The sequence below is a fragment of the Coturnix japonica genome, chromosome 23, assembly GCF_001577835.2.
Source record: "Coturnix japonica isolate 7356 chromosome 23, Coturnix japonica 2.1, whole genome shotgun sequence".
NCBI lineage: Eukaryota > Metazoa > Chordata > Aves > Galliformes > Phasianidae > Coturnix > Coturnix japonica.
The window spans coordinates 690,212-978,569 of record NC_029538.1 but is presented as its reverse complement, the minus strand read 5'-3'; the positions used below and the strand labels follow the sequence as shown (position 1 = coordinate 978,569).

At 46.2% G+C, this 288,358-nt stretch overlaps 2 protein-coding genes across 9 annotated transcripts; both read right to left on the bottom strand.

Moving 5' to 3' along the window:
• Positions 1-15,369: 15,369 nt before the first annotated feature.
• On the bottom strand, positions 15,370-20,561 carry LOC107324061 (endothelin-2). Its single transcript, XM_015883746.2, has 5 exons — positions 20,351-20,561; positions 20,033-20,171; positions 18,878-18,997; positions 18,371-18,475; positions 15,370-17,508 (listed from the first exon to the last, which is right to left on the bottom strand). The coding sequence occupies exons 1-5, from the start codon at positions 20,412-20,414 to the stop codon at positions 17,397-17,399; spliced, it is 540 nt and encodes a 179-aa protein (XP_015739232.1). The 5' UTR covers positions 20,415-20,561; the 3' UTR covers positions 15,370-17,396.
• Positions 20,562-48,411: 27,850 nt separating this feature from the next.
• HIVEP3 (HIVEP zinc finger 3) lies at positions 48,412-252,961 on the bottom strand. 8 transcript variants are annotated; one of them, XM_032448947.1, is made up of 12 exons: positions 252,897-252,961; positions 252,323-252,423; positions 156,675-156,754; positions 141,218-141,299; positions 127,586-127,680; positions 110,523-110,587; positions 100,195-105,853; positions 96,306-96,451; positions 69,867-70,042; positions 62,298-62,396; positions 55,630-56,675; positions 52,663-53,439 (listed from the first exon to the last, which is right to left on the bottom strand). In XM_032448947.1, exons 7-12 carry the CDS (start codon positions 105,307-105,309, stop codon positions 52,663-52,665), a joined length of 7,359 nt encoding a protein of 2,452 aa, XP_032304838.1. In that variant the 5' UTR covers positions 105,310-105,853; positions 110,523-110,587; positions 127,586-127,680; positions 141,218-141,299; positions 156,675-156,754; positions 252,323-252,423; positions 252,897-252,961. The 8 variants fall into 8 exon arrangements, with proteins under 8 accessions (XP_032304837.1, XP_032304838.1, XP_015739104.1 ...); XM_015883618.2 differs by lacking the exon at positions 252,897-252,961 and adding an exon at positions 252,607-252,881; XM_032448946.1 differs by lacking the exon at positions 252,897-252,961 and having other exon boundaries at positions 48,412-53,439; positions 252,323-252,881.
• Positions 252,962-288,358: the final 35,397 nt, after the last annotated feature.

Below are 288,358 nucleotides of genomic sequence, written 5' to 3'. Positions count from 1 at the left end.
GAGTTTCTGGAAAGCAGCAGATGATATACAGAGGAACAATCTCCAATCACTCCAGGTAGGTTCCAAATCAACAGCCCATTGAGCAGCACAAGTGGACAGGCAGGGTGGGACTGAGGCAGACTGACCCATACAAGTCTCATTGGTCCACAGCACACTTTGCACAGAGAAAACCATTTGACATGGGGTATTTGTGCTCACTGAGGCTCCAGGACCTCTGGGGAAGGCTGTGGTGCCCTCTCAGCTGCTCCAGGGTTGCACAGCAGCTCCAACTGCAATACTGCTGCTTGACCAAGGAGGATTCTTGGTTTGTAAAGGCAGCACCCAGTGCTGGTGAAAGGCACTCAGGACAGTAGGAGCAGCTGTCAACAAGGAGATCATCAAGTAGCACTTCTGCTTGACCACTCCATCTGAAGTTTCAAGTGCAGCAAATACAAAATAAACAGAGTGGAAGTGAGTTCAGGAGGGCACCAAGGACGTGAATGGTTAGAGGCAGATCCCATTTACAGAAGAGCTCAAGAGCCAGCAGCAACCACCTTTGTGCAAGGCATTCTGTGGGAGCGTGTCAGGGTAGGATAATGTGGGAGCTCCTTCCTCACCTAAGTGTGTTTTTTCTCCCCTATCTTCATACTTCCTCTCCTGAGATCAATTAAGGGGTAGTGGATTAGTACAGGGAGCCAAGACAGAGATCTCTGCATCTCTTTAACCCTAAGTTCCCTCTCAGCCTATAGGATCCAGAAAGCTTCTTTCCTTTAGATGCCTGTTTGCCAGGCAGTAGGGTTAGCCCTTCTGCCATCCTTTGCATAAGTTATCATATAAACCTCTATTTCTCCCCACTGATCCCCTTCCAAGAACTCTGAACTTTGCATCTATCCTCAGTAATTTCAAGCCATTCCTAATGGCTTGAATGATTGTTCATAGCCCTCCTTTATCTGCACGTTACAGTGAAGTTTGTGAGACTGACTCGTGGAGTTTTTAATTCCAGAAGGGCTGTTCAGATATTCTCCTCTTATGTCCTACACAGGAGCAAGCACACTTCAATTACTTCTGTGCCAGGACAGGCAATTACATCACTGGGTAAGCATAAACCCAATGACCCAGCTCTCTGGGAGGCAACCATGTTGTCATCCTTACCTCAGAAATTGTTTACACAGAACTAAGGTCTCAAAACATGAAAGAAAAGTACTATATTGCTGCAATTTCAAATGTGTTTTTTGTTGTTCTTGTTTGGGTTTTTAAGGGGAATCAACATAGTTCAAAATAGTTGAAATAACTGCAAAATTGACCTATTCATTTTGTTAGCATTAAATCTTTGCTTGTCTCCAAAGTATCTTCTCTAGATTTCTAAAATCTCCAGCAAACCAATCAATAAATTAAACAGATATCGGCCACCCTTTCAGCTTTTAAATACAAGATATTCTCTCCTTACAAGGAAAGTCAGCAGCCTTTCTTCTGAGGTAATTCAAGTGTCTCCACTCTCAGGAAAGCTTCCAAGTCTTTGTCTCAGGTGTTTTGTTTTGTAGGGTTTTTTGCTTGTTGTTGTTTTGTTTTTCCCTCCACAGCACCTGACCTTTCCTCCAAGCTCCTTCCCTCCCTCTTTAATCTGTAACCATTACTTCAGTTGAGTGATTGGCTTGAGCTTTTGTTTTTTTCCTTGAGAGTAACCCATGCCTCTACAGCGTGGCCAGTTATTGCTTTCAGTGTAGATACTTCCCAGCCCACATTTCAAGGCGTTTTGATATTGCCCTGTTCAGCACTTTGAATGCTAAAGCTTACATTCTGGTTTGTAGGCGTTTATTACTCACTGAAATCACTGGAAGCTTGGGATATTTGAGCTCTCATTCTATCTGCACTCTACTTTCAATGTCTGTGTGTCCAGTGGGATGTGATGCTCTGTGCTCCATGACTCAACTTTTAACATGGTGTTAACCCGTGACACATGGATTTGCTTTGAGTCTAAAATCTCTCTTGGAAAGGTGAAAACCTCTATTGGAGTTCCTCTGTCCAGGTGCAATTCTGTAGCAGTTCCACAGGCCAAAGAGGTTTGGAGGTCACTGAGAGGTAGACATTGCCTCCAGGATTGGAAATTCCCATGCTGTGTTGGGCATTGCCATCAGCTGGAGGAGAATAGACATTGGAGAACTGGGATGGAGATGTCCTTGTGTTATGAGTGAAGAAGAAATGGAACAGAGGGTGGGCAAATGATTGCCTCCTTCCCAGCATAACCATGGAGGTTATTTGCCTCCAATGGAGCAAATGGTTTGGAGCTCCTGCTGATGCTGAGGCTTCTGATCTGCAGTTCCATGCTCCCTTTGATGGACTCATTTCCACCTCACAGCATGGATGTGAGACCTTTTGCGAGATTCAGTCTATGGAAGTGCTGGAGTCACCAGCAGTGATCCAGAACCATGGATATGTGGCACTGAGGGTCATGGACAGAGGGCACGGTGGGGGTGGGACAGTAGGTGGACTTGATGGTCTTAGAGTTCTTACCCAAGCTTTGTGGTAAATACAATATTGATATTATTATAAGCCTTCATTTTCAGGATAAAAAGATGCCCCTTTTTTTTTCATAGAGTTTTACAAAGCTCAGGCAGTTACCTAATGAGAAATAGCTATTGTCCACAGATATTACAAGAAATACAGATGGTAGAGACCTACCTTGAATGTGATGGTTCTTTGTGATATGGTCAGAAAAATAAGACAGGGAGAATATGAAAAAGGATATGAGATATTGAATCTCCTTTGTAGAGAGGCACGAGGCTGTGTGACACAGACCAGGAAAGAACTCAGCTGGCTGAAGCAGGACAGAACAAAGCAGCACGATGTCCACATGTGGTTATAGTAAGAGATTTTGCATGCAAAAAATGAAGGAAAATGACTGCATTCAGGCTTGAAGAGCCAAGGAGCATGAGCTTCTGTACTGCAATTTTCCATTGAAAGAGACTTGAAAAGTGGAAAGGAATAAATTAACCGAAAGGGAGAAGGGATGTGGCATTTGTACAGACAAGAGGTATTGGGATGTATTGGAGACCCAGCCTGTTACAAGAGTCAGTAACATGACTGATATAAACTGGGGAAGACCAGCCTTCATTGGCTGAAGGAAAAGGGCAAATAAGTCCCACACAGAGTAAATGGGTCTTCAGCAGAAGCAGCCACTGTGGGAGTGCTGGGCTTCTTCTGCAGACATCGCTTCAGTAACTCACTGCATTATTCTTGTTCAAACAGCTCTGCTCAGACCTTGCAGTGAGTCACTCCAGCATATTTAGATACAATAACCAATGCCAAAAGGCAAAAGGTGTTACAGCACTGCTATGCCAACACAAATGCCCAGGGACCAAACTTACACTGAAGAAAATGAGTAAGCAACCACTCCAGAACAGACTGAGAGCATCTCTCAGGTATCACCAACATGGTATGTTGCAACAGGGATGAGCTGGTGCTCTGCCTCTGGTGGCAGAAGTCTTACCAGCAGGTGAGGCAAGGCTGAAAAATGAATCAGGGCCATTTGTACACTACCAGAGCAAATGTTGCTTCATGGAGTTAAGCATATCGCTACAGTGAGTCATTGGTTTGTGTTTAAGCATCAGGGGTGAAGTGTTCAGTTAACATCACAGGATCCTTGTAGACCCCAGAGATACAGGTGGGCATCACTGCAGTCCACCAACAAAGAGGAACTGAAGATGGTCTTTGCAGATATAATTTGAAATCAAACATTGACAGGCATATTGTTCTCAAATCACTACATCAGCTTGTCTCCCATGGGATTGCAATATTCTATGGCTTTATGCTGCAGGGTAAATGCGAAGTGGCCTTAATAGGAAGTTCCATGTTCTCCATACTCTGTGTCGCACTTGGCTGCCCAAACCAGCAGCTGCCTCACATCTGCCCCCTCCACCAAGGGAAACTCCCCTTATTACAGGTTCAGTCCCCAGGAAACAGAATGACACTACTGCCTTGCAGATACATACCACACCCAGCACTTACTTCTAATGAGCCTGGTAACCACTTCAAAGCAGCTCTGCCCTGAGTAATGCTAATTCCTGAGAGGGTTAAATCAACACTTCCTAAGTAAGAGCACCTAGCAAACCCAAAGAAGGTATCTGTGCTGAGCATGTCTCGACTGTCCCAGCCAGGAAAGACCAGAAGGACAAGAGGAAAAGAAGATTCCAGTGCTTGGGGTGATGGATGATGCCTGAAGTGATGTGACACCGTATGTTTCAGGCAAGTGAAAGAAAGCTGTGGACCTGTCAACCACAAATTAGAGATTTCTTACCCCATTGCTGGGGCTAAGGTGGGGCTTGTGTGTGAGGAGGTGCTGGAGAAACACTGTCCCATCTTCCTACAAATCTCTTTCATATCTGTGTTACTTTAGAGGGGCTAAAACAGAACTTGTAACTCACAAACCAAGGTCAAATTACAGATGCAGGAGGTTGGATCAGCACCACTGCTTTACCACTCTGTTTCCTCCAGGAGTGATTGTGTTTCTCCACCCTGTCTTAAAACACGCAAAGCAAAGACAGAATGCCAACATGTTTTGTCAACAAGGGTGAAAAGCTGCTCTTATCAAATCTTCCTTTGCCTCCAAGGACCTGCTGATGGCACCAAGTCAACTCTTCAGTTCTCAGATTATCAAAGAGAAAATTCCTTTTTCCAAAGCCAGGCCCATTTCCTTCCTGCAGACAAACTACTGCCATTCAAATGGGTCCTCTCCAAAACTGTAGCTGTATTTCCAATTCACCTCAAAGCACCTTGCTGGCCCCAGGCAGCATCCTCAGCCCTGCACAGTCTGCTCTTCAGCTCTCAGACTTCAGCTGGGTTTCGCTGAGCTGTCTGGTTAAAATAACACACAGCCTATTCAAATGGACTGTCCAGAACCTTGTTTTGCTCTTTGTTTGGTGGCTGATACATTTCCATGCTGGCTCTAAGACAGGATTAAAGTTTAGTATCCCACAAACACATGTGCAGTATGTCATTGAATAGGACTTGAAGGTGTCTCAGTTCTCCTTTCTACCACAGCTGGTTCACAATGGCTTGAAAATGATGCTCTAGCACAGATCTGCTGCAATAAATGCAAGAGCCAGTAAAGCAAGGCTTGAGATAAAGGTCCAATAAAGCTAGCTGTCAGCAAAAGCAATCGGTTACACTCTAAGAAGTTGGTATGTACTAAGTAATAAATGTAGTTAAAAAAATGCATAAAAGTTGTTCATGCTACAGCAAGGCAAATCGAGTTAATCATTCACAAGCTTAAAGCAGGACAAGAGTTACAATGCTCAGCTACCAATAAAGCACAATAATTTCCTTGAAACACCATCCCTTAGTTCTTTAAATACCAATTTTCTATATCAGTATCATTTGTAGGTCAACAGAAGGGCATGTTGCTGACTATCACTTCATTCCTGGATGATTACAGTCCAAAAGTAGAACAAGGTTTCAAACTGTGTCCTGTCAGCTGTGGAATTGCCTCCAGTGCTGCAACTCAATGCTTCCTGGGGCTGCCAGCAGCAGGATCCCTCTGATGGACAAGAAAGGAATCTAAGCACAAAGCCAGGGGGGTTGGCTTCAGCTGCTAATGGATACATCTCTTTGTGATGCTGATTTAAGCCTGATGAAGTATGTCCAGCCAGGCTTTTAATGCCTCTGTCTCATAGGTAAGTTGTGCCAGGGGAGGGTCAGGTTGGATAATAGGAACAGTTTCTTCTCAGTTCATTGGCACAGCTGCCCAGGAAGTGGTGGGATCAGCATCCCTGGAGGTGTTCCAGAGCCATGGACATGTGGCACTGAGGGACTTGGTCAGTGGGCACAGTGCAGATGGAGCTGGATGTGCTGATCTTAGGAGTCTTTTCCAACCTTTGTGATTCTATGATTCTGAAAGCAGCAAGTGAAATCCAGAATGTAATGCAAAAGTTGATGGCAGCCAACCACAGGACCTCCCAGGTGGCAAGAGTCAATTGCAATGCAACATCTGGGAAGGCTGTGCTTGATCTTAGGTCCGTGAGATAAGAGGACAAAGGTTTAAGGCAGGAAACTCCCAGTGCACCTCCTGCCTGTGATCAGCAGCATTCCTGTGTCTTTACAAATCACGGCTATTTGGGGTGCAAAAAGCAAATATCACTGCCCCTGCTTCTCCAACTTGTAGCAATTGGAAGTCGTTAGAGCACTTATGGTGGGAGAGGGACAGAAGGTTTAGCAAAAGAGGTGGAAAACCTTCATAACCAGAAAACATCCCAAGGTGATGTTCAAACAATTTGGAGAGGCAAGTTCAAACCTCTCTAAGTGGATTAGTGCCTGAATATCAGGGCACCCATCTCCTCCAGTCGGTGATCTAACCAAGGTCTCATGCTACTGGAAGAGATTCATGTAGCTGCCATTGTAGGCAGAGAAACGCATAAATGAGGTAAAGAATCATAGGCAGACATTTCAGGGCCCAAAGCCATCTTCCAGCAGCATCTGGGTGCAGCTCTGACTCATTTGAGCATCTCCTCAATAGAGGTTAGATATGGGTGTTCTGTGTCATCAATCCCAGCCAACTAACCTCTCTCCCCTTTGCTGTTTTGGGAACCATAGTGCCAAACAGAGCACTGGGATTGGGATTTTCACCTGACTTTAAGCAATGCAGCACCGAACTTTGCAGTTCCTGAGGTCTTCTGCTGGACCTGTGACACAACCCATCAACAAAATGGGTAATTCACCCTATCTATACTACGAGCTCCACCAGCATCCCCTTGAAAAAGGCATCCAACATGGAGGTGTTGTTACAACTTGCCCACATTCTCCCACTCTCTGCTACCCCTAATCTTGAGATGGCAGATTTATCATGATTCAGATAGTGGGAATTGATCTTCCACTGTGTGAAAATGTGCATGTAAGTTTGAAGGTCTGCACAAGGAAGGAAAGTTTCTGATATCAAGCCATGTATGGGGTTGCAGCTTGAAAAGCGGGCTGAGGCTTAAGGTTCCTAACTGAAAAGAGGAAGCCCTTCCCAAGGCCAGGATGTAGCAATCAGTGTTACAACTTGTATTTGACATCTTCCTTAAATCCCAGCTCCTAAGGCCCCGGTGTGATGTGAAACTCAGTTATTTTCATAAAGATTAAAGTATTCTAGCTGCTCCGCTTGGAAGCACGCTTCACTCATGACATTTGCTGGCTCCACATCAAAAAAGCAATTAAAAAAGACCCACACTGACATTATTCTATACAGCCAAACGTTTAAGTCAGTGTTATACTGAAGTCATTTTCATACTGGTGTGTGATCTGTTTCTGAGCTTAGTGGGAAGTATTCTACTCACTCCTCTAGGGGTACAACCAATAATACAGTAGCTGAATTGTGTGCCTCTTTTGCACTGTTCTTTATCCAAGTAACAGTGATTCTTTTCTTGTTTCCAATTTCCTTTCCTTGAGGTTTATCCCTATGTATGATGCACTCATAATCCCAGCTGTCCCACTGCAGCCTTCCATCTCACCTCACAAAACCCAAAACAATGCAAGAGCAACTACAGGTATTGTTAAGGAGAGAGGAGAACAGAAGATGGTGCAGAGAAGTAGCAGCCCTGGTCACCTGCATGGCCCCACCAGCAGCTCGAAGCAGAGCAAAGTGCATTTGGTGCAGCACACCTCTGCATGTATTGCAGGCAGTGATCAGCCCCACTCATCCTGCCATACCTGGCATAAGAGAGACACACTCCCGCTGTGACAAAGATGGATATTTCCCCTCTGTATTTTGGAGATTGATGAGTGTTTGTTAGGTATCTGCCTCACACCCCTCACTTCAGGCTTTTACACACTACTCAACACGCTGGGAAGAAGCAAGCCCTCCAGGGGAGGAATCTGAGGGTGCAGCCATTTGTTTGTAAAGCATGACCCTCTATCCAAGGGATTTCTGAAGCGCCCGTCACACCCATCTCTGAGCATGCACCATCACATTCTGGATGCTCGTGGCTTGATGGCAGTCCTGCAAGATGAACAGCTGCAACACCTCTGTTTACAAGTTTAACAACTGTATCCAACCACACAGAAGCAACAGGAATGCAATCGGGAGATCATTTGGGTAGAAAGAATAAAAGACAGACAGACTGGAGCAGCAGCACACTGAACAACCCCAACTCCCTCACATCTCTAAGGGGTAGAAGAGCCTTCCAGGTCTCTCTGCTGCAGGGACCCAAGGTAACTCCTTCCCACAGGCAGTGCAAGGTCCCCAGCCCATCCCTGAGACTCACCTTCAAGGTGCTTTTGAACTGCCACATCAGATGCCTCCATTCCTCTTTGGGATGCCCCACTGAGGACTCCATGGAGCAGCAGGACATGAGCTGTTCATCCCTGCTGGGCTGTGGGGTGAGGATCTGCCCATGGGGTAGTTGCCCTGAGCAATATGGAGATAGCCACAGTAATGCATTCATTTCATTGTGTACCCCACACACATGAGCTGACATTGAACTGCTCTTTCCTGCTGCTTCTCTTTCCATTATGACCCCATGTTTCTTCACATCTTTCACCCATCCTTTTTCCCATCCCAGGGTTCTCTTTTCACCTTCAATCTAAAAGTGCATCAGCTATACCAAAATAGAAGAACAAAAAGAGCAACAGGAAAAGAGTGAAATTAAACGTGGATTTAAGACAGAAAACTGGAAGATGCAAAAGGGAGAAGGAGAAGCAGGGCAGAAGCACAGTGGTAGGATGGAGGCAGGCCAGGGTGTAGAAAGATGTGCAGAACAGTGAGGTCTGAAAGTTTCCTATAGGTGAAAGCAGCCTGGATAGAACAGCAGCAACCTGCAGCCACAGACAGGGTTTTTAGCAGAGCATTTCACTCAGACACTTCAGCCCCACTGACCCAGACTGGCTGATCCCTTTTGTGTTCAGTTTTCATTTGCTTTATCAGTCACTGATTTTGCTGGTCTCCTTTGCATCCTGTCCCTTCCAAGCATTTTGGCCAGGCTTTCCCTCTGCTGACATGTCAAGAGTGTGAGGTCTCAGCCACTTCAGGTCTATCAGTCATTTCAACACCATCTGCTAGCAAGCTTCCCTTAGGGATGCAGTGACAATGGAGATAGAAACAAGCAGGAGAGATGTTTAGGGACACCTTGGGCTGAGCACCATAGGATCACGGAATCATAGAAAACAAGGTTGGAAAAGCCCTCCAAGATCATCCAGTCCAACCTTCCACCTTCCACCAATATTTCCCACTAAATCATGTCCCTTAGTACCACATCTAAATGTTTCCTAGGGACAGCGAATCAACCACTTCCTTGAGCAGCTAGATCTTGGTGGTAGGTCCATAGGGCTGAGGCATGAGCTGCAGTGCATCTCTGTCCAACACCTCATATCTTAGAGGTGGTGGAACCATTCCCACTTCATATTAGCCCATGGTGGGCAGAGAATGAGGGTTCTTTGATGGTCAAATGCTTTTAAACAAAGCCTCCAGCCCTGTGCTTAGCTTACTCATTAGGGACATGGCTTAAAGAGCATGATGGTGAAGGGCTAGCGGTTGGACTGGATGATCTTGGAGGGCTTTTCCAACCTTAATGATTCTATGACACACACGCACATCACCTCTCCATCTCTGCTTTACTCGGAGCAGAACCCGCCTCTCGCCACTCAGGCAGCATCACCTGGGAGCAGAGCACTTAGCTAATTAGCCTGGCATGCACGCAGCGGCATCGTGGGAATGTTTGGAGCCAGGGCTGGTCCCAGCACCAGGGTGCCGATGGGAAGATGGGGCCCCACCCTTCGGACCGGGATAATATTTTTCTAATGCCTTGCAGTGGTTGGCTTTTGTTTTGCTGAGTTGTTGCTATGCACCTGAGGCTCCGCGAGGGAAGTCGGCTCTCCAGAGGAAACAACACTGGCAAAAAAATAAGTCACCACATCATTGTCCTGGCTGATTTCTGTGTCATGAACAAACACATGAATCTGCACTTGTTTATCGGGAGGCACAAGGGCAGGATTTTGCTGGTTATCCTCAGAGGTGATTTGTCTGTTGGTCCTGTGAGGCTCAATGGCAGCAGTTAGCCCCAAAAACAAAACCAGGAAGAGACTAAGTGTTCCCATACAACTGGGAGCACAATCAGCAGCCCTCCTCGAAAGAGCCTTTAAAACGAGAAATGGGAGAGGGGAAAAACAATTAGCACCAGGGACTTTATTAAAAAATAAGTTAAAAAAAAAAAGGAAAAAAAAAAAAAAAGAAAAAAGACAATTCTTCCATTAATCAGGCCCTTATCAGCAGCAAGGTGATATAAAGCCAGGGTTTAATTGGAACTGAGAAAATGTGTTTGTGCTGGTGTGCAGAGCCTTGTCTATGTGGCCAGGAATGTGGCCTGCATCCTGTTTTCTTTACTGATGGGGGAGGAATCCGCTCTGCGATTCCTTGAAAGGCTGCAGCATGTTTTCCACCAGCTCCATGCTGCGCTTGTGAATTCATCCCTGCTTCTTATGGCATCCTGGAGAGCAGCTTTGTGCTCAGAGGGATCCTAAAAAACACCGGTTTTGTTTTGCAGGAAAAGAGACGCTGCTCCATGGACATCAACAGGTGCTCTCAGCTCCTGCTGGTCCTTCTTGATCTGGTATCTGTGGATCAATGGATAATTCCTGAAGCACCATGTGGGGTACGACCTGCCAGTCTCTCTGTTCCTATTGTCCCATCAGGTGCCTTTGAAAGGAGCTTGCTCACTGCCTTATTCGTTGTAAAGAATTTAAACTAAAAGTGGTTTAAAGCTAAATTTGGTTAATGGCTTTAAACTAAAAGAGAGGAGATTTAGGTTAGATGTGAGGAGGAAATTCTTCACTGCGAGGGCAGTGAGGTGCTGGCACTGCTGCCCAGAGCTGTGGGTGCCCCATTCCTGGAGGTGCCCTTGGCCATGAATGGGACCTGGGCAGCCTGACCAGGTGGGGGGCACTCAGCCCATAGCAGGGGGTCAGGCTGGGAGGGCTTTGAGATCCTTTCCAACCCAACCATTCTGTGGTTCTGTGATCTTCAAGGACCCTTCCAACCCAACTCAAGCCGTTCTATGATTCTTCAGTTTTTAGGGTCCCTTTCAACCCAACCATTCCGTGGTTTTACCATTCTATGGTTCTATAAATCCTCAAGGACAGCATTCAAACACTGTCAGCTCCTCAGCTATATCCCCATTTCTAGGTAACGTCTCTGTGATTTATCCAGGATTTCCCTCTCTGCCCAGTGTGGTTTCTGCTGCTTTACATCCATGCTTTTTTAGCACAGGACTCAACTGTCTTGTCTCATGTTGCTCTCATCATCACTTGAGGCTCCAGTGAACCTTCACCCTGCTTCAATACCACGACACAAAATAGCAGGCAATCTATAACACTGCAATACATAAAATCTATGAACACATTTTTTCTGCTTCCCAGCCTCAACCTCTCAAAGGCATAAACACAGTCACGCTTCCAGCCTGCTTTCTATAGGTGCAGTTACTGCAGGGATGAACAGCCTTCCCCCAAATTCAACAGCCTTCCCTGCACCACAGCTCTGGCTGGCTTGGAGGGAGCTTTCACCCTCCCAGTCCTTGTGTCCTTGGCCACACAGATACGAAGTTTGGCTTTTTATTTGGGTGGGAGTGGGAATAAGACCCAAAAGCAAGTTTGAAGAAGTGTGACAAATTCACCCAGCGCTGCAGCCCAGCATAATTAAGCAGCATTCTTATTCACGTCATCTCCTGGCTCTGGCATCGTTTTTATTATAGTCATTATGAAGACAGATATTACTTCTGGATTGACTCACTTGATGGGTTGATCAGCACTTTATTGTAGCCTCCAGTTATAGCACTTTTTATGGCATCCAGAAGAACTTAACCATTAGCACACTATTAGGAAGCACACTGGCAGCTGATTAAGTTGCTGAAGGTCAAAGACATTTTTCTTAATTGCTCCATGTGTGCTCTCTCCTCCTCCCCCTCCAACGGAGCTGGAGGGAGATCATTCTGTTTTAATAATAAAGTCACAGAGGCATACTTCGTATTTGCCATCAAATCTCCGGGGAGAGGGTTATTCACCATTTAAGATCTTGTCTAAACTGTTATGGTCTTGTTGTTGAAATGAAGTCTTGGAGATTTTCACGGCATGTATTGTAATCTAAGAAAAAAAAAATAAAGAAATAAATGAGAAAGAAAGTCATCAGGGTGACTGATTGAACCGGTTAACACACGTCGCAAATAATGTTGTATTAGGGTCATAAAGAAATGGATGCATGGGTATGCTGAAGGGAACTCTGTCTCTGTGAGGGAAGGTAATAAGGTATCTACAGCTCCCAGGTAAGTCTCCAGGAAACTGTCAAAGATGAGATATCCTGGAATTCCCAAATGACTTTTTGATCAGCCTTGTCATGCTTTCCTTTGGAATGCAGCACTTCTGGTGTTCTCCCATTGATTCACAGAGGCAGCTCAGCAAGGTGTTCATATCCTGTCTCCCAGACCTCACTACTTTCAACATGTTCCAGGTGCACTACAGGAATGACAACTTCCAGCAGAGACACTTCAACAGACACGATGGGATGCTTCTCACCTCTTGCAAATATGGGCATGAGCCTCTATTTGTTACCCAGCACAGCTAACAACTGCTGCTCTAAACTATGTGATTACTTAATCTGATGCATCCAATTTCATTTTCTTCTTCAGCCTCTTCCGACACAAAGTCTCACTCGAAATGAGAAACCAAAACCACCAGAAGTCATATCTTTGGCAAACTCCACCTCATTGGATCTGGCAGCCTCCCACATTTCAGTCTCAGCCAGACATTCAGCTGCTCATGGAGCTTCATCTTTCAGCTCCAGACTTGTCTGACCCAGCTAAGGTCACCGAGCCTGAGAAACATCTTCCTTGTCTTCTGAGTTGGATGTCTATCAGCTCAATGTATCCACCAAGGTTTAGCCTAGCACAAGAGCCAGCCAATGGTTAATGGGGATGAGGACTAAGGAGTGCAGGGTTGCCAATGCACGTTGTTAGATTGACCTGGTGGCCACAGGAATCCCCTCCATCATGGGGAGCTCAGTGAAACCTTCTCCTTTGCAGGACAGGCTGGTGGAGCAGTGCTGTGCAGAGGAGTGCACTGTTTCCTTTGGACAAGGGAGCGGCTGTAAGGTTGCCTCAAAGGTCTTACAGAAGTTATGTGGGGAGAGGCACCCAATTACTCATCAGTGAGCGGGTGTGAGGCTGAGAAAAGGATTACAAAAAAGGATGAGGCAGCAAAATGCTCCTGCTGAGTGTCAGAGGAATGTGTGGCAGATGGGAGCACGCTTAACACAACGGTTTTGTGCCTCTACAGCTCCTGCTTCCCAGCATAATTCCCTCCTAGAGTTCGTGAGGAAGAGTTAAATTTTGAGTCTTTTCTGTTTCCTGGATCAGACCAGACAGGGCAATGGAGATTTCTGGAGGAAGAGCTGAGAGTGTTGGGGTGAAAGGCTTGAACATGAAAATCCAAGGGCTTGAAACCCCTTGTGAGGGATCCCTTTCAGCCCTGAGCCTGAATTGACTCCCAGAAAGGTGCTGGATGCAGCTGACCACACAACTGCCCTGAGGCAGAAGACATGGCTTATGGAGCTGGCATCCACTGTGCTCCTGCCTGTTCCTCACTCCATTCTACTCAAGACCACCCATCAATCAACAGCCTTCACACCCAAGGATCCTGGTGTGAGAGAAAAGAACTTTAAACACAGCAGCAGAATAGAACTGCCCAGTGATGTGCCGTATTCTATCTCAGTCTGAAGGGTGTGAGCCACACCACAGGGATGTGCCATGGCCATGGCCAATCCAGCTTTTAGTGTCCCCTGTGTAAGTGACCTATTCTAGGTCTTAATTCATAAGGCTCTTCTACAGGGACATCCAAAGCAGAACAAACATAAATTGCCAGGCAGGGAAACTTTTTATCAGAGTAGATGGCTGCTTCTTTCCGTGTAATTATTGACTGGCCAAGACCTGGAAGAGGCACCCACCAAAACACACTTCACTCAAAGCATCTTTCCATGCATGTCTCTTGTTATTGACTGTTATGTATGAAAAATGATAAAATACATCTCCTTCCATCCACTTCAGCTGATCTTCATCACCAAATTCAATAATCTCAGAATAAACAGTCCTCTCTTCTCCCTTTACATCCTAATTAAGATGCTCTCAAATGTCTCCCTTCTCTCCTGCCCTTGGGTGATGCTTAATTAGCTCCTGTAATTAAAACCATACCCAAAGGACAGGGCTCCGTACAGATGTTGGCACTGGTACAGTCAATGCTATGGGGTTGCTGCCAGGCTCCAGTGGTCCCTTGGAACTTGGGGACATGTGAGGGGCTCATGTAAGATCCAAGTGAGGAGCTCTGCTGAGGTTTTGTGATCAGGGAATTGAGGTATCCCATGGGCACCCCTCCAGCAAAGGCAGTGCTCCCCAAGCACCATTTCCCTGGCAGATGGGATGGTTTCATCCCCTACGAGCAGGGAAAGGCAACTGCTTCCAGGCTGACTAAGGTCATATTTCTTCTGTGACTTAAAGAAAGACAAATAAAAGGCTGGGCCCAAGGCTGGGCAGTAGACATTCCAGATAATGAGAAATCTTTTCTGGGAAATGAATGAGCGTCCAGCAGCCCTCAGCTTCCTCATTCACACCAGCTGGACTCAGCCCAAGCTGGAAATTACTCCAAACACACACCTTTGATTTAATACATAGGGAAGTGAGGGCCATTGCTGGGCACCTTTTCTTCCCTTTTTGTCATAAAATCATTTAAAAAAAAAAAAAAAGTGATTTTTGCACATCCCAACACCAGGTCATAGGGCTGAGGTTTGGTTGTAGCTCAGCCAAGGAATTCAGGCAGTAGGAAAGAGCAGGGCTGCTGTTCTCCAAACTCCCAACCCCAGAAAGGCATAGAAACCCACAACTGAACTGTAGAGCTGCTGGGTGTGCAGCAAACACACTGCTGGCTGTTATGATAATGTTTCTTTATTTCCTCCTTACAGCTGCACCATGAAATTCACTGAGTTAACTACATTGGAGCAATCTATGACGTGGTCTTCAGGCACAGCTTTAATGGGATGAGGGCCTTTTTACCATACTTGGAAGAAAAGAAAAAAGAAAAACTAAAAAAACAAAGGGAAAAATAAAACAAACCCCAAACTCAGATCTCAGAGTTGATGGGGCTGCAGAAGGGGGTGGGATCGCTTTGTCCCTGCGGTGCTAACAGCCACCGAGATGATCTGCAACAAAGTGCTCATCCATGAGAGAACATTAACAGGACACACAGAGCAGGGATTCAAGCTGTGCTCAGCACGCCATCCCCATTCCTACCCAGCTCTGCTGTCCCATTCCCTTCCACAGTGCTTTTGTCCTGCTGCCTTCTTGCTCTTCTCCACCCACCACCAACAGAATAAGGGAGAAAAAAAGGATGTTGACTTTTTGCCATTATTTATTACAAATTAGATCTTTTTCTTTGCAAATTGTCATCCAAAAGAAAAAAACACAATAGATTTAAATAAATACACAGATGTCAGAATGCTACATACGGCACACGTGCAGTGGGTCACGCTGAAGATGAGACATCACATACACAAGGAGATATACATAGTATTTTACAGCAGTAGTTTTATTTTAAATTACGAGGCTCACATTAAACCATGTGCAAAGTTTCCTTTGGAACAAACCCTTTCAGGATTTACTTATTTTTAATCTACTTTTATTTTCCCAAATGACTCAAACCTTCAGAAGGTCAAATAGAAAAAAACCTGCAGCTTTGGGGACCAAAAGGGTAGGTCGGTTGTTTCATTGACAATACAATCAATTGGTCTCATCTCTGCTCTGCTCTCTTAAGGCTTAAATCAAAAATCAAGGAAGTATTTTGTATGTACGTCCGATGGGACTACACTTGTGACAGCCACAAGTTTTGGTCCACCACCAATCTTAAGCAAACCTTTCTTGATGCTCATCTGTAATACTGGACCGGGCAGCAAGGGGGACCTGACTGCAGTTATTTACCTGCGCTAACCAGCTGACAGCCACAGCTACAATTTATAACAGAAGTCAATTTGCCCAGGTAAGCAAAAGTGCATCAGCAATACAGCCCCAGATCCTTGAGGCTGTTAACCTACAAGATGGGTTTCCAGCTCCTGGGCTCTGTGTTTTTGCCCAAATTATTCCTTTCCTCCTCTGAGCCAGCAACATTGTGCGGCCCCTGGTAAAGTATCCACCATTTGTGTGGGTTTAAGTCCAACCCTTTCTCCTAAAGCTGTGCAGACAGTGCTGTGCTCTCTTCCTGATGATCCTTTCCTGCACATTAATCCCACCTGGCTGCCCCTTGCCTAACTCATTCTCTACTCTGGTTACACTTACAGTGATGTGCTATCTACACACTGTTTATTTATTATACAGGGTCCGACTCAGAAATCTGATCTAAGTGAAGCAGCAAGCAAGCCTTTGCATGTCATTCTCCCACCACCCATCTTCTCTGCCCCTAACCCTTCATTTCAGGGAAAGCTGAGAGCAAGCTGGGGTATGGGGTGAAGAGCTGGGGAACCCTATGGGAGCATGTCCCAGGGAACAAGCCAGGTTCCCAGAGCTGACCCCATCCAGACCAGCAGCTTTGCTCTGCTCGGACCCCTCTGCTCCATGGGGCTCCATGCGTGGGGCTGCAGCCTGGCAGGGCCAGAAACTGCTGCAGAGATACAGCTGCATGTGAGCATCCCACCCTGCTCTGCTCTGCATGGTGGCAGGAGCCACGCTTGGGTTTGTATAGAGCTATCATCCACCTAAACAAGACCCACATGGCCCTCCAGTGATTTTCTCAGCCAAAGAATGCCACTGACCACTCAGGTGGCTCTCAGGCTTCAAGATGATACACTTTTATATATACATACTGGGAGCTGTTTGACCACAGGAGTCTCATTCACACATACATTGCACCGATAAGTGAAAAAAGTGCAACTCTGGGCCCAGAAACAGCTTATCCCCATCTACAGCAGCCAGACCACGTCAGAGAGGACCGAGTGGACCCATGCTCAGACATAGTCTGAGGGCAGAACAAACCAGGCCAGTGATGTGGGCACTCGATGCTGCCATGTCTGGATGGCACATGGCTGTTTGGGTTTTGTTGGTGATTCAACCACCTGCAGCAGCTGTTTGTCTGCCTTGGGCTCCAGTGCAGAGTGAAGCAAGTGCTCTACCAGCAAGACCCTTGCCTGATCCAAAAAGGCACAATTCAGCTCCACGACACGTCTATGACTGTATAGAGAGACACTGATTTCCCTTTATAACAGTCTCTGGAGTGCATGCTGTACTCGTTCACGCAATGGGAGCATGGAGACTTCCACATCTTCCCCCCTCCACTCATGGCCTTTCCTTCAGCTCTAACTACCGACAGCGGAGTTAGCGGCACCCACGGAACTCCAGATTCTTCTGGCGAACTTGGTTTGCACCTGTTCCTTATCTCTTCTTCTTCCAAATGTTCTTCTTCCAAGGCAAAACTGCTGGTGGAGCACTCCGCTGAGCACGGCGCTGCTGCTTGCTGAACTGCAGGCGGGAGGCAGCAAGGTCCCTGCAACCAGGAGACATAAAATATTCACTCATCAGTCCATTTTCCTACTCAGCAATAGCCTATATTATGCCATTTACCCATTGGTAATAACTTGTATTATGCCATTTGCCAACCAGTCACCACTTTGGGTCTTGTTTTGTTGTTGGGTCGTTAATAATTAGCATTATTTTTGGTGTCTCAGGTTCGGTTGTTGGCTTTTGGGTTGGTGTTTTCTTTTTTGAGGCAGAAGGAGGGATGGAAGAATAGAAATCCCTATTTGCAGCTGTAATGTTACAGCACTGATCCACCTAGTTGGGATGGTCCAACTGATGCTTCTCCCATCAGTCTTTTAGATTGCATCTGATTTAACCACCACCAATGGACCAATTATCTCTCAATTTGCAGGCACTTTTTGACTTGTTTAGACTTCTGGAAGTCCTTCCAGCACTGAGTTCCACAGTTCAGTGATGGGATATTAAGAAGGGATATCTCTTTTGATCCAAAGCTGCTGCCTTTTCCTTTTCATCCTTTTCCTATGGGATGATATCTCTTTCCTTCTAACACATCATCCTTTTTTCCATCCCGTATCAGAGGAACTTCCCCACCAAAAATTACATTAAGTAATTTTGCTCTAGTGCTGGAAATCCCCTTGTTCCCTCGGCTGTTAGCCTTCAGTTCTACACAGCAGAAATTGCTCAGCTGAGTTATTAAAAGGGAAACCAGGAGGGAAGCCAGCTCCAACCCAAGCAACTACTGAGGTCACAACCCCAAATTTTCATATGCTTACAAGGGAAGTTCACACCGAATCACAAAATCATAGGGGTTGGAAGGAGATCATCAAGTCCAGCCCCAAGTTCAGAGTGGGTTTCAGTGGCACACTCACCTGAGGGCTCTCAGCAGGCTACGCTGGGAAGGCTTCACATCGCTGCTCTGTGGAGCCTTTGCTGATGTTCTAAAGCTTGTTGGGAGCCTCAGGCTCTGGCGGTACCTGATGAGAAAGGAGAAGTGCATGAGCCACCTGCATGCAGGCACCAGGGGAACACTGCCCTGTCATCACTGCTGGCAGACTAAGTTCAGTGCATTATTTGAAGAGTTAATTGCAGCTATTTGATTGTTATACTTCTACTGCTGTCCTCTTGCCTTGCTCAATTCATAGGCAAGTTAATGACGGAAGGTTTTGACTATTGCTTTGATAAGAAACTAATGACATCTGTACAATAACTTCACTCCTCACCTCCCCACAACGCATGCAGTCCTCTATAGCTCTGGCTAAAGTGAAACAACAAGCTGCCAGCACACAGGAGATGCTGGTACCCCAAAACAACCCCACAACCCCCACTCCCTTCTCCCAGGAGCACCAAAGGGAGCATCCCCAGCCTCTCTGGCTCACCTGGGCTCCTCCTGGCAGAAGCTGGCACAGGTGCTGTCTCCGGAGCGTGAGCACTCACACCTGCCAGGTGATCTCTTGCGCCGTCGTGGCGGGCTGCCCAGGCCATAGGGAGCAGTGTGCCTGTTGGAAAGAGGAGCAATCAGTGCTGCTGCTCGCTTGTTATCAGCCAGCAGGTTTATAACACAGCCTTGGGAGGCAGCCAAGCCAGAGCCATGATAATAAAAGACTCATCTATAGGCATAAGGTGAAAAGGCCACTGATAATTCCAAGCCTTTAAACTCCAGCTCCTCTCCCACCTACTGTTTACCCTGCCCCTCCCAGGGAGATGGCCGTGCCAGCCCTCCCAGTGGCATTTTCTCTCCTTGCACCCGTGCAAGGGCTGCCGCACGGGCTGGGCTCACCAGCACACAGACTGTGCAATGGGCAGGACAGAGTACAAATCCCAGCCATTGTAATGCATGGGACATAGTACGGATGAAGACATCTCGGCCATAACAGGTCCTCCTGATCTCAGCATGCTTCCCAAGCTCTTAGCGTGTGCACATTCCTGCTCCATCTCTGATCACAATCTCTCCTCCCAGAGGGTTTAGGATTGGCAGTGATTGAAACTATGCTCCGAGCAAGCAGCGAGTTGTAATTGCACGTTAGTGAGCATGATTTTAACCACACCTGAGTACATGTGTTTTGCTACAGAGCGATGGCCATTGGTCTGAAACTGCACGGAGAGCTGCTTTAGCATTCTTGAGGGCAGGACTTGGCAGCCACGGGATGTTAGTGCCAACCCACTACTGTCTCATTAACAATGCTGGCAGCCAGCAGGCAGAGTTACAGTTTGCAAGAGGGTAATGTAACTTATCTGGCTTGCAGCTATAACATCTTGCTATTGCTTTTGTCTTGCAGAAGTACAAATCTCAAATAAAGATAAAGGGAGGCAGCACCCTGAGCTTTCGTTCCCCTCCCTTTGGGTTATGCTGGAACTCCAGAGCACAGCACAGCCTGTATTCTAGCAGCTGCAAAGGGCTGAACGCTCTGTGGTGCAGGTGCTGCACAAACCTCCTTTCTCACCTCCTTCTAACTGCCCCCCATCCTGGATAAGGAAGAACAGGGAACCACTCACCCACAGAGCCACCCCTCAAAAAAAGAACCCACGCTCACCCAGGTGTGTTAACCCAGATGATATCCAAGTGACAGAAGTAGATGCACTCCTTATCCATCCAGCTGTTGCAGGAGCATCGCTTGGTCCTCAGGTGCGCCGCCGAGCCGAGGTGGGACTGCAGGGGAGGCTGCCCCATACCTGCAGCAGAAGGAGAAGGGATGAGTTGCAGGTTGGGTTCAGAGCCCCAGAGCACGGTCCGTCCGGGGATTGCAGAGCACTGAGGTGCAGCCTGGCACAACCCGGCAAGAACTGCCCCGCAGTGCCCTCCACCCCCAACCCTCTGCTGCACCCGGGACCCCCAAAGCCCCGGGGCTCACCGTCTTCCAGGAGGACGCAGAAGGCAAGAGCCAGCAGCGCAGCACCGGCAGGATGTCTGGGCATGGCTGCAGGCTGCGGAAAGAGCTGGAGGGTTTCGATTTGGGGCTTTTCCTCTTTTTCTATGATTTTTCCCCCTCTCTGTTTTGTTTTCCTTCCTTTCTTCTCCGTGCACCGTTTCAGCCGGAGCCGCAGCGATGATCTGGAGGCAGCGGGCCCCTGGCAGGTGCTTTATAGCCCCGCTCCTCCGCGTCACGGCCGCGCTCCGCCCCGCCGCGTGGAGCGCCCGAGGGGGAAACATCGGGGCGCGGGCACGCGTGGAGGGAGGGAGGGTGGGTGGAAGAGGCGGCATCCCGTGGGTCCGCCCCACTGCGGGGGGGCCTCGTCCTGCAGCTCGTCTCCGGCCCCAAGCTGCGAACACGCGTGGGATTCCCGTCCCGAACGGGGATGGTGCGGGGAGAAATTCCCACGCCGGGGCTGCTCGGAGCGTGGGGCAGTGAGACACGCTGCTGTGCGTGTGTGCAACTGGGTTTGTTTCGTGTGTGGGGGGTGAGTCCCGAGCGGGGATGGATCCCACGCGTGCTACAGGTGAAGGAAGAAGCAGTTTGCAGGCGCTGCCAGCAGATGGAGCGGGAGCGGTGCCCGCTCCGCGGTCCCGTATTGCCCTCCCACCCCACGCGTGGGGCTCCCCGCGGGCCCCGCAGCTTCCCTATAGGGGAACCCCGGGCTGCCACAGCCTTTCGGGTAATGAGAAATTAAAATAGCCCCCATAATAATAATAATAGGAAAACAACTGGGAAACTGCCCTTGGAGGAGCCCCCGGGGCATTGCGTGGGCCAGAGGCAGCTCCTGGCTGAACGGCCCCCGGGTACAGCGTGGGATTGGGACCTGCAAAAGCAGGTTAAGAGGCAAAAAACCACGGAGACAAACTGCTCCTGCACTTGACTTTCTGAAGGCTTCTTAGGAAAGGGAGTGTGTTTTCATCTGTTTACAACGAGCTGTTTTATAGTGTTTTTATTGCGCGGGAAAGGATTTATTATCGGGGAAGGATGCGAGGTGATGTGTGTTACCATGGTTCAGTATGAGGTCTGATACAAAGTGTAGAGCACAGTGAAGGAGTGGGAAGAGAAACAAGAGAAACGCAATGGGCCAGAGTGAGGAGAACTGATTTTATATGAGCAATAACTTCTGCTGGCTGTATCTCATGGAAGGAAAATGGGTTGGGATTGCATTCCTGCAAGGAATAATGAGAGATTTTAATATCCACACTGACCAAGCAGCAAGGTGAGTCCCTCTCTGCGTTCATGAAGTCACTGTGTGTGGGGGGAAATCCCATGGTGGGACTGAAATAACAGGATTTGGGGAAACTGTTGCCTTGTTCACCAAACTGCTTTGGTTGTGATGGCACGTTTGAGAGCACAGGTAATGCAGACAGCTCCATTTACTGGGTGGGAGTGAAGAGAGGGGACAGGGAGGATGAAAAATCCAGCTGGGGCTGCAACTACAATGTACAGAGGACATGCTGAGAAAATCAGAAATAGTGAAAACTATTGAAATAAAAAGATAAGAAAATGGTGTTGTGATTGATAAAATAACACTTCTGTGTGAGCAGCAAACAAGCAGAAGCAGAAGGAGGGAAGTTTTTGACCTCTGTACCAATGCAGCAATCATTCTGAAGACAATAGGGAAATACAATAGCAGCGTTACCTGTTACAGCCCATGTTCCAGCTGTGCCAAGTTGCAGGCTTATGTCTGAGCTGAGATACTACATGTAATTCCAGATGCCAATCCAGTGATATAATTGAACTCTCCTAGCTCCAGTTTCTATCATCCTCATTCTGGTCACTGAGGGTTGAAAGAAGATATTTTCGACGTGGGGAAGGTAACACAGCAGTTGTGCACACAGAGGAAAGGCTGTGGGGAGTGAATGACATCCTTTATTCTTCAGGGGGCACTTTCTTAGAAAGGGTGCTGCTGCCATTTAGGCGGCCCTGTGACTTTCAAGGATATGTTTACTGAAAGGATCAGGCAGAGGACTGTGTTGCGTGAAGGTCTCCCATGCCTCTGGGAAGGGTGAACAGCCTTAAGTTCACCTGAGGGTTTGGAGATCTGCATTCAAGCTGTTTCCCTTCCCAACCTCCTTTTTGTGGCCACGGCTCTCTCAATTAGCTGACACCTTCAAAAAAGCACCTGAAGCAACATGTAAATATCTGTTAAGGTCTTGTAGTTGTTGGTAGAAGAAGACAAGTGCTGGGTTATCTGCTGGGTATCTACCTTTAATGCCAGCTGCAAAAATATCTTGACAAACCAGACCTTTCATCCAAGATCTCTCACTTGTTTTGTTCGTTTCTCATCAATCCCAAGAGTGATTTACGCTGCTGGAGAAAATGGAGCAAATGTTACACCCTCTTGTTCATATATGCCTATTGAATGGAGTTTGAACTCATTTATTTTTCCTCCAGGAAATACCCTACTGCGTTGAGCAGGCACAAACCTGACCAGCATGTGTGGGGATGTTTGGCATCAGTGCTTCAAAGGTCTGAGAGGATGTGGGGCTGTGGGTAAAGGTCTCCACTTGTGGAAGGGATGAGGGAACCCTGTGGAGTGGAGGTGGGATTGGGACTGCATTGACCAGGACTGTTTGGAACAGAGCTCCCATAGCTTTGCCCAGGGCTGCAGAATTTCTGTGTTAAAAACCAATGGCTTTTTATGGAGTAATTTGACTGTAGGCTTGCAAAGAAGAATGTTCAGGCATAGGGAAAAAGCTGTTTCAGCATCAAGCATCCCCACGTGTTATTGCTTGGGCTTGCAACCATCACCGTTCCAATAGCAGCTATTCATTTTAGCTTGTGTGTTCAATTCCCCTTCGCACTGTGGGCTGAAAAGTTCTGCTTGGACTGAGAGCAGCGACCTCCTGGCCACAGGAGACACTGCATTGCTCCTGCTGTTCCCCTGATAAGGAGCAGGGGACACTGCTTCCTGCAGCCAGCACTCCTGGCACTATCACCACACTGAGATCTCTAAGAAAAACAACAGGCTCCAGCAGAGGGACGGGTCCGTGCTGCACAAACAAGGCTTCCAAAGAAGGAACAAAGGCGTACACGGGGTCCTGGATGCCAAAGATGGGCTTTGCCTCCCGCAGTTATTTTTTCCCTTTTGTTTCTGACTGTAGGAATACATTGTTCACTCCACTGTAAAGAATTCCAGGCAGAAATGACGAAAGGGACATTGCAGCTTAAGGAAAGCGACGTCCCGTGCAGCGTGGATGAAACGCTGTTTGGAAACCAGGAACGAGCAAACAGGAAAGCTCTTTAACCATTGAGGAGATGGGATCCCAGTGTGTTTTTGGCACCGACGGGAACAATGGGGTGATGTCACAAGCCAGAATTCCCCATGGTGGATGGAAGCCCAGCAAATAATCATCATTCTTTTCTTGGTACATTAGTGAAATTTTTCCACCGTTGGTCATCCCCCACTGAGTCCCTGTTAGGAAGTGTAGGAAGGAGACATTGTCAAATGGGGTTTCCTTTGGGAGAACCGTGTCTCCTCCTCCCCATCAGCTGTTATAAATCACAGCTTTCTGCTGACTGCAAGGAATTCCAGCAGAGCAGCACTTGCTGCCTAAGCAGTGCTTTACCCCATGAGGAAGGGTGCACAAGGAGGTCTGGATTCCTGTAGGGCAGAAGCATCATTTGCTGTCCAGCACTTTCAGCCTACACAGCATCAGTACTGAGCTTTGTCTTTATAGTTTCAGAAGTGCTGAGAATGGCAGGGAGTTTAGGAGACACCATCCTGGCCAAACATTGTGGTCTGGAGAGTTTCAGCCTGTGGAAGGCTACCAAATTGTATGAGCAATGCTGTGGCACCCTTCAAATCCTAACCTCACATTTTTCTTTTGGCTTCAAACCCATCAAGAGTGACCTGAAATGTACCTGAAGCACCGAGCTGCTTCAGTGTTGGCTAACCCTCAATATTTGTGGTCCCCATCACATGAGACCCCAACATTTGGGGGACCCCATTCCTCTGGCGCTCCCATATTTGGTGGCTCCATTTTTTGAATCCTAACGTTTGGGATCTCCACATTTGGAGACATGAGCATTCTGGATGTCACTCATTGGGTGTTATGTAGATAACATCAGTGGTTGAGACCCCAATATTGAGGGGGATCCTCCTTTTTTCTGAAACAGCTCTAGAACTCCCCTGGCTTCTTTTGTTTTGGATAAAGGCTAGACCCACCATGTAACTGGGGCTTCTAATCCATCCTTTCAGGCGGTGACAGCATCAGAACATTACTGGGCTGTTACTCAAAGTCCAGGCAGCTCCAACCATTCCAAAATGTGCTCTGCAAGCACCTGGTTATACTCTGTGTGCAGCACACCAACTCCAGGCTGTGACTTTCCTTTCTGTTTGTGTGAACATTGATATTAGTAGAAGGGAGGGGTAAGACTGCCTGTCTGAGTTTAGATGGGATTACTTGTTTGACAGCAAAATGGATACAAATGACTCTAAACCAAAAAGAAGCATTAAGGCCTGGGTGTCTGCATGGTTTACTGACAACAGATTTGTCCTTGTTCTATGTTTGTCTGTGGTTTGCATTATCAACACCCAAATATAGCATGAGGGGCTGTTTACCCCAGTCCCAATCTTGGTGTATTTTCCCTGATGTAGGAGATTCCAGAGACCCTCACATGCACAAAGAGAAGCAGCCCGGCCCCAGGTGTTGGGTCTGCCATTAGAAACTGCTCGAGATGTTCTTCTGCCCACATGCCCCCATTTGACCAGGTGGGCAGAAATCCTGCAGGAAGGCAATGAAAGGAGGATAAAACTCGCAGCCTCTATCCTTCCCAGGAAGGAAGGTGCTTCTCCACTGTAACTAGAGATCTTAAGAGTTATTTGAATAGGGAAAGCCTGATATCGTTGGGGTTGAGGCAATGGTGGACCTTCATGGGATGGCAGTCAGGCAGCAGGAGCACATGAAATGTACAACTCAAGATGCTGAGAATGAAAATGTAAGGGAAAAAAATGCCTCTTGGGCCAGTCTGAGCCAATTCAGGGAATGGAGCAGCTATACTGTGTATAATGTGAATATAGGGAATTGTGATTGGCTCTGGAAAGCACTTGAACATGATGGCTTGTTGCTGTTCTACTCCACCAGGCTCCCACCTACAGCAGGAGCAGACTTCTGGTAGGACTTATCCCCTTCAGCATCCCCTGCTTGTCCCTAAGTGGGCACAGATCTGATCTAGGCTGGTTTTGTTGCTGTTATTTTGAAGTTGTATTAAATGTGCTGTTGATGACACCCTACCTTCACTACAGCAGCTCCTGCAGGGAGATGCCCTACTGAAAACTTGCAGTTCTCTCACATCAAAACTTGCTGATCATTTTCAGCACTGCTCACTCCTTTCAAGAAGTTTGAAGGCTGTGAACCCATCGTATTCCTTCCTTGCAGCCTGGGAAGCAAAAGCACGTTTACCCCCTTTTTTTTTTTTCCTATGGATGGAAAAATTGTGCCAGAGGGAAACATTTGTAAGAAAGAATTTTTTTCTTGGAGTAAATTGAATGACAATTACTAATCTGTCCTGTGTGCCTGTCTGATTGCATATTTTCTCTGCCCAAAGGGCAAGAAAAGAAAAGTGCAGTGTGTGTTTAGACAACCCATGGAGACATTCCTCGTACGTTGGGTGTTCATTGGAACACTTTAACATGGATGTCTGCATTTACTCCACCCTGATGGCTGAACTCCTTCAGAACGATGAGTGACCTGGAATTTATAATTACAATAGGTGTAATGCAATTAATCACCACCTCGGAGCTGTCTTCCATCTCTAAATGCTTGATGATACCAATCCTTTGCAGCAAGTGCAGAAGAACAGCTTGTGTAACATCGTTCTTTCCAGCTGAGACAAGTTCAGAGGGGTTCCTACCACCCGGACAGGCGCAGAGATCCCTTTCTGCTCTTCTTCAACAGCTGCTTTCTGCAAATGCCAAGTTGTTCCAGATTGCAGACACAGCAATGTATGTGGTGGGCTGTACCAACTGATGACACGTCTGCTTGAAGGCCTCTTTAAGCAGCTAGTTTCTGTTTGGCCACAAGCTTTTACTTCTTCCACAGTGGAATGAATAAAAGGACATTCTTTTTTGCAGGGTATGTAGGGTAGGCATTTCTCCTCCTGATGTTGCCAAGATCAATCAGAGACAGAATTAAATGCAGAGAGTAAGGAATAAGGTAGATACAGCTTGAAGAAATATGAAGAAAACAGAGAAAATGCACATATATGCCCTTTAAACCTCAGTGCTTGCACATGTGGTTAATCATTAATTATTTATATGGTTTATTGATGTATTGATGTATTGATTTGTGCCACCTAGAGGACAATCCCATTGTTCTGAACAATGTACAAACCTATGGCGGTGCCCAGAGAGCTTACAGACATTTTCCGATGAGAGCACTGAAGAATCTGAACACTGAGAGAGCAATTCCCACCCCCCGTTATGAGTAGGGTCAGAAATCAAGTCCGGAGCTTTTGAATCAGGCAGTTGTTACACTCAGTGGAATCATTTCAGCTCCATGTCTTGCAGTTTGTTTCAAAACGATTGAAATGATTTCATTTTCTTCACTCAAGTGTTCAGAATTGTAATGGAAATATTCCCTGCCATGAAAGTGCAGAATTTCAATCAAGCTTGCAGCTTTTTTAAAACACCTTGTTTTTAAAGGAAACCTGAAATGCTTGGCTCGAAGAAATACTGACATATCCAGCAAACTAAGAAGGTCATAATTTCCATCCAGCTCTATTTGCAATTTTGGTAGGAGATGAGAGACTTCAGTCTGCAGGAGCAGATCATTTAGGGAAGGAAACAACGAAAGTTTTACAAGAAACTTTAATTAAAGTAGGAATAATTAGGTGCTGAGGAATCACAACACAAACTTGGCAAGGGATCAGTCTATGCTAGCAGTGTCTTTTTGCTGTATGTCTCTGCCCTTGGACAGATGTAGCCATAATTTCTGTTACTGGTTAACCATCTTGCCATGAAACTTCAGTTCTTAGAGGCTGGTTTATACTGTAACTATTGGTATCTGGCTGCAAGTCCAGAGGGATCAGAACTGAGGGCTCCAACTGGATTTTCTGCTTCAGTAGGAATTCTGCAGCTCTTGATTCCCACATAAAATGATGTAAAACAGTGAGGAATTTAATAGAAGACAGCATTTCTATCAGCAATACTAGCCCAGGTCTGAGAAATGTGTTAATTCTGAGCAAAGCACCATGATTGCTTTGCCTGTGAAACAATCGTGGCATGTTGAACAAGGGTTTCACTGTGAGAGGTGCATTCAGGCAGAATAGGAGAAGAATCAATTTCGGAGCTGTAGAAATGAGATACCGTGAATTCATAATGATGATAATATTTGTTAGTTGTGCTGTTAATTTGTTGGTTCCAGCGAAATCAGTGTGTTTGTAAAGGATGCTTAACAATATGCCAGTCACTGGCTGTTTGTAGTTCAGCCAAAATAGTGCTGTTCTAATACTTGCTTTTATCTCTGTTTCTCCATAGGAAAATAGTGAAGAAGAACGAAGGAAATATTGCCCTTTTTTCTTGAGCTCTTTGTTTTGACTATTTGCTTTATGAACTCCCAGGGATCCGATCTCTCTGCTCCATGCTGCTGAGCTGGGAGCAGCATTTCCAACCAGCAGTTTTGCTCCGAAGGCCACACAGTGGTTATGTCTGACTCTGACACATTGGCTCTTGGATGCCACAAGCCATCTCTATTTTCAGTGCAGATAATGGGAGAAAACAAGGCAGATGAGCAGCAAAGGGGGTGAAAGGACTCGGCTCCCCCTCTGAGAAATTTCTATTTATATCTCAGGGTTTCCCAACAGCAGCCTCTGCTGTGGTTATGGGGTGGTTTTCTCTGGCAGGAATCACATGGAGATGTGTGCTCCCTCTGCACATGATGGGGAGCTCAGCCCTGATGAGCAGGGAGAAGAGGGAATGCTTTCAGGAAGGGCTTTTAAGCAAACTCTTATGGAAATCCCTCTTTGGACAAGGCTGACACATAGACACCAGTTCCCATCAGTGTGGTTGGCAAGACCACGTTGTGAAGGACCAATGGATGACCAAGGGGTGGACAAGCTCAACCAGCAAGATATAGATGAGCATCCAGCTCACTCAGATGCCCAGGGGTGCTTTTGTACCTGATCAGGATGGACACTTAGTGCTCCAGTGCAACTTACCACCACCTCCAAATGGATGTAGCCTGAGGAGGCTCCTGCATGGCTGATCCATCTCAGTGTTCCCTGCAGCACTGTAGTTTGGCTCAGCCACCAAGCAGGTGTGCTTCTCACTGCCCACCACAGACCCATGTTTCAATGTCCTTTTATTTCTCTCCCTGCCATAATCCTCATCTGTCTGCCCCTGAAGCTGTAAAGCTTGATAAATCAACAACCATAAAGCACTGCCTATCTGCTATATTGGAAAACTGAGTTAAGTCCCATTGTTTTACTGCCACAAGTTTTTCTAGGGCCCAGGGCAATCAAAAACACAGATACAAAAATGTTAGGCATTTTTTCTGCTAGGATGGTAAGACCCAGAATGTGCTTCTGTATGTAAGGGTTTATCAGGTCTCAGAGAAAACCCAGTACGAGCAGAGAGTTGCCTAAATTAGTGGGAAATACAAAGAAGTGATTTAGGCAGTCAGGGGGATTGTTAAATGTGAATGCTCTGCAGAAGTTCAGTGAGAGAATTGCTCATGCCTTTCTCATGGCAGATGACATCCTCCCTTCTCACCATATCCCATAGCCTTCTGTTCAAACGTTTGCCTTCAAGCCTCTGCTTTAACCACTGTCTAATTAGTTGTACAAAATAGAAGGACAGATATGAAAAAGCCCATCCCAGGTAGCCTCATTGTCTCCTAGCAGGAGTTCTTGTGTTTAATAGCCACAGCATAAAATAGATTATTCACACTTGGCCTCTCCCTCAGCTCCTGAAAGTGCTGTAACCACTGGGCTTTGAGTCTACTAGTACACACACATGTCTGAGGGCTCGTCTCTGCTGTCTTTTGTGTGGGTTTGGCAAGCTCTGCACATGCCTAATGGATCAGGTCTTGCCAACAAAACAGAAAGTGGGGAACGCCTAGTTTAAGAGTCTCTCTAGGGCTTGTGCACAAGCAGCTCCTCATGTCCAAAGAGCTAAATCCAGAGGGGATTAAGTGCTCAAGCCTAGCATGTAGGCATCCTTGAGAAACCTAAAACCTCAGCTGCCACCTAACACTGTAGGTGCTTGAGGTGCCCCTAGGTGCTGACATTACTCCAAAGGAGTGCACACAAAACTGCCTACACCCGGCGCCTTCAAACACTCATATTTCTGCTGCTGCACAGCAGACATCCTAAACGAGGTACGTGCACATCCCCATGGCATAAACATTCTCCACCGAACTCAGAATGTTCTCCTCTTTCCTAAAACAACAGAGCTGTCCCCGTTGTTTTATGACATTTTGGAAAGGAATTCAGCAATACACCGAAGGACACATAACAGCACGGGGGACAAACACTGATAACATTGGCAAAGTGGCAAACAGGGTGGGTGTTGGATAGTTCCCCAAATGCAGGCTTCCAGCCTCTGCTTAACGATAGGAAAAGTGTAGACAGGATATCCCTGCAGGGTGTCTCTTCAGGAGAGTTGTTGGCAAAATGTGTGTTTCTCTATATGCAGTGAGCAGAGGTGCTTAGAGCCAGAAGGATTTTTTTATTGTGTAAGAGAAAGAAAACAAGAAAGAACAAAAGTAGTTTTCATTAGAGAAGTGTGTGTGTGCATGTGCTCTCTCTGTAATAGTCTGCAATGCACTGAGACTAAATTGGCTGCCTGTGTCTCTAAGTAGCAGGCATTTGAAATCTAGCATCGCTGTAGATGCTAGCAGTCATAACACATACAGAGTTCCATACACAGCAGCTCTCCTTTGTTTCCAAATCCCTTCTATCTGAAGGAGCAGGATGGTGTAGGCAGGTATAATGCGAGGGTGGTAGATTGTGGGGACAAAGTGGTACCCACAGTGTCAGAGGCTTTATGGAGAAGTTATTCTTGTGAGGGCAGTATGAGAAAACACAGGGAAAGGCGTAGGAAGAAGTTGATGTTTGTAGAGGGCCATGCATGGTTGGACACCAAACTGAAGGTGATTGGGTGTTATCACTCCTAAAAGTGGATTTCTGGAGCAGAAATGGGAACACCTTTCCCTTTGTAGTCCCACCAGGGGGTGAGAGTATTGAAATTCAAAGCCATCTTCCACTGGAATGGCATGTGCAGGACATGTTGTTCCTGACACCAGCTAAGCTTTGTGCTCTGCGAAAGGAAGGGGAAAATCAAGTACAGAGGGGAGCGATGTGTTTTATTACTCACTGTGCATCAGAATCTGAGCTTTTTCAAGTCCAGAAGTGCCCAAGAACCTGCACAAGGTGAATCTAACCAAAAGAGCATCCACAGCATCAACACTGGATTGAGAATCAAGAAGTGGGGAGCCAGAGGGCCTGGCCTCCAGATGGCAAAGGAAATGGGAAAGTCTCCATCAGGAGCAACTCTTAGTCCTTCTGCTGATCTTTACCCTGATAAGTTATGAGCCAGGAGAGGTGCTGTTAAGTGCTTAGGAGGCACAGCTCTGGCTCAGACATCCTCTGTCCTGCTTTTGCAGTTGTTCAAATTGTCACGTTTATGGGCTCAAACCTTTGCAATTCAGTGCTATTGAATTGCAGGCTGCTTTGCACAGCTAATTACGTGCAGCAGCAGATGCCTCAATGTGCTATGGTTGTCTGGACATGATGTAGCAAAGCCTTGGTCTAGCTGTGTCAGAGGGATGAACAGGCCCAGAAAGACTGGGAGGATGATCTGCCCTACGTTAACGGCATAATGACAGAGGTGTCAAAGTTATGAGTCGTGGCAGCCCTGGAAGGCATCTGATTTATCCACGTGGTGAAAGATGCCACCTAAGGAAGGGGTACATGTGCTACAGACGGATGATGTAACACAAATCTCAGTTAACGTTAAGCACTTTGAACAATAACTATTCAGATGACAGTTCATGGAGAGCACACATTCCTGCAGGCAGAGAAACTGCAACTGGGAGCGTACCCCACCCAGCTCTGCAAAGCAACCCTACGGCACAAACCTACTCAGGCACAAGGGCTTGCCTGAGAAGGGCATGTTGTACCCAGCCCTTCAGTGTTTCGTGGTGCTTTGTATCGTGGGCTGTTACAAAAGGGATTGCAACCAGAGGCCACTGGCACAGCATCACTTCTGGAGGTGCGTCCTCCGTGGCTGAGTCATGGCAAAATCATATTGAATCATTAAGGCTGGAAAAACCATTAAGATCATCTAGTCCAACCACCAGCCTATGCCTCTAATTTCTTTAGACCATGATGCTCAGTTCAACGTCCACTCATTCCTTGAAAACCTCCAGGAAAAACTCCTCCACAAGACACAACTGCATAGCAAAGGCAAGAAGCTCTAGAAGAGCATGGAGGTGCCCCTCACTCCTTCAAACTGAAGGCTGGGAATAACTGAACTGAGAACGTGAGCCAGAACTTCTGCAGCAATGGAGTTGTTATTCTGTTATATCTATGTCACCGTAGCTTTTGACCACCATCTTCTGGTTGTAGTCATCATTAGGTGGAAGCAGGAGCATTCAACTCCTCAAAAGAGCTTTCCTTAAGCAGAAAAAGAGCTCAGGCTGATGTAAAGTAATGCTTGTGGGATACTGGCTTGCTTCAGAAATGCATCAGCGTGCTTGCAAATCTTAACAGAGTTCCTTACATTCCCAAACTCTGGATTTGATCTGGGTTCATGTGATATTGTGAAAATATCAGTTTGCACCATTTGTAAAAGAGCTTCTTAGTAAGGTAAATCTAGAAGTCACACATACAGACTCAGAAAGAAACTAATTATGTGTAGGTTCTTTCTCCATTATTTTGGAGGAAAAGATACAGGGAATACAGCCTTTATAGGCTGATGAGCTGATTCGTGCTTGGAGGACCCCCTGTGACTGCTCCAGTAATACTACCTAGGACTCAGCTCCACAGAAAACTCTCTCTGTATATTGTGAAGGAAGAGTGCTTGCAGGTCTATTAGACATGAATATCTTCCAGCCTGCAGCTCTGCTGCTTTGCTGCTGTCATATGTGCTCGTTGTCTTCACCTTTGCTCGAATCAGTAGTCATGCAGGAGGTCCGGAGCACCACTCCAAGAAGATGCTCTGTGGCACGTAGGTGTGAAAACAGACGTGGGATGCTTTCATGGCACCACATTCCTCAACTGCCAAGGAGCAAATACCTCCACGTGGTCAACCCCACAAAAAAAAAACCCTGGATGTTAATCCGCTGAGATGCCAGCTTAGTTTGGCCTTGACACAAGTGCTGAGAGAGGATAAAAGCTGCTGGGAGGACAGGCCAGATGGGAGGATTATCTTCATTGTTTTGGGAAAGGCTCTGACTTTACAAACATTCTCTTGCAGAAGTGAACAAAAAACATCTTTAGCGGTGAGCGCTGCCTGCACTGAGCCTGCTCCCAGCTCCCTGATATGCAAATCTCACCACACGCAGCTGGGCTGGAGCTCTGCGGTTGGCAATCTTTCTGTACCAATTTTGGTAATAGCTTTCTACGTGACTGGGGTATGACTAAGCAGAAAGGAATGAGTGGGGACTCTTTGTTCTTGAAGCTCAGCCGAAATATGAACGTGCTGGCCTGACAAAAGCCAGCTCTTTGCATAAAGAAAATAAAGAGGTCTGGAAGGTTAATGAGTGACATAATCGGCTCTCTGGGAAATGCACATAGGCAAGGAATGAAAACAATGTGCAACTGAGATAATTGATTACCCGCAGTGCTGCACTCACCTGTGGCAGCATGGATTCCCCAGCACACTGACTACACACAGCTCACAGTGCCCAGCAATGAGGCAAGGGCTGCAAAGGGCTCAACAGGTTGTTTCTGAGCTCATCTCTGTGGCAGGAGCCAAGCACCCAAAACACAGGATCACAGAATGGATGAGGTTAGAATGGACCACTGGGACCACCTAGTCCAACCTCCCTGTTGAGCATGTTGCCCAGTCCCCATATTCAAACTGCTCCTCTTTAAAATAGCACAGATGCAATGAAGAATATGTGAATCACTGGCTTTGATTTGTTGGACAAAGGTTTGGCATTAGAAGTCTTATGTTCAGCTTAACAGGCAAGAAAAAAGAGGGTTTCTGTGTATACTTATACAGACCCTACTGCCAAATAATCACTGAAAGAAATAGTCACTTCTCACAGTATTTGTGTCTTTAGATGTCAACACATCTGAACTTACAACAGTAAGAAGTTGCAGTGCTTAAGTCCTGCCATTGACCTGCCTTAGCATGAGCCTGGAATGTCTCATTGGAGGTCAAGGATGTCCCACTGCTGTGGGATATCATGTTAAGCCACTGAGCTGTCAAATGAGCAACGTGAGAGACATTATGGTTGATCTTGGTTCAACTAATTACAAACAAGTGTAACGGTGTCGTCTACCCAACTTCATGCTGCTCAGATGAATAACAGCATGCCTTCCACCTAGAGGCTGAGAGAGGATGTGAACTCCAATGTATCACTTCCTAAAGGCCTGCTAAGTGTAGGAATATAGCATGATCTGGACTCAGCCTTCCAGGCCAGCTCCTTATGATGATGACCTCAACCTTCTGCAGCAACACTGCACAAGGTACCTCCCATCCCAGGCCATGGACACTGTAAAATATCAAGAAGCCTGTGGAAATTATTTTAGCCCAAATACTTCAAACTGAAAGTGAATGCATCTAAGTCTAGAGCAATCTCAGTGAATCACAAAGGACACAGACCTGTGGCTGTGTGGGGGATTTTCCTCCATTGCTGTGCAATGGGCAGCATACATGGGCATGAAGAGTCATGTTCCTGCTGCAGTGAGTGCCAGGGAGGCTGGGAGGAAGGACAGCATTGTTATCACCCTGCTTTTGTTTACTGTTCTCACCAAGAATGAGTAAGAGATCAGGCTGGTTTCCTAAAAGGGTATTAATCTCTTATGGTTGTTGCCCTGTGGTTTGTTCTCTGCAATCCTTGTAAAATGAGCTTCCACTTCTGAAGATGTAAATATCTGGGTTTTATTCATAGTTTCTCCACCAACATCAGTAAAGATTGCTCAGGAAATGAGTGCACTGAATTTCACCTCTCTGGAGGAGTGTCAGCTCCCCAGCTTCTAGGAGATTGTAGCACTCTCCCAAAGGGCACAGAGGTAAATGGTAAGGATGTAAAGTGGGACAGGAATGGGCACTGGACTTTATGTGTTCATGGGTCTTTTATTGGTTGCCTATACTGAGGTTTAATAATTAGCTGTGATCAGTCTCAGAGTTAAGGGATGTTAGGATGCCCAACTCTCAGCCCAAACCCATGGAAGTCATCTAAATGTCTTTCTGGAGAGCAGATTTCCAGATGCACTGATTGTACAATCACCACCTTTAATGCACCAAAATGAGATGGTCAGTAAGGTTTGCTTCACCCCCTTCAGCATGGGATTAGACCATTACATTTAGTGACTCCTTGCACAGGACTCTTATGGGCCTCTGAAAAGGCTTTCCTCTCACCTGCTATCACCCCCTGAAGATGTGTGAGTTTTCAAAAGTATGTGCTTAGGCAGAGAAATCCCACACCTGATAACTCTCCAGAATGATGAGGAGAGCGTTTCTGTGTTGCTGCTTCTGCTCTGGCTCTCTCAAGCTCTCTGGGCATGGCAGATTCCCTCTTTCCAGCAGTCACCCCAAGATGAAATATTCATACCTCCTATGGGCACCGTGTGGGGCTTCCTTGTCTGCTGGAAGGCAAATAAACTATGCAGTCTTATGACACCACTTATCTTTAGGTCATTGAATTAGAGTAGGGGGGAATTCTTTAGAGGCTGATAAACTGGGAATCACTTGAGTCCAAGCCTCATTAACGCCTGGGGTCATGAGAAGCTAAGTACAGTAGCTACAGCTGAAGGAATCTCAGGAAGATAAATATCACCCCCCAGGGGATGATGGAGGAGGCAGAAGCCTACTGGGATGCTTATAAATGCATATCCACTATTGCTCCTGTTTGCAGTCTGCTGGCTGGGACAGCCATCGTGCCCTGGAATGTGGTCACACTTTGTTCTTAAAGCAAGCCGCCTCGCCGAGATACCAATCTGCACACTGCACTCCTTGATCTGGTCAGTCAGGTGTGGAAGTGTGAGGGACAGATCGGGAAGGAGAAAAAATTGCATGCTGTGACTAAAAACCCAAATCATCCACCACGATCTGGAAATGTATTGGCAAAGGGTCAGAGAAAACAACGCTCAACTCAGTGGCCTCTCCCATGGCTCCTTGGAGTGCCTCCAGCCTCACATCTTTGTTAGGCTCTGGGCAGATTTCAGTTCTGTCTCTGTCAACACTTCCTTCTCTCCATCATTGCCCTCATCACCTCCATCGATGGATGTCTGCTTCTCCTCTCACCTGGGCATGGGCTGGCGCCGTCCCATAAATCAGCACCTCCGAGATGTTAGGGCCATGTCTGGGAACAAAGCCCTAAAACAAGCTGTTTGAGGAGCTCACTTCATCCTTGGAAGAGAGTTGCAGGGAAGGGTTGACTTGCCATCATCTGACAACTGCAAACAAAGCTGTTATGGCTGCTTTGGGATGATACGATGGATGGCAGCCATGGACCATGGGGGAGAACAGTGGGGTCTTCTACCTCCTACACACATAGATCTCAGCACCCATGTCCTCAACTCCAGCTAGCTCAGGACCTTGCTGTTGGACTGCATCAGTTTACCTTGTCTCTCCATGTTAAGGTTGGAAAAGCCCTACTTGGAATAGATTAACCACCACAGACTCAAGGAGATCTTAATGGTGTCTGCCTTACAGTCACTTATTCTTAGGTAACCAACGTACATTTACTGCCAATCAGCTGCCAAAAATCTATTGTATCACACATTTACTCTGCAAAAACAATTAAAACACTGCCATGAGGATGCCCAGGTGCTTCAAACACAAGACTTCTCTTTTAACATCTGCAGAATGTTTCAGCCTTTAATTGACATGCAGCGATTTGTACTGTGGCCGTCTTACAGTGAGGTTTGATCAGCAGAAGCAACTCTGAAATGAAAAGGCAAAAACCATTTCTCCAGTGCCAACTTCTTGCTGAGCCTGGGACTCTGGGTAATGGGTACAGGCACAGAGAGGCTGGGTGCTGGTTATAGCAACAGTGCCATGACCTTGGTTTGCCTGGAGGTAACCGAGCTGTGAATCCAGCCCTCGACGTGCACAACATCGGGTAGCAGAGCTGCACCAGAGGCTGTGGCTGAGAGTGACTGACTCAGATGGCAGCAGGTTGGCAGCCCTTCAGAGAGGCTTTCTTTGTCTTCTTTGTGGGAGGTGTAAATGAACTGAATGGAGACGCTGAAGGCTTTCCCGTGCCAGTTATTAGCAATCTTACTTCTATATTTAGCTTCTGCCTGGCTTACTCTGGGTGAGCAAGCAGAGCGGCATGTGAGTTATCGCTCTTGTCACGTTTGCCTCTTGATTACAAGCATTTTGTTTGCTTGCTCTGATGTAAGGCGGGCAAAAAGAACCTACAGTGCTTCACAGCTTCAGCGTGCCAGAGGTTCAGGCTCCAGGCTGGAGCTACCTGCAGTATTAGCAGTGCATGGAAAGTTGGGTGCTTCCTGAGCTGACCCTCTCCCATAGTCCCATCCGTCCATCCTCATAGTGGTTCACACACAAGAAACAAGCAGAGAGACAGAGGAAAGCAGTGAAACTTTTGCCCATGCCCCCCCATCAAGCACAAAGCAAACAATCAGAGTTAGGTTGATTAAAGATAACAAATTTGTGTTCAGTTACCCATTCCTTCATCACTGCCTCAGTGAAAAGAGAATATCTGTATCTGTTTCTGGGGGCTGATCCTTCCCTGGGTCAATACCAATGCAAAGTGACTGCAAAGTGCTCTCATGTTGAGCTTAGAGCAGCAGGTCCCCATTTCTCACTCTGTGTAGCATGTCTCAAACACTACAAAATTCTGTGGTCTTAGAGAGACTGGTATCAAAGGGCCATGATTGCTAACAGTGATTTTATTCCCTGTCCTGAGCACAATTGGGAGCAACATTCTCCATCCAGCTCTCCTAGAGCTGAGGGAAGGTTGTATGTCTTGATTCCATGGGGGCAAACCAAATGGAAGTGTGTCCCTGCCATAATTGCTTCCCACCTGGATTCCTTGCTGTGTCATCCATGGTCTCCCCATGGGAGCAGACACTGGCAGCTGGTGCCAAGTAGAGCCTCTCCTCATCGGTCCCATCTCAAGAGTGCTGAGCATGCCAACAATGTGCAGTATTAGCAGGCCCCCGAGGCAAGGTTTCGCACATACAGGCCAACACTAAGCCCCTCCGAGTGCAGTGGGTGTGTGTGTTGGCAGAATCAATTAAAATTCTTGGATCACCACCAACAGCTTTGACTCTGTTTGAGCCAAATTCCCAATGGGGCCTCTTCACTGCTTCCATATTGGCTGTGGTCACAGCCTCTCTAGAGCAGACTGGTCCAACTTGGAATATGTTTCAGATAAACATGTGTTGGGTTATGGAATGTGCCCAGCAGCCTAAGCCAATCTTGGATGCAAACCCCACCCAGAAGTCTAGCTCTGCTGGAAAGATCATGGTGAGATATGGTGATGGTTGGCCCACTGTGGTTGGAGCACATCATGATGTCCTTCCTTCCATCTGCACTGTGGGTCTGGCAAGAGGTGGGGCAGAGTGGGCTTTATGGTCTCTTCCATTCTGTGATTCTGATTCTGTGATATTTCCTCTTCGATCATAACATCACCCTGTCCAAAGGCTCCTGGGTGTAAGGAAAGGAAGAATAATTCCAGGTGACAAACATTAACACTGCTGGTGAGTCCCAAAGCAGCAGCAGTGAGGTCTGGAGGCTACTCACACTTGCAGCATACGGCTGTGCTCCCCTATTTGCACCAGTTCATGGCATCACTATCAGCAGTCCAGTTCAGGCTGGACATTACAAAATACTACTGCTCTGAAAAAGTGGTCAGGCACTGGAATGGGCTGCCCAGGGAGGTGGTGGAGTCACCGACCCTTGAGGTGTTCAAGGAATGTTTGGACGTTGTGTTGAGGGACATGGATTAGTGAGGGCTGTTGGCGATGGGTAGATGGTTGGACTGGGTGATCCTGTGGGTCTTTTCCAATCTTGGTGATTTTATGATTCTGTGATTCCAAGTGGAGCTACGGGATATATGAGAGAATAAAGACCGAATCTTGTCACAGCAGGGCTCCTCCAGGCACCAGGACTGTCTGAGAATAACAGCCAAAAGTACAGAGAAAAAGCCAGAGCCAAGCTTAGTGTTTCCATGCCCAATGATCCCAGCTGGTAATCCAAACCTCCAATTGTGTTCAGGATTCAATGAAGCCCTTCTATCTCTTTCTTATGTGGGTCCATCCTGTGTCGGATGCAGAACAATGAAGGGTCCTGGATCCACCCTCTAAAGCATTACCATACATTGGGTCTGATGCTTGCAGGCAGCATTCCTGGCCATAGTGACAATGAAGTCTTTTTTGGATATCCTGTTGATGAGTGTGCAAATAACATCATGGGGATACCCGGCTATCTATCATTTTGCATCACCACCTCCTCAGCTCTTTCTCAGATAAGTAATTTGCAGGTGGAGATATGAGTAGGGAGTGAGTAAAATATGAGTAATTCTATCCTGGAGCAGCACCCTGACAGACACTCACTGTACCCACATAGCGGACACGTGTTCTGACAGTTTCATCTTTAATAGTTGTCTCATTTTCTTTTAAGAGGTAATATTTGGGGTCAATTATTGACCAATGGCTTTTGATAGACTCATTTCTTGAGTTCACACTTCTCAAATAAGCAGAAAAACACACACTTTCTCCAAGTCAGACACACAGAGATGCACAATTATGGGCACTAATACATTTTGGAACAATGCTGCCGTTTCTGTAGGGTCTTTCATCATCATGCAGTGCTCAGTCACCCTGTGATAGCACTGACTTACACGGCTCCTTAAAAGCAAAGTGAAAACATGCAATATTTTCCTTGTGGATCTTCCTTTCTGAATCAAGATTTCTAACATGCCAGAAAGAATGCAGGCATGGTGCAAGGAAGGGAGATGTGCAAAAAACAATTGGAAAGGAGCTGCTCTGAGAGCGTGTGATACAGACAATTTGCATTAATTAGTTTGTTCTCTAAGTCTCAGACACGCTCATGCACTCATGCTTCGAGCCCATGCACAATGCTGGCTCATTGTTGGTTGGTTGGGTTTTGTTTTTTTTCCTTAAAAAAAAAGGAGGAAATATGGATGATAAAATAAAATCCCACTAGATGGCACTCGGTGGACATGCATAATTCACACCCCAACAGGCGATGTGCTGGTGGCAGCTTGCCGCAGAGCTGATGCAATGGCTGGAGCTGGTGCAGCACCCACCTGAGCATCTCTGCATGGTGCCAGGTCTTGTGCCTGCCTCCAGCCTGGCGGCACAGTGTGCCTGTCTGCATCCATATTTTGGTGGGTTATTTTTCCCATTACACAGCTGATGGTGCTGAGCCCCTAGGCTCAGGAAGGAAGCAGTTTGCTGAAGAGTGACCAGATGTGGCTGTAGTGCAGTGAGAGGACAAAGAGGCATTTTCTCAAGGAGGGTTTGTCCCAGCCAACCTCTCCTGGCTTGCCACTGTCCCCATCTGCCCCCTCCTGGCCCTGTGAACATGGGATCCCAGCCAACCCCCAGCTCTGATGACCCACATGGAGCACTTGGCCAGAGGAGGACCAAGCTGGGCACAGCATGAAATCTCTGCTGGGATAAGGGGAGATGGAAAAGGTCCAGTTTTGCACTTGGACTGTATCAGCATCAGCAAAGAGAGGATCTGTGGGCTGCCCTGTTCGCTCCATAGCACAGTGCCAGGACTGTGAGCAAAGGCAGACAATCAGACCTAGCTGGGGAAGCCTGCTGCTTGGGTTAGAGGCAAATCCAGGCAAATCTGGTCCTTTCTTCCATCTGGCCCCAAACAAGTGCCTGCCTGGCACAGGGCTGCCTGCAGGAGAAGCTGGGCCCAGGAGCCTTTTGTTCTCCAGGGTGCTGGATGGGGACGCCTCAGGGCAGCTCTGCTCCCATGAGTTACCACTCATGGAGATTCTGACTCCTCCGTGAGCATCACCAGCACAAAACACTCATCTGACCGAGTATCTGCTTGACAGCAGGGCTGTAACTTCCACTGCTTGACTGACAGCTTCCTGAGGCAATTTAATTAAAGACACAAGAGTGCTTGAGAAAAATCATTAATTTCTCTTAAAGAAAAATCTTTGCTGATAACACCTGCCTGGTGCAGGGCTGAGAGGAGAGGGGCTGCGCTCCAGCAGTCTTTGGCACGGGCATCCACACCAGCACTAATCCAATCTTCTCGTGTTCCGTCCCTGCAAGCTCATTTTAATACCATCTGTCAGCAATCTGATCCCCTCTTATCACCGCTGTAAGACCATCAGACAGAGGCCAGAGGGTGCACGCAGCCACCTCTGCACAAGCTGCAAACCCACCCAAATGGCTGTGCCCTGCAGCATCCAGCCCCAGGATGACAATGGTTCCATCACCATCATCTTGCTGCAGAAACAAGGGCAAATGTGTCCAGCACCACAAGAACACTGGTAGCACTGGAAGATGCCAGTCTGGTTTGATTTTGGCTGTTCTGCCTGCAGGGCTGGTGGCAAAGTGGGGCTGACTGTAAAGTGATGCTGCTTTGAAGGGCTGCCGGGGCATGTAACTTGCAGGACTTTGGTATTAGGAGGCAAACAGCCTTAGAGGGTGATTGGGAAGGGCTGTGGTCATCTTTTTTCCCAAGCAAGGAGGGGGGAATGAAGGCTGTTTATGACTGGTAGATCACAGTCTCATGAGCAAAGCAAGGTGCTGGCACTAGCTGTGGGTCAGGGCTGGAGAAATTTCAGGATGGGTTTCCAAAGCACCACTTGTGGTCCCTGGTCTCATTGTGCAGCACACAACTCATTGCAGCCCAGCCCTGCATACCCACCTGTGCTGATGTAGATGTCCCTACAGGATCCTGAATGCCTCTTCCCTTCATCTCATCATGGACTGTCACTAAAGCTGTTTTCATCTTCAGTGGTCCCTCAGTGCTCCCCAGGAGCAACAATGCTCACTCTGCTGCCTGGCTTGAGCTTAGGTAGGTCCCTGCTTGCCTACCTCAAAAATCAAGTCTGGCTGTGATTTTTACCTGCTTCTATTAGCAGCAATCTGAAATGGGAAACGCAGCCCCTTTTCACTGAGCTCTGCAGTCAGGAAAACAGAGCAGGGATTTTGCCTTGGATGCTGTCACAGCAGCCTTTTGGAAATAACTCATAGGCAGGAATGTGGCCCTTCAGAGCACAAGCTTGGTTCGAGTCTATTTTCCCACTTAAAACCAGAGGAAAATGGATCAAAAGTTCATTAGCAGCAAGGGAACACACTGCAGGTTTATTAGGATTTTCCCCATCTGTTGAGCAGCCTGATCAATGGATGGGCTACAAAACACCCTAATACATCCAGCACTGCACTTCTGCACGGAGCACAGCTGGTGTCCAAAGGATGAATGAAAGCAGGGCAGGGGGGTAGTGCAGAAAAGGAGGATGTTTTCTGAAAGGGCTGATGAATCCCAAGCAGCATCCCTTGTTCTGCTAGTGGCTAACAGTAAGATCCCTGGCTGGGCTCTTTATCTGTGAAATGACCTATCCTCTGAGCTACTTTAGGCTGTAACAAAAAGGCTGGTGTGAGCTCTTGCTGGTATCACAGCAACAGTAGGAACGTTGCAGAGCAAGCTTGGTTTAGCTGCAGCCTTTGGGGTTCTGGGGAACAGCTCTTTAATGTCTGCAAAAGTGCTCTGAAACCCAGCAATGAGAACTGAGGAAGGGGGAGGACTGTGGTTATTGCAAACAGCAGCTTGGAGGCAAAGAGACCCCAAAAATGAGCCATACTGCTCAGACAGGATGCACTTTGCCACCCTGATCCAGAGGAGTAGAACATTACCACTGCCCAGCAAGCACTGCTGATACAAAGCCACCCGAGGAGAACCAGCTCTGCCATTCTCCTATTACAGCAGCTTGATGGCACATTTTGGAAATTGGCGCTGTCTGATGATGTGCAGAGCTCAAAATCTCTTCCTTGCCAGTGGCACATAAGGTATAAAATGTTCTAATGGGAACTCTGATGTCCACCGAAGCTGTTCATAGGGGAGACTGCAGGATTTCTCAGTTTCTCCTCCTTCCTGAAGCAGCACCCCAGGTTATTGCACTTATTAAATTAGGAGCTGTAAAACAACTGGGTAAATAATAAATTGACAGAAGGGGGGAGAAAAAAAAATGCCACCCATTTTGTTTATTAGTCCAGATGAGTGAATTAGGTGTTGAAACAGCAGCTTTGAAGTTTGACTCATTAAATCACACACCAATTCAGTGCTTATTAGGTCTCCAGTCAGATATATAAAAGCACCAGGCTGATAGGTTTGCTGTTAGCAATAGCCATTACTTTCTTGTGCTTTTGGGTCTCATGCTGCTTGCTCGGATGTGAGAGAAGAATTTAAAGCACCAGCTCCTGGTGCTACATGAGAATTTAGGAATTATAGGGTTTGATCCTGAAGGGGTTCAGAGTATTTATTCTGGTGAAGGATGGTATGAAAAGTTGCTGTTTGGTCTTTGAAAAGCAAAAGACAGATATAATGTGCCAACAATATATTCTGTATTTTCAAATCAGTATCACAGTTCCTCTAATGGAGCTGCAGATTGGGGTGGGCTGGGATGAAATGATATGCTGCAATGTGCTTCAGGCATGGGACAACACTGTGTCTGTTAGATTACAGTAGAAGGTGTCATTCAACCATTCAATTCCAGCAGAACCAGAGGACAGGTTATCCTGTTTTTCATCATCTAATAAATGCCTGCTCAGGGAGAGAACAAAGCCATCCAGCCTTCAATAGGTACACCACTGTTGTAAGCTGAACCCCAAGACATCCATTTTGTAGGGGCATTGCATCAAAGAAGTAAGTGATAGAAAGAAGGTGATAACTGCATGAATGCTGACAAAGAATTAGATGATAGCTGTAGAAAATAAGCTGTGAGGAGACTTTTTCCTGTCTGTCCCCAAGAAGAATCAGTCAGTACTTTCTGCAGTGTCTTAACTCAAAGAATTTAAGCCCTTCTGTTCAGTAACGTGGTCCTACACTTCAGAGGCTTTCACTCATATCTCCATCCATCCACTCACCCATCCATCCATCCATCCATCCATCCATCCATCCATCCATCCATCCATCCATCCATCCATCCATCCATCCACCCAGCCACCCATCCATCCACACACACATCCATTCATCCACCCAGTTCATCCTGAATGCTGTCTTCCTTGTGCATCTTCTACATCTCACCCCCCAACCATGGGTCCTAAAATTCATATTCTGATGTGTTACAGAGATCTTAAGATTGCAGATATCCACTGGATTTGCATTTAGACTCAGAGTATTGAGGAGTCCTAAGTGGAGTCTTCAAAAATGAAGTTAAAAGAATAATGCATTTTGCATTGCTCACATTTGCCTCATGCTGGGAAGTGTAGGGTCATGATTTCCAGCTATTTTTCACAGCCATGATATATAGGAATATATTTTTTAAATTGAAAATCTGCATTCTCATTTAATAGCATGATTCCAGGAGCTGAAGCTGTAAGTGAAATGCACTGTGGGACAGAAAGAATCCAGCACCAGCTATGGTGTGCATGTGCCTGGGAATTCCCAGTGCTCACACATTTATAGGACCAGAGCCGTAACCAAAAGTTCTGACCACAAACCCAACCCTGCTCTCACTGGGAGTTTAACATTTCACCTCCTAACCCAGATATTTCAGCTGGAACATCTCATTACTTTAGGAATGAAGCAACTGGGCATGTCTGTGGCCTGAGCTGCCTTTCAACTATCAGCTGAAACTGGGGGAAGACCTTCTTAGATAAATAATACATGGAATATGGTCTCATCTACAGCCAGCTCCTGCTGAAACCATGTTCCTTCTATAGCTGGTCTGTAATTCAAGGAAAGTTGAAGCTGACTCATCTCATAGACCTTTGATGAAGTTTAAAGCCTCTGAGCACCTCCAGATCCCTGATTCCTCCCATACTGATACACACTCTGATAGAGGCAGTCAGTCTGGGAAGGAGTGGAGGGCAGATCAGCTGCAGGGTCAGCCCTGGTTGCTCTGACTGGTCTAGTCTTGATGCCTTTGAGTGGGTGATATCTGGGCCACACCAAGGGGCTCACAGGAAGGCAGTGACAGAGCCATGGATGTCATGTGTTGATCCCTCTTGGCAAGCACAGAGGCTGTAGTTCCAAGTTTTCCTCCATAAACCAGAGGATATGGTTGTTTGCATCTTTCTGACGATGCAAGCCAAAGCTTTCACTTAATCATGTGAATTCAGGAGCTGTGGATTTACAAAGAACACACCTGATTAAAATGAAAGCACAAGCTGAAGCTCTGGGCTTACCCCTGCAGCTTCCTGCCTTCCTTGATTTGATTTCAACCCCATTTTAGGCTCTGAGGGGGCAATGATGGCTCCAGCTGGACACAAACTTTGTTATTAGGTGATTTTTTTATTTGCCTTGCTAACAATCCAAGAAATATCAGCAAGGAAAATGAAGTCATGCTTTGCCTGCCAGCGCTCCCCAGGAGAGATCTGCTTCAATCATCAGCAGGGGCTGTTGCACTGAACGTGGTTTTCCCAGGTCATACCCATCGTGTGGGTCCCACCAGCTGTGTGTGTGATGCCAGCAAAGTTTTGGCTGCTGGCACACAGCACTGCATGCATGCCGTGCAAAAGACTGGGTGCAAAACCCAGCCCCTTCCAGTGCCCTGCAATGTGTCCATCCCCAGTGGCATTTCCCATCCCCACACTTTGCTTTCCAGCCCTATGCCTGACCCCTTTCAGGCTCTCTCCTCCAGCACCCTTTCCCTCCCTCCCCTTTTCCACTCTGCACACAGCAGTCTCCTCCTGTTGTCATAACAACGAGCATCAGCCCCTGATAGCCCCTCCAGCACAACACCCTCCTTGAAGTCCCTCCATGCAGAGGAGTAGGGGATGCTTCCCCCTCGACACATTTTCCAGCGCTCAGGATCAGGAACACACATGTAACAAGCTGTCTCCTGGCCAGTCTCTGCAGCACAGTCTTTTGCATTGAGTTGCTCTGCCCTTCCAGCATTATTTCCTCTATCTATCTAGGCTTTGGTAAGTGGATGTGGGATGTCCAAGACATCTAAGTCAACCTTCCTTCTGGCAGCCTGTGGCCAGCAAGTGGTGGAAGCCACTCAAGGGGATGCTGCTGCACCCAGAGGTGTGTGGGACACAGAGCACTGAGATAAAGCACCAAACCTGTGAGGTTTATGTGCTCTTTGTTTGTTCTTCATAAGCTTTGTGTGAACTACTACACCTCCTTCAGGCAAGAGATGTCAAGGATCAGGCTCCTGAAAGTGCTCGTATGTAATGCACAGGAAGGTCCAGTTATAACAAGAATTAATGGTTTAATGGCACGTGGTTTAGTGGGCACAGTGGTGATGGGTCAATAGTTGGACTCCTGGGAGTCTCATCCAAACATAATGATTCTATGATTCCAATATCTTTTAGGTTCTCAAGTGAAGCTTCTGAGCTGCAGGGAGGCTGAACCTCAGAAGTAGGAAAGAGCTTCACCGCAGGGTGTTGGTGCTTTGGAAGAACTGAAGAAATTTTAGGCTCCCAGACAGAAGCAGTGATTTCTAGAGCTTTGTCCCACCCTCCACACAGTGGTGGGGAACTGCTTCTTGTATTCTGAAGCCACATTTGGCTTCACAGAGGAGGAAAAGTCTGGTCTCTGTGTCTTGAAAACAAAGGGGGTAGGAATTGCTTGGGATATCTGATGCACTGGGGCCATTGAAGATTTGTGTAAACCAAAGTGGTTCCAGGCATGGGAGATTAGCAGGGGTTAAGCACTGCATTCTGCAGGCAGCTCTCTCCACCATTAAAGACTCTCTTTTTAAGAACTGGATAAACTTTTCCCATCATTCCTCTATGGAGTTGCTAAAGCACACATGGAAGAGCTGGCAGCATGTCTGGAACAAACCTCACCTGCCTGTGGCCATCTGCCAGCACTCCTTGCTTTCTGCTGTCATAAAGGACAATACAAGGTGTTATTTGGGTCATAAAGGATTGATCCTCCCCAGGCCGTGACTCTCACACCTTCCTCTGTGCCCACTGGGGCTCTTTAGATGCATGGGCTGAAAATGGTGGATACACACCTACTGCACATCGCACAGCCTCAGTCCTTGGGATAAGGAGTGCTGGGCTGATCAAGGGATGCAGAGAGGAACACAGAGAGCTCAGCTGCCAACACTCAGCACCCGGAGCTCAGCACACAGTTCCCAGACCTCACTCAGCTCTTTCAGCATGGGAGAACCCCTGGGGGGGTTGTTACCCAGTGCTGTGCAGCTCTGATGTTTGGACACGGAGCAGCTGGTTCCACTGACTGATGCAGCCCCAGCTGCAAGGTCACCACTAGAAATCAGATGAGTTCGCCATCCTTGACCTATTTTGCAAGTCCTCCCCCTGCTTCAGTCTCTGAACTTGTCTGCAGCCGTCCATCAAAGGCTGAGCACAGAGCAGGAGGCGACGGGGTGAAGCTGCATGGCAGGAAGGGTTTGCTGGAGCAGAAAGGGGATGGATGGGCTGAAGGTAACCTGCTTCCTCGGGAGGACAATTAGCAGGAGGAAATCAAGGCTTTATTTTTTACCCTTTTTTTTCCCCATTTTTTTCCTTCTTTTTCTAGTTTTATGGGCTTTTTTGTGTGTTTTTTTTGTTTTGAATGGCCATGCTCATTTCAGGAGCAGCACTGGAGCCTTAGCCCTGCACAGAGTCTCCCCTCATCCCCCAGATGGAACTGAGGCAGGGATGGCTGCACTGGATCCTCAATGCACTTAAGTTGATGAGGACACAGGAAGGAGGTGGCACAAAGACATCCAGGAATGGGGGCATCACTTAAAAACCCCAACCCAGTGCTGCATTCCATTGGTGGTCTTCCCTTGGGGAACTAAGTTGGATCCAGCCTCTGCAGAGCATTCCTTGCATCACTGCTGCAGGGAAATGTCAGCAGTGCCTGTGTGGCATTTTGGATGGGACACCACTCAGTGCAGTGGGGTTGGGGGTCTGCAACTTAATGGGATATCCGAATCTTCCAACCCAAGTCTCAGACTGTGATAAATAAGATGGAAATGAAAGACTACCAGCCATGCAAATAGAAATATGTTGGGATTGAAAAATTTATTCCAACATGCTATTTTTTTAAAAATATGCTCAGACTGAGCAGACAATCTGAGCTGTAGTAAAGGCAATATTATACTTGTAAAAACTTCTCATTCACAGTACAGATGTCATTTACAATAAGAGTCACAAACATCAAATACTGAGTGTTTTTTCTTCTTTTTACCTTTTTTTTTTGTTGGTTTTGTTTTTCTTGTCTTTTTTTTTTTATTTATACATCAGACTGTGCTTTTACCTGCTTTTTTTTTCTTTTCTTTTTTTTTTCTTTTTTTTTTTTTTTTCCCTTTTTTGCACTGATATAACCATACAGACATTGCAAGATGCAAGTGTAGAAACCGGAGTTAAAATAAACTTACAGGCAAAACTACCAAATTACATTGTACGCTGTACATATTTACAGTACCTTTTTGGAATGTATTGCCATTTTAAGAACATATAGAAACTTTCTACAGACTATTCCACTTACAGAATACATACACCTTTTAGAAAAAAAGGCAAATATTTATCTTACATGAGACCATGTATATTAAATTTGCGTACACATTATTATTATTATTATTATTATTATTAATTTTTTACATTACATTTACTAAAGTGATCGTAAGTGCCATCATATCTCAATATCTCAGTAATGAAAACAGATTGGTCTTATGCCATCAGGACTGATTTTTTTATTTTATTTTTTTTTCCTTTTTTTTTTTGTGTGTGTTTTTTTTTTTTTTGTAAATAATTTACAATATGGTTTTATTTGTAAATATTGTGCAACAGATGAAAATACGGGGGAAAAAGAACGAAGCAAAAAGAGAAGCACATGATGAACCCACGTAAGCAGTGATACTGCAAGTACACATAACAGGGCTAGATCAAATTCTCTAGGATTTTGCATGGAATAACTATCATGATTTCCACGTCACCAAATATATTGCTTGTTCAGGTGCTGCTTTTGTGAGTTGGAAACAAAAACCATGTAGAATTGAATGCTGGCTTCAGGGAGACCCAAACAATGGAGCCCAATGTACACAGAAATGGGGACAGGGGGTGCATTTGTCACCACCAGCAGTGAGACCTCAAGGACACCCTTAAGAAGAAAGTGTTGAAATGTGTTCCCCAGCCACGCGCCATAAAGTCATGGTCACTCCATCACAACCATAAGGGATTCCTGTTGCTGTCACTGGGTGCCCAGCCAACAACTTGTAATCAGAGGTGGCATAGATGGGGTGCAGGACATAGGGCAGCCCCGTGAAAGACAGAGCCATTCAGGTGGCCCTATGTCCTACAGATCACTGTGACCTCAACAGAAATAGCAGAACTCAGGATGAGCTCTGAGCAAAAGGACGTTACAGGAATTTGTGGAGTGCTTCAGCACAAGTCCATGTAGGAGTGCTTTGTTGACTCTGGATACTCAATGAAATGGTCTCAATAAGTGACTTAAGACTGTGGGACAAGATCTTGCAAAATCATTTTTTGGATGTGAGACCAACAGTTTGCCATTGAGCAATGCACTCAGGGGCATGGGGACACCTGGCTGTGCACTAAGGAGCTCTGACAGATGGAAAGCAGGAGGGCTTATCTCCACCTGCTGATGGAAAGCAAGGGTTGAGCTTTGGTTTTTCATTTTGCCTACTTGCGTGACTAATACATTCTCTTCAAAATAGTGCTGCTCCCTGCCTCTGCAAAGTGCCTGCGTAGAAACCAACGCAGCAAAAAGCTGTCACCCAGCAAGAAGAGAGCGGTAGGAAATAGCCAGCAGGGACAGCAGGTGCTCCAAGTAGGAAATAGCAGGAACAGGGGGCTCCAGACCTGCAGAAAGGTGCAGTGCGGTGCCAACACACATGGGTGAGAGGCACTGGGGGCACTCAGAGTGCTCAGAGTCCCCCCACTGTAATGGGGCAGTTCCAAGATGCTGCCCTGCCCACAAGCGGAGATGCTGGTGCCCTTCCCGCAGAGCTCTGAGCTGTCGGCGGGATTAGTAGCCCTTAAATATCTTTTTATTATTATTATTATTATTTTTAATATATATATTTTTGTGAATCTTTTTGCCTAGAATAGGCCATATTGCGCCCATTAGGTATCGCATGAAGCACCATGTCACCCCAGCCAGAGCCTCCCCACTGTGCCCGCTGGGCAGCAGGACCAGGCTGAGATTGTTCACCTTGCCCCTGAGTTTTTGGCTGTCCCCACATGCACCTACTCTGTGGCTGCAGGGCACAACCCATGGAGCATCGCTGCTGCACAACCCCTGCACCTCCTCACCCTGGTTTTTAGCCAAAGGCAGCTGGGATGCTCTGCAGCTGGGATGCAGAACTCATCTGGAGCTTCTGGAAAAGCTTTAAAAAAGTCATCATCATAAAAAAAACAAAAAAGCCACACCAACAAAACCAAAAGAAATACAACAACAACAACGTGCTGAGGGGTTTCTGGGTTTTGTTAGGTTTTGTTTTGTTTTTGTTTTCCTTCTGTTTGGGATGACAGAAGGAATTAAAAAACCCACACCCGTGCCAAGTGCCAACAGGTCAAGGATTAAAATACAATTACAGAAAGCTGAGCAAATTTGATCTAGCCCAAAGTTCATGTCAAACGCACCAAATGAAACCAGAATGCTGAGTGCACAACTGCTGCATTGCTTTTCTTTATGTACAGTTGCTATATATATATATATATTTATATATGTATATATATTTTTTAAAAAAATTAAATACAAAAAGCTACCTTGGAATAATGTTAAGAGTGTGACAAGGCAGAAAAAGGTGGCAAAAGCCAGGAAATCTGAACCCAGTGCTGAATTTGGGGCGGGGTTAGGGTTAGGGTCAGGGATGCACACAGAGGAGTCAACACTCTTCAGTGTTGTTCCAATTCGGGGGGAGGGATTGAAACTGGTGCCTATGGTTCCATTGAGCAGAGGCATTGGGCTGAACTGGGTTTGCAGCCTTGGCTTCTGCCATGGGACTTGACTGAATATGGGAGCAGGATCAGGCTTAGGCCCAGGGAGATGGAAGAAAGGGGAACTCAATAGAAGTGCTGATTAAGGTAGACACGGGTTCTTTCTGGACATTGTTTTGGTCGGTGTCACAGCCTTAATGCTATTTCCATGATATCTCCTTTTGTACTTAACTCCCTTTACAAGAAAAGCAAAAAATAAAAATAATTAATTAAAATAAAAAAGAAGTCACAGACTGTTAAAAAATCTATAGTATTTGCCCGTGAAACGGGAACAGTTCGTAGCTCATCAAGTCTGGCAAGGAAATATGTTCTCATTCACGGTTTTCTCTTATTTCTTTTTATTTTTATTTATTTTTTAAACTTCTTTTTTTAAAAAAAAAACAAAAAACAAAAAAACGTGTATTACGTACCCGATAAACTGGAACAGCTCTGAAAGAAGGTAGAACTGATCCACTGGTTAAATATTTATTTCATCTTCTCTCTTTCTCTCTTTTATTTTCTGTTGTTGTTGCTGTTGTTGCAGTTAAAAGTTTTTTGTTGGTTTTTTTTTTGTTGTTGGTTTTTAAGTTTTTTTCTTAAAAAAGGGGGGTCTGTACAGATTTCATAGATCAGAAAATCTTCTGATAACCCTCTGCTGTCCATTGGGGAAGCCACATACCCAATGGCCATGGTTCAAAGCGCATGGACGGAGCCACTCCGTCGGTGTCTGTATTTGGTATCTGAGGGCAGCAGGGCAGCTGCTCTGCTATGGGAGCTCAGAGGGGAAAGTCTGCTCTTGGAAAAGTCACCATGCATGCAGAACGCGCTGACTGCAAAGCACTGTAACTCTTCCTTCCAAAATAAGCCAAAAGGGCCCGTCTGCTCAATGAGGGCGACATGTTCTGCTTAAATAAATAAATACAAAGGAAACAGAGCACAGAGTCACCAAGCAGAGCACAGACTCCTCCAGCATCCCTAAAACTCAAGGAGCAAACCCACGGGATGGGATGGAGCAACTCATCCACCACCTAAAAGCCAGGGAGGAGAAATGGCTGCAGGGTGAGAACCTCCCTTAGAGCCAGGGGTAGAGGGGCTCCAGGACCATGGAGAGGGCTCCAGACCCAGCGATGGGGATGGAGGGATGAAGCCCAAGACTGGGCTACATTCGATACATTCCTACCTTCTTGCAGGTAAATCTTTTGAAGAAGAATTTATCTCTTTTTTTGTGTGTGTGTGTCCCTTTTTTTTATCTTTTTTTTTTCTTCTTCTTTTTTTTTTTTTTTTAACTTAAAAAAAAAAAAGTGCTTTGATGTTCTGCAGGAGGGAGAGATGTTCATGATGAGCTTTTCTCTTGGAGCGACAATTTCGCTGCAAACAGCCCCCCTCCCCACCCCCCCTCCTCCTTGAGGAAGTGCTAGCTTCATTTACAAGTTCAGGGTAAACACGTTTCTCAAATGTAAAGCAGTCTCAAGTGTTTAAAGCACAACCATAGGCAACAGGATGCGAGAAAAAGAAAAACCCAACAAGCACTTTGCGAGAATTAAATAAAGCATGTAATAAATACGAATCATAAACTTCTGTACACAGGAGCGAGGGTTTGGTTTTCTTTTTAATCATTGAATCAATATATAAAAAAAAAGTTTTCTTTTTTTTTGTTTTTGTTTTCAGTGCATCTTCTTCCTCTTAAAATGCTTAACCCTTTCCTTTCTGCATCTCTCAGGCCCATAAGAACACACACCTCAATGGCAGAAAAAGACAAGGTCTAACAAACCCCTTTCCAAAAAACTCTAAAAAAATATTCACAGCCTCAAACATTTTTGTACATTTCAAGCAACAAAAGGTATAGAAAAAGGCACAAGTAACTGCATACATGTGGAGATAATACCAGACCGGGACAAAGAAAACCAGGAAACTTCCATGGGTTTGGTCATTCACTAGAGTGCTTCGTATAGCGATGATTATACTAAAGGAAATAGTGTTGAAAATGTCTGTTGATTTTACATAGGAAGCCTAAAGGTGGAACAGACGGCGGGGCCTTAAGCACTGCCCGTGCTGTCATCCGCCTCTGTCTGAACGTGACCTACGCCTGTGGGCTCTGTGTGGGGACTCCTGGGGGCTCTGCAGGGCTCTCTGGAGGGTTGAGGGCTGCTGGGCGGCGGCGGGGATGGGAGCTCGGAGGTGAAAGTGCAGTGTGGTGATTCCAAAGGGCTGCTCGAGCTGCCACATTGCTTCTTGCCCGGCTTAGTCAAGGGGTCATCCCCGCTCGTCGAAGGCTTTGGAGAGGGCTGGCGGGTGGTGCTGGGGTCGGCTGGGGATGCTGAGCGGCCCGGTTGCTCTGCGGGGCTGGGCTCAGCAAACACTTTTACCCTGTATTCCTCCGGGTCTGGCTTTTGCTTAAGCTCTCTAGTCCTCATCTTCTCCTCCAAGCACTCGCTGCTTGTAGGCTCTGGGGACAGCGCGTATTTGGAAACTTTTGCCACTGGGGACACAGATGCAGATGAAGGCTCCCGTGGCACCCATGGCTCCTCGAAGCTACTGCCGCCAGGTGAAAAGTGTCCCCCTGGCAGGGACGTTACGGAGCTGGGCACCAGGCTGGGGTGGGTGCTTGGCCTGGCCTGGACCATCTGGATGCCCCCAATGGGAATCATGGGGTACGGGGTCCTTGTGAGCTGCTGCGAGTGCAGTGGGAGGTGGCTGAAGACATTCTCTTCTCCTCGGCTGTGGGCGTGAAGTTCGTGAGGTGCCTGCAAGGGTCTGAAGCAGATGGGCTGCATGGTGCCGGGTGAGCGTGGTGGGCTCCTGGGTTCTATCTTCTGCACCAGATGGGGAAAAAGAAACGGCTGAATCAGAGCAACGCATAAGGTACGGCACTAGCATCATTAATGATCATTACAAGGATTGATTCTGTGCACATTGTATTCTAATTTGGAGAGTGATCAATCCATCCAGGATGGTTTGGGCTCCCAAACCCTTAAGATAAGGAGCAAGACAACCCACAGTGTTTGCCTTCTGTGGGCACACAGTCTGTTGGGGCACAGGCCCAGGAGTTCAGTTGTTACCAGTCACCTCCAGAATCCCATCAGAAGATGTTAACACTCCCTGCATCCTTACATTCCATCAGTACATTGATTACATCAGTGCCCAAAAGCATTGCTATCCATTTTTAATGTATTTCCTTGAAACAGTGTTACGTCCTCACAGCTGTTAATTGCAAGGTTATTTTGCACTGAGAGCATTAACTCCAGTCTGGCACAAAGGACTCCCATCAATGGTCCCCACCACCACCCTCATGGTGTGGTCTGCAGAAATCAAGGTTTACACCCTAACCAATTTACCTTTTCCTCCAACCGGTGCTTCACATAGTTTTCTAATGTACATCATGGAGAGATATGTGGCTAAACAGAAATGGTTTAATTAGTTGATGTGGTTATAACTAAACCCCTAAACAGGACTCCCAGGCAGATGAAGCAACAGAAAATGAAATAAATTTTCTGTAAAGATGGGGTTACGGGATTTGAGGATTCACTGGAGGAATCCTTTGTGGAGCTATGGAAAACTGTCTGACCTGCAAGCTGGATGTCTGTGATAAGGCAGCAGAGGAAGGCAGCAAAAGAGAAAGGAAGAAAGAAAACAAGAGCCACAGTAGGTAGCAATGAGTTAGTCAGCACTTATCAGTCCCAATGCCTGCTCAGTGACACATATCCACACAAAGTATTGACAGAACTGATGTAGGGATGCTGGGAAATCCCAAGCAAATCCCCCTGGTGCAACAGCCACCAAGGGAAGAGATGACCTGTTGCAGGAGCCTTTGGGAAGAGGCACAGCCGCAGTGAGACCTGAGGCACAGATCTGGACAAAAGCCTGATGCCCCAGCTAACCATTCCCACAAAGGACACTAGTTTGGAGCACAGGGGTCCCTTTGGGGATCTGATGAACCCAGCTCTGAAAGAAGCAGGACAATGAGAAGAAGGGTAAGTTAGTGTAAGTAAAAGGGTAATAATGGATAGTTTTCCCAACAGATGTTTCAGAGCAGAAGGAATGGGTTTTTCACAGCCCTGAGGTTCACCCCAAAAGGCAGTTGAGAAGTAAGGGAAGTAGCATTCAAGTGGACAAAACTTTGGGCCTAAAATAATTGATGGTCTCTGGGAAACTAAGGCAAACACTCATAGAGGGAAACAGGAGGGAGGCAGCACCAAGAGATGAGTCACTGTTGTGGACATGACAAAAAGGCAAATGGTGCAATGGGGCTTTTTCGGGAACACCTGAGTCAGCATCTGTGTGATGGATCCTCTGGGGCTGGATCTGATGTTCGTCAGCACACATTAAAGGAGAGCCAGGCATCTCAGCTGGAATGGGAGATCTCTCAGTGTTCCACCAGACCCAATGTCTAATTTGCCTGCAGCAGTGGGAGGAACAGGCAATTTTCCTTTACCCATAGGACGTGATACGTCCAACAGAGAGATTAAATGATATTCTGGATGCAGTGAGAAGATCCTCTCTATGCTGGAGAGGCAAAATAAAAGCAGAGATATCCAAACTAACATTCCTCAGCAGTTAATCTAACAGTGGGCTGCATGAGGATGTAGCCCAGGAGAAGGCATCAAGGTGTGAGAGATGCCTGGCTAGCCCAAATCTGGTTCAGGACACTGACAATAGAAAAATAGGTAGAGATTCACTTTAGCTGGTGAAATCTAAGAAATGGATCTGAAACTCCCAGGGAAAAGATCTCTTCAAAACTCTGACAAGTTTTAGTAAGCACACATCCTTACTGCTTGCCTCAGCAGGAAAAGAAAGAATTGGTTGGGTCAGGGAGAGCTGCATTGGGTTGAAGAGGAGACAACTTTATTTCCCCTCAGCTGAGATGGGCAGACCAACAGGTGCAAACCCTTTGCTGCTCACTCTCACTTTTCCCTGCATGCATTTACAGTCACTTTGCACTTCTGCATTGCAACGCTCAATTAAAATCACACCACAGCAAGGGGAAAGAGGGTGCTTGGACTTACCAGCTTGGATTCATAGAGCTGTACATTTTTGCCAAAGAACCTGTGAGGTAGAGGCATTGAAGATAATATTCCATGCTGGGCTTGATATGAGCTTTGAGTTTTGTCATCTGCTGCTGATCTGCTCGTCCCAGGCATGTCCTCTTTGCCAGGGGATGGGTACCTGGGTGCCTCCGAGCAGCTTGGGGGCAAGGTTTTCTTCAGTGATAAATACCTGCCCGATGGCATCTCTCTGCTGGGAGATGAGGCCTCTCCCTCTGGAGGAAGGTACGCTCTGGGGGACAGCTCTCTCCTGGGGGATGGATGCCTGCTGGGTGACAGCTCGAGCCTTGGCGATGCGCACCGCAGAGGGGAAGCCTCCCTCCTGGGAGAGACACGTGGGCATGGGGACAGCCCCCTCCCTGGGGACAGGCACCTCAAAGGAGACATCTCCCCAGTGGGTGAAAAGCGTTTGGGTGAAGTTTCATTTTTGGTTAACAGGTGCTTTCTTGCTAGCACTGGTCTGCTGCTGCCGCCAGCTCTGCTGGAGTCCTGGCTTGGAGACCACCTTTTCCTTGGGGAGGTGTCTTTTGAGGCTGACAGTTCCATGGCTAGGGACATGGGTGGCCTGGTGACAGACTCTCTTTCAGCAGAAGCCAATTGTTCGGTGGAAGTCAGAGCTGGTCTGTGGAGACTCAGGATGCTGTGGCACACAGCGATGTCGCTGCTGTCTGCTGACCACCTGGTTTCCAGCCCGCAGGAGGAGCTCTGCTGGCCTTCACCGACTTTCTGGCTGCTGGAAGCAGTTTCTTGGGCTAAGGACGATGCTGTTTCTGTGCCTTCCTCTTGAGAAGCCGGAGAGCCACCTGAAGAGTGCATCAATGGTGTAGATTGTTTGGCCTCCGGCAGCTTTAAAGGTGGTTCATCTTGGCTCTCCTCTTCCTCCTCGTCTTCATCATCCTCATTGTCATCATCATCGTCAGATTCCTCTAGGTCTGAAAACTGGTGTTCCTCAATAGGCTCAGATCCCTCCCGCCCCTCAGAGTCCTGGAATAGGTCTTCACTGGTTCCTGCAAGACAAACACAAAACAAGAAGTGTAAGACACACGGAGGGTGGGTTTGTGCTAAACTTGCTCCAAAGATCTCATGGGATAAGAGGAAGGAAGATCCAGTTATTTCCTACATTAGTCGCCTTACACTCCAGCCTTGTCCTCTGTTACAGCTCTCCCCCTGGTGGTTTCATTGCCTTGAACCCATTAATCCCACCATTGGGATCCCAGCGCTGCTCTGCTCAATAGTTCCAACCATTGCTCTGACAGCACTGTGCCATCAGCCCCTGCTACTGCTGTACACCATCACACAGCCTCTGCTCCTTCAGGAACACAAAGAAAGGTCTTGCTAGACATGGAGATCAGCAGCACCATCATCCTTTGATGTGCTTTCTACCACTGTTGCAGTGGTGTCCACATAACATCTGTAGCTTCCAAAACACAGGCAGCCAACAGCTGTCCTGTCTAATTTATATGATATTTAAATATTAGCAAGACAGGGCCTTAATTAAAAAAGAAAGGATCTCAGTGGGTTTCCCCTTATTTTGATCAAATCTAGCTATAGTGCAGACACATCTGGGATACTCAAGTAATAAGAGATTGTAAACCATGGAATATTTAGGTAAGCAAATTAAAATAGAGATGCTCCCATAGAGCATCCCATAGCCCATAGAATAGCTCTCTTCTATTCAAAGAGCCAGGAGAAGCTTTAAGAGATCAGTACCAAGCTGCTGGCTCACCTTCTGCTCTGCACAGACAAAACCTGCATTTCCCATGCCAGATGTGCAGCAGGGCTCGATACACGAAAACTCAGCCTGCAGAGGTCCGTTGGGAACAGCCACTGGATGTCACTATAGCTCAACAAAATGACACTGACGGAGGCTTTCCAAAAGTCCCCACTGCTCTGGAGGGGCCCATAAAACACCACTTTCTCAAGCCATGCTAATGCCAGGCACCAATGAGATGGGGGCAGTGCTGCTGAGGCACGCTTGCTCCCCAGCTGTGCAAGGGAAATGTTGCTTTGACACTTGCACTAATTGCAGCACTGCTGGTTTCTTCTCCCCCCTGCCCCTGTCAGCATAAGATGCTGCTCTCCTCCAAGCTGAAGTTTTCCATGTAGGGCTGCCATCAGTGGGACGAGCCAAGGGGAGGCTCCAGGGATTCAGCGTGGAGCTGGACCACACCTGGTGGCTTGCAGGAGGAACGTGGCCACACAGAGAGAAGTCCCTCAGATCTGTGGATAAATGCCTAATTCAGCTTACTTTGAATAACAGGGCCTTACTGGTAAATGCTCACAATGTATTTGGCAGACCTCAGATATCAGTGGAACATGACATGTATTTAGCAGCACTCCACCAAGAGCATTGTGCAATGCTTGTATAACGATGGGGTTTGCTGGGTCCAGGATCCAACACTGGGTTATGTGCAAACTCCCAGAGGAGCTGACTTCAGAACAAATATTATTCCAAACAGGCTCATTCTCCCGTGCATTCTTGCCTGGAAAGGGAATGCAGCTCACTACCAGAGCCATGAGCTAGCACTGTCCTGGTCTGTGGGGTCGACATCCACAGGCGTAGGGACGGACGGACAGCCCCAGCCCTGCTGCCGTCTCCTGTGTGGTCTCCTTGTTTTGGCCTCAGTCTCACAGACAGCAAGGTCAGAAGGACAGGGTGAGGGAAATGCGAAGCCAGCTCTGCGCTGGGGTGTTGTTTGCATTTCCCACAGGGGGGAACAGCTCAGTGAGCCCTGGGGCATCCCAAAGGGACGGTGCTGCAGGATCCTCGCCGGCTCCATAGGGAGCTCAGACATGGATTTCTGTAGCAGAAAAACATTCTGCCGAGCGGCCGGGGGGAGCAAGGGCACATCAGGAGAACACGGAGAGAAAAACTACCCCACTGATGGCATGTAGGGCTCTGCATGCTGTTTCATTACATCTGCCTTACCCTCGCCAATATTGCACAAGTCTGGTGCAGTCACACCAAGCCAAACCAATGCAACAGTGAAGAATTATGCTCCAATCTCCTTTTATAGTCACACCCCCTTCTTTCCCCTGCCCCTTAAATAGAAAGAAAAACAATCAAGTGAAATACGGCTCAAGCTGAAAATAATCCAGGGAGCTGTAGGAACGGCTGTTCCCTCCCCATATGCCCCCAGAGGGGAGCATAGCACTCTTCCTGAGCTGGGCTGTGGCACATTTCTACTTCTTTAATTAAACTCCTCAGCAGCAGGCTCTGCTCTGAGCCCACATGGGAAGGCGATCTCCAACCCACCACCACGCCACGATGCAGCTACAATCTCTGATTCCTCACTCGCTGTTCTGTCATTCCTCTGCTCTTTTCTCACCCATCCAATGATCACAGTACCAAATATGACTTTCTGACCTTCTCCTCAGCTGTTTTATTTCGGATTTGATTGGCATTTAGGAGCAAAGGGCCTCCTGAATACTTGAAATTTCAGCAAGGGTTTGGTGTTAGCTTTAAACCAGGTGAAAGAGAAGATGGGAGGAGAGAACGGAAACGCTCCGCTGACACCGTGCCTTCTGCTTTCACCTTTCTGCATTCCTTCCTGGCAGACGGTCCCCCTTTACACAAACACGAATGGTCTCCATCAATGGGAGGAAACGGGGACTGTATATTTTTTGTAATTCTAAAATTACATGGGTTTCTTGCATAATGCAATGAAGTCCAGACAGTGCAATGCATTCCAGCAAACTGCTGTGCAGCCAACAGCAACAATGCGAGGAGTCCTGTCCTGGAGCTCGTCGGCTCTTGTCCCTCCATAGGACCTCTCCCCATTGGTATCCATGTGCTACTGGGAACCAGTGACTTGATGATGGCTAAAAAATCACATCCTCAAGCAGATGGTTCCAGCCAGTCCTGTTGAGCTCACAGCTTTACTATTACTCTATGAGTGAGGCCAAAGGCTGAGAACAGCTCATCCTCCTCATCTGACCCTATTTGACATTGTCCCTTGGTAAGCCTGTGGGGAATGGCTGAAGGAAATGAGGAACAAAGCATCCCCCTGACTCATACAGTGAGCCCTGACAGCTCTGTCCTCAGAACTGATAGGACTTCTGATCTGCAGGTTTTCAGAAGTGACGCTCCATTGATTGATTCATTAGTTCTAATTGACTATAATGGAAAGGTTTAAGATAACAGCTACTTTTCAGACTCCCACAATCAACACTTAAAATCATAGAATCCTTAAGAGTTGGAAGGAACCTTTAAAAGTCATCTAGACCAACTCCCCTGCAACAAACAAGATACAGCTCCACGAGGTTGCCCAGATCAAGCCTTCAGTGATGGGGCATCCACCATGGGCAACCTGTTCCGGTGCCTCACCACCCTCACTGTAAAAGACCTTTTCCTTTTTCCTACACTTCAGGAGCCTGCTTTCTCTTTCCCTGCCAGTGTGGGAGAAGAACTGGAAGAACTGGGAAAAGAACTTGGAGAAGAACGGGAGAATTTGGAAAGGGATTGGAACTAAATGACCTTTGAGGTCCCTTCTAACTCAAGTCATTCTGTGATTATATGAACTGGGAAAAGAACTGGGAGAAGAACTCACTGAGAGCAGCCCTGCAGAGAAGGGTCTGGGGGTCATGGAGGACAGAAAGCTTTCCTTTAGGGCAGCTCCTGCAGAATCCCCAGCCAGGTTCCCTTTTGGCCATGTCTTCCTGCAGAAAGGCCACAGCTAAGCACAGTGTGTCTCAGTCTGGCCAAAAGGTTGCTTTAAAGAGCTGGACCAAAACCAAGAGCCCATAAATTTCAACAGGAAGAGAATCACCCCTCCAAGCACGGTAGCACGTTAATGGGATGGCTTTAAGAAGGTAAACTGGGGGGCAAAGGAGATACAGAGGATGGGAAAGGCACTGTGGGAATATCTAGAAATGCCAGTGGAAGTGTATTAGGGCACTTTGTTTCTCCCATGTCCTCATCCCCTGCCCACCCAGGACTGCATCCATCCTGAATCAGGCCTGAGGGTGAAGTGCTGCTACACCCATAGGGGCTTGGGCTGATGAAGCTGTGCTGTGCCAGACCCAGATCCTGGCTGGCAAGTTGAACGTGCCACCCTGATGCCAATGCTTTGATAGTTTTTGAGAGGTGCACAGATGGCCTGAACTAGGGTCATCCAGGAACCTGCATCTTACTTTGGGATGACTGCATGCAAAAGGCCCCAAGACTGCTTAACTAACCAACCCAGGGACGAAGCACGTGGGCCAACACAGGAGGACCTCACTTAATGACTTTTAATTACCTACAAAGGTAGTGGCACATCCCATGAACCAGCCCCTTTCCCAACAAAGCCTCAGATGGGCTCAACCTCGGCAGGGGAGCGGGGTGATAAGCACTGTTTGTTGTTCCTGCCGAGTTAACATTCCCTGGCTCCCAGCACCGTCTCCAGAACTCGCTCAGCTGATGCTCACTATATAAAAATAACCATGGTGCTGCATGCCTTATGGAGCTCACTTTAACCCATTGTCGGGCTGCGGCACAGCAGATCCCAGGGACTGAGGAACCTGGATGGTTTGGGTTGAGATGGGAGGGAAAGAATGGGAATAGCCTGACCTTGTGCAGCTGTCAGACCACAGCCTCCAATAACTGGGGTAAAACAGTTGTTTTTCTGGCTCAGACATGTGAGACTTCCCCATGTTCTTCTGGAGACCTTCCTCACCTTTCCTTCAATGCTTCTGAAGGAGGTAGAAGAGCTCATGGCCATCTCACTTCTGCCCACTGTTGGCCAGTCTCTCTGCAGGGCTGCTTTTTGGAGTGATTTCAGGGGAATTCAGCTGCACAACCCACTATAAAGCTGGGCAGAAATTACTAAATGAGAGAATCACGTGTGCTACTAATGGCACAGACAGGCTGCTGGGTTAGAGACCCTTGGACAGACTGTGTGTGCGCTCAGAAGCAGATGAAAGAAATGAGCAGGTGAGACAGGGTAAATGTATCTTGTAAAGCATTCAGAATAATGCCAGTAAATGTCAAAGCATCATGTTATTTTGGTTCTGCCAGCTCTTTTCTCTGCTGAGAAACATCCAAATCATTTGAGGGTGGCTCACCTTTATCCTACACATAGCAATGACCTGGGGATGAGGGAAGCAGCTGTTCCTATCCTGGTTTATTGATGCATGCAGTAGTGAGGCAGTGAAGCTGCACCTCCAGACACTGACCAGGTTTGCTCCAGTCAGTCCAAGTCCCCTGGGTCTGCACTGGTTATTTGGAGTGTTTTGGGGTCATCCAGCCAGTCAGATGGGCAGCTTCCTCAAAGATATGGCACTTGGGAGCAGGGTTTACTAGGCCTGGTGTTACTGGTTTGGACTAGATGATCTTAGTGGTCTTTTCCAACCTTAATGATTCTATCATTCCAAGATGATCCCGATGGAAACATCTTTCCCTGGAGTTCCTTTCCATATTGCAGAGGGGCATCTCCTTGGCAGGACCATCAGGGCAGCAGTACAAGCATCTGCTCATGCTCAGCACTACAGCTCTAGATCCAAAGTATCTTCCTAACAGAAGCACAGGGAGAGGTTACAGCCTCATGTAAACTTGGAAGGAACAAAACCATCCCACATCTTCCACTTGAATGGGAACTACCCTTTCTCAGAGGCAAAAGTCATATATATAGGACTGCAAATGATTTTACCTTCTTCGGCTTCCAGATCCACCAGTGAAGATACCAACACGCCCATCTCCTGACATTTTTTGCTGTGGGCTTTTGACTTCATATGCTTAGTCAGATTCCCTGAAAGCAAACAGAGAACACATTTTGGTCAACATGGCTTTTTTAAACGATTTTTTTTTCTTTTTTTTTTTTTTTTCCTTTTTGCAAACTCTTTAGTAACATATTAATAATTGGGCTCTGTACCAGATAAGATTCTCAGACTATTCCCACTACCCAGTGCAGGTATCCCATGTTGCAAGGCTAAACACCTGATAAGCCACCAGGGATATGCACTGGTTTAAGAGAGGAAGAAAGGTCCTGAATTGCTGTCAGTGATGGTGCAACAGAGGACAGTTGACAAGGAAGATGCTCCCCAGTGCAGTGCAGTGCAGTGCAGTGGGTAACACCTCTCACCCTTGCCTGGGGCAGAGCAGTGCTACCAAAATGAGCACTCCAGATGGCAGCAATGAGGATAAAAAGCAGCCCACTCTGGAAGGAGCCTTTCCTGCCTCTGCCTGAACAGCTGGATACAACTCTAGATAAAAGTAATTAGTGGAGTCAGCTGGGAAATGCCATTTCCATCCTGAGGAGCAGTTTGTTGGGCTGGGGAGTGAGCTTGGGGTTGGCTGCTAGGCAGTTTGATCCATGCTAGTACTTACTCAAGATTACATGCATGTGAGGCTGTGTGGTGTGAAGCAATGCAGATGCACATCCCTACAACTACACAGAATGGCTCTGGTGGGCTGCCACGCAGCAAAGCAGCAGTAGGGATAAGCTCTCAGCTCCCAGAGCAAGAGCCACAGGTACTCCTAAGTCCTGTGCACCAGCTTTGGGCACCATGAGCAAGCCTGCTAAACACTAATGAGGCTGCCTGGGGCTGGGGGTGGGGAGAGGAGCCCCTGCAAGGGGGTTATGGGATGTGGGATGCTCCCTGCTGCCCTGAGCTGGGATAACCCACAGGCACACGGCTGGGGAAAAGCTCTCTAATCCTAACTCCCAAACTGCAGGCAGGTTAATTAGACAGTTATTAACCCTACTTATCCACCAGGGAACCTCTGTTCAAGGGGAAAATGAAAATTGGTGGAAAGGAAAGAAAAAAATGAGAGGTTGTCTACTGCATTGCAGAGTAACCCAGTCCCAGAGCTGGGTGGGACAATAGGGGAGCCCCCACCAAACCTTCTTGTGCTGCTCCAGTGAGCATAAATAAATAAGCCAGTGCTGTAATGCCCTTGCAGCTTAGAGGAGTGCCACAATCATCCACCTACCAAGCCCACTAATTATTTATTTAGCCCTTTTTATATGAAATGGAATGGCTCCAACAGGAAAGACCAAGAAAGAGGGACAAAGGCTGACTCTATATCCTCATGTATCTGGCACCCACCTAGGATGAGGATATGATTCTTGCTCCAAAAGGGTGTTTATAATGATTTAGCTCCAGTAAGAGGGATTTTAAAACTTCATGCCAACATACTCTTAACCCCACAGGTGTGAGGATGATGCCATGTTGGCTGAGAGCTCTGATTTGGACTAGGAGTTTTGTTGTGAGCCCAAAGCAACTCAGTGGGACAAAAGTGCATTCTCATGGATGCCTCTGGTTCCAGTGAATGGCCACTTCTTTGTAAATGAAAAGCTGTTGTGCCAAGAAGTATCCGATGAGTTCAAAATTTTGACCTCATGGAGCTGGAATTTAATTTTGGACCTAACTACCAAAAAGACGATCTGACTCAGCCTGCTGCAATCAAACCCTGCTGCTGCCTGTCCATCACAACGCATTGCATCTCGCTGCCAAAAATGACCCATTTTTGCTCAGTGCTAAAGCAACGTATCTGACTGGTTGGCACACATGGTAAATAAATTCCAGCAAGAGCTTGGTGGGAGCTGGGGGAGCTGGCTATGCTGTGGTAACACAGGAATAGTGGGAAGCATGGTTGGGGGAAGTCCACCAAGCACACCCCCAGACAAGCTCATAAATCCACTGTGATACGTACATCTGGATTTGTCAGGGCAAAGCATGAGTTATTCAGTGGGATGTGATGCTTTGAGCAAAACAGCACTAAAACAAGAAAAAAACACTAAAAATCCCAGTGCAAGTGAATGTGTGCCAAATCCCATAGAGCAGCTCATTGCAAGCACTGCTTTCTTTTCCCATCCTACTACTTTCTACTCTGCTTCCCCTCTTTATTCATCCTTGCTGGGTTACTATGGGCAATGCCAACACACCAGTGGGAAAGAAGAGGGTGCAGAGCTCTCTGTGGCAGCCCCCCAGGTGGGGACATTTCCCTGCACACACACACAGAGTCCCACAACGTTGGGAAAGCTTCTTGCCTTCATGGGAAGGGAGGCTCAGGGGGTGGACTCCCATTTGAGCTCCGTTTGCGTCATTTCACGGAAGCTGCTTTAAAGCAAGAAGCAAAGTTATCATCTTGGGAGCAATTTGGAGGAGGATAACGTTTATCTTATCAGGGTTCTTCCAACAGTTTGTGTTTTAGGACCCTTTAATTAAATGTACTTCAGCACGTTTCCAGTAAAATCAACGCTTCTGCCCATGTAACAGCTGGACATGGATCCTAAAAGGAAAGATTCAGCTACTTATTGCCTTGCTCAGTGCTGGTTCCTAGCTTAAAACAAAATAATAATAATAACATTGCTTCCTTGGAAACGGCTGGAAACATATCTGAAGGAACAAGAAGGAAACCAGCAGAGAGGGGAGCTGGGTTTAGGCTGCGGAACAGTCAACCCCAATCCTAAACAAGTGGGTGATCCTTACTAAGGTTCAGAAGGAGCTCCCAGATTTGAAATCCATTGATTATATTAGAAGAAATTAGGGAAGCTCTGCAAATGGTGCCTCCCCCCACCCTGAGCACCGCTTGCACTGGAGCAGCACAGGGATGGACTCTCTCTTACGCCTGCGTACAACTATGCACTGCTGGCTGCTTGAGCTCTTCTGCTGTTGTGAGGTCTTATTCTGGACTTAAAGCAGCTTAAATGCTTGTGTTGTTTTGAGAAAGCTAAAACTGTGCTGTTCCAAAAGCTGCTTAGGAGAGACTAGAAGTGATTTTCCATTTAAATTAAAAGAGGGAAATTAATTTGTCAGAACATCTACTATAATATTTTAAAGGTGGTGGAGTTAAAGTGAAAATCAGGGGATGGAAACATTAAGATTTGTGGAAAAAATTAACTTGTCCACATCAGATGCACACCGTGATTTCTGTTTCTCCTATTAAACATGAACAATTTAACAACAATAAATTCCAGCAAATACCCAACAACGTGACCTCAGCATCCAAGGCAACTTTGTGATACTGATACTCCTTTCATATCCTTCCTTTAAAATAGTATGGAAGGAGAGCAACAGCTACTCCACCAATGGCAACTCCCATTTTGATCTAAGACACATTCTTACCCAGAGGATAAGCAATAGGCAATGCTCCTCATCCCAGATAAACCCTTGAAATAGGGTTTATGTGTGACTTAAATAGTGCACAGGTCTCTGTATGGAGATGACTGCCCAGAGAAGATGTGGATGTCCCATCCTTGGAGGTGTTCAAGGCCAGGTTGGATGGGGCCCCGGGCAGCCTGGTCTGATATGAAATATGGAGGTTGGTGGCTCTGCCTATGTTTGGGGATTGGAACTTTGTGATCCTTGAAATCCCTGCCAACCCAGCCCATTCTGTGATTCTACAATTCTAAGAATCTATGATGTGGCTCTCAAAGAAAAGCCCTAATTTGGATCATTTCTTGGGCAAAAGGTTCAAATTTATTTTAAATTATGTTGTTATTTTTCTTATATTGACTTAAAAGATTAAAGGAGAGAATCAAGCATCCATCCTGCATGGATACAGGCTATGAAATCCCAGCCATCTTCTGGAGCATGTCATCAGCCCGTGCTAACTGATCTTCCAGAAGGGTACCGAGGCTGGGCTTCGAAATCAAGAGATTTAGCACATTTCCCATGGAATCTTAATAACTGCCTAATATTTCACTTGAATTTGACTTTCAGCCTACGTTCCTTTTATTTTTATATTTTTATTTTATTTTTATTTTTTGCCCTTTTCTCAGTCTTTCTCCTCCTGCTTGGACCAATGGGTTCTTCTCTGTTCCCAGTGTCAGTGCATGGATTCTTGGCAATGAGGCTGTGGCTCTGCCCTGCTTTAGCTGAGTTAATTCATGTGGAACATTCCGCCAGTTGGACCTGCTCTGGAGTTTCCAGAGAAGCTTAGCAGAGCGCTGAGTCTGTACAGCAGTAATAATAATAAACTGAGCAGCAATAACCTGGCCTTTAAGGGCTGTGGGGTAGCGCATTCAATACATTAGCACATTCAATAACCCCAGTGCCTGTCGTGTGCTGATTTAAGGAACTGAGAGCTAATTTATTAAGGGCTATGGCTGAGGACATGGAGAAGTCTGGCGTCTGGGAGCTGGGAGTGGAGCAGACTGTCAAACGGGGATCTCCAGCCAACACTCCTCCCATGAACGCAGAGCTCTCTGTCCGTTCTGACCTCTGCATGAAGACGTGGATAAAGTCTGCTGCTCCACATGGTTTTTCCAGAAATTTTAAGAAATATCAAGCAATCCAGACGTGCTGTGAGCCTGACAGCAAAACAACGGCTGTGGGAGAGGACAATCTGTGCACAGGGTGGGAAAGTCAAGTGCCAGCATTGCCCCAGCTCTGGGTCATCCATGGAAGCGAAAGGGTAGGGACACAGGGACAGCTGGTGGCTTCTTATCCATCCCAATGGGAAAACTGCTGGACTGCACCTTCTTCCCAATAAGAAACAATGAAGAAGCAGCTTAACTGCTTTAAACAACCTCTCTGAGGCCATAGCAACAAACCTCATAGGAGAGCACTGCTACGGAGTGAAGGTAGAGACACCTCATTAAAGAGGCATGTTGATATCTCATCCAGAAATGAAAGTCAAACCAAATTACAAACCAAATTTCCAAGGCTGCTGTTTCCATCAACTGAGTGAACAGGAAATATATATATGTATATAAATATATATATATATAATCTCATGGAATTGCTTTAAAATAATAATAGTAATAGTAATAATAATAATAATAATAATAATAATAATAATAATAATAATAATAATAATAATAATAATAATAATAATAAATAAAAATAAAAACATTTCCCTGCAGCTCCATAACTCAGAGGAACAGCTTTGCTTGCAATGAAAGAGATGCACAAAAAGCAGACAAACAGCATAATTAGTGAACAGTGGGAAATACTGAAAGCTCGCTCTTTTGCAAAAAGTTTTCCCAGCTCTTGGAACATTAATACGGAATTTCAAGGGGGACTGGGGCACATTTTAACTAGATAAAAGTCCTCATTAAAATTATAACAATAAAAAAATCATTAAACCGCTTCCAGGCTACTTGAGAGCTTTGAGCATTAGATCATGCTGGAGAGATCTACCACAGCCAAAATGAAGACAGCCCCATAGATATTCCCCTTGAGTTTACACTGAACGCTAAAATTAACCTTGGAAAGCTGATTTCTAAAAGAGCTTCAGCTCAACTTATATTTTTGCAAGTGCAATCTGGTAGCAAAGAGCTCCAGCTTCTCCATTCTGCAATTAACTGTGGTTGCAAAACTGCTCGCCAGGAAGGGGGATCCTAATGAGTCAGGGCCCCAACCAACTTCTTCTAGACATCTGCAAAACGAGCTGTGAAACCTCTAGTTCTGCAAACCGGACCTCTGTTTCAGGCTCCAACTGCAACAATTCTGCAGCTGGGCTTTAATTGATGATGTTATCAGCACACAAGGATGATTTTTTTATTTTTTTTTTTACTGTGCTTTCCAATAAAAGTTTCAAAGGTCCTTATGCTCCCATCAGCAAAGCAAACAGATTTTATCCAAGGGCTTCAAAGTTATGTGCAGTAGGAGCATGCCTGCAGGACTCTGACTGTCACCCCACCCCCTTCCAACAAGGAGCCATGTTCATGCAATTCCAAGTTACCATCATGCAACCTTTTGTCCTAAAATTGCTCATCCCAGTAACTTCTGCCCCCCTCATGCATCCATATGCAAATAGACAGTTTAGCATTGAAATCCCAGAGCAAATTGATTGTGGAAGGAAGCGTTCCCATACTGCCTTCCCCAGTAAGCTGAAGAAGGGGAATCCTTTGGAGGCAAGCATCTATTTGCCGGTGTGCTTCAAGGCAGCAGAGATGGAGAGCAAAGCAGCAAGAGAGATGGTGGAAAGGATGGATTCATCTCATCACCCTGAACAACGGCCTAACGGAAGCATGATGGAAAGCAAGGTGAAGTGATGGGAGAGGTTGAACAGATTCACCTCTCAAAGAAAAACCTCGGAACAAAGGAACCAAAGCAAAGGGAAAGAGAAAGGAAATGGATCAGAGAGAGCTGCGGGTGGGGAAGGAGAGGAAGAGCCATGGCTTGGATCTGCTGCATATGTCTGTCAAGAATTTGGCCTCCAACATGGTATCACTTCCCCATGCCCACATACACTTGCTGATTCCCAACACGTTGTTACCCAGAAATTCCCCACAACTTAACCTCCAGCCCCAGGCATGGCCCCAGTGACTCACCCAGTGGCAGGGTCACTTGTTTAGCACTGAGGAACAGACATGGCCACCAATGGCACTTCTGGGCCAGCAGGCATGACATAGCCCATGCAGCACCCAGGCCTCCTCCCTTGTCTTTGCTGTTCATCTTTCTTGGGTAACAGTGGGGTTTTGGGATGCTATTCTTGAGAAATCAACTCTGCCAGCTCTGCAATTTTCTGAGGTTTGCAAGGATGGAGCTAGAGATGAAGGGCATTTTGTACTTACATCGAGCTATAAGCAAGACACCAAACTCAACATCTTTATTGCAAGACTTGATACAACCAAAGATGGAGAGCAGAACTGTGAAAGCCGTGGTGCCAGACTATGACATATCAAAGGATTTGGGCCCTTTTGGCACTTTTGACAACTTTCCCCAAAGTCCATGGGAACAGACTTTCATTTTTTTTCACATGCTGTTTTGCATGTTCCTGACATGTTCTCCTTGCACAAGGTCTGAGGCAATGATGGAGGCTGCTTGTGAAGAACAGCTGGAAGCAGTGAGGCTGTGGGTCACTAATGACTAGATGACCTGGGACGGAGGTCTTTAGAGCAAAGGTCTGTTCATATGATGCAGAAAATGCTGAAGTTACATGCAACTGCCAAGGATGAAAATGTGCAGCGCAAATACCAATCCTGAGAGCACGAGCGTACAAAGCCACCCAACGCCTGTCTCCAGGTGCTTGCCCAGGAGCTCGTCCTCATTCTGGGATGGTTTTGTTCACAAATCCCTGGCAGCAAAGTTTTGCTTCCAATTTTCTCCTTTAAGAAACACCAAGAGGATGGAGCAGACTCGGGATGTGCATCAGATTCAGGGCCGATCCCGTTGGGTAATTCCAGCCCATTTCAGACTCCCTCTTCCCCCTCCCTCTGCCTCATGGGGTTCTCCAGGCCTGGGAAGGCCTTCCCTTCCCCTTTACAAGCACCCCATGAAGTCAATACACTGAGCAGAGGAGCTAAGAGCTGACTGTCTCTTACCTTTGGTTTTAAAAGCAAAGTTACAGTACTTGCAGACATATGGCCTGACGTCTGTGTGCGTGCGAATGTGTTTCTTCAGCATGCTGGGTTTCTTGCAGCGTATTCCACACTCCTCACATACATACTTCCCTCTTCCACGGCCTCGCACATACACATACTCTTCGTTTGATTTGTACCTATGAGCAACAGGTGTCATGATAAAGAAAAAAAAAAAAAAAGAATATTCCCACCTCAAAAGTAGTCACACAACTTTCCTGGGTTAATTTAACATGTTACTGACACCACCAATCTCATTTACCATTTTCTAGCTCTGAGTAATTAGGCTAAATACAGAATATCTTTTGCCCAGAAGCCTTCTTCCTCTTCTGGAACATGTTTCTAATGTCTTATGTCTTCCTCTGCACAGATGAATAGCACGAAGCCTGAGGTCAAGTCACAGGGTTACCCAAATGTCCTGATTTTCCCCATCCTCAAACACAAAGCGCTCATAACACTCTGAATAATACATGTCGCAGTCCAACCCGGCGGCCTGAATCATCTCTCTCTCTCAGCTGTGCTGTGCTTTAAAACATGCACACTGTCAGTGTCCCCTGCAATGTACTGAGGAATACATCCCAGATAGATCTCTTGTGACACAGCCTTCTCACTCACTGGGACAGCAGCAAATGCCACTGGAAACAATTACAGTGCCGCACTACACCTGCCATAAGATAAGAGACCTGCACTACAGCTCTTGTTAAAATAAGAGGCACCCAGAATGGACACAATGCAAGAAAATGCCATTTAAGAAAATATATCATGCTAACTCTAAATGACCACAGACTCGAGGCTCTTATCTTTGGCACAATATCATAGGTTGGATTTACCCAGGTCAGCCACCTTCCCTTCGCATTATAAATTCATTTATTTTCTGTCCATGCCATTGCACATAGGGAAGGCCACATGATACAGGTTTGAAAAACATTTGCAAGTGAGACCAATCATTTAGCCTGTATCTGCAGCTTAGCAAATGGAGTCTGTAATTTCCTTACATACAGCAAAAGGAGAACGTAACACAAAGCTTGCTCCCAAAGAGGCCAAATTGTTCTAAGTGTGGTGCTTCTTGTAACTGGCTTTTTTTTCCATTCAATATGAAATATATCTGGTCTACCAAAAGCCCTGAACATCCACACTTGGAAATAAGACCTTCCAGAGCATCCTAACAGGGGACCCAAAGACACAGCAAAGTCAGCCACTCTCTAGCATTTGATAAACTCAATTCCAAACCAGAATGGAGAGAACACCACACCTGCTCTGGAGAGAAACTGAATAGGAACAGCAGCACAAAGTACAACGCATGCAACATATGGCCATCAGCTGAGATGGTGACAGCAGCATGGTCCTCACAGGGTGCATCCAGGAAACTACACCGCAGATACACACAGGTGTGGATTCAAAAGCAAGAAGGTCACACTGCATCAACCTTTTCATCTCCTACCCAGGAATAAAGCATGCGCCCTTGGCCCCACTTCATTTCATTCATTAGGAAGCACAGAGGTAACTTCTACTCCACCAAACAGACCTTATAGCAAGGTGGCTGGACAGAAGGAACTGAGCTGGTGTCTGAGAAGCACACACAACCTCCAGCCCCATCCAGCTCTCGCCATTCAACCTTACAGATACAAGGATACCAGTAATTAATGACCAAGAGTGGCCAACAGCCCTACTTCATTCAGGATACTTGTAATTAATAGCCAAGAATGGCCAACTGCCCTCCTGCATTCTAGGTACCCACAATTAATGGCCAGGAGTGGCCAATGGCTCTACTTCATTCAGGGTACCTGTAATTAATGGCCAAGGGTGGCCTATGGTGCTCCTTAGTTCAGTCGCTGATTTAATAGGAAAGCAACAAAAGGGACCCAGGAATCCTGATCCTCCTGTTCCAACTCGTGCTTCAGGCTTCCTCCCTCCCCTTCTTTCTTTCTGTCATTGCTCTGGTAATCACATTGCCATTTAAAAAATGAAATTGCACCTTTATCAGCCTTGTACTTGCACTACCCTTAATTACACCCTCACATGGAAACCTCTAAGTAAGTCCTTTGTGTCCAGCAGTCCCTCTGTTGGCCTCATTAGAGCTATCAGGGCTGGCTTTCCCTGGATAAAAAGTGACACATGATTTAATCTGAAATTAGCCTTGCTGTTTATCTGACGCAGTGTGAGACTGAGCCATCCTTCAGTGCAGACGTTTTTCTACATCTCATGGAGCAAAGAAGCAGAGAAGGAAAGGTGATCCAAAGAAATACCAAACCAAATGAGGAGAAACAAGGCAGGTGAGACTGCCATAACACAGAGACTGCTGCAAACGCCATCTGTCTGCACTGGAGGTTGTAATATGTTTATGGAGATAATTGCTTCAATATGAAGCTGGTTTCTCTGCGGATCTCATAGACTCATATGATTTGCATCAGAACGACAAATCAATGACAGCTCGTTTCACGTGAAGATTTACCCTGGACAAGGGACCTTCCTGCTCCATTGCGTGTGCTGTAACCGGATTCCTCTGATATTCACAGTTGGAGTTTGTGTCAGCAAATCTGTGCTTCTCTTCTAGAGTGTTGTGGAATTCATAATCCCGCAGTTAGCAACTTAAACCTCCTATGGTGCCACGGCTCCAATCTAATGCTGAGATGATTTGAAACCCAGGAGGCTAACTGGTCATTACGAGCACGGAGACTAATTTGGAAACAGCCCTTTGAAACAGACACATGAAAGGATGAAAATTCCATTATTTCATGCATTCTTTTGAAAGCTTATTTGCTGTGCTCTGCCAGCAAACACACATGTGTTGAGCTTCCTGCAACCACTACCGACACTACTCAGGGCAAAGGGGACTGCCGCAGCCATGGCACTGCCTCCCATAGCAGAGACCAGGCGGCCCCAGCGGCTGTCAGGAGTTTGGATAACACCAAACTACATCAAATTTTGCCTCAACTCATTCCCTTGAACATAGCTGAAACCTAAAACCATCAAGCATTTATTCCTTTGCAAGTTTTAGGAGGTTTAGGTTTTACTATTTGCTGCTGCAAATATCTGGCTGTCCTTTTTTAGCCACAGACACTTCTTTTTCCTTTTTTATTTTGTTTTCCCTTCTTTTTTTCTCAGTGCTGTGAGCTACATCCAAAAGTTTTCATGTGGCTGAAAACCACACGACAAAGGTTGGAGAGCAGAGGGGGAAGGAAGTGTTGGTGGTTGGCAGGTTCTGGGGGGACCCATTGCTCCAGACACAGCTGGGATGAATCACTCCTGCTTCCTGCAGCCACCAAGAGCTCTCCTTGCCCTGGAAGGCCTTTGTCAATGTCATTTTGCCTCAGTGAAGCAAGCAACTGATGTTATTGGCCAGTCAGACTTAAGCAACCCGACTTTGCCAATATCCAACATTTTAAGCTCAGTGGTACAGAACACCCGCAGCTGATTTTGCAGTGAGCGAACAAGTATTTCCTCAGCCTGTTTGGATGTTTGTTCAACGCCCATGTTTGCTTTTCAGATCTCTGGTACACAGTAACAGGAATCAGATATCTGATCCTTTCCCGAGCTGCTGCAATTAGTTCTCAGTCAAGTGACCCGAGCAGCTCCAGTTGTTGCCTTTGGTGTTAGGCCTCTGCTTTTATTGATGGCCCATTTTATCTGTCATCAGGCTGCCCACTCATCTGGCTCAGCTAAATCCTTTGGAAGTCCCTGACTGTCTGCCCTGATATTAGCTGATCTAATTTATTTCTTATGCCACCTGCAAAATGTGACAGATTGCTGATAAATGCACAGCTATTATAATGTCACTAATTACCAGGACATTTATTGCCTTTATCACAACTCCCCACTGGACAGTCAGAGCATTTCTCCCATGGTGATGCCAGCAATACCCTCTCTAAATCTCCATGTGCAGCACAAGTACTTATCCTTACCCACTGCATGCCCTATAGAGGGAGGTGGGAACCCTTCACAGGTGTGTCCTGAAGGCCAGACAGTTACTAGGAAATCTCTCTTAACTCAAGCCAAGTGACAGCAGAACAAACAGAAGTATTTCTTTACAAAATCCAGACTAGACAATGTCATTTCCAGGTTTCTAAAAGCATCATAGAAACCTTTTAGTACCCTGATGTACCAGACAGGAATATCACACCAAGACAAACAGGAATTTCTGAAGAGCAATGCAGCTGGACAGGGTATGGATATGGGAGCATCTGGCACAGAAATCTCCTAGTAATTATCTTTTGCAACAGCCCTTGCCAATCCCCAGACTCTGTAATATATCTCATGATCGAGCAATGAATGCTGATACAAACACAGGGGACATTAACTCATCTTTGTAGATTTAATTTCAGTACATAAAGTGGGAACTTCTTCATATGATCTCATTCTGTGCACTAGGCTTTCTGACATGCTGTATTCATGTCTCACCCATGATGAGGGTCTGGAGGAGCACAACTGTGTGTCATTTATCAGTAAATAGCTTTATGAAACAGTTGAAAGGCACCAAAGACGAATGCATTATTATCAGTCTGGATCTCCATTTGCCTTCACCAGGGCATTACTTGCCGTGGATTTCTGTTATTTAACATTTACCAGCACTGACTAATCCTGCTTAGAGAACAGAATAGGTTAAGTTAGATGAGCACCAAATATTGCTATTTCAATGTCAAGTCACATCAAAACAAGACCATACTTTTCCAAAGTATTTTAAAGTATTTTGCATTGTAAGACCATCAGTCCCACCAATATGCAGTGCCCCTAGAAGGGAAGGTGTTCCTTATGATCATCCATCTGTATGGGAAATAAATGATCAAAGAACCACCAGCTTTCCTGCATGGAAACCCCCAAGATTAGCTATCAGTGGTGCTTAGGGACATGGTGTAGTGGGCAATATATCAGGTGGATGGTTGGACTTGATGATCTTAGAGATCTTTTCCAACCTTAATGATTCTATCTATGATTCTATGATTGACTGAAGGACCAGCACATAATTCATGTGGATACAAGCATACGTCAAGCACAGGACAGCATGACTGCTCAGATGGAAGCTCCTTGGTGGGGCTGCTGTCCTACCAAGCAAAATGCCCATTAGCTCTTCAGCAATGTTGGTCATCAAGACCACAAAACATGCACAGATCCAAGGAGAAAGACAGATAATGTCTAAAGTAATGCACACTACTCATTTCCTCTCTGCAGGAATCCAAGAGTAGATAGCGGGAGTAGGAATTCTATGGCATTGCAAAAGAAAATAAAGCAAAAATCACAAAGGGCAGCTCCAGCTAAAGTTACCCTGTCTGCTTTTTATAACATCCCTGGTGGGTCCTCACAGCTTGGATTTTACCTAGGGCAATTTTCCACATTTCTTTGAATGGGAAACAATAAAGTGGGTGTATGCCCACACTGTGCTCCCTGTGATCATGGCTCTGTCTGCACGACCTTGGTGGTGCTGGGCAGTGTGGGACACATCATCTGCTTCAGAAGCAATGCAAGCACCATGGGTGGGCACTGTCCAAAGGCAGATCAATGATCCTCCAGCTTGCCTACAAAAATGAACACTGGCAGAACCCATATATCATGGAAAAAGAAGCCACAGGAGTCTCTTCCTATAGCTCTGCACTGTGACATGGCAGCCAGAACACCAGGGCATGGGGAGGTCAGTGCAGGAACATCGAGTCAAAGGAAATCCCTCCACAACTGACCACATCTGGAACTCTGTGTCCAGGTTTTTGTGTTTCATAATTGGAATGACAAAAGCAAACCAGAAGGAAAAAGAAAGATGAGAGGGAAATAACCTCCCTGCTGATGTAAAGATGAATTTGGGAGCAAAACGTGCAAAAAGTGAATGGTTCAAACAACATATAAAACTGTAGCTAAATGAAAAGGGTAGGGACATGCTAATCACCTGGAGAGATGTGTACAATGGCCTGGATGGGGAAAAATTGCTTTACTATGGATGGTTATCCTAGAATCACAGGAGGGCTGGGGTTGGAAGGGACCACAAGGATCACCATGCTCTAATCCCCTTGCAGCAGGCAGGGCTGCCAACCACTTGGTCAAGCACTAGATCAGATTGCCCAGGGTCCCACCAACCAGGCCTTGAGCACCTCCAGGGATGGGGCATCCTCATCTTTCAGGACCCTCAGGTCATTCTCAACAGGGCTGCTCTCAAGGAGTTCTCCCAGTCTGTATATATATCTGGGATTATCCCAACCCAAGTGCAAAACCTTGCACTTTGCTTTGTTGAACCTTATTAGGTTCACATGGGTCCACCTTTCCAGTTTATCAAGGTCCCAAAGAATCCCATGAATCCATGAGTGAAAACATAAAATAGAAAATTTAGGCTAAATCTGAAAAAAAGATGGGCAGCATTTTCAGGTACATTTACTCTGCACAGCAGTATGGCACAGATTTAAGCGGTGTGCTCAGGCTTTGCAGCACCTCTCACTGGGTACAGCTCCTTGCTGCAAATCCACTGGAGGAGCTGATACACATTTTGACACCTCTGTAACACACACAGTAGTCTCCAAGGGCCGACAATCAACCAGAGTGAAAGCAACACAGAAAACATGCATGAACAACCCAAATCCACACAAGGAGCTTTTACTAGCATAAAAACACTGAACACAGAATGCCTTTTAAAGGCATTTCTCCATCAGCAAAAGCAAATCCTTCAGCCAGCAGAGCCTAATTTGACTGAGAAGGAACAGGAGGATTCGTGCTCTTGTGAGCTGGTTTGTACCAGGATGGCAGCTCCACCACCCCAACCTGGAACAGCAATTTGGGAAGTGTGGGTACACCTAACACCATGGGATCTCCTCCAGTTCAATTCATTCAGCACAGAGAGAGCCCAACACCAGCCAGTGTTGTACATGGATGTAGAACTGCAAAAACACTGCTGAGTGTTATTACTCCTCTGAGTGTTATGCTTGAGTGAAAGCTTGATTTAATTTTGGGTTCTGGCATCAGACCTTTTCTACTCTATTAGAAGTAAAATTACAGTTATACTCATTACGGTTCTATCTGCTGTTATACAGCTTCATCCTCTCTACACTCTAATCACTTAATTGTCATTCCAAGCTGCTCTAAAAATCCAACTATTTCAGGGGGAGGGGGAAGAAAAAAATCAATGTAAATAATACTGCACTGCTTTACACAAGCTGACAACCTGGCCTTTCATTACTGAAATGCATTTAGAAATGAAACCAGACTGAAAAATGAAAGTGCCCTTACAGCAAGGTGAAAGTATTCACTGCATGGCGTGTGCATCATCCATGCAAAGTGGCCATTTTAGGCACCCAGCATGGAGAAATGTAGAATAGCACTGATTGTGTGCATGGGATAATCTGTTCCTTCTGTGCATCCTTTCCATTAAGTCCAATTAAACCCATTAAGAGCAGAGGTAGTGAAACAACTTCCATAGTTTCTCACTTCTTATTTAGTGATTGGGTCATGTGTGGATCATCTTCAGAACACTCCATGCAGAAGTCAGACACCTACATATGGAACCTGAGCAACTCATCCCAACCCATAGAGAAACATGAAAGAAAGAGACTAGAAAAAAAGTAGCAATTAGTTTTGTGACTACAAGGATATGATGGCAGCATTACAAAACAACACATCCACCTTCTGCTTCTATGTGCCCATCTCTAACATTTCCCTATACATCCTTCTAAGACATAATGCTGCATGATGGCAATGCTGAAGTGTTGTCTCAACACAGCCAGGCAGGTTGGGGTGAGGTACACGCACAGTGTTCCAGCACCACTTTTCCTTACTGAAGATTGAATCCAAATAGAGAAAACATCAGGATCAAAACAATTAAAAAAATGCCAACAACTCATACAACCCACTCATAAAGTATTCATAGAGAAAATCCAGCCTGGATGTCCCCGTAGATAACCTCTCCCATTTCCATCTTTTCCATCTTCACCCCCATCAGAATCAATCAAACAGTGTCCAGCTAATCTGACATTAACCACTCTAAATACTGACACAGATACTCCTTGTTCCCAAAGCAGCTCTTTCTGCCACTATTTTCCTAAGAGCTATGAGTGATTCTCAGTGCCATGGCTCTTTTAATTACAGTCTGCCTCCTCGTCCTTCTGTCGCTTTCCATGTCAAGGAGGAAGGACTGTGTTTCATGGCCTTGCTCCAGGAATTCATTTCTCAGCACCAACTCAGTCCCTGCGGTACCCATATTTTTCTTTAAGCCTGTGATGCTCTGTACCACTTAACAGTCCTAAGCAGATCATTAAATCCTTGAAGAATTCTATTGGAGTAAATTATAACTCACAGATTATTTAAAACTGTACTGACTACGTTGAAAGGATGCATCCAACATAAGCATAATGTAGTAACACATTCCTCCCACTACTCTTCTTGAATAGTCATTGGATCCTAAGAGAGGGTGTCTATTTTGAAGCTGCCACCAAACTCTAGAGCTTATCTCAACACATTTGCAAACACTCAAAGAATTCTTTGTTAGAATTTGGCTTCTGAGGTGAACAAATATTAATGCATTTTGATGGTGTAATTGCACCTCAAATAGAGCTGTTCCATCTACAGTCACCAGAATTAAGAGTAGGTAAGCAGGAAAAGAAAATGCCATCTACTGCTTTTATAATGAATCTATAGCATAGCAGCCACCGGTAACATAGAGAATATATTTTATGCTCAGCCTGAACGCTAATTGCTTTTGTGGTATGATGTATAAAGATAATACCTAACAAGGTTGGTTCCTTCTCCATCAAGAAATAAAGAAACAGGGGGAAAAAATAAAGAAAGAGAGAAAAAAATAAAAGCCACATGGCATGTTTGTAGACTAAAACACCACTGTGTTAAAATAGCCAGATTTCTGCACATTATGAAAAACAGTAATTAAGACAAACACCACACAAGGGAAATTTAGCTGCATTGTTCTGCTGTGGCTGTGGAGCAAGGCACTGTGAGCTGGGATCCCCTGTGCCTCATTCCTTGGGTGATTATTTGCTCCTCCGCATTGGGAGCACGACAGGGCGGGCAGTGCTGAAGATCTCAATGGGGCATTAGAAAACCACGCTTCACTAAGTGGGACAAGAGAAAGCTGAGACCCAGATCAACATCCACGGTTAATTCAGCTTATGTTATATCCTAGAAATAACCTGCTTGCAACATCACTGGAGAGCAGCAAACTGCAACATGAGCAGACTGAAGAAATGGCAAAGATTGCAGTAATAACAAGAAATACTCAGAAGTTTTAAGAACTGATTAAACTTATCCATCAATACCTGCCACTATTTTCAATCCATCTTTATACAGCAAGTGAAAAATGCTTGGCCATAAATACTTCATTCAAGGTCAGGCTGGATGGGGCTCTGAGCTCCTGATGGAGCTGTAGGTGTCTCTCCCTGTTCATGGCAGGGATTTGGACCAGTTGCCTTTCAAGGGTCCCTTCCAACACAAACCATCCTATGATTCCACAAGTTTATGAAATTAGTGCATACTCCTTACATGTTTGCCTAATTAACCACAAGTCTTAAGCATCTGACTGCAATTTAGACGATGAGCTTTTAGGTCTCATTCTTTATGTTGACAAGCTTTGGAAGAGATGCAATTGATTACATTTCAAAATCTTTATTATTATTATTATTATTTATTAATAGCAATAACTGCATCTCATTATGAACATTTCTCATCACTAAGATAAATAATTAAGAGCCTTTTGAATTAGAGCAGGTGACAAATGAACTGCAGTCAGAGCTACAGAATGTGGTTATTTTAATAGTATTGGCAATTTGGAGACAATTCCATTGGCCGAGTCCTATTCACTGCCTTGGTGCTGATGGCAATGGATGTCCTGCTCTACAGAATCTTCATGTTCACTTATTGTATGGCCAGGCCACCTACTAAAATTCCCCGAGTATCCCAAATGAGAGAAAGGAAACTTCCAGTCATCCTTATTTCAATCAAACTTCTAAGGTGTTTCATGAGACAAAAAAAAGAGGGTATGGTCTGGTACAACTGATTGACTCAAGCAGATTTGAGAAGCCACTTGCAAGCAGAAGTTACTCCTTCCTCACAGGAAGGCTGCAATGTGATATAGGGATCATTGCTTACTTCCACTTTCCCTTTAGTATCAATCAGCCAACTTTGGTAATGTTCATCATGTTATAGGTAAAATATGCAGAGACCAAAAACAAAACCACAAAGGAGGGCTGACCTCACCATACAAGCTAGCAACAAAAATGGCTCAGAACAAATCCGTTCCCTGATGGACATCTGCTTCATCACAGTTGTTTTCCTCTTCTTGTCCCAGGGGACTTCAGTCCATCTTCCTTACATCTAAGCTTATTTTCCGAAGAGCTTTTGAAGCAAGGATGCCATTACAGTGACTTCCCACATCTTTTTCCCATTGCTCAGTCAGTGACAGATTTTGGGAGCATCAACAGGAGAAGTCCTTACAAACAACAGGGATGGTGAAGGAAAACAAAACTTCCCCTCAATTTCCTCTGCCTCCACCCTCTGAGTGTGACACATGGGATAAATTCTCCCAGAGAAACTCAGTCTCCTCCACTTTGTATAAAGAGGCTTCAGAGCTCAGCTCCCCATGTAGGTGTATGGAGATCTGGGAGATCTAGGAGGAGGGTGCTGTGCAGGAGCTGTTTTTATCCCCGTCCTTTTGTTACTTAGCAATAGAAACCCAAACACTGCTCCTCCAAGTGCAGAAGGCTTCCAGCAGCTCCGGCAAGCTCCCTGCGGGGAGTATTGAGTTTCATTCACTTCTTCACCAGTGACATGAATACCCATCCATAAACTGTTGGCACAATAAAATCTGAATGTCTGAGACTGGCTGCCATTAACAATAATGCAAACCTCATCCAAGTGTCGGCCTGGTTATACTTTGAAATAACAGGAAGTGCCTTGATTTCAAAGAATCTTGGAAGCGAACCCGATATGCTGCACATTATGGAATAACTTCTTCAGGACAAATGTTTGGTTTCCAAATGTCTTCACAAGAAAGCCCAGACAACCCCTCTGCCAACCCCATGTGAAGCTCCAGCAGGAGCCAGGGAACAGGATGGAAACAGCAGGGTGTTTTTCCAGGAGAAATGGTCCTCTCATGTCAAAGAGCGATGGATGAGACTGATGGAGACAGGGCAATGGATAGGACTGGAACCATGGGAGTGGTGGAACATACCTGTTCCACCAAGCCTGGCATTTCCTGGAGCGAGGTCCAACTCCCCAGTGAAAGTTCTTAATAAGTAGTAAAAATAAATAATAATAATAGGCTAGATTTATTTCTATAGCATAGAAGCCAAAGAGCCTCTGGCTATAGTGAAGCATAGTAAATAAAAGCAAGTCCAGCTGCCTGGTCCCTTCTTTCCCAAAGGCAACAAAACAGAACACAAACACGTAGTAAAGACAATCTGAGAGCCACAGTAACCCCATAACAAAAGCACTCAGTCAGTATCACGTTCCGGTCAGTTCTTGCCCTCATCACCTCTGGGTATTGATGGTTGATGAATTTCCGCTCTCCTCCTGATACAACTACAACTAACAAAATACCCAAAGCCACTTGGGTTATTATGATATCTCAACATCATGTAGGATTGAATGGATTGGGCTTAGGTTATCACCTACAAGCAGATCATTGTGTCGGCCCTCGTTCCGCTCCGCAACACCTAGGAGCTGTAATTATTAATGAAATTCTATAGGAGATAGAGAAACTCTTTGAGGAAACATGAGCCTCAGACTTGTCCCAAGCCTTTACCCATCCTTCAAGTTAGATCCAAGACAAAACAATTTGAAAGAAATGATTTAATTATTCCTCATTTCCTTTGCTTCCTGTCTCCTGTCAAGGCCAAGCAAGGAAATGAGGACTAGTCCCAAAGAGACCTGAGATACCATCAGTCCAACTGGACAGCAGAAACTCCAGGAACTGCATTAGAAAGTTTTATCCGATGACTGTTCAGACCAATTCTAGAGCTGTAAGAGGTTCCAGATGAGTTGGAGCAAAGCATCTTGGCTCTTGGGCACTCATCTACATTAGCAGGAACAGAGTTTAAGCCCTTCTTGATTCTGATGATAATGAGGAGGGAGGACCTGTGCTGAGAAACACCTGGCAAGGGGCAGTGAGTCATCATTCCATTGAATCCATGAAAATCCAGGTACACACTGGTGGAAAATGCTTTTTTAGTGTTTCTGCAGCCAAAATTTGGGCCCAGCCCAACCTGTCCTCAGTGCTGGCAGCTGGGTCAGGTGGAGGTTTTGTTTGGAGGGCAGAAGCTGGGTCCAGAGCAGCGCAAATCATTCACCAAGCAGTTGAATTCCTACCAGCTGGGCAGTGATTGCTATTCTCACATCTGCACATCGCTGGAAATCCCTGAGGACCATCCTCTATGTGATCTGCAGCGGCCTGCAGCTCTCCAGGAGCTCTCACCACAGCTGGGGAGTTCTGAAAGTTCCCCCTCCCATCCCACTGCTCCTCCCCAGGGCACATTTTGAGTCAGAAACTGAGCTCAGCAGTTTCACAACGTTGTGATTTTCTCCTTCTCTCACTATCCCTGCAAAAAAACCAACAAACCCAATGCAGCCCAGAGACAAGGAGCTGGATCCTGTTCTCTCTTGCACATAATCAGCACAACAATTTAGGCAGCTCCACTCGCCTTTGCAAAGCAATTGAAGGAAACAGGGCAGTGCAGGGGTAACCAGGGGCAGAGCCTGCGTTACCCATGATGATGTGTGAGGAGGTGAGCAGAGCCAAAGTTGTGCTTGCAGGACCTACAGCTCAAAACCCTCATCTTTTAGCCTGGAATCAAAAAACACATTAGATACCACAATTACTGAGGAAAAAATCTGGAAAACCCATAATGCTTTTTTTTTTTTTTTTTTTCTTTTTTTCTTTTTTTTTCCCTCCAGTCATTTTTCAGCAACTGAACTTAAAACAAGAAGTAAAAATCCTTCTCTCTCAGGCATCTGCTGTTAGCCAGCGTGTTTTACGACTGCTGTACAGAACGTTTTGGTGTATAATGATTATAATAATCAGAAGAAAAAACATGATTGTGCCAAGAGGACACTCTTCTGTAGCTTAATGCGGGCGCACCCTAGGTGATTTCTTCTACAAGTCCCTAAACATTCGTCAGCCTCACAGTCCCAAAGCAGCCTCCTTTCTTAGGAACCACTTCTACAGATGCAGCTCAATAGCTGTAGATAACAGTGCTGTTCTCACGGGACAGCGCTCAGTGCAAACGGTTCTCCCTCGGGAAGCTCCTGCTCCTCCAGGATGCAGAAATTCCTGCGAGGACCGCGGGACCACGAAGCTCCAGCTGTTCCCAGCCGTCCTGCCACGCTCGTGGGTGAGATCAGAGACTCAACAGCAATGCAGCTGGGAAAGGAGGAAGGCAGGGATGCGGTCCCTCCATCCGCAGCACAGAGACGCCGTCGGTAGCATAGAGGAGGTGGGGTGGGAGGAAGGAGGAGAGAAGTTCCCAGGTCACTGATGGAAAACGTGACGGGTCCGGTCACCTCCCCTGTGGGCTGAGAGGGGCTGTGAAATGAGTTCTTCTTGGAAAGGTTCCCATGGAAGTCTTGCAGAAGGAGAACGTGCCAATGGTCGTGTGTGCTAATGGTGGAAGATCGTAAGATTTGGGGAAGGAGGAGCATGTTTAACCAGGATTAAAAAACTTTTAAAAGAGCCTGAGAGCACCGTTGCCTGCTGATGACCTTCAGGGACTTTCACTTGGAGCATATCCAGGCTGAAGCAGGAGCAACTGAAAGCAGCTCAAAAAAGGAGCTGAGCTCTTGCTTGTATTTCTGCACCACGGGCTGGCTGCTCTCGTTAGGTCTCCTAACGAGCTTCCTGCAGCCAAGCCAGACCCCTTCTGCACAGCACCTTGCACACATGAAGGAGTAATATTTTTCAAAGACAGATCCTTATTATTTATCTTAACATAGTGCCTACAGGTCTACCGTGCAGACAGTGAACAGAGTGAAAAGCTAATTTACCAAGATCGTGCCCCAAGGACATACAAAGAGATAGCAGATGGGCAGTGGTGGATAGCATGGGAAAACAACAGGAGGATGTAGGTCAGTGTGATGTGCTGGAACACACAGCCTTATAGTGTTACCATCATTTCTACAGACAGACAACTCAGAGCAGAGGTGAGCTGAAGGAGGAGGAAGATCAGCAGATGTTTTCATAGAGCTCTTTCCAGCTGGGAAGAAAGGTTGTAGTAATAATACATGGGGAGTGGAGAGTGTTATCACTGCTCAGAGCAGGAAGGGATATTTTGTCATAAAAGAAATGGATGCAAAGAGAGCTCTACGTAGACACAGCACAAGGAAATTACTTTTTCTTTCCAATTTTCCAAAACAGAGACAGACCCAGACCAATACTGCAAGCATGCAGAACAGGAGTGCAGAGGAGCTGGATGAGCAGCTGTTGAATTTTACTTCTGTATATGGGCAGGAAAGGTTGCACTTCGGAGCCATTCTGCGAGAAGAGCTGACAAAATGCAAAGAGTAAGGAAAAGCCCTACACAGACTGAGCTCCCCCAGAAAATAGCAGGAATGGTGTTGACTGCAGTCATGGAATGGCACTCAGGATGGACGACTTGCAGCACAGTGTGGTTTCTTCCAACAGTATGAGAACTCAGGGAATGGGAAGAGACCTCCATTATCTCCTTTAAGAGGAGTTCCCACCTGGAAGGGATCTGGACACGATCAGCAGTGAGGGCGAATGGCAGATAAGATCCAGTCTGCTCATAAAGTGCTATATCCAGGGAGCTAAGACCATTCTTCACATACCTCAGGAAATCCCTCTCAGCACCACCATTTCAGGATATTTTCCTTTCAAAAAAAAAAAAAAAAAAAAAAAAAAAAAACAACACATAAATTATTGCCTAGAACTTCTTCTCTCTCTGTTTTGCATGTCTGCATGTCAAAAGTGCCAGTATATCACGCTCACTTCTGCTGAGACCAAAATGCATTCCTGTTTCTCTCCAGGAAGTCACAGCAACAACCGTTTGTGTTTTTCCTTCTGCAGCTGTGGCACTTTTCCCAAGGACACACAGAGGCTCCCCGGGGGTCTCTCACCCCCACGTCTTCACATGGGGCGGGTGGGATTGCTTCCAGCTGGGACTATAGGAAGACGTGCTGCTGTCTGAATCTAAGGCGACACCAAAGTCCGCAAGAATCCGAGGCGACTCCTCCTCGAAACCACTTGCCTTCCCCTTTCATGGATAAACACGGCGTGGCAGGAAGCTGCCTGCAGCCACCAGCCCCCGTGGGATCGCCATCCAGCCGGGACTTCCCTGCACAGGGCCAGCTGCGGAGGAGTGTAGAGCCGTCCCATTCCAGGCAGGGTTCGCGAACCCGCTGCTCCAGATGTGACCTCGGTGATGCTGGTGACACTTTGGAAGGGATGGCAGGAAGGCTGTGGGGACTGTGCAAAAATAACCGGCTGCTGTTACTGCTGACACGGCCTCTGCTCTCCAGAGGAGGACAGCGAAGGCCCCTTCCGAAGCGGGGGCAGAGCTAGGAGCTATTTTAAATCACTGCTCTTCACTGCAAGACATAAAACCTCCATCAGCTTTAGCAGAGAGGTTCGTGTGTGTTTTATGCCGAGGTGCCTCAGAGATTTACACACTGCAAAGCAGAGATGCACCAGGGACCGGCGGCACGGTATCAGAAATCGCTGCGGCTTTCTCTGCTAAAGAAGTCAAGCTGCAAAACTAAATGTTCACAGACCTACCGCTCAAGCACAGGGCAGGACTGGCGGCTCCCAGGGCTCCTCTATTTCCGCAGGCTGCTGCCTCCTGCAAGTACCCTTCACCACGTATTAGCACTTTCTTAATTTACCATCAGCTTCAACAAGTGGGAATGGGCAGCAGGGCCACAGATTTCACTCTTGGTTGCTGTGAGTTTATTAAGCCCATTTGGTGACATCTACATGAAGATCCAATTTGCAATGGCACAAATAACCACAGTTAGGGCAACTGTGATCAGCCCTGACCATTGCTCAGCACCTATGAAGATTAAGCAGTGTGCTCAGCTTTCAGCTCAATAAATTGAGCTCTAGATGCAACATACGAAGAGCTGAATTCCTATAAATTACTGTTATAAATAATACTCTGTGGTAAAACCAGCACACTTCCACTCTAAAACTTCAGCTTGGTAGTCTGGGTAAATAAACTAATTAGCCTTTTTTTGTACTGATGTCCTATATCCCAAATACACAGATGTCACTATGGTTCTAACCACATAGAGCCTTTTGAGGGGCAAAAAAGGGAAAATATCCACAAACCAAGGGCAAACCAAAGCCAAGTGAAAAAGAAATCACCTCTCCCATTCTACACCACCACGCCAAACATCCTTCATCTTTTTGAGCTGTGAAAAGTTGATCAATCCTTACCCTAAACTCCTGATGTCCCATTTTAACATAGCTGCAACACAAGGACTTTGTGCCATACAATGTCTCCCCCCACTACCCACCCAAACACCTGCAGCCTGCAGGTCCCTGGTCCCACCACAGCTCTCCTGTCATCAAGAGGGGTTCATTTTCTGTATCAAAGGGTTTTGCTCCATTAATATTTGGGATAGGTTCCCATTTCATCAAAAATCAGGCTGCTCTGGCACACTTAGCCAAATGCTTTGCAGAGAACCTGATGTTTGACAGCACTCTTCAGTCTTGAAAGGGGACTGAAATGCAGAGAGCTGAATCTCAGTTCTGCAAGTAAATGGTTTGTTTGAATAAGAATAGCAAGATATAAACATGAAAAACCACTGGTTTAAGGGTTGGTCTAAAACATCTGTGAGAAACACTTGCTCTTTGAAAACACCACTACTATGCATAGGCCTACCAAGTGATACCCAAACCAGCTCAGTTGTGCCCAGGCTCTCCAAGAAACCATGGCAACCAACAAATAGGAAGGTCTATAACAACTTGATGGTGATGGGTTGACAGTTGACTTGATGACCTTAAAGGTCTTTTCCAACCTTAATGATTCTATGAAATTAGTTTCTCACACCTGATGACCCACCTCATTTTTGACATACCATGTACAGAATGTACACAAGGACCCAAGCAATCAAAAACACTTGAACCTCTAGGAAGCCCAACCACCGTGCAGAACTCTCAGGTGAACATCATCAGAAGAACTAAGCAAGATCTTGCTTGTTACCCCACCCATCTCCAGTTTCCAATCTAACTAAAGCTTACTATCCTTCAGTCTTATTTCTAGACTAGAATAAACAGCAAAACAGAGCAGGAAAAACATCTCCTTAGGTCACACGAGTCTACTCACAAAGAAGCACAGTTACAGTCAGTCTGGATTCACATTTTTCCATACATATGCTAGGATTTCTCACATGTTTTTAAAGGGTGACAGCCCATCCTTTCTCATTCATTTATTTTGCATGAATGCCTGAGCAGAAGCAGGTCCTTCAGGTCAGGGAAATGACTTTAAGCACTTGCAGTTTGCAATCACAGCTTTTTCCTTCTCCTCCATCCCGGACAACTTGAGCTAAGCTGACAGCTGCCTTACAGCACTTTATGACCCAGAGATCATTGGGCTTAGACAAGCTCCAGGTTTCAGATGCATGTGCCTATGTCCACAGTGAGACCCTCCTCAAAAACAAGCTAAAACTGAAAACCAAGCATAACTTTTAAATAGCAGGAAACAGGCTGAGAAGATGCAATGTCATTTAGGCACATTTTACTGTCAGGCCTCTACCATTCCTCCACCCTCATGCAGAACAGTCTCAAGAATTTCACGTCCATCTATCATCACTGGAATCCTCTGATTGACATTAGAGACAGTTGAAAATCAACTACAACATTTGGGATGTATTTAAAAACAAAACAAAAACAAGAAAAGAAACAGATGAGCAGGAATCAGATTAACATCTGCCCCGAGAAGAGATCTATCTGCTCAAAAGTAATGTTTTCATCATTAGGAAGGGCCAGCGAAGTCCCAAATAGCCAGAATTATATTCTCAGAGTCATCTTCCTGCCATTCACCTAGTGGGATACAGATTGAGCTATAGTCAGTCAGGTCTGGGTCTGTCTATTTGAACACTGGGTTTCTAATTGATCGCACAGTACTTGGAATCTATTAAAGGGTGTCTATCTACAGTGCTGTATAGGACAGGCTGCCTAGATGTGCAGATGCTAAGAACTGGATAATCCTAAGCAAAGCTCGTAAAAACGTTTGCCTTCTCAAATTCTCCATTGAATTAATTGGAGAGATTGTGTCACTGAATCAATAAACTACAAAGCCCACAATCTTGACGTTTGCCCCAAGCCCATATGCATAAGCTGCAGACCCACTCCTGCTTGGATAATCACAGTCTCTTTCCTTTTAACCTATTTCTACTTTCTCTGTCCCAACTCATCTGCCAAAACTGCCTGATCAAATCACACCCTTCCTTTCCACTGGCTTGCCCTCACCCATCTGACCAAGGTACTGTGAAATGCTTGTGTCCATCCCTCTGCTCTTGGATATCACAATTTCCCTGACCTCTCACATTGCTCCGCCAGCAATCTTGGTCCTGCAGCCCCTGGTGGCCCTTTTTACCCTAGGTGGGAAGAAAGCTCTGAAAAGAAGTTGTAGCAAGGTGGAGGTAGGTCTCTTCTCCTAGGTAACAGCGATGGGATGAGAGATCAACACCAATGGATGGTCAGGTTGGATATTAGGAACAATTTCTTCTCAGAAAGAGCAGCAATGCATTGGCATGTGCTGGCCAGGCAGAGGTGGGATCTCCATCCTTGGAGGTGCTCCAGAACCATGGAGATGTGGCACTGAGGGATGTGGTCAGTGGGCATGGTCAGTGGCTTGGGGTTGGAAGTGGTGATTTTAGAGAATGGTAGATCTCCAAGTTCACAAGCCTTTGGCAGGGCAGAGAAGAGAGGCCCCAAGCAATGCAGTGCCCCCATCCTGTCTTTTTGCTTGCAGTGACCTGAACTCATCTTTCCATTGAAGAAGGAAAGAAAGTGGTGCTGTTTCCCACCCCAGTAACCCACTCACTTGTTAGTCTCTGCTCCTGGTTATCTTGCTGGACCTAACCTGGAATCTACCAAGTGTCGTAAGTCAAGCAACTGCTAGAACATATGCAATCAATAGTCAACTTTTAATTCAGTGCTACAGTGGGAGACTGACAAGCCTGGCAGCTGGAGCACTCCGCTCCCCAAATAAAGGTGCAATGTGATTCCAGCAAGGCAGGATAGCCAACACCATGCACTTCTGCATGGCATCAAAAACATTTTCTTGTTTAATATCATTTATATTTTTCCTCATTTGAAATGACAGTAAATGGGAAGTCTTGTCCTTGTGTAACACAAAGGAGGTTAAACGTCACAGTGAACAGAATTAGGGGCTGAGAAAACACCATGGGGAATGCTGTGCATCCAAGGTCTCTGCTCCACTTCAAGTGCTCTACACTGGGGAAGCCAACAAGCAGGTTGAATGGACGTTCACAGGCATCTTTATTCAGGACAATGCCCAGTACAGAAAGGTGTGCATCCCACACATAGTCACACGGGAAGCTGAGATAATATTTCTTAATAAACCGTCTGTGGGAAATTAGCATCAAGCAGCATTATGAGTGTCTGCCAGAAAGATGTGTTAAGAAAGTGGGCTGGCTGTACAGAAAATAATTTAGGAAAAATAATGAAGAAAGCCAGACAACAACCCAGACTGAATCCTTCTGTGTTTGTCTAATTTCCTGGGAAAACAGGCATAAGCTGCAGAATGAACCCAATTGTCAAGCAAAGCAACAAGATATTCAGAACAGGAAATGGGATAAAACATTAACAATTCCCATTGAGGAATATTAAGATACTTTAAAGACAGCAGATAAGCAAGCTTAGCACCAGGTGAATTGGTGTCCCCTCTCCCAAGGAAGGGAATGGGAGCACAAGGAGCAGAAGGACTTCTCCAAGGGCCACAGTGAGTCACAGGCATAAGAGGGGTGCACAGCCCATATCCCGAAGCCACATGTATCTGCTCCAACCACCATGCTGTCTGCAGGACATACTCAGGGAACAGTGTGTTCAGGAACTGCTCAGTGCAAACACAGCTGGTGCTGAAGGAGAGCTGGCGGCTTGCAGGGATGTCCTGCCACCAGGAGCCAAGGGAAGGGATGGGCAGCGTTGTGCCTGGTGTGAGTGCTCTATGTGCGTGTGAGTATTCCTACATCCAGGGCTGGGATGGGAACTAAGAGTGGGTCTGTGCTCAATTGGCCAAAATGTAGAGGATGTAATGCTTTTTTGCACCCACATCCATAACGAGGTAGTAAAGAACAGACTGGATGTGAACGATGCTGATTCACGTTGCACAGAGCCTTTGAGGAGCATTTATGGTGGCTATCAACTCACAGGGTGTAAATACTGTCATAAAAGTGAGGAAATACAAAGTGCTTCAAACTCTGGGCTCTGTCCCAAAGGGCCATTTGGGATCATGCATGATGCTTCAGCATTGCTTACACAACCAGAAGCTGCTCCCAACAGACATTAATAACCTGTTTTCGGGTTAACAACCCAAAGTTACTGCTCTATTATGCCAGGTTACTAATACAAGAGCACCCAGCAGGCGGCACCATCTATGAGCAGTGGGTTTGAGAGCTGGAGCCATTTCAGAGCTGCCCCACACCTTCCTTCCAAAAGGAACCATGTCAGCTCTGCCAGCTCCATCCCACACATCAACAGAGTAAGGTCCTTGGGGTTGAAGCCAAGTGAGTGGCACCTTTGCTTTGCTCTGCCCAGCTTTGTGCTTCCTCCTCTTCCACACTGTTTCCTGCCATGTACCTCGCAGCTCCCGTTCCAAGAAAGGATTTCCTGATCAGACCTCCAAAAACAACTGATTTTTCAGTTTCTTGGCAACAACCTGAATTATTGGGCAAAAATGTTGCTTAAGTAAGACCAGAATTAAAAAGCTGTTCAAATCCAAATTGTCTTAAAGATATATTATGGGGTGGGGAAATCATTTGCTTCAGGTTGAGTGGAACCTTCTCTCCATACAGCCTCTAAAGTAAGAATGCAATGACTTTCAAAGCGAAAAGAACACATCCCTTTCTTTTTGAAAGTATTTTTTCTCTAGTTGCCATTTTTCATTGCTGCTATTCCTGCATGCAGCCTTCAAGCAGCATTCCACACTGCCTGCAACCTGGCTCTTCAAACCATCCCTCCTTTCATCTTGTCAGCAGCGGTAACATTCATAAATCCATCCTTAAATTGCCACCCTGTGTCTTGTCTTCTTGGGATTGTTAGCTTTTTAAGCAGAAAATGTGCTTTCCTTGTGCTATGAAAAGATAAAAACAGAGTGTAAACATATGGTGCTCAATGAGATCTTACATTCTTTTACTGGGACAAGGCTTGTCCCTACCCAGTAGTACCATGAGCCCAGCTCCTGTCACGTGCAGAACCCAAACCCTATGAGCGTGGATGTCCCATCTGGAGGTTCCTTTGGAGAGGCTTCTTGGAGAGCTGCCATGACTTTATGTGATGTCTCATTTTCATATGGCAAAATCAGGGAATGCTCTCCCCTTCCCTTCTCCCTTCATGCCCAACCCATGGTGGCTGAGCACTCTCAGAGCTGTCTGAGCAATAGGGCTGTAGTCCTTAAACCTCATGGCATAAAAGCTCTCCATTTGTCATCAAGCCTCATGTGTTGAAAATTCACACATCTGCTTTAAGGTTCTTTACAAAAGCAGGATAAATACCTGTGCACAAGCTGATGACTGGGCTTTAAGAGCTTTAAGGAGTGCAGCTTGATACAGGTAGTACCACATTTTCCATGGGGTTGTACAGACACAGGGCTAAGCAATGTCTGCTCAGCACTCCTGGGAGCAGGGAAAATCCAGTAACCGACCACAAGATGCTCAGATTAACAGCAAGAGGTCAGTATGGCACCTCTGACCCCAATGGAAAGGCATTCGTATCAACCCCAGCCTCTCCTGAAGAGCAGCAGGAAAACCCCTTTCACTTTCTATTTACAATGAAAAATGCAGGAATTATTTACTTTCACCCAAGAAATGATTATGTAGTGAAATATGTCTTTTTCATGTCGTATGTGGGGCACCACCCTGGGGCCATGAAGCGCATTCCCCCATAGGACTGGAGCAGGTAAGCAAAGGAGCACTGTGCACTGCTGATGCACAGTGCAGCCGGATGAGATACGGACAGACTCCTCCACTGCTGCTAATGTGTGTGCTCAAATTAATGTCTTTGGGATAAATTACTCTCGCAAAATAAACACAATGAATTCTTAGAACTCATCTAAGCAGCAGAGGAAATCCCCTGAACGAACCAGGTTCAGAGCAGGGGTTTGGGGTTACACGCTGAGAAACTCTGCTTGTCGAACAGAGCAGGCTTTCTCCAGGGTAATAAAACTCCTGCATTGTTGTGCCAGGGATTTTCCGGGAGGTGTGTGTCAGCTGGGGGTGGGAGCTGCAGTTTCTGTGGCCGGTCATAGAAATGGAGTGAGATCACCCAGAGGAACAGACCGCAGATCCCAGCGGCAGCGGGAAGAGAGCAGGGAGTGAGGAATGCACACAGCTAATGGGTTGCAAAAGGTTGTATTATTCCCCCCCCAGTTAGTAATCATGTTCAATTCTTGATAAAACAGACCCAAGGATTTTCTGTTTTCCTTCAGCACTGGGAAAAAAACCTCTCACCAATCAGGCTGAGGTCCCCACCTCCCTCCTGCCTGCCTAAAATCCCATAAGCAGCTCCACAGCATCGAGACAACAGTTTCTCCCTTCCCAAACCCAGGAGCTCAGTGGTTGGTCCTCCTGCAGTCCTCCCAGTTCTATGCACTGTATTAGGCAGAATTCACTCCAACACACAGAGCAGTGATTTAAGGTGGAGGAGATCCACCACAATGCTTCAGAAGAACTCATGGCTGGCAAAGCCACAACACTGTTACTTATTGGTGAGAAAAAGGAGTGGAGGACCCAGATTCATGTCTGAATCAAACCAGACCAAAGTCCAGAGCAGCCTGGGTAACAACAGCACCAAGAGCATCTTCTTCATTGTTAAGATATCCTACACCACAACACTATGGGTTCTTGCTTATATGCAGATTTGCACACATGGGGCAGTAGAAATGGAAGGAAGCTTCGAGGCTGTGACCATTACATTATAACTGCATGTGTTTTTATTTCCTATTACAGAGAAAAAAAGAACGAAGCAGTTCCCCACAGAGAGCAACTCTCCCTTCCCTTTGGAGTACTCATTTTACATGACGCTGCTTTGGGGATACCAGTCAGCCTTAGTTGTTCTTAACCCTTATATCTTGGTACTGCTTTCCCTACTAGCTGCAGTCAGTGACCCCAGTGAGACAAGCAGTGGACTCCATCAGAGCACGGCGACATGGCTGTGAAGCAGAAGGACACATATTGACCCCTACCACTATCAGATTTCATCATGAAGATGCTAATGCACAGTAAACAGGCAAAATTTCCCTACAAGCCCATGATACCATCAAGAACCTTGCTTTCAAATCAGGTCGATACCAATCTACAGTTTCATGACGTAAGATTTCAAAATGGTCCCGGTGCCCCCAAAACCCCAGAGTGGATTGATGAAGGTGACACAGACCCAGAGAGGAATCACGGCACTTTAAAGCTGTGCTGGCCAGCATGACCTTCAGAGCTCATTTTCACTGCTCACAACCACCACGGCAACCCTAAGGACAAGGCCAGTGGGTGTTTTTTTTGCTCCTAGAGGAGTACAAGCTGCCTGACAGCATGGTTCCCCCATACACACCCCAACAAGGCAGTGCAGTGCCCTGTCTGTGAGTGGGGTGCTGAGCTCCTACCTCTTTGCTGTTTGTTGAGTACATGGGTGCTCATGATGGGAGCAAACACTGGCTGCAGCCAAGGTGCACCCAGTCCTATGAAATTCCAAGATTTTCCATATAAATTCACTGCTGAAATTACATATAGAATGATCTTAAGACTTGTTTGCAAAGAGAATTCATTCTACAAACAGGAGCCCACCCAAAACTGCACATTCTGTCTGTGTTTAACTATGGAAGAGCCAAGGCAGAGCCACACGCGTTCTCCCTGCACCCCAGCTACTACAGCCCCCAGCAGGTTCATCACTTCGTTCCTTAAAGATGGGCAGCAGGTGTGATGGAACCATGAAATGTGGCTTTCCTGTTCTCTGAAAGCCAGGGAATAAGGTTCTGGCCAGCAGCAGGGGAAGGAGCAGAGCTGGTCATGGGTGCCATAAGCAAGGCAGTAATAGGGGAAAGGCAGAAATAGGGCTGGAAGAAGGATGTGCAGTGGGAAAAATAAGCAAGTGCTGAAAATAGCATTGAGAAAGGGAAGAGCTCAAAGAAAAAAAAAAAACAAAGTGAGAGGAAGATGGAGCTAAAAGAGATACAGCAAGTTCAGATTGTGTAGGAGTACTTGAACTTCTTTACAATCACCCTACTTGGTAGAGGCAAAAAAAAAACACAGGTTGGCTCCAAGAGATTTGAAACCAATTGCTTTGCAATGGAAGGATGGGTCAAGCCTGGAACAGATCATGAGAAACTGATAAATAAGGGAAGAATAAAACAAAGGGGGAATATTTACGGAGGGAAAATAAAGAAGGTGAACTGACATCTTGAGGATGGATGCACTTTTGGTTGAAACATTTGCAGGAGATGGCAAGGAATAGGTCTGATCCATTTAGCATCTTGTGCAAAGCACTAAGCAACCCACAGATTCATCTGTAAGAAAACATCCATGCAGATCTGAGCTGCTGAGACCAAAGGATTCAGTGTCAGAAAGCTTTTGGGGCTAAGACACAAAGCACCAGCCCTATAGCAGCACCTTGGGAGAACAGCATGTCCTGTCCTACCTCTCAGCAGCGCACACACCATCTTATTGAGATATTAAATGCATTTCTCTGATCTGGTACCATACATTTGTGCCTGTGCTTGGCATTAAGCAGCTACTATATTCTGTCTCGTATCCAGAAGGACGGCTGCCTTAAGCTGATGCTACAGGAACTTTAAAATAAAACATAGCATACGCTGAGGATGACTAATACATTCCCTGATCTTGGCTTATACAGAACATATTGGAAATGTTGCTTTATTTTGTATCTGTCATTTAGAAAATGTGAGTGCCCACCCATTCTGCTTGGGACACAAGGACACAGAGATGTGGCACTGTCCCCAAAAAGCCTCCATGGAGCAGCTCTGTGAGGGGCAGGGTGATTTTCATCCACATTAATGCTGAATCTCCTTTATCACACCTACGAAGGAGTCCTGGATAACCCAGCTGAGGGAAATGGAGGCTTCTTATGGGGATTTGAGGCAATAAAACCCAATGCTCATTTTGCCCTGCATGCAACAGAAGGATGACAGCGGCACACTCATTGCACATCCCAATCTGCTGCCTTCTTGCCATTCCCTGGCTCCGTCCCTAAATCACTTTGCCATAACCACTACAGGCTGAGGACAGGTGACAGGGAAGGACTCTTCCTTTAAGGGTTGGCCCTTGGTGCTCACCACTCATTGCCAACGCGCACCTAAACCCGAGCTGAGCACACAGTCTGGGTGAGAGGTGAGCAGTCCTGAGCCAACAAGCAGCTCTCCTCTCATAAAGCACCACTTTACTCCACTGGTTAGATGGTTTGATCATCCGTTAATGAAATCTTTTAAAATAAAGGCAAACTTCAACAGGTAACAGCAAAGAGAAAACCACAACCACCGACTAATTAAAGCCTTTTTCTAGCACACAAAAACCAAGACCACCCAATGGCAAGAGAAGAACTGATGAATCCTGCTCAGGATTCTGCAATACACAGGAAGGATGATCTTGAAGTATGAAACTAATTGCATCCTACAGACATGCTACTCATTAACTGATTCTTCATTTTTGAAAAGATAAACAATAATATTAGACCAGTGCTGAATTACTGAAGAGCACTCTGAATTACCTGGACCTAAGAATAAAGATATACATCAAATGTAAGGCCTTGCATCCATTCTGGTTTCACCTACATTAGTTGGGTGGGTTTAAAATCGCATAAACACAATGGTTCTTTGCTCCCCCATCTAAAACCCAAGGAAAGCGCTCCCCAGTTTCTCATCATAATGGCAACAATCATCAGGACCTTCATTTTCAGGAGAAGGCTATGGAAGGATGCAGAAGACATGGCGAGCATCCCTGCCACATCAGAGACAGCTGCAGGACGCATATGTGCTCTTCAGCTGTCTTCACTCAACCACCTGCTCCCAGATGAGATCAAGGGGGCTCTCAATTGAAGACAACTCAGAAAAGAACATGAATGCAATCTGAAGTATCTGCTGATCTCGAGACGTGGGTTTGTAAGGAGGCTGCAGAAAGAAATCTGGAATCCAGCTATACCTGGCCTCCACACTGACTTGCCATCACTGTAACCAACAACTCCTATACAATTGGCTGTGGTACAAAAAGAGAAATAAAACTGACACTTACCCTCCTTCAAATATCTTGATCCTGACCGGCTCCCCTCTTTTGGTTACAACAGCCTCTTCTTCTGGTTTTCCTCTTTTATCCTCTTCCTTCTCAGCTCTAGTTATTTCTTTTCGACCTTCATTAGAAAGGAGCGAAGGCAAATGAACCTATCTCCCCAAAAGAGCAAAACAATCATTGATTACATACAACATCACTCTACAGACTCCACAGACCAAACACTGCAGGTTGAAACACCAGCCCACCGCACAGGCTGCTCGTGACAGGACAACAGCTCAAGAAATACGGTTTTGAGCCCTGCAGATTGGGTTATGTTTACAGTGACCTCTTGGAAGTACTATTTAGAGGCATGCTGGCTCAGGGTTATCCGGGTGCTGGGATGAATCTGAGTATATGGCTGTCCCCAGATCCACTATTCTGTCCTTGGATCATCCTCTCCCTTAAAATGCATGAAGATCTTGAGAGCAGTCCTCACTAGAATCCATATATTTAACCTCAGCCTCTGGATTTCCCCCTCGCACACACACACTCTCACAGTTTTGGACCTGGGCCATCTAAGCTTGATGTAAATCACTCGACAGTCAGAGCTCGTGGGTGATTTCCTTTCACCAAACTGCTGCCAAGGGCGCCGTGCATAGAAAGCCACAAAACCAATGGGAGAAAACAACCCTCAACCTCCCCACATGTTCCCAGGGTGAGTTTGCTTTCCTCACTGCTATCCCTGCCACCCTTTGTTCATAGCCAGGTCTGAGCCATGTGCTGACATCTCATCTCACATGTGTAATGTTATCTGTTAAAGTATATGGGCTGAAATGTTAGAGCTGCCTTCCTACCCAATACAAGTGGTGCTCTCACACCTAGAATGGAATCTTGGGAAGTTTCCCTGCTAAAACCTAACATTACGCATAATGGGTCTCCAAAGCTTTGAATAATGGGGCTCCAAAGCTTTGAAAGAGAGAAGCACGCTGCCTTTTACCCAGGTTACTTTTTACATAAATGCAAAAACACCTTTGAAGTACAACTGAATCACCCACATTCTCACTTCATATATTATTTCTTGAAAAAGAGTGAGGGTTGGAAAGACGTAGGGTTAGGAGAGGAATTACTGCCTGTAGAAGTTTAAATCCGAGCTGGTCACCTTTGACTCTGTGGCCACTGGAGACAGTGGAAGCTCTCAGGGCGATTAAGCACTTATCTCAAGGGGACAAAACACTCACCAAGTGCCTCTTTGTCTCCCCTGGTTAGAGAGAAGCCACAGAGCTCAAGAAGACACCTGAAAAGTTCCACGGGACCTAGGGGCTGCTCTTCGCCCTGGGCCAGCTCACACAGATGATCCCAACTCCACACCATCGGCCCCATGCATGCTTCCAAGATGCCTCCAGGGAATGGCCCAACCTCCCCTGATGTTCCTGGGCACTATGTGGGTTATCCACTCAGGACACAGTGGGGCCAGGCAACACTACAATAATATAACAGCACAGATGGATCTCTATGATTCCATGGGGATGGGTTCTGTGCTCGGAGCCAATCAGTAGCACCTCTGAAAACTTAACATGGAGCACTGCGACTTCACCTCCTGATAGGAGCTACACATCCACAACAATGCTAGTGAAAGCCTTCCCAGTTCAGTTCCTTGTTTACTGAGGAATACAAAACAATTGACTTTCTAGATGTAGCATGAGGTTTATTTATTGCAACTTTTGAAAGCACAAAACATAGACAGATGAAAGGCACCGTGGAGAGCCAAAATCATACAGTCACTACTACCCCCTATTACAATCTCATTTAATTTACAAACTGTACAAGCACGATACAGTGTAATTAACCATCCCTACATGCAGCCTACAGTCACTTCAGAATTGATCTGCTCAGTAAATCCCACTGGTAATTTAGAAATCAAGCCAAGTACGTAGACAGTATACACAGTACTATTGCTTGCTGGTAGCTTGCTGCATGCATAATTATACAAAATATTAGAGCCTTTTTACATTTTCTGTTGTGTTGACTGACAGCTTATAGTTCCATAAGGAGGAAAAGACTTAAGTAGCTGGAGTTAACTGAAGGTTGAACTCTCAGCCTTTGATTGATGCCACTGCTACGCAGCTCTGGGTAATTGCGTCTTCCTGAGTAACCAGCAGCTTCCTAATCTGTGCCAGCCATAAAATGAGACTAAAATGGGGATTTCACTCCCACTGATCGTCTAATTAAAAATATTTCTTGACTTGGCATGAGGTCAATTTTTCTCCATTGAAATTAATGTGATTCCTGCAAAACCCGCTCCTTCCCAGCAGCAGGTATCAATGTTAAAGTTAGGCTGTATCGTTTTCTAGGTGGATTTTGCAGGACAAGCCCTTGCTTTTGCAAACTGCACTGTGGAAAGTGCAGCTTTTGTAGGGTTTTATCTAAAAGGTTTGCCAGCCTTTGAGCAAACGCATGCAGAGAAATAGGTGTTCTGATGGGTAAGGGCTGAGCTGCTCCTGTGTAGATCTGAACTTATAACTTTGGGATATGAGGGTCTCTTATTGAACGTTTTGTGTTCATTTTAGCACCACGCCAAAGAGCAAAGTTCAAAGGAGCACAGGCACTTCTATTAAGAGAATGAAATCAAGGATGGTACAACACCCTCCAGATAAAATCCACTGAAAAAAGAGTGCATAAATATCAAGCATTAGTGCGGTTATTGCACTGCACAGGTAATTATCTGCCCCCAGGCTCCAAGAAAATCTGCCTTTTGGATTTCTGCAGGAGAATGATGGAAATGCTGAATGGAAATAAAGATTTATTGAATCACAGCGACCTTACTGTGCATTTTAAGACATATTTATAAGCAGCAGCTGCAGCAGCGATTACGATAAATTTAATATTCAGAGTTCATTTCATGATTCAGAAATAAAATGAATAATCCATCAATATAAATTGACTTGAGATGAATATCAAATTGCAAATTCTTTCGAGCAATTCTGTTTGCTAATCTACATGAACATGACCTGGATTAAAGGGGATCTGTATGGTTCAGCATTAACTGAGGGAGAAAAAAATCTGGCCTCAATGTGAGATACAAAACTCCAGTCAGCAGAAGCATCTTAAGGACTTCTGCACCTATGTGGCCAATGGCTTTGGCGAGCTCTGCCTGCACAAAGCCACTGACCTTGCTGCTCTTAATTCCAAAGACAACGTATAAAATATCCTTAGGTATCCAGAAAAGCAGGCAGACAGCTAAGGACATGAACTAAATGGGCTAAAAGACATGGGTGTTTTCACAAGGCTCCATGTCTAACCTACTGAGGCACTTTTATAAATGTCACTGCATGCCTATACACTTCTTTGGGAGCCTAAATACACTTGCAAATCTCCCTTTAATATTTTTAAATACTTTTAAGCATGCCTCTCCATGTTCATTAACGTGAGATCAGTAGATGCACAACCAGACAGAATCCCATTTCCCCAAGGTAATCCTTTGTCATTTATAACATGCAAAATGTAGGGAATTGTAACAGCATTTATTAAGAAGGAAAAAAAAAAAAGAAGCTGTAAAGCTATTTGAAATATCAAGACAGAAATGCAAATCAAGTCTAATCCTTTTTGCTCGAGCAGTGGCGGTTCATGGTGCGGTGGTGATTCCTACATGCTCTTTTGATTACAAGGCAAGTAGAAACCGGAGGACAGAAATACGGCACATTGCTTTGGAGCAGGCTTGCCTTTTATTTATTATCATTTTAGGGGATTCTAATGGGTGCTGGCTTCTTCACTCTATAAGTTTCACTGAAAACTTACCCAACTGAGAAAAGGATGAACAAATTCCTATTAAACTAACAGTAGCAATTCCCCATCCCTCGTCCCCCTCTTCCCATGTATCCAAATAGATGAGGAGAAATATATAGGATTGCATTACCTCTGTCATTTTGGGCTTCCTGGAGCTGGACGGGACAAGCCTGCCTGCCTCTGGCCGTGGAGCAGTAGCCATGGTGTAGGTTTCCCTGCTCACCTTCTGCTTGGACCTCAGGAGGGACAGGGCAGCTTTAGTGGATATACCCGGAAGGTTGGGGTTATACAAGCTAATACACCAGCTGGCATACACTGAAGACCGCCGGTCGACTTGCTGGATGTGATTTGGCTTTATGTAGTTTAAATAGCACCAACTGACATTAGTGGTTGTGTGGAGACTGGGGAACTGAAGTACCTTCTTCATATCTGTACCTTCTCGAGACTTCATTGCACTTGAAGCAACCTCAGACAGAGGTGCAGGGCTTGGAGGGCTTGGTGGAGGCTGCTCCACCGGCTCTTTGGAGTCTTCTTTCTTCACGCTTTGTAAAGGTGCCTTGCCAAGGGGCTGCTTGCCAGCTGGCTGCTGATACTCCTCCAGTGCCTCAAAGCTTGGAGAACCAGACTGGGACACGGCTTGCTGCAAAGTACTTGGGGTTTCCTTCGGCTCTGACTGCTCTAAGGACAAACTAGGTGGTGTTTCAACCTCAACCCTGCCTTGGCTTTCAGTAAGAAAGTGAGTTTTATCCTGCTTTTTCCCTTCTTCTATTGCACTGGGTGGTTTCACCACTTCCAACTTCTCCTCTGCTTCTGACACCTCCTCCTCTTTCACTCTTTTCTGCTGCTGCGTTTCCATTGTCAGCTCCAAACTGCCTGCTGGAGAGAGCATCCTCTTGCTTCCACCAACAGTAGACGGGCCTCCCTCCAGCCCAAGGACACTGTCTGCTGGGGAGGTGAGCGGGATGCAGCCCTTTCGCTCCGGTAGGGGTAATGGCACCCTCAGATACGGGCTCTGGAAAATCCTTTGCTCCTCTGTGATCATCTGTGCTAGATCAAACCCAAGGCTATGCACATCAGCACTGCAGACCAGGGTGCCCTTGGCTTGGCAATCATCGAATTTGGGGAGAACAATAGAAGAGGAACTGCATTGAGACTGAGTGACCAGGATCTGGGAAAGCGTGGTGTACATGGCGCTCCCATAGGACGGCATGTTGGTCTGAATGCGGACGGGGACCACAAGGGACACCACAGGGTCTGACCGCGTGGGAACAGCGAGCTGAGCTGTGGACATGGGCACCGAAGGGCTTGTTGTGCGGGTCAAGGGGTACAACCGAGTGTCCAAGCTGTATTCTGTGCACGGGGAAAGGCTGGAGGTCCCTGCTGTTGGGAATAAACTGGACTTGAGCTGTGGTAAATGTCCCCCAGCTTCTGGCAGCTGGAGAGCAAACTGAGACTGAAGAGGCAGGAAAAAGGCAGAGGAGATTGGCGAGGAGCTGGGGTAGTGCACTGGCAGGAAGGAGGGGTGCTGCCTGAAGGGCACCTCGGTGGGGTGCGGCATCAGCGGCGGAGCGAGGTGCAGTGGACCCGGGTGCAGCAGCGTCTGCTGGAGGGGCAGTGGAGGAGTCTGGAAGATGGAAGGGGGAAGCTGGCGCACATTGAGCTGCGCGGAGAGGAGGTCAGACATGGTGTGTGCAGCAAAGAGCTCTGCAGGCTGCCCTGGCTGGGGCAGGAGCGGCTGGTAGGGGAAGATGGAAACTTGTGGGGAGAGGTACTGCTTTTCGTGCAGCGTTAGCTGGGGGACGGGATGGAAGACCTGCAGGGCTTCTGTGTAGGGCTGGGTATATGCAGGCTGGGGGCTGTCCTTTGGCTGGCTCTTATCGCTTGGGTAGGTACCGTGAGAGGGCACAGGGGATGAAGATGGTGGCTGATGGGGCAAACTTGTTGAGGGAGATTTGCTTGAGGAAGGAATTGGGTCTTCTGCCTCTGGTCGGCCTGCCGGAGCTGGGTCCGGATCATGCTCCGGATGCCTGGTGAGGGATGCCTGCCTCACAAGAAAGCATTTCCTTCTCTCCTGAGGAGCTGAGGAGGTGGAGGGGCCAGGAGTGGAGGCAGGCGTGGAGGACAAGCTCCCATAGTCAAAGGACTTGCTCCGAGTCTCCGACATCTGGGAAACATGGGACACGTTGGGTGTCTGCTCGGAGGCAGATCTCCGCATCTCCCTGGAATGGTGGTGGTGGTGGCTTGGGACCATCAACATGTGGGAGCCAACACCTGGAGGCTTGGAGTGGGATTCGGGAGGCTGGCTGCTGGGCTCTGTCTTACTGTGATCTTCCCGATCGAATGACACGGAATGGCTGGAGCCATGGGATACGCTGCTCTCCTGGCTTGGGCTTCTGGTGAGAGAGACTGACTCGAAGCTGGACTCTCCAGAGGACTGAGCCATTTCTGCCAGCCGCAGCCTCTTCTTTTTTGGTGGGAGTTTCTCTGCAGGGAGCTGAGAAAGCGTTTGGCTTCTCTGCGGCCATTGAAATTCCTCCGTTTTTTCTGGCTCTCTTGGAGGAGGCTCTGGCTCCGTTTCTGGTCTGTCAGGCTCCTCTGTGACCAGAATTTCAGGGACCTGGATGTTGGGCTGTCGCACCAACTTGGGCTGCAGGGAGTGATGTGGGCGGCTGTGCTGCGCGGTTGGCTGAGATGGGTACTGCGGCGTGGGCTTCTCTTCGCCCTCCAAGCCGCTCACCTGCTCAATGGAGTCAGACTTCTCAAAGGAGCTCGTGTGCTGGATGACAGAGATCTCCTTCGAGGTTGCCCTTCTCTCTTTGCCCTCCGTGCTTGAAACCAGTTTGGTATTCCTGGAATGGAAGCTGGCACTGACATCAGAAGGTGCGGATTTCCCCGGGTCTGCTGGTGACTTCATGGATTCACGGGTTAGATTTAAAGCGACGTCGGATGAGGCCGGGTTTGCAAACTGAGCTCCTGGCCCAGTGCTGGAGGAGGGAGTATCCGACAGCTCAAAAGCTGGAGGGTCCTCATCATCACCCAGGCTCTTCTCTTTCCGCCGTTTTCGGAGCGGGGTAAGCTCCAAAGTGCTCCCTAGCTTGTAATGCATCACCTGGGGCCATGTTTCAGGATCCATGACATTTTTCTCAGTCTCTGAAGAGGTATGGGAAGTGGAAGAACGTGGCTTTGAGAGCTGCAGTTCTGAACAGTAGTATTTTTTATGGGCTTCATAATTATCCCTTTTCTTATACCGAGCACCACATACGTTACATTCATACATGAACCCTTTAACTTTCGGCCCCTTCCGTGATTTTTTGGTAAGATCGCTTTCCTTGGTTTCAGGCTCCTCAGGAGGTTTGGAAACAGTCTCTTTGCTCGCAGAGCTCACCTCCTCTGTGACATATTCTACTCCCAAAGGTAGCTCAATAGCTGGTTGTCGCTTTAGCATTCGAGGATGGGAAGAAAATGCTTGACTACGGCTTAAGACTTCAGGCTCCATGATGTGATCATCAAATGAATAGCTACCTCTAAAGGTGTGTGGGGAGCTTATAGTGCATGCAGCAGAAGGCATTGAGTGGCTTCTTAGGAGAGGCACTGTCTCTGTGGCACTGTGGGATTGCTGAAGTGACAACAATGATTGTTCGGGCTTCATTTTTTCACCATGGGATGTCAACGTTTTTGAGGCATCCAACTGGCTACTGGAACCGGACTTGATATCAAACTGAAATGGTTCCCTGTAAGCAGCAGACTTTGGAGATTCAATGCTGCTACGTCTAGATAAAGAGCTTCTTCTAGGCTTAACACTATCTATTTCACTGGTATCTACAACAGCTTCATTAATTGTAATTAGCTTAGTGATGTGTTCAATAACCTGTGTTCTAGGCACAGATAATGGTACCATACTGGGTTTCTCTTCGGAAGAGAGATGCGGAAACCCTTGTGTTGTGTTTGTAGACAACATTGCAGTCCTTTGCCCAATTCTACCACATTTCCCAAAAATAATTTCTGCATAAGATTTTGCATTAGTATTTGGGGGGCTGATCTGCTGCTCTGCACTTTCTGACCTGGAGAAGTAGCCTGACTCAGTACTTCCTTTACTCCCCGGGCTCAGGAAAGCTTGCTCATCTATGACCTTCTTCCGCTCGCTTAAGCGGAGTGCAAGCTTCTGCTTTATCGTGTGGGTATCTTCCGATTTATGGCTCAGAGCTTGGTCAGATGGTGGCTCTGCAAACTGGCTGCTGTCCTCAAGTGACTGGGACATACTGGAATGGGACAGGGAACAGCGGTCGTGGCTGGAGCCTTGGCTCCCAGCGCTCAGGAGGCTGCTGGACAGCAAGGTGTGCTTCTGCCTGGGGGAGAGCTCTGCAGGGTGACCCGACATCGCTCCCGTCTCCTCCTCCGAATCTGTGCTTTCTCCTTCTGTTGGCTCCTCAAAGTCCTCCCCACCAATCCTCTCCATTTCCAAGCTTGACGGATACATCTCTGCTCCTATCCCTGAGGCCAGCCCAGCTTTTATTCGATGAGCATGAGATTTCCTATGTTTATACAAATTGCTCTTAGTCTTAAAAGAAAAGCCACATGGAATGCAAGGGTACGGCCTCTCACCTGTGTGTGACCTGATATGTTTTTGGAGCACACTTGGCTTCGCACAAGGCCTGCTGCAGTACTGGCAAATGTATTTGCCTGGCTTCTGAGGTTTCTTTTCCTTCTTGTGCACTTCCTCGGCTTGTTTTAAGGGAACCTGTGAAGGGCGAGGGATGTAGACCTTTTGAACGGACGGCATGTCCTCTCCAGGAATGATAGGTGAATGGGAAGGTAAGAGCTGGCCGTGGTGTGCGTGAAGCCCGGGCGATGGAAAGGAGCCAGAGGGACCTGGTCTGACGGGATCAACTAGCTGCCATGTGGGCCCTTCAAGGACATGCTCGGGTTTCCCAGGAGACATGAATGCTGGTGACAGTGCGTGCTGCTGAAGCTGCGAGACGTGAGGAGGGTGTTCGAAAGAGGAAGGCTTAGGTTGCTTCTGATGTCCAGTCTTCTCCTGAGATTCCTCTCTTGGAATCGGCAAAGAGCCAGAAAAGTGCTGCTGCGATATGAGATCTCGGAGAGGGGTTCCTTGCGAAGAAGCAGAGCTGCCCTGATACGTAGCTGCAGATGAAATACTGGCTTGGAAAGCCTCTCCTTTGGGAAGCCTCTTTCTTGGACTTTCCTCAGCCTTTTTTGTGCTCTTCTGGCTTTGTTCAGGATCCATGACCTTAAAAGGGTCTTTGAATGCTATTTCGGGAAGGTTTTGGCAGGCTTCATTTACGAATAATAAAGGTCTCTTCTGCAGATTCCCTGTTTTGCCTGCATTTGTTACGAAGCTGGAGTCGCCAGGAGATGGTTGTTGATTTAAGATTTTACTAAAGTGTCACTAGTTGCTATTTGACTCAAAAAAAAAAAACGTTTCAAGGTCAATAAAGTTCACATTGGTAACACATGACAAACTACTTCAAAGAGAGAAAACTTTCCAAAACTTTTAGTCCAAATATTTTCCTTGTGAACTTGGTTAAGGCTTTAAACCTCGCCATTTTATTTCAGTTGACAGTGGCAAGCCTTCAAAGTCAAGATGCAACCCACAATGTGTCTCTTGTTTGTTATGCAAACCTTTGAAAACTTGAGACTTTAGCGCTCATCTCATAATGATCTTCTTTTCCTGTGCAAGGAAAATAACGCTGAACGGTGTACGTCCCCCTGTGTCTTCCTTCTGTTCCACTTCTGAGTTCAAAAGCCTCGGAAAAGCATTTCCAACATTTCTGCAATTACATCCAAGAGAAAAACAAACAAGACAAAAATTACTTCAGCATTTGTATTTAAGTAATTAAACAGTGCTGCTTTTACAGAGAAATATTTTGCGAGAAGAAACTCAGAATAATTGACTGAATGTCCACAAGTTATGAGACGTCACTCGTAATGATAACCTAAACATAAATCACACTAAGTCAAACTTCAGGGACTTAAGCTTTAGTGTAATGTACACATAAACTGGCACTGCAGCTGTAACCAAATACAGTAACTTGAAACACGCTCAGATCTGAAAAATGTATTTAAATGGCTTCGAATGTGGATTCCTCCTAATCTCCTGCAAACATTTATAGTGTTACAGCTTTCTGTAATTGCACTTCCCTTCCCAACAGACTACACAGTAAAACTGACTATATACAAAGCACTACCTAATGTAGCACATACATTCACTGACGAATAAAAAGACAATCCTTCTGCATGAAATCTGCCCCTAAGCTTGCAGTAATCTTGTCACTTACAGCAACACCAGGCAAAGAGAAAGGACATGCACTCTTTTACTGAAATTTTGTTGCTTTAATTTCCTGCCTTTTGCTGCCAAGCAGTGATGCAAGTCCAGCTCTATACTATGCGCATATTTCATATGGGCAGGATGTTGAAATTGCTTGTCTGTAAAGGCAAACCCTCCTTACAATGGGAAGCTCTACGAAACTTACTTGTCATCAAACACAGCTACTAATGAGACACTTGGAGAGGAAATACTCTGATTGCACTGGAAGAAGAAAGCATCACCAAGAGACAGGATAGAAAGTAGGAGGAGCATTCCCAAGGATGGGGCTTTTTAAGTGAAGCAAACTGATACAAATGACTTACAGTGAGATAGAAAAGAAAGTATCTTCCTTATGAAAGTACTCTCTGCTTTGCTACAGCAAAATGGCATTAATTTAATGGGAACCTGCTCAAAGCCCTGCTGCTTTGCTACTGCCCCATACAGGGAGAGAATGCAGGGATGGGGCTGAAGAGTAAACCACACATAACAGGGAGGCACAGGGGACTGTGCTCCATGTGCCTGAGACTTTAGCTGCCCAACAGCCCAGCCTTATTCTGAGCAGCAACAATGAAGAGCCAGCAGAAGAGGTCCATTGTGTTCTATGCATAATCCCCTATTTATCTGGTCCTACATCCCTGTGGATGCTCAGTATTCCATCAGAAAGAACAGATGTGGGGTGTCAGGTAATTTAATTTAGGTGTGTCTAAAAATATGGTAGCATCCATCCGATCAGATTTTACAGGAGTGGTTAAAAACTGTCTGCTCGTTGGATGGGATTGATCCATCTTACCTCAGGTGGGTTCAAGTCATTAAATCCCCTATTTTCTCTTACCATCACTGGGAGGTGCAGGTGCCAATGGGGACCCCATGGGGACAATGCATCCCACATCAATGTCTCACATCACTGAGACTGATTGCCCTGATTTGTCATCTCTTATTAATAAGAGCAGTGGCTTACTTGGTCTGCTCTGACAACCACATCTGAGGTACATGTACAGAAAACTCACTCCTATCTTAATGCTTTACTTTCCTTTTTTCTCATCTCTTCCAGCATGAACTTTGCTTCTTCCCAGCCTTGCACTTGCCCTGACTTGCTAGGAAAGGTGCCTCATGTTTGTGTGCTCATTACTACGAGGCATAATTAATTACATTTTGAAATCCCTTTCTGAGAGTGCTGGCTCCTTCGTGCTGACCAAGTGTGGTCTGGGCTACACTTAGCGTGCTGTATTTACAGCACAGGACTTACTTAAGATCAAAGGCAGCTGGGAAGCTGATTTATCACATCCATTTTTGCCCAAGATTGCGTTCTTTGCCCCACTCATGACGCACAGAGCACATAACGTGGTGGTAGGAGAGGATTTAAGATGAGACTTTTTCAGCAAGCACAATGTGAATGCTGCCTCCCACAAGCTCGCACACTCACATTTAAGAACTGCCAGCAAAAGAAAGACTGAAAAACATGTTAATACTGTTTTCTTCTATAGACTCTATATCTACTCTGAAGTGCAAAATAACTGGGCCTGTGAGGAAGCTTCCTAAGATGATTCAGTATCATCCCAACTGTTCAGACCATCCTCTGATGAACACATGGGCTGCAGCTGATTTAGTCATGAACTCTGCACAAAAGTTAGCATTCAAATAACTGGTCAACGAGCAAGCACACCTGCTGCCTACAGCAGCGTGTATGACCATTCTGGGGCAATTCAGGCTACTTTCTACATATTTTTTCCATTACTGGAAATGGTCTTGGAATGGCAATGGCAAAAGATAGTTCTCCTGGCTGGATACCATTTCATTGGATTGATACGTCTCCAAGGAAAATTCAACAGCGCAGAATAAAGCAGCAGAAAAACATGAAGTCCACTGAAGCTAAAAACTGTGGAAGTGTTTCTCTCTCATGAGCTTTGTGACATGGTGGGATAAGAGAAGGAGAGCTTCCAAAGGGTTGAGGGTGGATGCCCAACCCTGCTGTGCCCCATTGGATAAAACCTGATATTGCTAAGGAGGATCGCTACACAGACAAGAAAGCCGACTCTCATCTTAGTCCTCTTCATTTCTTTCTGTTTCTCTTTGCTTTCTCTCAGCCAAAATCTGCCAGCCTCTATTTTCATAGACTCATGAAATCACCGAGGTTGGAAAAGACCTCCATGATCATCCAATCCAACTGTCCACCTACCACCAATATTTCCCCACTAAACTATGTCCCTTATCATCATGCTTTCCCCATTCTCCCCTTTTTCTTCTCAGAAAAGGCACATCTTTTGCGTTTATTTTCATCTCTGCCTCCACATGACCTGAGGAGTCTCTTTTCTCTGTCATGTGCTATGCCTCTACTCTTTCTGCTTATTAGTGTTGACTTTCATTTAGCTTGTGCTCTGCACTGCCTTCTCTGTAGATCAGCACAGCAAGGCAATGCATAGCACTGGCACAATGTCAGCAGATCCTTAAGGAAAAAGTCACATGGATTTTATGGGGCATGGTTTCCAGCTGCTAACATTGCATGTCTTTGGCCAAATCCAAAGTACAGGCATTAAAATGGAGGATTCCAGCTAGTATTTCTATTCAAACATCATTTCTCAGGGTTTTACTTGAAATGTAACAGAGTGAACATGAACAGAAATGCCTATTTCATTTGTAAGACAAAAACAAAGGCATCCACCTTGATGAAGGAAATCAATGAGAAAATTCCCTCTGATTTGAATGGGACCAGAGTTTCACTCTAAAGTCCGAGATAAAATGCTTAGTTGGTACTTTGAATTATTTTATTATGGCTGCCATGGATTACTGTGAAGATGCACAGGAACACAGACTCTCCAAACCCTGAACCTAATCTAACTCCTACTACAGGACTTGAGTAAGAGCCAACCAGTCATTGCCTAGTGCTGACCCGATATGGGGGATCATCACTTGTGCATATTTTCTGGAAGAAGCTCTTTGCCATTGGATTTGGGATGGAAGCTCCCAGAAGTTGGCAGAGAAGTGCTGCAGGCTGATACCTGAGCCCCAGGTGGGAACGTCACTGAGAAGAAATATGAAGGAATCCTTCATCTGCCTTGCGGTTGGCCTCCAGAACCCAGTCCTTCCAAGGAAGATGCGGAAAACAGCAGTGCTTGGCTTTCTGCTGCTTGCCTGTTGCTTACAGCACACTAAAACATTTCATTACAGTGGTTTCTTAAAATCTTCCTGGTGGCAAAACCCTGCTGTTTGCAATACCGCAGCAGATGGAAGGGTTTTCTTTGCTGTTTGGACCTGTGTAAGACAGATTGAGATCCAGCAGGCTTAGCGGGAAGCTATTCCAACAGAAACCCTGCCTTTCCATACCATTCCAACCACAACAGACAGCATTTTCTTCCACACAGAACTCTGGACTGTTTTTAAGAAGGTGAGAGCAGCTAATGTGCTACTGGAAAATCTGCCTGGTCACTCTCTGTGATAACTTTTAAGCCAAATGGCCAACTTCCATCAGGTTTAAAGTCTATCGTATCTGACATATGTTAAATATATTTGGATTCTTCCAAGTTTTGTGAAAATGAGTGAACTAAGCAAAATGCAAGCTCCTATTTCTGCTCTTCATGAAAGGTATGGCTCCCTTCTTACTGGCAACCACTAACATTTAGCATTTTCCCATTTTTAAACTACAGATTAATCAATGTGGGGAGACACAGCTGAATGAAACCAGACCCTTCTGTCAGTAGCTCACAGTGTTCCTTGGTTCTTACAGAGCTTTGCAAGGCAGTGTCTTATCAAAGCAGATAGGACTACGGGCAAAGCACAGAGCATTCTGCTGCCTGGAGATTATGATCATCATGATGAGATCCCAGCTTCAGCTCTGAATGACAGCACAGATGCTCCCTTGGACTTTCAAAGTGATTTATGGCCAAAAGGGGTTCATAGTGTAAATGGTGGGCAGCAATGGTAGATCATTACCTCTTGTAAATATGCTTGGTAATATAAAAAGCTGATACAGCATTCGCAGGACTTGTGAAGCAAAAAAAAATTGCTATGTTTAGCAAAGAAAAAGCAAAGCAAGGCAGACAAAGAACAGAAGAACAACAGTTTCCAGGCTGAGCCCACTGCAAAGGGCAACACACACATCCAGAGCAACTCACTAAGAAAAAACAGAGATTACTTACAGTGGGCTTGATAGCCTGTAATTTTGATGGTGTCTCTCCCTTGTTTGCCCAGGATTTAATTCAGTCTGTAAAAGAAAGAGCACGTTGGAATCATAATGCTTGGATATTAAAATGCCATCTCAGCAGTGAGCACGCAGGGTTACATCAGGTGCCCTGATGGAAAGGATTGCTTGGTAACCAGAACAGTACACAAACGGAGTCCCAACAGCTGGAGATGCCCTTGGTGACTGCGCTCACCTCCTGCAGCAAGTTCACCCTTATGGGGATGTGCACGCTGCTGGAACACACTGCTAATAGGTTCTACTGCTCAGTGGACACCACACATTGACAAGCACATATTCAGGCCACCTCGACTTCATTTAACCACACAGTTCCTCCATACTTACCTTACACTGACCTTTTAGCATGAATGCATTGATCTGCACAGGGGGTCAGGCTTAGGCAAAGCAAGATCCCAAGTGAAAATGCACTTTGAAAAACAACCTTGAGCACAGAATCATAGAATCACAGAATTGCTCAGGTTGGAAAATTACCTTAAAGATCATCAAGTCCAACTACAACGATACTACCCTAACTCTAACAACCCCAATGCTAAATGATCTTTGCATACATTGCAAGCAAAGAACTCCTTCACAGATATGAGCACTGCAGTTCCATGGAAGAACATACAGTTCCTCCAAGGCAATGGCCCATCACCAAATCCCATGTTCAGTGGCACTGTGCACCCCACTCTGCAGCAGGAGGGCTCAGACCCGCAATAATAGCAAAGGTATGGGCAGAACTAAGCAGAGCTCTTCCTTGTCTATGTGGTCACAGCTCCCCTGAAACATGGAAGAACAGAACACAGCAGCAAATTTTGGTTACTGTTCCCAAGGTTTCAAATGGGCTTCACTCTTGCCACTACCCCCAGTCAGCTTTCAGTTGCTGCCACACTGACTTTTAACAGTGCTGTGTCTGGCTCTGGATTGTGACTTCCTTACCCCTCCAAGCCCTGTATCACAGACCCGCTGCTCTGTTATTCAGAGCCCCACAGTCCCCTTCCTCCTCAAAAATGGCCCCCATAAAGGGCCATGTAAATATCTAAATGAGAATAAGTCTGGACAACTAACACGTAGGCAAGCAGCCTCTTCTCACCTAAGGAGTGTGCCCAAGAGCAGCCATGAGAGAGAGGCCATTTTTTCAAAGCTCAATTTTGCTCTCCTGTTCTGCCATCCCAAATCCCAGAAGCTCAGGAAGAATCAGTGGGTGGGTGGCATGGCAGTGCCTGAAAACAACCCTGTCTCCTCCCACATCCCAGGTCCATAGTGGAAACAAGTTTGGAGAACTGTTATAAGCTCCAATGAAGACCTGCAGCCACCACAAACCATGGTGTAATGAGCGCTCATTTGTCTGGGAGAGGACTGAAATTTCTCCTCCCCTGGGGCTCTGCATCCTAAAACCCAACCACGGCACAGAGCACAACTCAAACCACTCATAGAGCATCAATATCCAGATGTGAGTCCCAGTGATGCTCTCAGTGACACGTATCACAGCAGACAAAGGAAACACTAACAGAAGAAAGGGGACATGCTCATTACATACAAGTGAAGTACAGCAGATGCGTATAAGCACTGCTGCAGAAAGGCACGTCCAGCAAGGATTAACGTAAACAGACTCTGTATAAAGCCAAAGTGCTCCTCAGGGACATCACGAGGGTGTCCATAAGTGCACATCCCCCACAGGGTGGGCTCCATCCTCAGCCCCTTCTTCTTTCACCTCACTTCCAGCTCATTGCTGTACTTCCCACCTTATCCTGACCCCACTGCATGCATCAGCAGCTTCACATTTACAGCTACAACCTCTGGATGAATGCTCCTGCTTCTCAAACCAGTTCCACACATACAACATCTGCTGAGCTGCTTTGGGCTCGCCAAGGGCAGACAGCAATCCAGGGCTCAACTCATGTGACTTGGGCTCAATTCCCACTTCAGTTACATGTTTCCTGTGTGAAACTGGGCAAGTCATACATCTACAACCCGCATTAGTCCCCACTTCTAAAATGGGGATACTTCCCTATTTTGCAGATGTGATGTGAGTCATCCATGAGTGTCCGTGAGGCCCACGGATACTACGGGAAGGGAGAGACCTGCAGAGATAAAGTATCCTCATAACTAGAAACAGACGGGGAGATCTCGTTTCATCTCCAGGAGACTTTTCTCTGCTCATTAAAAACTCAAGGATTGAATGCTGCATTGGTTCACTTTTGCTTCTAACCCACATGGATTCAGCAGTTCCCCTTCTTAGCAACCTGGACAACCATGGGCACCTGTACTAGCAGGAAAACAACTGTGCGCCTTGCCCCCAAGGCATGCACAAACAATGGCTTTCATAGCTTAAAACAGTTTTTCTTTTTCCGCTAAAGCATCCAAATTGAAACAGAGTTAATTAATGCAGCTAATGAGCACCACTGCTGAAAAACAGGCAGCATGGAGAGAGGCTTTCTGCCCCACAAACCTAGGTAAGGGAAAACCACCATCTGAGAGCTCCCTTCCTCCTGGTCCCACAGATGCAGAAGACAAGACAGGGTTGTGCTACCCCAGAGCACACAGCTCTGCCCCACACACTGCTGGTATCTGGGTAGAGCAGTGAGCAGCCCAAGGCTGCTCCATCTCACCACAGACACATGCTTGGGAGCAGGAGACTGCAGTAACATCACTTCAGTCATTAAGGACAACTGAGATTTGAAGCTGAGTTCCCGCAGACAGTAAGGTAATGCCAACACACCACTCTTATATCCCAGTAGTGGATTTTTTTTTGCATTCGTAATGTATCTAATCCTGTTTTCTCGCACACAAAACTCAAGAAAATGGAGTTCTTCCTCAGTGTTTAAGATGACCCTCAAGAGCCATTCAGCACTGGTGACTGCAAAGTGGGATTACGTGCATCACCGCCACATCCCTCCCAAGGATTGTAACAATCTCTGCTGCTTTCACTTCTCACACGCTCATTGGTGCAAAGAAGTCATTAGTGAACTAATATTTTGAAACTACTGCTGTGCAATGATTCTTCCAAAATTCATTTGAATTCAACGCTCCAGACCTGCCAAACCCTGAATGGGAAGCCAGCTATTGGCGAGAGGGTGGTTCTTTCCAAAGGTAATGTGACTTGCATACAGCTAAAGCAGTAATTGCCTTTCCCCGTTAATACCTTCCCCCTGCTGAGACTCAGGGTTAAACTCATGCACTGAGAAACCTTCCAAAACGTTTCTACATAGTTTCAAACCACAGGAGTGGGGGGGAGAAAAAAAAAAAAAGGACAACTACAGTTCAGATGGAGTTTAGGATTTCTGCTCAATCTCATAATTGCAGGGTGAATCAGTGGGGAATGAGGTCTGAGTCAATCCCAAAGCCCCTGGTCTCCTGGCCAACGAGCTTTGTGGAGATCAGCTGAAAATGGTTTCCCTTGACCCTCCCCTGACTTATCGATGAACTGCCTCTCTTTCCTGCCCTGGATGCACAGAGCCATGGCTCAGCAGTCTTGCTGCCCGCTCACTTCTCCATTTGTGCTAAATCCAACCAACTAACTGGTGGATAATGGAAAGATAAAAGTAAAACCCAGGTATGCTGTGTGCCCCAGGCAATTTCAGCAGGTGAGAAGTGAAATGGTGCTTCAAGGCAAAGGTTGCCCTTCTGCAAGGCTGCACACAAAGCCTGGACACCCCCATGGAACAACCTGCTCCCATGCCACTTGTCCTTGGGGTCATCAAATTGATCCTGGCTTCATCTGTTTATGGGTATATTTACCGTCTCAGAGCTGCAGCAGTCAGATAGAGCCCAGGTCACAAAGCTGTTGCTTTGCATGCGAAGGAGACAGGGCTTGTTTTGCTCATCACTGCACACATCTTGTAAAGTCCCATGCAAATGCACCCCCCAGCTCCCCTGCCAAGAGCCCTGTGCTGCATGCAGAGCTCATCGTCTGTATCCGCAGTATGCAGCAGTGATTTTAGCAGTCAGTGCAAAAAATGGACCCAATAGCAATGACCAAAATGAAAACAAGCTCATCCTAACACTGTTCATTTCGCCCTGCAGCAATGCATTGGGAGTCCCAGGTCCTGACTCCTGGCTGCCCACCTGGAAGGACCAAATTTATCCAACCAGCAAGGAACTGTAGCTGTGTGTAATTATAAGATTAATCCCCATTGCCAAATATTCCTCAGTGTTTTCCACGCACAGATTTTAGCCACCCAAGTTTGGACCCCACACCAGGCTACACCACTCCTGTACGGTTCTGCTTCATAAGGTTATACTGAAAGCTCTGCAAAAAGGTTGCAAGTCTGCTCTTCTCAGGCTGCAGAAAGTCATCAACTGGACTGCAGAGGTGTCTCACCAAGAGAGAGCATGGGACACGTCCCTTCCTCCCCATGGGGAACTCATCCTGCAGCCAGGTGCAGGGTTTGCCCCAGGGATGTCCTTGCAGGACACAGATGAGGCAGTGATGTCACCTCCACGTTTGCAGGACTGAACAAAATCCAATGAGGAGTTGTACAAACAATGCAAGGCAACTTCTAACATCCACATTTCATCTCTGCTCCCGGATAATTTTACTCCTCAAGCTCTTCTACAAACTGCTCTTTGTCTCATTAACAATAAAACAGAAGCAATTAAGCAAAACACAATAAAACCTCAGCAAAACCAAATCCAAGCAGCCTCCAAGATCACTGCATAACCTCGCCAAAACGACAAAGTGATTCAAGTTGACACTGCAAAATGCTCCCAGTTTGCTTTGAATACACAAGCAAGGGGAAGAAATGCTACAAAACACCCCTGTATGCAAACGCACCTCTGCCTGCAAGCGGGAGCTACATTGCTGCCTATCCCCGTGCAGAGCTGCTCTACACCAAGGCCACGGTAAGTCCCCCTCTCTTTGCACAGAGCTGACTATGCAAAATGGAGATGCAAAGCATCCGCTCCAGAATGCATTTGCATCTCTCTGTGCATAGACCTCAAAGAGAGAGTTAACAACACGCAGCTCGAGCAAATTGACAAACCAACAACTGCTGAGGTTTTGCTGGTTTGGGTTCACTGTTCTTTCAGTGCTGCCACATACATACATACACCCTTTTTAGTGCCATTTTTGCCATTGACCTATTTATTTCTCTTCTGCTCCCCCCATCCCCAGCTAGACATGGTTACACACAGGAGTTTCAATTTCCTGCCTTTTGGAGATCTGCAGAACTCTTCTTCCAGCTGTGTCTGTGGGACAGCAGAACTGAGCTGCACACAGCGCCCTGCAGGTCTTAGAATCACAGAATTACTTAATCATAGAATCACAGAATCATAATTACGGGTGGACAGGTCTTCTAAGCTCATCAAGTCCAACCATCAACCCATTGCTGTGCCTCGCCAGCTGCAGGGCTGCGATGTTCCTGCTTGACTTTGGCTAGCCCCGTACACATGGACTCTTAAAATATGTATATATTTTCCTTTCAATGTTTTCTTATTTACACTTAGAGTCATTCCATATCTCTGTGTTTCTGTCATTTCCTCTTCTGGGAAAACAAAGTAAATTCACGGGGCTTTAGCAAACTTCAAACACACACAGGGCTGCATCCTTCCACAGTTTAATGCCAGGCCCTGCTAAAGGTGAGAAGCATTTGAAAGGCAGCCAGGAAAATCTGGAGTATCACATTGACATGCACAATGTCGAAATAAGCCAAAAGCATGCAGGCCACAATCTGCAGAGCTCCTCGCAGGGACATCCAATGGCTCTGCTCGCCACAGCGCTCAGCAAAACCAATGCACACTCAGCAGAAAGCCCCCACAAAAACAACATGAAAAGGTTGAAGAGTTTCACCCTCTCAGCTTGCTGATTTATTCTTTTCCCCCTATGTATAGAAGAGAGGGATCAGGTTGATAATGTACTGATAAAGTACTGCTGCCATGGAGTTTGCCATTGCTCTGGCTCCAGAAGCGCCGTGCTGATAGAGGATCAATGCCAAGCTGCTCGCTGCTGGCTCAGTCCTTTGCTAAGCCATTGCTCAGGGAGCTGTGAGCAGGAGGGGAATGGAAAGACCACATATGAGATATGGATAAGTCCTGAAAATGCCCTGGCACAAAGAAAGCAGGAAGCCTGATGAACTTCTGCCCAAACAAATGCAACATCACAGAATGACAGAATGGCCTGGGTTGAAAAGGACCACGATGATCATCTAGTTCCAACCCCCCTGCTGTGTGCAGGGTCACCAGCCACTAGATAATATCTCAGCATGCAGGAGGGGATCCTGTCTTTAACTCCAACCGACATCTCTCTATTAAAAAAAATAATGAATGAACTTATCTTAAAAAAAAAAAAAAAAGATGTATTATCAAAAATATAGCAAAGTTGAGCAAATTAGAGCAAACCTATCTCATCCCTCAGATAACCAAAGCCGTGCGGTAGTACTGGGGTCACAAAACTGACCTGCACCTCTGCCCCAGGGGAGTGAGATGTCCTCCAGCAACAGCTTCGAGAGGTGGGAGCTGGTCCCTGTCCTGTCACAGCCGTGTGCTCAGCTGGGTCATCCTGCAGCACAGAGCCCTGTACCACGTCCCAGTGAGGGGACACAGACAGCAGTGGGCCACCTGCCCTGGATGCTTGGCTCCAGCGATGGATTGGGTTACAGCCCTGTGCACACCATGCACTGAGCAGAGCCAAAGGATTTCATTTTTACATGGCAGGGTGCTATTATCACTTTCGTAACTCCAGGAAGAGCTCCATGGACACAGACCCATCTCTCACACCACCCAGAGGGAGCACTCCCTCCATGCTACCCAGGATGAGTTCCTTGGACTGCAGCTTCCCCAGAGGCTTTCATCTGGAGGAAAGCAGCTTCCTCCTCCTCCCTCAGAAAGGAAGCTCCTTTTTCTGTCTTCAGGTCCTCATCAGGTCTCAGTTGCTTCAGCAGGACTGGAAAGAGTCAGGACTTTGCTGGGAGACCCACGGGGAAACCCAAGAGTCCATCCTGGCTTCCCTACCCAACAGTATCACCCCAAGTAGTATGGCTGATGATTGATTGAAATCCAATTGAAATCTAAGGACTCATCATTACAGATCCCACAAACCCTTTTGAGCAACCACAGCCTGAAATTCGCACAGCCTGTTGACAGCAGGTTTGTCTTTCCCTGCTGCCCATGCTCCTGCCCAACTGCCTTCTCTCCACTCAGAGGGTTCCAGCCCTGGAAGCGATGCACTGAGTTGACCAGCTTCCTAAGTGATGTAATAGGGATAGAAAAATAATGCAGATAAATACATGTATTATTAATTCTCAGAGTGAGGATATAAATTTATTTAACGGGAAAGAATGAAAAGATGACTGAGCTTGGAGGGAATGCTGCAAACTTTGTAGGAAGAAAAAAATCAAGTCCCGGACACTGTTTGCTTCCTTCCTTGTCATCACAAAACGCCCCTGTATGCACATACAAAAATATACCTTGTCAAAGTGAAACGAGCCAGTACTTAATGGGAAGCAGAACGGCTTGGAGTAAATTTCCAGGTGACTGACCTCCTATTAACAGATGCTTCTTGCGGATGAATGCAAATATTTAGGTAGGGACCCCATTGGCACTGCATCCACCTATTCCTGTTTTTACCTCTCCAACCTGTTCCTCAGGAACCCACAGCACCAGCCCACCCTGCAGGAAAACAAACAGCAGGGCTTCCCACATCTCCTCTACACCATAGAGCCTTCATTCTTTTAGATCACCTTAGAATAAAACATCAATCAAAACCACCCAAAAACTCCCACCAAGGATGCAGCTGGACCCAGTATTTACTCTGCATCACTGTTTCCAATGGAATCCCAATGGGCTCCCAATGGGCTCCCAATAGGCTCTCAATGGGCTTCCAGTGGTCTGCTGTGGCTGGAGTGGACTGGGCAGGGGAAGCTGTTCCATCTCTTAGTATTTAATTGGCTACTGAAACCCATCTGATAAAAGTAGCTGCAGATGGAACTGGTGGGTTGAGAGGGAATGCTGAGAGCTCCCATTTTTGGGGAAAATTCATAGCTTACTCCAAATCATAGAATCATAGAATGGCTAAGGTTGGAAAGGACCTTCAAGATCATCCAGGTGTAACTCCATGCTGTGGGCTGGTTGCCCCCCACCAGATCAGGCTGTCCAAGGCCCCATCCAACCAGGCTTTGAAAGACTACAAGGATGGAGCATCTACACTTCTAAGAGCAACTTGTTCCAAAGAAGCTGTAGATGTCCCATGCCTGAATGAGTTCATGTCAAAAGGAATGGGGACTTCTGCACACCTTTCACCATCTTCCTACATGGATATCCTGCTCTTACATCCAGAGCCTGCAGAAATTACCCATAGCACATCAGAGCCATGAGCAAAATGACATCTTAATGCAGATCAGGAGAATGAGAATGCTTCAGTGACACCAAGTTCCACTTTCTAATCCTATTAGACCTTATGGAATTTGCTTCTAATAGCTAATTAATTGAGAATCAGCCAATTGTATGTACATTTATTATCATCTTTCTAACGAAATAAAGTGTGGCTTCTGTTTAATTAGAAATGAGCTCACACCTGTGGCCACAGACACTTTTAAAACATCTTTCAGCACTTTTCAGCTGAGCTCAGAGTTGGAACGGCATTAAGGAAACATCATGGAGGTCAAATAATACTGGTTTCAATGCATACAAATATTTTTCAAAGCTTGGTCTCACATCCCTACTGAAGAAGGTTAATATATCTGTGCACAGACAGGAAATCTGAGATTATACTCCTTCTGCTTAGTACAGGGTTCAAGAGAAACCTCAGAGGCTTCAAAATGCTTGTTTGATGATGTTTGTTAAAGACTTGTCTTTGGCAAGAAGGATAAGGATTTTCATTAACACTTCCACCCTGGTGTTGGCTTTTTTTGTTAGGTTGGTTTGTGTTGTGTTTTTGTTGTGTTTTGTCTTATTTTTGAAGCAGGTCACCTTTTTTTCTAAGAAATTAAAGCAATAGACCTTAAACATGCGGAGATTCTAGATTCAATAATTACTTCAGCTACTCATCCAACAACCTTCTGCCTTGTAAAGCCTCAGGAGAAAGAATTCCTCAAAACCTGTACCCAAGATGAAATCTCCTATAGGTTAAGCTGCTCACAGATCACAAAATGCCCTCGTTACTTTAGCATCAGCAAGACATTCACTGTCAAAGATCACAGCAGGCTCCATGTCAGAACTTTAGATCAAGTGGTCGCTTAAAAGAAACAAAAAGAAAAACGAAAACAAAAACAAGGTTCGTGATGGTTGGCAAAATGGATATCCAGCCAATGTCCTTCTTTCCTCCTGGCTATGCTACGTCATCATAAGAAACAGCAAGAGAGGTCTGTGGCAGCGCTGATACCCTGGTGTTTGTCAGACACTTTGGTCAGACTCAGTCAACCTCCTGCCAGGGTGGCTGCAAGAAGAGCAGCAAGAATGCCTTGCAAAATTTCACCTACAAAGCATATCACTGAGCCTCTAAGCAGCATCTTTTTGGATACAGGGCCTCTGAAAGATAGCCATGGTTGTTACCTCCACCTTTACCTAAAGGTAGTTTAAATTATGTACGTAAAGTTATTTTTGATGGGCTAATGGAAACATGTATTAGAAGTGCCCCATTCCAAAGCACCAAGCATAGTAATGAGACTTCCGCCTCTGCCTCAATGTGCCATGAAATGTTTGTAGATAAGGTAAGCCTGGAATTGCTTCAGGCAGCAGGCCATAGGGGCTGGCTTTGTCTCAGCAGGTCAGTTATAGCAGTACCAGCATAAAATGGTGGGGGACTGGTTCAGAAAAAGGTGATGGGTGAGACTTCTGCTTGCCCCCAAGCAGATGGCTCCAGTCACATCTCATTACGGAGATCTCTTATTAATGTAGCCAACAGTGAGGTCAGGATTGGAGGAAGAGTTCACAGCTTTAAATAGAGCAAGTAACATCGTCAGAAACATCCGGTCAAGCCATCAGCCACTGCAACCCCAGGGCAGGTCAACAGCACTGCAACGCTTGCAAGAGTGAGAGAGAGAGGAGCATGAGAGTGAGCATGAGAGGACAAGAGCTTAGGCTTCCCCCAGCACTTTGCTGTTGGCCATGGAGCCTCATTCCTCTGCTCTCCAGCTGCAGCTCCCATCAAGAACCTCAGTGCACACCTCCAGACACAGCCCACCACCCTCAGCCTTTCTTCATTGGAGAGGTGCCCCAAGCAACTCAATGGTCATCTGGGCAGGAGCCCTTCTGGGGACCCTGAAATGTTGACTTTGGCTTTGTGCCTTGCAAGAACCAAACCTGAAGGTTAAGAAGAGGGTTTCAGGAACAGAGACAAAAAAAAACATTCATCCAAGAAGGAGGGAGTTCTATGAATTCAAGCCTGGATGCAAAAGTGTTAAATGAAAAACAACACTAACTGCGTGATAATTCCACAAGAGCTTGTTTGTCTTCACAGTTGGGCTCTGAACAGCTCACAAACCAAACACTGTGACCAGCGGAGGCTACGTGGGCTATCCTAACAGCGATGAACTGGTGTACAGTAAGTGCAGAGTTTGTTTTGGGAATTCCTATTCTTAGTTCTAGACAAAACAGCAGAAAACATAAATGCTGCTACAGAGAGATCATTGCAGGAAAATGATTGCATCACATTTAAGGTCTTTGATTTCTTTGGAAGGAGCATTTCCAGGAAGATTACAAGTTTGGTTTTCAACAGGTGATGCCGTGATCTCATGTGGTCTTCAGAGACCTTCAAATATAAAGATCAGAAAACATCATAATAAAGGAAAGCATCTGACCGACTGCTCAGCACAGGCTGAGAACTCTGACACATCTACATCAAGATCATTACTTTGACCCTTAGCATCCCTTACAAAAAGTGAAACCAGCCTTGATTTAAAGACTGCACATGATGGCAGACAAAGCAGTTCTCAGTGAAGATGCTCCACTGACAGACTCTGCTAAGATTCTGTTCCTGTTTTCTAGTCTCTGTCTGGCTCCAGGGCCCAAAGTCTGCATCAATAAAATTAAATAGGGTTTTTTGGGGGGTTGGTTTTGCTCTTCAGTTAGAAATATCCTGTCTGTCACAAGGTCAAGTACGGTTCTCCACACACCCTCCCTAAAACCAGCCATATATGTTGCAATTCCCCACCCACAATTACTATTTGAGATCTACGTGGGGCAAGAGAAACATACTTCAAATTCTAGACCTTACACAAACCAAAACACAGAGGATTCTTGGAAACACGCTTCTTCTCAATCAGCCTTCTATACATTGAACATGAGCTTTCTAGCTCCAACTGGTTCTGTGGTCTGCAGGGCTGACTGTGACACTGTGGAACAGCTTTTGGTGAGCAGCAATGGTCAGGAGCCAGAAACCCATCATAATTTTCTCTGGCCATTGAGACCTTATGGGGTTGAAGGTCAATGGGATAAAAAAAGGCATTTCTATTCTTTGCAAAGCAGCTGACATTCCTCCAACAACAAAATACATTTTTCTACAGCACCAAGAGTTATATTATTCTTAAGTACTACAATCAAGAAAAGGACTCTTTTTTTTTCCCCCTTAGCAACTGCAAGGCCTAATAACCACAGAGCACCCATGACCCCACACTGAATGCTCTGCAACCCTGCAGTTCCCCTCCTGGCTCCACAGTGCACATCCCAAGTATCGATGCTCTACATGCCAATGTGTATAAAGTTCTGTTCCAGTTACTTAAAGCAACAAGAACTTCTGCAAGGTTATTATAGCAATTTAAAAAGTAAACTTAACATGGGAAGCGAGGCTGGTTCCACCTGGTTGACAGATTAAATGGAGCCAGGATGCTCTCGCTATTTCAGGATAGACTCAGGGCAGGACAGGCACTGAGACCAGCTCAGCCCACAGCACTGGTTTACCCAAAGACACTGTATAAATATTTTGCTAGGCTGTAGAAGGAGGAAGCTCCCCGGCCCCATGCAGCCATGTGTCACGATGGGTTCCCAGGCACAATGCTCAATGAAGGCTATTATGGGGAAGGGTGTTTATTTCACATTGCAAAGTGGTTGCCAGAACACACAATCACGCATCTTACCCAACGGCCCCGAGGGCTGCCACAGAGAAACTCCTCTCCGAAAGAGAAGGAGACGATTATGTTGTGATTAACTCTTTGGCAGCAGCACTGGAGCATCCTCAATCCCAGCACTGCTTAAACACAGAACAACATGGGGGGGAAAAGCCTTTAATTTCATTACAGACAGGTGAGATCACAGCTCTCCTTCTCGGTGATTTCATCCTTTCACTTGCTCATCAGCTTTGATGTTCCCCCAGTGATTTCCTTCCCTTCCTGGGACAAAAGGGCTGAAAGGGCTGCACTGTAGTAGCACTAACCAGGGCAGATCTAATCATCAGCTGAAGGGCTGCTGGTTTGTGATGTTGTTTTGTTTTCTTTTCCCCCGAGTATTTAATTTTCACTCCAACTGTCATTTTCTTAATGATGACAAATGAAGGAAACACCCAGTTAAAAAGCCTTGTCCTTGTAAGTAAAAACACTGCTCAGCCACAGCTCGTGTCCCACTGTGCACGCTCTTCCTTTGATAACAGTTCTAATTTGCTTTAACTGTTTTATTTGCTCCGGGGTGAATGCTGTCTTTGAGGCAGCCTCTCCTAAAATGCACAGTAAATGCACTGTAAATAGGATCAGAATTAGCCCCCAATTCAACCCCCTGCTCCTATCCCAACTGCCAGTTCAAAACTGGACAGTCTTTCTGATCCCAGAAATAAGAAATTATCATTCCCCTATGACAGCAGCAAACACAGGATCCTGCAGAAGCATTGTATGACAAGCTGACAGCAGAGCTGCACCCAAACGTCCTGTTTTGCCTCCTTTATCATGATAAGCTTCTTTTTCCATTCTAAAGAAGCACGCTGTGAGCAAGCAGTGATACTTTCCTACCACTTCCCATGCAGCAGACTTTCCTTTCCTTACTGCTCCTTCCAGAGGGGAAGCAGGATTGACAACTGCTTTGGTGTGATGTGCTGCAGATTAATGCTGCGTGGAGCTTGGCATGGTGACAAGAAGCCAGGAGGTGCCACCAAGATCTCAGTGGTGTATTCATAGGAGAAGGCGAGGAGGTGGAGGTTAACGCACGCTGCCTTCAACATGGCTGGCATTTGTATTGCTGTCCTGAAGGTGGTAGACTGAAGATCACCATTCTTGAGAAATCTGGTGTTTCAAAGGCACTTGACTTCAAGACAACCACTCTGAGATCCCATCACCCTCATGGATGTAAGAGACTTGTGGTTATCAGCATTTGTTTCACAGTATCATAGAATTGAGTTGGAAGGGACCTTTAAAGGTCATCTGATCCCACTCCCATCCGTGAACAGGGAAACCCACAGCTCCATCTGGGTTCTTTGGTCCAGCTTGACCTTAGGTGTCACCAAGGATGGGGTATGTACCACATCTCTGAGCATCTCAGTAGTCTGTTAAAAGGATTTGAGATATTCCTGCTCCTTGGATACTTTGGCTCTTTCTCCTTGCCTCTCATTCACTCCTCAATCATCTCTAGAGCACACTAACTGCAGGAGATGACAGGTCTTTGCTTAGGGCAAGAGGTTTCTCTGTGAGGTGTTGAGGTGGCTGGCTGGGCAAGGAGAGGCCATGACATAGCCCAACAAAGACTCATTCTTCTTAACTTTACAAAGAGAACGAGCCTGACCCATGTGCTCCAGCAGAGAAGCTGCTCCCAGCCCAAATGCTGAGATACCTGATGACAGTGTGGGAGGGCAGAGTCATCTCCTGCTTTCTAGATATCTCTGTAATGCTTCCTTTCACCTCACCTCACACCATTGGCTCTTGCACTTCTCCCCTGTAGATATGAGCTCATGCAGTAAGTTTTAAATCTTCACCTTGTTTCCCAGAGAAACCGCCTCCTTCCTCACTACTCCCCTTGGCCATTATTTGTCACTGAATGGCATCAACTCTCAAAAGCACTGTAGGATGCTCTCCATGTGCAGAATGCATTGTGTTAGCTACCAGACACCTACAAGAAAGAAAGCTTATCCTGTGTTCAACATGACACTTCAGCCCTAAGGGAAAAGCCAGCTACCGTAGAGCTAATGCGATCTTCTCAACTACAATCAGCAACTCACCAATGTCGCCTTACCCTGGGGTAGGACTAGTAAAGCTCATCTTCTTTCTATGAATCATCCTAAGAAAACAGCCACAATTAAACTATAAAACACTGCTGTCACAACGCCAGCTTGTGTGGGACTTTATTTTTAGAAGCAGCTTAAAATAGAGTGTTATTACCTGGTTAAAAACATTGCCTCTGTGTTTGGGGGAAGGCTGACACAAAGGTGACACACGTTACCATGCAGAGGCACTTCACTGCATGCACCAGGAAAACCTGAAAATACAACATGTATGGACCCCTGGCATGGATGGTGCAGGCTGCAGCTGGCTCCTGGTACAGGGAGATGAGGACATCCTTACTCAGCTGTCTACCAAAACCCACCATGGATCATCAGATCTCTTCCAAAGCCAAATCTCTGTCTACCCTGAACCTTCTCGTGCACTTTGCCTTTCCAAGAGAAATGGAAAAGTCATCAATGGTGACACTGTTGGATTCCAGGTAGATGAAGTGCGTAGGATACAAAAACAACAGGTTGGCTGTGAAGCCAAGCAAGAAAAGAAGAGCTGAATTAAGATGGAAGGGAAAGCGGGTGTTCAAACCTTCCCATTTAACTGACAGAGGGACAGACATCTTAGGAGGGTGGGGGGAAAAAAGGTCTCATGTTCAGGGTTATAGAAACCCAAAGTTGTCTTGATATTTTGATTGAAAAATTCACTTTTGAGCACCGAATAAATGCAAAAGGAAAACAGAGGGATGAATCTGATGGAAAAGTGCCTCATTTGTTCGATCCTGCTCTGCAACTTTTGCTCTAAGCAGACACATGTGGGCAAGCACATATGTGATGCCCTGCAGTCTGGTGATGTGAAAATCTAAACAGCTCTTTAGAAATGGAAAATAGCAAAAGAAAGATGCATTAAAAGAGAGAGAGAGAGAGACAGGAAAAGCAAGTGGCTTATGCAAGTGAGAATGGCTATGATTTTGGGTGAGACACACCAGTGGAAAATTACAGAAAGAAAAAGCTGTGTGTGAGATGGGGCAAGGATGCAACACAGACAGCGGTCTGGGTCCTACCAGGAGATCAAAAGCAGAACCAGGCTGCTACCAAATGGGGGGAGATTTGGTATGAGTGTTGAAAAAAGGAGCAGTAAGAGAGATGAATTTGGGGTGAGGACAATGCATGGGGGTAGCGGGGCCACCCCTAGATGGGTAATATGGGGATGGTGACAGGAGATGGATGTAAGAGGAGATGGAGAAGCAGCAGCTGGGTCTAAGTGATGGAGGAAACATCATCTCCCTCAAAGCCACAGATTGATACATTGCACCACGTGAATGAAACCTAAAATATTACTGAAACTCTTTGAGGTTTTGAACAAAACTCTTTAGACGTGTTGCTTTTATAAATAAAAGCCAGACAGATAATAATTAATCTGATTAGGGTTACTGCAGTGGTAGGAATCACTGACTGCTACAGTAAGCAGTTATTTTCCCCTGCTCCAGAAAGAAATCCCTTTGTGCACCTGCTTTTAACACCACCATGCTAGATAAAACATCCACACATAATTCAATTACAGTCAGGAGAGATTTCATCCACTCAGTGAAATGCAATGAATAAACACAAAATCATTCACATTATGTCCTCTCTATGGGGATATTTAAGGCTTTTTCTCCCATAGTAGATCAGCTTTATGTAGTTAGTGTCTTGAAAACAACACACTGCAAGTCTGTGTTCACAGAACTCCATTTCTTCTCAAGTTCTCCTAACTTTGGGTAAGACACAGATGACAGAGGAGGGGATGAGAAATCAGCATCTCTCAACCAAGCTCACTCTATGAGCTTAATGCAAGTGATGCTCTTCTGTGCCTCAGTTTCCCTCTTCGCAGCACACAAGTGGTATTTCTGAGCCTGTGACACAGGGGCAGGAAATCCTCATTCACATCACACCATTCACATTCACATCACCCTACTCTGCCCCTCTGTCAGTTAAATGGAGAGGTTTCAACACCCGCTTTCCCTTTCATTTTAATTCAGAGATGAACAACAAGAGCTGATCCAACTTAAACTCCCAAAAACAGCAGATGTCAAAGAGGAGGTGAAGTATGAAACCAAGAGCTGCTCTGACAAACACATACATTCATGCAGCTAACAGCTAAACCCAGCTTTATGCCCTTCCCTTGCAAGGAAACAAGACACAACCTCTTGTCTGAGCTCATTTGCTGCTGATCACCTTTGGGCTCCCTCCACTGTTTCTGCTTTAATTTCTGATCTGTTGAATGCTGACTGCTACAGAGACATACGCACTGTCTGTGCCTTCTCTTTGTGGTCTCTTTGGGCACCATCTGGCTCAGCCCCTTTCCATTATGAATACAATTTTGGTCTATACAGCTCCATTTATGAGACTCCATGGAAAACCGTGAATCCTGGGGTATCACCCTTCATAGAACCACAGAATCACTGAGGTTGGAAAAGACCTCTAAGATCATCCAACTATCCAATGTGTCCCACTAAACCATGTCCCACAGCATAACACATAAATGTTCCTTGGACACATTTGCCATCACCAACACTGCGGCTCTTTAACCACCAACTGCTGCACAAAAGGGGTGTGAACAGAAGGTGGGTTTTCCATGAAGAAGGCAGGAGAACAAAAATGCAACAAACACTCAGGAAAAAGCCAATGTGCTGATTTTGTGACAGCACAGATCTGCTCTTTCAGCCTCCCAGCCCTGCACAAAACCCACACTATTCAAGCATCGCATGGGAAATCAACATATTTCTCATGACAAAACATCTAAGGGGCTGATAACATCTCTCGCACTGGGACACAAATCTCATCATCCCATGGAGCCTCTTTGCTTTTTGTACCTCTCACAGGGCACACACAGTGCTGGACATGGGTGTCCTGGGGACTGTCCAACACAATTCATTGTTATCAGAATGGGTTGCAATGACGGAACACGGTATGCTTACTAAAAGTGCGGCTGATACCAGGCTGGGACGGGCTGCAAGTACTTCGGAAGCCAGGATTAGGATTCAAAATGGTCTTGGTAAGGAGTAGAAATGGTCTGGAAAAAAAAAATAAAGAGAAAAAAGAAAAAAGACAATTCAGGAATGACGGGTGAACAGTTACCAAGGCAGGAATAATCAATGACAAGTCAAAGGGGAAATAACTAGCAACCTGCAAGGATCTTTATTATTATGATATTTAGTTATTTATTCTTAGGAAATGGATCTCAGGATTCCAAAGGATCAATGACAGAACCAGAGCTGGATGCTATTGGGTTGCTGCTGTATGACCAAGCATCACTCTGCCATGCGCAGAGACGGATACTGCTCACCAGATACACAAAGGGAAGCACTATGGAAGTCCTGATAGCAGACACTGCGTCTCAATAGAATTATAAAGGAAGTCCCAGTGTGGACAGCAAGAATGATGAGAGGCCATGGAAGCACAGACTGAGAGTGGTGCAATCTCAAAAAGACTCTTGGGAAATATTAAAGTATACTCAACAGAGGTCTAGCTTGAATATCCACAAATGCTTTGCTTGTGGCTGTACATAATAGGATATCACACTATTCACATCTTTGAACAAACCTGCCTTCCCACGCAGCATGCAAAATATTTGTTCACAGGTGAAAGACTGCAACGTGAGTGCCAGAAGCCCTAATTACTCCTAAGGAGGAGTAACCTGCACAGAATGAGATGGGTCTGGAGAGGGAGAGGTTGGGTGGGTGCAGCCACTTCTAGTAGTTGTTCTGTACCTCCCACAACCTGACAGGTTGTTCTAATGCAAGGGGCTTGCATCTTCCTACTGTCATGCTGCTCTTCTACTACTCAGGCATCTCTAGTTACAAAGAACCACCAAAATGCCACGGGAATAAGAAACAGCCTCGTGCCTTGCTGATGCATAAACACTTCAACAAGTCTGTGACAAGCTGAAGCTCCAGGTTCTATCCCAATATTGCTGGGGAGCATCCTATGAAACAGACAGGTTTCCACTGAAAAACTGTGTCAATCTGAACTGAGAGGCATCTGCCCCATCCGGGTTGTGAACACAGAATATCAGATTAAAAGGAAAAAGGGGGAAAAAAAAAAATGCAGCAGTTCAGACACTTGAGATAAAGCAGCTTTTATCACCCTCTCTAACGAGGCCACGTGCTTTCTATCTGCAGGCAATGACACTGTGCAAGCAGTTTGAACACAAATTACTAATTCATATCCCTGCCACACACTGAGCCAGGGGAGGGTCAGGGCTCTGCTGCCCTTCCCCTGCTTCTGGAAGATGGTGACGCTGCCATCAGTGCTGGGAGGTCACGGCTTCAGCTGCCCTATGGCAGGTGCCTTCATGCAGGGAAGGGCCTTATTTTGTGTTAAATAATTGTTTGCAAAACCAATGGAAAAAGAAAAAAAAAGAAAAAAAAAAAGCCTACAAACATGAAAAAAAACAAAACAAAAATTCTATTTGAGGTTTAAAGCAACTTTGTAAATCATACAACTGCTCCAGCACAGAGATGTCTGCAAACCTCCTTCGCAATGGCTCACAGCCATTACAGATCACTGAGCGCTGCTTTTTGACAGAGCTATAGCTCTGCTTTGCTGCTGCTGCTGGGACATCTCATCTCCCCAGCAGCGCTGCATCCCATGCAGACACAGGTCATGATACTGCCCATTTAATTGAGAAACTGAAAGCACTTCAGGTCTCTGTGCAGCAGCACTGAACAAGTAGCGATGCACTGCTTCTCAGGGGTGATGCAGCCCTGACTTAGTGAGTTTCTGTCACCGCTATTCCTCCTCTAAGAGGAAAAACTTAATATTAAAACAAAATCGGCCATTTCTGTGCTATTTCACCCAGCTGACAGGAAAGAGCTGGAAAGAACCATTGCTTCTGAGCTTAATTACATCCGATGCTTCTGAGGGTGAGGGAGAAGAGTACTTCATGAGCCAAAACCAAAATGTTAATATATTATACTGCAGCAAGAACACAGCAACTTCAAAGCTTCCCCTCCCTACACCCTCAAGTGTGAAATCAGAGATTTTTTCCCCCCAGTAATGCTTTTTGCTCATTTCCTGCCTGGCTCTATACTCTCCTAACAATGAATCAGGGCTAATTAACATCAGTGTCAAGATTAAGATCATGTCTAACAAGGACTTTCTTGTCATCTTGTAGGGAATTAAACTAATGATGGGCTGACCACACTGCTGACTTGGGCTAACACCCTCCACCCGTGGGGAGGTGGTGATCCCAGGAGAAACCAGTTTGCCCTTGAGCACAAATCCCTGCTTTTGGGAAACGCAGACCATCTCCTCAGGTTGGTTCTTTGTTTTCCACACACCTCTTATAAATCCATCCTAACCGTTTATTTTCACATTCCTAGGGGAGAAGCAAGAAGCCATACAACAGTCTGAAGCTATGGTGTGAGGTAAGCGAGATGAACTTCAAGCAAGGAGAAAAAATGAAAAACAAGTCCAGCAACACACGCAGTTCTGAAATCAGTGATAAGCACCTGAGAAGAAACTTTACCTGGATTCCCCTCCCAATATAAACCTCTGACCTTATTAGGTACCATACAGGTCATAGAATCACAGAACCATGGAATGGCTGGGTTGGAAGGGACCTTAAAGACCATAGAACCATGGAACAGCTGGGTTGGATGGGACCTTGATTCAGGTCACTCATCAACTGAGCTATGAACTTTCATGTACACCGTATGAGCAAGATAACTAGAAGGACTTGTCTTTCTCATCCACTGGGCTATTGCAGTCCATATCAAGCGTGTTCAACGAAAAGGTGGTATGAAAGGGCTGGATATGCTCCCTAGAGGAGACACAGACAGCCCAGACTTCACCAGGTAGTGCTGCTATGGCCATGGCTTCACTTGAAGACCCATGGCAAATCATCAGCCCACCCTCTTTGCTCATGTTTTGTGTACACACACATAAATGCAATGTTCTCAAAAGAAATCTTCTGCTGCCAAGCACGACACAGTGTCTACAGAAGTTCCTCCAGTTATTGTCATCCTCTGCTCAGCCCTATCAATAACAAGAAGAAAATGGTTCATGTGGCACATCTCTGGTGCTTGTTGGCTTCATTTATATGGTGTTTTAAAAGTTTTTCAAGGCGTTAAAAAGCAAAACCATTGCCTTCATCGTAAAGGATGAACAAAGAAGCAAAGTGAGGCATGGGTATGCACTTTTTGACACTTCTGCAGAGCAAAAGCACTCTGCTGAACCAAAGGAAATGGGGTGAGACTATGAACTGAGATTGAACCAGCAGTTCATGGGACTTGAGACAAAAATCAGTGATAGGAAAGAGGGTCAGAAACAAAACATTCTCCTTGCAGAACTCTGGTCTGCACCATGTAAGTAGTTACTGTGAGTAAAAACAATAAGATGGCCAAACTCGTGTTCTAGGCTCATTAGGCTAAAAGACCTTTGCCTAATTATGGTCAAGAGAAACACATCTCTGCATTGTATGTGCTAAAATGCCACAGTAGGTTCATCTTGCTGGTCAAGAAGCTCCCATATGTTTGCAATTGCTCTGTGCTACTGCTCACATTCTTTAACCTTCCCATCTGAAGGACAACACAAAAGCAGAACCTTCAGCACCGCACTCAGGGCTGATAAGTGATTTTCTATTCCACTCATCTCACAGACCCTGTTTGTACAGAGCAAAGCTGGGCCGGTTAGTTGGTTGGTTTTATTTTTCCTTACAGCAGAGGGAAAAAAGTAACAATTTTCTTCTGTGCACAGAAGTTCTGCTGTACTTTGCTGGATGACACACCGAAGAACCACAACTGCACAACCCAGAGGAGACATAATGGCTGATGTAAACGGAAAACAGTGCAGCAAAAGGAAGTCTTTCTGTAAGGCAATTACTTTGTTCTTTCAGGGGCATTTTTTGGGGGGAGGGAGGGTGTCTTCTTTCCATAGAAAGTTTCCACTACTGTTATTTAAATGAAACTTGCATGTATTTTTGGCCTCAAACCTATCAGTTTGCATAGCAGGAACTCTGCTGAAAGAGGAAAAAAACAACATATAACATATAACTGTGTACGGTTCCCAGGTCAGAAACCTGGAGAAAACAAGAGGAATTCCCAGAAACCATCAGCAAGTCGTTTTCTTAAACCCAAACATGGAAAAGAGCTCAATGCCTCATACAGCAAAGCCACTGGAGATGCTGTAGGGGAAGGCACAGCTGCAAGAATGTGAGAAGTGCAAATGTCCCTGCATAGGTACACAGGCCTTCATAGGATGGGACAAAGCCATGCAAGGGTAGAAATGAACAAACAGTGGGAAAACTCTGCACCAAGAGTTATCCCATCACCTGGAACCTCTCAAGGCTGGACGAAGCTCCCTGCACTGTTGGGTTGGAAACGCTGCTGATCTTCCCCACCATCTCCACTGTGGGCTCCAGTAGACACAGACATAGGGAAAAGTACCACCATGGGGGCAGAGCTTCATTTCTGGTTATCACTCCAGATGATTTGGGGATGTCTGTGCTTTACTCTGTGAGTGCAGGTGGCTGCATATGAAAGCAGCTTTTGCTTCCTGGCACTGCACAGCAATGCACTGGCAGTGTGCAAAGCACAGCCTTGCTGCACAAGCCTTGCAGTCCACCTTGCAGCCGCCTAAAGGGGTTAAATAACATAGCGAGTGCGGGTTTCTGGTGGAAAAATGACTCACAGGAAGGATGGCAACAATGCGCTGCTATGAAATATTAAACATAATAGGTCTCATGGCCCCAGAATGAGAGAATAAGAAACAAGGTAAGTGGACCTGTGTCTTTCTCCCGGTTCTCAAAGTCACTAATGGCCCTCTGGGTTTCTGAACAGATGTACTGCAGGTACCACATTTTATTCACTGCAAATTATTGCCTGGCATTTAATTAAAATTTTATTGTGGTGATTCCCATCAGCTCTCTCCACAGCACCAAATGGACTGAAGAGAAAAGTGGTTCTTTGGAGTCGATGAGCCCAGTTCGTCAATAAAGTGCCATAGATCTGAAAGAGGGGGGCAAAAAAAAGGCATGTGGTGAGAGGTTTGGTTAATTGAAGGTTTTTCCACTATATGGAAGCCCTGTGCAGCCATTCCTGGCACTAATGTCTCATCAGAAACAGCTGAAGACCAGCCATGGATCATGCTGTTTGGTTTGGCTTACTGGGGTCATAAAAGATCCCTTTAGGAAAGAAGGAAGTAGAGTTCCTATAGATGGAAGGGATGAAGAAGATCTATCCCATGAGAGTGATACTCAATCCATGAGCCAAACAACACAGCCAAGGAAGGAAACATCCACAAAGCTGATGCTCCATAGCATCAGACAATCTGGTTTGGGACACTGCCCCAGAAATCTCACTATCCTACCACCAGTTGAAGTCATTCTTGATCCTTCAAAAGAGCTGTAAAGAGGCCAAAACCAAGACCAAACATTCTTAGCTGCCCATGCAATTAGGAAAAAACTGCCCTCCTGGCACCTGCAAACATCTGCTGGAAGCTCTGAAGCAGCAAAAGCAGTTTCCATGCCAAACTGTGAAGTCCTAAGAAAAACAGAGGCAACTTTTCTCTGTCCACAGCCACCAAGTAATGGAGGAAAAAGAGACTTCACCATCATCAGCACTGAGGCCAGAATGGACTAACACCATCATCTGCCCTACAGCTCAGAGTATTGGGAGAAACTCAGCTCTTTGGGCTTATAATAAAGATGCTCTGAAAATCTGATGGCAGCACCTCAATGGAGTCTGGGGGGTTAACACACAGCACAGCTCTGCTCCAAACAAAGCTGCAAACCCCCCTCCTGAAGTATCTAGTGATGTTTTTCCTCCCCACACAACTACTCTGGGAAGGCAAGGGAGACAGAAGGAGAATGATGGATGCAAAATTAAAAGCTCAATTAATAATTAATTGATGAGGTCATCAAATTGGACGGATCTGTCCATTTTGCTTTCTCTGCTCTCCTGTTAACCAGGCCAATGGTGGCTGAAGTGCTCCTGGAAGGACCATCATTCCTGCACACCGCTGTCCTGGGTGCCATATAATCAATAGTAATAAATCTCTGCTGAATGCCATAAAGACTTTAGGAGCGTTAAGCAAACAGAATGCCTCCAGAGATCCCAAAATAAAGTGAGAGGAGGGTCTAAGTAACTTATTAAGGTAATCATTAAAATGCATGCTTGTAAAACATCAAATATGTATAGCACAGACAAAACCTCCTTTCCTCTTTCCGGTATCAGCCCCTCCACAAACGAGAGTGAAAAAGAGCACTCTTAAACACCACCAATAAAACACAGCACAGGAGAGCTAGCAAGCCCACTGCCTGAACACAACCCTTTTCTTTCCCCTATACATGCACATTTCCTCTGAATTTTGCTTTCAATGATAAGCTCCCTGAAAATGGGGCTGTTTTTTCTGATATGTGCAATTTCTGGCATGGGATGGTTTGGTTTGTGAATAAGTCATAAATGAGAACGACAAGTGCTCTGACTAGAAGAGGTTTGTCCCATGGTCGATGTATTTATTGCAAGGCTCATAGCATCCTCCAGAGGTGGGCTGCTAAACCAGGTGACCTCATGATGCGTTCCTTGCAGCAGTGGCATAATCCAGCCTCTAGACTGGGTCAGAGTGATAACAGCCTCCCGGTATGTGAAAACAGAGGAGAAGTATGGTCTGATCCCCAAATCCTGACCCCAGGAACAGGCTGGAGGTGGCTCGATGCCACCAGCACTGGGTCTATTCCAGCCCCTGAGTAAAGGGAGCCCTTATGAAACGCGTATCACAGCCACTTGCTTAATACATTTCTCCCTAGAAGTACTTACAGATTTTCCTTGAAGAACCCCCAAGCATAACAGTTTCCACAGTGATTACAGAAAAAGCAGCAGTGCCAGAAATAACACTGCTAAATGGAAAACATCCCCTGCACTCCTCTCGCACACGCACACACCCATGGAGCACGGCGAGACGATTCCTCGTGGCGGCCGATACCGCCCTGGGCAAACGCAAACAGAGAAGGGAATTGACTCAAAATATCACCTTCTGATGGCACACTGAGTGCCCTCAACATGCAACAACTTGCCCTTGAGTACAGTATAATCCATGATCATATTCCACGTGGAATCCATGACCATATTCATTGCTTCCCAGCGATGACACTGAAAAATTCTTTGCCTAAATGTCCATTTTGGATGCCATGCAAAGAAGGAGGAAAGGAAGGAAGGGGAAGGAAGGGAAGGGAAGGGATAGAAGAAGGAGGATGACAGGAAGGAAGAAGGGAAGGGAAGGGAAGGGAAGGGAAGGGAAGGGAAGGGAAGGGAAGGTGAACAGCATCCAGCTTTGATTCTCTGTGATGCGTTCTATGCTTGACACAGCCAATGGACACATCCACAGTCAGAAGCTTCCAGGACAAACACTGCCATAAAGACCCATCTCAGTTCAGCAGGAATGGGATTTGAAGACTCCCCTTACTTACTCGATTACTTACTTATGTACTCGATTGCCTTCATTTCTGCCTGTTTACTTAGCAAACTTTAAATGCTGCTTTAACATTTTGGCATAGCATTTCCTATCTGCTGAATAATTCTGATTAATGCAAATACGAACACAAAGTATTTCCTAACGTTGCACAAATCCCCACCAGTGGATGACTGATCAAAACGTGAAGGTAGGAGACCATGTCTACGGCAATGACTTACAGGCAGAATCAAAAAGCAGCTATATTCCATGGAGACCGTAAGGCAACCAACACCTCATCTGGGACTTTCCCTTCGCTTCTTTAAAGACCTAAAACCTGCATAATGTATAATAAAACCAACACTGCAGGCTTTTTCTTCAGCAGAAAAACAGCACAGCGCTGCCTTAGGGTTACGAAGAAAAGTTTGGTTTGGCAATTATGGTTTCAGCCTTCCACACTTTGCTCTTTCTGAACGCAAATGATGCCATTTGATGCAAGGTCAGAGAAGGCAGCAAGGTGTTCATTTTAATGAATGCTCCTCAAAATGCACTGGAATAGGCTGCTCAAGGAGGCTGTGGATGCCCCATCCCTGCAGGCATTCAAGGCCAGGCTGGATGTGGCTCTGGGCAGCCTGGGCTGCTGGTTCGTGACCCTGTACACAGCAGGGGGCTGAAACCAGATGATCCCTGTGGTCCTTTCCAACCCAGGTCATTCTGTTGTTCTATGAAAAAGTTATTTGCAGCCACTCACAGCAGCACAAAGCACTCAGAATATTATTAGAAATAGTGTCCATTTACTTCTACTTAGCATTTTTCACGCTGGTGGAAAAAACTCTGTGGCACTTTACAAACTGCTGCGGATGGAGTGTGGCAACGACCCTGGGAGGGAGAGAGAATATTTTTAACCCCATTTTACAGAAGTGGGAACCGAGGCACAAAGAGATATTGGCCCGAAACACTTGTGAATTCTTACAGGACCCCTTCCAGCAGAGATCCTCTCTTCCAGAAGAATCATGCGCTTCTTCCAAGCTACAGTGATCACACTGTTGTGCCCCAGCCAATTTTCTCATGTAAACACAGTGGTGAAATGGTGGGCAGAGTAGTTTCTCTATGGGTTTTGTTAATATTAGCCTGAGAAAATCATGAAGGAAATACCTAAGCATGGCATGCAGGTTTGGGGGAGGTAATTAAACGCACAGCTTGACTTCCCTTCCAACCCAGAAAACTTCATGTTATTCTGTATCTATCTATAATGCTATTTTTGTACTTGGGTCAGGTCTGACCTTCCATTGCACTGTTTGGTCCAAAAATCAAACATCCCGTATCTTCAAAGTTAAGCCAGTTTTGTTTCAAACACAACCAACACTCTATTTACATCTTTAAAACAAGCAAAAGCCCAACAGATTTATGGTCCACTTGAACACACACGGAAAGGTTTTATCCTGTCCTTCCTACCCTGATGTCCCCTACAGGTGTCTCCCAGTTTGGACCAATACTTGAGCTGGGATGTCAGGACACTTCACTAACTCAACTGAAGAAATCCCTTCAATATTTCTACTTTTGTCAAAAGGAATCACAGCCAACAGCCCTTCCAAGGAGAACCATTCTAGAAACACCTTGCAGTGCTCAACCTCCTGGAGGCTGCATCTGCACGAGGACCAGGCATTGCCTCCATCCTTCAATGCTCATCCTCCTGTGGGCTGCATCCTTCCTCATTACAAGCCATCTGATTACCCTTAACTTGCTCCTTTCCAAGTGTCGTGAAATATTTAGATGCTGTACTAAGGGACACGGTTTAGTGGAGAAATATTGGTGGTAGGCAGACTAGATGATCTTGGAGGTCTTTTCCAACCTTAGCAATTCTATGATTCTAACACCTGGTGTGTCCATAAACCCTCCAAGGGGGCTTACAATACAGTGGCAATAGGGTGGCACCTGCAAATAACTGTCCCATTCCCAGCTGAGCCCACAGAGCATCCTGCAGCTGCTCATGTGTTACAGGTGGTGGAGGCTATTCCAGTGCTTACTGAAACGTGTGAATTAAATCAAGCTCACTTTTTTGTTTGGGTGGGTTGTTTTTTGGGTTTTTTTGGCTTATTTCTATTCACCTCATTTTAGCTACACTTTCAGTTTTTCTACATTCTTAATTGATATTAGTAAATGCCCCCAGAAGGGAACAAACCCAGGAAAACTGAATATGGTGCAGAAGGAAACACAGGAAACCCGTGGGCAGCTATTTAAAGACCCAGCCGTGCCTCACGGAAAACTCTGAAACACATCCAGGCAGTGACAAATCCTGCAGCTCTGGGTCAGTGTCTCCTTGGGGTCCCCACTGCCCCCATACAGCACACAGTGGGACTAACCCTCTTCTCTGCACAGCCATAAGACAAAGGGTCCTCCTAAATCCCACAAAAGCCCCTAGGACCACTGAAATACAATTAGTGAGCCCTACAGCCTATCACAAATAGCAGCCATTGGTTCACCTTCACCAGATCATATGGCCAGAGACTGTGCACCATTGCTACCAGCAGCAACACAGACCTATAAAGCATCCAACACACATCTTACCTTCATACTGCACTTTTGAGGAGCACGAGCCCAATCAAGCCTTTGGCTTATCAGCCTTTTACCCCAAGGACATGCCCTAACCCCAGCTGGGAACATAATGAGTTCACAACTCAACACCACCTGGGTCTCTCCATCAAAGCAAACAGCACCCACATCGCTGTGGCACTGCCCATAGAATTGATTACCAAGAGAATAACCACACACCCTAAGGCAAAGAAGGCTATTCCATTTCTCCACGAGACCTCAACCCACCAGTAATTCCTATGAACAGTGACAGCAGGTGGTTATACAATTAAAGGTTGTGTCTACTTTGGGTCTTTTGAGTTCTATAAAGTAGTAAATTTCAGGAGAGCCCATCTGAGCAAGGCAGTAGTTGGATTTCCATCTGGAGCTCAGCAATAAGGACTTCAGGGAACTACGACACTTTAACCAGGTTTGCTGGGAAAGGGGCCAGGCTTAATTTTTTGGGATTCTCTTGAGATTTTCCCTCTAAACTGAACCACCAAATGAGGGATCAGCAAACCCCTCCAGGTCTTGACGCATCTGAGAGCAATACTGCCGCAGGAAACCAAATCCCAGGTCTGAATGCAACTGGATGTAGCTAAGTTCTGACATGCTTCACCTTCCTGCCTAGAATCTGCAGGTCTTGTAGTAAAGCAGAGCAAAATAACAGAAACCCCAAAGCCTCCCAGTGCTGCAAAGCCTAAATAATGGTTTAATGAACAGATGACCCTCCAAAGTCCAAGGGAGGAGCAAGGGAAGGGTGGGATAAATGGTGTGGGAAAGACGACTTGGGATCTGGAGACCTCCTGAAACTGAAAATCTCATTAGCACAAAAAAAGGAATTTCTATCATCAAGGTACAATACGGCTTCCCACCACGCTGGAAGGGCTGTGCAAAGAAAGGAAGGCAAGGTAGGGGATAACAAAGGTTTATTGCGCGTTTACTTTCACCAAATGCTTTTTGAGTGACTGAGTAATCCCCTTTAACACAGGCCCTCCCCACGCAGGGCTTCCTTTGATGCTCATTAAAAGGTTCACCTTATGCAGGATATGGAAAGGATTAAAAAAATAATAATATTAAATCCCCATTCTGATTACTGCGCCAATTATAGAAACCGAGATCCCAGCTCAGCATGCAAAGCCAGTGTGGGGGAGACCCCGTCCTGCAGGCCAGCAGTGCCCGCTGCAGCACAGGGAGCACTATGATGGAGGAACTGCCCATGGGTTGGCAAGGGGGGGGTGGAAGGATGCAGCAGTGCAATGGGCAGGATGGAAAAGAGCAGAAATGCCTGCCCTGCATCCTCGCTGGCTGCAGGTCCCTGTAGAGCTATAAGGATCTCCTAACAAGCAGCCTTCTTCAACTCACAGACAATGCTGTTAAACGTATATTTTAAACAAATAACTTTCCAGAGCTTCTTTTTTTTTTATCCCCCTCCTGAGTTTGAACCCCGTGCCAAGAAACGAAATGCTCCAAAGCACTGCTGCAGGAATGGCAACTGCTGAAACACTTCTTGCATTCACCGTTTGTAGCCGGACGTGGCCGGGAGGCAGCAGCAGCCTCAGCAACCAGGGGACCTGGGGGAAAGAGATAAAAGGAGCCTCCCAATGTGGCTGGGGGCCACAGGCATGACGTGGGCAGGGAGTTCCCAGGAGCCCCTCGGTAATCCCCAACAGAGCCCAGGGACAGCGGTGCTCACCCAGCCCAGTGCATTTCCCTGCTTAGAGCAGCCCAGGGCAGCTGGTCCCCACGGCTCGGGAAGTGCTGCTCCCAAACAGTGCTTTCGTTGTCAGCTTCTGAATAAATATTGTTTTCGAAACTGTTTCTCATGGGACTCACCCCACGGAGTCCCCACATCCGCTCACAACCACTGCAGGGCGAGCGCTGCCCCACTCTGACGGCTGCTGGGAAGAGCTGGCTGTAAGCCTGAGATCTTCATGGAGAAATGAGGGTTAAAGTGCTCAGAGCGAATGCGGTCCTTTCCTGATGCTCCAAGAGCATCCCCAGGAGAGGAGAGGGCCCTGAGAGACATTTCTTAGGGGATACAGCACAGGTGCTGGATTTGTCCCATGGGATGCAAAGCTCAGAGCTGTGCAAACAGCGTGGCAGCAACACGTCCATTAATGAACCTATAACTTCAGGAAGGCTTTTTTATTTGATGCAGTTTACCCGAGCCCTCCACAAGTGCTTTTTTTCCTCTCCTTAGTGTCTCCTCCATAGGCTGAGCACCAAGCTGCAAGCCCTGGAAGAGGGCTGCTCTGCAAGCCAGGACTACATGTAACTCTACAACAGGATCCCTCCACCCTTCAGTGAAGGATGAATCCTTGGCATAGAGGGAAGCAGCTTCCCAAGAGCTCTATACCAACAGCTGTGTGCAAAGACCAAGAAGCAATGGATGCAGCGATGCTCACTGCCATGGGAGCAAAGCAAGAAGCAAACATCTCACCACACAAACCCCACCTGCTCTTGCTGTGAATGCACACTGACAGCACCCTGCACATTTTCCCTACAAAACTCCAAAGTTTCCCAAACTGCAAGAAAACCACATCAGTCCCAAACAGGCAGCGGATGGCTGGAGCCCAGTGGAACCAGAGGGTGTAACAAAGGCCAGTGGGGGACACCAAGACACCAAAGTTAAAGCTGACTCTGCAGGCTGACACTAAGAGTCTTTCAACACCAGGGAAACCAAAAGCCTGTAAGCTGCAGGTGATCCCCAGCAGCAGAGCAAGGGTTGGGTTTGTGTTGCTCACACCATCAATCACCGTGGCAGCTGCCCCGGCCACTTCCACTCACCGCAGTGGAGCTGGGTAGAAGGACCAGGTGACACTCAGCCAATTAGCACCAGAATGATGTAAAAAAAAACCCCAAATTAATAATAATACACTGTGCCTTTTTCCGGAATAACAATCCACGCATTTGCATAGAGCAGCTCAGCTCGTGGTTGCGTTTCTGATCGCACCTCCGGGTGCATCAAAAGCATTATTAATTTCCATCGAGGAGGCTAAAGAGCTTAAATCATTAGCGCTCATTTAGTTAGACTTAATGCATTTCAAACACTGCCTCAATTTAGGCTGAGATGTGGGCACCTATCAGCCAGGACAAAAGGAATAAGAATCAAAACTAAAAGGGATAAAATACCCCCAGGGAAGCCCCCCAGGTGGCACCCACAAAGGGTCACTGCCCACTAAGGGTCACTGCATCCCCTCCCGCAGAGCCCCGCGATGCTGGGCAGGGAGCACTGAGCCCACGCAGGGCTTTACCCACGCAGGATTCTGCTCGCTGCCGTCACGTGGCGCTCCCCGATCACTTTCCTGTGCGAGCGTTAAGGAGGAAATCCGTCCTGGACAGACGGACGGACACGCGGACACACGGCTCACCCCGCTTAACACGGCCAGCGCAAACCCGCAGCAAGTCCCGGACCTTAATTAGAGCTAGGCACCAATTAAGACCCCTACAGCCAGCAGCGTCCCCGTGCTCCCCGCTGCGCTGTTCTGCCCCCAGCTCCCCTCTGCCCCAAGGAGGAAAAAAAGGAATCGAAATGAAATGAAATAGAGAAAGAGAAAGAACGGGACGGAGGGAGCGGTGCCCGTTACCTGCGCTCGCCCCCCGCCCTGCAGCCGCGGCTCTGCCATTGCCTCTGCAGACCCTGGGACTCCGGGGGGATCTTCTGCCGGGCTGCAATAGAAAAGGTTCGTTTCAAGCTCCTTATTTGGGCAGTGATGTCAGGGGAAGTTGTGCAGGCGGCACCACCCCCTTTTTCCATTCACTACACATTGTTTCCTGTTGTCAAGAGCTCTCCGCGGGCTGGGGACGAGCGAGGGAATCCTGCAGCCCCAGCCGGGACGGAACGCAGCGACGGGAGGGGACGGAGCGGACCTGGAGCAGGGACGGGGGATACGGGGAGCCGAGGGCAGCGCCTCCTTCCTCCTTATCCTTCCTCCTCCCCCTCCTCCTCCCCGTCCCCTCCCCATCTGCCCGGCAGATCCGCTCTCCGGGATACCCGGAGCGACCGGAGCCCGAATTCAGGGTTACAGAGTGGGGACACGTAGAGCTCAGGGTTCCTAGCGGGACCCCTCACCATCCCACCGCCCAAACGCACCTTTTTCCACTCTCTCCCTTGGCTTTGCTCTACTCGCATTATCGTTATTTCATCCTCAGATGTCACTATTTTTTTTGGCTCAGCTCTTAAGCCTGCAGTCCGATAGGCTCAGCGAGAGGACTTGAAGGTTGTTTGGTTGTTTGCTTGTTTTTAACTAAGCACTGCCCCTAACAAACCTTGTGTTGGAAGGGGAAACAACGCTCTCATCACTCCGACCATGCACTGCCCAGGGGTGGGGGTGTGATGGGGCTCTTCTGATTCAGGCTGCACAAAGACATCACTCGTTCCAAAGTATGTGTACATATGTAGATATGTATATATATACTGCCAAGCCTCTGCTCCTATCTGACTTCAGACTTCAAAAAGTCAGAGCTGAGCCAAAAAAATAATATCTATATATAGATATATAGATATATATAAAATAAAAAGGCATCTAAGGATGAAGTAAGGATGCTGTGTGGTCTCTACAGCAGCCAGACCTGGCATGGTGTGCTTTTAACATCAGCCCTGTTGTTTTGCTCAGCAAGCAACATGTTGCTTTCCAGAACAGTGAGTGACTGGAACCCCACTGCTGCAGCATTGAGCAGCCCCCCGTCAGTCCCTATCTGCTGCCTTCCCTGGTGATTTGGTGCTAAAAGCAAGAAAATGCCATATAACACAGCTGCTTTCTATGGGCTTGTTACTAGCCCAGCTTCACTCTCCATTTCTGCATCTCTCATTCTGGACATAAGTGAGAATAACTGTGACGTAGCAATGCTTTGTGGCATTATGTGTTTAATTTTGCTCCCATGGTCTCAGCTTGAGTCACTTTGCCATAAGTAGGTGCAGTTGCCTCACCATACTGATGCAGACACTAGATATGCTAAATACTAATATATATATATAATAAATGAAATATGGCTCAAGGGGTGCATGGGCACAGTGCACAATGGACACAGCCTCAGGATCCATAGAAACAGCAGCAAGGTGCACCACACAGCATTGAATACAGGAACATTGAAGTATTTCCTCAAAAGTAAGCAGCGTAGGTATTTTTTTCTTTTATTTATTATTACTTTTGACCTGCACTTCAGCATCCGCTCATCACTTAAATTCCCTCTTGCCACTTCCCAAAGTCACCTTCCATGCCCCAGCACCCACAGGGTCCGGGTATTTCTTTCCTGACCAGCACAAATGTGGCCATTCAATGCAATTAGCACAAAGGTGTTTGCCCGTGGCGGTGCCTTTTCTTGGGTGGAAAAGTGTGGTTTTACTGAAATGGGAAGAGGAAGGGCAGGGTTCCCTTGAGGCTTCACCCTGTGGGGCTACTGAGGTGAGTTTTGTGGGCACCCTTTATTCCAAACCAATGTTTGGTTGGGACAGAGGCCATACTTGGGTCATGGTTGGCCAACACAACCACAGCTCCCCTGACACCCAAAGGTTGGGCTCTTTCCCTTCCGCTGATCCCATCCCTCACCCAACTCAGGATGGGTAAAAATTACCCACTGCCTGAAAAGGTCTCTAGGAAGCTGTTTCTGTTCCCGTTTTTTGGAGCACTGTCATTTTTCCACCTTCCCTGCTGCTAGCACTGTGATCCCATAGCACACTGCACCCACTGCCCCGTGGCTGCTCACACATCCCAGCCCATCCCTCTCCTTCCCATTGCCAATGCCCAGAGCTGGGTCACTACTCTAATCTTTTCCATCTTTACCATCGCTAGAGCTGCAGTATGAATTCATGCAGCATGAAAAGAGGCTCCCCCTAAACCCCTTTGCTACAGCATGGGAATCTGGGCTGTTCATATTCATTCTTGAAGTCACTTCACCTTTCTGTTGCAAAGTTTTCCCATCTGGGAAACTGTCCGGGGACTATCAGAGGTTGTTTGCTTCTTTGCTTGTTTGTTTGTTTAAAGCCCTCACGTCCAACTCGGAGCAATCATGCTCCTAGATTGAAGAGGGCACTGGGAATACATTTCCCATGTCATCGTTCTGCTTAGGAAAGTCACAGCAGCAGAAACCCACAGATCCAACTTAACATTTTGAGGCATATTTAACAACCTTTTACGATCTGAACTGTAAATCCCTAAAAGTGAAACAAGACCTTTAGAAGCCGCAGGCTCATGCCCCACAGCCTGCACCAGTAAAAGCCCAACGCTGGAAAAACTCTCCCCCTTACATTAGGAAATCCCATCACTATGTGCACTGATGGCAGCTCACGGCCCTTCCAGCCCTCCCACCAGCAGCTGGGAGCTGAATGCCCACTGCAGGCAGTGACCTTGTTCCCCCCATGCTGTCTCCTTCCCAGCACTGGGAACTCTGCATCACCCTTTCCACATCTGCAAAGTGAGAAAAATAGCTTTGCTTAACTCCAAAGGTCCCTGTGCTCATTAAACATTTCAAAAGCATGCGGGAGAATCTACAATTATCCCCCCCCCCCAAAAAAAAAAAAAAATTAAAAAAATTACTGCAAAGTTTCATTATTATTCCAACACTTACATTAAAGACACATGTCCTGGTAAGTAGCAGGCATGAGGAATCATTATGCTAATTTTAGACAGAGCATCTGCTCAACGTTAAATCTGAAACTTTGTCTCGAAGATATAATTTAAATTATTTTTCTTCAGAATTGACATTTGTCAAACAATATGTTGCGAATAGGAACCGCAGCCAACTCTGAGCAATCCGAGCGAACACACGCATTGCGCCGCGCCGAACAGCGCTCGGGGAGGGAGGAGAGGGGAGGTTGGGGATTTTGGCAGGAGTTAATGAGTGGAAGAGCCAGGCTGCTGGGTTTTCTGCCCCTCAGATGCTGCTGTCTGGCTGTGCTGGGGGCACAGAGGGTGTTGTGTCCCCTCCTACCCCACAGAAGGAGTTGAGGCTGGGTGTGTTTTGAGGTCCCTTTTAACGCAACCTTTCTGTGGTTCTGCCATCTTGAAGTACGCGTCCACCCCAAATCAGTGCTGCCCAACCCAGCCCAACACAACACAACACAACACAACACAACACAACTCAACTCAACCCAACCCAACCCAATCCAAGCCAATCCAGACCAACCCAACCCAATCCAGCCGAACACAACACAACTCAACCCAACCCAATCCAACACAATCGAGCCCAACACAACACAACTCAACCCAACCCAATCCAACACAATTGAGCCCAACACAACACAACTCAACTCAACCCAATCCAGCCCAACACAATCGAACTCAACCTAACCCAATCCAATCCAGCCCAACACAACTCAACCCAATCCAGCCCAACACAACTCAACACAATCCAACCCATCTCAGCACAGCCCAACGCAAGTAATTCTATGATTCTTCAATTTTTAAGACCCTTCCAGCACAAATATTCTTTGATCCTGTGACTGTATGACCTTCCCACTTGCTTGATCCATTTTTCAGGGACAGGAGATATCATCTTCAGAGCCAGCACTTCCAGTCCTGCTGTGTTTATACTGGGGAAGGGACATGACTTTTTTCCTCCTTTCTGTCTTTTTCTGTACAACCCTCCTATTCATCTTAGGCCAGTCATTTCCAGCATGTCTGGGAAGCCCTTGGGATTCAGGGGCAACTTCTAAGGGTTTTGTGAGTTGTCAGTAAGAAAAGCAAAGGCAGTGTCCAGAGGCTTAAATTTGCTATGCAAATGACTGCACCCCACCATAAAAATGTAAAACTTACAAATTAAAAGAAGATTGGAAACCACTGATGTAGACCAATGAATGGCAAATACCCCAATAACCACACCAATACACATGAAACAAGGTATAACAGAGCGGGTCCACATCCAGTAGAATGGGTGTCTATACATAACAAGTGCTGATTTGAAGATTAAATAAGCATTTTCACCATATAGTTTGGCTTATACCGTGTACACAGGAATCATCTCCCCCCCCAAAAATACTACACAAACGAAAGTGTAGGTTTGCTTTTCAGAAAGGAAATCAAATGGTCACAAATCGCAGAGTCCCCTTGGTCACAGGTTTTTTTGCATTCCACCGAGCAGAACTCCCAAGACCCATCAGAAATTTCTCATCTCAGAATTCCTGAATCACAGAATCATAGAATGGCCTGGGTTGAAAAGGACCACAGTGCTCACCCAGTTCCAAACCCCTACTATGTGCAAAGTCACCAATCACCAGACCAGGATGCCCAGAGCCACATCCAGCCTGGCCTTGAATGCCTGCAGGGATGGGGCATCCACAGCCTCCTTGGGCAACCTGTTCCAGTGCGTCACCACCCTCTGGGTGAATGCCTGGTTGTGAAAACAGCCTCCAACCCCTGAGTCATCTCCTGTCTGGCAGGACCACATGTATATAGTCTACAAGGGTCTGGCAGCTTTTTAGACAAAAGACATCATAGAAATAGCCATTATCTAGGACTTGAAGTGATGGCCACAAGTTGTTCCAATGGAGGTTCAGGTTGCATATTAGGAATAACTGAAGCAACGGTATGGGCTGAATGGGGTTGGTGGAGGTGTTGCAGAGATGTGGAGATGTAGCACTAAGGGGCACAGTCAGTGAGAATGGCTTGGGGATGGACTAGATCATGAGTGTCCAACCTATTGGCTTGCCTGGGCTGCAGCAAGTGAAGAGGAATTGCCTTGGACCTTATATATGTAGGTTGCTCTGAAAGTAATGCCTCCTCTTTATTTCCATGGAAACTATAACCAATACAGAGAGCACAATAACACTCTTTAATAGATCAAACTCTCCGCTACCAAACACTATTTTTCAACACAGTCACCACCATTATCTGAGTATTTTTGACAAGAACCTGCATGCTGTGCTTGTCAAAATCTGCACCAGTGGAGGTGACCCACTGCCTCTGTCACCACTGCTGAAATCCAGCACCCACTGCTCACATCCACTGTTGGGCCTCCATAAACATTCTCTAGTAGAGAAACACAATACGATTTCTGAGTTCAATATCTGATCGCAACTCTATGCATTCTATTTGAAAACTAGCAGGCAATGTATTTCTGTCAACCGAAAATAGAGTTGCAAATATACCAAAAAGTCAATGACTTTTTTTTGGCAGCCTTGAAATCTGCTCTCAAATTCCTTTATCAGGACAGAAAGCACAACTGCGTATCTTTCACTGTTCTCTGCAAAATCACATCCCCCATCCCAGCATCCTCCTTAGATTCCTTCAATACAGTACAACAAAGGATTCTCCCATCATGAATTCCCCAGACAGGGTCAACAGCATGCTGTCATCAGTGGGAAATCCCCCATCTCAGAGGACAACCTGATGCAAAACAACCTCTGGTTGCTTCTCCCACCCTTGCAGCACACCTTCCAGCCAACGCATGCTCCATCCTGGACCTCTGTCACTTGCTCCCGTAGCATTTGGCTCTCACATTTCACTGCCTGGCCCTGCTCATCTCAGCAGCATGCACACAGCAGGGGAGCCCCGTGCAATGGGATAAGGTCAGCTCTCTGCAGGATTTTTCTCACTTGCTCCAGCTGAGCTGGCAGGTTGTGTACTATTTTAGTGTATTTTTAACAACTCCCCCCGGGTACCTGGATCTTGTGTTGGATGCTCTTTCAATATCATGTATATGTAGGCAGGTAAAGAGGAAGGCTTTGGTAACAACTTGCACATTTGTTTCAATGGTGATGCCAAGCAATAATGCATCAGGACATTTCCATGTGAGAACTATCTCCCACAACCAGAGCACTGTTGCTCCTTGCTTCAATTGCATTGCCTCATTTCTGGGTCTCACTACAGAAACTTGCAACATTCTGTCAGCTCATATTCTATCTTTCAAGGCAGAATCAGCTTCTCCCCCCACCAAACATATAGCGTTTGTTCCTTAAGTACAGAAATTTGCACCTAGAGAACAACAATGCTAGAACTGGTGCAAAATCAGTTCCTGCAGCAATCTCATCTCTGTCCTAGGTGGCCTCACAGCAGAGACTCCCATCACTCTGCTTACTATGTATTATTCAATGGTGTATCATTCACCGATGCAAAGTAGGCAGAACCTGAGCTGCCATTCTTGGTCAGTTTGACCATTTTGAAATAAACAGTCCAAGATCCCATCAGTCTCAATGCAACCATTAATTGTTGTTGTTGTTTTTTCATCTCTCTGTCCTGTAAACAAGACAGCCACACATGCCATTAAGGATTAAGGGAGTTTTCACCACCACCAGGACATCCACTGATAAACTCGCAGGGCACAAGCAGGTATCACCCTCCGATTCTCATCTTTTCCTGCTGTTCTATATCCTTTCTCACGCATTCAGGGTCACACAAGCAGCTGAAAGAGTTTGGGTTGGTCATATTGCAGTTCCCTTCTGCAGCCCTCAAACAAAAGGAAAAAATAACAAAGCCCGAATGCAAAATCAATGCTTCAAACTCACAGCGCCTGGAGAAGAAACAGGGAGAGGCAGCACTGCCTAAAAATGTGTGTTTGAGCTGTCAGGCACATATGGTGGCCAAATAAAAGGGTGCCTTTCTGTGAGTGCGTGATGATTTATTTCTAGATGCAGGGAGACAGGACAGGCACACAGTGAGTTCCAAGGCAGAAAAGGGCTGTTGTAAATCAGGCTGTCATATTTCCTATCTTCTCAAAAGAATCCCAGAGAGGCTAATTTAAGCAGCGAGGTGTGTTTCTTCCTCTCTCAGTGCTCTTCTCTTCCCCACGGCTCATGGCAGAAGAGATTCTCACTCACCTCCAAGGCAGGAGAACAGAGAGGGACTGCTGCTGGAGAGCAGCCAAGGCTCCACACAGGGCATCAGCAGAAGATGGAAAAAATCTTTCAGCTTTAGGTGATGTCCAGATGTTTTTGCATCTGCTTTGGTGTCTTTGCCTACCATTGGGAGCTGATGTGTGCCCACATCCAGGAACACAATCCAGCAGCACAATGCTGCAAGCTGCAGAGTCTAAACTTGAACAGAGGCCACATGGGACCTAGAATACTCCCTTGATACCCATTGATACTCATAATCAGGCACACACAGTTGCTCAGAAATGCCTCTGGCTTGGGACCAGATGCTTGGCTTATACTTCATCTACATCTCAAACCAAAGGGAGGGCACCTGCTCCACCTCTACTGGGCATGGGCAGCTCCCACATTAAATACATAGTACATAAAGTGCTCTGCAGTCTAAGAACTGCTAATGTGCACTCAACTCCTGTCCACTACTGACACCAGTACGAGTCTTATGACATCTGGGACTGGGGGGTTGCAGTTCTCCTTACACATCTCGTCCAGCTCTCCTCATTTCCCAGTGGGAAACATGGATCACACCACCCTTGGCCATCTCTGTGTCACATTATGTGATAAAAATCTCCACCTGCACACCCACAAAAGAGCACAGAGATTCCAAGGGAGGTGAAGGGAGCAAGTAACACCCTGCTCACCTACTCTGAGCCCATCCCAGGAGCCACAGGCCCCTCCCTGCCCATCATAAACCCAGAGAAGCACAGAGCACAACAGCAGGCGGGGACCCAAATTATGGGCTCATGGGAAGGGACACCCAGCCCAGGGCTGTCCCAGGAGAGCCTCAGCCCCAGATCCAGGTGTGAAATCCAGGATGACGAGAGCCATGACCCACGCCATGAGTCAACTCGAGTTCATTATGGACTGGGGCAGGGATGGGATGCTTATTGGAGTGCAGGGGAATCACACCTGGGGATTGCACAATGCTCACAATGGGATGTTTGAGGAAGGAACCAAAGTCAGGGAAGGTTCAAGGTGGTTTGGGGAAAAACAAATATGGGACTATAGAGGAATAAGAAGATAGAAAGGATCATGCTGACCGGGTGATCTTACTGGTCTTTTCCAGCCTTAATGATTCCTTGATTCTAAGTTATTTTTTCTCACACTCTCAGACTGTTGGCTGTCCATCCAGGACAACCTCCAGAAAGCTGCATTCTGCTACCAGCAGCGCTAAGCTTCCTTCCCCGAAACTGCTTACATGTTTAAAAGACTAGTGTGGAAATTTTTCTTTCCATATATTTTATTTTACAGCTTCAGTTCCGCAGAGAAAGCTCCTAAAGTTTTCCTTTCAGGGCTTACATCTAAGTAATTCCAAGCTACAGCCACACAGTATATGCTGGCTGGTACAGCTCTCTTCCCTGCCAGAAAAGCAGGTCAATTATAAGCAATGAACCACATCACCAGGAGAGAAAGCTGGTTTGAATTCTGGTCAATTAGTGCTTAAAACTGTCTTGGAAGAAAAGGGTAAATTGAGCTAATAGAGCTCTGCATGGAGACCTACATGTCTCAGCACTGAGCACAGACGGCAGAGGCTTAATTTCTAAGATGGCAGAAATTAATGGTGTTTTGGCATAAAATCAACTTTAAACCTACAGGGTGAAACTGGTGAGGCTGTCCCACCTGCAGAACAGCACCAGCACCTTCTGAGGAGGATTAATGTGGTCCCCAGGCTCTGCTCACAGCATCCTCTGGATGGGACCCAAACATGACCTCGATGAGCATTAAACCTTAATGCACTCTTCATCACAAACTGTCCCACCACTGCACGTGGATTTACAGCAGCACAAAGCTGATTAAGTAAGAAAGGAATCAAGGAGCAAAGCTCCACCTGGACACAGAGCCTGCAGGATGACTGCATGGTTGGAAGGTCCATCCCATTTTCCTTCTTAGCTGATTCTGCTTGGGCTCACTCCAGCACCAAGTGGGGTTTGTGGAAGGAGGGTTTGCCTTGAGGCCCAACACGTGAGGCTGTAGTTCTAAAGCAGCCTGACTTTTCCGCAGCTCTCACCGAACAGATCTATGTGTCATTTTATCAATAATAGTAGTGTCTGTCTGGTTTTTAAAGCGTTATTAAGGTCCACTCAAAGATTTTCCTTGGCAGTCAATTCCAGAGCCTAATTATGCACTGTGTTAACAAGCTTAGTGTTTTTAAATGTAATACCTAATCTTGTTAGGAGCCACGTGCTCTTGCATTTCCAGGGCAGGTTAAATAAGAGCAGCATATCCTGCTGCACACCTTTACAGTATAGTTACTGCATTGATAGAGTTTCTGTGTACTGGGTATATGGCAACTGCACTGCTCATACATATGTAGTTTCTCTACACTGGCTGCCCCTTGGCCAAGGGGAGGGATGGCCAAGCAGCAGGGAGGTATTGTGCAACCTCTCTGCCATTCTGCAGCACCCACATTTCCTCATTAACTTTCCCATTGACTCGATATGGATAACCAGATCTAATGGTGATGAAGATAAAACAGGTGCACAGGTTTCAGATTAGCTCTTCCAAGTGCTCTACCTGTATATAGTCAAGTCCACACCTGCCTGCTGTTTTCAATATTCACACTCTATGTAGTGTTTTTTCTTTCCATTCCCAGAATAAATCAGAAAAAAAATAACAAGGAAAAAAAAAAAAAGAATAATAATAAGGGCATTTTGTGTATCTGTGTGAACATGAAGTTGTGCTGCTGACCATCACTCTCAAAGCTCAAGCATCTTGAGTTCAGAAGTTATTTTGTCTTCCAGGACTACCTAGATAACTGTGGTCACATGGGATTAAAGCAAATCCTAAGCGTTAAAAAGGCTAAATACCTCCTTGACTGAATAAGAATAAGCAAATATTACCATCATTGCTCCTCTGGCTACAGGATGGAGCATGAGTTTGAGGCATAACTAAGGACAGTGACATAGAGTCAAGTAATATCACATTGAAAGTAAAAGCCTTTGACAGCAGAGAGCTCCCATGCTATGAGCATCAGTGTATCAGGTTCCACTTTGGGATTTCCATTCTGTAATACCTGAATCATTTCAACGCATGAACTTGAACCATCATATGGAAGCAAATCCATCACGGGTACACTTAATGTAACATCCTCCCCATTGACTGAAGTTGACCTGTTACACACAGATAACACTAAAAGCTGTGCTGTTTCCTTTCTCCAAGGGGCTCCAATACTGAAACACATTGAAAATTCACACTGGGAATAACATTGGAAGAAGTTCACCTCTCCCTGTTTGCATTGTGGCTCCTTTGCTTATATTCCTTTGCATATCTATGCTTTATGAAGCCTAAAAACACTTCCTCAAGTAAATATTTCATGGTGAATTTTCTCTATGTGTCAGTTGGAGCATACAAATACCCCACTGTTAGTGCAGTAAAATCTGAAGGACTTTAAGACAAAGAGAACAGGGTAAAAGTCTGACCATAAGGACATATACAAACGTACAACAAAACTTGTTTGTTATCCCCTATGATGGATCCTCCCAGGGAAACAGAGAGATGATCTTTGCTATGCTGGACTCAGAGGCGCTTCACTGGCTGACGACCAGGAAGGAATGGATTTGTGGATTACTCTGTTAAACTCTTAAGACGAATTGCCATTACAACGTGACTGGGTTCGTGCAGTAATCAGGATCTGACAAAATAAAGGCAGACTTTTCCAGCCCTTTGTAGCAATGCAAGTGGGTACATGATGGAACTGGGGATATGGGGATGACCAGCTCCGTCCTGAGCAGGACACAGAGCCAGGGTGGTATCCTGCAGAATCTGATGTATTTTGAAGAACATAATCCTTTGGAATCCATCTGAATTAAGATTCAATTTAACTTGAAGACCCCTGGGACAGTTTTGCACACAAGCTTCCCAAGCAGCTCAGTGGAGTGAGGAGGAGAATCTTGGGAAAGGTGCTAAAAATAGGTCCTTTGGTTACCACAGCAAAGTACCCAAACAGGCACAGAAATAGTTCAGTGCAAACAGAACCTGGATTCCACTCTTTTCTGCCCCATCTCCCAGACCCGTGGTATGACACAGGTACCTGTAATTAAAACTTGGTATCTTTTCTCCGCACTGAGCTCCATCCTGCTCTTGCAACCACTTTGAGCCTCATTTGCTCACAGCTGCCCAGTGTCTCAGCTCAGTCAAACAGCCCCTTTCGTAACTCTGAATGAAAGAACCATCAACAGCTTTCTAATTTTGGATCCGAGAACAAATCTCAGGGGACCAGGAGCTACAGGAGACCAAGGAAAGTCACATTAATAGCTGCACTCTGCTTCACAAAGCCCTCCCTACCCCTGGGATCTGGGTAAGCTTATCAAATACCAAATGAGCACCTGGGTTCTCCATGTAAAAGGCACAATCTATTGTCAGAGCAGGGTTAGTGGCCAATGAGTGATTTCCAAAGGGTGGCAGAAGGATGAGGCTTTCAGCTCCCAAATGCCAGCAAGAGAGTTTCAGCATCTGTGCTTGCTGCTCAGCTATCTCCAACATCTCAGCATCAAGCAGGATGCAAGGCATACTTAAATGCTACTGCTTCAAAGAACTGGAGAGCCTGTCTCAGTCTCAGTTATGAGTTGTCCCTTTTACATGTGGATCAGGACAAATAGGAACAACAACCAAATGCCAGGACCACAGCCCAAATGCACAGGCCAAGAAACGCCACTGAAGTCAAGATGATTCCAGGTGAGCAATGAATGGGTTCCTGAATCTCCTGGAACCAATGGAGTAACATGCATGGCTGGGTTTAAGGGGAACAACCACTTTCAACCAGAGGTGCACATCAAAGCTACAAGCAATAGAAGTGACTGAGACCTTCCTTGCTGCAGGAAGATGCTCATGATGCTCTCTATCCATCCTACTTGTTCACCAGGCTGCAGTGTGCCAGCACTGGTGAGCAAATGACAGTCATCAGTGCCCTACAGGCTCCAGGTGGCAGGAGATGCCAACTTGTTCTTCAACACATGAGCCCTGGGCAGAGCCACATTGGAAAGTGCAAGGAGGGAGGAATCCACTGGGATTAAGCGCAGAACAACACTCCAAAATCCATTACATTTAACCCCAGAACACATTGCAACAGGATTCACAGTGCTTACTTAGCCCTCGTAGAAAATTAAAGGTGCTCCAGTAAAAACACAGCCTTATCCTGGTAAGAAATCATCCACATGTTTTAATGTGCCACCTGCACACGCTGTGCAAATCTACAAGGCCCTAAATATAAACAGACAGCCCTTTCCTGGCTGTTAAAACGAACACTACCTCGTCTTGTTCTCTGAGCAAGCCAAAATTAGAGCTGTTTGGAGATCAGAAACACGTTAGGGTGGGACACTTCTTTTTTTCTCTCTCTCTCTCCCTCTTCTTTTTACTGTGTTTGTAGTTCCATGAATAGGGCATTCATTGTGCCCTCACCCCAGAGATATACCCACCTTGGAGGGAGAGCTAAAATTAGTGTAACGTTTATTCCTGCCACTGTCAGCAGAGGAGCTGGCTCGTGTGGGATGCTCTGGATGCGGCAGGCAAAGCAACACCCTGGGAAGGCTGTAGTTTCTGCTTGCACCTCTTCTCAGAGAGATGAGAGTTCTGCATACACACCACATAAGCATTGGTTTAAAAAAGAAAAGACTTTGTTCCTGAAAAGTTTGGCAATGAAAAGCCACGGCAGCACACAGACACCTGACCTGACAGCTGGGAGCAGAGCAAGCCTCAAGATGCGATGGTATGAGCAATGGATTTCCATTCCAGAAGACCCCAAATCACATTACAAGCAATAAATCCAGTGCCACATCCATCAGCACAGGGGCAGGGAGAGGCCAAAGAAACCCCTTCATCACCACTGGTGTTGTTGAGGAGCAAGAGAGGGATGGGGTAGGCACCTTGCACAAGGTAACATAGAAAGGGGGTGGGGGAAGCAGAGCCTCTCTGATAGCCCGAGCTGGAGAGAAACCCTCAGAGCAGGCTGCTGCTGGATGTATGTGTGTACACACACACATATACACTTCTATACCCTGAGCATGCCCTCAGTGCCATGTCGGTGAAGGACATGAAGGTCCCATGACGGCAGAGCTGGCAGGCAGCTCATACCCTCTCCTTTCCCAAACCTTTGCTTACATTTCATCTCGTCTACTCTGATTCCAAGGTTTAATAAAATTGAATCCCAGCATGTCTCGAATTAATTAATTAGATCTCGATCCAAGCCACTGTGCCAATTTCTGCAATTACGCTGCTGCTCACGGGAGAGCTCAAGAGTGGCTGCATCCATCCCCGAGCAGCTACAGAGCAGCCAGGGGCTGGGAGCTGTGCTGGGGTGCAGCAAAGGGGCTGGTTTTAGAGCACTTTGGCTTTTCTCCTCCTGTATATGCCCACTATAAGCAAGCTATGGAAATAAGGAAGAAACTGAGAGATCCTAACGAGACAGCAGGATTGTTCTCTACATCAGTCTTACCCAGCAGCTGATTTCCCACAGCTGTAACATCTGGTGCACCCTCAAAGCCAACACAATCCTCCCCAACACTGTCAGAAATCTTTGCCCATCTTCCCTGCTGCGGTTGTGAAAAGAGCAACCCCAGGTGCTCAATGACCACAGTGATGAGCAGAGTATCATGGCTGGGCGTGGTGATCTCAGAAGTCTTTTCTAACCTTTATGATTCTACGGAACGCAGTGGGACAGGAGATATTTCCCATTGCATCTTGACCATTTTACACCATGCAATTAATGTTGACCTCAGAAGAGTCTCAGTTTTGCTGCCAGTGCACTGGGCAGGGACCCTGATGAAGAGCACTTGTTTACAAACACATTAAAGTGTGTTTCAAACCCATTGTTTTTTGCTCCAGCTGCCCAAGTACTTTTTGCTCAGCTCCTGGACTCAGACCAAAAATAAAATACAACAGATTGCCAAAAAGGACAGAGATGGAGGGGTGGAGGAGGGATGCAAAGTAGCTAGACAGCACAGCAGATGAATATTTTATCCTGCTGCCTCTGGGAACGGAGGTCAGGAGCTGGAGCAGGCTGAAGAAACACATTGCAAGGAACACTTGCAGAATTAAAGGTCAGTGAGATAATGAGCTATAACGGCCGTGGAGCAAGAAGTATTTTCCTGATGGAGACAGCTCTGAGCTCTCGCTGGAGACAGGCTACCTGCTGCTGCCATGGAGCAAAATCTGTCCCCTTCAATTACCACTGGCCATTGAGACTGAAGATGAGGCCATGCCACATGGCAGCATCCTCCTTCCATTCTCCCCTTGCTGCCAGGACAGCAGCTTCTCCCCCAGGCATGGCTGCAGCTCCTGCAGGTGGGCTCTCCAGCCCATCTTCCTTCATCCCCCCTTGGCTTTCCTGCTCTTTTACCCACATTTCCACTCTGAAAACAACAGTACAGAGCTGCACCATACCCACTATGAGCGAACCACTAAGCTGTCATGAGATGTGCAACTCTGAGGGCTGTGTGCTCCAAAGCAGGCAGCAATCAAACCCAATTTTCACACAAGAGCTACATCCATCTGTGTCGTATCAGCCGTGTGACTCTTGGTCCCTAAAAACTTCCCATTGAACACACCAAGCCCTGGGCTGTGCTACCACAAACATGCAGTGTCAGTACCCAGCATTGGGCATTGGTTCAGCATCTTCTCCTAGAGGGTCTTCTCAGTGCTCCACTGGCTTCACTTGCACAAATTTCCCTATAGTTAAACAACCAGTATCCCTAAGAAGAGTGAATTTTCATCAGTAAGTGAAGCAACTTCGGGTCAATTGCAAGGTGCACTGTAAGGGATGGGAAGGGCAGGAAGGGAGAAGTTGGGTACCTGATGGTCATGACCTCACCTACAAAGCATAAAAAGCGACCACAGCCTCTGCTTCTAAATATGTCATAGGAGCCAGCTGCTGGCTACAGAGTCAGATATAAGATCACAGCAGAAGGAGCTGAGAGGTGACCTGCACATCTCCTGGGCTCAGACAGCAGCAGCAGGGACCTGGACAAGGGCATGCTTTTGTCCAGGCAGCTCCAAGCAACACCAATGGCACACAGCAAGCAGAAATAAACAAGTGAAAATGAGAGTCAGACCTTTGTCACTCTAAACATCCTTTTGAATGATGCATCACCAACCATCTCACCCTGAAATTGCAAACTCCAGCCAGTGCATCACCTCATCAAAGGGGTGTAAAACCAGCAGCAAACCCTGCAGCAGCTCAGCCCCTGGATCACCCTGGTGATGGGCCACGCAGCACATGGTTCCAAGGCCAAGGCTGAGCCTCCTACCTGCTGCCCACTGCTATGGGTTCATCTCCAGCACTTCGAGGAGGCTCAGGGTGTTCGTACGGCGGCCTGGGAGAGGGAGCCTGGGGAGAAACACAGGAGACCAGGGCATAAGGGGTGATTTTAAATCAAACAATTCATTCATGCCACAGACACACTGCCTGCCATGGAGACATTAGGGCTTTTCCCTTGATCTCTAAGGTCCCTTCCAACCCAAGGCATTCTGTGATTCTATGTTTCTATGATTCTGCAGTTCTATGATTCTATTCTCACTCTTTTGGAGGGGGAATGGCTGTTTACAAGGGTGGACAGTGGTAGGGCAAGGGGGAATGGTTTTAAACTGAGACAAGGGAGGTTTAGGTTGGATCTTAGGAGGATGTTTTTCACGCAGAGGGTGGTGACACACTGGAACAGGTAGCCCAAAGAGGCTGTGGATGCCCCATCCCTGCAGGCATTCAAGGCCAGGCTGGATGTGGCTCTGGGCAGCCTGGGCTGCTGGTTGGTGACCCTACACATAGCATAGGGTTCGAACAAGATGATCACTGTGATCCTTTTCAACCCAGGCCATTCTATGAGTCTATGATACTATGATTCTATGATACTATGATTCTATGATTCATTCTGGGATCTCTGGTCTGGGCTGTAGCAAAGCATGTTGACCCACTCCACACTCATTCATCACTGCCCTTCACGGTCTCACATCACAGAGTTGCTCATAAACATTAGACTTGAAATGGCTTTTGATGAGATTTTTTTCACACATGAAATGACTCATTGACAGATGCACATATAGAAGGCACAGGCTGGTCACAGGCTTTCCAGCTCCTTTAATACCAAAGGCCCCAGATGGGAACCAGACTCCATCCTGAACATTCAGAGCTGGACCATGGCCATGCCACAAGGCCAGCTGCTCTTGGCATGGTCAGGAACTTCTTGTTCCATTCTAACCTAAGGGCCAGCAGGGCTAATCCTGAACAAAAATCCAAAAATCACCTCAGGTTATGGGAAGATTCTCAAGAAAAGAAATGAAAAAAAATCAAAAGGCTGAGATTAGCTTAGAACAAGTGACTCTTATTTTCCTTTAGCTCTTATTACCAACCTAAAGAATAACTTACTCCTATTGTCTGATTAAATTCATTTTTCCTGTTACATAGGAGGAAATATCTACTGACAGTTCATTCTCAGAGGGTTTAATGGGGCCTAATGCTGTTAGCCCATCCAGCAGTTCTTCAGAGCATCTTTCCCACCATGCCTTCTGCTGCCAGCAATTAGATTAACTAATTTTATATCTGCATCCTTCTCTGGATAATGTGTTGGCACAAACACAGCCAGTATGAAGGTACAGAAAACTCTGTGCAGTGTCATTGCAAAAGCACTCACACAAACACTGTGGATGGAGCTGAATAAGAGCAGTGAGAATACTTGCTATTATTGTGAACAAAAAGCAGAAGGTGAAGCAAAACCCTCCTACTTAATAATGCCAAAGGAAAAAAAAAGCCCACAATCATTTATACCTTAATCTTGCAGCTTTCTTACAAAACAAAATGGTTTGAATTCAGTGAGTGTGAAGGACCCAGAAGTGCTACGCAATTGGTTTAACAACCCATAGAGTTGGTGAGTAAATGTTGCTTTTGCCTTCTGAACATGGCACCACGGGCACAGCTCAATTAATTCCTGAAGCACGTGCTATAAGCAAACATCCCAACTGGCTGCTGTGCTGTTTAGGGGCTTGGATATCACCTTCTCAAACCTGCACTTACCAAAGGTTTCATCCAATGGGATGAGCAGAGCATCAGTTCCTGGGCAGGGCAGGAGGGTCTCATTGCCCACAGGCAGTCCCCAGCTACTGCCCCATTGTCCCCTGCTGGCATTGACACAGTGCCATCTGCCCAACAGCACACTGCAGTGCACCACCCAAAGCCTCACATCCCAGACCCAAACGCCATAGGGTTCATATACCCATCATGTATTCACCCTCCCCTGCAAACTAGGCAAAGAAACAACCTAACGTGGCTTTAATTGCTTCCAGCACTCTAACGAGCCAGCTCAGCCTGCTGGCTGCTTCCTTCTCCCTCCTGCTTTGCTTTGCCTTCCATTGACTTGCAGGGAGGACTGTTAATTTTTGCATTTTGCAACAAAAAAGCCTTCAACCTAAGTTGGGCAGGCACTGCTTCAAAACAGGGCTGAGCCCCATGGCTGTGGGGCTCTGTGTTGGCGCTGAGCCTCCAACCCCAGCGTGCCCAAGGGCACCCACTCCACTTGCTGTTGACCAAAGCATTTAATTGCATGTCCCCAAGTGCACGTGCAGGCTCCTGCAGGCGTTGCTTGGGGAACGCAGAGAAAATCTGGCTCTGGCACAGTGTTGCTCTATTTTACCTTCTTTACTGCTCGAAAAACATTTGGCCGTTGCTGAAGAGAGCCAGGCTAGACGCATACATTACAGCCTGCTCCAGAAATAGCACATGCTGGCTTGCACAATTTTTGCAGCTAAAAGTCTTCCTTTCAGTTCAGCAGCCTGTCCCCAGCCACCGAGTGCTCCAGGGAAGGCAAAGTGCAGCCCCAGAGCTGTGGGATGAATCATTCCAGGAAGGCTTCCTGATGCTGAGTGCAGGTGAACGAAGCAGGAATCCACTGAAATCATTAAGGGGCCTTCATGCAAACCAAAAACCATGGACATGAACCAACCACTTGACTGGAGCATGTGCATCACATTCCCACACCTATACCCATCTTGCAGCGCCTCCAGAAGGCATCCAGCTCCAGAGAGATGGATCCAACTTACCACATGCTTCCAGACTACACAGATCCATTCTGCCCATACATTCATGTGTCTGGGAATTCTATACCTCCAGCAATCCAACTGCAGCTGGTTTCTGGTTTACTGCATATCTAGAAATCCCCAGACAACGGTCAGAGCCTTTTTATCTCCATTCCCTCAACACAGAGTTGGATGGGAAAAGAAGTGCCAGGGTATCCTAGACGTTGCTGTTTGCACTGAAGTCACCACAAGACCACAAGTGTTTGGATCACAGGGAGACAAAGTACTGCCTGAAAGAGGGAAGCAGAACTCCCTGCCTTCCTCTGGTCTTGTTTTAAGGTAAGTCTGGCTTTCAGATGCAGCCAATATGAAGATGAGTGTGCAAGGGCTGGCACACACGTGTCATCTGGTTTCTGTGCAACTCCTCCTTCCCTTTTCCCTGTAATAAAACCCTTTTTTGGGGGGGGGGGAAGACAACACTGCTGAGAGCACCCTTATCACTCAGAGAACAAAGCAAAATACATAGTATTAGCATTCAATCTGCTCCAGGGGACAAATGCCATTGAATAGATATCATAAATATCTTAACCAGTAGCTACAGCTATAGGAAAAGGCTTCCCATAGCTAATACAGGTCTTTGCTGTCAACACCTCCTGCTCCTAGCAGTGTCTGGCTGTTGCTGTGCAAGTTACAGCATTACTTTGGGTTGGAGGCTGCAGGTCCAGCTCCTCACCTGTGATTTGTGCTTTGCTGCTGCCTGGTGCTCCAGAGACACCAAAAGCAGCACTCCCATGACAGCCTTTACAATCATGCTGGATGGGCTGCAGCAAACAACAGAAGAGCAGCAAAGCCTCTTGCCCTACTGAGGCCTTATACTCCATGGTAATTAACCCAGATGTTCTGCTTCGCATACCTGAATTAGAACAATTTTTTAGGGGGAAAAACAGAAATCTGAAGGCAGCTGTTTGCCTCCTGGACTGCAGCACAACTGAGGTGCTTTGCAACCCGGAAAACAGAGTTCAACATTTCTTAAAAGTCCTGGCTGGTTGTTATAGCAACATATGCATGTGTGTACGCGTGTGCATGTAAAACAGACTCAGACCCGGGTTGTCACGGGCAACACGAGTCAGCTCCGGAGCAGAACCAAACTTGCTGCCTCGCCTGGTGTCACCCAAAGGCAGCAGCCAGCCCCGAAGGGATGGAGCTGGGAAATATCCCCATGTCCCACAACCCGTGCCAGCTGCTGGCACACAGCTCGCGGCCGTCTCGCAGCTGATTCAGCTCCTTAAGAAGAGGGTAATTTTCTTTATCCTGTTTGCTTCCTCCTCCCTCGCAGGCTGCCACAGCACCTTAACCCAGCTGGGTAAGACAAGCTCATGGCTCCCTCCCAAACAGATGGCTGCAAGGAAGGTCCAAAAATAATCTAACCCATTTGCCTGTGCATTCAGAGCCTGCTCTGCTGATTGGCAGACCCTCTGGAGACCACCAGAAGAAGCAGATGGTCAAGACATGAGATCAGAGCTGGAGAAGGAGATGTCAATCTCCGGGCTGCAGTGCCAGGCTCAGGGACGTGGCAGGGAGCAGGCGAGCTACGCGGTCCCGTAAGGACAGCGTGTGACTAATGAGGCTGGCTGCAAAGTCTGGGGTTTGCTTTAAGAAAATAATAATAATAACGCATTGCACAGCCTCATCATGCTACAGGAGTCAGCCCTCGTATTGCTGCACCCCTGGAAAGCAGCTGAGCCTCTGCTGGCCTCCACATCAATCTCCCAAGCAGAGGTCGGCAAAGAAAGAAGTGAAAGTGAAACAAGAGCAGGGCAACAACTCAGAAAATCACAATGCTTGCAATTCCTGTTGGTAGGCTTTGCAATAATCCTGTTTTTCTGGGTTAAAAACATTCTGATATTCAATCATGCTTTTATGGGGCCCGGGCTACCACAGAACACAGCACTGTGAACAAGGCAGAAGTGAAATGACACCTCCATCCCCTTACACGACACCTTCATTACACAGGTTTTTGGCCTAATGTCTTGGGGTGATGCAGTTCCACAGCATCCTCTGCACAGCACTGTAATGTAAATCCCTGAGTTGGTCCAAGAGCCCACATGAGTTGAGGGATACAGCCAATGCAGAGGAGGTTATAGAAGGGAGCCTCCCAGGTTAAGGAGTGAATGTGGCACAACGTGCCTCCTCCATCCCAATGTCAGGGTTTTGGCAACCCCATTCCTCAGCACACTCCCCTGTGGCAAATTAGAATTTCTTCATCTATGTTCATTTCTACAGCAAATCCCTGTTCTGTCTATATCACCAATGCTATCAAACAACACTATGTTCCTTATGTACTTCCCCTGCCCTGATACGTGGCTTTTGTTTCCCTCTCTCCAGTGCTATCGGGGCACAGCTTTGTTGACCTCCCCATCAACATCCCAAGCATCTCAGCATCCACAACTTTACAGCTATACCATAAGGCTCTGGACTGCTCCATACAGCTGTAGTTCAACCCATGTCAACACTGAATATTTACATTTGTGACTTACTCAACACATTCATTGTTAATGCGGGGTCCTGTATTAACAGACTTGGAAACAGAAAGTCTTTTTGTTGTAAAACCCAAAGCAAAAGCATCAGGAATCCCCACCACCACCCAAATCCTGACTTCTCCAACTCCTGTGAAAATATATATATGTGTGTGTATGTATATATATACATTACATTTTTAAGGAAGTGTCCATATATAAGGAATACCCAGGAATAAGACCCAAAATACCAGCTGTACACATCAGAAGCATCCCTGAATCTCCTGCTGCAAAGCATCCCTGCACTGCCCCATGCCCACACTGGGCACTGACAGCACTTTGAGAGCCTCTCTGCAAATAAAACCACCATGAGACTGTAAATGTAGATGTTTGTTACCCCACTACTTTCTTTTTTAACCTGTGGTGCAATGTTGCTGTAAGAAACTGAATCCTTGAACATAAAGTATGTGTTACAGCGCTGCCTTATACAGCAGCAAAGTGATTAATTAAAATTTACAAGAGCAATCCAAATGCCTAAACATGTTTCTTGGCGGCAGCTCACAGGACCCACTGCCAATAACATCTCGAGCTAATGACAGCCCCAAAGTCAACCTCTGGGAGCCATGAAGAGCTTCTGAGCTCAGCCAGTTGGTAACAGGAGAACGGAGAGCTCGGCGATTCCTCAGGAAAACAAAGCACGTGAAGGCAGCAGGGGTTGGGATGGTTGGCTCGCGCTATCCCAAGTCACAAATGCTGGCCCTGGCCCAGGTTTGTACTGAAAACGCCGCGTAAAAAAGGGACAGAGCCAAGTTTGCATCCAACTGTGGGAGCTGAGCGCTTCCAGGCAGCGCCTAACGCTATGCACAAAGCAAGCCACTCCCTGGGAGAGCTTCTTCTCAAAGCTCCAGAGGACACAGACATTGATCACAGTCCTCCCCCACCACCCCCAAGCCCATCCGCTGAATATAATCCAATAACTCGACGCTTTGGGTAACCTTTGAAAACCTAAAAACAGCAATTTCCCAAAAGCAATCCTCAAGACTTAAGTTAGAGCTGAGGAGGTAAAGCCAGGGTTAAAGTTGTTGATTTAAATGGAAAAAACAGTCAGGAAAATATCACAGTCAACTGTGGCAGCTTTACAGAGGTGCAATCCATCGGAGCCGGTCTGGTCAGTGGGAACTGGTTGCATAAATCAAACAAATGAGAGTGGAGAGACTCCTTAACGGCGGCTGCACTGCGTTAGGCTCTTAACAACAGGTTCCCTTCGCAGCAAATAAATGCAAAACTTTTAGCGTGCTGAACTCAGCCGCACCGCCTCTTAACCTCCCTTTATTTCAGTGTCATCACTAAATGATTTCATTGTTTTCAAAGCATAACAGTTGCTTATTGGTAATGACTTCACCACCACAGAATAAACATCGCAACGATGACTGGGAGTCGTGGAAACACAGCTCATCTATAACTTTATTTTAGACACTTAAATTAGTATGGATCAACTCAGTCCTCTTGGAATAATAATTTCAGCAGTGGTGTCAAAAAGCAAATGAGAAATAAAATGCCTTACCCCAAGTGAAAGTAAAGGTGCTGTCCTCTAAAGAGCCCTTCAGCTCTCCCCCTCCAACTGGAAATCTGTCATGGCACACGTCCTGCATTCAGGAAGTACATCTTTACAGCTCTCATGACAATTTCCTTCATTCTGCCAAGCTACACATACCTGAAAATCATCACCTGCACTTATTGAGGACTCACTGCCTCCAGTCTGACTGCCCAGTGCCCAGCTTACCAAACACACTCGAGATGGGAGCACACTTGCTACTCCTCCAGTCCCTTCTACTGATCCACGACAGTGCCACGGTTTCCACTGGTTATAATATTGAGCAATGGCTCTTATTGCTCTGAAGAGCCCAACAAGTATCATTCAAGCCTCATACAAATGAGATAGTGGATATGTTGTGCAAGATCACCTCCAGCACAGCTGGGAACAGAATCCAGGGCTGATTTAATCCAGCCAGACACACACAGGCTGTGCCACCTGCCCTGCTGGACCACCTCTCCTTTTGCCACTGTGCTGGAAAGGAGTTGCTTAAGCAGATCAATAAATTTGCCCTGCCATCCCCTATATAAACATAGAATCATAGAATCACCAAGGTTGGAAAACACATCTAAGATCATGCAGTCCAACCATCCACCTATCACTAATATATTTCCCACTAAACTGTGCCCCCCCAGTGCTCCTTAAAAGATCATTTCCTGAGGAGGGATCGGGCCCTCTCAGCACTGCTTCTCACTGCTTTGTCTAAAAATCATCGGAAGCGAGAGACGAGCTTTAATTAAAGAATGTTTATTTGCAAAGCTGAGAAATGCCAAAATTACAGCTGGCTCTACAAGCTTAATTTGTTCCATTGTGCATTTGAACAGGGTTTTAGGCAGATGAAGAGGTATCTTTTGTATTAATTTTTTTTCCCCTTTTTCTTTCCCCCCTCCTTTTTTCCCCCCCATTTTATGCATATCTTACAGGACTTCTGCCTTGCTCTGCTCCTGGATAGCCAATGAACAGAGCGAAGAGCAAGCCAAGAAACCAAAGCTGGTGATATGTTCTATCAGACAAGGCTGACCTATTATCTAGAGTATCTTAATGTTCTTTTAATGTTGTTTTCATGCAATTGCACTTAAATTGTCAGATAATCCAATTCAAATGGGAATAGTTCCTCTCCTAAACCACAGTTCATTGTCCTTAAAACCCAGGGCCTGCTCAGGGGAGAGAAGCACTAATGACCGACAGCTGGGCGCTTACATGCTTTTTCCCAGTGGGTTTTTAACTCCTTTCCCAGTAGGTTTTTTAACTCTTCAGTTACACACGCTGACCACTGCATTAAAATTTATGGCCTTATTAGGGAACAATTTCTTCTCCAAAAGAGTGGTGATGCGTTGGCAGAGATTGCCCAGGAGTCACCGTCCCTGGAGGTGTTCCACTGGGGGATGAAGTCAGTGGGCAGGGAGGAGAAGGGTTGGGCTTGGTGATCTTAGAGGTCTTTTCCAATCTTAATGATCCTATGAAAATCCAGCACAGGCACTAATTCAGCAAAGCCATCAACTGCCCAGAGCTCAGATTTTGTCTGTAACCTCCATATTTAGCAGCAGGCTGGTTGTGCAAGCGCAGATCCTAGATGTGACTAAGTGTATGACATAAGTCCTGTTACTTGGGTGTCAACACTTGCAGTATTTGTCTATCTATAGACTCAAAGTCACGCCTGATGTTACTAAGCATCTGCATGTGTATACTTGTGGTGGTTTGCACTGTATTTTCACGCATTATTTCTTGAAACAAGGGGAAAAGTAGCATCAAGTGGGGATACAATCAGACAGGACTATCCTAAAGGGCAGAGGGAGTGGGAGCTGAGCCCAGGGATGCTGTGACCCAGATGGGACATGGGAACTCGGGAAGCAACTTCATGCCATGGAAGGAAACCCTCAGCAAGTAGGAACTTCAGGTATTAGCATGCTTTGCCTTTATCTTGTGATACAAGTGGTACAGATACCCACCTGCAAGTCCCATCCACTGCATTTACTCCAGTTTTCTCCTTGAATGCCTGAACACAAAACTAAAGCAGTTGGAGGAACAGAGCTCTGGAAACTCAATTCTTTGACTACTGGGCTCCAGGAAACCTGGGCATATTGGGTACCCAGCCTTCACCTATGGAAGGTCGCACAGCCAGACCTGGGGAATCTTAAATTCAGCACTGATCTAGGTCGTGACACTACAGCCCAATAAATACCTGGACAAAGAAAACTCTAAGAGGACAAACAACTACAGGAGATGAAAACGGCTGTTGATCACAACAGCAGTTCATCATGATGGTGATTCTCCTTGTGTTCAGTCTTTCCATATAGAATGGCACAATGGTTTGAGATGCAAGGGACCATAAAGATAATCCAGTTCAAACCCTCTGTCGTGGGTAGGGACATTTTCCACTGGATCAAGTTGTCTCAGAAGCCTCTAATTCCTTCCTATGACCCTTAGCTCTGGGGAAATCCCTCTGCTCCAAGCAGGACCCAGGGGGTCCCCACTGCCCACCCCTCCTGTGCACTGTCAGGTAGGAGTACTGGCATTTATCACTCCGTTACAAGGGTACCGTGTCAGGAGACCCATTTAAGCTCCATTATAACTCCTTGTGACTGACAAGCAGAGAGTAATGAGTGTCATTGCCTGAGGAAGGCCAGACGCAAAGGAAGCTCTAAATAGACCTGTCAGAGGGATGCTAAAGAGACTCATACATCAGCTAAACCAGCACCTGATATATAAAAATCTTTTAATCTACCGCTGTTTCAACTTTAAATGTTTACCAAGGCCCAGCATCTATAATGCTGCATAGGTAAGACACTTTTTACTTTATAAATAATCCCAATGACCCTGCTAAGTGTATGCGTGGATTTCTTTTCATGAAAAACAAGGAAAAAAGGAGGAGAAAAGGAGCGGCAGCCTGCCAGGGATCTGAATGCTTCAGTAGCTGACAAAAGACAAGAGAATTTGGGCTGATTTTCCTTTTTTTTCTCCCCCTCCTCTTTGGAATGATGAATTCACAAGTTGTTATGGGAACTAGCAGCACAGATGATGCCCCAAAGGAGTACTGAAGAATGCCTATAGGATCTGGAGGGATAATAATGTAACGCAGACGCCTGTAATGCGTATGGCCTTCCCCAAAACTGGATGGCAAATGTAACCCAACGCTCACAGCGCACACTGTGTGTGCCAGCAGGAGCCCATTGCCCATACAGCACATCAGCCCCAAACTATGTGGCTGCAGTCCTTGCTGGGGCGGCTCCGGCCCCATCCCAGCCGTCAGGACAGCATCCCTCCTTGTTTGTTTATTTATTTTGACAACACATTCATTTTCCTTCTCACTATCTCACATTTTCCAGGACCTCTGTGCTTGCAGACTGCTGCACTGCTGGGGAGGGAGGAGGGAGGCAGCTGGCACCTGCACCCACAGGGCTGGGTAAGCAAGGGACACACAGGGCTCAGGTTTTCCCCTCTGGAAAGCGGCCGAGGCCACAGCTCTGTGCAGACAACACAAGCTTTCTCCATCCTTCCAGCCTCCCCACAGTGCAGGGTGGGGAGGGATTGGACCTTCAGCACAGCTGATGGTTTTCCCAGCACCAAGCAAGCAAAAGCCCTTGGGTTGTTTTCTAAATGGGAAGATTTTGTTTGGGAACACCTTCACGCTGGTTTGCTTTCTCAACGAGTTATAACACAGGCTGTGAGGAAGAGCAGAGCTCATATTCCATGGGTCACAACTAAACACAGGGTTTACACATAGAGTGGGTGAATTGGATCTATAGGGGATACCCAAACCTAGACAAACATGAATTACAACAGTCATGCGATGGTCTCAGTTTCAGATAGTGTTTGTAGCACATATGACAGCACATACTGGTCAGATTAGGAACATTCTCCAGCTCAAATGGATGGGTCAGAGCACCACAGCCATGCAACACACCTGGGACAAGCCCAGAGAAACTGGGAGTTTCCAAAGCAAGAGAGACACATGCACATCTTGAAAAGCACTCAGCATACAGAGTGTTGCCATGGAAGATGCAGGATCCCAGCAGGAGCCCCGAGACATTTCTGAGCTCTGTGAAATGCAGCCTGAGAAGCACTGCCAGCACTCACCTGCATAGCCCTGAACCTGTCCCCATGCTGTGGAATGATAGCATACAAGACATCCTGAGGCCATGGGGAAATGCTAAATGATGTTCAGTCCAACTCCAGCGTCACCTGCACTCTGAGGGCATCAGCCTGTGGTTTGCCAGCTGTCCTTTCAGTGTGTGCCAGGAGAGGGCTCTTGGTCTCCTTCTCCTTTGTAACCTTCAGCACACCAAAACTTATAGACTGCATCACAAGAGCACAAAATGCTCCCTGTACCATAAGCTTGGAGAAGCCACACAAGGGAGCCCCATTTACTTGTGCAGAGGATAGAATCATCAGTGATTCTGTTTTGTTTTTGTTTGTTATTGTTTAATGTACTTAAAGACCTTTCCTGAAGCCTGGGAGAAACGGAGATCTGAGGGCTTTTAACACAGTACCTGCAGTTTGCATTTACCCGGTGATTTTCTGGTGCATCTTGCCAAATTTCTGGCTGTGCTCTTCCAGAAGGTAATAAAAAGCATGCACCGTGCTTTCTCTGCAGAACCACTTAATGGGGTTAGGAGGTTTGTTCTCAATTTCACATTAACTCCAAGTGTATTCTCAATGCTTCCTGTGCTCTCCACTCTGCCCTACGCTCTGAGCCTTTCCACGTACTTTTCATCACATCCATTCCATTCTCCTAGGAAGAGAATCATTAAAAAAATGGGGAAATTTCACTCTAGATGGGGTTCAATGATAAATCAGCGTCTCCCCACTGCAGCAAGATAGAATCTTGGCACCAACACGACTCAGGAGTCAAGCTCTATGACCACTGTGACTCCTTTCTAACTTGGGATATCCCACGGCTGTAGGATGCTTAGACCCATAGTCCTCAGATCATTTCCTCCGGAGGGTAAGAATAAGCTAACATAACAATTAATGTTTGGAAATTCAGTGTTCAGCCATCTCCCTTTCCAAAATCTGTTCTGCTATAGATGAGCTCCCCACTTTGATGCACTAACGTGCCTTTGGGCACATCAGCTGTAAAAGAACAAGCTGCCCCAAGGAAAGGAAGCTCCCCAAGGAAAGGAAGGAGTGAAGGCCATTTCCAGCTGTAGTGGACATCTCAGGGTTACCAAGACACTGCTCCATTCTCAGACACAAGGCTTTATCCAAGTACGCCAGGTTTCTTTACAAGCCCAATTTATCACTAGAGACAGTAGTTAGTGAAAGAGTATTAAACTGTGCCACAGAGGAAAATATAACAGCCCTCAGAAAGCAGCCTGGCCCTTGAGAGTAAGGGCACTAATGAGGGATTTAAATGCTTCCGCTTGATCGCAGAGCCTCTGCTATAAACAGGACAGCAATGTGTCACCCCAGGCACCAACCCCCTCTTAATTATACCTGCTGCACAACACGGATCATAACGTAAAAAGGAAGGAGAGGCAACTCATAAATCACTTCCTTAATCACTGCGGGTATCACATGAAGAGGATTGAAAGGAAAACCCAAAAGCTGAGGTCCTGGGTGCAACCTAGAGTTTGCACTGATAATGCCCAGCAGTCTGAAGGGACATTGCACTCCCTTGGAAGCACTACAGAGCAACAACTGCCCAACACCACAGTGCCCCCCTGCCACCTGCAAAGCAGGTCTGTGTTCCTTCCAAAAGCTCAACACAGAGTGAACAGGCTTCCACCTGACTGTTCCCAAAGACGGGGTAAAGGAAGAGTTTCAGCGCTGCCTTCCAAGCAGCCCTTTGTAGAGATGGGAGGGTGGGTAAAAATAACTTGTAATTAGAGTCTAATGAATCAGCACCAGTTGTCTAGCCAACAGCGCACCAGCTCCCATGTGCTCACTCGTCGCCTGATGTTCCTTTCATCATGCAGGAGCAGCACGCTGGAGGATTCATGCTCACTGCCCCCACAAATGTTTTTCCTTGCACTTGCAAGGCTCGAATTCCATTTCATCCCAGATAGAAACAGGACACAGCTTTACCAGATGAGGAAGCCCGAGCCACCAGCAAACCCGCCCTGCTCACGGAGCTGCTACACCTGGAAGCACATGAAAGCAGCTGCAGCTCACCCTGCCTTACCCATTTGCAGAGGTTTGCTGCAGCCAAGAATTGAGCTTCGTCAGCAAGGCCAAGCATTCTCTGTGGCACAGTGGGAATCAATTCAAACTACCCCAAAATTCCTTGGCAGCAAGCCCTGGGCTTCACGGCTGCATTAACTGAGTGCAACTCCACAAAATACTTCTCATTCCCACCCTGCCTTCAAAATACCCACACACAGCTTGGTGCCAACGTGCTTTGGGACATGGTTCTGCAGGGGGAAGGAGGATATCGTGGCTTCCTACAGGGTGGTGGAAATAAGGAGGCACAAGAGATGCATCTTGCCACAGCTCAAGCAAAGAGCGCTTTGCAATATGGGAATCAAATCCCTTTGCTGATGGATGCGGAGCAAATATGCAATGCTTGCAAGGAAGGAACAAAAAAAGATGCTCCTGTTCTAACTGCAAATTCCTCCTGAGATATGAAAATTAAGCTGGATTTTTTTCCTTCTTTCATCCTAATAAATTTTGTATTAGAGACCATTTCTAAATCTTTCATTTAGCTCATGGTCTCAGCTGGGCCAGAGGAGAAAACTGATTTTCAACTGAGCTCAATCCAAAATAAAACGAAAATCAGGTTTGGTTAAGAAAGAACAGAAAGAGTTGTGAAAAAATGTTGCTTTCTTGTCTTCCACTTCGCTTCATAAGTAGCAAGACTAACAAAACATCAGAAGTTGCTTTTGCTAGAGATGAACTGAGTATTTTCAGTCCAGGTCCACATCTAGCATGGATCAAATAACTGATGTTTCAGACATGGCCATGGCTATGGCCCTAACTCCCATTCCGGATTTCAACCCCCTACTTTCAACTCTAGGCATGGGGAGGTCATTGCCATACCTTGGCTATGATCAATGTAATGAATGGGCAGAGGGAAAAGAGAACCCAAGGAATGTGAGAGGTTCCTGGAAGACCTCATCACACTGCACAGGACAGAAAGCTGCTTCAGTGGTATTGAGCGGCGTCCTGGGGACCCCAGATTTGGTGTAGATCTAAGAAATTGGTAGATTTAATTTCAGGCTAACACATTTCTCTTATTGTACATAACAACCCTGAGCCCCACCAACGTTTTTCTGAACACATTATCTTCTATGCCAGATTATATCTGAGATAACAGCCATCTACTACATTGTATTACTCAGTGCACTCAGACTGGGCAAAACATATTCACATAATGCTCTTTGGGTTTGGGTTTTTTTTCAGTCCGCTTGGTTAAGGTATGCTAAAAACAGGCCCCACAGAGAGATTTAGATAAGTATTAGCCATTAGTTATATTGCTACAAAGCACATAATCCAAAGAGGAAGCTTAAAATAAGCATGCAGGTTGGTTTCTCACTTTCAAGCTTGTTATTTTTGGCTAAATTCCCTGTATTTGTTTTAGAGCAAAGACCAGGTCAGAAGCCAACATCCCAGTGGAGCAAAGCATTTTCCTTTTCTCTTCTCTCTCTTCTGATCCTCCCTTGTTCTACAGCAGCAAGGCCAAAAGCTATTTCCACAGCAAGGAAGAAGGTAAATGCCATGCAGTACTGCTTTTTATTCCACAGAAAACAGCACTGATAGAAGAAATTTCAGGAGCTGATGCCTGGAAGGACCAGAGCAAAGCCATGTGCAGCCATGGGAGGTAGGGTTCAGTGCACTTCTATGAAGCCCAGGTTGCAAGCTCCAGCTAAAAAGACCCAAACAAGACATAGATGAAATACCAGGTTTTGCTGGGCTACAAGTCAGATTTAACTTATTCTGTGTTCTCCTCCTCAAAAACTCTAGCATCACTTCCAACACGAGTATCACATCTGTTGGACTCTGCTGGCTTTGCAACGATATCTGCTTTGAGATACAGCAATTAGACTTTGGGATACTAATATTAGACACCAGATTGTTCACCTCTCTCTTGCCTGTGTCTGTGGAAAGAGCACTCTCAGGTTATGGTAGCTGGTTTGTATACAGAGAATAGGAGGGATCCATCTTGGACTGTTTCATAGAGTCACAGAATCATTATGGATTATTATGAATCATTCTGATATAAGGGAATGGAGCTGTGAGGGGTCTGGAGTACAGTGCTATGAGGAGTGGCTATGGGAATGGGATGGGTTCATCTGGAGAAGAAGAGGCTCAGGACAGACCTCATTGCTCTCTACAACTATCTAAAAAGAGGTTGTGGTGAGGTGGGGGTTGGTCTCTTCTCCCATGTCTTAGTGACAGAATGAGAGGGGATGGCCTCAAGTCGTGCCAGGGGAACATCAGGCTGGTTATTAGGGAATATTTCTCCTCCAAAAGAGTGGTCAGACACTGGAAAGGGCTGCCCAGAGAGGTGGTGGAGTCACCATCCTGGAGGTGTTCTAGAAACATTTAGATGTGGTATTAAGGGACATGGCTTAGTGGGGAAATATTAGTGGCGGGTGGACAGTTGGACTGGATGATCTTGGAGGTCTTTTCCAACCTTGGTAGTTCTACGGTAGTATGATTAATTCTGGTAAAAGGTCACTACAATCATCCAGCCCAACCTACCCTCACCATGTCCACTATCCATGTCTCTTAATGTCACACCTCTACTTTGCACTTGAGCAATTTTCAGTCTATGTCAGCACAAGTGCAGATGAGCATCAGTGTGTGAAGCCTCACATCAGCAGCCAAGCCCTCAATTCTTGAAGTAACCAAGAGACCAATGGGCTAAAAATCCAGATTTGGGATTTGTTGTGCAGAACCTAAGGCCAAATAAAAGCAGCTGTTGGGAAATCTTGAGAAAAACAGAAAATCTGAGTCTGGTTAGCTCAATTTCAGGCCAAGTTGTGACATCACGTCTCACAGGTGTCCTCACGGAATAAGATGTTCTTTTTCTGGACTCCTAATAAAGAATTTTAGCCCTGAATAGAGAAGAAATAATATGGGAAAACACTCGTAATGCCTTTTTATGAAGATTACACATGGCATGCCCAGATCATCTCCTTCGCATGGGCTCTGTGCCCACCTGAATGCATCCCCACATGTTGAGTGACACAATGGTGGGGTTGTTAGAGAACCAAACAGAGGAGACTAAAAAGTAACAGAGAACAGGGACAGGATTTGGCCTCAAGCAAGTAAGGATGGAAATGGGTAGCTCTTCTCAAAACGTGGAAGTAAAGTTGATAGAGAAAGGTCGCCCATCCTAGAAGAAGGATGATGACAACTCAGCCCAGTAGATGATAAGAGCAAGAAGCTGGGGTGGAGGTAGGATGTTTGCAAGCCAAGCAAGTGGTACAGATGGGCTATAACTGCTTTCATTGTGTTGTAAACGTTTTGTACCTTCAAGGAATGATCCGATCTACTTTGGTTTGGGCACCTTTTGCCCCAAAACCTGTCCCTGCTCCCCAGCCCATCCTGTAAGTGCTGGGACTGTCCCCAGCTGCCCCAGGACACTGCCACCCCATTAGTAGTGAGGGAGAAAAGAGGTGGAGAAATGCCACTGGGATGTGGCAAAAACTTGGCACTGGACAGGGACCACCTGGAAACAGCCAGGGAGGGATCTCAGGCACAGCGAGCCATGGGAGGACTGGTGCAAAGCACTAATCCAACACAAATTCTATCATTTCCTGGAGGAAACCCACAAGTCTGCATGTTTGTGTGTGCGTGTGTGTTTGTAGGAATGACAAAGAGAAGCTAGAGCAAAATATATGATGATCATAATAGCAGCATCTTTCTCTCTGCATGTATTAAAGTAACATAAGGCCAAGATCTCGCTTCTTTCAAGAGTTTTGACAGTGCCTTAGTCACCATTAAGATACTGATGTGGCATTATTTTCTCCCTAAGCCCCCTAATTTGCTCTCAATTCATTGTTCATGGGATTAAGCCCATTTTTTTTTTAATGAAAACACAAGAAAAGCTCAGTGACAGGAGGATGAAGGAAGTCTGTGCTATTCACCAGCCACCCAGCCACCCACATGCTATCTTAATTCATCAGCAGACAAAGCCAGCTCTTTGTCTTTGCAGCTCCCTCTATGCCATTCATTCACGGTGAGATATCGCTCCCAGTAATCAGAGCCTGCCTATACTAAGGGAGGGGGGGGGGGGGGGGGGGAAGAGACAAAAACCATCTAATCAGGCCTTAGACTTAGCCCCATTGTCACGAAGACAGCTCCTTTTTTAAAAACAATGTATATATAGCAATAGATCTCTATTAAGCACCCTCTGCATGCAAAGTTAGACAGTTCCTTATATAACAGGCGGGCAGCAGGAACATTTCTGCACTTACAAGACGCTTTGCCACTCATAACGAAACAGATGAGTGTCAGGAAAACAACCATAATTCCCCCAAAATTACTAAAGAAAGGATTCCCATGGCTTAAGGTTGCTTTAACCTTTGCATCTTCCAATACTTTGTTCTTAATGAACTACATATGTGGTTTGCAACTGCTAAGGGGTTAATCTCTAACCATTGTTTTAATTGGATCAACAATTGGCCTTCCGCCACTTCCTTTGGAAAATTATTCCACGATCTAATAGAAATCAGTGCCAGAAAGTATTTTCCTGAGAGTACGTGCCAGAGGAAACACTATGGGAATAGATAACGACCCAAGTTTCACAAGGATCAAATATTGCAATTATTATCATCAGCAGCCAGAGCCATGACAGCTAGAACTGCATGTGGTCACACTTCCAAGGCTGCAACAGCTTGGGAACGAGCAGCTAGTGGAAAAACTTACTTAAAAAAGGGAATCTTGAACCAATGAAGAAAAAGGGAATATGCAAAAGCAATAGCTAAATTCTAGTTGTGCCATAATGCTTAACAGAGGTGCAAGCACAGGCAGTATGAAGATCACAACGCTTAAGGTATTTTCTTAGTGAGAGGGGTTAAATGTGGCTGAGCACTGTGACACCTCTAAAACAGTCCTTAGATTTCACATTGTTCCACGTGCCTCAGCCCAAACCTCCAGCAAACTGGTAAGAAAAACACTCTAAATTCCCATGTGCTGCTTTTTGCTGGAACTTACTAAATGACACAAAAAATAAAGAAAAAGCAAAAGAAAATTTTAAAAAAAAATCCTATCAGAACAGAATATCTTGTGTAACTTTTAACTGTAACAGAAGTGTCACTCCTTCAGCTCGAGGAAATCAAGTTTTCATATGCCTGCAGGCATCGCCCCAGCACCACACACTTGTGCAACTCACCCAGTGCCTCCGTATGGCTCAACACGTGCCGTGCTTCACAGGCAGCTCACGTGCTGCACATTTGCTCAGCAAAAGCCATTCTTCTGGATGGAGTCTGGTGACCTTACGTTGAGCCCATAGGCGTCAGGAGAGGGAGTGCATCAGCAGTGAAAATGCCTTTGAGACAGATTTTTGCAGGGCTGTTTTTTTAAACACTCGCGGTACAGACATCGCTGTATTCTGAATGATGGCTGACATAACGGTCTCCCCATTATAATCTCTGTAAAGTGGGCTAGGAATACGCACACATGAATGCATACATGAATAGAACATCTTGTTTTTTATCCTGTGCTACATGTGTTTGTGTGTCTCATTACACAAGCAAGGGTTCACCGATGTGAGCAATCGGATCCTAAACATGACATATATGTTTTTGTTTTTATGATGATACGCACAGGCAATTGCTGGCACTACGCACATGGCTGCCCTGCATACAATACTGGGAAAGGAGGAATGCTTTAAGACATCTTTACAAAGCTGGTATCACTGACATGCAATCTGTAACACGCAGCGAGGAGCTGAGGTTGACAAGGTTTGAATGTTAAGAGAGAAATTTTGCTGCCCTGGAAAAACCAGAGCTTCTGAAACAATTTCTGAGAAAGTCCCTTTAGTTCCCCTTTCTCAAGCCTTCCTACCATAGACCCAACAAGTCAAGACCACACGTGAGGACACCTGAGCAGCAATGGTCTTTTGATGACCCGTGGGTTTGATTATGAGCAAAAATTCCCACTAGCTCTTTGCATAACCTTGGTCACATCTTTGGCCTTGGCTGACTGCAGCCTGGGCTGTTTTCTCTATTCCTTCTTAACCAAGGGCTCTTCTGCAAGTCCCAGCCCCTTGGACAATCCCCCATGGAACCATGTTCCTCATTTCAAGATGAAAACTCAACCTGGGGCTTTAGGGACAGGTTGCTTGCACAGGTTTCAAGCCAGAGGAATAAGCAGATGAGCCCAGGGCTGATAAAGAATGCCCTTAATTATTTCCTCAAGCCTTGGTTTGTGTTCATGCTTCACCAAGGGCTGAAACTCTCTGCTGGCACTTTTGAGACATTCTCATCTACAGGCAGAAAGGCTAATTATTAATTAAAGCATAGCAGTGCTAAGTAATGCCGGCGTATTTCCTTCTGTCATACAGCTGCTCTTATTTGCTATATCCTGTATCTATAATTAACACCATCCCAATGCTCTGCTCTTTGCATCAATAAAACAGAGGTGGTGGGATGTAACTGAGTCCTTCACTCCTTTGCCACTCAGTGGTACCCTGACATTCTCTTCCCAAAAGGACGTCTGAGCTCAGCAACAGTAGAAAGGCCCTGAGCCACTTCAGTAATAAAAAGATTACAAGCTTGAATACACTTACATATGTTTGTCTCAGAGAATAAGCAAATAGCAGAACTCTCTCTGCTAAGAGCAGCTGTTGGGATCCACGCAGCTGGATGAGGCCAGCCCATGCTAGCAGCATCTACACGTGTGTGTGCCATCCATCCTCCCTATGGGCTCTAACATGTACCTGGTATTTCTCATCAGTTCCTAACAGGGGCAATGTCTCTGCACCCATTCTGTAGGCAGGGAAAGGGAAGCACAAAGCAGATGAGTGAGTTGAAAGGAGTCAAGCCACGTACAGTTGGCTATAAGCAAACCCCAGCAAATCTTTGCTTCATTTCCATTAAACAATTATTCAGTGCCTTCTCACGAGCAACACGTTCAAAAGGCAAACGAACAGTAGCTTGGAGGGTATCAAAAGACCCTCTATTCTGTAGAACACTTAAAGAGATGAGAATTGTTGGGTCACGTTTTTCTCAAGAAGTTACGACTCATCACCAGCATGGAACAATGGAATAACTGCACCTCTGGTTTTTGGAGGATTAAAAGAAAAAAAGAAGAAATCAGACAGATCAGCCTGAAAATCACTAGGAAAAAACCTTACTGCTGTGAAGAGGAGAGCCTCTGTAACCCCGCTGTTATGGGAGGATGATGGGAGGGGAGGAGAGGAACCACCGGGCTATGAAAAAGGAGAGTTGTCAAAGCCAGGACAAGACTGACTGTGTATTAATTCCAGAGGGAGTGGAAAGGAAATAGCTCCTGGCTTTTGCAGCTGGTGGGAGCTCCTATGCACAGAGCGTACTGCACGCGGGTGAACCAGGAGCACCCTCGGGATGCAGAGCTGCTGCCAAACCCTGACTGCAAGCGGGGGTGGAGAGGGTTAGAGACAAAGAGCAAAAGGTGGAGAGCAAGTCATCAGCCAGGAGGGCAGGAATCAGACCTGCACACAGCCAGCTGCAGGGAGCGTTCTACCCTGCAGGTTGGTCAGTCCCTCCAGCAAACCACAGGGACAAAGAACTCTTTACAACTCACTTTGGGGCACGGACAAGGTATGCAAAGCCTTTCAGTTTCCTGATCCCTGCAGCAGGCACAGCTAAGAAGCAATGCACAGGCAATGCAACACTCCTCTCATTTGAGCCTAAGAAACCTACACATACACAGTGACATCTGAGGGCTAGAAAGTGCTGTAAGTACCCTTAGGAGATGAACATCTCTGCAGGGTGGGTGCAACCCCAAGCAGTACAGATACATATCAGCCTGGTGAGATGACACAGGCTCCTGCTCCAGTGAATTCAACAAGGATGGACCAGTCAAAGCCAGAGGTCCACATTGGGCATCTTTCAGTTCCTCAACTCCCATGTCCTGCTAACGTTAAAGGATCCTGCTTGGATCCTGTAAGCCTATGTCTGTATATAACCATGTTGTATTCACTGATTGAGAAAATCACAGCCTAACAGCAAGGGAAAGATGGGAAAACTCACACAGCTTGCCCACACACTGATGGGAGGCAGAAGGCAATTGCTTCTCCCAAAATAAGACTTCAAAACCAACCAGCCAAAACTGCAAAACTGACAGGGATCTGAAGTCACATGAGGCTCTTAGTATCCCTCTCTCACCACAGTGAGAGCACCCAGCATCCCCTGATCAGATCTACTTTCTTTAACATTTGCATGCATGCTTCCACGCAACCCACACCCATCACCTAGTTGGGTGAAGGATCTGAGAGAGAACCACCATTCAGCCTTCCCTAGATGATTCAGAGCCTAAGGTCAAACACCAAAGCACCTATTCCATTTGCAGAAGCATATATGAAAGCTTGTGTCTTAGATTTATATCCCTCCCTCCTTCAAAATCCCTTTCATTCTCTGTCAATGTTGGTTTCAGAGGTGATGGAACCAGAGCTGGCTTTAGCATACAACAATCCAACACCACCCTGTATCTATCCCGGAGGACCACTACGATAGATGGAACCCAAAGCCACGGACTAAAAAAAATCAGAGAATCATACAATGATTGAGGTTGGAAAAGACCACTCAGATCACCTAGTCCAAACATCAAGCCATCATCACCATGCCCACTAACCCATGTCCCTCAAACAAAATAACTCAACAGACCCTTTAAGAATGCCTTAGAACTAAGGGCTTGTCTTTAAGGGTTGGATTCTGACTGTTTGACTAGATGATCTTCATAGTTTTCTCCAACCTTAACAATTCTATGATTCTAGGGAATGCTATCTGTGTGTATGAATAGAAGGACAGAGTGATGAGGACTTGCAAGAACTGATTCTCCTCAAGATTCTCGCTCTGCCAAATGCAGTTGAAATTGGCCAACAGGTGCAAAAGGCATGAGGAAGAGACTGATAGACAGCATGACTGCCAAAGCCTCCATAAGAAACCAAGCTAAAACGTGTTAAAATGTCTCACTGGTGCTTAGGTGGATGTGTGAGATTTGGGGTAGGCACAAGAAACAGGTTTGTTGCATAAGTTAGAAAAAGCTGTAGTCAGTTCATTGGCAAGGCTGCGCTTTTAGCACCCATTTTTTTCTCCAGTCTTTTATTCAAATTACTTCCATAAAGCTCTAACAGTACTCATAGGCAGGGCTCAGTTTTGCACCCATCTTCCCTTCCAACTCATCCTCCGAGGCCAACTGAAGATGTAAATTCTCCTTGGGGTTCATCCCACGGTCTGCAACAGTGATGGCAGAGACAAAAGCGATGCCAATGCCCCATTTCTTGAGGTGCACCCAATGCCTTCCTCAGCACTGAGCACAGGCACCCAGGGGAGCAGAGGATGGAGAAGAGGGAGGTAAAGAATATACAAAACCTGAAGAAAAGGGAAATTTCAGACTGGGATGCTCAGTTTCCTTGGCGAAATCTACTGCCATGGTGCAAACACATAACTTAAATGGAATTACAGCGGGGATCGGGTGTATTATTAATTCATATTCCACTTAGATTACTATTTAAAAGCACTGTCTCAGTGCAAGCATTGCTAGACACTGTTCATTTGTTTCTCTCCAAGAGCCACAAGAAGAAAAGAGATTAGGTAATTGCAATGCGAGAAAGAAATACAATCAGTGATTTTATGAAATCTAGCCTGTCTCAAACCACAGTTTTGATATTGTTCATAAACACCATCTGCAGACTCGCTTTATAAACAAACATTACATTTCTATTTTGTAAAAATATCATTTCCTAATGAAAGGAAGATTTTCTTTTGTTTGAGGAACCAACAAACCCGGAATCGTTCTCATTCTCCTGCTTAGCAGCTCAATGCTTCTGCCTAAGATTTCTGAGAAACAAATCTGATCCGACGCTCACGCAGTGAGAGAAGTTACTAGAGGGAGACAGATGCTAACCTGGAAGGTCCATGATAACATAAATAGTGCATAAATACTTGGAGAAGGGTGTACAAGTTCCTGCCTGATAGCAAAGATGTTCCTTCAGAAGACGCAACGATCCATTTTCCAACATTATGCTGAGCGTTTGGTGCTCAGGTTGTTGCTCGCACACACAGACATCAACACACTCCTACAGCACTTCCATGTTAGCTCACAATCTTAGCTCACATACGAGGAACCCAGTCCACTCAAGTCTCATGCCCAAGTAGCTGAGCAGACGTTCAGTAAGCAGTGCTGTACTGCTCATGGGTCTTTAAATTGCTTTTTCAGACTCAAAGGCTTTGTCTCAGTTCCTGCACCGCAGAAAAACCTCAATGGGAAAGTTGAGTTGGTCTCCTCTTTACTACTTGTTGCTTAATATATCCAACCAAATCACCTTTCCTCTTTCCCCTTTGGTTACAACGCTTTTCATCTTTCTTCCGAGGTAAACCAGCCTTTTTTTTTAGCATCTTAGCCCCCCTGTCTGCCACTGTCAGAGGCACTTCATGACAGTATTAATGACAGCAAGCCGAGAGAGCACAGACTTCATCTCAAACAGTCTGATAAGACTGATTATTATTTCCTAGCCTGCATTTTTTGCACCAAGTACTTTCTTTGCTTTCCTCAGCAATGCACAGAGCTGTCCAAGCAGCGCTCAGGTCTCCTCTGCAAAGCTCTGAGCTATCATGAATGCTACAGCACCAGCACAGCCTGCACTCCCGCACACAAGCAGAGAATTTCCTTTTAAATTCCCTTCAGAAAACACCTCTGCCCATAACTGAACTTCTCTTTCAATGCATTTGTACATTTTGCTAGCAGCCAAGCACCCACTCGGAGTATCTTCAGGAGTCTTGAATGAGCACCCATCTGTCCCGCTGACTAATTTCAATTGCAGTTCTCATTTTGCTCAAACACTTCCTCTCCCCACGGCTCGCTGACTAACAATGCCTCCTCTTTATTATCGAGAAGGAGAAACCTGGAGGAGTAAGCATGCCCCCGTAGGGCTGAATACAACCTAAAATTCAGAGGGGATTTCCCACATTCAGTATCCATTTATTACGACCCGTGACATTTTGCATCGATATCCGATCCAGGTGATTCATTAAGCAGAGGAGCAAACAAATCAAGATGCTTATGGTGAGTTGGTCCCCTCGTAATACTTCAGAGGAGGGATATTATTGATACACCTCAATTCCAGATATATAATAAGGCATCATTCCTCTGTCATTATCGCCAAAAATAACCGCTGTGACTGCAGCACGCTTTGTTCCCAGCTACAAACTGTTTCATTTACGGAGTGCTGTGATCACTGCAATGTGGGAGAGAGGGATCGCTGCCTCTTTCTCTTACACACACCCTGGGCACTCCACGGAGGAAGCTGAAAGTAATTGATGGGACAAAGCTGACTCACAGGGTGCCCTGTGTGACTACATCACAACGCACACCGCCCTGCGCTGAGCCTTCCAGCTACGTGCACTGCAAGATAGGCATCAGTTTGGTGACTGCAAATGGTAGCTGCACCATAGGACTGCCCCACACCCATCCAAAAAGTTTTTGCACCTCTGCAGGAGGGCAGTAGCACTGGGCAGCATCAGAATCACACGATCCATAGACATTTTCTGAAAATGAGGTCATTTCCAGCACACAGAGGCACATGAGGCATTTGTTCCCAGAAAATATATCGTGCTACGCTAGGGGGAAAAAATGGATAGAAAGAGATCGTTTTAGCTCTTGACTTCATGACATCAGATTTGGAGGGGGTGAGGGAAATCTTTCACAATCCGCTCTGCAGAGCAGTGCCCTGTGCTTGCACACAGCACCGAGTGATGCTGCTTCCCTCCACTGCTTCCCAAGTGCAAAGTCCACAAAGCAAAACTGCAGCACAGACAGCACCTCTCCGGATTCACACAACCTGTTCGCAATGGAGCCCTTCACATCTGTCCTGCCACCTCATCCCAGAGAAAACAGGTGACAACCCCCCCCCCTCTATGTCCACATAGCATCCATTAGCTGTGGGACAAAGTAGGAAATCCTACATGTGTCTTCTGGGCAGAGAAGTGGGGTTCTGCTGCGGTGAGGATGCTCTTTCAAGAAGCGAAAGGACTTCAAGGAACGCAGATGCTTCCTTGCCTTCCCCAGCAGGTCCAGAAAACACACAGTAACTGGTTTTAGTGGGAATTACAACCACTGCATGCACCTTCTGAAACACCCTGACGTAGAAAAGGGCTCCATTATGTATGCTACAAGGAAGCAGATACCATGGAATGTGTGTTCTGGCTTCTTCCATGCGGAACAACCTGGTTATGTGGGCTTTCCCATTACCACCTGAAGGAGTGGGCTGCCCAGCATTTCTGTGATAACCTCTCCACTGATCTGTAAATCCAGACAATGTGCAATTGATTATAAAGAACCGAGGAAAAGAAACTCAGAAATAAACAGTGCTTGGTAGAAAGACAACAACCTGCCTTTCTCACCCTCTCCTGCCTTGCACTGAAAGCATGGGGCTGGTCTGTTCCCTCATGCATGTCCTGCAGCATGTCCTACAGAGATCAGGCTCCAGGCAACCTCCCAGCACTGGATTTTTGGTGTTTTCCTACCAGCAGTGCCTTCTGTGAATCACCTCCACCCCATGGTGGCAAAGTGATGTAAAAGCCGAATCACAGGATCATGATTTCACACATCATCCATGAGCAGGACGGGAGCACGGATAAATGAACGCTCCTATTCAGAGCAGGGTCGGCCCATAGGAGAAAGCTTCAGAAATTATACAGTGCTCCGTCACCGTCCCTTCTTTGCCAGCAAAATTAAGTTGTCACCAAAAGGCTGCTGCCATTTCAGGCTCACTCCCTGTGGCCACCCTGGCTGCAGTGGACATCTCTGTCCTTGCTGTCACCCTTCCTTCCTCCCATCCTCGTGGTATATGACACTTCTAACCTCCACTCTCTGCTCTCCACTGACAACACTGGGCAGATAATTAGAATAAAAGGCTGAGCGGCAATAAAGAGCATTTCAAATACTAGGGGAAAAAAGCAGCTAAAGGTTCTGCAGGCGATACATCACCGCCCATCTGCAATATCAGTATGTCAGCGTCTGTCTGCCACAAACATTAGTCCATAAAAACAAAGGGATAAATCAATGGACCTGTACACCCAGGCATATTATCTCAGAGAACACTGCAGGGCTGCGGAGCACCCTCTTTATTTGCTCAGCCAGAGCCATTCACTCTGCTTACAAGGCAATGTTACAGGATGAATTATCTTGCAAGTGCCTCACTATATCACCATATAAGCTTGTACACCCTGTGACAGCAGTTATCAAGTAACTTGGCATCTGAGCAGTTTGCTGTCCTGCCTATTGGCAATCTTCACATTTGTTTGCTTGCAAACACCCCAACCTTTATCCTCCTGCAGTCCCACAGCACCTCTACCCAGCACAGTTCCCCAGCACCTTGCTGGGGGCAAGGAGCTCCAGCCACCATCCCCAGCACTGCTCACAGTGATAGAAGACCATGGTCAGCCTCCATCAACACGGTGCAAGAGATGGCAGAAGCAGCTTTCCCCCCCATAACTGTTTTAGCACACTCTGCAATCAGAATTCTTCAGCCTCCAAGCAAGCCTGGCCTTACCCATCTGACCTTGCCCATGGGCTGTTTAATCTGCTCTGAATTCTAGCCTAGAGAAACCAAATTTCCTTTTTTCTACCTCTTTTTAAAGAGCCAACTTGAAATTTTGCTGAAAAGCACTGCAGTGTTCACCTTCCCCTCTATGGGGTTGCCCAGGACCAAAGCAACAAAGCCTGGTGCTGAGATCCCATTGGAGCCCCTAGGGTTCCCACCAGGCAAAAGGGAGATGGTGCCAGACCACAGCTCTGATACACACACATTGGGGCCCTGTTTCAGGAAAGGCAACTGAGAAGAATGAGTTTTGCATAATGACGTGCAAGGGGAGAAAAAAGGAAGCAGAACCCGCTATAATTAGAAAGTGCTTACGCCCCCGAAGGTGGCTGCCTTGGCCCACGCATTTCATCACAGGCAGGAGCTCGGCTATATTTACCTGCTGTCAGAAGTGTTTGACTCGAGATGGGACGCAGAAAACCCCACCAGGATGTGGTGAGAGCGAAGGGAAGTTCACAAGATGTGATCTTTAACTGACATCACTCTGAAGCACATCTGAAACTCAGATGCTTTTGGGGGTTGGTTTGTGTTGTGTGTGTGTTTTTTTTTAAGGGCAAGTTCCTTTGAAAAAAAAATCAAAAATAAAAAGGGAAAGAAAAAGGAAGAGAAAAGAACGTGTTCTTAAAAATAGCTGCATCAATAGCACAATGCAGGGGCAGGAGGGATGTTTGCTTAGCAGCTGAGCCCTTCTGAACCTGCTGGGAAGGAGGACCATGTGCCCACCACAGGGCAGTGCTGCCAAGTGAGCCCTGCTGGGCATAAAGTGTGACCCTGGTGACATCTGCCCATGGGCTCTGCATTTCAGATCAGGTGGAGAACACCACTGAAAGCTTTGCATGATATACAAGGAGCAATAAGGGAAGAGCTCCCAGCACACTGCTGGGGACAACAGGACCACTGCTCTGGTTGGGAAAACAGACTCCTCTTGTCACATTTTCTCCCCCTTCATCACTGACCCTCAGCCTTCCAGGTGATATCCATGTTCCATGGATGTTTTCTATGTTGTACAGCTGATAGTGGGAATGGTTTTAAACTAAAAAAGGGTTGATTTAGGCTAGATGTCAGGAGGAAATTCTTTACTCAGAGGGCGATGAGGCGCTGGCAGTGCTGCCCAGAGCTTGGGGTGCTCCATCTCTGGAGATGCCTGAGGCCATAGATGGACCTTGGGCAGCCCAACCTGGCTGGGGGCACCCATCCATGGCAGGGGGTGAGCCTGGGGAGCTTTGAAGTCTCTTCCAACCCAACCACTCTGTGGTTCCATGGCTCTATGATTCTGTCATTTCCATGTTGTCAGCATTTCCCAGGACCAGCATCTGTGAAGAGCAGAGCAGCATCACAAAGCCTATCTGGCAGCCTTGTGTTGAGGCAATGGGCACACGTGGTCACCAAGCCTTCCTTGGCCTATTTTATCCCACACCGTTAACTTGGAGTGGTGCTGAGTTGAAGCCATGTTGAGTGGTGAAGAAAATACCTAGCAATGATAAGGAGGAAGGGCAGAGCCCCTGGAGAGGGGCAAGGACACTGGCCATGTTTCAGTATCCTTCATACAGACCAGTAACTCCAAGGAAAGAGCATCACACTTCACTCCTCAGTGGCTGGTGCAGGGATTAACAACAAGTGGATCCAAGAGCTAGGCAAAGAAAGCATGAGTAAAAGACCATAGTTATTCATCTTGTTACTTCTGGCACAAAGGTTAACACTTTCCACTCCATTTTGCACTCTATAGTTCAAGCCAGTCTTCCATTTATATTCAATGCCCACTTTAGGAGGAGCTCTAAGAGCTGCCTATTTCTCCTGAGGAGCTACTGAGAGCCTTAAATGATACGCTGGACTTAAAACTTGTAACCTGGTGTTCTTTTAATTGCATCACAAATCTCACCCCAAGTTTTTGTGCCTGCACCCACCCAGAAAGCATGATCTAACATGAAAAACAATCTGTGCCTAATTCTCAGCCACCAGCATTAAATAATTACAAGGTCTCTGATGCACCAACAAAAATGAGAAAGCCTTGGAAGACACAGCGCCCCAGCTCCATCCATCATGTGATTAAAATGAATGAGTCCAGAGGCAGAGGCCAAGCAGGGACTGTTTACAAGGATGGATAGTGATAGGACAAGGGGGAATGGTTTTAAACTAAGACAGGGGAGGTGTAGGTTTAGTGGTTAGTGACCCTGCACACAGCAGGGGGGTTGAAACTAGATGATCATTATGGTCCTTTTCAGCCCAGGCCATTCTATGATTCTATGAGCAGGCAGGACAGCAGATCAGACATCTCCAGCCTGCTGCCTATGGGGACTAAACAATCCTGGATGCTGAAAATCCCACGGCATCACCACTCCTTCAACCTCATGCTGTTGGGTGTTCTCATGTCCACACTCATCCCCATAAGCACACCAAAACCCCATGATGTGACCCATAACCATCCCCTCAACACTGACTCTCAGATTCCTCCAAGTCTCTGTATCCTACCATATGAAAATCACTCATTTTCTATGCACAGCCCACTGGAGGCAAAGCCTTTCCTACACATTCACACAGTGAAGTCCCATCAGCTTGATTCTCACAAGCACGTTATGCTTTTGTCCTTGACAAATGCAATCCCGTCATTCAATATTCTGCCACTTCGAGCATCTCACCTTCCACTACCTCCTTTATAGCATCAAACAAGAACTGCTTGCCGCTATTTTCAGGGCCCTCCCAACACCCCCAGCCCAATCTCTCATGGCCTTGTTTGCTGGCAAGGTCAAAACTGGTTTAATGGATGAGCCATCTCCATTGCTGCTTATCTGCATTACAATACACACATATATAGATACACACGCATGTATATACATAACTATAGACATCCTTCTGCCTCTTATCCGCTTTTTCAAAAGGATGGAGTTGAGGCCATCTGTGAGACACAGCTTAAAAAATACAAGGCAAAAGGAAAAAGATAGAACAGGCATGCTACAGTGTTAGTTATTTATAGGTAGCCTTCAACAACCGAACATTATCTCTTCATCAAGATCCTACATAGGAAATACTAAGCACCTATCACATTCTGGGGAGATGTCGTGTTGGAGGGTATGGAGAACAGTATAAGACTTAGAGTGGAAAGTTCTGTGCTTAACTACAAAGAAAAGAGAGCCTCTGTAATACAGCAAATTACCTTTTTGGAGAGGAAACCAAAGGCTCAGCCACAGACCCGTGCAAGAGATCTTACTCTGAATTTCACTCATAGCTAAAAAAAAACGTGTTCTGCTATTTGCCAGAGCTCTCGTTTTTGCCATGATGCCCCGATGAAAGCCAGAGCCACACAAATATTTCCACAGCTGCTCAAAGTGTTTGCTGGATTATAAGGTCACATATAGGACACCACTTTACTCTTAGTATAGAGTCTGTATGCTAAAAAGGAAGAGTTCATACAGAGTTGTTTTTTTTCTTTTTGGCACTGGTTGTCCTCATTTTCAATGACATCCATTGACCAAAGCAAAACATCTCCCACCACCACCTCCAGGAATCCATACAGATGCCAGGTTCTGTGAATCAAGATGTGTTCGTTCTCTTCCGTTGCACAGCTTCCCTCCTCCACCCCAAGTTCACCACCCGCTCTCTGGCCCATAGGAAAGGCAGCGCCAGCCTAAATAACCCAACATCAGAATTCTGAGGCCGAGTCAGATAGCAGACAATGACAAATGGTTTGCATGAAGCCATTAGGGGGTTTTACCGTTTATCTTCCATAGGCCAGGACCTTCATATTTTAATTACAAGTATTATTGCTTTATCAAGCTTCTCCTCAAGCTACCTGGAAAAACAAGTAATACAGATGCATAGACATTTGCTGATAAGCAGTGATTAATTCCAGGAGGGGCAGAAACAGAGATAAAGCACACTTGTTCACAAAGGGTAGCATGGCTATGCCATCTCCCTGTGCACCCCTTTCATTTTTGGCACACTCCAAAGTTCTGCAGACCTGGGGCTCTCCATGCAGCCATCCAAAGCTTTGCAGCTATGCTGGTGTGCTGGTCACAGCAGAGAAAACAGCATGCAGGTGAAAATACTTCAAGACTCTCATTAGAGCACTGATCTATCTCATAGATAAGCATTGAGTCTTGCTTAACCCAATCTAACCTCAACGTAGACCTTCCCACTTTTCTATAGCATGAGATGTTATGCAAGACAAAACCTTCACACAGTCTCACATCAGTTTTCTCTTTTAAATTACCAAGGATGACTCTTGCAGTTTAGAAAGCAAGAATCTCTAATTGGGTTTCTTTCATCTAAGTTAAGGCTTCTGATATCGTTATGCACATGGAGAATGTGATCAATGGACCAGGCAGAGCAGAGGATTCCTTGCAACTGTTCATGGACAAAGAAACCCAGGAACTGTCGCTTCCAGCTCTCTGAAGGAAGATTGTACAGTCACCGCTCCAAGAAAGAAAGCATTGTGACGGCTTGCAATGCTCTGCCCTCTAAATAAATAATGGAGCATTTTATTTTCCTCTACTTATTCTTATTGCGAGTTAAACACAATGCAATAAAACTACACTGCTTATCAGTGGGGCGGTGAATTTACCATTCTCTAATCCAACTCGGATAATGCAAGAGAGAAAGTTTTACAAGAGGCACATCCCTGCAATTTCAGTGTGCTGCTGTTCAAGAATGCAAAGCTTTCCTAAGATCCAGCAGTCAGAAAATCCAGAAATTGCAATTGAATATAGGATTTCTCAGTCTAATGTACACTCAATGATAGCAGCAAATTGATTTGGGATGCCAAAGGGTGCAGAGGAGCCTTGTGTAAAAGCCTGACCAAAGACCAATCACTGTTGAAACTCCTAAAGCTCTCAGTATTACTTCTTAATTAAAAACTCAATGTTTTACTATGTGACTGTCAGTTCTCCACAATCCATGCTGCATAGAAAAATCCTGCGTTGAAATTGGCAAAAACCCTCTTATGTCCATGTACGAGAATGTGGGGAGGGAGGATGAGGGCATGCCAAGGAAGAGTGCAATCATCGTATTTTTATTATTGTCAATATTATTAAGGCCATTTGTATGAGATAAGAATCCTCTGCTCTACCTTCATCTGAAACCTGAATCCTGTCTTTGTGACATCAAAATTGCTAACTGAGGAAATGAAGATGCCACTGTGGGATGCATGTCCTGTGTCAAGACTAGCACAGCTATGAGCCCAGGCCACATTTAGACCATAAATAAGAATAAATCTCCTCTCTCTTTCTTAACTAGATTCTTTGTAATAACAGAATGAAGACTCTTCGAGCCAAACTCTGTTTCCAGCTCAGTATGTCAGTTTCTTAGGACCTACCAGATCTCTGGTGCTCATGGGAATAAACATTAATAGAACTTACTTTAGACTTTATTTGTCAACTTCAGAAGCAAACATCAACGGGTCATTATCATAAAGTCACCTATTAAAATAGATGTGACCGACGAGCAGATGGGACCAGTTCCTGTCTAAGTGCATCATCACAGCAGGATGGCATAGAAAGAACAACTAAGGCTGGATCAAAACGTGGGATGAACTGTTTCTGAAGACAATCATTGTCTTCTAGACATCAGACAATGTCTGAGCTCCTAGAAAGTACTTTGTGCTATAAATAAACTGCAATCGTTTTGACAGACAAAGCCAGATTTTAAAGTCAAAGCAGGTAGAACACAATTCAGGCACAAATGGCAAATCTTCACAAAAGCACGTTGTCCTTCACTGGCAGAAAATGTGCACAAAAAAACCCAGTTCAAATGTGCTTCAATGTCACTGTGGCTTGCTTATGTGAAAAGGGAAAGGTTCTGCCCCAGAGGGCAGTGGGCATGGAACAGGCTGCCCAGGGCAGCAGGCACAGCCCCGAGCTGCTGGAGCTCAGGGAGCATTGGGACACTGCCCTCAGCCATAGGGCTTGGGTTTGGATGGTGCTGTGTGGAGGCAAGAGCTGGACTTGGTGATCCTGGCTACCCAAAGAGGTGGCAAAGTCACCATCCCTGGGGGTGTTCCAGAGCCATGTGGCACTGACGGACGTGGTCATTGAGTGTGATGGGATGGATTAGAGCTGGACTAGATGATCTTCGATGATTTTAGTGCTCTTTTCCAACCTTCATGATTCTGATTCTATGTGGGTTTCTTCTAACTCAACACTGACCACAGTTCTATGATTCTAAGGCACAGCATAAACCCATAGACCATATACAACACTGAAATAAAACTCTAATTGTAAACTAATTAACAGGACTGGGAAAGGTCTTACTAAGCCATTACAGGCCCAGTCTCTGACATCTTCTCACATACTGAGTACCAAATTTTTATTAATAATCCTACTAAACAACTCTCGTGAAGAAAGGCACCACCAGGCACACCCCGGCTTGAGACTCCTGCACCAATATCTTCCCCCTGCCCTTCCCATTCTCAGCCACTCCAGAAAATGAGTCCACGCACAGCCCCAAGTACATGCCAGAGAGCCCACAGGGCTCTGCATTACATCCAGTCCCATGGCTAGAGGACTCTATCGATGATCCTTGGGATCCCTTCCAACCCAAGTCATTCTGTGATTCTATGACCCTGGTCTTTTCATCCCCAGAGCTTGCTTTGCTGCTCGTCCCTCCAAGGGCTGCCTTGCCTGCTGACGGGATGGCTGTGAATTGGCACAGTGTGGGCAGTTTGCCACTCGGTGTGAAAAAGCTTCAACAAAGCTGCCCTTGTGTCAACACAGTGTGTTTACTTATTCCCATTCTATTTATAATATTTTCTCTGAAAGAAACAGCCAGTGTACATCCTCCAGGGGATCCTTTGGTGGTTGTAAAAGATATTTTGGGATGAGGGTTTAGGTTTGCAGGGATAACACAGCCCCCTCAGGCCTGTGCTTCCCCTGTCATTTACTGCTTTGGGGGTCCAGTGACTCCAGGCTGATTTACATTGCAAGTCATCTTCTTTAAAGCCTTCCAAAAACTGTTTTTAAAAGGCTTCCTTATGTATCTCTTGGGACTGGACTCTCTACATCCTATGTGTGATCATAATCTCCAAAGAGTAATTCTAGACTTTCCTATTTTCTTGCCAACATGCCCAGTTTTAAAGGTTTTGATAACTAGGCACGAGAAGAAGCAATCACTGCTCCTAACCCGCGCTGAGCTGATCCAGTGTTTAGGAAACTCTGAACATGTTTGAGTAGCACAAGAGACCAGAAGTCCTGGAAGAGAATTCAGGAGAATGGTGCCATCTGTACAGATATTATTCCCTTCAGCTCTCATACAACCTCTTACCCAGATTTACAACAGCATCTGTTTTTTCCCCTCTAAGATGTGATGCCACTTTGAAGCATCAGTCTCTCAAGCAGGGCTAGCATGCCCAACATACCCAGCCAGCCATCCTCTCTCACCTGTGTATCTCTTGACTAAGGCTGATTAGCACAAGGGAGTAAAAAGTTAGATCCAATAAAGGAATTAAGATGAGATCCAAAATAGTACATAATTACCTAAAGTGCAGCGTAGGAGGGTTTTAGGGCTAAATTCAAGAAAACAATATAAAACCCATCTCTTCCACAAGCTGAACAAAAGTGATGTGATTTCTAGAAAAGCCACATCCACAGGCACCTGAAAACACAATGTTGGCTCCAGTAATGTAGTGCCTGAAGGCCAACACATCTGTTAGCCACTAAATCCTATAGTAAGGGACCCAAAGGGCACTCCAAACTAGTAGGAGATTGGTTTAAGACAGAGAAAAGAGCTTTTTTCCCCAATCACAGGATGGCTGAGGTTGGAAGGGTGCTCAGGGTCCATCTAATCCCATCCCCACCCCAACAAGGACACTGGGATACCAGCACCATGTCCAGGTGGCTTTCAGAGGTCCCCAAGGAGGAGACTCCAAAACCTTTCTGGGTCCTTGTGCCAGCACTGTGTCACCTACATAGTAAAGAAGTGCTTCCTGGGGCTTAAATTAAATATTAATCAATTTGTATATAAATGTCCAAAGCTCCAGCACCACAAGTCGCCAACTCCATCCCTGGTCTTGCTCAAGTTGAAGCACAAGTAGAGTCGTAAGAAAGAGCAGAGTTATTCTAAAGAGTAAAACTGTGGTTCATTTCTATAGGAATGGGATGGAAAGTGATTCTCAAAGTACATGCTGGGTGAGTTAATGATGGACATAGGATGTCCTCCCTGGAAGTGTTCAAGGCCAGGTTGGATGGGGCCCTGGGCAGTTGGGTCTAACATATAGGTTGGTGGCCCTGCTTGCAGCAGGGGGGTTGGAGCTTGATGATCCTTGCGGTCCCTTCCAACCCAAGCCATTCTATGATGATTCTATGATGTGCCTGGATTCATGGGATAACTGATGTTAACCATGCACACCAAGAACACAGCTCTTTATCTGCAGCCTCATGTTGAGTGATAAGTCATCAGCACCCTCAGTGCTTTATCAAAGGGACTTTTTAATGTAAAAATGTGAAAAGCCCATTAAAGCCAGCAGGAAGCACATGATGCACAAGGCTGCATCCCGAGAGCCGAGGGCAGGGAGCACTGCGGGGCCGTGGGCAGCTGAGCCTGGCAGATGGGATCCCAGAGCTGCCAGGGCCACGCCGTGAGCGAGAGACAGGCAGAGAAATAAATTCAGCCTCGCAGCCACCGTGGGAGGGCTGGCAGGGCTGGGGCCAAAGCTCCAGGCACTGCTGTGCTCAGAGGAATAGCAAGAGCAGCACATGCAGCATTGGGTACATTGGGCAGGGAATCAGGAGAGCAAATGAGATAAATGCAGAAACAGGGGAGAGAAATGCAACAAATTGCCATGTTAAAAGGTTTTTTAGGTCTTAAGAACTAGATGATTTCTTCTGTTTGGTAAGAGATGTTACAAGACTGTAACTTGGAGCCTAATTTCAAGCCTATCACAGTCATAATATACATATTATACATAATATGTATATATACATAATATACAACAAATACAATATGCATGTATAATCCTCTAGAAAAGCCTTATTCAAAGCCTATGGGGAATAAACTCCCAGCAACCTGCCACATCTGGGCTCCCAAAACAGGATCAGAATGAAAGAACCAATGGCCACCAGGGAAGTCACAGCCCTGTGGGGGTTTATGCAAACCCTCTTCTGGAGCCTTTCCTTAAAGTGATGCCAAACTGCTCTGTAACCAACAACTTTTGGGATCTTGGGAGAGAAATATAAATTAATTACCCTAAAGAGGACTTGTGTAAATAATCCTCATGTCTGCAAAAGGTTTGTGTTCGCAAGATGGATTCAAACTGTGCTTATCACCATAGCACGGTTCAGCAAGTACTGTACTGATGAAACTAATTAGCTGCTTGCAGAAAGAACATAGAGGGAGAATAGTTCCCTTTTAAACAGTAGCAACATCTTCGCTGTCCAAATACCTCAGTAAAATAAGCCCTGGCAAAACACACTCAGCTCTGTCTGTCTTTGTGATAAATTAATTCTTATCAGACAGTTGATGATCAGAAAGAATCACATGCAGAAGCATAGAAGCCCCAAGCCTGCCTGCGTGCTGCTTGCTAGCATCCCTGGGAACCCACAGGCAGCAGCAAGGCTGAGCATCCTCTGGGATGCAGGATTTCCCTTCTGCAAGGGCAACCCAGCCCATGAGCATGCAATCACAGCTCACAAGCATACAATAGTAGTGGCTTTCTTTCCTTATTTAAAGCAAGGCAGCTTAGGGGACAAAATGGGTCATCTTTGTTCGTCACAATAGATAGGCTCCCAATTGTTCACAGTGACTGCAAGGGCTGGGAGTGTGGGCTGGGTGACATTCCCAGCATAAGAACCAAATTCTGTGCATGAATTTGGTCAAGTTCCTTAAAACCACAGCATCCAAGCTGCCTTATCTCTGTGTGCGCAAGGGAACACTACAAAACAACCAGGCTTAGAAATGCCTAAACACCTCGGGCAAGAAATGAGCAAAACCAGAAACAGATTAGATTTATGCAACGTATATTAAACGTGTACCATTTAATTAAATGTAGATCCTGCCCATGTTAGCAACATGCTTACCAAAAAAATCACATCTATGCTCAACAAGCCCATCACTGCTTGGACTGCACACTTGTTTCACTGCAGTGCCAATGCCTCTCGTTTCACCACCGTGGCCCTGTACCACTTGCAGATGGAAAAACAGCCATAACACAGCCCACTTTGCTTGGGACTTTAAGATGAACATGAAAAATCAGCCTAAAAACACATCTCCAAAATCCCAAGTAACGAGGGCACCCGAGCCTGGCACCTCTCCTAGTTAATCCGCTGCTCTCTGCCTTTCATCCAAGTTTCTCACTCCGCGTTCTTGCCTCTGCGGTAACTAAAATAAATAAAGAAATACATCAAAACCTAACGTTTATTTTAACTTAGCAGGTCGGCAGAGATGGGGGAAAAAAAGAAAACGAGAAGGAAGCTGCATTTCAGTAGCGTCACTGGAAATAAATCAAACCAAACCTTAAAGGCCTGATCCAAAGAAAACTTGGACTTGAAGTTATACCAAACTCTCCAAACAAATGGATGATATTCTAGATGAAATGCAGATGCCTGTTCTGCATGCTGGTTTAAGAGAAGCTCCAAAAAAATAAGAATTCTTCTTCATATCTCAGGACTAAGTGTTTGGGAAGGCTGGCTCATCCCTTTCAACAAGTAGGTTGGTTCCTTCAGCCCCGTCAGACATCCAATGGAAAATCCACACCAAATACAGTTTCAACCAGGGCCATACATAAAAAATTGTCCTACAAAATCACAGGGAAAGGCCAAGAACTTCTTATTTCTTTAACAGAGTTGAATTTTCTGTTTCATTTCATTTGCTTCCCATTGAGCTGAATTCAGATGGAGAGCTCTGTCTTGCTACTCCCTTAGCACTACTGTGGGATATCAGCTCAAACTCACACCCAACACACACAACAATGGTTCCCCTGCCTGAAACAGGCTGGGGGGATCTGCTCCAAGGGGAGGCTGCCCTCTTATCTTCTGGTATTGTGATTTCATTTGTTTTCTCGTGGCTTGAGAACAGATGCACCATGTGCACCAACCTGACCAAAGCTTATCTGGATGAAGACCATTGCTGTGGGTTGAACACTAATTTAAACATGACAGACAGAAGGGTTGAGGAAGCAGGGAAGTTGTACACAAGATCAGCACAAAACAGCAGGACGTGGCATTCACTCCGCATGCTGACACCCTTTTCATGCAACAACTTTATTCCACAGCAGAGAAGGACACTGCAATGCAAGTTGCATAAAGAAGCTCATGCACAGCAGCTGACACGAGATGCTCTCTACCAGCAGTCAGCCTTACTACATTCACCTCATGCCCTGCTCATTGAGCTCTTCCTCTTATTGTGGCTACTAAAAGAGCATAGAAAACAAATGCATGAGGAAGCTTTGCTCTGAAACTGCAGGTTGTTCTAAGAATTCTTGACATGAACCCACAAGAGGAAGGACAAAGGGCAAGTCAGCTGCTCTGCTGCTTCACTGCATTCAAGCACTTACCATGCTGCCACCACAACCCAACCTCCGTGACAACACCAGCCTTCATGCCTCCTCTTCCAGCCACTTCTCCATCACCTCCTTCCTGGGCATCTCCAACCCAGCCCACTGATGCACAAAGATCCAAACCAATGTTCTATTGGCTTGCTTAACTTTCCCTTACTCTTATCACCCACAAACTACCACAAAGTTAAGGTGTGGAGGCACGCCCCAAAAAACTCTGCCCTTTTAACTGAGGTAGTATTTCTAGGTTGGAAAAAAAAGGAAAATTAAACTTGTTGCTGATAACTGAAGGTTTTCCAGATGAGGACATCTAGGATCTCACACTGTCCATCATGAAGTGAGGTATCTCAGAAGCCAGGCAAAAAGATTTCTTCTGCAAAGCCACCAAACAGAAGTTGTGAAGAAACTACAGAGCCAATCCCTTGGAGGTGGATTAAGTGATAGAGTGAGAACCTGCATCCAAAAATGGGGTCAAATCCAGGTTCTGTAGGATCAATCCACCTCCAGACCAGCAGAAACAACCTAAGTATCCTTAACATGAAAAGCACGGTTTTCTGCTAAGATACCTCTGGTATCTACAAGCTGCCATGCAGTAGACATCTCTATTTCAACATATCATGGTTTTAACTGATAAAACTCAAATTTATTTCTTTAAATACAGTGCACATCCAAAACCACAGAACTTTATCGAGAAAATAATGTTGAGACCAGCTGGGCTATTCACATGACTACCAAGCCTTTCCTTTGTTGCCACTTATCAAACAGATATCTTCAATTATGTTTTAAGTTCAAGCTATGCTTTCAGAACGAGAACGTATTTACCTGAAAAACCCAGAGCCACAAGGTCCTTGAAACAATTTTTCTTATGCAGAAAAGACAGCCAAAGAGAACTGAGTGAGGTCTGAATATCAAATCAAGCATAACACAAACAAAGGAAAAAGGAAAAGAAAAAAGAAAAACACAGTGCTGGCCTGGAATACTCCAGCTTGTGTTACACATAAGGCCAGCGTGAGAGAAAACACACAGGGCGTCAAAATTCAGAGTAAATCCTAATGACTCACCCGATATGCTCTCCTGGCTTCCTCAACTCAAAGACATCGCAGGGATTTCAGGCTCCAAAGAAGCCTTTGAACAGCCCCAGGGGCAATGGGATATAAAAGTTGTCCAGAAAGACAGCTGGGAAACACGGCAAGAGAGTGAGGCGGGCCATCTCGGAAGGGCTCATTTCCATCAGATAAACATGGGATATCAAAGCGGGCATGGGAGGGCCTCATTGGGCCACCCAAGGGCTCTGAGGCTCGGGGAATACAGTTGGCAGGTGACAAAACATGCAAGATGCACTGAAAAGATCAGGAAGGAATAAAATCAACACTGCAATCCATCTTGGAGAAGACATGTGTTATTACAGCACTGCAGACAGCTGAGATCTGCACCGAGCATTGATCTCAACATGGGAACACCTCAAGGCAGCCCAGGAGGGACAATCCCATATTGGGTCTGGGGATTTTTTCTGGTGACCCTCAAGAAATGGTGTATGGAGAAGGACAAAGGGTTGCACCATCCCTGCCAACGGGAAGCTCCCCGTGGCTCTGCTGTGTTTGGTGGAGCAGATGGGCAGCACCAACACCCAACGGGCCTTGAGGGATCCAGTCTGAGGAAGCCATCTGTGCCTGCCTCACAAAATGCACCTCCAAGCCTGTTAGAGCTGAGGTTGGAATGACGGTTAAGAAAAAACAGAGATAAAGACTCAAGGTGCAGGGTCTGTTGGAAATTCCTGTCTGTAAAGGCCTTCATAAACCTACCTTGGGCATGGGAAAGAAAGGGCAGGAGGAGAAAGCAGGCAGCACTGAGCAGTTTCTCTGGTTACTGATAGGGACAGATTAGGACAGCAAAAGAGCTAATGATGGTGTTTGCAGCATTAATTAACGCTCACATTATCAAAGCACCAGAGATACCAGACAGGATAGCCCCATGATAAAGTGTGTTCCCAAGAGGTTTGCTGGCTCAGAAATACTCCAGTGGGAAGAGAGAGATGTGACCAAGAGCTTAAACACACAAGCAAGAGGCATCCCAAGACTGAGATCTCCAGAGCCCTGATGGTACAGCATGGGTAGGGCAAACCCTGCCCACTGATACCACAAATTCACCTGCACAGAGCAGCGTAGTGGGAGATCTGTTTGAGTTGGAGCAATATCACTCATTACAGAAGGGATCCTCCTGTCCCAGCCGCTCCATAAAGGCTCAGACCTGTGCTTCAAGAGCACACGTTCATCAGGCCAACTCAAAAGTAGGAGGCACGTTGCTGAACCTAATGAGAAGCTTTTGTGTCCATCACACACAGCAAGGGAGATCTGCAAAGTTAATGAGTATCTAACGATGAGAAGGAATTTCTGGACCACCTACACAGATGAAAATCAAAACCTCCTGAAAATAGTCATTAATTTAATGACAAATGTTGTGATCTATGAATCAGCAACACGTGCGTGTTTGGAAAATGGGTAAAGAGCAAGATTTTTATTGGTCAAGTATAAAGCCAACCTTAGGGTAGAATTTGGTCCATTCAATTTATTTTGATTACAGATGCTGTAAATTAACTGTCCTAGAAAAGAAAAACTATTTAGGCCCTGCTCAGACAGAAAACAAGAACTACCTGTCAGGAAACCTTGAAGTATCAACAGACAGGGAAAGTAGATGGTCTCACCTAATTTAGGTATCTACCAGCCTGCTGGAGTTTACATCTCCTGCCTTCCCACAGAACTACATTAAATGCAATGAGCTGTGCGATAAAAAGTATCTGATGGAGTTGTGAAACTAACCATATAGCTTCTGATGGACCAGCAAAACACCCATCGTGTGGATGTGGAGATTTAATGAGATTAATAAGCACAATTTTAGATGTGCTTCCCATCCTGAGTGTTCAAGGTTTTCTATGACACAGCCTTCCATGAAGAAATGCTGAGTCTCACAAATACAAATACTAATCCCGATTTAGTCATCATTCAATATAGCTGGCTTTACAAAAAAAATCATGAACAATTAGGATGAAATTCAATCTACTATTCCTTTGGGCTATTTCCTATTTGCACCAATTACTTTACCTTGAAAAAGGTTGAAAACTACGCAGGAACAGGCAGAGGTGACAAACTCCAAAGAAGCAGTAACCCTATTTTAGCTCAATAGCTTCCCAGTGATAAAAGAATGAGAGGAGAGGGCTCCCAGGACACAGCCTTCTTGATGGGAATAGATGGGAGTGACATGCATGTGATTCTGCCAGCAGATGCAAAAAGCGATTTGCAAAGCCACCAGGGACAACCAGGATGGGAATTCAAAGCAGAGTCAGAGCAAGAAGGTGGTGCTCAGCACCACTGCATCAGCAGACAGCAGAGCATACATCCCATGCTGTGTTTAGAGTCACAGCTGTACGCTCTGCCACCAAGAATCTTGCAAAGTACAGCAACAAACAGCTTTAATCAAGGAGAAAACTAAGTGACAGCTTAACAACGGCGCAAAATCAATTGTAACGGCTCCATAAGGACACGTGCTGCATGCACAATATAGGTATTCTATACATTGTCACGGCCTAATAAAAAGATTAGGAGAATCTGTGTTTTCTTCGTGGGCTTCTAGTCTCCTGCTCTGCAATCCCCAGCTGCTAACACTACTACGATATTTATTTACTCAGGAAGAAAATAAGCTGAAAGCAAAAGCATTTTCTTGACAAATCCTTAATCCTCCCCCCTTACCATTCCTCTGAAGACACAACTCAGCCTTAGCATCTCTGTCAAACAGGGCCAAATTTCGAAGTGTTTCTGTAATCAGAGTGAAGGGTTTGGCTTTCAGGAGCTGTGCTGGGAAGGCAGCAGCGCAGTGACATGGCTGTGATTTGGTGGAGAGGAGGCAGCAGGATGCTCTCATGCATGCCACATCCAGAGCACCCAGCATGGGAAGGGAATTGGCAATAGGCTAAATGGAAGACCAGGCATTTATCTCCACTTTCCAGAGGCACAGGACAACACCACCAGCTTGATAACTGCCTAGCCCTGATGCTTAACATTAGAATAGACCCCTTGACCTGCTAGTATAGCACACAACTTGACTCGTGATTTACAGAGCTTGCAGGACTCACGCAATGCAAAACCGGTGATGCAGCGCTGCCATCCTGCAGCACGTGGCTCTATGGCACAGCACAGGTACGGAGCACCCACCCACCCTACAACAAACAGGAAACCACACAGTCAGGATCAAACACAGGACCAGAAGACAAACATAAAAACAAGAAAAACCCAGCGGTGGCTCAGATCTCAGATTTTTTTCCATTGTTTCCCAATAGCTGAGCACTTCACATGGTGATGATTTCCCCCTTCCCCCTTGTTAAAATGTTGGGTTTGGACTGAGAAAGATCATGGTTGTTTCCTCTTCTCACCAAGGAACAAAAATCCTGCTCGTTCATTTGGTAAATCTGGCATTCATTAATATCTGGGAATTCTTTTTCCTTGCTCGCTGCCATGAAGACATCTAATTCTGCTGGCTGCAACAATGGGAGAAGGGCATGCTGCCCTTAGAGGTCCGTTTGTCTGATTTTAGCCACTTGAAATCCAGAGGTCCCAGCCAGGTGAAATTAATTCCTTTTGCACATTAAAAAATACATCAAATATTGCACAAGACTACAGATAGGGCAGGGACTGCAGGGCATTCTTTGGTTTCTGGAACCTTCTCCTATGCCTTTCAGGAACATCCATCAGCCAAAGCTGGGGAGACCAAGAGTGCACCTTTAATGCTGCTCATTCCCAAACCATGGGTACAGTCCTTATCCTTCCACAGGACTGCAGAGCCCTTTACAATATTCCACCCAAACACAGCCCAGAAAGAGCACTTTGGGGCAGGGAACACCCAGCACCCTCCCCTCCCCGTAAAAGCCCAAAGTGGCTTCACCAGACTTGTTTATTCCTACTACAAACTGAAGGAAAGCCCTGACCTAAACACCCACCTGGGTGCCTCTGAAAATGCTCTTCCTCCTCCTCCTCCAGCTGCCCCCGGGGGCTCGTCCCAATGGATGGCAGCTCCGCTGGGCTTTCACCATGCAGTGTCACACGAGGAGCAACATGCACCCGTTGCTTGCTGCTTCCCTTCCTCACTTGCAGGTTTCACACCCACTTCAATACTTGGGCCACTGAATAGGAAGGAAGGGCTGAAATCATGCCCAGACACAAACCCATCCAAGGGAGGGGAGAAAACAAGCAGCCACTATTCCTCATCTGGAAAATTTTCATTCTCTGCTGGATGGGTTTTTGAGCCCGCAAGTTTGAGCTGCAGAGTACTTTTGCAGTTTCAATGTGTATATTAAAGAAGGAAATAGCTTGCTCTCAAAGACCCTGCGTTATTCAAATGAGCAGAGTCTGTGATAAAACAGCTTCTTGAAAAGCAGAATCCAAGCTGGAGGTGCACAACCTCACCCCACTCCATCAGTCTGCAATATTTAAGATTGAAAACGGGATGTTTTGTGGTGTTGGTTTTCTGGGGGGGTGTTTTTTCTTACCCTTGCAGTCATTGCACAGCATTTCTAAACAGGAATCCTCAGCTCACGAGTCAGAAGGAATCTTGAATATCAACCAAGCTCCATAATCTCGCATATCACCGTCAGAAAAGCGTGCGCGCAAAACAAACAGGACGCCTCTCCTCCAAAGAGCATGAGGTCCAAAAAGCAGCATCACCAGCCCATCCCAGCCAGCGGGGTTGGAATCCTCTGCATCCAGCCCTGCAGAGCAGCCAGACCACACTGGTGAGCCTGGCTGTGAGGCGCTGGGAGCCAGAGCCATCAAAGCACAGAGTGCACGCGGGTTACGGGATGAGGAAAGGCTGCTTCTGCTCCATCCTCCACGGTGACTTCATCGTTCCAGATTCTTTCAATTTGCTTTTCCCACACAGCACCAGGGAAGCGTGGCTGCAGGGAACAACAAGTTTAGGAGAGAACGTGGAGACCTACCATTAAAAGACATGAGTAGAAGGAGATACGAAGAACCAAGTGGGTACTGCATACAGTCTCCAGTTAATAGGAGAAGGAAGTCCAGATACATCCTGCTGTCTGTTTTATTCTTATTATTTATAGATTTATCACCTTTCCCAATGACAACAAGGCCAGGAGCCATGCAGAGCCTGCAGGCAGGCAGCCGTTGTGAGCCCAGCACCGTGCATGGGCTGATAGCTCTGTAAAATCCTATCTGGAATCTCAATAGGAAAATATTAACTTCCATTGGCCTTTTGTGGCACAATAGAGTCCATATGTCAGAAACACAGTGTGAGTGTTGCTTGCCTGAGGAGCACCAGGGAAACAAGGAGACAGCAACCATGGAGGGTATCTGAGTGCTCCAAGTGATGCTGTGATGGAGGAGACACTCAGGATGAGCCACAGGACCCCTCATTTCTTATCCACCTCCATCCTCCTTGCTTTCTAATGTCATCTTCTAGCAAAAGCATGATTGGTGATGCAGCCCTTGAGCAAGAGCCCTTTGGACCTACATTTCTGGAGAGGGGACCAGAGCCGCTCCCTTGCCTCACTGACAGGCAGCTTGTTTACTCAATCAGACACAGTGCCCGTGGCTGTGGAGAGGTTTCTATTCCAAGCAGGCAGACAGCAATTAAACAGCCTGACCCACACAGCCTCAATTACAGCAGCACACAGGGCTCTGTTTACCCGGTTGGCCAACCAGCAATTACAGACCCTTCCACCAAGCCCTCAGACCAACCAATTTCTGCAACAAAATATTTTATTCACTTGTGAAAAATACAACGAGCACGTTCTGTTACTATCTCAGTTTGTTTATTAAAGGCCTGTTGCCAAGTTTAGGGCAACCATCTCGATATTTTGACCAAGCCCTCTTCCATTACCTGCTCTTAGTTCATTTTAACCTTCCCAAGCGCTTTGCTCTGACCTTGGCTGAGAGCAGGAGTTAGACACTTCACAGGGCAGCCCAGGGAGGAGTGGAGATGCTGTGGGATATGGGAAATGCTCCTGGGTTGGTATCTAAGGCCATAGAAATCATGGAAGCCTATAGCTTTACCAAAGCTACAGATGGATTGAGGTCAAACGGCACCAGTTGGGGTAGGGATATACTTTTGACTCATACATGCTTTCCTTGCTGTTTTTCTATAAGAAGAATGTGTTTTAGGGCTCAAAGCACTCCTCAGCTACTTGGCCAACAGCTGCAAGCAGCATCATACTGGAGGGGGCTTTGATTTAAAGTGTGCCCCTAAATGGGCTGAGAAGTTGCGCTTTGCAAAGCCAATCACAGAATGGCACTGGGTTGGAAGAGACCTCAAGGATCATGAAGCTTCTACCCCCACAGGCAGGGCCACCAACCTCCACATTTAATACCAGCCCAGGCTGCCCAGAGCCCCATCCAACCTGGTCTTAACACCTCCAGGAATGGAGCATCTCTGGGCAACTGTTCCAGCACCTCACCACTCTCATAGTGAAGAACTTACCTCAATATCCAACCTAAATCTTCCCTTCTTCAACTCCAAACCATTTCCCCTTGTCCTGCTGTTATCTGCCCTTTCAAAGAGTTGACTCCCCTCCTGTTTATAGCCTCTCTTCAGGTCCTGAAAGGCTGCAATGAGGTCACCCTGCAGCCTTCTTTTCTCCAGGCTGAACAAGCCCAGCTCCCTCAGCCTGTCTTTGTAGGGGAGGTGCTGCAGCCCCCGATCATCTTCATGGCCTCCTCTGGACCCTTTCCAACAGCTCCATGTCTTTCTTGTATTGGGGGCCCCAGACCTTGTCACAGTACTGCAGATGGGGCCTCACAAGAACAGAGCAGAGAGAGACAATCACCTCCCTGTCCCTGCCAGCCACCCTTCTTCTGATGGAGCCCAGGATACCAAAGCCAAATGCACAAACACTTGACAGCATTATTTTCAGCCCTACACCAGTGGTACATCACACAAAGTGGTATCGCCTACATCATCCACTGATGACGGTATGGAAACCGGCTTCACAGAGGCACTGCAGACTAGCAGGCACTGCAGGTGACAAAGCCACAATGCTGGGACACCAGGAGCATCGCTTCACACACTGCTGACACTGCACAGGAATATCTTTAAACGCACAAGTGGTGGACAACCCCGCAGTGGGCAGCTAATATAATATAATAGGAATGTATGAATGAAGGACACCCAGCCTCCAGCGTTCATTTCCATGTACTTTGTTGAAATGGAACACGTTGACATTTTTGAGCAGAGAAATTGTTGTAAAAAATCGCTGATAACATTAAACTGAGAAATGCTATAGTGTTTGCCAGCCAAATGCGTTATTTCTGCTTAAGAAAAAAAAAGTCAAAATTAAGCCCATTTAGCCGTCAGCTGCAAAGCTTCCATTATGCCTCAATATTTCTCCACCATAGCAGGCAAAGAGCCAGAAAGATCAACAGATAGCAGCCAGGCAGGCAGACACACCAACGCCTCCCTGTCAAACAACACGCCTGCAAGGGATTGGATACACAGACCCAAAGTCCAGAGCAGCACCACGGCTGTCAGCGTTGAAGGATGTGCAAAAAAGGCACAGGGGTGAGCCCAAGAAAAGGGAAATGATGAGCAAAGGGTTCTGCCTTCCCTGAAAGGATCTCTCTTTTCCCTACAAATTATGTGTTTATTGAGCATAGCCTGCATTGTCGCTCATCCTCAGAGCTATGCAAGAGAAGCCCTTCCCCATCCCCAGCACCCTTCAGCAGGGAGGATGATGCTCACACATCCCTTGTGATCCACCTTGACGTCAACAAGTGGAAAATACAATTATAGCTACTACTACTCTTTAAGGAAAACATGGGACAAAATACTGTAATTATACCAGATTCCCAAGCAAAACTCTAAAACAATGCAGCTTTCAGTGCTGTCAAAGGGTTTGGTGCCGCTAGTATAAAGCAGCATGGTAGAATCATATCTCTGTCCCATCTGCATAAGAGCGTCCAGTTGGTAGCACACAGGTAGAACCAACGAAATCACTGGGTGAAAATCCAAAGGAGACAGGAGCCTGATAGACACTCAGAAACGACATGATGGATAGAGAGAAATGTGGCAGTTTCTAAACAAATCCCTGCAGCTCATGTGCTGCTGGTGCCCTTCTGCTGCACTCCCTCACACACAAATGCACGGCCACAAAACTAACTGCACAATGACCCGGGGCCAAAGGCAAAAAGAAAAGCGCCTTTTATTTGCGGCATCTCCCATCAATGGCTACTTTATATTAAAATCAAGGCACATGCTTTCCAAACTTAAAAGCTGCAGCAGGAAAAAATAAAATAAATAAATAAATAGAAGAAAAAGGTCTTCCTCCTCTACCATTAACACTTCTATAGCCACTGCTACGGTACGGCTTTGAGCTGCTCAGAGGGATCACAAGGCAGTGAGTTGCAACGGTTCTTTGACTGCATGTCAGCTGAAGTCCTTTCAATGTAGAGTCCACCCAAATGGAACGCACACCAGACCCTCACAAATGCTGCCAGTAGCATTTCACTTTCATGAGACTCTTGTACCAAAACTATCAGGAATGGGCCCCAAATTCCAGCATATAGGTGGACCCTGCATCCCCCAGAAGACTGAAGAGCTTAAAAACTTCAATTATCAGATCAAGTCATTTACAGCAGAGAGTTTGTTTTACTTTGGCATAACTGGATTATGTCCTGTTTCCTGTTGTGCCACTTCTGCAAAGCAAATAAATTCCCCCTGTCCTTTGTAGTGTAGGGATACAGGCAAAGCCTCTGTATCCTATATGCATTTTGTATTTCTGGGGGCTGTTTTGATGGAGGCAAAACTCCTGTGTCTATATGGGGTCCCCTATGTGGCATGGGGGATGCATTAGCTGCTTGTTGCTTTCTTCCCATAGGTTATAAAGCCCAAAGATTCAGTTGTAGTGGCAAGAAAAGCAAGAGGAATACATGAAAATAATCATAATAATAATGAAATCTTAAGCTACCCTTGAAACCTGACCTCCTTGCTTGATCTCCAAGCCTTATATTAAAGCATTGCAGGACAGACCAAGCAGACAGGATACACAAAGGAGCTGGTAGAATTGTGTGTGTCTACAACCCAGACTTGCTTTGACTGCAGATGGAACCTTGCAGAAATGCCAACCAACACCATCCTTCAATGGAAAATTCTCCATACAGCACAAGTTCTGCTTCACCCCACACATCTGGTCCCACCCCAGAGTAGGCCAAAAGGGACAACTCATCACTGCTTTGCTTTTGCCGTCAGGGCAGTAAGCACTGCTACAGATGCTGATAGCACAGCACTTCTGGGAAGATGGCTTTAATTAATTGGTGCTGGCAAGCAGTTCCAGGACTGCAGAACCATCTCAGCTCAGGTACCAACCCAAAGAGTGCAACGTTTCAACAGACAGGCTTAAAAAGTAGGGTGCGTGGCTTTAAAAGTCATCGGACTTATAAATAAGCAATCTATTCCTAAGTCTCTTCTGTTTCATGATCTGTTTGTTTACTCATTAACACTTAAGCAGAAGATTTTACCGTACTCTATGTGCAATTAGGAGGGCTGAGATTTCAATGCAAAGCCAACCCAGAGGCAAACATTTCATTGCACGTTGCCTTGTGTAGTAATTGGACAGATCTTTACTATGGGAAAGGCATGATGATGGAAGGACCAGCACAATAGAAAGGTGTGATGAAGGAAGGGAAGGAGATTACTCACCCGTATCAGAACAGTCTAGGTTTGCAGGGGAAAGCTTCACAAAGGAGAAACATCCAGAAATAGATCCTTGTCCAGTAACAGTCAGCCCTTAAATGAGGTCTAATTGAGGTGCAGCCAGGCTCTACCCCTTTTGGTTACACAGCTGAATTGCCTTCACTTGTGTTCCCAGGACTGACTGAGTCTTTTCCCCAGCTGCTCCATCAGTGGTTCAGGCCAGGACTCAGCAGCTCCCATACACCTTGCTACATGCATTTTAATGTGCTGAAGGAATGTTTTTAAATCCCCAGCTCTAAACAAACAGCACGTATCCTGCAATCCATTGAATAATGTTCCTAACGAATGCCCAGCCATTAAAATCCCAGCAATAAGACATCAGATCTTTGCTGAATGGTGGCAGTGAGCCTAAAGCAAAGCAACAAACTCCCCCAAACGCTGAGCTTTTGAACAGAGGCATCCAACAGACTGTACCAATTGTAATCAGAGACCAACAAGAAGGATGGCTCACAACCCCATGCGTGCATCAGAGCACTGTGATTATTGCTATTTGTTACTCAAGATCCATGTAGCATCATCAATGATATTCATGCAATGATATCATGATCTTTATCACACAAAGCCCCTACCAGCAGGCAGTGCAGTATCACTGCTAACCTCATCCACGTCCCAAAGCTTGAAGGTGACAGCATGAAAATCCACCACCAAGTGACAACAGCAGAAAGGATGGGGAAAAGAGAGAAAATCCCCCCAGATCACTGGGAAAACCCAGAGGAATTCAGGGTGAGCTGCAGTCATACAAATGAATTCATAGTTTGGCACTCACTGCAGGCAAGCAAGTCAGTTTTCCAGGAGTCATCTCACTGTAAGCTACCATGATGCAAATCCAGTTTTAACAAACAGGAGGGATATTGGGAGGTGTCTGCCATGCACGAGGCCCCACCTGGGCCTATTAACAGTCACACATAGAAATCATAGTGTGTGATTTACCAGCAGCTGCAACGTAGCATTCATTGGTTCCAACAATGATGCGCTCACCCCTCAGCTCAAGTCAGAAGCCAAGGAGCAGGATGGGGAGCAGAACTGGCACCAGTGCTGCAGGAAAAGGGCTTCAACCCCAGCAAGCACTGGAGGATGATGGAGACTAAAGTACTAAATTACCCTGCTCTTCCTGCCGTCCTCTTGCCAAGCTGCAGCAGGAATCAGACAGACTCCTAAGGGAAGGGCAGCATCCCAGAGGATGGCCAGATGCAATGGGGTGTTTTTAAAGAACAAAGTTTCCTCTTCCATCTATAACTGGAATTTCTGCACAGCATTAAAACAAAAGCCAGTTGAATTAGTGAAATGGCACCAAGTGATCCTCGCTGCTCATTGGCATCCAATGACACCAGCAAGGTGAAATTCATATTAACCCTTTCCTCCTGGTACCCACTCACACTTCAGTTTAAATCTCACAGCTTCTTTCCCCTTTTGAAATGAATGTCATAGTGGCTTTATTTTGTTTAGAAGCAGCAGAAGGGTGGGCTTACCTCAGCCCTTACCACAGCACCACGTGTCTCCATGCTCTGTCCTTGGGGTGCCCATCAGACCCCCATGTACTGTTTAAGGCCTGATAATACTAAACCCAAATCAACGCCCTCACTGCTGCCCTCTGTGACTCCTTGGGCAAGTACAGCTTGCAATAGACAGCCTATACTGAAAGTATTTAAGATTTCTGGTGAACTTTTAATGTTGAGATCCCCAACGCTACAATCAGCACACCTGGTTCTTCCCACTGTGCCTCACCTGGTATTCTCCTCCATGCAGGTGGCAAAGGGACCTGAAAATAACTCAGACAAAGCATATGTGCTTGGAAAACAGCTGCAAAGTAATTGAATTTGAATGTCCCAAAACCAAGCCATCATGTCTACCTGCATCCTTGTCCTGGCCATCACATGCACCTGAGTCCTCCTTCTGGCCATCACATCTACCCGTGTCCCTGTCCTGGCCATCACATTTACCCACATTCATCAATGTTGATGGAAATTTGCCCCGTCTCTTCTGCTCACCCCTCCAGACAGAGAAGGAGCAGCACGAGGAAAATGTGCATAGAGGTGCAAACTGATCTATGTCAAAGCTGTCAAGCCTTTGTTGAAATATTACTGTCATTTCTAAAGCTCTACGGTATTGCTCTGGTTGAAGCTTTGTGGCTGCTCGTCTTTAATAGGAGCCACTGTACAAAGGCTTAATTGTACAGATCTGCCTGCAAACCCAAACAGACATGTTCCAGGAGCTGACAGGCATCACCCATCCCTTTCTGAGCATCCCAGGGGATTGTCTGGGTGCCACATCTCACTGTGAGGAGCAGGGCACAGAGACAGGCTCCTTAGCATCCTGGTGATCCCCCTCCTCCTCCCCACACTCTGCTACCCCTCTGCTGATGCAGCCCAGAGTACTGTTGGCTTTCTGGGCTACAAACGCACACTGTTGCTCGTGACCAACTCTTTATTTGCCACAACCTCCAAGTCATTCTCCACAGGGCTGCTCTCAATGAGTTCACCTCCCAGTCCGCACACAAAGCTGGGATTGCCCCAACCCAAGTGTTGTATCTGGCTTTGTTGAACCTCATTAGATTCTCATGTGCCCACTTTTCAAGCCTGTCCAGATCCTTCTGGATGGCATTCCTCCCTTCTATTGCATCAACTGCACCATTCATCTTGGTGTCATCAGCAAATTTGATGAGAGTTAACACCTGATCCCACTGTCTGTCATTGATAAAGATGCTGAAGAGCACCAGGCAGACCCCCAAAGGGCACAGCTCATGACCAGCCTCCACCTGGACATAGAAAAGCTTACAACAGCCCTCTGGCTACAACCATCCAACTAATTCTTTATACACCAAATAATCCACCCTTCAAATCCTTATCTCTCCAAATGAGAGATAAGGATGTAATGAAGGACGATGCCAAAGGCCTTGCACAAGTCCAGGTAGACAACATCAGTTGCTCTCCCCTTGTCCACCAGTGTCATTAACCCAACACAGAAGGCCACCAGGTGGGCCAGGCACACTGTGCCCTTGGTGAAACCATGCTGGCTGTCTGAGATCATCACCTCATCTCACATGTGGTGAGCCAGTTAATAGCTGGATTCAGCTCCTGGCTGTATACAAGCAACTGCAATTACACATCTTTAATGCAGGAATGGAAATAGAAAAAATTACTCAATAAAGCATTATGGCTTTCACTTTAACAGCCTTATTCCCTTTTTCTTCATCTGGAAGTGTTTTTATAGGAAAACTCTTTCAGGCAGCATTACAAGTACATGTAGTCTCATCCTGGGGGTGCTTTCACAGCCAGTACTGCTCAACACCTATTTGTTTCCTGTTTTTCCTTCTCAAAGAAGGGGGAGGAGAAAGAAGGCATAAAACAAAGTGTGACTTCTGTTTCTGAACCAGCTTTTCTCTATTTGAGCAGTACAGCCCAGCGCAGCAGTTTAACCAGGCAATGTGCCATTTTGTATTCCTAAGGAAGACCAAATGTAATGTTTGCAAAAGGAATGTAACAGAAATAATATAATCTCCATAAGTGCAGATTGCAAAGTGCAAAATACCAAGAGAAAACAATCCCAAATCCTTCATTACCTTCAGAGCCAGCCAGGGCAGGAGTATTTCACCATAAACCAGTTTGTCCCAGGGCATGGAAGCAGGGAGAGGTAGGAGAGCACTTTGGCTGAGATACCACACTCAGCTTTGATTCTGGCTACAGAACAGACTGGTTTGGGTATGTAAGAGGCCACTTCAAACCCCAGCTTAGCCACACTGACTCACACCAGTTAAGTCAGCAAGCCCAGATTTTATCTAGAATTAAATCTATATAAAGAATACCAGCCTGAGTGAGACCAATTCATTTCTTAAGCAAGAAAAAAGAAACAGATTTATATATAGGTGCATGCACATGTATATGTATATATACAAGCATATGCATCCACATTCACACCTACCTGAAGACAACCTCCTCCTCTATTTCCTCTGCCCATCTGCACATGGAACCTGAACTTTTCTTCCAGGATTTCAACAGCAAGCAACAGGGTGAGCGTCCCTTCTAGCTGGGAAAGCATTTCATCCTTTTACATCAGCTGACAAGAGAAGGACGGCTTCATTTCATCTCCTCATTCCTCCTCACCACTGCTTGGCTAATCTGAAGCAACATTTTTTCTCCTCTGCATCCATATGCTTCAAATAACTGTAGGCAATTACAACAACCCTTAGCAGACACTGACAAAACCTCACCACATTCAGCTTGCTGAACCTGTGTTGATTGTATTTTGTTGGCTTTTACTGCCATCCTAAGTTGAGGTTTGATTTTTTGTGTGTTGCTCCTTTGCCTCTTTGGTGTTGCTGCTTTTCAAGTGCTTCTTCCCTCTTCAACAAATGTGTTTGGATGTATTTTTTTTCCTAGTACATAATCTTGTATTTTCCAGTTCGAAACATCTTTGTTTGTTACTCATCTCGTTAGGTTTCTGTGGTTCATTATATTATTTTTCTGCCATTATTGCTGTTTGCAATACTTCCTAGCTTTGTCTCATTTGGAACTTAAATTAATGTGCCATGTATCCTTTCTTTCAGCCTATTAATGATGCCACTAAATACTTCACTAATTAAATTACTCAGCGTTCAAATCCTAGTGCTAACTGCAATAGGAAGTTCTTTACATGACAGAGTTTAAATCCCGCCGTGTTGCAGATGGCATCACTTCTCACCAAGTATTTAACATGCCCTCCCCTTCCTACACATTAACTTTGGAACATAAGAAATGCAAGAAAAGTAAGGTTAGGGTGGCTGAGATGTTGTGTTTCATATTCTTCTCCTTTTAGCAACACCCAGGATCTGAGTAGGGTCCAGGTTGAGGATTGATGCTTGCACATTGCTGGAGCTATACTAGAAATACCGTAAGGACTACTAGAATGAGGAACATGCAAGGAAACACAGCATTTAAGCAGTTAAAAACTTCTTCCCCATTGTATCAGACCATGTTCAATGACAGCCTGTATTCCCATTTCAATCTCTCTAAATTGAGCTGTAAATAGGGAGTATGTCTGGTTTACAGCCCCTCCAGCAGGCAGACACTGCAGTCACCAAAAGCAAACAGTTGTCAGCTCGAGGGCTCCAGGTGCACCATTATGGGGGAATTCTGAACAACTCAAAGGTTGCTGGGGCTGTAAGAGTGCTTCCCCCAGCATACTAACTATGTATATACCCTATATCTCTTAATAGAGATACATACACCCGTGGGGGGGAATAAAAGGACATTTCCAGAAGGACTGGCACAGAGCTACTGGCTACAGACAGGTCTGAGGTTTGCCAAAAGCAGGAGATGTTCATTGCAACCCATAGATCAGAGCAAGAGCAGAGATGGGAGCGCAAATTAAGACCTGCACAGCACACACCACTCAATTTGTGTTATTTCTGAGCACGGGGAGGAGAGGTAGACAACAGCAATTAAAACAAGAAGTGTATTTATGATGTCATTTACCCAACACACGATGAATGTGTTCAGTCCCCACTTCAGCACAACAGAGAGCTGGAGAACCCAAATCCATCTTCCCCAAAGCAACCTGAGCTGGCCACCTTTATCCCACTCACAACACAGCCTTGCTCAACTTATTCAGCTCTCAAAGCAATGAAGAATCTGTGCAAAAAAAAAACCCTCTAAAACTTGTGTCAGGTTCTGCATTTATTCCAGTTTTTTAGCTGAATGGATGCACCCTGAGAATTAACTTCAATAACCGGGGCTGATGGGCCCAAAGTGGCTTCGCATTAAGCAAGGCAGCCATGCTGATGTACTGCAAGGATGGGATTTGCATAGAGGAAATAAGTCCCCAACCTCCTGCAAAAAGCAGCTTCTGTAGGCACTCCTACCCCTCTGGTGCAAGAGTGCAGGCAGCAAACTGAGAAAGATTTCTAATTATTGCTTAATAAATATCAAGTGCACCAAAATACTTCAGCCAACCATATAGACACTGAATGTCCCCAAAGAAACCAGCCTGCAGGGCAAAGGAGAGATGCTTAAAATGCAGTGTTTAATCCTAAGCTTGCTTCATGGTACAGGGAAGAGCAAAAGCAACAAAATCACAGCAGCTCTCAAGTGTTAATGCATGGAAGTGTGGGGACTGCATTGCATGGCTGGAATGAAACCAGAGAAAAGGATAAGGGAGGAAAAAGAGGAAAAATGAGTGTCACCCCCTGCATAGGTAACTGCTGTTACCACCTCCTTGCAGGTGGCATCCATCAGAGCTCTTTGTGATGGACAATCTCTTGCTGTCCTCACACAGGTTTATCTGCTGGTGTTGCTCATGTTTAATAACATGGAGTTACAAGTCTTTGTGAAAAACAATACAGAGTGCCAAGCAGCCCGAAAAGTGGAAGGGCTGATTTCACAGGTGTGGTATATATAACAGCACAACCCACATCTGTATCTTGGAGCAGTTGCTATATAAATATGGTGGAATGCCTACAACGTGAGACATATCAGAAGAAATAAAACAAAGCAATTCTGTCATAAATGACAAAGAAAATGGGCACGTTTAGTAGGGTCAAGGTGTATCTTCAGCACAAAGGGCAAAGACCACCACAATTTTTATAGAAAACCATTTGAAATCATATTTTTATTCCCGTGTGGTGCCAGCTGACAAGAGCTAGAAAACACATTTCCCAGCCTGGAGAATCTTAATCCCTCCACCACAGCAAAGAGTGGAAACTCATCCAGGTCCAAACACATTTTACTTCATACAGTAACCATAAAACACACTGCAGAAGCTGTGATTATTTCTTTGCTTTGGGATCCAACCCATTTAATCTGAGGATGCTGGGTTTTATCTCATTGTCCCAAAGTTGTGTGCTTCCCTGGGCTCTTCTCTGTGTCTCACACATCCCCATTGCTCAGACAGGACTTTGGGTCAGTGCTTGCTCCCCTTTCTACCCAGTAAACCAAAAAACCCTAAAAACCACCAAACCTTGGGGACAGCTCAGCTGGGATAACCCAGCAGCAGCTCCCAATTGATGCGGGTGTGCTGCCAATGCAGAGGCAAAGGCTGTAGCAGCAACAAGCATCTCATTAGAAAAGCCAATTTTAAAACCTTTATATGCACTGAAGAGGTAACATTTATCCAAAAAGCATATTACCAGCACAGATTCAATTATAATTTGAAGAGGGAAGCCTGTTTATATCGCTTTCAGAGCAGTTTTTCGTAAAACCCCTAAAGCTGGAAGCTGAAGCACATCGTTGAACTTTCAGTGAAAGGAAAGCTCTGATTTGGCACTTTTTCCCCCCAAATTAAACAGTATTTAATCACTCAGCCCTCAGTGGGTCCTATTTCTCCCACCTGAGCAATGCTCAGATGGGTGGCACTGAACCAGCATCACCAAAATGCCATCAGAAGGATCAGGGTCCAACGAAGAGTGATATTAGCAGGGAGATGGACAGAGATGGGCACAACCCAACCTCAGGAAGAAGCTTTGTGTTACAGAGATAGGGATCCTGGTTGGATTACCTTATAGAGACAGCATCTCTATGGGTAGCACTCAACCAGGATGGGCTTGCTCTCCTGGCTCAAATTTGTTTGAAATTGTGGGTAATTCTATTTCAATGTCCAACATAGCAACCCTTCTCTCGTCCATCCCCTCTCTATCAGCACCACCTCAGCTCACCCACCACAAACCAGCCACCATCCCACCCTCGTGCTCCAATCCAATGGGAATCACTGCTGAACCACAGCCCACAGTTTCCTTCCTTGCAACCAATGAGTGGTCGTGGCTTTGATTCTTCAATCTGCCCATTTGTGTCCAGGTATCCACACCTGCTTTGGGGTCAGGTCCCCTCTGAAGACCTCCATCCATCCAACCAACCCTGCAGGCATCCCTGTACTGGGAGTAAAGCCAGCACGGCCCAGAGTCTCTAAGGGAGCCTGGAATACAGCACGGCTCCCAATCTGGTGCTGCCCCATTGGGTGGATGCAGACAAGCAGATTAAATTAGGTAGGCAAACAGAAAGGGCTGCAGGAGACTTATCACTAAATACAATTACCTCCTCTTGAAAAAACAAACCACTGCCAAGTCTGCAGTTGCTAGCACAGAAATCTGACTTGAATACAAAAATAAAGAGCAGTAATGATCTGGATAATTAACATCTAGCAGTGCAATTCTCAGAGTGTTCATCAGCAACGGTCTTTCCCAGCTCTACATGAGCACTGAGCTCAGCCCCCCTTCTCTCAACACACAGAAAGGTGCTGCTGCTGTTCTCTTTTTGAATGCTTGTTGTTAAAGGATCCTCCAAAGAAAGAGCAAGCCAAGAGAATGCCTGACTCCATGCAAAAGCCAAAGCAAAGAGACAAGAGTTTGTTTTAAAAAACAGGATGCAGAAAGATATAGCAAAGAAAGATGCAGCGCATCAAACCTAATCACTAACAGAACTCCACGTTTATTTTCTTTCTTTTACTACTGAAGCCGTTCTGATATCAATATTTTGTTTTGGCTTTTGATTTTGTTAAAATGTTGCAATAATAAGCTATGCTTCCAGTAAGCGAGGAAATGAGTGAGTCAGCCCCTGGACAAGAGCAGAGAAATCTGAGGCTGCTTCTGCTGCACAGCCTGAGACTGATCCAGCACTGAGCACCCTCAGCTCTGCTACAGGTGGGCACCCACAGCTCTGAGCACCCTGACCCTGCAGGCAGTGCCTCCACACAGCCAGTGGGGTATAATTAAGCTCCAGCCTCATTACACCCTGGTGCAGCACCCAAGCTGTGCAATGGCACAGAGCATGAAGCCCACAGGCACTGAGCATCCATGGGGTGCCATGTTGGAACTCTTTCACAGAGGGGTCCAGAACCCAGGGCTTGCTGCTGGTTCCATGTGAATTCATGGAGACTTCCCCACCCAAACATCCCTATGGCCAAACTAAAGAACAAAGATTTATTGCCTGGGCAGAGTGCAAGAATTTATGCTTTAACACCCCCTTCTCCCCCTCTCCCACCACATTAATGCTGCTCTGCACTGAGTGGGTTTGGTGCTGGAAAAGGCTAGCTTAAAACCAGGCAATAACAGAGGAATAAACCCCATAATTCCCGAAGAAATAAGGAGTGTTGAACAGCAAACACAACAACAGTTTCTCATTAATTAAAAGCAGCTCAGCTTCCACACACACACAAAAAATTGCAGGCAGATGGATAAACAGAAACAAGGAAGGACAGCAGCAATAACTGTCAAACACTTGAAGAGGAAAGGAGGCAATCACAGTTTGCTATTAGAGGAGGGGAGAGATGGATGGAGGCAGAACAAGGGCTGGTATGGACCTGTAAGCTCTGGGCACCCACAGCACAGGGTGCTCGGAAACCCTAGACAAAAATCAGCTAAAGAAAGAGATCTTAGTTACAAAAGGAGCCATTGGTATGCTGAATAGTATGCATTGACACATCTCATTTAATGAATCCACTGGTCCTGTAGGCAAGGAGTGACGCACAAGCAGTGGGAAAAGCACTGAGCAGGATATTGCCTCCAGTAAAGCAGAGCAAAAGCAGCACGTGTGAGAGCAGTGCAGTCATCCACTGATGCACTGGGTGGGAAAATCCACACGCCTGTGCCTGCAAGGAAAGCAGGGAGCAATGCTGATGGCCATCCCCATAGGGAGGGGACAACCAGAGATGCCTAGAACAACATGGGACAGCCCAGGGATGTGAGAGGAGAGCTGGAAATGCCAGCTAAAAAGGATAAAAGGGATTTAAAAAAGATGGATGGGTGGCCCAGGAATGTCAGGAATTCTGATCAGAATTCTTGGAGGGGACAAACAGCTCAGATCTGATTTCATGCTGAGGAGAAACCAAGTCCAGCTTTGATAGCACAGGAGGATGAAAGTGACAGTAGGATATGTGAGCATGAGTCGGGTCTGCAGCCAGTATAGGATCAGATGGGAAATCAGAAGGAACATTCCTGAGTGTGAAAATGCTTCAGAGAAAGGAAAGGTTTGTACAGCCCCAGACTGGTGGCACCTTGATGCATCAGGTCTCCAATTGGATCGGATGCTCAAATTCTCCCAAGTGAATTAATAAGTGGTTAATTTATAATTGTAAACTATACATTACAGACACATTAATCAAACTCTATGACAGCAGAAAGTTACAAAACAAGATATTTTTCTGAAGCACAGGAGCATCAACCAGAAACGTTAAGGCAGACAAGAACCATCATCACCTTCCCTTAATCACATCCGTATTCCCCTGCTCATCCATCCTCCATGCTCCCCACAACACACAGGGAGGGGAAAGGACATTTTAATCTTTGCGTATTTCCTCCTTGTTGCTGTTGGCTTTCCTTTCGATGCTTAATGGACAGACCTTATTCCATACTCTGCTGTGACTTACTCCGTACAGGTAACTTCAGTTGTATACATTTATGCTTTTCTATAGCTTCTAACCATGAAATATTTTGTATAACGGTGCTAAGAAGTTCAAAGCATCTCTAGCAAAACTCCCAAGTTTTCCATAAGTTATTCCACTGCTGGCTTGCAAGCAGCAGCTCCATGCCCTGCACCTTCTCCCACCTCACCTCCCCAACCACTGGTGCACAGGAAGCCCCCAGCCCTGCCCACCCTCTGCCCCCTCCCATATACCTTAATGGGAGATAAAACCTCACAGCACAGACTTCCCATGTCTCTCCCAGCCTCAAAGAGCCTTTCTGGTGTTTGTTTTTGCATCTCAGCCAGAAGGTTCCATCCGCTGCTCAGTTTTGCTGAGATTTCTCATTTCTCACCTCTAGGGCTCAAAGGGCTGTAGGACTGTTGGGTACATACACTCTTCCTGCCCTCACATCCCCCTTAACTTCCAAACTAGTCCATTTCCACCACATCAGCCAAGGGCACAGCAGCCTAAAATACTTCCCTCCAGACATCATGGAAATAATACAAGAGGCAGAAAAAAATGAATCTAGCTGGGTCCCCACTAAATGGGAGCATGAAATTCGTCAGGCAGCCAAGCCAAGAGGAGAACATTATTTTGCATGTCCTCACCTGCAGAAAAGCATTAATGGGCATCATCAGGAAGCAGGGGATGCACGCTCCCAGCAACGCATCCCCTCCTTTGTGGGTTCTCTGATGTCTAATAGGTGTGGGAGGCCAGCTACCAACTGGTCTGATGGTCTGATGCATACTAATGGGCAGAGCTCACTCTGAAGCCTTTCTGAAGACCACAAGTCTGCTGGAAAGGAGGCTGCTTCCATTCCTGAGGTCAACACATCTCCTGCCTGTTTGCCCTCTCCACTGTTTGCTCCTACTAAAGTATTTCATTGAGTGCAGTGATTGCTGGGAAGCTGGTTGGAAGTCATCGTGTACACCAGCAGTTGTGACCTGCAAACACGTTGACTGAACAAGGAAAGGGAATTGCTTCAGCAGGTGCCTTCCTCCCACCCAAAGTACATCAGTGCTTTCAAATCTCAGGCGCTGACATTGGAGAGCTGCATGTGGCTCAACATCAGGAGGAAAAGCTTTTCCCAGTTAACTGTCTGATGGAAAAATAACTTCATTTTACTTCTGCAAAGGTGACTCCAGGGCAACTGAAGCATAACAGTTCTTCTACTCATCAATAGTAGAGGCGCAACTCAACCATTCATCTCACTACTGTTTCTATTTGCTTGTGAGACCAAAAGAAGAAAGATGGGAGAGTGAGAAAGCCCTTTCTTACAGACAGCGAGCTCAAACATGCATGTGTGCACAGCACGGACGATGGCTGGTACTTAATGTCAAGTTCAGGGGGTTGCAAATTCATTCCCAAAAGCCTCGACATTAATTCAGCCTCAGAGAGGCCACTATCCTCCTCCTTATTGTTTGCATTTAGAGAATGGGCCCACACAATTTCTGCCTCTAAACCTCAACTTTGGTGTTACAACTTTGGCATTAAAGCCTAATGCTTTACTAATAAACTCAAAGGCCACTTCATGTAAATAGCTATCGTGTCAAAGGGGCAAGGATGAGTTTCCAACCAGCATTCATGGAAAATAATGCTGGAATGTGAAATATTAGCAAAGAAAAGGCACTGACACCCCTGCCAGGCTGAACTCAGTCTGATGTGTCCACGAGTGGCAGAAGGAAATGAAAGCATGCCCTAAGGAAAACAACCCCATTGCTCTAAACTCTTATATCAACTTGCCACATTCTTAAATCATAGTGAGATTTTCCAGCAGCCCCAATAATAACCCTTCCTATACAGAGATCCTTCCTTCTAAGGATTCATCCACCCTCTGCCTACAGAGCAGCATTTGGTCCTCCTGCCCCTGGAATCATCTCAGGCAATGATTTCCCGAAGGATGAGCATCTGCATCCTTAGAACCACCTGCTCAGAGCACAGACCTTTACCAGTCATTTTGCTCCTTGGACATACAGATGCCAAGGAATGATGAGAATTAGAACACTTTCCTGCTCCTCCCTGTTAGACTTGGGCTTTGCAGACCCTGAAGTGCAGCCAGAAAGCAATAATTAGCAAAGGAATCACAGTGAATATTCCCCAAAATGCTTCCCTCTGAATCAGCCTGTGTCAACAAAGGGCAGCAACTGGATGGCTGGGAGTAACTCTGAGGCACTTAGGAGAGGAAGGCAAAGAAACTCAAGAACTGGCTGAGCCCCAAGTGCCATATAGAATCATTTGAGTTGGAAAAGACCCTTAAAGGTCATCTGGTCCACCTCGCCTGCACTGAACAGGGATGCCTAGAGCTAAATCAGATTGCTCAGAACCTGGTCCAGCCTGACCCTGAATGCCTCTAGAGCTCCTTGCCATATGAGCATCTGATAGTCTTTTTTCCTTATTTTTCAAGGGAAAACTGTTTAAAAAGGAAAAAAGAAAAAAAGAAGAAAAAAAAAAGACTTTTTTTGGGGGGGGGAGGGGGGAATCTGACAGTTCTGGAGCTACAGAATTGGGAAGAACACAGTAAGTAAAAACACAGGGCAAATAAGCAGCCCTACACTCGGAGCTGGAGGAAGTAGAGGCATTAATACCAAATACAACATGACTCAAGATTGAACTTAAAAACCCTCAAATAAGCTCAGAAAAAAAAAAATTCAAAGGACTCCCTTGCACTCAGCACAGCACTGAGGAGCCCTTTTTCCCTCCCGCTCTTCCCCACCTGAAATTGGGTTTCTTTTCTCATTCTTACAAAGTAATTGAAAGGATGCTGAGGCTTTGGCTTTAACCACAGCAGAGAAATGATGCATTCTGAAAACAGAAGGAGCGAAGAACAGAAAAATAGAAAAGGCAGGCTCCCATTTTCTCACTCTTCGAGTCAGGTGAGATGAGTCATTTCTGCCATGAGATGTTAGGATAGAAGTCTTTTAAGGATTCACAAAAGCATAAAGAATGCCTAAAAGGCTGTTAAGAGGAGAGGTTTGCAATTAACAAAGTTACTGTATCTCTAACGTGTATCCATGCTGAATCCTCTGGGGATTTCAAGCCATTTTCACAAATATAATATTCTATTTTAAGGCTAAAATTGAGCTCCTTAACAGTAACAGGGAAAACTGCTTGGGAAGGCTGAGCAAAAGCTTCGGATTCCTCAGCCAGATGGAGCCACTTTGGCCCCGATCAATCACTGCCTGCTATTATCCCGAAATGACCCCCAAAATAAAACACAATATGGAAAACAAACACAAGTTCTCTACCCGCCCGCCTTCCCACATGAACATCCTTCCCCCAGACTCCTCGTTTTTAGAAGGAACAGCGAACGTTACCAATAGCAACTGCAAAATGTCCCATCAGATTCAGATGCTGATTGTTCTATACTGAATTGATATGACATAATGCTAATGATTCCAGAAATTAAAAACCCCTTTACTTCTGCAGTTGCCTCGTGCTACGCGCTGATTCGAATCGCTGCTCCTCACAGGAGGCGCTGACCCCGCCGTGCACCATCTGGACAGTAGTTGGGCCTGCAAATATCTTTCTTTCTTGCACCGCTTTTTGTTTCTTTTAAAGCCAAGCACGGGTTCAATTTCAGCCCTTCTGCTCCGACTTGGGTGCCGTTCAGCACGCTGCTTTTTTGGCTGCAAGCTTGAATCCTCGCCCTTAATGCACCTCATCTAAAAATAAGGAGCTGCAAGGCTGGGCAAAGGCACTGCTGCAAACAGCATTTGGGGATGTAGTGAGAAAGCAGTGTTCAAAATAAGTGTGCCCTGAGGGTACTGCCTGCAAGCATGGACCTCAGCCCCAGTACTGTTATATGCTCCAAGTCAGGGGCTCAACTCCAAACTCCACATATATATGTACAAATGTATGCCTATATCTATGTATGTCCACATTGTATGTGTGATCTATTGCATAAAATACAAGCCAGAAGTTAATTCTGCAGTTCCCCAATTGGTCTTAACCATACTCCTCTTCCACACTCCTCCTGGCCGTGATACATCTCCCCTTCCTCCTTTGCATTAGCATTGCAGATGAAACTGGATGCCTCAAGGCTCTCTTAATGCCAGCCTGAAAGCGGCCCAGCCAGATCTAGCGAGGATTAAAAGCTGTTCTCTTCCCTCGGATGCTAAATGACCTTATTACGGGAAGAGTTCTGTGCATGCACACCGCTGTGCTCTGCACCAGGAGGGACCCAGCAATGCAGAACCCAGGGGTTGAGCCAGGCCTGGGGAAAGAAAGGGAGGAAAAAAAGAGAGAAAAAAAGAGAAAACACACTTAAGAGGGATAAGAGTGTATCCATCCCAACAATACCCTGCAGAAACATTGCTGGTGTGTAGGGAGGTCAGGGAAGGACCTTTCCAACACCTTGACCACCAACCAGCCCCTCTGCAAAGCCCCAGGCCTCCCAAGGTCAGGGAAAGAAAATTGCTATAGATTTTCCATTGAATGGCATGGTTGATTTGTAAGGGATGTCAGTATTTTTGTTGTATCTCCAGACTCAACTGGTGGGCCTCCAAAAACCCAGTGCCAAGATCCCTTGTTTTATCACTGTTTTAACCATATCACAGTGATCTCAGTCCCCGTGCCCTGCCAGGATGCTCACACCACATGGGTTGCCATCAAGACCTTTGTTTACAGAAAGAACCAATGCAAAGAAGAGCAGCAACTCATGCTCCATCTCTCCACCTCTTGGGCTGCAGCTCTGGGTGATCCGATGCTGTTTTGGGGCTACATGAGGGTGCTTTTCAAGTAAAGAGTTAATCCGTTTCCTTTTACAAGAGAAGACAAGTGCTCCTCTGTCAAGCAGAGCTCTGTTTCAAATCGCTACATGAGCATTAATGTTAATCCCTCGGCTTCCCTAACACTGCTCCGGGTTATCGCTGGCACAGAAGTGAGAAGCAAGGCTTAAGGATGGAGTGGTTTGGAGGGCAGCAGCGGGCAATGCTGCTCTTCAAGGGCTCCAAGTGGGGTGGCTCACAGAGCACCCCAGATTAATGTGTTGTTCATGGGCTGGCGGGTGGCTGAGCAGGAGCATCTGCCTTCACAAAGGGATTAAGCAAAGCACGGAGATTAGGGCCCGCATTTTCTCAAACGGCCTCTGGTTTTGGATGGGTTTTATATATGTATATATATGTGTTATTATTATTATTACCCAAGTATATGACAGCTGAAGAAATCAGGCATTTAGGCATTCACATGTCTCATTTCAGGCAAGAACAAGAACCGCAATACTCAGAATCAAAAGCCATTTTTCGGCTATTAGTCCTACTCATTATATGCCTTATATTCTTGCATTAATTAGGCCAATTAACATTTTCTTACTGCGCTTCAAAGCCGGGCTGTGATGTCTCCTCACACAGAGCTTCAGCAAAACTAAGATAGCTCCCAGCACTGCCAACCATCCTTTACCCACACGCTTTGAGCAGAGCTCTCCATTGCCTGCCCAGATGTGAGTTTCACAACACCAGAAGCTCGGAGCCATGCTTTTTCCCCATGCTGCAGGCAGGAAGGATGCATGTGAAGGAAGTGTGCTCAGACTGGCACGCGTGGCCAAACCGTGCTCCGGGTGCTGCCAGAGGAATCAATCAGCCCCACAGCACATGGCCAGGAGGATGCTGCTCAGCTGTGCCACTCACACAGGGTCACAGCAGTTCCCATGGGAGCAGACATTTCCTTTTATTTAACCCTCAGGATTTTAAGTGCCTTACAAAAAAAAAAAAAAGAAAGAAAGAAAGAAAGAAAGAACGTATCAGCAAAGCACTGCAAGGCTAAGGAAGGAAATAGTCTGTATTTCTGGCTTTTTGCTGTAGTAGAGATGCTCTGCTCTGCATCCCAATATCGCAGCCTCGGTCACGGCCCTGCCCTCGCCACGAGCAGGAATTGCTCAGCTCCAGCCCCTCCTGACACTTGAACACAGCGTGCTTCTCTCCAGCTCAAAGAATTTGAATGAAACGGGCAATTCAGGAGAGCCTACGCAGTGCAGTTCACTGCGAGTTCAGTTCAGTGCAGCCAGACTGCTTTACCCGTCACTGAAAGCAAACCAAATGGAACTGCGGGGTTCTGCAGGGTTGGTTTTGGACCTGGTCTGTGGATCAGGATGGGTTCTGGCCTGAAGGAATTGGGAAGCTCATTTCTGGTCCCTGCTAGGGGCAGGGGAACACAGTGCATTCCTATGCCAAAGGGCTCTTCTAGGGCAGGCAGCAGCATCCCTAGATGGGGGATTCCTGCTAGAAAAAGGTTCAGCCCTTTGCTGGCTGTGGGTGGAGGCAGCAGATCGAGACTTGTACCCATCCATGCTAATGAATTTCACAAGCTGAGCCTCTACAAACCTTCCCAACACAGAGCTGAAAGCTCCATCCTCCTGCAGCATCCTCCTCCCTGCCAGGGGACTGCATGCACTGAATCAGGGATAAACCTCACCAGGCAGGGAAAGCAGCACTTCACACCAGTATGCATCATTACACGGAATCCCACCCTGCAAAGACTCAGACCAATATAAACACAGACCCATGTGTACACAGATCTGTATATCTCCACATTTCCATGTCTCCATCACAGAGGATCCCTGCTGGGTGCTCAGAGCAAGATGCTGCACTGAGTAATTCCTCCCTCCCTGGCTGACGTCCCCTTGGCCAGGGGTGAAATCCTGCAGCATCTGAGTGGGACACACAGAAATGTGATCCCACCAGAGCAGATCAGATTACGACGCCGACGTTCAGATGTCTGAGTGCTTCGCTGGAGATTTATCTGCATGTTGCAAGCTCAGCATTTTACCCAGAATATCCTGACATTACTTCCCTTAAAGTCCCAGATCCTGGCGCCCTGAGAGAGTTTTAGTTTCCTTCAACAGTGACCGCCTATATCCTCAGAATCTATCAGATAAAGCTTAGAAATGGAAATAAATAAGCACTGCTAAATCTCAGACTGTGCTACGCTTCAAACCTGATGGCTTTCAAACTGTTTCCATGCGTTGTGTAGCTGTGATTTATGGGGGTTTTTCTTTCTCATCCTGTGTGATGCTGCCAGCCAGCTGTTTGGAAACAGCTGAAAGGTATTGGGGAGGGGGCGTTGGGAGGAGAGGAAACCCCAGCAATGTAAGCTGAAGTGAGAAGCACTGATTCATAAATCCAAGCTGCATGAGTACCACAGTGCCTAACTGGAGCGGTGCTTTCTCCAACACCCTCCCAATACTGAGAAGGCTTCAAGAAATAGCAGCAATCCAAGGCTGAACAGCCACAACAATGCAGGAGCCCACGGGGCATATTTTAAGAGAGGAAATTAATAGAACTAAAGCGCAAATAATCATCTCCCGAAAGGGCCTGAACGACCTCCAGCAGCACAGCTTGTCTCAGCAAGCTCCCGTTTCCAATCCTGGGGAGCAGAGCGGCTGGGAATTCCCCTCCTTACTGCTGCAGGTGAGTCAGGATCAGAGCAGGAATCCCCCCCAGCCAAATCCCCTCCTGGTGTCACTTTGCTCCAACATCCCACTACTGAGCCAGCACGCACCCAGACTGAACCCACAGACTGAACCCACAGGTGGTTTCTCAGGGCTCTGTGTCCTGATGGGGCATCTCTCTTCTCCTTGCTCATTTTCAGTAAGGTGGTCAGTCTCTCAACCCTTCCCCAGGGCACCTGCCCACACCTTTCACAGAATCACACAATGGGCTGTGTTGGCAGGACACTCAAAGCCCATCCAGTTCCAACCCCTTGCCATGAGCAGGAACAACTCCTGCTAAACCAGGTTGCCCAAAGCTCCATCCAACCTGGCTATTAACCATGGTTATTCCAAGTTAGACTCCACTGAAAGGCAATGCTGAAGTTTGAAAATGACTTGGATTTTTTAAATTGGGAAGAAAAAGCACATGGGATGCTTGGCACCCGAGGATCCTCACTGTGTACATTCACTGTTCATTCACCTCCAACTTTACCAAAAGAAACCACAAGAGAAGATAAAAAGATAAAATGAATATCTATTTGATAGACATCAAATGGGTAGTGAGAGGTCCAGGATGCCTTTTTGTCATAGAAACCATGGCAGAAACTCTGCACGTTGGATAATTTGCAATGGGCAAAAGCAACTGAACTGGTACATGAAGACCCAGAAGGGAAGATGCCAACTCAACTCTTCTGCTCCTTTCAGTTTCTACCACCTCACTGCTGTCATGCCTGCTCCCGTGGCTCATGTGTATGTGTGGTTTAAAACCCTTCAGACACCATCAATACCCTTGACGACTCCTATGTCAGGTCAGATCTGATATTTCCACACACGCAAAAGCAATTTCAAGTTCTGTTTTTCAGCATAACTGTTGCACACACAGTCAGCTGGTCAATACTTCCTAAAGCTGTGCCCATCTCTGAGAGCTCGCATGGATGCTGGCTCACCAAGCCCATCCCTCCCAGGTGGTTTCCCCACCACCAGACACTCACTTCAGTACAGCCCAGCCCTTCAGCAAGCTTTCAGCGTGTGTTTTGCCAGATCTGGGCTTATATCCACTTTTATCCTCATGCCAACACATACCTGCCTTCCTGCTAAACAGCCAACTGCTTCCAGAACTGTCTGTATTCCACGAGACTCAGACTTTCTGTAAAATGCAAACTCATCCAAGTGAGAACTTGGTGCATCAAATATTCTGTTTAACAGCTCAACACAGCTACCAACAAATTATTATTGCTATTTCTTTTAAATGCTACCTCTGCAAAACTGGGATGGACTCAGAGCACACAAGTGTTTGAGATCCCACTTTCAGGATCAAAATGGCTCTCATGGATCATTTTCTACCTGCAGGACAGCTCTTGTTTTGTACATTGGGCAAGACAGAGGCTGAACACGCTTGGATGTCAGACTTTGCACGCCCATGAGGATCACCACACAGCACAACTCTGCTTTGGCTAACTGTGATTTTCCTATTGCAGCCCAAATACACAGAAACAGTCTTTTCTCCCCATCTGGTCTCCACGAGGGTTTTGAGTCTTGGCCTGAAAACAAGCTATTTTCATTCTTAGTATTTAGCTTTACTGCATGCAAGATGGTCACCTCCTCGCCCCTGTGGTTTGGCCCCATGCCTGCAGTATGTGATGCTTTCCTCAAAACCAGCCCAAGGTGCACTTCTGCACTGCAATAACATACGGGATGGGCATTGCAAGATGAAACAACCCAGCACTCATTCAGAAGTGTGAGGATTCACACCTGAGGACCAGCTCACAGGGTCGGTGTCACCTTGGAACCCCCACAACCTGTCCCAGCAGCAGGGGCAGCACACAGCAAATCCTCCCAGGCTGCTGGTGCCTGCTGAACAAGCAAACGAGGCTTGAAAGGAGCTGCCCTTGATTTGCACCTCCTCTGCAGACAGGGCTCTTGAGCTAACACCAAAAATACCCTTAAATCCAGCCCTGACAGTTGCTCTGGAAACAACACTGCGAGGCAGAGCTTCTGCTCAAGAGAAAGCAACAGGGAGAAGCTTTACAACACCCCGAGTCAGCTGCCGAGGTCTCGAATAAATACCATCTGGAGCTCTCCTGCAGACCTGCTGCTTCCATCTCCCTGGGATGTAGGATGTACCTAAAGCAGCCCAGGGCAGCTGTGGGTCTGGGCAGGTTTCCTGTGAGCTCTGAAACCTTCACCTGCAGAAGGACTGGCTGCACGCAGCACGCCATGAGCAGGAGGAAGTGTGTACAAATTAATTACTTGCCCGAGGCAACTTGATATTTCTCCTAACTAGGTCAAACAAACTGCAGCAAACCGCTGCCTCCCTCTCCCCTTAAAAATGCATCAAGCTTTGGGTTGAATGAAGGGAGCTTCCACCCAGAAAGTGTTGTGCAGGTTGGGGCTGTGGCTTCACCTGTTGGGTAGGATGTACAAAAGGAAGGCAGTGTTGAGCCTGCTGAGGTCTGACATGCAAAGGTCTTCAGTGCTCCTCACTGCAAGGAGCAAACACTGCTATGGTGCATTAGCAATCAGACCTTGGGATTTTCACCTTTAGGCCATCAGTCCCATGGTTGACACAGCTGTTAGGCAGTCAGGACCTCAGTCTGGAGGACCTGAAGGCAGGGCTTCACCTCCTTCACCCCACGTATCGCTTACACTGGTGTTAACTGGGAATAAGTGCCGCTAACTCCCAAGGGAATCCTCAGCCCTCCGTCAGCAGCAGCAAGTCTCACACCAACAGTCAGACATGGTGAGAGCAGCCCATCCCCATCCCACTTCTTTTTGTACAGCCACGTTGAATAGCTGCGCTTACTGACTTCCTACCAGGAACCCAGAATCCCCCTGAAATGTTAGTCCTCCTGTCATCACCTCCTGACTGTGCCCCAAAACCATAGTGCACCACCCAGGCAAAGCACAGAGCCAAGCAGCTGAAACGCACCTGGGTCACACATGGTTCCTTTTGAAGAGGAGGGTTTGTACCAAATCTTATCTTCCTTAGCATCTCCCTCAGGCAGCTCAACAACAAGGAGCGTTCTCACTCTTTTTGCCACATCACCTGACAGCCCCATGCTGGCTTAGAATGATGCCTGCTTTTATCCACGTTGCCCTGTCCCAGGAGCCATGAAACACAGCAGAAAGCAGATCACACTTCTTAACCCAAAACACCTCCTGGTCCTCTTCCAGTAGTGATGGTGAGACAAGCAACCACCCAGGCAGCTCATGCCATTTTAAGCCACACTGAAGGATATATACAGCTCCACAGTTACCACCTTTTGGCTCTGGTGGTGAGTCCTGAGATATCCCACAGTGCACAGCTACTATTTCTCATTTACTTCCAGATCCTCAGAACAATTTTGGTACAACCATTTAGGCTCCAACTGAAGGCCTCAACTCAGGTCACATAATATGAAATATAAAGCACAAAAAGTTCCAAGGACCCCAAAAAATATTTGTGATCAACTCTCCCTCTACTCCTGAGAAGCATATCTCAACTTTGCTATTAGTTCCTGAACTACATTCACCTTTGGCTGCAATCAGGGCGATTTGTTAGATAAATTAAGTGGGAACAAAAATAGGAACTTGATGATAAGTTTCTCCTTGCATCGATATGCTGGATGATGCTGAGTTTCACAAGGAAGTAAAAAGCGCCCTTTGAACGAGCAGCTGCACTCCACATCCATGTTTAATTGAAAAACAGCTGGGATGAAAAGTGGCTGCTTATCAAGAGCTAATAACTACATTTCCTACTAATCCGCAGAGTGCTCCAGCCATAGGGCAATCGTGCACAGATATAAATATGGAAGACGTGTCGCCTATTGATTTTGCAATAGGGCACATTCCAAGAAGGGCTGTTTCCCACACTACCTGGGCATCATCCCACCACCCTACAGAGCCACGCAGGCAATAAACCCATTGCAGAAAGGATGAAATCAGGAGCAAAGGCTGCAGACAGAGCGGGAATAGGGCAGAGGCTGCAGAGCAGCAGCAGTTCAGGTAAAACCCAGTGCTGCCCCCCCCACAGGATGGGAGAACATCCCCACTGAGCATCTCTGAGCACACACATTTTGCACTATGGCTGAGCCCCAGCAGTGGCACTGAGGGTTTCCCTCCTCACGTCCTCATTACCTTGTATTTCTCTGCACATAACAGCTTAAGCCTCTTAATCTCCACATGCTCAGCTCTATGCAAATAGCGCTAATAAAAGCAAGGGATTCTCATTGTGGCACAAATCTCTTCTCAGAGCACGGTGGTGGCCTTTTTCCTCTAAGCACCAGGAAACAGACTGCAAAGACAAAGGAGCAAGGCCTCAAAGGACAAAAAACTGCAAAGCTCAGCCAGGATCCAGCATGGGAAGCCTTTATTGGGCTGTCCCAGGCTGGCAGCTCCAGCCTTGAGTTCAAGTTCAGGCTCAGAAGAAATCCCACAGCCAGCTAAACTTACTGACCACATTTGAGCTGAACACAAAAAATATCAAGAAGCAAGCCATATTGTCACGGTTTCCTTAGGCTGAAAGGAGGAGCAGTAAAGGAATCTCCCTGCATTACTGCTGCCAGCTGTGCACTGCAGCCACAGTTTGCTGGCTGGCATCACCCTCCCTCCTAATTCAGTGCTGCATCTGCGGGTTTCATTGTGGCCTTTAAGCCGTGTGCCACCTCCCCACCTCTGACCGAGCATTGGGCTGGGTTTGAAGGCAATACACCATGAGAGTATTCCCAAGCTTAGTAGATGGAGAATAAAGAAATGCTAAGCAGCAGACAGGGGAAGAAGGGACTTTTGCCCAGCATTTAGCAGAAGCAACTCAAAGCTGGGTTAAGAAATAAAATAAGCAGTCTTACAAGCATCCTGTTTTATCCTAAAGTTGCTTCAGTTAGAGAGAAATACTTAATTTCCAGTCAAGCTAGCCCAGAAGACCCACAATTGCCTTTTTCACAGGCTTTCAATGCATGGGGCTCTGCAGTAGCTTCAGGTCAGCACACAGAACCTCTGGCCATCAATCAGCATTGTGATAATCAGATAATGACAGCCTACAAATAGCCATCTAAGCTGGTTTCCAGGAAAGTTTTGCACAGATTAAGAAGGACATAACGGTTCCTAGCCCACTAAAGAGGCCAGCATGGATTTGGGATGCAGCCACCAGCATTGAAGCTGCTCCCTCACCAGCTCACCGTGTCATCACCTTGTGGCAGTACAAACATACAGCTGTTTTCAAGGATGAAGTAAAGGAGGAGTACAATTTCATCAGAAACCTCTACTGAACAACTTGAGAGCTCACTAAAAACTGCAGCTGCTGCCATTGAGCCAAGCACTGATGCATCAGTTTCATAACAGCAAGGTCACATATCCCTCTAGTTCTGTGGTTTTGTTGCTCTCTATCTTCATAATAAATGTTAAAGATCAAAATAACTTTGGTTATTATAAGCATTAACTATTTTATATATAAGAGCTGCTCTGAAAGTAATGCCTCCCAGTTTTGTGATGTCATCCCATGATGTCAGAGGCGGATGTTGGTGGTATGGCAGTAAAGCCCAAGACAATTTCTATTCACTTAATGCACCCCAGGCAAGCCAAAAGGTTGGACGCCAATGTCCTAATCCTCTGTTCGTCTGCAGTAACTCTATAGAAATCTTAAAATAAAGCTCTTGGCAACCACAAGAGTTGCCCTTACACTGCATTTTCACTGCCTGAAAGCCAGTGGTATTGGTGAGACTTTTTGTATGCCCTCGTGAGGCTCCATCTGCAGTACTGCATCCAAGTCTGGGGCCTCCAACACAGGAGGAATGCAGAGATTTTGGTGAGGGTCCAGAGGAAGAAGAAGATCAGAGAGCTGAAGCACCTCTTCTATTAAGACAGGCTCAGGGAGCTTGGCTTGTTCAACCTGGAGAAGAGAAGGCTGTGGGGAGACCTCACTGCAACCTTCCAGTGTTTAAAGAGATTATAATCAGGAGTGAAATGAACTTATTACACAGGTAGATAGTGATAGGACGAGGGGGAATGGTTTTAAGCTAAAGAAAGGGAGATTTAGATTAGATGTCATGAGATGTTTTCCACTGAGTGGGTGGTGAGGTGCTATATATACATGTATACCATATATACATATATATATGTGCACATGTATATGAAACCTATGTTGTGTAGATATTACCCGGGTTTCTTGGTTGGACTTGATCTTGAAGGTCTTTTCCAATGTAAATGGTTTTTTCATTCCACAATCCTGTCCACAGCAGTGGGTTGGAGCCAGAACATCTTTCAGGTCCCTTCCAACCCAAGCCATTCTGTCAATCTCCTTCCCCCTCCTTCCTATGATGTCAGAAGGGCCAAGTGCCACCAGAGAAACCAGCCTCAACCATCACACATCCCACCTCAGATGGGTGTTCAAACAATCCCGTTAACACGGAGTAGATTAATATAGATCACACAAATATTTCAAAGTACGTCTGTATGCATATTCATCTATCTGGATAACACATAACGCCAGCCAAGGCAACTCCACATCTAATCAAAACTCCTCTCCTTGAAAGCACCAAGCTGCCCATCGCACCACACCAGCCACCATTTGCTCCCCCTCTCTTTTTTTCCTAACCTCCCTTTTCTTTCTTTAAAACACTGGGACTCTTCAAAGAGAATTTTCCACACTTTGGACACATGCTGTGTTTAAAGGCTTTGGGAAGCCTTTTTAATTTAAAAAAGGCATCACCGAAAACAGAAACACTTGAAAGGAAAAGCACTCAGGAAATATTAATACGAAAGAGGTGGAATCCATGTGTTTCCTTTGAAAAGTCCCAATCTCTGAAAGCTCAGATGTACCTTGATGGACAACAGCGGGTCAGCCAGGATGTACGACACATTTCTGTTGGCCACAGGTCCTTTCAAACTACGATGCACTGGTATGCAACAGTTTAAACTGAAGAGACTATTTACAATCCAGCCTTAATCAGACTGTCATGTTTAGATATTTGTCATGTGCAGAATCTGTTGTTCAAGGATGTCCTTAATTATTTTAAAATTACAGGATTGGGGGTTGCATTTTCTAACATATCTTTACGTGTTTTCTCTCTTGGAAGCTCAAAAACCAGTGCACAGTGTGAGGGGAGTCAGAATCATCATAGAATAACAGAATGGCCTGGGTTGGAAGGGACCTCAAGGATCATGAAGCTCCAACCCTCCCACTTCAGGCAGGGCCACCAACCTCCCTATTTAATACCAACCCAGGCTGCCCAGGACCCCATCCACCCTGGCCTTAAACACCTCCAGGGATGGGGCATCCACAGCCTCTCTGGGCATCTGTTCCAGCACCTCACCACTCATAGGAAAAGAACTTCACCCTGATATCCAACCTATATCCTCCCTCCTTCAACTTAAAACCATTTTCCCTTGTCTTGCCCTTTCAAAGAGTTGAAAGTCAGGACCAGCCTGCGGCCAGCAAAGTCCATGGAGTAGAGGGAGGTAAGTCTTCATTAAAAACTTTCTAGAAGTAGGCAGTTTTTGAAGATGATAAGCCAAAAGCATCCACCTCAAGGCATGAGATGCAGCCATTTGTGTGCCTCTGAAACATTTCTGAACTAAAAATGCTATATCTCTTGGCAACCGGGAATCAGACTAAACAAGACAGGTTCACAACCCTGATTTTGGGTCAGGTGAAACCTCAGTGACTGTAGACAGCCATGTCTTTGCTTCAGAACATCATCCAAAACCTTGCTGTCAGCACAGGGCTGAGTGCTGCGCCCAGAGCTCAAGAGATGAGACCAAACCAAGTACAAGACTGCAGAGCCCAGCTACACCACTAAGGATGCTCCACCATATGAGTGCTGGCACTGCACAAGGGCTGGAGAAGGAATGGAAGGGACAAAGTGAGTTCAGATATTCACTGCTTCCCTCTGGATTCAAAATGGGAGCTCAGTGAATTGGCCACTGAGGGCTTCAGTGCTCTTGTAGCTTGAGTATTTCCCTGCTGCCTTTCTCATGCATTTGCCCCCTGAAATGCTATTCCCAACAGCGTGTCAACAATCTCTTTATATTGAGGAAGCCACAGATTCACACCAGCTAATTCCTCCGGTGACCTTCTAGGCTAAAACAAAGCACCAACCACCCGATGAGACTTGTTGGGAGCAACAATGAAGGATCCTCATCAAATTCCCCATCTCGAGCTGTTCCAAAAAGCCACAAGCATTCACACTGTCATCAGGAAACACGGCACGCCTCCAGCTTCCGAAATCACACCACTGCTCTTTGTGTTGCATCCTATTAGCTCCCAGATAATAAATAACGACACTGCAAAGCACTGACATAACGCTCTTATTCTTGGAGCATGAAACACTTATTAATGACATTTGCATGAGTTTAGTACAATTTTACAAGTGGGGAAAGTGCATGGAGAGCCTTAGTACTTCTTCCTGAGGTCCTACAGAGTGGAATGGTGTGAGGTTGGTCCTATGACACAGCCCCATGGTGTATTTAGGTATAGAAAAGCCATCAGAAGAGCCAGCAGCAAAGCTGAGCCCAGCTGGATAGAAGGTGTGAAGTGAAAATGAGATTCCTATAATTACTGGGTCACAAATGATGGGGTCAGCACACAAAAGGCCTCCTGGGTGCTTGGGACCAAGCAGCCTTTCTGTAGAGGACCTCTTCATCTCCCTGGTGGAAGAGTTACACCAAGGTAAGCAAACAGAAGAATAAATGTGATTGAAGAGGAAACGCCACTCCCAGAACAAACAGGGAGGTGTGACTTCTGGCTATGGAGACAGAGGATTTTGTTTTCTATCCACTGGAAGAAATGCAAGTCAGCCTGCAGACCAGGCAGATTCCCCATGCTCAGGGCTGTGAGTGGAGTCACCAGATGTATCATGTGCTGGGCAGTTAACTTTTCTTGTTAATTCATGAAAATACATAATTTCTACATACATGTCAGCATGAAATGGGTATTAGTGCAATAGCTTTGGCTGGAATACCCACAGCAATTTAAGCAAGCACAGAGAGTGCCTGTGTGGCAGAGAAAGTAACAACTAAAATCCTAAAATCACAGCAATAAATATTAGCCTGTTGGGTGGGGGGGAAATAAATTAAGGTCTATAAGACAAACCACAACAGCTGAAGCACAGTTTGAATAGACAATGCAGAACTGAAGACAGCTCTCCAGCGGTTGAGCAAGCAGCCTGGCTAGTGGCACCAACAGCAATAGGCTGCACCATTTATTTTTGAGCCAATAAAGCAAAACAAATCTGCTGCCCAAATAAACCAGAAGACATTTACACACTTACAGCAGCAGCTCAAGCTGACAAAATTGGAGCTAAATATTAGGCACGTTGGAGATGCAAACAAGGACCCCGTGTCTGCTGCCATTTAGCTTCCCTGTACTGGAGGTGGCCATGAGAAGATGCCACCCCAGTTGTTCCTCCAGCTCAGCTCAGCTCAGGCTTGAGATGAGGAGCACCACAGCCCACCTCTTTGCTGGCTCACTTTATTTGCTATTAAATGCTCTGTGATAAAGAAATGAAGTGTCTGCCCTTGCCAAGGGGCCCACGACTCTAGCCAAAATGGAACAGCTTGATTTATCAGCACTAAAGCCCATACATCCTCCCCACTCAGACATCCTATGGTAATTCCATGTCCCATTTCCAGAAGAACCAGGCAGTTTAATTAAACCAACTGGCAGAGTACAGAAGAAACAAGCCAAACTACAAGCACACATCTCAAGAGCAGGCTGTGGGTAGCACTGATGGAGCCTCTGAGCTGGGGAGCAGCATCTGGCTCCAAGGCTATCCATAAAGCTCCAAAGGGAGTAAAGCTTCAAAACAAAGCAAACAAATAAATAAATTAATGAGGGCAGTTCTGAACAACCTTTACAAATAATGGCAGAATCTGCTGAGTGCTTGCTGTATCCTTGAACCTTATTCCCAGTGCTTTAACAGCAGCAGCTCCCAGAACGTGTCAGAGAAGGTAACGGCCTTGCTAAGTTGGATGGGATTTTTCCCAGTTATCCTCTCTTCCTCTCACTCCACCTCTTCCCCAGTTCCAGACAGCAATAAAGTTTCCTGACACTTCATTAACACTCCTTCAATTCAAATACTCTATACATTTTAATGGAGCAAAGCTGCTCCATAGTGAAATAAACCCTCTAGAAGGAAGGGCCTGACAAACCGCAGCCCATCAGCAGACAGTCCAACAGTGTCTTTGCTTTTACTTTGCAAAGAGATGCTAGAAAACCCCCCAAACCTGGAGCAGAAATAACAATACATCGCTAAAACCCAAGCAATCTCTTACAGACTTAAAGTGCACTGAGAGCTCCTGCAGCACCCAGAGACATGAAGATATTCTGAGCCTGTGTAGAGAACCCAGAACAATTCCAAAGCATGGAATTGGGGATTACACAACAGGCAGCAGCAGCGGCATCATAAAATCACGCTGCATCATGCAAATTGACACCTCAGGTAACACTTATGTCTCTTTCTCTTTCCAGTTCTTTATGCAAAATGCTCAGGATTAGCTCGAGCTTGTCCTGACAATTTGCTTTTCTAAAAAAGTCAATCCACAAATTCAAGGTATTTACTGCATTTGTTCTTTAAATGATGTACTTTGATCTCCGTGCTGATAACAAGGGGTAATTGAGGCTAGCCTAAAGCACAGTGGCAGGGTTATTAAGCAGCACGGCACAGAAAGGCAGCAAGCAGCTCAGTCTTTTTGGCATTCCTACCTCTGTAGCTGTAGAACAGAGAATACAATATGACTCTTATGGATCGGGGGATTCAGGAAGAGGGACACTCCAGCTAAGCAGACACAGTTCATTCTTGCAGTTAGAGATGGGGAAGCAGAGCCCGTGCTGCTCTCTCCTGAAGTTCAACAAATCTGTGTGCTCCTTCTCTTTCCAGTTTAAAGACTGTGGTCAAGCAGACCTGCCTGTTATAGGCAAGGTATGATAGATAGAAGCTTAGCTTAGCTAAACACCAAAATCATCAGATCTTGATTTTTGTCTCTCCAAGAAATCAGCCCTGTCAGAGTAATGTTATAGCACCTATGTGGGCTGTACGTCCCATTGTAGTCACCAGTCTGCATTGTGACTAGCTCCAAAGTTATCCATAATTGTTTCTGTTTAATGTACATTTGATCATTTGGACAATGAATTTGGCAAACCCCAAATTCAACTCCATCATTATAAATTCACTATTACGCTTTGCACTGGACTATGAACTCAAAGACAGGACCGTCTCTCATTATGATGATGTAGATATGCTCTTAATCTTCTCTCAGTAAGGAAATTGCTCTGTTCTCATCACTGTAATAGCTGGTCATTACATTTATCCTAAAGTGAATTCATCTTCCTGGCCATGGGGAACCAGCACTTTGTGAGGTCCTCCAGAGCTTCCTCTTCCATCACAGCCCTCCCTTCCACTTGGAACCCACTTAACACACTCACTCTGTATTTCCTTGGGGTACTCCTCATCCATGCTCCAACATCAGTGCAACTGAGAAGCCCAGCCCATGACTGATATTCAGGAGACTTGTTTCATACAATCATGAAGGTTGGATGGTCTCTAAGATCATCCAGTCCAACCCCAACCCAACCCACCGTGCCCACTGACCTCATCTCAGTGTCACATCTCCACAGTTCTAGGACACCTCCAGGGATTGTGACTCCACCATTTCCCCAGGCAGTTTGTTCCAATACCTAACCACTCTTTCAGAGAATACATTTTTCACCACCTCTTCCTACTGTGCTCAGTCTCATCTGAAATAATGTTTCCTTTTGTGTGTAATTGTGTGACACTGAAACTTGCAGAAATATGGAGAGTTGAGACCCCGAGTTCTTAACTGCTTGCAAAATCAGCTCTAACACCGAGCAATTGGGATAACCTGCTTTTTATCTCCCAATTAATTACGTAATACAGCAATTATCTGATAGAGATCACCTCCTCTTTCACCTTAGCAGGGAGTAGCAAAATAAAGCTATGAGGCAGTCTGGTTAACTCTACTGAAGGTCTGGATGGATCACAAGATACAAGTAAAAACCTGAAACCTGTTGCAGTGGTTGCTTTGTCCTTACCAGCTGATGGACATATTCAGAATCTCGAGGAAAAGAAGGGAGATGAAGAATATTCTAAGCAATATGGTAAAGGAGGGGGCAGACGATAGCAGGATTTCTCACATCCCATATTAAAACCGTACAGGAAATACAGGAAGGATAGCATCACGTATGTTTTCAATACAGCTCGCAGGATTCAAGTCTGAAATGCAGGAAATCTCATGTTACACGGATGTCTAGCAACCCTACCTCATGGAACACCGTGGGAGCTGGACCAGAGCCTGAATTCCTGTTCTGCTTCCAGCTGATACTGTGCACACTGAGAGCACACCAGTCAGATCTCAGAGGTCACCAGCACTCAAGCCTTAGATTGAAAAGAGTGGATAAGATCTACACTGGTACTACATCCCTTCAGCTATTGCTGTTCCTATATTGTGGCAGGAGGAGGCTCCCAGGCTCATGTAGCCCATGGGAGAACCTCTTTACAAATGCAGCACCTGGGAGAAAATGTGGCAACAAACTCCAGGCAAAGCCAATGCCAAGCACCTCCTTGAGCCTTGAGCAGGTAGCTCACAGCAACAGGAACCAGCACGTTGAGAAAGGACAGGGAGTGCCACAGTGCTCTAGCAAGGAATCTCTTCCAGTTGGCTGCATCATCCATTCGAGTCCTTGATGCTATGTTCTAATGCTCCCAGTCATCTCAGCAACCTCCTTCGCTTGCATTTAACAAATTAGCAGTAGCACAGCATAATGACATCATAGCCAGGCAATGCATCTGCCCACAATTACCTCTGGGAGGACAGGTGAGGTTACTGGAGGCCCTGCTGGAGAGGTTTGCTCTGCTGAGAAAGCAGAGCTGTCTGGGCAAGCCAACAGAAGCCTGATCTTCACAGCAGATCCCTCTCTGTGTTTTCTCAGGATTCCTGCTATTAGCCAAGGCAGCACAGAGATGTTCTCACCAGGCAAGGAAAGCGTATGATTAAAAGAAGAAAGTCTCTGATCTTCTCCAAGCAGAATGTTTGGCATTGCTCAATGTTCAGTGTGGCATTGTGCTTAGCAGCACACACAGCTGTTTGCAACCACTTCAGCAAGCTGCTCTGCTAGAACAGAATGGATCTGGGAGGTTAAAATATGTTAGTATGATTTGGAAAGAGATTCAGCTGCTCCTGATGTGGACAGCTTCGTGAGGAAGGGGTACAGTTGTATTCATGGCACAAAATACAGTGGCTGAAGTGTCAGCCATGGCTTGAACTATTCTTCCAGCTGTGGCACACCATCCATACAATCAATGTGCATGTTCCTGAGATGATGATATTTGAAGAAGGAATGGAAGAGGACTTTCCTGCTGCTGCAAGTCATCAAGCAACCAAAAGAATCACAACAGGATCACTGTTGGGATGAAGTGCAAGAAAGAATCAAGAACATACAATCACAGAATGTCTTAGGTTGGAAGGGAGCTTAAAGATCACCAAGTTCCAATCCCCCTGCTGTGGGCAGGGTTGCCAACAACCAGAGCAGGCCAAGCATAGGGCTGAGTATGTGCCATGTCACCCTCACAGCCCAACCAGGGTGTGGAAAGGAGCAAGACCATTCATATAGACACTGACCCAGCAGGGAGGGATGCTGCCAAACCAGAGCAAGGGGGAACTGGAGTGAGCCATAATGATCCAACAGCAGTTCTGGGGAAAAGACACCTGAACCCAGCAAGCCTTGAGGGGAATTCCTGTCCGCATGGGCAGGCATGCCCCATACCCCTCTGCCACACTCCTGAGCCAAGACAAACACTCACTGTGAGAGCAGGGGCTGTGACAGCCTCACCTGCATGCTCAGGGAGTGGCTGTGATCCATCCCATGCAATCCTGGCTTGGCACCGCCCTGTTGGTGCTTCCAAAAACTGGGGCCCTGCAGCACAGTGCCCATCAACAGTCAGCAGTCTCTTGAAGACAGTTTTTCCCATACACTGTGGTTTTTCTACTCAGCCCCTTCCATACCAAGCTTCCCCTAACATCTCCTTCTTGGTGCTATCCCACCGAGAGCCCCAGCTCCATGGCACCCAAGATTATGGGCCTGCTGCACACCCACCCCTGTCCTCCCCCCAGCCATTGCCACCTTGGCCACCAGACCTCACCCACATCTTGAAGAACAAACATCTGTGCATCACCCTTATCCCCATGCACATCCATCTTCCTCCATATCAACCACTTCATCACATGATCGCCAGATGTTATTTGGACTTAAAACTGACTCCAGACAATGTTTTCAGACACCCACAGAGACCTCCAGGTAGTTTTTTGCCTGCTTTATCAGCTTGCTTTCTTGAATCAGTGCTGGTAGCATCCCCTATCTGCGATGTTACAGATAGCAAAGCTTCTGCAATGACTCAACCACTCCTTTTTCAGGTGAGAAACCCCAAACATCCTCACACCCCTCCTTGCACCTGCATCCTGCAAACCAGAGCTCCAGGCAGCCTGTGCAGCAGCAAAACCCCTCAAGCAGCCACCAGAGAAGAAAAGCGAGCCTTGCTGTGCTCCTGCCCAGCAGCTGATGCTTGGAGACCTCTGCAGATGGGATGTGCAGAACTGCACCCTCTGAGCTTTGGAGGCTGCATGGGTGCAGCAGCTTCATGAAGGATTCTCTTCTGTCTTTCTGCAGAACAGAATACAGTTTCTTTCAAGGGCAATGTGATCAACCAAGAGTGAAACTCCATCAGGCAGCTTTCAAGGTCTCTATGTACCAGACACAGGCTGGCTCTGGGGCGAGGAAACCAAAAGCAAGACAAATTCTGACCTATTCAGCTCTGTTTGATTTTTCTCCTATTAACCTTTTCCTGTTTGGGCTTTCCGTATAACAGCAAAGGAGCAGGAAGAAAGGGAAAAGATCCACGCATAGTAAGGCAGTGCCACCCCAGGCAGCCTGAGAGACCACAGTGGACTCCGAGCAATCCCAGAGCAGCTCAATTGGTAGGCACAGAGCCAGGCAAGGGTCCCCAGAGCAGAACAAGAGGGGGAGGAAGAAGGAAGGAGATGGAGGAAAAACAAACCCAAAAACCCAAACTCCCCCAACTTTATAAATGATAGAAAGCTGAGAGCAGCTTTCACATGAACTCAGCTCCATTACTGGTGGGCAACCGTATTGCAACTGTATTTATATCCTGTGGCTTTCTGTTTTTGCAGACGCATTCCAGCACGAAACCAGAGGCAACACGGGCTGCTGAGCAGCAGAGTTTATTTTAAGGGATGTAACATTTTCCTGAGGATGCTCTATTTGCATCTGCTGCAGGAAGCAGTAAAATGGCAGGTGTGTTTCCACCCGGCCACAGACACAAAACAAAATGCACACAATGCAAAGCAAAGGCTTTTGTCTTGCAAATCTCTGCTCCCTGCAATGAAAATATATATATATTAATTAATTCACACCAAAAAAAAAAAAAAAAGAAAAGCAAAAAAAGAAAGAGGGAAGGAGAGGGGTTTTCCCCAGGGCCTGTTTTCTAGCTTATTAGTCCTGCAGATGCTCAAGACATAGTTTGCCAGGAAGGAGCTCCATGCCCACCGGCAGGAGAAGGCAGCGCAGGCTGCAGGCGAACCGCTGCCCCGCATTTGCATGCATGTAAGCTCCTAATTGCTACCGCACACGCCGCACCTTGCAGGCTGCTCTTTCCAGATGAGCCCTTCAGCAACGATCCTTTGGGGAGGCCTCTCTCCTCCAGGAGCAACACAACGTGGAAGATGGATCGAGCAACTGTGTTTAAAATGATGCTCCTCTGCAAGGTTTGAATGCGATGGTTTCTTCAGCAATTTGACTTTCTCCTGCAATAATCCAGTGTGTGATTTCCTTGGAGCAGACAGGACCTCCAAATACAAGGAGCTTGCTGGATGTTATCTAGAGATATAAGATTTACCTTCCCGTCTTCCAGCCTTGAGCTTTGGTAAGAAATAGCATAGAAATACATGCGTCGTTCTGCTCTGCCTGCCACGGCTGCACAACCAGCAGAAGCAGGATGTGATGGAAAATAACACCCATGGAGAACTATCTAAAAGATAAAACACCCTTTTCTTTTTAAACCCAGTCTAATTATTCCCCTGGCGATCAGCATCACAACTGCAGAAGCCCAGCGCTTCTGAAGACCCCACAGATGCTACAGCATTTGTAAGGACAGGCAGAATGTTCAGTGTTACATGAGATGATGTTCCATCCCTCTGCACAACCAGTTTTTCCCTAAGTATCACACATGGCTTTCCTGGCACTTGTTAAACTTCCCAGAGGTGCTGCAGCCACAATGCAGGACAAGGATCCCTCCTGCTTATAAACCCTCTCTTTCAATGCCATAAGACTGATTATATTTTTACCCTAATCTCTCATTTATCACTTGAATTTCTCACAATTCTCAGTGAGAAAACACAGTGCCCACTGTACTTCTGTCACAGTGCAACCCTTATGGCTTCCTGTTTGTTTCTCCTTTCTAACCATTGAAGCTCCTGGCTGAAGTTTCATCTTCTGTGAGCAAAGAGCTGCCTGTCACCAAGGATCTGCCAATGACCAAAGAAGTGCCAATGACCAAAGAGTTGCCCATGACCAAAGTGGTGCCCATAAGCATGGAGTTGCCCATAACCAAGGAACTGCCCATGATCAAAGAGATGCCCATGACCAGGAAGTTACCCATGACCCCATGCCTGGATGGGCTTTGATGCCATGGATCTGCTCAGGCCTCCAGGCACCACTGCTTGGTAAGTCCTGCAACAACACAGATGTCTGTGAATGCACCAGGGTACTCTAAGTTCCATCTAGCACTGAAAACTCAGAAATAGATGTTGTGCTTTCATTCTGACTCTTCAGACATGCTCTAATGTGCACACAGAGCTGGCACCAAAGGACATCTCCATTTTGTGCAGCCAGTTACTCACTGGCACTGAATCCACTGAGCCCACTTGTTGCCCCAGGGAAGTGGATTCTCCCTACAAGTGAAGCAATCTCACAGTCACCGATGGGAGGAGAGAGCTTTGGTCATGAAACTTCACTCAATTACTTAATGGAAGGAACACAGACACCGTGCATGTGTGGGAAGCTGCAGAGGAAAGGGTTTAGTGAAGCACTGCATGTGGCTTGATTTGCTTATTGGAAAATTAGAGAGAGCAGTGCAGTTCCTCTGGTGTTGTATTACTGACAAATAATGTCACTCTGCCCTGAGTTACGTGGTCAATAATAAAAAGATTGCATGCTTTCCTTAGGGACATACCTACTAAGATAGCAGCAGGGGAAAGGCAAGCCATTTTCCACCGTCCCAAAAGTCACAACATCGTTTTGTTTCACATACGGGGAGTTACTCCTACACTACAGTTCTCCTGCAGAACAGCAGCATGACATTTTCATTATAGACTGACAGCAAAGAAGGTGAATCACAGCAGATCTTTGAGGACAACACATGCCCTGCCTCCATGGACAGGTTAAGGGCACCTCTGGGTTAATATACCTGACTGCAAATAGGGGGTGCAAACTCAGCCTGTGTACACAGCCTCCAGCTGCTGTCCCCACATCAGGTTGGATTTAGGAAGAATTTCTTCTCCCAAAGAGCATTGATGCTTTGGCACAACTGTCCAGGGACTGGTAGAGTCACCAGCTTCGGAAACCGATGGCATTATGGCACTAAGGAACTGGTCATGGACATGGTGGGGTGGACTGGGTGATCTTAGAGGTAGTTTCCAATCTTAATGATTCTATCTGTGGGTCTCAGCTCCCCATTTAGAGAGCACCAATGGTTTCCTCCTTAGTGCTTTTAAAGACTCGGATCCTTCTGTGTGGATAAGTCCAGCCCAGTTAGAAAGCATTAAGAATATCGCAATAAGGAAAGGAGAGAATCTGAAAGCAAGACTTCAGATGCTCACTCACTCCCCAAGCCTACTCCATTCCAGGTTATATGTGCAGCTAATGCTCTTCCCATTGATGTCAAATGCAAATTGAGTGATTTTGCTTATTGAAGTAACCAGCCATAATCTTCAAGTTTGTCCTTACATCCAAGTGCTTTTAAGAAATAATTTATATTAAAAGTTCCCACTGCAATTTGGTTCAGACCAATCTCCCTGCATTAAAACAAACCTGCACCTAAATTCCTGACATGCCCAAACCTTCATTCATGCCCACTCACTCATCTTCATCTCTGGCCCAGTAACAAGATCCCCAGTAACACTGGGATCATGTTAGCTCTGCTGTTCTCCACAGCTCAACACCCAGAGATGTGGTGGTACCCCATCCCTGCAGACACCCAAGGTGAGGCTGGAGGAGCTCTGAGCACTGATGGAGCTTGTGGGTTTCCCTGCTCGTTGCTGAGAGTTGGACCAGATGGCCTTTAAAGGCACCTTCCAACTCAAACCATTCTATGATCCCAGAGAATGAGAGGGGTGCAGTGATTCCTACTGAGGCCTGGAGACATCATGAGGAAACATCCCCACAAGCAGTTGGTAGGGCAGCTGTTGTGCTTAGGAACTGGCATCAACTCATACTGTGAGGTGCATTCCTAACCTCACCAATGCAGGAGGTGTTTTGTGACACTGACCACACAAGTCCCCAGGTATCAATATGGAGAAAAAGGAGTTCAAACTGATGGTGGAAATCTGCTACGTGTCACTGCTGTGCACAGACTTCTGTGGTCAGCAGCCCAGAAGGTGCAAGTCCCCAGCTCTGCACCTCCCACGATGCTCCCAAACAACACACCTTACTTGTGCACGCTGCTCCCTGCACCTGGGCACGCAGATGTGAGGAACCTCTGGGCTTTCTAGGAAGTCAGGAAGAAGCCCCAACCTGCTGACTGTGTCCCAAGGGAGCAAGGATGAGGAGTTCCAGCAAGCTGCTGAGAGCTGCAAAGGTTCATTTATCCTCAACCCAAACTCCTGTCCTTACAAACCCTTTGCTGCCACAAACACGGCGTGTTTTAGCAACTCACCCTATTCATCCAATTAATTAAGAGCTGTTTTCTTTACCAGAGAACCTCAAGCTCCCTTCCCCACCACACATTTCCTCAGCAGCACCCAGCCACGCACATGAAACATACGCAGCCCTGGCAGCTCTTCCCACTGTGGTGCACCCTGCAGGTTGCCAACACCAGCCCTGAGTCAGAAGAAGTACTGAGGAAGATGATTAAGCACAACATTCTCCAAGATGGCAATTAAATTCATGCTTGCAGGCAGGCACATGCTTAAACACTGTTCTGGGCAGCAATGCTTTCTGAAATCAGGGCCCTTTCCAAGGAAGATGCCATTGCTGGGTGGATTATCACCAACTTGTTTGTGCTGCTGCAGTTTGCACGTGGGAGCAAAGTGAGACCTGGGGACCTTCCAGCCTGCAGCAGGGCTCTCTGCTACAACCCTCCATACTTCAAACTATTCTCTGCATCCCGTAAGGGCCAGTGCAGAAGGGAGTAATGCTTGTACCAACCTCAGTCCACGTGCATTCAGTCACACTTTCAAGGTCTCACCTGGCTTCAAAGTGGGGACACTGAGGCTGCACTGGGGTGACACACACCAGCCATAGATGACTCAATGAAACAGTCACAGAAGCCTCACCACAGTATAACTCTTGGTTTAGCACTGCTTGATGGCAATTCCCATCTACTTCTGTCCATGCAAAACTCCAGGACTCTTTTGTGCTCAGTGGGGCTCCCTGCAATTGGAGTGCATGAATGCCTGACCTGTAATTGGGATGGGACAGAAAACATCCAAGGGAGAAGAAGTGCCTTCCTTGCTTAGAGCAAGAGGATGCAATAGGGAATTCCTGGGCTGGCTGCTTTGGTATTGCTTTGAGCCTCTGGGCAGAGCTGAGCAGAGCTGAGAGTGCTCAGGAGCTTAGAGCAAAGAAAGAGTTAAAAGAGAAAAAAGAAAGTAAGAGGGGCTAAGATAGGTTAAAAAAAAGTTATTGCACCAAAGCTGCCATGGAGAGGAAAGTGGGAGCTTCACAGCTTTTCCATCAGCCCCAAACCCAGCACTTGCTCCCAACAGACAGGAGAAAACCCAAGAGCTCCTGCTCACCCTGTTTCACCCAAGCAGACACCAACACGATGGGTACAAAGGTCCACAGCACTGCAGTAGGGCAACAGAAGCAAATCCAGTCCCCATCACCAGGTTAGAGGTGGGGGAAAAAAGAACTTTAAAAGGCTGCTCTGCTCCCTGCCCTGATTCAGCAGCGGTTTACCCAGCTGCAGCCTGTTTACATTTCTAACAAACTTCATCCTGAACTCCCTGGGTCAGATACTCTAAGGAAGGAAAGGAACTTTATTTATCACGTAGAAGAGAGCAGGACCAGGGCAAGCTGCCTGAGCCACAGTGAGACTCCAGCACTGAGCACAGCCCTGAAATTTATGGATGCATTTTACAGTAGAGATTAGGTTGGGTTTTTTAGGTTATTTTTTTGTAATTTACTTAAAAAATGAGTGTTTTTAAGTGTAAAATCCCAGAATCTTCCACCAGATATTCTCAGGTGCTGAGCTAGCAGTCATGCTTCTTGCTTGAAGTATGAAGTAGGAATGATACCATCTGCAAAAGAATTCCGTGTGGCAAGTCGAAAGGAAAAGCAGTGCACCTTCCAACAAGCCCTCACTATTTCTATGAATAAATGCATTAATAAGTAAAGCGAATAAAATGCAGGAGACTGGAACTTTTTAGCAGCCTTACTGTGAACAACCTGTTAGCAGAGCAACACTTGAGCCTGAGAAAGCAGCCATATCTAAAATTGAAACCAAAACTTGTTCTTAGCTTTCTTACAACTTAAAGCAGTTATAACACAGATGTTCTGAAATGCTGCCCCACATCAGACCTGCACAAAACTGCTCTGTTTGCACATAGCAGGGATTGAAAGCAGACACTGCACATGGCAGAGCTCATCAGGACCCAGCTCCACATCCAAGCACTCAGCATAAGGAGTATGTCAGCTCCTTCTCTGATGCTGTCTTCATATCTATCTGGTACTATTATTGATGTATCTTCTAATGAAATAATTCCTGAGGATGCTACTCCACCTGTCAATGGGAGTAAAAAAAAGCTTTGGTGCCACTGCACTCAAAGGTAAATCAAATAACTCAGCCTTTCAAGGCTGGTTGACATGCAAGGAAAAATCCATCTCATTTAAATTACAAAAAAAAAGAGATAAAACACAAAAGGAAGAGCCCCTCAACTCTGAGCCTGAATTACTTATGATTTCCCCTCGCAAAGCGAAGGAAGTATTAGATCCTACATTCACACTGTGATGATGCTGTAGCACAAAGCAAGTAATAATTAGAGAACGTCCAAATTAACTGAAGTCACGGGCTGGACTCATTCCTTCATTTATGTACATTTTTAAAGGCCTTTAATTAAGCCGCCATGTCTTAAGATCAGATTTTCAAAGCTCTATAAGCATGTGATAAGAATCTAAACTGCAAAGGACAATTCAGACCATCACCATTCTTTGAGAATCCCTAATTGGTGTAATAGAATATATTTTCCCTCTCAAGTTAGATATATATTCAGCCACAGGAACCTGGGACTGCATACAGAAGTTAGAGATGATCTTCACTTGAGGGCAGAGCTAAGGTTAAAGATTCAAATCTACTTCTGTGTTCAAATGTCAGTCCCTCAAGTACTCAAAATCACAGGATAGAGAAAATCAGGGTATCTTCTCCAACAGCAGTTGGGCAGTGACCCAATGATGACCAACATGCCCATGAAATCCAATCAAACCACCAAGCAAATCCAAGACTGGCCAAATTCTTTCACTAAAGCTTTAGATCTGTTTAAGGCATTTAAGATAATCTAAGTCCTTCTATTGGCACAAGCTGTTTAAAATGATCTAAGGCTTTAGATTGGTTTAAGCTGCTTACAGAGCTTTAAGGTTTTAGAAAGGTTTAGACTACTAAAAAACATTCCCCAAAAATAAGTGGGGTTATTTGCTGGAGCTCGTCACACCATCTCTTGGATGTAGTGCAAATACAGAAATACATACACAGGAATAAAACTTGGTTTGCAACACTCCAAGTCAAAGTCAGGCATGGCTAAGTCTGCAAATAGCGACTTCATGGATGACTTCTACAGGCATGAGTTTGGGTTTTGGGAGCAGCACATCCTAGTTAAAACATGGAGATCTGTCATCTTAGAAGAAGAAAAATGTGCCATAAAAAGTCACATGAAACTCATCGCAGCAATTCCTCCACGCTGGGAAAAGCAAAGAACGTGACAGTATATAAACCCTACACATTCCGTTGTCTCCTCCCTCCTTCCAACACTCTGACTTGCACCTCTGTACCAAAACCTGTCACTTTTCATAGGATTACAACCATTGTGGATGTACTGGGGGGGTAGGAAAGCCAAGGTGCTCATGGGGTGCTCAATGACAAAACGCCATTGACCAAAGAGGACCTTAGCTCAAGCAATCCCTCTGGACTGCAGAGGGTGCAGGAGCCCATGCAGTCAGAATTCTCCAAGGGGGTCAGGACAGACCCTGCTCTGCTCTTATGTGTCTCCACAGATGGGCTCCAAACACCCCCCCAAGCCACCTCCCCCAGAATCACTGCCCATCCCCTGGGGAGCTTGAATTTCATCCCTGAAACTCTGCCTGCAAAATCAGTGCAAACCCCCCCAGCTTGACAGCACACCTTTCATAACCAGTTGCACAAACAGACCTGGTCAGATAATTAGGATTTCTCCCTTTCCCTTCCTGCAGAGGGGACAGTCCCATCCCTGTGGGCCATCTAGATGCACAAAGAGCCTATTTTGAAGTCACTTGAGCACAGGCAGTGTGGCGCACAGCCACCCTCCGCTCTCATTTACACAGACATATAAAGGCAGAGCATCTGGCCATGTGTCAGAAGTCTTTAATTACATGACCGAGCTCATACATGACCGAGCTCATCTTAGATATCTATTTATTGAGAGCTGTAAGTAACACAAGATTGCTCTCTATCTGATAAACACCGTGCACACAAAGGGAAGTTGGGATTACTTATTCAACCAAACGCTCGATCCATTTTGTGATTGCTTAACTTTGCAACCCTTATGCAGTATGAAACCTCCCCCTTCCCCTCCCCTCACAACCACCACCACCACCTCCTTGTCCCCTTTGCAGTTTACTACTGAGTACCTGGTTCATTTTATGGTTATTCAGCCATGCAGAACCAAAGAAAGTTTCTCATAATCAAGACACTTATCCCAGTATGCATTTCTGATTTGGGACTACACCACTTCAGGCCTTGAAAAGCCTTTGCAATGGCAAAACTGAGCAAAACCCAGATGACTATGAAGAAACATGAATTCTACAACAAACAGCAACAAAAAACCTGCATCTTCCTTGGTTACAGTTGCCTCCATCTCCATTGTATGACCTGGAAAGACTTTCACAAACAGCAGCATCCCACCAGGAGATGGTGCTGAGAATCTCAAGGCCGCACCAGAACCAATTAGCAGATCTATCCAGGATGGAAATCAACCCTACAGCACCCTGATGTATGGAAAGGAATACAGGTCCTGACAGCTGAAGGCACACAAACCAGAGCCTCTGCTGAGCTCTACTCTAACTTACCTCATTCCTGCACTCACTACTAAGCCATACTTTTGGTAGATTGGGTGCTGTTGGAATTTTACTATACCTTCCTGGTATTCCCTGGGTAAGTTTGTTTTACAGAACACTTTCCAGGTCTGCTGCTATTTACATTATTGGCATTTTGGAGCATCGATCTCTGCTGGCTGACAAAGAGCTGCTCACAGCGGGGCATGGAAATACAAGCTGTACCACTAAGAGGTGAAGCAAGGATGGAGATCTTCCCTGCATTACCCTCACAAACTCAGCCCATCCCCACCAAGACCAGGATCCCATAAAGCACTTCCTTAAGGGGATGGAACTCGACGACAGACATTATCATAGAATGGCCCAATTCCAACCCCCTGCTGTGTGCAGGGTCGCCAACCAGCAGCCCAGGCTGCCCAGAGCCACATCCAGCCTGGCCTTGAATGCCTCCAGTGATGGGGCATCCACAGCCTCCTTGGGCAACCTGTTCCAGTGTGTCACCACCCTCTGCATGGAAAAACTTCCTCCTAAGATCTAACTCAAATCTCCCCTGTCCCAGTTTAAAACCATTCCCCTTTGTCCTATCACTGTCCACCCTTATAATATTAACCCCAGTTCCTACCCAGCCACTTACACCACCTACACCATTTGTCTTTATATTTTCCTGATCTAGAATGTGTGTGGCTCTTTGGGCACACAGGGACAAAGAGGAGGAAGAATAACCTGAAGCAACGTACAGTCAAGGAGCACAACCTACAGCACAACTTCAGCTTCCACACCACTTCAAGTACCACAGCTTCACGAGAGGAAAAGCAAATCCCATCATCGCTTAATCCACAGCGTAACAGAGGAGTAAAAGAACATTTTCTGTCCCAGCTGAAAGGCACATCCTTCACTCTGGCTATAGTCAAACTATGAGAAGTTGCCCATGCTTTGAGATGTACAAACCACGCCAGGTTGCACACAGCATTCAGTTCTAGCAAATAGAGCACATAGCTTTCTGCAGAAACCCGACCAGACTGCTTTTGTACAGCCATTAAAAACAAAACTGTTCAGCTCAACAGTTTTCACTCTCCCATAACATTCAATAAGATGCCAGAATCAAAAACAAAATTCAGGGTGGGATTACGAGTTAAGCAACCAAAAGCAGGATGTCAGCATAGGGACACCTGCGACATGCAGGACTGCCACCCTGATTGCAACAGCCAACACACAATCAGGTTGAACAAATGTGTTTTGGGGGACTGAAATCTGTGGGGAATGGGAACTGGCTTGTGAGGAATGGGAACTCCTTGGAAACAGGATGTAAGATGGATTCAGGTGAGACAGACCAGCACTAGGGCAGGAGGGGATGCTGCTTGCACAGCCGGGCACCTCCCACCGTCCATCCTGCACATGAGCCATGGGAGACCACACAAGTTCTAACCAAACCCCTATCAATTGTCCCTTTGCTTATTCCAAACCACCTAGACTTTTTGATTTAATATTCATCATCCTGCAGCAACACCCACCAGGGGTAGGTATGACGTGCTTAAACTCAAAAGGCAGCGGAAAAAAAGGGGGTTAAAAGTTTTGTTTGTAGCGGAGGTGTGTTCTGAAGGACTCTGAGATCATCCTGACATCATTACAAGCAGCGCTCGCCTTTCTCGCTCGCAGAACAGAACATTGAATTCTACAGTGAATTATTTTCAACAGATTACTCCTTACATCAGGGTTTACTCACTCCATTTTCCTGGCAGCCCCCAAGCAGGAGCCATGAGTCAGCAGCAGCCCTGAGCCTTCCCTGGAGAGCCATGGGAGATGGTCCAGCCACCCGCAGTCACCTCCTCGAGCAGATTTCATCCTCTCAGAGGTGCCCGTGCATCCCACATCAAGAGCTGCCAGAACGATGAGATGGCACATGGGAGGGGAAACGAGCATTTTTTGTCCCAGCTGTTAAACATCTGGGATGCTCAAGGGGGTGGTCAGCGCATCCAACGCCCCATGGGATCCCCACGCAGGAGTCCTGGAGCAGCAGGGCTGTGGGATCCTCCCTCCCAGCTGCAGGGTGATGCTCAGCAGCCGGCGCCATTGGGGTCAGAGTCCTTAGGGCATCCTAGGTCACAACACATCCAGCCCAACCCCAGGCTGGGACCATCCCTGCATCTATTTCTGAGACTCCCTCTACTCTCAGGGGACGCCAGCAGTGTTCCATGTCCTCTGGCCATGAGGGCTTTCACACGCAGCTTGCTGAGGTCCCAAGCTGACCACACTGCATGCAGCTTCTGCTGACAGCAACTGGCTGCTGCATTCACGTCCCAGCAGCCCAGACCCCACCACAACCTCAGGAGCTTGGGATGCTCAGAGCATCATCTGTGCACTAAACCACATCCAACTGTATGGATTGTCAGCGCAGTAAGATGTGCGCCTCCCCCCATGCGTTTTCCTCTCCTACTGGTGCTGGCCCAGCAAGCAAGCGCTGCTGTCTGCAGTTGGAGCTTAGAGTCAAAACTTATTACTCGTACTTTCAGTCTGCCAGGGACTCACACTGAGATCTTGGCCAATGGGCTCTCCTTCCCTCCTCCCCATTTCCCACACAGAAGAGAAAGTAAGACGCAGAAAGGTTAAATGGGAACAAAAAAGGCCATGCTGCTTTCTTCCCCCCCACTTCAGATCACCACTGAGATCAGAGTTGAGCAAATCCATGACTTGCATAGCTGGTACATTTCCATTCTTGAAATAAAAGTTTCCAAGCTTTTTAGAAAACTAACTGAAGAGATCCAGGCTACGAATTCTGCCATCTATTTTACAGCAGTGTGGTTAAATATGGATAAGCAACAACCAGCGCTCATCTGATCTTCAGATAACCATGTGCACCCTCAAACCACCCTGTACATCAACATGCTGGGATGTACTGCTCCTTGGTGCCTCCATCCTAACCAGCCTCACAGCCAGGCCAGCTGCAGGTATTTAGCTTTCCATGGAGAAAGGAGACATTATTTTTAGCCACAAAGACCAGTGTGCTTTGTGCTCCTACCAGCACACAAGGCAGAGGCTCTCTCCCAGCTGGTCCAATTAAAAACGATGGGTTTAGATCAATATTGGGTTACTGTTCTCTCCTGGCACTGATACCTTCCTCACCAGATCCATGTCATGCACAGAGACAGCTGAGATTGCTGGTAATTGCCAAACCAGCCCATGGCCAGGCAGGAATCCAGAACTATGATGTACCCAAGGAACTGAACCCCTGGAGGGATACACAACCCACCTACAGCAACCATCTCCCCCATCAGATATCCCCATTGCAGAGCACAATTGAGCAAGCCAGCTGCAATATTTTCCATAGAATGAACCACGATGCTGGAAAACCCATTTGAAAGCCACATCGTACGCATTTACAGAAGTTTACAACCATTTCCAGCAAAATAATTAACAGCTTCCTTTGCAAGCACGATAGCATCGGGTGACCGGGGCTCCTCGGGGAGTGACAGTCTCTGTGTGTGTTTCACTTCCCTTTCTCAGGAGGTGATGAAGAAACAGAAGTCAGACAGATGCTGGGTCTCCAGCTCCCACCATGGTACTCTATGGGAGCAGCTCTACATGGTGCCAGCTGCATCCAGGTCTGCAGAGGAGCACGCATCCCATCGGCTCTTGCAGCGAGATGCAAGATTTGTGTGCCCTGCTCCAGCTGCTGGGAGAGTTGGTGGGGTTGAGCAAAGCAACAGAGGGTTTTCATGGCCTGAGAGCAGGAGCTGATGCCTACTATCATGATAAGGCAACACTTGGGGATGGTTATTAGGAAGGAAGCCACCTCCCCTTCCTCAGTTCCCACCCCACTTGGCTTTCTCATCCGAACTGTTTCCCACCAGCACTGATGACCCGGGGGACCACAAACAGGCAGCAAAGACCCACATGACACCAGTTCACAGAATACCCACAGTGCAAGCAAGAAGAAGAAGCAGACACCAAGAAACCCCTATGTTTCATTGCAGCCAGGAAGGCTTGCATCCACTTGATTAAAAACAAGTCTCCAAAAAATCAGAAGAAAAGCAATGACAGCGCAGCACTGAGCACACGTGTTTGTTGGCATGGCACTGAAAGCAGCAGGAGCTGAGCACAGCTGGCTCAGCACAGGGGAGCATAAGATCTAGGAGAAACACACTTCCCTCTCACTGGATTTGCCATTTCGGGATGCTCAGAGATGGGGCAGGGAGGGATACACTCATGGGAGGACATGGGACAACAGCCCAGATACAGGGACCCCTCTGCCTGTCCTTGTGAGCAGCACAGCCAAAAAGCAGCCCTGGAGGAGTTTCTCCCCACCAGGGGGTCAAAAGCATATTTGAATCATATTTTAATCACGTTCCCCACATCAAGCTCTTAATTAACAATTATTTGCTTTAGGAAGGGGGCTGGGGGGGGTGGGGGCATATTTGAGTTTGATTACCTTCTATCTGTCAGGTTAAATATTCACAAGTTCTCTTTCTAGGAAGCCCCCAAGGGGTTGTTTGTACAAAACACGTATTCTGTTTCACGTGCTGCCCACTCTCAGTTGGCACAATTAATCAGGGCTAAACTTTTTGCAGCCTTGCCTTAACAGCCCCCCCAAAAAACCCCTGCATCCAGACAGAGGAGTGATACATCCAGATGATAGAAATCCCAACTGCAGACAAAGGGCTGATTTTTGCCCTCGGAGGTTCACGTGGCCGGATGGATCCTGGGGAGGGCAGGATTGGGCCATCGGAGAGGCCACTGCAGTCATTGCTGCAAACCCAAGCGTGCAGCTGGGGGAGAGCAGGGAGGAAAAAAGCTGGAGGGTGAGCAAAGAACAGAGCCAGTGCTGCATGGAGCTGCTGCACCGCCAAGCCGAGGGAAACCTCCTGCTGCCAGCAAAGGACAAACCTCTGAGGATCACATCCCGGATGCCAACACGCAAATAAAACGCGATATCGGAAGGCTTTGTGCAGGCAGGAGGGTATTCAGGGTTATGTTAAAATATCAGTGTGAACAGCAAATAAATATCTATGCACGGGTGCTGTAGGTAACAGCTGCTAAAGGGAGGGTGGGAAGGGAGCAGGGCCGACCAGCATCACCCCGGAGGGTGAGCAGCCCCACATTGCTGGTGGGGGAGAAATCATAACAGCCCTCTCATGCCGCCAGAAAATGAAGTTGCTGTCAGCGGACGATGAATTCATGCGCCAAGAGGGAGAAGGCAACGGAGGAGTGGTGGTGAGGATGGGGTTACAGGGCGGCCGTGACAGCGCCGAGGTGACCACGGTGGGGAGCACAGGCAGAGAGCAACCCGGGGATGCACACACACACATATAGATATATATATGTATGTCCGCATATCATCTATACGCGGTCACACACAGCAGCAACCTGACACCTTTCGGGGGAAGCAAAATGGAATCGCTGTGCGGCCGCAGTGAGGAGCTGGATGTGGGGAAGGGAAGGGGGGGTGAATGGGGGGGGGGGGGGGGGGGGGGGGGGGGGGGGGGGGGGGGGGGGGGGGGGGGGGGGGGGGGGGATGGACCATCTGCAAAACGCCACGACAAATAACCGGGTGCCTACCTTGGGGTGGGGGGGCCGGCAGCGATCCGCGCTCCAAGCTGCTCCCGTCTTTATGAGATGTTCGGTTCAGGCGGTGCTATTTTGCATTCTTTCATTAGCACCTGTTTCGAGTGAGGAAGGAGAAAGCTCATTACGAGATCAGCTTTCTTTCGAAATCAATTATTAAATAAAAAATAGAGAAAAAAAAAATAGAGAAAGATGCCCGCTGCCAAATAATAATAACGCTAATAATAAAAAAAATAGGGGGAGGGGGAGGGGGGGGAAAAACAAAAAACCACATGTACATTAAAAGCCCCAAAGTAGGCAGTTTAATAATGGGAGATCTTGCAGGTTGTGAGCATGCTCCAGCCGGAACAAATCCTTCCTCTGTTATTCCTCTGAATAAAAATAAACCGTGCTCAAGAAACCCAAACGGAAGCTTCCTCCTAGAATCCCTGCTGCTGAAAAATATGTAATAAATTCAGCCTGAAGACGCAGCCTCTAATCAGCAGCTGTTTTCTGGATCCAAAGCCAGCCAAAGCCTCTCTTGTCTTTTCCCACTATGAGTCTGGGCCTTTTTGAAAAGGGTTTTAACCTTTTAAAGATACAGTGCACCAATTATCACTTCTGGAGGACCATCGCTCGCAGCACAAATAAATTAATAAAGCGGCAGCGGTGGCACAGCCGGAGCAAAGGGGGAGGAGTGGTTTGCGTGAGCAGCCCTTCTTCATTAATATTATTATAGATATCTATTTTCTAATAGGATTTGCACACACACACACACACATACACACACACCCGCCCTCCCCGCTGGTGGAGGGGGGGGAATAATAATAAACAGAGAACTTGCCACTCGGCTCTTGGATAAATGCACAGTCATTATAAAAATGAACAGCTGCTGGATGCGATTCAGGGAGCCAAGCGGCCGCTCCTGATCCGGGTTGAATTGGTTACAACTGAATTTTTGGTTATTAACAGTTTCGGTCCCAGACTGGTGCTGTGTGAGGGTTAAAGCAGCGCGGCTCTGTCAAGTGCTTCCCATCAAATCCAGGATCAGACTGTAAAGTTTGAACCCCGCAGCCCTGGCAAAGCAATAAAGCATTCTGTGATTCTGTGGGATTTCGGTTTAACGAACCAAACTAAAGCCCCTCCAAAACTGCCCTGCCCTCCACTAACAACACAGCTCCCTGGGGGCCGTGGGGGGTTTCAGGTCCCCCTGCAGCACTGTATCCCCAAGCTCAGCACCTTGGGGGGTATCCCGGTGCACCCAGCACCTGGGTGCCAATTGCATCCTCCTGGGCAGGGAGCAGTCAGCAAAGGGCTGTTCCCTGCAGCCCCCAGCATGCAAACCATGGGAGCAGGCAGTCCTCCCTTCCTCCCCCCCCCAGCTGAAATTCATCATATTTCATGTGTCACTGCTCCAGCCTCGCCAATTGGCTGAGCACTGGAGGGTGGAAAAAATGTCAGGAGCTGCCCAGCATCACTGCCCACCCACTGCCCCCGGGGTCCTCCTGCAAACACAGCCTGAGGGAGCACAGCCTGCTTCTCAAATAGGAGAAAAAGAGGTTTGTCAACCCCCTCTGGCAGTACACCACAGGGATGCAAGCTGCCAGAAGATTGACCTTGACCCACACACCAACAAGGAGTCATTTCCAGAGGAGGGAGATTTGCACCCACCTTGCAGACCTTTCAAGACCAAGCTTATCAGCACGGTTATCTTAATAGGTGGAGAAGCTGGGATTGCTCAGGCTGTGCAGCAATGGCTCAAGCAGGCAGGCAGCCCAACACTTCCATCTAATTATTCTCTGAATGGGAGGTTTGGGGGGAGGGAGGGGAAGGAAAAAAATCAGATTTTTCTTGGGAAATGAAGCAATGAGGAAGAAAAAAAAAAAAAAGAAGGAAAAAAGAATTCATCATGAAAACTGCTGTCTACCTCCCCTGCAAACACTGCATCCAGAAGCAGATGGGGAATATACAGAAAGAATTCTCTTAAGGAACAGATGAGCAGCACTTTCCTGGTGGCTCCTGTAGCACCAGGAGAATAAAGAGCAGCAGAAATATGCCAAGCAGAACTCTATAGCTTATTCCACTGCTGCTTACACAGGGATAAAAAATTGCATTATCACAATAAAAAAACCCAAAACAAAGAGGATTTGAACGTGGCATTTGTGGCTTAAATCAGCTTATGAAAGCCAGAGCTCTCTGCTGATGGTGAGAAAAAGCTGTAGCAAGCAGGTGGAAGTGTTGGAAGAGTTAAAACCAAAGCTTCCTTATCTGGCTGAATTCTGAGCAGCCTGCCGCCCAGGGCACAGCTCAGGCAGAGCTCTGGCACTGCACAACTCATCACCACTGTGTGTCACTGTAGGCATTGAAACAAGTGCAGCAAGAGGGAAGAAAGTGAGATAATCAGGCTATTGAGCCCCCAAACCACTCTCAGTCTCATGCTGGACACCTCCTTGTGTTTTAATTCCCCTTTTGGATTTCTTTTTGTTGCATCTGCCAGCCTGAGCCCTATGTGGGAGGCAGCCCGTGGCTCTCTTGGTAGAGGACTGATCCATAACAGAGCACTGAAGGATGGTGTACATCTCAACCCTTGCCCACCTCCACAACCCTCCTTTGGACTCCGTCTAATAGTTTTATGTCCTATTAGGACTGTTTCCAGTTTGGGGACTCCCAAGGAGCTACACCAGGGGAAGGAAGGCATTGAATCCTGTTGTTATCCCTCACAAAACTCCAACGAGAAGCCTCCAAGCAGAGCAGGATGCTGAAAAGGTGACCTTCTCTTTGCAGACCACCATCGTGTTGCTCTTGGAAGAGACCTCTAAGATCCAACTGAGCACCAACACTGCCCACTAAACCAGGTCCATCAGAGAAGATTCAGAAGTATCTGACACCTCTTCTGCACGATCTTCATATTTATGACCATTCAAACTCTACCTCCAGGTGCTAGAAGGCAGCAAGGAGATTGCAGCAACACCAAGAGAACCCAACCACCTCATCCCCTCCAGAAACTGGCCTCAATACACTCATCCTGAAAGCAATTAGTTAATGAGGTTTTAATCCTTTTCATGTGTGCCATGTCGAGTTTGCATCAGCCCTTCTCACAGCAAACAGCACACATACAGCTTTGGGCCAATTATCTTCACACTGTTTGCTATTTAATACAGTTCTTCCTATTTATTCAAAGCTGTTTGACATTGCCTTTTGGAAACTCTAAGCTGCTTCAGTCCTAAGCAAGTAAGTGAGGAAGTTCACAGGCACTAAGATTAACATCTGGGTTAGAGTTTGTCCTGAGCATTGGGATTATTTGCAAAAGGAAATATCCCCCTTGCACTGCACAGCATACATCCCCAGTGCTGTGTATGCACTGTGTGCAGTCAGGTGCACATCCCTCAGCAGGACAAGGATGAGTTCAGTGCTTTGGCTCTGACTTAAATGGGCATTTATCTGTGGAAATTCTCACATGCTGCTTTTGGTTTTGCCTTTTTGGTTTTCTTTAAGTATGCATTAAGCTGTCCTGCTCCACCTTTAGCACAAACTTCCATTTCCTTTCGACAGCAGCATCACTAATGCTCTTTGGGTCTTGTTAGGATGAGAGGTGACGGCCTTTAAGTTGTTCCAAAGGAGGGTCATGGTGGATATCAGGAACAATTTCTGCTCAGAAGATTGATGATTGGTGATGCATTGGCACAGGATGCACAGGGAGTGGTGGAGTCACCATCCATGAAGGTGGGGATGTGGCTCTGTGGGACGTAGGCACCCTGGGGGTGTTGGGGCAGGATTTGGGGATCCTGAATGTCTTTTCCAACCATCCTGATTCTATGATCCTATGGAAGCTGGCTTGTTCTGCCATTTTTTCTTCCTTTACTCTTTAAAAAGCAACAAAGATAAAGGCAAAGCATAGCCCATAAATCTAACAAGTATCCCAGGGTCAGTCAGGAGGGATTGAATGCCAGCAAGGGAGACACTGCACTGAGGAACCCAAACCCAAAAGGTCCCAAAAGGCTGGGACCTTACCCAGCCTGGCCCACTTGAAGTTTAAGGGAGCAGAAACTGAGCCTATCCCCAACTGCAACAAACTTCAGACACACTGGAGAGTATTCACACACTTACCTTGGATTCCCATCACCTGTCCTCACTTTAGAATATAGCACTCTAAGCATGCGCACCTGTCTGTGCATCCAGAATGAGCACGTTAACCTGTGAATGATTAAAGAACAGAATCCCGCAGACCTTTGGATTATTGCTCTACCCAGTTGTGTGAGCTGGAATTGCTTTGAGGTAACAAACAATGCGTGAATCCCAAAAGGTTCAGGCTTCTGAGCGTCAACTCTAACATTTTCACCATGTTTCATAACCTAACGCTTTGAGGATCAGACACTTGATCGACTGAGCAACAACATTAAAGAAAAGTAATATACAGAAAAGCCCAGGAGTGAATAATCTCATTTTAATGCTTTTGTTTTGGTCACTGAAAAACACTATCTCACACCTCAGCACCCATCACCCAGCATTCAGGGACAGGAACACCACCCCCTACCCACCCTATAAGACTTCTCTCTGCTGTCCCATTACCAGCTATGATCACAGACTTACAGGGGCTGTAAGGGACCTCTAGAGATCACCAGCCCCCAAATGATGCCCCTCAAAGCAGCTTGTGGGGTTTTGTGATGTCCCAGCTTCACAACAGCTTTCAGTGATCTCAATGTCAGTAGGAATGGCACAAGAGAAACAACTTAGTGCAAACAATTTTACCCATGTATGGCACTCCAGTGAACTTTAAAGTCTGATGAATCGCATCACAATTCAACTTCACTTCCAGCCTGAATCCAATTAGAAATATCTGTAAAAGGAACTAAGGAGTAGGATGAGTTTTGCTTATTATTGTTGGTTTTTTTCCCGCCCCTGATTTAAATCATTCCTTGTTCTCGTCAAACAGAGATCATTACCTAATTCCTCTACAGCATGCACAGGATTGCATGTTATCCCTCTACAAAGAGCCATATTAAGGCAACCACAGACAATAACCTCATACCATTCAGTACAGAAAGCATCATAATCTGCCATGCATTAAGGGTCTAAAAAAACCCTGCCTAATGTTAGAAGAGTCTCAAGCTGTTAAGCCACTACTTAACTACGGTAATTCACCATGAAGTCTCTCCCATGGCACAGCCAGGGACTTGTTTTCACTTTCTAATAACAAGCACGTGATTCGGGCATTTAATGAGTTCCTGAAATAACTGAACCAAAAGGCAAAATCCAAGAGGTTTCAGTGCCCAGGGAGATAAAAAAAAAAAAATCATAATTAAAATAGTGAATGGGCAGAAGAATAAGACGAAGGCTGGGGGGTGATTATAAAACCATTTAGGTGGAATAGGGAGTGTATTGCTTTCCTATCCTGAGAGGTTTTGAACATGACAGGAGGCAGCTGTCCTTGTGGTGCGTACCTCTATGGCTCTCCCATTGAAGACATGGGATGACAAGCAGGAATACCAGTTCCTCATCTGGGATTCAACACAGCGATGATTGGGGATGAAAAGACAGCAAAAACATTGCAAGTTGTGGTAGCACAATTCCCCAAGGACATCAAAACTGTGCAGGTATTAATGATCCCCCACTGCCTTATCACAGAATCATCTGCTTAGGAATACACATGGGAGGGACACATGAGCCATGGGGAGAGTCATACTGAGAGCTATTGGGGTAAGAGTTTTCAGGTTTTGACTGTGACCTCTGCTGCAAGCATTAGGTTGAACAGCCTGAAGACTCGCTTGGGTCTGCAGCTGATATTTATCACCAATCCATCACTTGGGTTGATTAAGCTTTAAGAATTCAGTGGAACAGAAGCCTGCATGCCATGCAGCCCTCTCCTTCTCACCCTGCTGCTGCTGCTGGAGGATGTGCTGTGCAGCCATGGGCTCGTGCCAGCACAGCACTGTGCAAAGGAAAGACTTGCCAAGCTGAAAAACCCAAAGACAGAAGCTTCGTTTGCAGAAAAATAATAAGACCCACCAGGTACCAAGAACTGTATTTTATAGCTCTGGATGTCAGTTCTGTTCTATTCCAGAGGTAAGCATATTTCTGATGCAGCAAAGTGCTTCGCTCCTACTTAGGATTGGAAAACTGGAACATAGTGCATCTCCCCACACCTCATGCTTCACATTTTGCATGGATGTTCTGCCAGTTCACAGCTGCAGCATCTCAGAAGGATATAAACCACCAGCAGCTGGATACTTGCAGCATATCTGGGTACAGCCATGGAAGGATGGCCTGAGAATTCTGGGTCCCTCATAACCTTAATGTCAAAATGTTTGGAGATTGGAGCAATCCAAGCTGCAGGTCTAAGTTACATCCCAAGGGTTCGTGGTTGGATTTAGATAGCAAATACAATGGGGAGCTGATGTTTGAAGTTTGAACATTCAGAACAAAAAGCTCAAGTCTACAAAGGTAAGATGCCAAATGTGGTGTCTCCTCCTTATTTTCATTGCTTCATCTCATAGAATCATAGAATCCTTAGAGTTGGAGTGGAAAGGTCATCTAGTCCAACTCCCCTGCAGTGAACAGGGACATCCACAGCTCCATCAGGTTGCCCAGGGCCAGGTCCAGCCTGCCTTTCAAAGCCTCCAGGGTTGGGGCATCATCACTTGCCCATCATGGTAAACTATGCAGCTCAGCAGCAGGAATCTGCATGATTGGGTTTCACTCCCACCAGCTTTGTGTTAAGGAGAGCCTTTCCATTCAGTACAGATAAACCTGGATAGAAAACATCCATGGAGAGCAACTCAAAACCAGACACCGAAAACTTCTGCTATGTTGGAGTTGCTCTACTGAAATACTTGTGTGCATTTAACTCATTGGATTATCCTATAAACAGTAGACAGTAGGAATTTTTAGGCTAAGATTCACAGCAAAACTTGGTTTCAGACTGGGCGTAGAGAAAGAAAATTGTATTATGGCTGAAGGCCAAGCTCTGAATTTCTAATTAACTTCAACTTTTTCATAGCCTAACCCTTGATAATTTATTTAACCTCTTTCACTGAAGGGGGTTAGAAGGAGCCCTGCATCAGATCAGGCAGAAATAATTCGAGATCAGAAAATCTGCTCTCGATTAACCCTTGAAAAAATGAGCTCAGCAACAAGCAAGGTTGGTAGTAGCAGGTTAAAGCTCAGAGATCTATTTTAGAAGGTTGAGTAAAGATTGGTAGATTTACCTGCCTATCTCCAAGTGGTAAAAGTTGATCACTCACTGAAGAATATGAATTTTACATTAATACCAAGAAGCAACCAGCATACAAGAGAATTCAAGCGTGTAAGAAGTCATATCTTTTTATTAGACCAACTAAACTGACTGGAACAGTAATAACCAGACCAGCATGCCTAAGCCCTTGCCCATTTTTATCAGTCCTGCCAGCTGGTCTACCCAAATATATGGCCAGTCCTTATAAACTCCTTCCATGCCTTAGACCAGCAAGGTGACAACAAAATTCCATCTCATTAACAGACACAAAGCATCCCCATTTAGGCTTTCAGAAAGCCTGTAATTACCGACTTCACACGTCTTGCTGTATCTTTATCAGGAGGAGAACGCCTTTATTTCCAGCTAAACAACCAGACTGTCAGTGGAAGCCAACTCTGGGAAGGAATTAATGAAAACATCCATCGCTGAATCAACTGAGTTGACGTTAAATAACTCAGACCTTCACATTCAGAAAACCTCCCCAGTCTCAGTTTAAAACCATTCCCCTTGTCTTATCACTGTCCATCCTTGTAAGCAGCCATTCCCTGTACTGTTTATACACTCCCTTCTAATACTGGAAGGCCACAATGAGGTCTCTCCAAGCTAAACAGGCCCAGTTCCCCCAACCTTTCTTCATAGGAGAGGTGCTCCAGCCCCCTGATCATCTTACTGGCCCTCTCTGGGGGCCACAGACAAGAAATGAGTTTAGTCTGGAAGCTTGGCATCGCCTTCCATGTTTCTCTCTCAATAACAAAGGCTAAAAGCTACCATACAAAACCTGGTCCACATGCAAGAAGCCTGCTGGAAAGTCTTGGCCATGGGTTGGGCAGACTATGTGCATACACTGGGGTCTGGGATCCCCAAGTCCCATCTGTGGGCACAATGATCTCCCAAAGCAAGAGGTGTGGTTCCTCCATTGGCTTCACCTACAGTGTTGCACACAGTGTTTGGAGGATTATGCTGGCGTTAGCCATGCATAGAGGAATCCAGGTGAGCAACATTAAAAAGCACACAACAGATCATGGAGGAAACAAGAAAATGTCAACAAGATGATCAGGAATAAACATCAGAAGTGGGATGGGAAGGAGCTGACCTGCTGTGAGAGCCAAAACCAAATGCAAACCTGCAGCTAGGAAAGCAATTGGACTGCACCAATCTGGAGCTGGGCTTGTTTCTTTCAGCAAATCTATTTCAAAGGACAGATTCTTGGTGTGAAGAAGAGCTTTAAACCATATCTGGCATCCACTTTTCTTTTGCATGGCTCAAAGATAAACAATTCCACTGGTTTGTTTGATTTAGAAGGAAGGACACAGCACTGCTGTTAAATATTTTAGGTGAGAATTCACACATCTTCCATCATCCAACACTTGATATTCAAAATAAGATCCTGCTCAGATCACGAAAACATTCTAATTAGATTCAAAACTGCATCAAGCACACCACTATTCATCTTTTAATGACTATTTATGCAATACCAAGCTTGACATTTATTGCAGCTTGGCCACTGGGAAATATGCAAGGCAAGTGGCAGCTTCCAATTTCTTCCTTACCTCAAAAAACATTTTGCACCTTCCCATTCTGGTCAAGCTCTGTTCACTGTGACAGTCACCTTAACTGAATCCAATGGTAACAGCCCCAGCTCCTTGCATACAGCCCAGCCCCTTCCAACAGGGATCTGCCCCAGCACTGTGGCTTGAACAGAGGATGACATTTCCTGCTGCTACAGCAAAGCATATCTGAGAGTCAAAAATAACATTACAACATGGAAAATTATACTTCCTCCTGCTGACTCTAATCCAGGTGAGCCCAGCTGTGGCTGAAGGGAAATTAAATATTAGCTTGCAAGCACTGCACTAGCCCTGCTAGGGCTGAAGTTAGGAGTGTCACTGAAGAGACAGCAGCAAGAAAAAAGCTGAGCTCACTCAGCAGAGGTTGGGGGTTGGATTTCACCCTGAAGGCCTGGATTTGGAATTAGCAGCTGCTGCAGCCAAGCTGTGCACTGCTGGCCCTCCAATGGAACTCTGATTTCTGAGGTCCTGGACTGCAGCGCCTTCACCCAAGCAAAGCTCTGGCTGAACTGCAGAGCAGCTGTGCTTTGCTTCTTCTCTGAGGGACCTGCCCTCAAAAAGAAAAAGAAATAACGCAGTCTGGGTATTTATTATTGACGTTGCTCTTCTCTCAACAGTTCTCTCCATCCTTTTCAGACCATCAGACTGATCCGTCGCTGATCCTCAGCCCTGGAGAACTTTATGAGCAAACAAATAACCCTGATGTCAGAGCAGGGTTGGAACAATAAGCAACAAATTACGGGTGATGACAAGAGGTACAAAGAATAAGATGAAGTACAGAAACCAGCTAGACATCGGTCCTAAGTAATTCCCACAGCAAGAGCCGTATTGATGCTCACACATGAACAAGAGTTTACAGACTGCATCGTGGCACAAGCACTGCACTTGTAAATGCCATATTCATTCCAGCTTCTTGCATTGGATATTTAGAAATGTTTGAAATGAGATTAAGTGGGATTTTCTTTGCCATGAAGCGGTGTTATGAATAAAAGTAACGTTACTAAGTATTTGTAAATGTATACAGCTATAAAATATATCTCTGACGGAACTGAGATTTACTGATGATAGCAGTTGAGCTGATATAATCATAAGTTATATTCATGGATATAACTCAGATGTGTCTGTAAAGAAAAGTTTGTGTCTTCCAGCAATGTTCAGACATTCAGAAATGTTCTGGGTCGTGGCTTAGGGTCTTCTGTTGAGAGAACTACTGTCAAAATACATGAGAAAGCCAACATTTGCTCCAAAATCAGGACTTCCTTGCATTTCTCTGGCAATCCTTAGGAACTGAGGACTGCAAAATGAAAACTCCCACATACCAAGGAGAGGAATTGAATCTGGAAAGCTCTGGAGCCAAGCCTGAGTACTGATGTCCTGAGTACCCAAAGCCTTCTCCAATATAATAAGCCCAGTTCCCTCAACCTTTCTTCATAGGAGAGGTGCTCCAGCCCTCTGATCATCTTAGTGGTCCTCCTCTGGACCTGTAATGCAATGTAATGTATTTCTATGTATTTCTCCAACTGCATCCATGCCTCGGACCACCACATTAGACTTGGCATTGTATAATGTTCTAAAAACCCCAAAGCTGGAACTTTTTAAATCAGCAAAGGGTTGGCCTAACTGTGCATGTACTATGCAGGAGGAGATCCAAGCAGCCTGAAAGAAATCACTCAGGGCCACCAGAATGGGAGCTGCAATCAGACATAGAGCCACTGTCAGCTGGAGAGCTGCTTCAATGGAGCCTCCAAGTGCTGTCCTTTTATGCAGCATTGGATGCACTGTAATGATAAAGCAAGCAAAATGCCTTCTTAATAAATACTTCTCTGTAACACTGCACTGCAATTTTAACACCCCACCCTATCCACTCCTTGGTATTTAAAGTCTTAAGCAGCCACCTGCTTAATGCAGCACTGGAGACAGGGATAGAGAGGTTTTCCATCCACAAATTGACCCGATTATAACTCTGAAATCCAAGGAGAAAGCAGCCAAGGAAACACTGAGTTCTGGTTAATGAAAGTGTACAGACACCACCTACCCCCACCTCTGATCTTCCAAGGCAGGAGGTTTTCATTCGTTTTGCTCCCTCCTGTAAAACCAGGAGCAGATGTTTTAGGTTAGGAATAAGCCCATTGAAAGCAGAGGCGCTCTGCAAGAAGAGATTTCAAGTTCTCCCATACGATCTCTGCATAAACTCATCATCTCTTTCCCAGCTTGGATTAATTAAAAAACTCAAAAGTGCAACTGAATCTGGAAATCAGATTTCTCTGTAGCAAGAACTGAGGGCTCTTTATCACTTAACGCTGGATGAGGAATTAAGAGCAACAAGCAGCACTAATTACTTCCAGTAGCAAAGAAAAGAGCCTCATGTCAGCACACTTGATCCTCTGCTACCAAGGTTTCCCATAGCAGTGGTCATCACCTCACCCTGACCCTAACCCCAACCTAAACATGAACCAGAGCCTAAAACTAACACTAGCCCTAATCCTAACTCTAACCTTAGACCCAAACATAACCCTAACTCTAACCCCAACCTTAACCTTAACGGTGACCCTAACCTCACACTAACCTTAACCCTAATGCCATCCCTAACCCAAACCCTAACCCCCACCCTAAACCCAAACCTAACTCCAACCCTCCAGGTCGCAAATAACCCTAGAACAACCCCAGGCTGGAGGAGGAAACGCTGTGGCATGCAGACACCCAAGGCATCCTCACAGCTGCTGGATGAGGCACTTCAATAGGATTTCCAAATTATCTCACACAACAGTTTGCAACACTGTGTTCTGAGAATGAGATTTCCAAGGCAGCAGCTTGGTCACAGCAATGGATCTCCCCAAGTAATAAGGTTAAAACAGCTTTTCCCAGCTTGAAATGTGAGTCCCTGCAGGTTATGTCACACCTTTCAGTTCTCAGCATTGGTAATGACAGTGTTTCGTTTTCCCTTTTAATTGCATCAACTTCTGTGAAAGAAAAAGCTCAACTTTCCCATGTGACCTCCTGCTAAAAGGGAAAAACTCCTCAGGGCAGGCTGCTGGTGCCTCTCAAATAGAGAAAACTTTCAACAGTTCCTGAATTGAAACAAGGAAGGGGTTGGGAATGTCAGGGCAGCCATTTAACTCATCAATAAGCCCATCCCTGCCAGCATGTGACAAGCGAGGGTGAGAAATGCAGGCAGTGGTGGTTTGACAGTGATTTCATACATCTTATCAGAGCAAATTGGACCTGGAAACGTGAAAATTTGCAGTACACACAGCTCCTGGGAATTCAGCCATCATTGCAATAGGACTTGGGGAATGCTGGCCTGAAAGAGAGGCTGACAGGCAGCAAATTCAGCTTCCCAGTACTACCCCATGGTGCCAGCCCACGTCCTGCACCAGCAGTGCCATCCTTGTTCCCGGCTCAAGGCCTTTAGCTGCATTTCCTGCACTGCAAACTGAAAACATAAAGAAGCTTTAAAGTTGTGGGAGCTGAATGATGAGCAAAGCCTTGAGGCACTGCAAAGCTCAATTCCCTCTGCATAGGCTCTACATGCATTAAAATATTAATTTTTCCTCCACTTATTTCTTTGAGTTTCATCTTTTCCAATGCTTGTACAGCCACACTGGTGGCTGCTGCTCCCGAGTGTATGGGAAGTTCTCCATTAGGCAGCAGCTCTGCTCACTGAGCACCCAAAGCTGCATGCATTGGCTTTGGGAAGTAGAGCACTCGTGCTAGAGGAGCAACGCCCAGTGGGCAGCCACCCTGCAGGTCCCCTTTCATTGGAATAATAGAACTGAAATTGCTTCTGAGGGCTGAAATCCATCAGGTTTGGAAGCCAGATGAGTACGTCAGCAAATCCACAGCTCCCACTTTCACCCAGAACCTTGCAGAGCTCGGTGTCTGTCTAAAATCCACAGCTTGGAGTCAACCACAGACATCTGAGACAGAGCTATAACCACATAACTCCCTGCTAAATATATATTCATGATGCAACATATAATAAATGCTTCCTGTTCTTTTGCCATCTGCATGGATAAGGATGGCTCCCATTCCTCCTTCAGCCACCTGTCTCTGTTATAACCACAGCATGGACTCACTCTTGTACAAAAGCCATGGTTCTCCAGCTCAGGGCATCCATGGGCAGCACCTGTTTGGGTTTCTTTTCCCTTCATCTGACGACAGAAGCACCCTGGGCATGGCCTGTGATGCCCCCACCACTTCCTCAACAACATGTCACAACCCCACAGCTATTTGATTTCCTATTATGTTTCATTACAATGTGTTTTTCAGCTCAAGAGGTTCTATATGCATATATACGCACACACAGGCATGTTTGTATATATAGAAGCATGCATATACACCTATGTAATGCATGCTGTCCTACTGCATACCCTACAGCAGGTGGATACACACCAGCCCCATCACTCCCAGCCCCACAAGCAGCCAGCTCACACAGATGCCAAGCTTTGCTTGCCTTTGATTTGCCTTCTAGGCCTCTGAGATTCATATTTTGGTCACTCTGAAACTCAAGCATACGTTTTTACAGCCCTGTCTGATCACAAGCACTCAGCCTAGTTGGTTTGTGCTGGGATCAGTTTAGCTATTTGTCACCTCATCAAAGGCCATGCCTTCCTCTCACCCCTGATTTATGTGTGCACATCTGAACCTTGCTCCTTGCCCCAGCCATGCAACCTCACCTCCTCCTTGGGCGTACCACTGGCTTTTAATGTGGTGGATGAGCTGGGGGAGGAGGCATTTACTGCAGAAATACTTATGGGTGCAAGTTCACATGTGGCTCTTCTCACACAAGACTTGGTGGCCGGTGGTGCTAAAGCTCAGTGGACAGGAGGGACAGAGAAGACAAGTACATATGGCTTGAAACAAAGTGATGAAGTCTTTAACTGAAGGCCAAGCTTTCAAGGGTCCTGTGGCAGCCTGTCACCCACTGGACATCACACTGGAGGATCTAATGGCCTCAATGATAGCTTGGAATTCAACCTCTCACTCAGTGATCCCTCTCCTCCTCAACACATCCCTCCTCTCCCTCACTGCCAAGCACCATGAGCAACATATGGTCTGGCCCCAGCACTCCTGGAGAACCTTCTTTCTCCTCCCAAGACTTCTTTTTCACACGCCTGTGAAGAAGTGAATGTGTGTGAGAAGCGAATGGGAACATCAATATGCTCATTGCATTGCATTTTGCACCCATTTTGCAGAAGTTATGACTGGCAGCACACATGCAAGTCAAGACAATCAGCTCTCTATGTCTCCCAGGAAGATCATCTTTCTGCCCAAATCATCACTAACCCGATTTCCTGTTGCAATTAAAGATGCTGCCAGTGAATATTAATGCAGACTCCAGGAGGAGTCAGGTATTGTGGAGGCTGGGCTTCCTTTGATGACTGTGCTCCAATTCTGTACACTTTTCTGCAGTCGTTTAAAGCCTGACCTTGCCCCAGGCTTTCTTCCCAACCCTCAGCCTCCACAACCACTCATTTAGGGATGTTTCATATGATATTTTTACATTTCATCCCAGTTTTGCTACATCCCATAGTCTGGGCCAGAAATCTGACCCTGAAATTCCTTAACAAGAAAGAGAGGATTTAATCCTTCTCCTTGTTAAAGAGACCTTTAACTTGAAACCTATCTTCCTCGCTTGCTAACGAGTCTACGAGCAACTCATTCTTGGCTACAATTCCTTCCAGTTTAACATTTTCTGCCAAACTAGCTCTCTCCTGACAGCTACTAATTTAGAACTGCTTTGTCTTAACTTGCATTTCTACTCAATTGACCTCATGGGCTTCTTTCTCAGTAATTCCACACCAAATGTGCTCGCCGTGCAATTCCCAAGTTTGCTTTATTTATTTTCAACTTCTCAGTGTTGCAAACCAGTCTGCAACAGAAAAATTTACCCTGGATTTTTATATTATTATTATTATTATTATTTTCAAGGCATTCATATTAGCCGAGATGTCATCGCTACCTATACTTTGCTGACTGAAATATCACTTGTAATAGGCCAACAATAGACAATAGGATGAAAAAAGAAGAAAACAGATCAGTTTGCCAACCCCCAAGTGCCCTGCATTGACATCGAGCTGAAATGAGTGCACACAAAGTGAGAAATGTCATTTGTTCTTAGCTGTCAGTACACGTTTTATATATATATATAAATACATCCTGCAGTACAATATATACAGCTTCAGACCTCGCCAAGACATTCAGTTCACACTGCAGAGATCTAGGATGGCCTTGAGTACAGGGAGCTTCTGTCACCCAGCTGCACTTCCAAGGCATCCATACCCAACAGGATGGTTGGTTCTTGCAGGTAGGCTGCCCAACTCTGGAGAAAACCCTCAATTCCTTTAAATAACACACATGCCAAGAGCATCTACTATGGTTCATCGAGGAATGGTGACAAACAAAGGCTTGTCTGCTCTTCCTGAGCTGGAGCATGAAGCCATTGGCATGGTCTGAAGCACTGCTGATTCTTCAGCTCCCTACATGAGATCACCCAAAGCAACCCAGGATGCGCAGGAGCTGCTCAGTGAGCTTCAATATCACTCTTCTATTAGTCTTTAACTTGCACTTTCCGACTGGGATGAGCAGTTCTCCACTTAAGGAAATTCTGTCCAACTGTTCCATTTTCCAATAATGCTATTTGAGCACAGAAACCAGAGCCTCCATTTCCACGGATGTCAGAAGAAACACAAGCTACATATTACACGCAAACCACACAGGAAGCATTTAAATTTCCAGCATGCGGTGCTTCTCCCAACCTGAAATAACCATTTTAGCTTGTTTGTGCTCCCAGAAGCCACGAAGTCTGCAGGGCTCTGAAACATTAATTTAGCAGTAGGTGAGAGGGAAGTTACACAGCATACCCTCTGTATCTGCTGCATCTCCAAAATTAACAGGTTCTCCTCAAGGAAAGGTGCTTTAACGATCTCTCCACTACTTTATTAATGAGCTCTAGGAATGCCTCTGCATTGCATTGAGCTGTGCTTGCAGTTAAAAAGGCAGCCCTGGGAACACCAGTTAGCAGCTACAACTCAGGTTGGTTTCTTTTGGGTTCCCATCCCATCAACCACAAAAATGCTCAGCTCTGGTTCACAATTTGCTGGTGCACAAGCTTAAACCAACCCCACTTCTCCTTCTGCATTAGTGATAGGATGAGATGGAATGGCCTTAAGTTGTGGCAGGGAATGTTCAGGTTGGATTTTAGGAACAATTTCTTCTCCAAAAGAGTGTCCAGGCACTGGAATGGGCTTCACAGGAAGGTGGTGGAGTCAAAGACCCTGGAAGTGCTCAAGAAACATTTAGATTTGGTACTAAGGGACACGATTCAATGGGGAAATAGGGGTGGTAGGTGCATGGTTGGACTGGATGATCTTTTCCAACCTTGGTGATTCTATGATCCTTCCAGTAGCCACGATGGATGAATGCTCCTCATTGAAACATGGATGTCCCTGTGCAGTGAGACCACTTTGTGACGTGCTATTCCAGACCAGAGATGAGGTGCAGTCACTGGAAGGTGCACACAGGACTTTGCTGCCTGATTCCTTGACCAGCCCTTAAAATAATATCGATGTCTTATTAGTGTCATGGTCTGATATTTTTCCTCTCTTTCCTCAGCCCAATCATTCGAGTCTCCAGCAGTTAGTCCCCACCACAACACTGGTATCAGACATCAAGCATTCAAACAAGGCTCTACCCATAGAAATAGAAACTCCAGGTATGCTGCCTTGCAATGACCCCAAGTATCATTGGTGTGATGAGGAGAGGAAGAGCCCAGCCATGCTGAGCTGCACTCATTCTGCAGCCTTTCACCTGGGAGAATTTCAGTTCAGTTTCCACCTGCAGCCCAGGCAGGATGTCATTTGGTTTCCTTCTTGTCCCCACCTGACCTTTTTCCCCTCTCCATATCACAAAGTGTATATTCACAACTTCTCATACAATTGAAATACTCAGAAATAATAAAAGGTAGAGACAGTCCAATAACTGCATTAATAAAGGTTTTATAAGAAGCATAAGTATCATCCCAGAATTATCCCATATGGGCCAATTCATGGTGTAGTAAAAGCACAAGGCTCCCGGTGGATGGTTTATTTTAACACATGATGGTCTGCTTCAGAGAAGAGCAAACATCACCATCACAAGCAGCCAGAAGGTTGTATTTGTCTCCTTGCTCTTACCCAAGTTCTGTGCTCTGTTAGCACGACTATTTTGTAAGACAGCACCGGAATTCAAGCAAGAATCACCTTTCCTGCCCTGTAATTTACACCAAGCTCACAGCAGCCTTAATTAAAACAGCAACTTCAAGCGTGGTTTAAAACCACAAGTAAAGAACTTTCATTTTAAGAATTGATTCATCTAGTTTGAACCATTCTGCTGCAGACAGCCGGATGCTCATTGACTGGTGCAACAATAAGAACACAGTAATTCAGCATCCAAGTTTAATTTGGTGCTGTTTGCTACCAAAAGAACACAGAAGCGTTGTCCATTAATTATAGCCTACATTCTCATAGTCAGAATTGCTATTTAAGCTTAATTTTTTGTGCTTTTCTTTTTTAACATGCTTTGTTGCCTGCAGAGGTTTTACTGGGGACTTTCAAAGACCTTCAGGTAAGAAAGCACCTTTGAGAGTCTGGCTCTGGTTTGGGGGCTGTGGCTGAGCATCCTTCCATGCTTTCATTTGTGCATGGGGACAAACTCTCTTGTTTGTGTAATTCCTCACCACTTGCTCAAACCAAACAAAACTCTTCCGAATATTCCACCTACATTGAAAACAAAAAGTGGATAAGTCTGCAGCACAGAACTGGGGGAGGAAACCTTAATCATATTCTCCCGCTAGTACTCATTTATAGCGATTAATTTCCCACCACAAACTTCATAGATACATGAAAGGATATATGCAGCAAGCCTGAGCTTACTTCCAACCCTTCACATACCTCTTATCACTTGAGAAGCATTTTAACATATTACAACTCAAAGACATCCCACCCAGATTCCTTCACAGCAGTTAGTTGAAAAGATGCAAACCATAACTCGACACATCAGCATTCCGATTAAACGGGCATTCCCCAGCACTAATATCTCATTGGAAAAGCCCAAAGCATCCAAAAATGTTTATGGAAAGTTGTTCCCATGTCGAGGACAGCTGCAGGGCTTCCATCCTTGCACATAATTCTGTGCTTCCTGTAGCCACTCAGCCCCGCATGCCGCAGATTTCTTGGCGGCTTCTCTCTCCAATTGCTTTAGCAAAGCTCAGAGGTAGGAACTGCTGATAAAGGGAGAAATAAGCACCGGAGGGGGATTGCAAGGAGCAGATCCTCATCTCCTCCCTAATTCAGGTATTGCTGCCTTTCGGGGCTGAGGACGGCTGGCAAATGGGATTGCAAACAAGATGTGAATGCAGAACATCGTAGCACAGAGTGCCGGAGCCAAGATAAACCCCGGCAGCAGGCAGAGGGAAATACACGGGGATGAAACAATTCCCTGCCTGGGGCTTCACCCACCTTTCTATCTGATGGGCCAGCAGCCCCAGCCCTGAGCACCTGCACCAATGATGTTCAGCACTGGTACTGCACCCGCAGGAGCCCCTTCCCCACACACCACAGGCAGAAGTACTGCCTCGTGGCTCTGGCTCATAGCCAGGCTTGCCACTTTTCCCTAGCAAGACAAGCAGTTGACTGCAAATTGGCATAAAAATACACATATTTGCATAAAACCTGGGGCAGAGAACACATAGCTCCTGTCTTTCCCTTTTTAAAAGCCACAGTGCCTCCTCCCATGTAGGGATGCATGCAATGAATAAATAAAGGACACACTCATTACATGTTCCAATAGGAGTCTCAACTTTCTTTAATAGCAGCGAGACAAACAAAGCAGGAGGAAGGGGGAGGGCCCCTTGGTGCTATTTTCAGCCACTATTAATGGAGATCAAGAGCTGAAGCACGAAGTCAGAGCCCATTGAAGGGTATAGGGCTGCAATCCCAGCCAGAGCTGGATGCTGGTGGGATGGGGGTCACACATCCGGATGACTGGGATCCCTGTGCTCTGCTGGAAACACCCCACAGGCTGCAGCAGGCTTCAGATTTGGTGAGCACAAAAGGAGAAATCTAGTAACAGATGTCTACAGGAGGACGGGGAGGGGGAAGGATCTGTTTGGACTTGTGAGAGAGTAAAGAAACTGAAGTATGCAAATTGGTATGCAATTTCATACAAAAACACCCCTTTTCAGATTGGAGACAGGCAACAGAGAGGAAAAAAAGAAAGAATTTGCTTTCCATTTGCTCATAAGCCTGTTGGAAAGGCCAGCATGAGACTTGGCTCACCTCACCCAGTACACCATGCGCCCACGTAGGAGCTGCCTGATAGTCCAGGCTGGGTTTCCTCCTCATGTCAGTAGGTCAAGCCACCCTGTACTGAGGCTGAGCCAATGAAGAGACAAAGAACAAGAGTTCTAGCTCCTGGCTTTGCTGCCACTGTTGCTCCATAGAGAACAATGACATTCCCACAGCCCATTACAAGTGTGACCCAATGCATGGCAATGAGCTGCTCAGAGCTGAGCATCTTTCTTGGTTTCCCCAGCCCCAGCTTGGGTCACTCCGAAGAGTTTTCCTCTGGGCAAGCTCCCAGATGTGCAAGAAGCACATCCTCTGGTCTCATACATCATGGTGGATGAGGCAGTATAACAACACCATACCAGACCCTGTCTTCCCGACCCTGTCTTCCCCACCCTGCTTTGCTCAGGCTGAAGCTCATGTTTATAGATGGTTATTCTTTACCTTAAAACTCTTCCTCTCAGAAAGAAAAGCAAAGCACTTGGAATACTGAGGCTGTTCCTCATTATTTCAGCAAAAAACATGCCACCTTCCCTCCATGCATCACCCCAACACAACCATCACATCACACACACACACTCCAAGTGAGCAACTTCAGAAGACAAAGTTGAAGCATTGTGTATGGTTGGGGATGTTTAAACTCACGGTATCATCCCTAGATGTAGCACAAAGTTAGGGAAGAAAGAGGAGATACAGTGCTGGAATCAATAACCCAAGTGTTAACCAAGCATCCGCCTCACCATTGCTCCCTTAACACATTGAAAGCAGAGCAAGCACTGGTTGCTTCTGATTGAAACCAGGAATCTGTCTGTTTCCCAACACTGCCATTCCAAGGCACGCAGAAGGATGTGATGTGGAAGCAAGAGGGTTAAACGAGCACTTTATTCAGCCACCATCTGATGTGTGCACATCCAAAGTGCTAATTACATCTAACAAAGACAATGCACAAAGCCCTGCATAATACTCGAGATTTCAATAACGCTTCTATCGTTCTTACTAGATTCATTTCTTTGCAAGTTAAAGTGGGAAATGACAATATTCAAAATGTAGGTTCTTGTATGAAGTGCTTTTAAGTATAGTGAGGTGGGAAGGGCTGGCTCAGACCCCAAGTCTGCCTATACCCTTGGCCAAGTTCACCTTCATGCTGTTCTAGTCATCAGGTCTACCTGCATGTTTTGTACTCCGGTCTGCAAAGAAACCAATCTGAAGCTGGGGTGAGATGGAAATAAACTGATGTAGCTACAGCAAAAGAAACGGGGAGATTTCTCGACTCTCCAAGGCATCACAAAGATTAGAGGAAGGTTTTGCCTTGCTGAACCACAAGGCTTCCTCACCACAGTGGTGTAAACCTATGTCTAAAACAGGAGATGGCAGACAGACTGATGCTCAGCCTGCTCTGCTCTTTTCTAAACTAACAGGGAAATTAAGTCCATGTGGGGGAAAAAATAAGGAAGTAACAGTGCAGTTCAGCAAGCAAAATTAATACAAACGCTGCTGAGATGAACAGCTGAACCAAGAACTAAGAGCCCTGGTTCTTGGTAGAAAGGCAATGTCACATCCACTTTTAAGACAGGTAGGAAGGATGAGCCAGTGAACTACCAACCTGTCAGCATCACCTCTGTGCTGAGGAAGATCACAGAACCATAGAATGACCAAGGTTGGAAAAGACCTACAAAATCACCCAGTCCAACCATCAACCCATCACCAATAGTTCTCACCAAACCACATCCCTCAACACAACAGTCCTTGAACACCTTCAGGGTTGGTGACTCCAGCCTCCCTAGGCAGCACATTCCAGCACCTGACCACAATGGATCATAGTGCAGACCCTCCTGGAAGCTATGCTAAGGCACGTAGAAGAAATGGAGGTGATGGGGGACAGCCAGCATGGCTTCACCAAGGACAGGTCCTCCTGCCTGACCAACATTGTCACTTTTTAACTGACTCAGTGGATAAGGGAAGAGCCACTGATTCTTGGTTCTTGGCATGAAAAACAAGAGCATTCATTGCCTTTGGGGGTGGTTGAAACAGAAAGGAGACAGGTGCTGAAAAAGGAATCCAAGCCGCCAGCAATACCTTTATGCATACATGTGTACATAATGGCAGCAACACAAAGGTCCCAGTCCAACCAGTAAGCAAGCACTGGATTATGATTCTATGATTGGTGCTATGTTAATTATAGAGCTTCTGGCTTATTTTTATGCTTTTCTGTATTATTATTTTTTTAAATGGAATATACATACCCAGGAGGCAAACCTCTGTATTTCTTCCATTTGTTACCACTTTACATTACAGAGCCTGGGAGCCCAAGGCACCATCGTGCCCCAACATGTGGGTGTGCATAGCAGAATCTGAGCAGGTCCTTCCAGCAGCAGGAAAAGACAGGATTAAAGTACAGGGCTGTGCTCCTGGTGGCTTTTCAAACTGCTGTTCATTGCCATAATATTTACTAGCAAGATTCCCTACAGAAACAGGGTTTATGCCATCACTGCTGCATGTTCTCCTCACCATTCAGTTTGGAAAGGCCAGTAGGATCCTCTAGTTTGGCCATCAACCCATTTCAATTAAGGCAGAAATGCAATAAAGAACAGACCTTGCAATGCCTTAAGTTTTGCTTAAGCACAGGAACACAACTGTTACGGATTAAGACAGAGCTTGTGTCTGGTTTTGAACCACAGGTTAGGTAGGATTTCAGTGCTGATTGTAGCATTAAGATGCAGCAGGATCCCAAGGCTCACAGTGACCAGCAATGAGCAGGGACACCTACAGCTCCATCAGTGCTCAGAGCCCCTCCAGCCTCACCCTGGGTGTCTGCAGGGATGGGGGCATCACCACCTCCCTGGGCAACCACATTCCAATGCCTCACTGCCCTTAGAGTAAAAACTTCTTTCTTATATCCAATTTAAATCTCTTTTAGTTTGAAACCATTTCCCCCGTCCTATCACAACGAACCCTGCTGAAGAATCTGTCCCCCTCCTTCTTACATTTATGCACTGACAGGCTACTAAAGGTCTCCCTGGAGCCTTCCCTTCTCCAGGCTGCACAGCCCAGCTCCATCCTCATAGAGAAATATTCCATCACAACAGCTTAAATGTTACAGCAGGACTCTAATTGGGCATCTCCATGGCCCTCCTGCTATCCCCAGGCCCTCTGCCTCCCTCACAAGCACTACTGTGAGGCAATGAGCAGCAATCCAGCAGCCCATCCCACTCTTGCTGTTCACTAAGTGGCCTTGTGCCTTATTTACTGCAATTATTTCAACACCTGCTCTTTAGACAGAAATCTGTTTATTTCCTCAGAGCGTTTTCTATGGCACTCACTGCTATAGAGTTTGAATGCTTTATAAGATATTAATGGATTTCTGTCTTTTTTCTTCTATTATCATCCCCTTTTCCCAAACAGAAAATGCTGGCCCACAGATTAAATAATGCTTTTGTTCACCAGTTTGGGAGGAAGCAGCAGATCTCCCAACTGCATGAAAAGCTTTGGTCAAGGGGACACGTGCAAGGCTGCAGGAAGCCCATCCAACAGCATTGGGTGATTCTGAAAGGATCACATCAGGACTTTGGGATTAAATCAGGTTCTCCAAATGAAATGGGTACAGAATTAAGGAGGATGCTACTTTCCCTCTTTGGCACCCACTTCTTGCATCAAGTGCCTTTTTATTTCAGATATAGGAGTTACAAAAACAATACACTCTATATTTACCCACCTTCAACCAGCGTTTCAAGACCTGCCATGAGGGTCAGTTCCAGATCATACTCAGCATATCCTTGCCCTTTGCAATGGCATCAAACCTCACACATGGAAGATGCAAACACTTTGTTATAGCTTCAGTACTCCTTATCTTTCCTTGCAAGTCCTGTTTCCTACCCCTCCGATCATTCCTGCACCTTTTCCTCTAAGCTCTCACCCATTTGTGGCTCTGAGACACCAAAACCTCCTGATGAAGAGCAGCACACATTGACCCCAAACATCTCACAGCCTCATGCTGCACTACACTCACAGCATAGTGACAGCCCACCCCAGCCCCTGGTGGGCTCCTTTGCCCATGTCCCACTCGTGTCTGTGCATTTGACCGTTCCTGACTATATTTAGAAGTTTATTTGTGCCCTGATTGGATTACTTTCTGATTTTTCCACTTTGCCATCATCACTTGGTATTCTAATCCTTCCCTCTAATGGTCTGAGAGCCCATCTCAACTTTGTGCCATCTGCAAATTTAATAAGCATGACCTCATTAATTAAAATAGTTGATGTCACCAGAAGCACGACAGGCCCTCATAGAGCCCCACTCCAAACTCCCATTTTGACAAGAAATCAGAATTATCCCATATATATGGCTTATCAACTTTGTAATTGTTTCACCTAGATACAGTTCTCCAACTTAGTGCCTTCTAAAACATCATCACATGCATCCGCAGCTACATTAAAAATACATAATTATATATACATATGAAAAATAAAAGATATAATAAGGATACCCCCCTCCACTTTCCCCCAGCCTACAAAGCTTGGCATTCAGCAGCTGTCCTGCAGGATACTACAAGAGCAGCAATTGAGACCGTGTGAGCTTCATTTCTCATATTTAAGTAACCTCAAGGTAGCTGAAAACATGCTTCTAATAATATTCAAGACTGTTCTCTCTATTCAAATAAAAGACAGTATCTGCCAATGCTGTTTATTAACTGTGATAGTCACTAGACTGCAGCTGATCCTTTCAAAAGAGGCAGATGTAGCAGAAATTAGACATTTACTAGTGAATGATTTTGTTGTTGTTGTTTCTTCTATTAAATAAAGCACAGCCAACAAGCTTCTTGTTACCTTTCATGTGTCTGCTCTCTCAGTCTTCTCCTTCAGTGCCTGTGCAGTAATAGCTTTTTTTAAGCCACCTAAATCAGTGTCACCAGTGATCAACTAATAACTAGCAAGAGGAGCGTTGTTCACTGAAAGAAGATCACAGAATCATAGGATGGCCTGGGTTGAAAAGGACCACAATGACCATCCAGTTCCAACCCCCTGCTGTGTGCAGGGTCACCAACCAGCAGCCCAGGCTGCCCAGAGCCACATCCAGCCTGGCCTTGAATGCCTGCAGGAATGGGGCATCCACAGCCTCCTTGGGCAACCGGTTCCAGTGCGTCACCACCCTCTGGGTGAAAAATCTCCTACAGATGATGAAGAACACGCTGGTGAGGGATACTGAATGCTTCCACTCTACAAAACTAAGCCTCAAAAACACTCAGAAGGAAACAGCACTCTGCTCTTAAGATAAGCTCTTGTCTAATCTCATCAGGTTCCTCCCTGCCCAGCTCTCCAGTCTGTCCAGGTCCTACAGGTCTATCAGCCACTCCACCCAGCACTGTATCATCAGCAATTTGCTGAGGGTGGACTCTATCCCTTCACCCAGGTCACTGATGAAGACCATCCCCACACGAGCCAGCTCAGCCACATCTCCCAGCCCACTCCTGACTTCCATGGCATTCAGTTGTACCAGATGGAGCAGAAGGCTACAGTGTGACCCCTGATTAAAAACAGTAATAGTAGACTTCAAGTAATAGATTGATAGAATGGCTTAAGTTGGAAGGGACCTCAAGAATCATCAAGCTCCAACCCCCAAGTCTTTACATACTGTACAGAATTATCTCTGCGGGGAGAAAAAGGACTAGTTCTCCCTTCCAGCCTTACAGGCTTAGAGGAAGGAGGGAATAAACTGGCTCAGGATCATCAACAGCAAGAGTTCTGCAGCTGGTGTGGGCAACAATGGTAAGTGATGATTCAGGAGTGGAGATAGATCCAGCTCTCTGCATCAAGCATCAGCTCTTCAGGAGAGGAGAGGAAGAAAAAGTAAAACTGTGCTTTAAGCAGTGCAATCAGCAGGCTCAGTCAGCAGTTTTGTTTGATTTTAGTGCAAATTTAGTAGTTGTGAATATCTCAAGAAGTTGCTGGCATCTGGGAATTTCAGGCTAAGACAAAGCCAATGCTGCTGCTTTTGCTTCCTGCTACAGCCCCAGTCTCACTGCTCAGGATGTTGTTAATGCAACCCATTGCTGCTCCTGGTCTGTAATCCCTTAACCTAAAGGCATAGTTCACATTATCACTGAAGGTTTAAGTAACACAGCACCCAACATTCCTATAAACCCCAAGAAGCTCGTTACAGCTCTATACGGGAAACAGCAATCATGTACAAAGCAGAGACTTCACCAGCTTTTTTGCCCCTCTCCAGGTCCTTGACCATGTCCAAAGAAGAGCAGTGGAGCTGTGAGGGGTCTGTGAGGGGTCATTCTTATGGGAAGCAGCTGAGGGAATGGGACGGGTCAGTCTGGAGGAGATTCCAGGGAGACATTATTGCCCTGTGTAACTCCCTGAAATGAGGTCGTGATCAGGTGGGGGGTCAGCCCTTGCTCCCAGGTAACAGCAGTAGGATGGGAGGAGATGGCCTCAAGTCGTGCCATATTGGGAATTAGGAAATACTTCTCAGAAAGGGTGGTGATGCATTGGGACAGGCTGCACAGGGAGATGATGGGGTCACCATCCCTGGAGGTGCTTAAGGAATCAGGGACGATGCCATAGGGATCAGGTATGTGGTTTAGTGGCATGTGGATGGTTCAACTAGATGATTTTGGAGGGCTTTTCCAACCTCAGTGAATCTGCAATTCATTTCACAGATTTAGAGCCCTGTGCCCAGCACAACAATGGGGCTTACCTGTCTTCTAGGCCCAGATCAGCATCTCCCACACTGTCACCTCCTCCACCCCATGCATACAGAGAGCAACAGGAGGACCTGGGCTAGTGCACACAGGCACAACCCTACAGTGGTAATGAGAAACACACTTTCTCCTGAGTCAGAATTAGAGAGGCTTTTCAATATGCACAGGTGCTGTGGGGTCAAGTCACTCTCTTGGTTAGCAGGTGGAGGACCGTGCTAAATCATTCAATGGGAGCTGAGCTGTGAGAATTAATCTGAACTGACAGGGAAACATAAAATATCTCTTTTTTTTGGCAATTGTAAACATATCATCTTTCACATAAACAAAAAGTGCACCAAAATTTCTGGCATTAAAGCACCCACAGTTTAAGAACAAGAAATCACGGCACTGGGTGCAGAAAAATTAACAAGGCAACGTCCTTAAATCTCATTTTCAGCACTACACAACTCTGCTTAAATTCAGAGGGGTGTATTTCTATGAAGCAAAGCCCCACAGTGCCTCTACATCAGTCAAAAGAAAGACTTGAAGTGTACAAACTAAATAATAACGATTGCCAAACTCTTCAGGTTTTACAGTTTGCTAAACAGATGCACCAGGTAATTCGATTTAGGGGCTACATAGAATATAATAGCTTAATGCAGTTTTGTATTTAGCACAGTGTGTTAACCATAAAAATACAATTTACACTAATGGATATTTTAATCAGGGCAGCTTCCAAACAGGAGCTGACAATTTAACCACTTGACTTTTCTTTTTTACCAATGCTATTTATTAATGACGCTGGATTGCAGCTCAAGCAGCAGGAAGACCGTTCTCTTGATTCAAACAGCAACTCATAGTACTATGACAGAAATAAATCACTGGGAATTTACTCAGCGTATTCATTGCTTCAACAGGGCTGCCAAGAAAAGTGTGGTCTCCTTCTGACTACAACACTTGAAGGGAATTTCCAGGGCTACGAGGCCTAGCACTTTGCTATCCAGGGGAGCATAGGCTTCTCCTTTCCCTTGCTCCATTAGATGACCACTCTACAGCCTTGTTGATGGCGATTTAAAAAGGAGAGGAAGAAAAAAGGATCTGATTTCCAATTAGAAGTTCATTTTTGACATGTTAAAGTTAGATCTGGCTTTAACCTATTGCATCTGGTAGCCAAAAACAAGTAGAGTTGATGTTCGCTTCCACATTATATTGCTTCACCAAACATCCAGGTGAAATGTGAACAGGAGAAACACAGCATTAATTGCTTGGCAGCCAGCGAGACCTTTTGGTACCTAACAAGATGATAGTAAAGGAGGTCTTTTCCATGTTTGTGGTGCAAGATGGTTTGGGGCTGCTGAAGAACCAGAGCTTCTACAGCCATTTCTACGTTGCTGGTAGACCTTTCTGTGTGTCACCTTGACCTTACCTTACATAAGGTGTATTTAATAAACTAGCCTCTTTTGTTTGTTTCTTGCTTTATGTTTCTGTATTTTAAAAGAAAGTATTATCAGGCAACTGCAATGATAACATTAGGTAATTTGATCCCATAGCAACAAAATAGAGGCTCCCCACTGACTCCTAAGGCTATCACTTGTAGGGTTTCTCCTCTTACAGCACCCACCATTCAGAGTCACCACACACAGACAGAGCTTCTTATACAGGCCACATCATAAACTAAGAATTAAAGTTATCTGGAGCTTAGTTAAAAATAAATACCAAGGTTTGCACAGTGCTGGTAAAAGCATTAATAACTTTGTATTAAAACACTGTGATCTCTGTATGGTAGCAGTATCTTAGCACAACGGTACAAAATGTTTCTTAATGGAGCACCATTTGGATGCATGATGTGTTGGTACAGTCAGTCCATCTGCCCAGCTCTCCCCTATGCGTTTTCATGCAATCATTAAGGCTGGAAAAGACCTTCAAGACCATCACATCAAACCCCAGCCCACCCCCACTGTGCCCACTAACCACATCCCTCAGTACTGCATCCCCATGTCTTTGGAACACCTCCATGGATGGTCACCCCATCACTCCCTGGGCAGCCTTTGCCAATGCATCACCACTCTTTGAGCCAATAAAGAGGCCATCACCTCTCATCTTTTTACTGCGATCGAGTGAATAAACCAAAGCAAATAGGGGGAGAAGGAGGTGCGTTTCTCCTTATCTGATGCAAAAGGTGCAGAACCTCGGGAGAGGGACCAGGTGGGGGTGGGTTCATATCCCATATGCACTGAGGTCCACGTGGGAAGCAGCCCAGCAGCCCCCAACCAAGCTCACCTGGCACCCAGTGCTGGTGTCTGCGTTCCTCTGAAGCTCCTGGCGACAAAGCACTGAACAGCAGCTAAATCCCACTAAGAGCCGGGCAAATCTGAAATACATTCCTTCCAAGCTCAGGAAGCAGCGCTTCCTGCCCTGCAGCTCGCTGGGACTGAGTCCGTTCAACCTCGGAGGAGGGATTTTGCTGCAGGACTCAGACCCATCCACCCGAAGGTTGAGCCACTTTAATGCTGCGCAAGAACACACTCAAACACGAAGATGGATCCAAAAGTCCCTTGGGTTTAAGCTCTTGTGAACCAACAACACCACGCATCAGTACAAGAGCCTCACCAAACCTATCTTGCTCTCATTAATTAGCACCGTTCGGTGATTGCTGCAATGCCCCAACACAACCACATGCTGGCAAGGAAAGCAAAAAACCACAGAGCTCTCGGTGCAGCTGTGAAGGGCAGCTATTGTTTTAGATTGGCCACGAGTTACGCAGCGATTATGACACCCATTAACGAAATCCCACCTGTGACTTGTTAAACTGGCTCCGGTTTTTCCCTGGGAGTTTCCAAGAACGTTTCTTTTCTTTCAGTCTGCATGCGGAGCTGTCATATGATTTTTGCCGCAGGTTTCTGTACAAAACTGCACTTGGTAATGTACTTTTTAGCAATGACTTGATGCTTTAATTTAAAAGAGAGGAAGAGGAAGAGAAAGAGAGAGAGAAAGCGGAATCCTTGAGGACTTCAGTTCTTTAGTGGCAGCCTGCACCATCACAAGGAAAGGAACGAAAGCAGCAATTATCACTTCCTCACTTGCTCAATAGCAATTTGCAAAGCAGTCAATAACTAAAGGCGATACCGATGAGTGCTTCATCACGTGCAGAGGCAGTTGGAGGGGAGGCTCAGTTTGGGTCTTGCTCTTGTCCTTTGCATCATGATTGCGCTGTGCAGGAGGCTGAACCTAAACCAGAATACTCCTCCTCACCTCCCCAATCAGCATCAAATTCAGTCCAAGTAATAAAACCAGACCATCTCAGCATATAGCCACATGTGTAGACCTCTCTGGGAAAGAAAGGAACAAGGTCTGCCTTTGCTTCCAGCAGGTTTTGCTTAAAGCAGACCCACTGTTAGATCTTCTGGCTAGTGCCAATGATGGCTCTTTGCTCTTCAGAACACATGTAATAAAAAGCACAGAATCTCCCTTACAAACAGCACTGACACCTGAGATCCAGACAGCCCAAACACACACTTTGGGACACTGCAGCCTATCAGACAGCATGTAATTATATCCAGAGAGGAGCTTGTTTGGTGCAGCATAAAGCTGCTTCCATAGCCAAGGGTGCTGCAAGAGGTTCACTGACAGAGGAAAGCCCATTTGGTGCTTGCCTCCCCAGTCTGGTTCTATTGCCTCCGTTCAACGCTTCAGCAACAAGGTTTAATCTCTATTCTCCCTTCTGTTTTTTTTCTCCTCCTTATTCTGAGAAACTTTTGGTTTTCCTGGCAGCCTTTTTATCACCCCACCGCCTCCTGCCCTCTCATTCAAGCAGGTTTATTTAAAACCAAAGCAGCACATGACCATAAGGGTTCCTATTTAACATAATGAAGTTATTCAAGATGTTTACTCAACAAAAAATAGACAGTGAGCTCACCTTGCTGTTGTCAGCTACAGCTAACTACTGAGTTTACTGCACGTAGCCACAAGGCAAAGCTTCTTTGTGCTCTGTTCCTATTGCTCAGAAACCCACAGCATTAATACGGATTAACATGGGCAGGATCAGTGCTGAAATGATGCTACCAGCATCAGGTTGCCTATAGAGGTGGTGGATGTCCTTGGAGACACCCAGGGTCTGGCTGGGTGGGGTTCTGAGCACCTGATGGAGCTGTGGGTGTCCCTGTTTATTACTGGCAGTGGAATCAGATGACCTTTAAGGGGCCCTTCCAACCCAAACCATTCTGTGATTCTATGGTTCACACATGGCATCGTTCTGCAGGGCAGCTCCCTGCTGCCATTCCCATCTCAGAGATGCAGGGCAATGCTTCCCCCTCTTGCAAAAGCCCAGCCAAAGAAAAAAAGCATCAAACTGCTCAGAAGTGAAATAGGGACACCATCAGCCTACCAGCAGCTTCACTATTTCTTGCAACATGTAATTTTCTTGTCTGATTTGTCAGAGAGTTTCCTCCTAAATCCAGAAACAGCACATTGAATCGTCTGGCACCCAGCTGCCATGGTGCCCACTGCCTCTGCGGGCACCAGCCTCTCCTTCCATAAGCTCCACAAACACTTGAAACGTGGGAAGACATCAACCCCATCATTGTGTGTGGGGAGGAAGCAGGAGACCAGACACAACATCCTGCAGGACTCCCCAAAGGCTGACAGGAGCCATCCTTGAGTCCTGTTCTGGGATTCCCCCCAAAAACACAATCTCATTCACATGTTAAAATAGGCACAAAACATTAAATGACTTTGTTTTACTTTAATAGCCAATGGTATCAAGACCAATAGCAAGCAGGGCATGGTTTGACACTGGGCTGAAGCTTCATGGTCTACAATGAAGAAGCTCAATAAGGAGATGAGTGCCAAGAGTTTCACTCTGCATTGGTTTTCTCATCTATTTCTCATCCCAGTGCAAATATTTAAGGGGCTGTTTTCCTTGCACAGCTTTCCTTTTAGAGTGAGGGCAGGCAGTATCCTGAGGAACTGGAGAAAGGGAAAGCTGTGTTATCAAGGAGGACAGCAGCAGGGCACCAGGAGGTGTGTTTTTAAATCACTTTGGGACAGGGATTATCTTGCATGAGTTAAAACACACTGCCTGTATTTTCCCAATAGCATCCCAACAGCACACACTCAGATGCAGGGGTACTTACAAACAGATGAGCATTGGATTGATACAGTTGCCATGGCAATTAGCAATAAACAAGAAGCCTCAGACCCCAAATTTTGCCCAAGGTTCGAGGAAGATTTTGTAGGTTTTTTTGCATAAATATGCATTTTTCACACACAAACACCGCCCTCTGCTGCATGCTGAGGCCGATGCTGGGGAGCAGATTTATGCACGTTGCTCCTGGCAACGCTGTTGTTGAAGGTGATAAAAATTCTCGTGTCTCTTTGGCTTAGAAAGTGCCAGTGCATCAAAATGCAAATGATTCAGCCTCCTGCAAAGGTCGTTTGAGGTAACGGATCTGTTTAACTCCTGTATCACTGCAGAGAAAACGATGCGGTTTGGAGCATGGAACACTTCAATGCTTTGGGCATACGCTGTGTTGTCAGCTTGCTGGAGTCTGGGGGGATATTAAGAAGTCTGCTGCCCACTCCTGTAACATTTCTGATCTATTTTATGTGGGAAGGAGGTCAAGATCATGCTGAAACAGGTCTTTTTATGCCACCTGTTTGCAGAGCAAATCCCACCATGCACATTCACTCTTTTCCATGGAGACACGTGCTGTTTCTGTTCAGGGAGAGACTTATTCCAAGCAATGCCCAACCTGTAACCAAAATGAAACATTTTTGCTGAGAACACTCCTAAAGCGTGATTAATGGAGGGCAGCAAGAAATTAGAGCTTGGCATTCCCTTGGGTAGGCCTGATGTTCCCTTGGGTAGACATGGTGTCCCTTGGGTTCCCAGTCTAAAAACACGTTCAGCTTCCCATCCAGAGAAAAAAAATCCATAAATATACAGAAAAAAAATCAAGGTGGATCTCCCAGGGAACTCGCTGAGCAGACTTGTACTTCTAGGTTTAAAGCTGGATCAGACCCAGTAACCAAAAGCTATTGCTGGAGGTACTGTCTACTGGGCAGTGCAAGAAGGTCTGATGTCTTCCCATTACTCCCAGGTTGACAGCTGCTTATTTTCAACCCCAACATGCAGCAGCTGCACAAGAAGGCAATTGGTTGGGCCATGAAAAAACTGACATTGTATTGATATTGATGTTTATTGGTATTGATGCTGACTGGTGAGGACTGCATCGAGGAGAAGCAGCTCAAAATTAGCACTTTCAGTGGTCGTGTATTATTTCAGTAGGCAGGGCTATCCATCTTACACTGGAACTGGAAGAAAAAGAATCAAGTGGCTCAAGTCTGATTATGCTAAAATTGCTATTTTGATAAAGGAACCAAATGGCCTTTAATACATTATTTCACTAGAGGCGAAATTAATTTCAGTTTATATTGCAACAGGAAAAGACCGGAAAAAAAAAGAAAGAAGCTGAATACATAAACAACCCTTATTCCTTTGCATTTATTCCTCAAATGTCAGCCATTGACTTTAAGGGAAATACATTTGAAGCTGATGTGGTAGAATGCATTGGATGGAGGAAGAACTTTGAACAGCACTGAAGAAATTGAGATGATCTCATCCTCTCCACACCCTGATAGGTTTCGTTTTTATTTGTGCTGGTTTAGAAATGCCCCCTTTTCCTATTTGTGCTTGTATATGGAACCTCACAAGAGCTGTTAACATTTTCATCAACCCATTGGAAAAGTCAAGTTAATATTTTGTTCCCATTGGATCACAAGAAGTGTCTGTTGCACCGCTGCACCACAATCTAAATATGGTTTTCATTTTTTTCCTTGTTTTGAGGGAAAGAAGGAACAAAAATCACTTGAAATCTGCATTTCAACCTGCCCTAGAGTTGACTTGTGTATTAATGCACTGCGTGGCAAGAAATGCCATGTACTAAAGAAAGCAAATTTGTCTGGTAGAAAACCCTTCCATTGGCCCCTGGAACTACAGAACAATAGCAATGATTGTGGTGAAGCCTGACTGCAACACAGGGGTCAAAATCACAACTACACAAGCTTCTGGGCTTCATTCAAGCGTTGGACTGAGCTTGGAATGATGCTGGGTCTGAATATGGGGAAGAAGGAATCCCAAATGGTTTCATTGGGGTAGTACCTACCAAGGGCAAAGACATGACACAAAGCATTGTGCACTTCCAGGAAGGGGCTGGGGGTGAGAAGCACCTGTACATTTGCCTACAGCCCACACTTGGCTTTTATAGCTCCTCTGAGTCACCCTGAAACAGCCCCTCAGCCCTGGGCAGGGGTGGGAGCTGAGATCCTGCTTTGTGCCAACACTAGGTTTGCTTTAAGATCAATGCATACAGCTCAAACTACAACCCATAGAGGATCACACAGAGAACCACAGCAATAAGATTTCCATTTTAATTGTTATTTTTTCATACTCAGCTCTGAGTGTTTCAGCTTCCCCTAGCTCTGCAGCTTTCCTTCTAGTTGTTCCATTGCTCCATTTCCTCATGTGCTGTTGTCTCAATATAAATAGGAGGTGAAAAAGTCATAAAAAGACAGCTCTGCTGAACATCTCTTGTGTTTAGAGTGCAGCATAGAACAAGGAATATGGAATATAAAAACACATCCATCTACTACCAGTATTTCCCTACTAAACCGTGTCTCTTTATACCTCATCTAAATGTTTCTCAAACACCTCCAGGAGTGATGACCCCACCACCTCCCTGGGCAGCCCATCTCAGTGCCAGTCCATCCTTTTGCAGAGTAAATTTTTCCTAATATCCAACCTGACCCTCCCTTAGCACAGCTTGAAGCCATTCCCTCTTATCCTATCCCTGTTACTGGGAACGGAGGCCAGCTCCCACCTCACCACAACCTCCCTTCATGTAGCTGTAGAAAATGATGAGTTCTCCATTAAGCCTTACTCATCTCCAGATGGACCCATCCCATTCCCTCATCCACTCCCCATAGCACTGTGCTCCAGACCCCTCACAGCTCCATTCCCTTATCTGAACACACCCCAGGGTCTCAATATCTTTTTTTTAAGTGAGGGATCTCACCAGTGCCAATACAGAGCGATAATCAGTTAGAATACAGAATGTAGAATATAAAACATAGAGTTCAGTTGGAAGGGACCCCCAAAGCCCAACTAGCCCAGTGATCATAAGGTGTTACAACTCCTGATAAATTTTGCTGTATCTCTAGAGAATTATCTCTAAAACAAGGTAACATTTTACTAAGATGCACTCCTATGGTAATGAGCCCAGAACATTCTTCCTTGGAGCAGTTAAATTCAGATTGCATCTTATGCACTATAAGCTTATCTTTTCACTTAACATTAGTCTTTACCAGGAATTTATATAGAACAAACCTCCCTGTATTTCAGTGTTTAGTCTGGTACAGGGAATGTGTATTCTCTGCACAAGCCTATCTTGTTCAACACGTAGCATTTCAGTTAGAATAACCAACCTATTTTGGGGAGTCCAGAGACGTAGCATATTTTGGATGGAATTTTATCTCCAAGTCCCTATTTAAATTGGCATAAAAATGCTTTTAATTTTGAACAAGCTTTTAAAAAGTCCCTGATAGTGAGACTTCAGAATTCTTGTGGTCTGAAATCCATTCAAAGATGAACTTATACTGGATTGTTTAACAACATTTGTCTGCCATATAAATCTGTGATGGCGCTGTGAGGGTCCCAGTAACTCCTGAAGGCCAAAGGTGGACAGAAAGGCAAAAAGTTCCCTATTCTTTCTTTTCTTTTTGATGAATTGATGCAGTGGTACATCACTCTTTGAAACGACATCCAGGGGCAAAAAATAAGCTGAGGGACACTTCAGAACAAATATCCATAGGCAAAGGGGTTGCCCCATGCTTCTACTCAACACCACAGACCAAGTAAGACTTTGTTGGGCATTGCTGCTGGATTTCATCAGTCTGTGCATGGATTTTGCTGCACTGAGGGGCAGCCTTTGGTGAAACAGAATCTCTTGATATTTACGGGATTTATCATGTGCTGCTTTATGCTAACGAGCTGTTGTTCAAAGAGGATCGCTGTCCCTTTGAAAATGACCCTGCAAAGATTCTTGCCCAAAATGCATGGAAAAGACACCACCTCAAAATGCTATCATGAGGTCTATGGGAGCAGGAGCAGAACGTGTGCCAGATCCATTTCTCTTCCTTTCCTTTCACATTCGTGAGCATAGCTTGAACCCAGGGATCCTCCTTTCTTTTCTCAGTGCAGGTCACATGGCAAGCAGAGGAATTCCTTGTGGCTCCCTCCATTAAAGTTTGTAGCTTCACACCCCTCTCCAGTTACAGCTGATGATTGCACAAAATCCTGGTGGCGTCTCATATATGTTCCCATATATTTGCTCATGAATAAAAGCTAACTGGGAAAATTAAGTATTTTAGGAAATTCTGTGGAATACACCACAGAATGTTCCATTTTAAGCTGCCAGTAATTGGTCTTATCAGAGAGTATTTCTAAAATATTAGTTCAGACCACGCGTTCTCTGCCTGATTCATGCTCTGCAGGAGGCATCCAAACGTGATTCTACTCATCATAGAGTCATTAATGTTGGGAAAGACCACCAAGATCACCAAAAGATCCCTAAGTCCAACCCCAGCCCACCATGCCCACTGACCGTGTCCCCAAGTGCCACATCCATAATCTCAGGTGCCAGCCACCATGCAGCAAAACTCATGGAGTTTTCTTCCACTCATCCTGGGATTCAGGCTGGAGCTTCCAAGGGCAGCAGGATTTGAAGCTGTGGCGTAGACTTTCCAGGCATCCTATCTATGCAGTTGCCTTGTCAGTGTGGTGCTCCAAAGCTGTGCTTCTGCATCCCACATGCACCTTTGGGCAGCTTCTGCATTTCCTCCAGTTACGAAACGCTTTGCACATCCATGCATTAAGAAAGGCCAGTATTGGTATACTAATATACAGCAAGGTTTAAGTCATTGCTATTGGCTAATGATTGGATTGTGTGGGGAGGAGATATCATTGGAAGCTGCATTTCACCTGCAGTCTGTTAGCCTGCCCTTTTACTGCTGGCATTCATCTTTTTGGAAGAAGCAATTGAGCCAAAAACATTGTGGCATTATTTTACACTTGTTTCACTGAGATGTGTATGAATAACATGGAGACCAGAAGTTTTTTGCTCCTAAAATGGCACTGTCAAGCTCAAGGTGTCTAAATTATTTAATGAATACTTTAACCCACACTTC

What these genes read in the sequence shown, in the direction of transcription:
- LOC107324061 (XM_015883746.2), bottom strand. Translation starts at nt 20,414, where the DNA reads ATGCCCAGACATCCTGCCGGTGCTGCGCTGCTGGCTCTTGCCTTCTGC. An exon ending in ATCTGGGTTAACACACCTGG is followed by an intron (nt 18,998 to 20,032) that starts GTGAGCGTGGGT and finishes TCTTTCCAACAG; the next exon opens with GCACACTGCTCCCTATGGCC. An exon ending in TTCTGCCAGGAGGAGCCCAG is followed by an intron (nt 18,476 to 18,877) that starts GTGAGCCAGAGA and finishes CTTTCTCATCAG; the next exon opens with GTACCGCCAGAGCCTGAGGC.
- HIVEP3 (XM_032448947.1), bottom strand. Translation starts at nt 105,309, where the DNA reads ATGGATCCTGAACAAAGCCAGAAGAGCACAAAAAAGGCTGAGGAAAGT. An exon ending in GGAAGCCCAAAATGACAGAG is followed by an intron (nt 96,452 to 100,194) that starts GTAATGCAATCC and finishes TTGGGGAGATAG; the next exon opens with GTTCATTTGCCTTCGCTCCT. An exon ending in ATCAAGATATTTGAAGGAGG is followed by an intron (nt 70,043 to 96,305) that starts GTAAGTGTCAGT and finishes TGTTGCTCATAG; the next exon opens with GTACAAATCAAACGAAGAGT.